Source organism: Podarcis filfolensis, assembly GCF_964270895.1.
Source record: "Podarcis filfolensis genome assembly, chromosome: 17".
In the NCBI taxonomy this organism is placed as follows: Eukaryota; Metazoa; Chordata; class Lepidosauria; order Squamata; family Lacertidae; genus Podarcis; species Podarcis filfolensis.
The window spans coordinates 38,482,140-38,739,142 of record NC_139621.1 but is presented as its reverse complement, the minus strand read 5'-3'; the positions used below and the strand labels follow the sequence as shown (position 1 = coordinate 38,739,142).

Below are 257,003 nucleotides of genomic sequence, written 5' to 3'. Positions count from 1 at the left end.
GTATCTTCCTGCCTAACTTTCAAAAAAGGGTCTGATCAGGAGATCTCAACTGATGGGAGAAAAAAAGGGGATCCAAACCGATCATTCAGAATGTTGTCTAATTAAATCTAAGTTTCCCCCTCCCCCTGCAGAAACTGAGAATGTGGAGTATAAAAAGTGACAGATCATGCAATCTGATTTGTGGACCGGGTCACCTTGTGCAATCTGGTGTAAAGGTAAAGGGACCCCTGACCATTAGGTCCAGTCGTGACCAACTCTGGGGTTGCAGCGCTCATCTCGCTTTATTGGCCGAGGGAGCCGGCGTACAGCTTCCGGGTCATGTGGCCAGCATGACTAAGCCGCTTCTGGCGAACCAGAGCAGCACACGAAAAACGCCGTTTACCTTCCCGCTGGAGCGGTACCTATTTATCTACTTGCACTTTGATGTGCTTTCGAACTGCTAGGTTGGCAGGAGCAGGGACCGAGCAATGGGAGTTCACCCCGTCGCGGGGATTCGAACCGCCAACCTTCTGATCGGCAAGCCCTAGGCTCTGTGGTTTAACCCACAGCGCCACCCGCGTCCCTGCAATCTGGTGTACCAAACAGCAATAAAACACTACTGGACTTAGACACGGTTTAGCTCAAAACTGGATGAGTGTAGACTCTAAAACAGCAGTGCCTCCTTCTTAATGTGTAGGGAAATTCCGCATGTGAATAACAAGGAATGCTCATTGAATGGAACGTTTTCCTTCACGGAAGAAAAAATATGTTTGTGTGATTGGCTTTGGACTGCATCCATAGCAGCATTATCTGAAACCAACAACTCACAACTCCTCCTGGATCATAGCAGACTGTAACACTTACCCAGAGGTAAAAGCCTAAATAAAAATACGACTGACTGCTTAATTGCCTTCCCCCTTTTCTATGCTTTTCCCACCACAGTCAGGAATATGTTTTTAAGGTTAGTTTGAATTACAAAGGCTTAATTTCCATTTTGAAATAAACTTATCTTGAAACAAAGGCTCTTTTGATTGCACACATATGGAGGCTTAGTTGTGCAACATCTTCAAACCACATCGGGGCAGCAGACGCCAGGCTCAAATTACAAGCAACCTGAGGGGGTGTGCCCCCCACCTTCCCCACATTTTTGGGTTCTCCTTCTATTTCTATTTATTTCTATTTAAAAGCTTTAGGAAAAACTGAAGCCCCCTTCCTTATCTTAAGCATTTATCAGGGATGCCAGCCCTACTATTAGCTCCCTCCTTACTCCTGACACACTCACCCTAAGTTTGAACACTGACCCTCTAGCAGAACATCCCCATCGCTCCCCACATCCCTGCTAGAAGATGTACCTATAATGTTAACGTTCAGCCTAAGGAAGAGTCGATAGCTCAGTTGGTTAGAGCATCGTGCTGATAACACCAAGGTCGCAGGTTCAATCCCTGCATATTCCTGCATTGCAGGGGGTTGGACTAGATGATCCTCAGAGTCCCTTCCAACTCTACAGTTCTATGATTCTATAACATGAACATTGGGATATTAAATTGTAAAGTTTGGTTGGGCTTAACAGCTATAGGAGGAGGTACTGACTGCTCCATCCAGGGGTACCTTCTTATAGCACAGGCATTCTCTAGAGAACAGGCCATGTCAGCCTACATAAGTCTTCAGATAGCTTCAGTTCTCTGCTGAGTTATCTTTCCACAAGGGTCAACATTGATGCTGAAATTCAGCATCGCCTGAGCTCTGCGAGTGCGGCTTTCTCCCGATTGAAGTGCAGAGAGTTTGAGGACCGGGACAATCGCAGGGAAACCAAAATGCTTGTTTACAAAGCTATTGTACTACCAACCTTACTGTATGCTTGTGAAACATGGACCACTTACAAACACCATCTCCAGCTTCTCGAAAGATTCCATCAATGGTGTCTCCATTGAATGGTGGTGTCTTACACATCACTTGGGACGACAGGCGAACTAATATCAGTGTACCGGATGAAGCAAAGATCACCAGTGCTGTTGTTTTTTAAATAAATATTTTTTATTAGATTTTCCAAAAAAAACAAAACCATTTTTACAAAATTATACATCCATTTTTAACTTAAACCCTTTTTTCCAGAACTTCCCTCAGCTTGTCTGATAATTTTCCATTTATTTTTTATCCTCGTCTCACATTTCCCAATATTATAGATGAGGATCACCAGTGTTGAAGCAATGATTCATCAGTCAACTTCATTGGACTGGTCATGTTGTGTGGATGCCTGATGATCGTCTTCCAAAGCAACTACTCTATTCCCAACTTAAAAATGGAAAGTGTAATGCTGGTGGTCAACAAAAGAGGTTTAAAGACTGTCTCAAGGCAAATCGTTAAAAATGTAGTATAAACACTGACAACTGGGAAACACTGGCCTGCAAGCGCTCCAGTTGGAGAACAGCCTTGACCAAAGGTGTCATGGGCTTTGAAGACACTTGAACTCAGAACACAAGGGAGAAACGTGCTAAGAGGAAAACACGCTTGGCAAATCCACACCGTGATCAACTCCCGCCCGGGAACCAATGTCCCCACTGTGGAAGGACGTGTGGGTCCAGAATTGGCCTCCACAGTCACTTATGGACTCATTGTTAAAACCGTGTTTATGGAAGACAATCTTACTCGGCTACAAGTGATCGCCAAAGAAGAAAGAAGAAGAAGACAGCTGCAATACTTTACAGGACAAGAATTCAAGGCAGCTGGTCCCATTGGGACCTATCCATGGTCCTGAATTCTCAGATCTGTAATTGACCCTCCTTGACCTGATGTGTGTGACTTGACTCAACCCGAGGGCCTGCCCAGAGGAGATAAAATCAGCCTGTGTCCACTTCCCCTGTGAATCCGAAGCCCTAACGGAACAGGATACATTCTCTCTAGTCAAACAGAGTTTTCTGAGTTTTGAAACAGTGCAGAAAAGGAGGTTGTTAGGCAGCTGGGTGGGGTGTCAACAAAATCCCCAATCACTCCATGTACCCACTACCAAGTATGTAGCAGGAAACCCCCCCCCCCAATCATTCAGTTTGTACAAACTTCACACACACTCACACTCACACACTACATACACTACGCTTCTGTTACGAATTTATAGAAAAATCAACCATACACCGGATTTGCACTGTTCCACTTTTATTTTACTCCATATGACAAGGACTATCAAAGGGGGGTGGCTTGGTTCTGGTCAGCCATAATCCCTTAAACGTGAGAGCATGTACTCAGGAGCCCTGCCCAGTTGCTATGCCAACCCTGATGGTCTCAGACAGAAGACCATCAACAACACAACGGACTGCATACACGAGTGGATTCAACACAGACTATAACAAAAGAACAGTGATTGGATTCCCCCTCAGGGGGGCAGGAAACTGCGACTACCTTTTGTCTTCTGAAAATGACTCATGGGGAGGGGGAGAAGGAAACCAGCCAGGTGACAGGACACTCAGGTTACCACCACAACTCCTCCCTCAACCCCTCCTTTCTGTAATGTATGCATGATGTTTCTGGGGGTGGTCTTGATCTACAGGGTGGGAGTTTCAAAAGTTTTTATAAGGCCTTGCACACCATTTTTCCTCTGTCTTTCCTCTCTCCTGCAAGTGAGGGGAACACCCTGTTGCAACAGTTCAATAAAGGCCAAGCCTACAGGCTGCTGTTTTGCTCCAAGTTATCCTGGTTGGTGTCTTTGTTTTTGTCCAAGGGAGCCCTCGGATTTTTCCGGTAACAAGTATAACATTGCTAGACAAAGAGCTTGGAGAGAGAATCTCAGCAGAATCTCATGTAGAATTTGGGGTGACAATACTGCTGAGACAGACTTCTGTCTTCTTAGATCTCAGCAGTGCAGGCCAGAGCAACGTCCTCATTTAGGATCAAGTCCCAGAATAAATTTGCTTTTGAATGCACCACCCGAACATCAAGCAACAGCAAACTGAGATGTAATGGCTCATTGACAGAACAACCTGGATTAGCTTGGCTGGAAGAAGGGAAGGAAGAAGAGGCACTTTGCATTTTCCGCCCTCTTCTCCTTAACTGCGTAGTCCAGTCCCTACTGCCACATCTCCCTGTTCCCAGAGTCAGGCCCCAAGACACGTGATTAAAAAAGAACTAGACCAGGGGTCAACAAACTTTTTCAGCAGGGGGCCGGTCCACTGCCCCTCAGACCTTGTAGGGGGCTGGACAATATTTTTTTTGGGGGGGAGAAATGAACGAATTCCTATGCTCCACAAATAACCCAGAGATGCATTTCAAATAAAAGCACACATTCTACTCATGTAAAAACACCAGGCAGGCCCCACAAATCACCCAGAGATGCATTTTAAATAAAAGGACACATTCTACTCATATAAAAACACACTGATTCCCGGACCGTCCACAGGCCAGATTTAGAAGGCGATTGCGCCAGATCCAGCCCCCGGGCCTTAGTTTGCCTACCCATGAACTAGACCCATCAACCGTGGCAAAGTCAGCTTATTAACACAGCTGATAACTGCACAGGAGAACTTCCCAGCAAACTGTGTCCCAGCTTGCATTTGTAGGTGGAGACCGCCATTTGCATTTTCTGGCAACAACACACTTTGGGCTGGCCCTGAAAACTGTACACATTTAGGGTTTTTTGTTTTGTTTTGTTTTTTGACCAATAGAAAGTAAATGGTAGAACCAGGAGGTTCAGTGAAATCCAAAATATTTCAGGCACGATAATTCTATTTCATGTACAGAGCAATGAATATCTGAAACACACCACAAGTGTGTGTAGGAAAGACAGGATTTTCCAACCAGGAGCTTATAGGTGCTCGTGGTCAACTGACTGGTTTTGTGCACTGAATGGCTCTTATTTTTAGAAATTAAATGAGCCTCTGTTCCACATATGCACCTCAAAGACCCAATGCTTTTAAAAGATGGGCTACTGGATGTGTTGATAACATACTGTGCTGTTATATTAAAAAGATAAAGGGACCCCTGACCATTAGGTCCAGGCGTGACCGACTCTGGGGTTGCGGTGCTCATCTCACTTTATTGGCTGAGGGAGCCGGCAGACAGCTTCCAGGTCATGTGGCCAGCATGACTAAGCCGCTTCTGGCGAACCAGAGCAGCGCATGGAAACACCATTTACCTTCCCGCCGGAGCGGTGCCTATTTATCTACTTGCACCTTGACATGCTTTCGAATTGCTAGGTTGGCAGGAGCAGGGACCGAGCAATGGGAGCTCACCCCGTCGCGGGGATTCAAACTACCGACCTTCTGATCGGCATGTCCTAGGCTCTGTGGTTTAACCCACAGCGCCACCCACATCCCGTTGATAACATACTGTGCTGTTATATTAACTGTATTTAAAAACCGGCCACAAATACACTTAAAAACAGTGGACATATATAAAGGTCTAAGGGAATAACTTTACACATGGACTGAGAATTGTGTACCCTAGTGAAATTGGAGACGTCCTCCTTGCTTCTGCCAGGAGAAACTGTACCTAGAATATCAAATGAGCTCTGTTATGATTCCTATTATAAATCATGACATATTCTCACAGCATTCATATAGTGTTGGGTGTATGTGCTGAGAGACCCCCTCCCCCCTCAAAATGACAATAAATGTTTCTAAATGCTATTCCCCCCACCTTTTTAAAAAATAAAATATATTTAATGCAGGATGCTGTGTCTTGATATATGCAGGTGAATAGACTCACAGAAGGGTTAGGCATTCTTTCTGATCAGATAGGATCTAATGTAATAATACATTAATTTAAAACAGTTGGCTGTATAATTCAATTATAGATGGGCCACCTAAATACCGATACAGGATATGTGATGTTTTTCTACAATAATATGCAGTGTTCTTCATGTTGACAAAAAAGTGCTTCACCAATGTAAAATATTTCAATTCTAGCTGGTTTTAATTGGTTAACTAATGGTTTATTTTCACAATACAAAAATTGGATATTACTGGAACCTTGCACAAACTCTTCTTTCCCCTTTAACGTAGTAGTCACTGGCTTTTGAATATAAACAGTCTGCAGGTATTATTTTGTTGAGTTTGGCTGTCAAGAGGGGCTGGTAATCAGCAAGAGCTCTAACTGCCATTGGCTCAGTTACTCCAACCAAAGGGTCACTTCTACTGATGTCTGAGCTGGTACGATCCCCAGAAACTCTGTCTGCCATTGGCCGAACTTTTCCTGACCCAACAGACCGGGCATGCAGAGAGTCCTAAGAAAAGATGAGTGGAAGACCTAGGTGCTTGGGAAATGGAGGCTGGAAGAGGAAAGGAGTGGTTCAAGGTGTTAAGTTGTGGGTGAACATATCAGACGACACAGTGATTCTCCAAACAGCTCTTGTTTATTCACAGGCCAGAACAGAACTGAACTGAAGGGTTCAGCCAGCCTGCTTATATAGAGCTCCAGTAGTACGCAACTGTAACAACTTTCTGTAACTATCCAATCACTGAACGTCACTTTCAATCCCTTATTTGCATATGCGGACCTGAGTGAAAACTATCTACAGTATCCCCCTGCTGGCCCAGGGTGAGAACTTCAGTACATAACACAAAGGAATGAGGGGAAGAGAAGATCAGAAGGAGCAGCTATGCAGCCAAATTACATTTGAGGTAGGACATCCATCCACACCTACCTTCTGCCTGCTCTTTAAAGCTCCATGTCCGACTGCCTCCACCCCACACTGTTTTCCTTAATGCTAAATTGAAATAAACGGCAATTTGGGTTTTCAGCTGTTTTGTGGTTTTAAAAACCTCTTTTATTTTGGAACGGTGCGTACATGTGCTAGGGAGTCCCTAAAGTATGTAGAAGCCACTCCCTTGCTTTTGGGTGGCTTCCAAACCGATCGGCACTTGATCACTCAAGTTTGCTAGTAGAGGCGTGGCCGATGATTGACGCAGCTGATCATTACTTTCATACAAACAATGATTCAGAGAGAGCCGAATGGACACATCTTGCAGCCCTCAAGATTCCAGAGGAACTGAACGCATAGGTTCATTTAAAAATATTTACAGAGATTTACACAGCGAAATGTCACAACAGTTTGCTGTTGCTAGCAAGTAAACTGAGAAAGCTAAGCAATCAATATCAGGACAGCAAAACTATTTGGTTTGCTGTTGCGATTTTCTCTTTACATTCTCCATCTGTAATTTTCTTCTTTTTTTGGGGGGGGGGGGAATGGTAGTGAAGTAAGAAAGGACATCTTTCCTACATGCTGTTGTTTTATCATCCATTATGCTTTCTCTGTTCTTTCTATTCATTTCAAATCTGTGTTTCCTGTCATATGCAGATTGAAAACAGAGCTTTGCTGGGCGAAAGTTCTCTATTGCAAACATCTGTGCCTCAACAAGGATTGTGTTTCCATGTCTTGGAACATCAAGGGGTTTCTTTCCTTCCCCAGATGCACACCTTCAGTCTGGGGTATCTGAGAATTCAGAAGAAACAGTGGTAACCAACTTGAAAAGCATGTATAAGCGCACTTTTGTTCCTCATCAGCGACAGTGACAACATTCCTTCCAGTAGCACCTTAAAGACCAACTAAGTTAGTTCTTGGTATGAGCTTTCGTGTGCATGCACAGTGTGCATGCACACGAAAGCTCATACCAAGAACTAACTTAGTTGGTCTTTAAGGTGCTACTGGAACGAATTTTTTTGTTTGTTTGTTTTGACTATGGCAGACCAACACGGCTACCTATCTGTAAGTGACAACATTGTTATATATAACAACATTGAGCTATCCCTCCCCTGAATGTCATGTATAGTGGTACCTCAGGTTACATACGCTTCAGGTTACAGACTCTGCTAACCCAGAAATAGTACCTCAGATTAAGAACTTTACCTCAGGATGAGAACAGAAATCGTGCTCCGGCAGCGTGGCAGCAGCAGGAGGCCCCATTAGCTAAAGTGGTACTTCAGGTTAAGAACACTTTCAGGTTAAGAACGGACCTCTGGAACGAATTAAGTACTTAACCTGAGGTACCACTGTACTATATTTTTTTAAAAAAAGATATTTATTGAAGTTTTACAAAAACATAAGTTTACAAACTGAAAAAAGGTCATACAAAAAGAAAAAGATACAAAAAAAAAGAACATAGAAAAATACATGAAAAAGAAAAAAGAAGAATAAAAATACAAAATACAAAAGACTTTGAACTTTGTAACCCTAACTCGTTATCTTATTTGCTTGGCCTCCTCACACCTCCCCTTTTTGTATCCCCATTTAAATAATCAAATCAGCAAATCCTTACCCTCTTTCGTTTATCTTAACTCTGTATCTTAACATATTATAACTCTATATTTTCATCCATTATCAATTCATTTTTGCATATTCTTATTAACTTTGTTGCTAATGCCACTTATTTTCAATCCAACATCATTGTAACATTCATTAATTTTACAGTATTTCTGAAGATAGTCTTTAAATTTCTTCCAGTCTTCTTCCACCAACGGTACCACTGTACTATAAACCCCAGGATACAATTGCTTAGAAGAGTGTTAAGCAATGCTGTTTTTCTAGAAAAAGAGGTGCTGGAGCTCACCATAAATGCCTCCCTTGTTCTCTTATAATGGCAGTGGCATCCACCTGAGAGGGGCTATAACTGAGTCCGGTGATTTACGGCTGAAAAAAAGCCCTGGTGTTAAGGACCCCATACTTTTTTTCAGAAACATAGATTAGTTTACCTCCCAGAACATAAAAATGCCTTCATTATCATACCTCTTGCCGAAGAATGGATGCTTTTGAATTCTGGTGCTGGAGCAGACTCTGGAGAGTCCCATGGACTGCAAGAAGATCAAACCTCTCCATTCTGAAGGAAATCCGCCCTGAGTGCTCACTGGAAGGACAGATCCTGAAGCCGAGGCTCCAAGACTTTGGCCACCTCATGAGAAGAGAAGACTCCCTGGAAAGCCCCTGATGTGGGGAAAGATGGAGGGCGCAAGGAGAAGGGGACGACAGAGGACAAGATGGTTGGACAGTGTTCTCGAAGCTACCAGCATGAGTTTGACCAAACTGTGGGAGGCAGTGGAAGACAGGAGTGCCTGGCGTGCTCTGGTCCAGGGGGTCATGAAGGGGCGGACACGACTAAACGACTAAACAACAACAACAAATCATACATCTAATAGCAATGACTATAGGCTACTCTCACATTGTAATTATATCCTTGGGAATGACAGTGCCAGAAAGGTCTTAAGAGATAAAGGATAGAAATGTGGATTCTGAACCGTTATGGATGGCAGGTGGGAAACCATCCTTCACTAAGGTAAATGGCTTCCTAGTAGTTTAGGACAGACAGCTGCTGTTCATCACTGAGAGCTAAAAGCACGAGATGACATCTGGGAATTTGTCTCCAGCTTTTATTTATTGTTATTTATAGCTATTTATTTCATAAAATTTATATACCACTTGACTAAAAAAAATCCACACACCTTCTAAGCGGTTTGCAAAAAGAATAAGACGATAAAATTACCAGTGAAATGGTTAAAAATAGCTGTTTAAAACATACAAAAAATAAGTAAAACAACGATAAACTAAAAACAGATTAAAATATGTGTTGACATTCTACTTATCTGGAGAGGCTTGTCTGAACAAAAATGTTTTAAGCAGGTGCCAAAAAGAGTAGAGTGGTACCTCAGGTTAAGTACTTAATTCGTTCCGGAGGTCCGTACTTAACCTGAAACTGTTCTTAACCTGAAGCACCACTTTAGCTAATGGGGCCTCCCGCTGCCGCCGCACCACCGGAGCACGATTTCTGTCCTCATCCTGAAGCAAAGTTCTTAACCCGAAGCACTATTTCTGGGTTAGTGGAGTCTGTAACCTGAAGTGTATGTAACCTGAAGCGTATGTAACCCGAGGTACCACTGTACTGTACAGTGAAGATGCCTGCCTAATGTTAATAGGCAGGGAATTCCAAAGTCTGTGTGCTGCCACATAATCAATCACTCAATCAATCAATCAATCAATTTTATTTATATTCCGCCCTCCCCGGCCAGAGCCGGGCTCAGGTTGGCTAACATCAAAATATATAATGCATTAAAACATAAAGTTCAGCAAATGGCTGAAATACAGTTTAAAATCAGCATAGTTCTGTGTAGGCGACTCTTATCAAGGTATACAGGAGGTGTGTCAAATATCTGGCTCAAAAGTGTGCCGATCATAGGAGCCAACTCCTAGGGGCTGAGGTCTTTTTGCCCCCAAATAAAAGGGGCAGACCCCTCCAAAGTTAATGGCCATTGCCATTCAAATGGTGTGCGCATGCTGTGTCTTGTAATAGATTATGTGGGGCGGTGCCTACCTGGCCCCCCAATATTTTATTCAAATGGCAACCCTGGTGCTGATTTAATAAGTGGAACCCTGGTGAACACAGAGAAGGAGTAATCATAGTTAGGACTTTTTGCTTCAGTTCCAAAGAACCAGTCCCTTAAATGTCTCTTATTGATATTCAAGGAGACCTGAAGCTCTTGTAGGTGATATTGCATCAGGTAACATTCAGATACCACCTTCTCAGCTGTGAGTTTTGATCCTCTAGTATAGTTCCATATGTTATAAGAATTTTAAGGTCCCAAATATAGAATATTCATAAATGCTCACATATCTAAATATATGAACCATGTGTCTGAAATAGTACGGGAGAGTAATCCTGAAGCCATTTTGACTCTCCCAATGACCTCAAATATTCCTCTGCAGTAAGAGAGGCAACTCGGGAAAGTCTTCCTATGGTCTCTTTGCTCACAAATCCTGTCTTAAGAGCATATTTGTATATGAATAGGGTGAGCCTGTGACCTGGATTCAGGAACTAAAGTATTAACCATCACAAAAGAATCGCCAGACTGTCCAGGTAAGGCAATCAGTGACCATTATCAGGTATCCTGGCAGACAGGATTTCTGCTGTAGACCACCTCCTTCTGTGATGTATGTATGATGTTTTTTTGGGGGTGGTGGTCTTGGGCTACAGGGTGGGCAGTTTCAGAAGTCTATATAAGGGCTTGCACACCATTGTTCTGGGGTAATTGAAGACCCTGTTGCAACAGTTTAATAAAGATCAGGCTTACTAGCTGCTTTGCTTCTCAATATTCTCTGGTTGGCCTCTGTTTTCTCCTACCAATAGGGAACCCACTTAAGGACTCTCTACGGGCTCTGGATACCCCATAAGGGAAATGGAGCAGTTTTTCTTATAATACATATTTGCCAGGATTGCGATGAGGGTTGTCTTGAGAATGATGGTTCCACTGTATGTGTCATAAAGGAATGCCAAATCATATAAAAAGTGTCTAGAAGTTCTCGTCAAAATTTCTAATTATCCATGATTTTCTCCATTACAGCTGTATTCCAGCGTGAGTGGTAACTAGCGTCTGGTGTAAGATTTTGGGCTGTCTTCCATTGGGGTGCAATTACTATCTCTGCTGCCAAGATCCTATAGAAGACTAATTCTTTCGACAATATATTTACATGGGTATCATCAACAATATTTGGTAACACTAATTTTGGACAACAGACAAGGACATCCTTAAAGAAATCCCCCCTCCACCACCCCCCACACCCCCAAAGTAGCATAAAAGTTTGAATTTGTAGAAAATAGTTTTGGGGACGATCAGCGCAGCAGTTGAAAAAGAACACAGAGAGACTCCTTTTTCCAAAACTAGATGAATAACAGACATATTCTGAAACAACTTGCCTGGTCTCTGAGGCAACATTAGTGGTTCTAGAAGGGAATGACCCCGTAATAGATGGGTAAGTGCAGTTTTTGCAGGAGGACTTTCGCTCTCGGCTCCCCTCCCCTGTTGTTTGTGGGTTGTCTTAACTGAGGTTTTGGACAACATAAAGCTCATAAGAGATGTAGCACACTCCAGCTCCTTCCACATCTGTAGGACATTTGGCACCCTGCATCTGGTTGTGTTTGTGCAAATATAGTTCCATACTCACTAATAATTCCTGAGGCTAAAGGCCCCTCTCCTGTAACCTTGTTAATATTCTCACAAGACCTGGTGTGAACGTCTCACAGCACTGGGGCAGAATTCAATCTGGTGAGACTTCCCCAGCCCCCAGCCCCCCCAATCCTCGTGTCTCTTAGTTTCTCTCTTTCTCGTACTAGGGTGGCCTCAAGTTTCCTGGCCACCCACATGAGGAGACAGTCTCCCTCCCTCTCCTTTCTCAGTTTCAAGGAATTTCCTTTTGTCAAAGGCAAACTGTGATTGACATATTTTCCTCCTCTTAAAGTGCAACCATCTTAATACTCAATTTAACCATATCCTTATGGAGTTCATACAGTGATTACCTAGGCGCAAAGAAGGCTCTCCACTCAGACAACACCACCCCTTAAAGCAAAGTTGTTGTTGTTTTAAACCTGCCTACATGCTCAGCACTTTCTAGATTTTTCAAAGGCAGGGACCGAGATGGTTTAGTACTCAGAAAATGGCTCGAGATTGACATCCTTGGCGGCGAAGATTTCTAATTCTCGTATTCCTTATGAGACCCTGTACAACGTAGTGACTGAGAGTGTGAGTGTGTAGTTTTCAAATCCCACCTTCACTATGAACTTGCTAGGTGGCTTTTGTCAAACCCTCTTCCCGTTTGCAATATTGCAATACAGTGGTACCTTGGGTTACATACGCTTCAGGTTACATACGCTTCAGGTTAAAGACTCCGCTAACCCAGAAATAGTGCTTCAGGTTAAGAACTTTGCTTCAGGATAAGAACAGAAATCTTGCTTCAGCGGCGCAGCAGCAGCAGGAGGCCCCATTAGCTAAAGTGGTGCTTCAGGTTAAGAACAGTTTCAGGTTAAGAACGGACCTCCGGAGCGAATTAAGTACTTAACTCGAGGTACCACTGTACTATTGACCTGCTTTGCACAGTTCTTGCAAGGATTCCAGAGCATAATAGAAAGTACTCTGAACAACTAAATAACATGAAAATAAATAAATTACATCCATGGCTTCCTCCTCTTTTTCATCAACCAGTTATTGGCCCTACCGTGGCTATGGAGGGAATCTGTTATTTTCTCAAAGAAAGGGAATTCATTCCCCTTCCCCAGTCTTGATTATTATTTTTCTTCTCAGTTACTGGAATTGTCAACAGTTAACACTATTACATGCTCCCCGCGGAATCTTGATGTACTTTCGACAGGTCTTGAAAATGGGCCAGCACTGGGGCTACCTGGATGAATTTTGTGAAATGCAGAACAAATAAATACTGGGCATGATGGAATTCAGGTGCTGGGCAGGTGTTCAGATTTGCTTTCTGCTTTTGCAAAATGAACACAGTCAACTGCACACGACCCTGTGGAACAGCACCCCCTTCTGTGCATACAGAGAGCCTCTGCCCCATCCCTTGGAGACTGCGAATTTCTTTGGAGGAGGCTGCATGTTGTGGTCAGTGGTTGCTGCTACAGGAAAGCCCTATGACTCAGGTTTTAAAGGATCACAGAATGATTGTCCCATTTTCAGACCTTACTAGAAAGTAGAGCATTGTGGAATGTGTGCGTGGCAGTTTTCTATAGCCTGTGGAACTACTCTAACCATATACCTCGAGTTGTTGAGGTCCACGAGTCCATTTCATACATAGGAAATAATGAAATAGGTCTGCTAAGCTATGTATCAGTCACAATTCCATTCCATTTGGAAGGAAGTGGTACCAACAACAGCAAACTATCTAGCCTATATTTTGCCCCCAGATACTAGGGAGAGAGCAGCAGCGTGGCTGCAATTTAATTTTCACAAATGAGATGTACATGTCTACAATGTAAGCATGAGGGGAAAGATACCCCTCCAGAATAGATAAGGAACTTTTCCCTATTTCATCTTGAAAGTGGGTGAAGCGATTATCCTATACTCTCCTACTACACAGTCCTATGCATGTTTGTTGTTGTTTAGTCGTTTAGTTGTGTCTGACTCTTTGTGACCCCATGGACCAGAGCACGCCAGGCACTCCTGTCTTCCACTGCCTCCTGCAGTTTGGTCAAACTCATGTTGGTAGCTTCGAGAACACTGTCCCACCATCTTGCCCTCTGCCGTCCCCTTCTCCTTGCGCCCTCCATCTTTCCCAACATCAGAGTCTTTTCCAGGGAGTCTTCTCTTCTCATGAGGTAGCCAAAGTCTTGGAGCCTCAGCTTCAGGATCTGTCCTTCCAGTGAGCACTCAGGGCTGATTTCCTTAAGAATGGAGAGGTTGGATCTTCTTGCAGTCCATGGGATTCTCAAGAGTCTCCTCCAGCACCATAATTCAAAAGCATCAATTCTTCGGCGATCAGCCTTCTTTATGGTCCAGCTCTCACTTTTACTTTTACTAGCTCTCACTTTTACAGCTCTCACTTTTATGCATGTTTACTCCAGAGTAATTTCCACTGTGTTCAGGGAGGCTTGCTCCCTAGTAAGTCTGTTTAGGATTACAGCCTAACTTAGGAACTCACAAAAGATCTTGGGACTTAACATTACTGAATATTATTTGAGTGAAACGCAAATACAATGGCAGCTCTGAAAACGGCACAACACTTTAGCATTCCCAAATCCCTGTTTATTTTCTCCAGAGACAGAGAGCAGGATTGTGGGTCAGCAGGACTCACACGTTTTTGGCTGGTATTTATTGACTCAGAACTTCATGCTGACAGACAGATGGACAGGCAGACAACAGTTCCTGTTACAGTGACTTCACTCCCTTAGCCTTCTTTACCCCCAAAGCTCTGACACCTCTGACATCCTTTCCACACACGGTTCCAGCTTCTGCAGCTCCCGCCAAGGAGAATGGCAGCTGCCTCTCACTCACGGATGTTGGGAAATCGTCTGAGGGTGTGGAATGGCACCACTGGCATTCACAGCTGCACGCAGAGAAGAAAATAATCTAGCACATCTAGTCAGGTATCGTAACACAGGGCAGTGGAGATGAATGTCTCCAGTGCAGTTTGGCCAAGGGCATATAGGTAAGTTCATGAGATCACTTGGACTAAAAGTGTCAACCAAAAGCTTTACTTTTCTGGTTTATCACCTCAACAGTTCCTAACACTGGGCTTCAGTAGAGCAAATAATTTAATTAGACAGCGCCTATATGATATCGAGCGACAGAATAATCTGGCCACAATAAGGAAATTTTGTCCATGGTATGATTATTTTCTACCTAGTCATTTTGACACTTGGGCACCCTATCTGCAAAATTTAACAACTCCAAAATACAGATGCGCTTTCACTTTCGCAGGATTGAATATACTGCCTTCAGCTGTACTTGAGGGTCTATTAAAAAAAACCAGCTACCGTATTTTTCGCTCTATAAGATGCACTTTTCCCTTCCTAAAAATAAGGGGAAATGTGTGTGCGTCTTATGGAGCGAATGCAGGCTGTGCAGCTTTTGCTGAAGCAAGGAGAGCAAGGGGGACCGATCTTCAGGGATAGCTGCCTCTGTGGAGATGGCAGTATTGAATCAGTGGCTCATGTCCTTCTGGTTTGCACTCTTTATAAAGATTTGAGGAGTGAGGTTATTACCCCTCTATTATTGTCCATGCCGGGTCGCTCAACCTTTGCTACTGTGTCCTTTCTTTGAGCAGATCAAGATGATCAGGTGACAACAAAAACTGCAAGGTTTTTAGCGGGGGCAATTAGAATAAGATCTATTATTTGATTATTGATGTAAACCCCCAAAATACATTGGTACCTCGGGTTACAGACGCTTCAGGTTACAGACTCCACTAACCCAGAAAGAGTACCTCGGGTTAAGAACTTTGCTTCAGGATGAGAACAGAAATCACGCAGCGGCGGCAGCAGCACCTGGAGGCCCCATTAGTTAAAGTGGTACCTCAGGTTAAGAACAGCTTCAGGTTAAGAACGGACCTCCGGAACGAATTAAGTTCTTAACCCGAGGTACCACTGTATACATTTTATTTTATGTTGCTTGTTGGTAAAATGCATTTGGCCTTGTCACTATAAAAGTGGTGCTCAGACATCAAGTAATGCAATAAAGCCATCACACGTGATTCAAACTGTTAAACCATCATTTTAAAGAGCTGCAAAAGAGAGAGTATGGCAGACATTCCTTTTATTTTATGACTTTAAAATATTTATAGGCCACCTCTTCGAGGAAAACTCTCTCAGGGTGGCTTACTTGACAACAATGTAAAAGCCAGCTTCAACAGTAAAACATCAGACCCAGCATGAAAAATTTCAAAGTTGTCTTCACCAGGCAGCAGAAGCTAAAAAGAGAGGAAGGTCAAATGAGCCTCCTATGGGAGACACAACTGGGATTGCTACCACAGGAAAGGCTTGCTTAACCTTATTCGCCAACCTAGTCAGTCATAGATAAGTGGTGATTTTAACCCTGGTCTCCTACACCCTAGTTCAGTGTTTCCCAAAATTGGGTATCCACCTGCTTTTGGACTACAATTCCCATCATCCATGACCACTGGTCCAACTAGCTAGGGATGATGGGAGTTGTAGTCCCAAAACATCTGGAGACCCAAGTTTGGGAAACACTGGCCTAGTCCATTTAACATCCCTCCACATTCTGGAAGAAAGGCACAGAAGGGTATAAGTTGGAGTGTGGGGATAAACTTTTTTCCATGGGGGCTAAAAGATTTTTGGGAGAGGCTTGTTAGCAGTTCTGTGTGGCACCTTTAAGACTAACCAGTTCAAGTTCCAGTCCCATCTGGGAGCCATCCCCATGCTATCTATTGGGGCTTATTTCTGAGTAATGCATGGTTGTTGTGACATTGACCCACACTAGAAATTGTGGCAGTAGGTGAGACACTTTTCGGTTTAGTTGGGCATCAAGTACTTCCACAGCTACAGTTATTCAGTGTCCAAGCCAGTGTCAGCATCGCCCTTGAGCCAGTGCCACGAACTGGACTCATCCACTTCAGCCCCGACTGGGCTAGGCGAGCTGGGTACCATTTCCAGAGACCACCTTCTGGACAGGAACAGGTCAAAGTGCTGTGGACTCACAGCTTAGAGTTGTGAGCACCGGATTCACTCCAACAAGAAGACAGTCGTCGCACAGCAGAGTATAGCAGAGTCTAGCAGAGTATAAACGACTCGGAGAGCAGCTCTGTAGAATATCTTCTTTATTCTATCTACAACTATTATACACAACTATATACAGAGCTAAATAGGTCTAAGCATAAATGAATGCTGCACTGCACTGAGTGTCTGCAGCTGCTCTTAGCAGCAACCTTATCTCTACACACGATCTCTAACACTCAGTCTCTCTCTCTCCGACACACTGACTGACTGACTCTTTGATGTGGTGCTGGAGCAGAATATGTAGAGAGCAGAACACTGCCCCTCCTCTCTGGAGAATCAGCAGACTCATCAGGAGATTCTTGGATATGGGAGGGGTGAAATCTCCTCAGCCAGAACCATTTGACTCCACCCATGTGACCTTATTGGTCCTGCCTATGAGACCTCTATCACCACAGGCCACCCCACCAGGTCTAGGTGCTACCAGCTACCACTGGGGACCCTAATGGTACATGGAGAAGTAACTCCTCCCTCTTGGAACCTAACCCAACCTGCTGTCAATGCCTATCAGCTGATCGTGAATGACAGCAAGCCCCAATTCCAAGAAACAACACGGAACACACGTTAAGACTCCTGGTTGTTTCTTTGCAGCTGTGCTTTGCATGTCATATGACAATAGATGTCGGTCAGATGGCCATGGCTTGGGGAAAACAGCCTTGCAATCCAAATTAGCACCGCTGCTGGGTCTAATTGAGCCCAGGAACCCATGAGCCAAATGTTCTCCAGGCCTGCAATAGCATGTTTAGTGGGATAGGAGAGCTGGGGGGGGTGTGGGAATTCACATCTGGCAACCAATGTGCCCCTTTGGTTCCAGATATGCTATGGTGCTCACTTACCAGAAGTAATGTATTCAGCAGTAACTCTGGAATACAGTGGTACCTCGGGTTAAGAACTTAATTCGTTCTGGAGGTCCGTTCTTAACCTGAAACTGTTCTTAACCTGAGGTACCACTTTAGCTAATGGGGCTTCCTGCCGCCACCGCGCCGCCACCACATGATTTCTGTTCTCATACTGAAGCAAAGTTCTTAACCCGAGGTACTATATCTGGGTTAGCAGAGTCTGTAACGAGAAGTGTCTGTAACTTGAAGCATCTGTAACCCGAATCATCTGTAATCCGAGGTACCACTGTACTTGATTCTGGCCAGACTAAGCCTCCTGATGTTTATTGTGCTCTAAGAGGCTCAGTTTGTTCAGAATTGAGTATACACTTCCAGAGTTAACGCTAAATATATTACTTATGGTAAATGAGCCACCATAGCCACTAGATGGCCATGAAAATTTGTGTCCTGGGCTTTGTAGACTCGTCTACCCATGTACTATCTGAAACCAAAGGGATAACAATAACAATAAAAATTTATACCCCACCCATTTGGCTGGGTTTCCCCAGCTACTCTGGGCGGCTCCCAACAGAATATTAAAAACACGATAAAACATCAAACATTAGAAACTTCCCTAAACAGCGCTGCCTTCAGATGTCTTCTAAAAGTCAGATAGTTGTTTATTTCCTTGACATCTGATGGAAGGGCGTTCCACAGGGCAGGTGCCACTGCTGAGAAGGCCCGCTGCCTGGTTCCCTGTAACCTCACGTCTCGCAGTGAGGGAACCACCAGAAGGCCCTCGGAGCTGGACCTCAGTGTCCGGGCTGAACAATGGGGGTGGAGACGCTCCTTCAGGTATTCTGGGCCAAGGCCCTTTAGGGCTTTAAAGGTCAGCACCAACACTTTGAATTGTGCTCGGAAACGTACTGGGAGCCAATGTAGGTCTTTCAAGACCAGTGTTATATTGTCTCGGCGGCTGCTCCCAGTCACCAGTCTAGGTGCCGCATTCTAGACTAGTTGTAGTTTCCAGGTCACCTTCAAAGGTAGCCCCACATAGAGCGCATTGCAGTAGTCCAAGCGGGCGATAACTAGAGCATGTACCTCTATGTAGAGACAGTCTGCGGGTCGGTAGGGTCTCAGCCTGCGTACCAGGTGGAGCTGGTGCATTGGCTGCCAGACGTGAAATACATTGGCATTCTTTTCAGCTCTCCTGCCCCACTAGTTGCAATGGTACTGTACTCAAGAAGCATCCAATTCAGTTTCGTAAAAGCCCAAAATATATGTCTTGCCATCCTGTGCTAATCTTTTGCTTACAGGTTGGCACACAGCTGAGGAAAAGTGATTGTGTATGTACACTGCTGCTATGATAAATCATTTCATAAAATATTTTCCTGTGTAATGGTTTGAGAGATTGAAACTGGTGAGGCTGACAGCCAACACCCTCGCATTGATGAGCAATGGAGGCTTTCTGCACATAGGAAGAGTGGGAGTCTTTGAGCTCAACGTCCTTTGCAGGAGGAGTCCTCTCACCAACCTCTAAGTCCCTATCCTGTCCCTTTCTACCCATCCCAAGGATGTTGTTGTTGTTTAGTCGTTTAGTCATGTCCGACTCTTTGTGACCCCCTGGACCAGAGCACGCCAGGCACTCCTGTCTTCCACTGCCTCCCGCAGTTTGGTCAAACTCATCTTGGTAGCTTTGAGAACACTGTCTAACTATCTCGTCCTCTGTCCTCCCCTTCTCCTTGTGCCCTCCATCGTTCCCAACATCAGGGTCTTTTCCAGGGAGTCTTCTCTTCTAATGAGGTGGCCAAAGTCTTGGAGCCTCAGCTTCAGGATCTGACCTTCCAGTGAGCACTCAGGGCTGATTTCCTTCAGAATGGAGAGGTTGGGTCTTCTTGCAGTCCATGGGACTCTCCAGAGTCTCCTCCAGCACCAGAATTCAAAAGCTAAAGGATAAAGTGTGACAAAAATCTGGGTTATGTTCTGTTATGTACTGAGTTGAATAGGATCCAAACTGCAGCAGTCTGATTGGTCCTAGAACAATAGGATCCAAACTGCAGCAGTCTGATTGGTCCTAGAACAATGCAGCAGTATGATTGGTTGGCAGGAACCACCCAATCATGCTCCAGATAGAAGTGAATCCACAACCTGATTGGCTTACAGTAGAATTCCGGAATTAGCCAATCATGTGCAGCCCATTGTGTAAATAATGTATATAAAGCAGATACTTTGAGGGGACATTCATTCATTCTTCCTCACCACTATGAGCTGAATAAAGAGCATGAAATCACTTTGCGACTCTGAGTATATTTCATGTTCCAAGCACTTTTTCATGCCTCATATGGCAAGCAGTTGGGGCACCCATCCTGCACGAACCTTTTCTTACTGAAAGGAAGATAACAGGAAAGAGAGAAGAGAATGAATAAAGAAAGACAGTCAGGAAGGAAGGAATGGAAAAGCGCAGAGTAGGAAGGGGCAGGAAGTAGGGGGAAATTAGAAAGAAAGGAAGGGGCTTTGCCAAGAATGGAGGAGTAAGAGGATGCTCTTCCCCCCAATTTATCCAGAAATGATATCATCTCCCTTAAGCTACAGGTGGTGATGAAGACACACACCCTTCTTCCTGATTATAATCGTACTGACTAGAGATTTGCTTTCCATGACAAAACTAAGAGAATTTGGGAGGGGGTGCATTGTTAATCTCCACAATAAAAATTGAATACGATGTGTATATATATATATATATATATATATATATATATATATAAATGGGTTTTAATGTAACAATTCCATGGAAAATGCAGAGAGCCCTGTGAGAGGAAGACATTCTAGGATATGAATGGAAAGCAATTAGTTGGCTCCTTTATAATCTTGAAAGAAAGACAACATAAAGTATTTTACAAGTGGTACCACACACTCAAAAGACTGGATATAATTAAAAATAAGAAAATAGGAGATGGTTGCAAATATAATTCTACCAAGGAAGATATCCTTAAATACAGGATTACTGTAATTCTTTATATGTCTTTAAAACAGAATACATGACAGAGACGTGCCAAAATCCATTTATAATATTATTATGTTGGCTGAATGAAAACCAAAGGGTTATATATTTATAAAAATATATATTAGCCTAGTTAGGTTTCATTGCATAAAATTGGAAGTACAGTTCCTCCTTTTTTAAAAAAAGAAGGCCCCACATTTATTTATTTATTTAAGATTCTAAGCGTTATAAATCAGTGATGACACTGTATGGTGTTTAATATTTTAAGCATGATGAAACAGTAATACCGCAATAGTATCTTAATAGTCAAAGTAACAACAAAATGAAATAAGGGAGAGAAAATGAAAAAAAGAAAACAATTTTCATTAACACAAATAGAGTGTCAAGAGGAAGGATGTTTGCAAAATCTAGTTCTTTTAACTTGGTGGTATTGCTTTTTTCAAAACTTCATTAATCCCATTAAAATTAAGTAAATTCAGTTAGATGAGTAATCTCTAAATGCTCCTGGCAGCACATACGAATTGATGTGTGTTTGTACCTTATTGCAGCAACATATAATAAAAACCATCAATTTTCAAACAAAATGTTCATAATCCTCGCTATCCTCTCTTAATTGGATCATACTGTTCCGTTCAACCATACAGGCAAGTGCAAGTAGATAAATAGGTACCACTCCAGCGGGAAGGTAAACGACGTTTCCGTGCGCTGCTCTGGTTCGCCAGAAGCAGCTTAGTCATGCTCGCCACATGACCCGGAAGCTGTACGCCGGCTCCCTCGGCCAGCAAAGCGAGATGAGCGCCGCAACCCCAGAGTCAGCCACAACTGGACCTAATGGTCAGGGGTCCCTCTACCTTTACCTTTTATTATACATTCACATCATCATTATCTGCTTTACTGCCCTGGCTCTTTAGACTATCGACTTCCTTCCCTCCCGCCTCATGTCTTTCAAAATTAACCTTTATATCATTGCATTTTGTACGTTTTCCAGTTCTAATTACACTCATTACCAAATGGCTCAAAATTTAAATAATTATAGAAAGATAGAAAATTTCTCATTACAAGTCTTCAGACAACCCTGCTAGCGATGTTAATTGCTTACAATAATCTTTCAGACATCGTATAAATTTACTCCAGTCCTTTCGGAATACTTTTATCGTGCTGGTTTCGGATTTTTTCCTGTCAGCTTCACCAGTTCTGCAAAGTCCACCATCTTCATCTGCCACTCTTCTTTAGTTGGTACTTCTTGTTCTTTCCATTTCTGGGCTAAAGGAATTCTTGCTGCAGTTGTTGCATACATATTTTATCTTCCCTTGATATCTCGTCACCCACTACTGTATACCCAGCAAAAAGGCTTCTGGTTTTTTAACAAAAGTATTTTTAAACATTTTAAAGTCATATAGGACACTCAAGTTCTTTTATAACATCAAGCCAGGACTTACTTACCTCAGGGCAAGTCCAAAAGATATGTAGAATATCTGCATTAACCACCTTGCATCTCTAACATGTGCACTGACATTCTCCATCCTCTCCCACAGGGGCTTGTGCTAGTGCAGGCATAGGCAAACTCAGCCCTCCAGATGTTTTGGGACTACAACTCCCATCATCCCTAGCTAACAGGACCAGTGGTCAGGGATGATGGGAACTGTAGTCTCAAAACATCTGGAGGGCCAAATCTGCCTACGCCTGTGCTAGTGGATAACAGAGGAAACCCTTGCGACAGTCGTGCTGGGAGAAACTCATTCCGCAACAGATTCCGCAATCTGCTGTGCCACAAAATTACCAGCAATCTGCTTATTATATATTTCCTGGGAGCAACAATGTTTCACTTGTACAATATATTTTACCAGAGGAACAAAGAGATCGCTGAGTGACTTTAACTCAGTGCTACCTTATATACAATCATATAACACTAGAGCCAATATATAACATGCCTAGCAGCTATTGATAGCTTTATGTTCCTACAACTTGTCAAATCATCTTTTTCTTTTCTTTTTTAAAGCTGTTCATGTAGGCAGCCATTGATGCATTTTATTGTAGAAAATTCCATAGTTTAACTGTGTACAGTGGTGCCTTTGTTTACAACCATATTCCGTTCCGGAGGTCTGTTTGTAAACCAAAACAGGTTGTAATCCAAGGCACGCTATCGCCAATGGGGCCTCCCAAAAAAATTGGTTCGTAATCCAAAAAAATGGGTTGTAATCCAAAAAAAGTCTGCAAACCGGGACACACACTTCCGGGTTTGACATGTTTGTAATCCAAAACGTATGCAAACCAGACTGTTTGCAAACCAAGGTACCACTGTAAAAGTGCAAAGATGCACTTTTTCCCCTACCCTAACTCTTCCTAAAAATATATATTCCCTGACCAATCAACAGATACCAAAGAATAAACTTAAGATATTTAATTAACACCCTGTATTTGTAACACAAACGTAAAAGGATCAAAACACGTCACAACGAATAAGTCCGTGGCCATAGATATGAGAGATAAGGCGGTGGGAGCTGGACCTTGAATGAATTTAATACAAACTGACAAACGAAAGGATGGCTGTGATTTGTGTGTTGTTCTAGCTGATGCGACAATAAATCTGCAAGTCTTTAAAATGCCAGAAGTTGTGCTTTTGTTTTTAAGTTTGATTGTGGGTTTTGTGGGGGTGGAATAGCTGTAGACTTTCTTCAAATCTCACTCACAAAGTTTGGTCAGCAACTTTCCTTGTAAGCTATTTTCTTCTTCTGCAAATGAAATAATGATTTTTTAAAAATGGGGTGTGGGGAACCCGTGCAACATTATAAACTTTTTAGTTTCTGCCAAAGGATACGGCAAGCCTAGAAGTAGTTTGTGCATTACTGCGCCCTAGTGGCTAAAGAGCCATTAAAATACAATCTGGTATGTTTCAGAGAGATTTGTGCTTTGGAATCGAAAGGAAATGCTTTCTGTTTGCATTCATCCAGCAAACCAGTTATTAATGAGCATATTTCGCTCGTGCTTTGTTACATGCAGTGCCACAGAAGACAGAATTAGGATTCAAGATGACGTTAACAGATTGGAGTACTTTTTTTTAAAAAAAGATATTTATTGGAGTTTTACAAAGACATGAATTTAAAAGATCATATAAAAAGAGAGAAATACAATAAAAGAAACATAGAAAAATACATAAAATAAGAAAAGGAAAATAAAAACAATTCCATTTTTGTAACCCTGACTCGTTATCTTATTTCCTTGGCCTCCTCACACCTCCCCTTTTTGTATTCCCATTTAAATAATCAAGTCAGCAAATCCTTACCCTCTTTCATTTATCTTAACTCTATATAGAGTAACAGATTGGAGTACTGGGCCAAAACTAACAAAATTAATTTCAGCAGGGACAAATGTAAGGCTTTACACTTAAGCAAGAAAAACCAGTTGCACAAGCATACTGGTTTGCCAGTAGTACATGTGAAAAAGGATCTAGGGTTCTTGGTATTATTTAGTAAATTATAATACTGTCCGAATATCGTTTTCATTTGTATTTTTGTCTTTTTATACTGTAAACCAGCCTATGATCTTTGGATGAAGGGTGGGATAGAAATTTTATTTAGTAATAGTAATAATAATAATAAATACACAACAAACTTAACATGAATCAACAGTGTGATGCAGCAAGGGGGAAAGCCAATGTTATTCCAGGCTGCATCAGCAGAAGTCTACTGACCAGATCAAGGGAAGAAATTGAAGAAGGATATTGACAACCTGGAATGTGTGCAGAGAAGGGCAACCAAGATGATCAAGGGTCTGGAAACCAAGACTTATGAGGAATGGTTGAGGGAGTTGCATATGTTTAGCTTGGATAAGAGGAGACTGAGAGGAGATATGATAGCCATCTTCAAATATCTAAAAGGCTGCCACATGGAAGATGGAGCAAGCTTGTTTTCTCCTTCTTTGGAGGCTAGAACCTGAACCAATGGATTCAGAGGCGCCAACTTGAATAGAATATTGGGGGCCCCAGGTAAGCCCCGCCCCACATAATCAATCACATGATGCAACACTCACACACCGTTTGAATGGCAATGCCCATCAACTTGGGGGTCAGCCCCTTCAAATATTTTATTGGGGGCCGCCAAGACCCCTCGGCCCCCAAGAGTTGGCTCCTATGAATGGATTCAAGTTACAAGAAAGGAGATTCCAACTAAACCACAGGAATTACTTTCTGATGATAAGAGCTATTTGACAGTGGAATGAACTCCCTTGGAGGTCAGTGGGCTCTCCTTTCCTGAAGGTTTTTAAGCAGAAGTTGGAACATGAATGGTTTAGTTGAGATTCCTGCATTGCAGAAGGTTGGACTTGATAGCCCTGAGGGTCCATTCCAACTCTACAATTCTGTCACTGTATGGCGATCACTTACGCATCACTAAGATCAATACTGTTACTGGCATGACATGAAGTGGCTGGGTTTGGTGATCTTGTGTTCTGTTGTGCCATATTCCATGCCAGAAGCAAGCAAGGCAACCTTATTGCCTGGAAACTGTATAGCAACAGGCCAGATTGTGGCTTGCACCAACTGTGGAAACTAACCGTACTCCTGCTTTCCAAAGGTCCCAGTGTGGCCTTGAGAAGAGGACAGCTTTGATAACACCCAGAGGCTGAAGAAGAGAGAGGTTGGTGGTGGAACTGTGCAGAAAAGATACAAGAATTGGGATTTGAATTTTGATTTAGCACCTGCCTGCCAGAGATGGAGAGACAGAGAAGATGAACTATGGGATTTGGTGTTGCATGTTTTTATAATAGCTGACTTTTGATTTGGAGGGCAGCTATCACTTGGATTTACTTACAGCCACAAATTTTTAAAAAGCGAACCTTTGAGAACCAACTCACTTTTGTTCCGGTGTGCTTTGAAGAGAACCTTCCTTGTTGAGTAGTATCTTTATAGGTTTGGAGAAACCTGAGACATTTGCTTTTGGGAATAATCCTGTCTAGTTCCCACAGAAGAATTGATGCTTTTGAATTATGGTCCTGGAGGAGACTCTTGAGAGTCCCAAGGACTGCAAGAAGATCAAACCTCTCCATTCTGAAGGAAATCAGCCCTGAGTGCTCGCTGGAAGGACAGATCCTCAAGCTGAGGCTCCAAGACTTTGGCCACCTCATGAGAAGAGAAGACTCCCTGGAAAAGACCCTGATGTTGGGAAAGATGGAGGGCACAAGGAGAAGGGGACGACAGAGGATGAGATGGTTGGACAGTGTTCTCGAAGCTACTAACATGAGTTTGACCAAACTGCAAGAGGCAGTGGAAGACAGGAGTGCCTGGCGTGCTCCGGTCCAGGGGGTCACGAAGAGTCGGACACGACTAAACGACTAAACACCAACAAAAATCCCACATAAGAAGTGTAAAAATAAATAAATCATGTAGGGCATCTATCCTCTGACAATATATTGCCAAAAGAAAGAGGACAATGATCTGTATAAAATGCAGAAATTATTATTGTAATTTAAATTAAAATGCAATACATCTCACCAAAGTGAGGAAAGCTGACAAGGTGACCTGTAGGCTCTGTCTGCTGCCCAGGTGTTAACTGTAGATGGGCAGCTTAAAGGTTTGTGCTCTCTCTTTTCTGGTTCTTTATCCTTAAACCATACTTGAGTCAGGTAGCTGTTCAAATAGAGGACTGGAATGTAAGATACAAGGCTGCCTTGTTTTATCCCCTGTCCTTCGTAGGATGGAAGATTTCCTGAAAGCCATAAAAAAATCCTGTGCTGCACACGTACATTTGTGTTCGTATTTTTCATTGAGGTGTAAATTGAACATATTTTCTCAATCTCTACCCCAACCAGGTAGGATTGACAGCTGAGTAAATAGGTTATCTAGCCTTCCTTTTGAGGCGGGTGGGCTACGCTTTTGAGCTTTACAATTGTGCCTCGGAGCCATGGCCCTCCGTTGTGACTTCGCCAGTAGCAAGACTGCGTGCCTGACCTCTGCTAACATGCGGCGCTCTTAAGAGTCGGAGGCGAGGAGGTAATCTTACACTGAGGGTGTCAGTGGTCGGTGCTCTCAGAGCAGAAATCTTATTAGAACATTCTTCTGCCAAAAGTGTAGCAAAATAAAATGGATTAACTAACTGGGTGACGCCAAGGTGTGAAATCAGCCCGGGAGGATATGTATGGCCCTAATCCTTGTCATTTTTTCTTTTGGCATTTTTTGCCGCCCCCCCCCCCCGCCCCAAGAACTTGCCCTTATAAAATGGACACTGATTCTGTAATTCTGAGAGCATTTAACAAAGGTTTTCTTTTCTTTTCTGCCCCCCTCCCCATTGGGTAATTCCAAGAATAAATACTGAAGACCTAGATAGCATGAAGTTTGCATTCTCTAAACCAATGGGTCTTTGACCAAGCTCTCACTTGGATTATAATTTTGGGCTGTACAAGTTCATTCTGCAGGTTAAAGGACTCACATGCAATAGATAAATAAAATCACCCAGCCCAGAAAATTAGCATGTAGTGAGCTTAGTGTTCTCCCTGGCGTGCTTGTCTTCTATGTGCAGGGATTTTTTAAAAAAAGTTTTTCTTTAAAAAATGGAAAATTATTCTATTATGTGAATCCCCATCTGCAGACTGAAGCAGCAGAACTGAGATGTAAGATTTCCCTTTTAATACAAAGCAGGCCCTGGACTGTTGCTGTATTGACTTTGATGTGCTTGCCCACTACATTTTTGTAGTGACAATTAATGGACAGGATTAGCGTTCTCATTGTGCCCAATGAGACTTTATATGTTTAATGGGGTTGTCTGAGAACTCAAAGGTCTTGATACACGGCTGTAAGCACCATTTATGAAATGCTGCACTTTTGGCAATTGCGTTTCTTCTAAACTATGAAAGACAAGCCGCACCAAAAGAGCGCTGTGATGTAGCCTTGTATTTGTTAACATCTGATAGACTTGTTTATGGGAAACATTGGGGAAATGTTCAGAACTATTAAGAGAATCATCACAAATAACCGTTCAGGTCTCAGACACAGGAAGCTGGCTGAATTGGTTAAAGAACGGGAAACAGAGTAGGAATAAATGGACAGCTCTCATATTGGAAAGGTGCAAGAAATGGGATTCCCCCAAGAAACTGGTGCTTTTAAATTTCATTTCTAAATGATCTGAACTTAGAGGTGAGCAGTGTGGTGGCCGGGCTTGCTCCAAATTATTCAGGGTAGTGGAAAATGGCAGATCCTTCCATCCCTATTCTGGAGCAACAAGAGGAACTCCTTCATACAACAGCTGAACTATGGAATTCGGTTCCACAAGATGTGATGATGGATGGGTTTAATAAAAATTAATTAATTATACCCCACCCATCTGGATGGGTTTCCCCAGCCACTCTGGATGGCTCCCAAAAGAATATTAAAACACGATAAAACATCAAACATTAAAAACTTCCCTAAACAGGGCTGCCTTCAGATACCTTCTAAAAGTCAGATAAATGTTTATTTCCTTGACATCTGACGGGAAGGTGTCCCACAGGGTGCCACCACTACTGAGAAGGCCCCCTGCCTGGTTCTCTGTAACCTCAGTTCTCACAATGAGGGAACCGCCAGAAGGCCCTCGGCGCTGGACCTCAGTGTCCCAGCTGGACGATGGGGGTTGGAGACGCTCCTCCAGGTATACTGGGCCGAGGCCATTTAGGGCTTTAAAGGTCAGCACCAACACTTTGAATTGTGCTTGGAAACATACGGGGAGCCAATGTAGGTCTTTCAGGACCTGTGTTATATGGTTTCAGTGGCCACTCCCAGTCACCAGTTTAGAACAGCACCTGACAAATTCATGGCGACCAATGACCGCTACTCATGGTTGTGTCAATAGTCTATCTCCAGCAACAGAGGCAGTCTGCTTCTCTGAAGCACAACAATAGGTGAGGAGGGCTTTGTCCCCGTGTCTTGCTTGTGGACATCTGATGGGACACTGTGGGAAACCAGATGGTGGACTGACTAGGCCTTTGCCCTCATCCAGCAGAATCCTTCTTAACAGAGGCGGCAGCTTCCAAAGGAGAATAGAGGGGCTGACATTGGGTGACATCATTAAGGTGGAGGAGCCAGAGGTGGAGCCAAATGCAGTGGCAGCAGTGCAGCTTCAATGGCTTGCGGCTGCTGCTCCTCCTCTTCCTTTTGCCGCCACTGGCTGAGGGCTGCTTCCCCAATCCTCCTCCTCCTCAGCTGGACTGTCACGGTCCGGTTCACGGGCGGTTGATGTCCCGGCTGGGGACGGCGGGACCGGGGGCTAGATGGCAGGGTAGGAGCAGGAACAGGAGCCCAGAAGCCAGGAGTTGGGAAGTCAAGAGTCCGAGGGTCAGAGAGCTGGGAGTCAAGAAGCCAAGGGTCAGGAAGCAAGGAGTCACAAAGTCAGGGGTCTGAGAATCAAGAAGCAAGGCATCACGAGTCAAGGGTCTGAGGATCAAGGAGCAAGGAGTCAAGGAATCAAATGCAGCAAGGCAGGGAATGTGTTGCTGTGGCAAAGAGCTGAAGGGAAATGCTGACCTGGCTACCCAGCTCTTGCTACCAGGTGCTGTGAGATAACAATGGTCCTCACCTGTGAGGCCGCGCCTTGCCTCTCCAGAACAAACTTAGGCAGGCCCCAGTCCTGGTCACAGGGCCTGGCTCCTGCACACACACCTGACAAGGACAAGGAGGAGAAGGAGCCGGTCACTGAAGCCACACTGCACTCGGCTCCATGCTTGTCCTCCTCCGCCACTTTTGAACATTGGGGGAAGAGTTGGCCCCCTCCCAAAAATATGTGTCAGGCTTTGGGGAATCGGCTCCCTCCCCCATGGCAATAAATAAAAAGATCAAACGAAAGGAACGTCTTACCAGTTATATTCTTTAATAATCACAGTGAGAGATAAAAGAACACTTCTACCTAGAAATGGCAGTGCTCCCAATTAAGACTCACTCCCCACCCCCGTCCCTATTAATCTACGTCACTCCTAGGTCTTGTAATCTGAGCTTGTACCCTCTGAACTTTCTATTTTAACACTTTCTGAGCTCTCTGTGTTTTTGGAGAAGGGGGGGTGAATGCTGTCCACAGACTGTGAATCTGTTATCCCTCTCTCTTCCAGTGTTTCTTCTAGCTGTTCCCCATCCAGTATTTCCCAGCTTCTGCCTTCTGAACTATGCCCCTCTGCAAACCACTGTTTCAAATCTATACTGTCCTCCTGCTCCTAGGAAGGTTTGAGATCAGGATCAGGGGAAGGGGGTGGCTCCCATCATTCTTCCTCAGTGCAGCCTCCTCAGCACAGTCCCTGACACTTAGGAGATGGAGCCCCTGCTTCTTAGGTTTTCATGAAGCTGCGTTTGACTGAGTCATATCACTGGGTCTTCTAGTTCAGTATTATCTATAATGGTTGCCAGGGTTTCACCTCCCTATCTGGGTTCTGCTTTAGTCACAGTTGATGTGCCTTGTTATGTACTGAAGTTCTCACCATGGGCCAGCAGGGGGATACTGTAGATAGTTATGCGAATAAGGGATCGAAAGTGATGTTCAGTGATTGGATAGTTTTAGAAAATTGTTACAGTTACGTTGTAGTGGAGCTCTATATAAGCAGGCTGACTGAGCCCTTCAGTTCAGTTCTGTTCTGGCCTCTGAATAAACAAGAGCTGTTTGAAGAATCGCTGTGTCGTCTGATATGTTCACCCACAACTTAACATACCTTTGACGGCCAGCAGCAAAATTTGTGTACTAATTCCTGAAAAGCTTATAGTATTATGAGAAAGGGAGGAAAACTTCCTTCTGTCCATTTGTCCTCACCATGCAAAATATTATCCTTAAGCATTGTATGTGAATTGTTGTGTAATAAGAAAGAAAAATGTTTCTGTGCTGCTCTGGGTTTTCACCATTTAATCTGAAGCAGTGCCCTTGTTATTTAGGTAGGGTATCATATTTATTTGACCTTGCCTTTTGCAGGGAAACACATAAAAATAGGTAAGCAATAATACTGTTTAAACAAGCTATAAAAAAAGCAGCAGCTACAGTATCAAGCCTGTAAAATATCAATGAAAAGGTGTATGAAATAAAAAAAATCTGAACCAATGAAGTCGTGCCTTGATGGGATATTCACAATCAATTGCCCAAACACTGTGTAATATACCTTGAATGTCCTGGCAGCACAAATAATACAGAGACACATAATCCCTCATGTGTTTCAGTGTACCTCGAAATGCCACACATGTGCTGGAATGTCATGCAGAAATACATCTATACACAGAAACACAAAAAAAGGGAAAGAAAGAAGGAAAGGCACCAGGCAACATGTGGTTAACACATGTTAGTGCTACGACGTGAAAATGAAGTTGTGCTCATTTGTACATTCATTTTTTAAAAGCCAGATGCAGTTTGGGAACTGAATTATTTTTGCTTTGTGCTTAGTGCTTGTAGGTGATACACATAGCTGGGTTTTGAGCGAAAGGAGATAAGTACAGTGATACCTCGGGTTAAGAACTTAATTCGTTCCGGAGGTCCATTCTTAACTGTTCTTAACCTGAAGCACCACTTTAGATAATGGGACCTCCTGCTGCCGCTGCATCGCCAGAGCATGATTTCTGTTCTCATCCTGAAGCAAAGTTCTTAACCCAAGGTACTATTTCTGGGTTTTTGAGTAACTGCTGAAACGAAGAAAGGAACCCCAAGGGTTGGAGTTCACGCACCAACACGATTTACACCCCCAACAGGGCACTGGTCTGAGCAGAGACCCTCTCTGCTTATTTCTTGTCTTTTGTCTTCTTACTGCCACCCAAATCTGTGCAGTTGTGGGGGTAAGAAAAACTTTGCTTGGGGGACTAGATCAGGGTCCACGACTGGGGGTTATTCACCCTTGCCTTTTAGATGGTACTTCTTAATTATCAGAGACATTCCTGATTTTGCAAATTCCATTCCCTGGTATAAGGTGGGTTGTTGTTTTTTGCTTCTGACAGCTTGATTAAGTAAATAGAGAAACCCTTCTGAAAGCTGATACAGCTCCTTTCTAGGCTGACATTTTAGTCTGTATTTTCCTTTGCCTGATTTAACTCACTTTGCCTACCAGGTCTGTCCTCCGAACACCTCTTTACTGACCTTAGTTTTGAGGGAAAGCAGGAGGGGCACATTCAAGCAAAATGCCCCCCAAAGCACAAAAGGTGTGTTGTAGGGATTTTTAACTATTTGGCCACCACAAAGTTATGTTCAAAGAGAAAGCAACCTTAATTCTGCCCCCTGCACTTGTTTGCGTTTGGTAACCTCATTAGATGAACACCTCCTGAGCCTTTCTTGTATGTATTTTGGATTCCACTGAATTTGGGGGAAATAAAAGCTTGATGCCCAGATTCCTCCTTTATTCTTCTCCGTTATTGCTACTATTTTGTTGTTGTTGTTTTAAATTTCATCTCACATTTCCAGCACGGGGGAGCAAAGCAATATAGCCTGCAGGGCTCTGCTTTGAATTTCACACATGCTGTAGGTGGCAGGAAATTTAATTCAGATTTAGGATCTGAAAAATATGCAGGCAGGAGCTGCTAAGCTATATTTTTCTAGTATCATGTTTGGAAAGGGGGCTTTCACAGCACAAGGCCCTTCAGAGCACAATCTTGAGATGGCCAATACCAGCCTGGAGAAGTGTGGCAGGAATAGGATGTCCCTTCAGGGAGACATCACTTTTCAGTCACGGTCACCCCTTTGAAGAGCAGAATCGTCTGCCACCTGATTACAGAACTGCAGACAAAGAAATCACACCAACTCATTGTCTATTGTATTATAAAGCCAAGAATAAATGTTCATGTTCATTAGGGATGGAAGGATTTCCCCACTTCAGTCCTCTCAGTTTCTCATTTTTCCAATCTCAGATTTGGTTCCCCACATTTCAGTAAACAATTAGTGGGTTTTCTTTTTTAAAAAAACAAAACAAAACCTCACGAAAATTGTCCAGCATTTTACTGTGAAGTTCTCTCAATAAACACATTTTTAATGCAGTTTTGAGTAACCTACATATTTTTGAAGCTATTTCTCCTAAAACAATGCATTTTGTATTTTATATCCAGTAATATATCCATTTTATGAACACTTTTACCTAATATTTGCATTTTTGCAGGCATTCTTTGGCTGAAGAACAGCATTGCAAAATTCAGATAAGGGTGAATTTCAAAGGATAGTTATGTTCTCAGATTGTTTGGGAGAGTGAAAAATGGATCAATTCAGCTTTAAAGGTAACCTGAATCAAACTGTTTCCCTATCTCTAATGCTAACCTAAGGTTGTCCATGCAGTTAAGCCTTCAAACCCAAATAAATACCAGCATTGTTTGTGATCTCATTTTACCAAACTGAAAATAAAACAGGCAGTGTCACTGTACAAAAACGGTGTTCAGGCTTACAATACTGAAAGTTGTTCTTCTCCTCAAAATAATGATGATGATGATGATGATGATGATGATGCATCCCTCAGTTCTTTTCACCTGGAATATCTCCCCACTTCCCAGAAGAATTAAATGGACCCCCATGCTCAATACAGAGCTAACTTATCTCCTCCATTCGGAAGACGTGAAGACCATCTACTCAGCCATTGTATCAGCTAATACCGGGGGAAAGGCCATGGACTTGTTCAACGAGTTATTAGCAAGACTAAAGACCTTCATAACAACTGAGATACTTAATTCTGTTACAAAGCGGGCAAAGGATCAAGAGAGATGGTTTGATTTGGAGTGTAGACAAGCAAGGAAACGTCTGAGATCAACCTACCGGAATTATAGAAACACCGGAGCACCCTCGCTATTTATGGCTTACATCTATTTAAGACGAAATTACAAACAGCTATTAAAGGTAAAAAAACAAAAAGCTGAGAGATTGGCCTGGTGTAATTTAGTGAAGGCCTCGAATGAGAAAGACTCAACCTCCTTCTGGCGTACCATTATGGGCCTCCTGGGCCAGGAGCGGATTGGTCCCACATGTACTGTAGAACCACAGGAGTGGACGAAATATTTTCAAACCCTCTTCTATGACGACAAAGCTCAGCACAATGATCCAAGTGCCTACACCGAGAATTTACCATATTGGCCTCCTGTCTCCATAGAGGAGGTGGGGAAACTAATTGCCCAACTGAAAAACAACAAAGCCCCGGGCATAGACCACATTCCAGCAGAGCTCATGAAGAACAATATCAGTTGGTGGGCTCCTATAATGGCGTCAATATTTACATACATCGATTCAACAGGCATAATACCTGGTTGCTGGACAGAGGCAGTAATTATTCCAATCTATAAAAAGGGTCCTATGGCAGATCCAGCGAGCTATAGACCCATTAGCCTCCTTACTATCCCCAGCAAACTGTATGCCAAACACCTCCACATCAAACTAATTGACTGGATGGAAACTGAGGCAGTTCTGGCAGAGGAGCAAGCCGGCTTCAGACAGGGCAGAACAACAATAGACCATTGCTTCGTATTAGCACACCTCATTGACAAATACGTCAATAAAACACGTAGGATTCTATACGCAGCATTTATTGACCTGAAGGCGGCCTTTGACTTGATCTCAAACTTTGGGCTAAACTCAATGCTACCAACATTGACAAAAGATTACTATTCTTGATAAAAAGCCTATATAAAGACTCCAAGTTATATGTAAGAACCTCAGTAAATGGGCATCTAATTGGCCCTGTACCAGCCACCAAAGGAGTCAAGCAGGGCTGTATTTTAGCCCCGGCCCTATTCAACTTATTTATAAATGACATGGTCAAATACGTAACATCCCCAGAGTTTCATGCCCCCAAACTGGCCGAAAAATCAATTTCAGCACTCCTCTATGCGGACGACGTGGTTCTCTTATCACAAACTAAAGTAGGCCTCAAAAGGCTACTAAGAGAATTCTCAGCCTACTGCAGGAGAGATCAACTGGTGGTTAATCACCAAAAAACCAAAGTCATGGTCTTCGCTAGGAGACCCAGATATCACAGATGGGAGATGGACAATCAGCCAATAGAACAGGTCAAAATTTTCAAATACCTCGGAGTAGTTTTCCAGTCAACAGGGGCCTGGGAGGCCCATCATAAATATGCTAGGGAAAAAGCATCTCAAAGCGCCAAAAGACTGTCTCGCTTTTACTTTATGAAGGGGGGCAGACATATCCCAGCAGCTCTGGAGGTCTTTCAAGCAAAACCCTTGGCGCAATTACTCTACGGGGCCCAAATCTGGACGGGAAATCATCGCCGCACACTTGAAACGGTCCAGTCTAAATTTTTAAGACAGATTCTAGCCGTTCCACCATGCGTACCAAATGCGGCCCTACGGCTGGAGACTGGCCTTCTCTCCGTCGAAACCCGGACCTGGCTAAGAACATTCAACTACTGGCTTCGCTTTAACTTAAACCCATCTGGACTACTACCTCTAGTAGCACGAGATGCTCATAGAAGTCGGTGGTCCAAAGTAGTGCATCAAAAACTACTTACATGTGGCCTCCAAGCACAGCATCTCCTGAAAATGGGTCTACCCAAGGCAAAAACCGTTATTGACCAGCGCATGGAGGATATTGAGCAACAGAATAATCTGGCCTATATTAAGAAATTTAGTGCTTGGTACGCTTATCTGCCCCCCTCCCACTTTGATTTTCGGGCACCTTATTTGTCTACCTTAACCATTCCAAAACTTAGGCGGGCCTTTACACTGGCCAGACTAAATATGTTACCATCAGCTGTTCTTGAAGGTAGATATCAAAAAATTTCATTTGAGAACCGGCTCTGCCCCTGTGGAGCTGGTTACGTAGAGACTGTGTCACACATTCTCTTGTCCTGCTCCCTATATAAAGATCTCAGGGACGAGACCATCACACCGCTCCTATCTGCCATCCCGGGCCGCTCTTGTGAAGCCAAATTGTTTTCACTCCTAGCCGACCAGAACAGCTTGACAACAGAGAAGGTTGCCAAATTTATCGAGAGAGCAATGAGACTGAGAGCTGCTATCTGAATGACATCAGTGTCGTCACCTGGATTCCTCGCCTAGGATCTTATTATTACTATCATTACCTCTGCCAAGTTTTAAGTACTGAGATTATTTTATGATAACTATTTCCGTAATGTATTTTTGTTTTTGTCTGTCCTTTGATGCTATGGCCTGTTGGCTATGCAAATAAAGTCTATTCTATTCTATTCCCCACTTGAAATGGCTCCTTTAGATAAAGGTATTAACCACACATCCTGTGAACTTATATTACCTGCTTTGAAGAAATACTTTGAAAGTCATCTTCAGAGTGATGCACACCCGCACAGGAAGTTGGAGAGTCCATGATGCTGATTTTAAACATTCTTAAAGTATCAGTTATTCTCTCCCTATTCACCTGCCAAACTCTGGTCCCTGACAAGGTTGAATCAGTTGCACTGTCACTAGTAGCTGCAATGTAGTCTTTGCACTGTGATTTGTGCAGAGGGTGTGTGCTCAGGGCTGGTTTCAGAACATATGGGAATAGCTCACCCACATAGAAATATATTTTGCCCCTTCTGGGCCCACCTCCACTATCTTCTGTTGCAGCCGCTGACCTCTGGCTGAATCCAATCTCTCTGAGACAGCAGTATTAACTTCCTCCTTCCAGTTCACAACTCAGACCACTTCCCTGTGTAGGAGCTTTCAGCCCAGCCACTGTATAAATTTCATTTATAAAATTTTATCCTGCACCTTCAGCACATAACATTTTCAGAGCATCTTGCAATTAAAAAATAAAAATCCATGAACAGAGTATGACAGTAGATAAAACACTGTAGATAAAATAGAGTGGCTAATATGTTGCTGTTGTTGTTGTTTAGTCATTTAGTCGTGTCCGACTCTTCGTGACCCCCTGGACCAGAGCATGCCAGGCACTCCTGTCTTCCACTGCCTCCCGCAGTTTAGTCAAACTCATGCTGATAGCTTCGAGAACACTGTCCAACCATCTCATCCTCTGTCGTCCCCTTCTCCTTGTGCCCTCCATCTTTCCCAACATCAGGGTCTTTTCCAGGGAGTCTTCTCTTCTCATGAGGGGGCCAAAGTATTGGAGCCTCAGCTTCAGGATCTGTCCTTCCAGTGAGCACTCAGGGCTGATTTCCTTCAGAATGGAGAGGTTGGATCTTCTTGCAGTCCATGGGACTCTCAAGAGTCTCCTCCAGCACCAGAACTCAAAAGCATCAATTCTTCGGCGATCAGCCTTCTTTATGGTCCAGCTCTCACTGTCTTGCCGTGGCGAAGGGGCTTGAATAACTCAGAGAAGCTATGAACTATGCCAAGCAGGGCACCCAAGATGAACAGGTCATAGTGAAGAGTTTTGACCAAACGTGATCCACCTGGAGGAGGAACCGGCAAGCCACTCCAGTATCCCTGCCAAGAAAACTCCATGGACAAAGACAACAGCGGATAATATACTGCCTTGTAAAAAGCTAAAGGTGAAAGGTCAAAGACCCCTGGACAGTTAAGTCCAGTCAAAGAACGACGATGGGGTTGCAGCGCTCATCTCGCTTTCAGGCGGAGGGAGCCGGCGTTTGTCCACAGACAGGTCATGTGGCCAGCATGATTAAACCGCTTCTGCGATCTACCAGTAGATCACGATCTACCTGTTGGACATGCCTGGATTAGAGCATGATGCCGATGATGCCAAAGTTAAAGATTCAGTCCCCGTATGGGACAGCTGCATATTCCCGGATTGCAGGGGGTTGGACTAGATGATCCTCAGGGTCCCTTCCGACTCCACAATTCTATGTTTCTATGATAAGTGTCTCTGCTTAGAAAAATGATGCGGGTATTACTCATTCATATACAACATTCCAGTTGTATTTACGAAAAGGACCTGACAGAAATGTTCCCGCTCTTCAAGTTATCAGTTTAGAAATACAGTGGTACCTTGGGTTACATACGCTTCAGGTTACATACACTTCAGGTTACAGACTCCACTAACCCAGAAATATTAACTTGGGTTAAGAACTTTGCTTCAGGATGAGAACAGAAATCATGCTCCGGCAGCACGGCAGCAGCAGGAGGCCCCATTAGCTAAAGTGGTGCTTCAGGTTAAGAACAGTTTCAAGTTAAGAACGGACCTCCAGAACGAATTAAGTACTTAACCCAAGGTACCACTGTATATGATGCAGAAAATACCCTGTAGCACACTGTTCAAGTTTCATGCTATCTGAAATCCCTGAGCATATTTCATGAGAATTCAGTTGTTACATCAGTCATCATGTTATATGTGAGTTTAATATTTATCATTAAGTAATTACTTTATTTGTTTTAAAATAATTATGCCCTGTCCTATCAGCTTACCAAAAAATGAGATAATCCATATAAGTTAGAAGAACATACACAGCAACATGCCAAAACAAGAAACAGACAATTTCAACCACAAAATAATCAAGAGTCAGTTGACATTTTTAAAAGCCTGGGGGGGACTTCGCTGGGAGAGCAGACCACTGCTGGAAAGCCCCTCACTCCTGTTGTACCCACCTAACTTCAGAGTTAATATCATACTTTACTAAAATGAGTCCAGTGTTGATGCTCTGGAAGCAGGAAACCTGTATTTTTAAATAATACCTTTCCACATACACTTATCCCTAACAAACTGGATCCAATGTACTTTCTATTTTCTAAAACAAACAGAACTATGCATATTGTGGCCCCAGATAATAAGGATTTGGGGACAGGATAATCACTTAATTCAGGGAGATTTATACAAGTGGCACTGGGTTGTTTTTGCTTCTCATCTGTTTACATTTTTATAAACTGCAGGCAGCGATCTTGGAAAAGCTGCTTGTTCCTTATCGATCAACTGGCATGCGCTCTGAATGATTTGAAAACTGCAGTGGACACAGACCACAGGCCCGCTTTGTTGACATGCCAGCAGCAGTAAGTTCTGGATGCAGGTTTTTCATGGGGAAGAACAAGTGTGTGTGTGTGTGTGTGACAACTCAACACCTGGAAATTCTCCTGTGCCAGCTCCACCGAATCAGAAATGCTTTGGAAAATGGTGGCGGGAGAGAGAGGGACTGCCTGAGCATCACTTTGGGTAGGAAAATGATCAGCATCACATCTACACCACCTTTTTTGCATTGTGACACAAGACCTACCCATAACGTCACGTCACATTTCCTTCAAAATAATATAAGGCAAGTTTATTCTAGGACAAAGGGTCTACAGTGGGAGAATGATAAACAGTAGTAGAGGTCCCTTTATTCAACTGAGGCTGTTTGCCAGCTACTTGTACAGTGGTACCTTGGTTCCCAAACGGCTTAGTTGATGAACAAATCGGCTCCCGAACGTAGCAAACCTGGAAGTGTTCTGGTTTGCAAACATTTTTTGGAAGCCAAACATCCGTTTCGGCTGTCAGCATTGTTTCCGGGGCCAATCAGCCAATCAGAAGCCGTGCCTTGTTTTTTGAACGTTTTGGAAGTCGAACGGACTTCCAGAATGGATTGAGTTTGAGTATACTGTGGTACCTCGAGTTACAAATACCTCAGCTTACAAACACTTCGGGTTACAGACTCTGCCAACCCGGAAGTAGTACCTCGGGTTAAGAACTTTACCTCAGGATGAGAACAGAAATTGAGCCCTGGCAGTGGTAGACCCTATTAGCTAAAGTGGTACCTCAGGTTAAGAAAGGTTTCAGGTGAAGAACGGACCTATGGAATGAATTAAGTTTGTAACCAGAGGTACCACTGTGTATGATATAAGCCATCACTGTGATATACTGTTTTGGGTATCTCAGCCCCCCCCCCCCCGATCATTTTAAAACACCAAACTTGGCATGGATGTCTTTCTTTGTAGATGTATTCCTATAAATAAAGCGCTCCATTTTTAAAAAATCATGACAAATCAGTTTAATCCAAATTTTAAAAACAGGCCACGATCTAGACGAAGTTCAGTAAGGTCCCATTCATCACTTCAGAAACCTCACAAACTGGAGAAAGTCTCTTTATGCTGACAATAAAGAGGATGAACTATCAAGGTTTAAATGCTGGCCTCTGGTACCCAACTCGATCCATGAAGTAAACCTACCAAATTGCCCACCTAGTGTTGTAAAGACCGCAAGGTCAGCCTCCAGATCAAAACTAATCAAGTGATGGACAGTGAAGGCAAGACACCATTGCCTGGGAAACCAAATAAATAGAAGCACAAAGCCATCCATCAGTGCCATCTGGAAGAGATTGGCCTGGATGTCTTTCTGTCAGGCTCTGCTACAGTATTTATTTGTGTAGCTGTGCTTTGGCTTTAGGGATTTCAGCAAAATATTTTTGTCAGCGATGATTTAGCGAGAACATCATCCAAGTTGATTGTCAAGCTACAATTAAATAGCCTGTTCCTATATACTCACAATTACAAGTGAAGCTCACTTTCCATTTTAGACATACCTGGGGGACAACACATGTGGGATGATCTCACTTCGGACTCTGTACACACACTTTTTCCAAAAAAAGGAGGGGTAAAAAACATGGATGATCATTAGCTGGTGACATGCACACATGTAAAGACCTTATGATGGATGATTATTATGAATGATGTATATGTGAGGTTTAGCAAAAGTTGTTGTTTCTGCTTAAGACAAATAATCATGCATGTTCTCCCAGTGCCATCGATGTGGTAGAAAAGGGGAGTTATTTCTGAGCAGAAAAGGGAAATGGGGAAAATAAGGAAAGAATTATCATATGAAAATCATCTGTGGGCACAAGCAAGAAGGCCGAAGAACAAACAAAGAGGTTTAAAAAGCATGTCATAATAAATGATGCATGCGATGATGTCATGGATACGAATTACACCAAGTGAGACAATCCTCACAAGTTGAATGAGTGAGTTGTGTGAGGCACTTCATATGGGGAGGGAAAGCGGGGGATAGGAGATGTGTCAATATTCTGCGCTGCAGTGATCTGGGATGCATGTGGCAAAATCCTGTGAGCAGATGAGGAAAGGCAAGGAAGTGAATTTGCCCCATTAGATCACCAGAAAAAGGAATATTATGAAATGGGCCACAATCACTAAAGTTGGGAAGAAATGGGGCAATATTTTCACCCAGCAGACACATCTCTCCCCAACCTGCACCACACAGTTCTGAACCCTCTCCATTATACAGTGGTACCTCCAGTTACGAACTTAATTGGTTCCAGAGGTCCGTTCGTAACCAGAAACCGTTCGTAACATGAGGCGCGCTTTCGCTAATGGCGCCTCCAGCTGCTGCTGCGCCGCTGGAGCACGACTTCCGCCCGCATCCCGAGGCAAAGTTTGCAACAAGGGGCATCTACTTCCGGGTTAGCGGAGTGCGTAACGCAAAGCATTTGTAAGGGGGATTGTACGTAACACAAGGTACCACTGTACATTTGTGCCTACTGTGGAAATTAGCCATTATAAGCCTCCTGAAAGGTACTCCCTTGTAGACCCCTAGGGGGAAAGACATGGCATCTTGGCCCTTTACTTGTCAGCCAATGACCTATTATTGACATTATTTTTTTAATGATATTATTTTTTAATATATATATATATATCTAGATTTTAATATAAGACTCTCTCAAGATGGCTTTTAGCGAGTAAATATATAACAAACTTTCTATTTATAACCTTAAAACACCAACCGTAACACTGTTCTATTGCTGGCAGGGTGCTCTCTACTCCACCCTGATATTTTATGAGAGGACAGTATATAAATGCTTGTATGTATAAATAGATAAAAGTGCAAGACCCACCAATGACATTAGCCACAAACAGAATCCAGACTCTTAAGAACAGTAAGCTCTATGAAATTATTATAAGCTCAGCAGCACCATATAAAACACCAAACCAATACAACCATACAGTGGTAAAGAAACGGGTCTTCAAGCCTCATTGAAAGGCTTGATAGGCTGGTGTGAATTCCACAGGCATGGGGCCACCACCCAGAAAGCCCTGTTCCGTGTCCACGCTGCCAAGCTCATTGGCCTCACATAAGGCAACTTAGAAAATCAGTTCCATAATGAACACAAGTTAGTAATTTTAAGTAATTAATGATGTCATTATTTCCGCAACTTTCATTTCAATGTAAACATCAAAGCAAGAGTTGATTAATTTTTTAAAAATCATTGACACTTGGCTCATCCAGACTTGCCTTTGTGCTACATTCTAGGCTCAGGTCCGCACTTTAAAGCTCCTTCTCCGAACCCTTTTTTTTTTCCCCTGGCAAGTTCCCTGCTCTTTACCACTGGAAAACTCGAATTGCCATTTGTTCCGATTCAGCATTAAAGAGCAGCTTTTCCTGGGGAAAGTGGCAGGGTGAAACAAAAGTGGAGGTGGGGAGCCTCTGACACAAACCAGGAAAGCCGGGAGCTGTGCCTAGAAAGCGCAGGCCAAAAGGTAAGTGTGGATGAGCCCTATGTGCGGCTTTTTCAAAGGAATACATGCCGATCATATTCACTTGATTTGTTTTCATTCAAGACCTGGGATGAAAACGTGAACAAAGGCAATTTCCATTTCCACTGCCAGTGGAAGAAACAGCAGATCTAGCCCCATCCATCTGAGACACAAGCGTATGTAAACATTATATTTTGTGGTATTGTAAAGATTCAGCAGCTTTTATAACCAATACAAAACTTAGAATCAGGTCTTAATTTACTAAGAAAAGAGCATCATACCCTATGCTGTCCCTCTAGAGGGTCCATAGCTCAGGGCCAAAGTTTGTGCTTTTGTCTACAGAAGATCCCATGTTTAATCGGCAGTATCTCTGGTCAAAATAATCAGGTAGCAGCAGGTGATGTGAAAGAATCACTCCTGCCTGAGATAACCGAGAATGATGTCAGTCATATATAGCAGCCCCCTCTGGTGGAGTACAGAGAGCCATCACATGTGATCATAGGATAGATTTGGAATATAGGTAAAGGGGACCCCTGACCATTAGGGTCCAGTCGTGACCAACACTGGGGTTGCGGCGCTCATCTCGCTTTATTGGCTGAGAGAGCCGGCGTACAGCTTCCGGGTCATGTGGCCAGCATGACTGAGCCACTTCTGGCGAACCAGAGCAGCGCACGGAAACGCCATTCACCTTCCCGCCTGAGTGGTACCTATTTATCTACTTGCACTTTGACATGCTTTTGAACTGCTAGGTTGGCAGGAGCAGGGACCGAGCAACGGGAGCTCACCCCGTTGCGGGGATTCGAACCGCCAACCTTCTGATCGGCAAGTCCTAGGCTCTGTGATTTAACCCACAGCGTCACCCACGTCCCTATTTGGAATCTAGATAGGGTCTACCTACACAAGGGGTTGCTAATCTTTTTGGCCTATTGACACCTTTGCAAACCAGATGAACTGTCTTGGGTACCACACACACACACACACATGGCAACAAACACACAACACAACCTATTTGATTGGGCTACAATGAAGCACTTCTCCCAAGCCTATTTTCAGTAATGGGAGGAGTGTTAAATATAGTAATTTAATTCACTGAAATTGTAAATGCTTGTATGCATTTTTCATGTGATCGGCTAACGTTGGTCACAAGGGAGGCATCTAATGATGGACAGACTCCATTTTATGTGAAACAAGCTGACTGTGTTTCAGAATCCACTGTGAACACTGCTAAGTTGAATAGAGTGTTGGAGTGCTTCTTCTCTGCATGAAAGAAAGAGAGCAAAGCTGGAGGAGATGGTAAAAGTAGAAATCTCTCATAGAAGCTACAAGGCATGGCCTAGTTAAGATACAAAAGGCTGAGTGCTGAGCTCAGGAAAGAGATGAAAATACAGTTGCTTGGAAGTTAGAAGAAAAGACAGCAAGCCCATGCTTGGAGAAGCATGTGACTGTAAAAATTACCGTATTTTTCGCTCGATAACACGCACCTGACCATAACACGCACATCGTTTTTAGAGGAGGAAAACAAGGGAAAAAACATTCTGAATGAAACAGTGGATGTATCATTTTTGTGCTTCATGCTGTGGCCACAGACATGTGATCTGATGGTGAATTTGGGGTGACCCAATGCAAAAATCCTGAGAATCCCTGTGGATCCATGCTTTGTAACCACGTTTTTGCACCATTGCAGCCCCAGGCAACAGTGGGTGTGTGATTTTGGGGGGGGCAGGCTGTAGCCATGGACATGCTATGTGCTCTGATGGTGAATTTGGGGTGACCCAATGCAAAGATCCTGAGGATCCATGTTTTGTAACCACGTTTTTGCACCATTGCAGCCCCAGGCAACAGTGGGTGCGTGATTTGGGGGGGGGCAGGCTGTAGCCATGGACATGCTATGTGATCTGATGGTGAATTTGGGGTGACCCAATGCAAAGATCCTGAGGATCCATGTGGATCCATGCTTTTTAACCACATTTTTGCACCATTGCAGCCCCAGGCAACAGTGCGTGTGTGATTTTTGGGGGGCAGGCTGTAGCCATGGACATGCTATGTGATCTGATGGTGAATTTGGGGTGACCCAATGCAAAGATCCTGAGGATCCATGTGGATCCATGCTTTTTAACCACATTTTAAGTGGGGAAGGAAGGAAAAATACAGAATGGACAAGGAGCACGAGAGGGGTGTGCAGAGAAGCAGCTGGCTAAGAATGCAGGAGAGGGGTATAACGGGAGGGAGGAAAGGAAGGCAAAAGTTTTCCCTCACCTACCCACCCAAGCCAGCCAGCTCTCTCTCTCTCTCTCTCTCTCTCTCCCTCCCTCCTGCATGTTTTCAGCAGCACCGGAGCACAGAGACGACACTCTGCTTGCCTGGAGGGGAGGGGCTTTCCCTGCTCTTTGTTCCGTTTGAGCAAACACAGCAAGGAAACAGAGGCAGGTGGGCAGTAAGACCCTGAGGCAGAATGCAGGAAAGCAGCCACTTCCTCTTTTCAGGTTTCCCTTCTCCGAGACGCGCGATTTGATTTTTGCCTGATTTTTTTTGCCATTTGGCTCCAGGGACCACACATTCGCTCAATAACACGCACAGACATTTCCCCTTCCTTTTTAGGAGAAAAAATCTGCGTGTTATAGAGGGAAAAATACGGTATGCTTTAATTCATCTATAACTATACGTTTCTACAAGTAAAGTTTTTGAATGTTAAAGTCTGGATATTGATTTACATAATTTCCAAAGAAGGGTGACAGTCATACCTATGATTTGAGCTTCTTAGCTGTGATTTCACTACTATAACTTCAACAAGGAGACCCTGTGCATTTTATTTTAATCTACACTCCACTCTTCGGCCCAAAGGTTCTCAGATGTGGCAAGCACAATGCAGCAGTGGTTGCCTCTATCTTATCTATGGAACTTTGGCCATTGAAACGTATGTAGCTAAGGGTAGACTCTGGCCTGCTCTAAGAAAGTCAGAGTATTCTAAGTTGAAATGTGGGTGGGTGGAAACTTTTTAGAAAGTTTCTTCCATCTTCTGGCTATTTTGGGGAATATACAAACAGGGATGAAAGTATTTCACAGTAGAGGAGTCATTGCCACTTCCAGTGCAGGAGAAAATTGAACATTGCCCAATTGCATCACAAGAGTGTAGGGATACGATCCCTCCCCATCCCAGTGAGGGCACTGACCACAGTTTTTAAAGCATGTAACTAAATTTGATGAACTGTTCAAGGTTGTGACTAGGGATAGAGGGATTTGTCCGTTTCAGTCCTCTCTTCAATTGAGCTCTCCACATTTCTGCAGCAAACTGCGATTTTCTTTTAAATCTTCATGAAAATCCCTCAAAGTTTTAGTGCAGATTTCTCCCACTAAATATGCAGTTTTGAGTGACATACATTTTTGCAAGCAATTTCTCCAAATGCAATGCATTTGTGCATGTTATTTTTGCTAATATACTCATTGCCCCAATATATGCATTTTTGTAAACATTATTGGACTGGAGAACCATATTGCAAGAGTCGGGTACATACAGATGTTGAATTATGGCCGTGTTTCGCTTCTTGAATGGTTTCGAAAGTGTGAATTTGTGAACAGAATTGGATTTCTTTTCTAATCCTCATTTGCTCACACATTGAATCTGATAGGTTGGGATTATGCTATGGGGAAGGAAGGAAAGTTGGACTCACCATTAAGTGTTCTAGTCAGTGAAAACTAGATAGCATTAACTCCTCACTTGAAAGAATCCCTATGTCCTACCAATAGACAAAGGGGACATCCCAGTGAAGGCCATGACTTTTAGCAGTAGTCTTGAACTAGATATACTTGAGGGTTGGTTGGGTTGTAAGTCCAACTTTCCAATATTGTCCAGGGAAAAAGCAGTGACTACATAACTTTATGACCACTGCTCCATAGCTATTGTTGTTATACTTTCCATTCACCATATAGATGGGTTTAGGAAGCATTTCTGTATCCTTCTGCTGTGCTGAAGAAGAATTCCACGAAACAGTGGGTATATCCGGAATCACTGTTCACAGCGCCTGTTTGCGAACTACTTCGGCAGCGTTGGACGCCATAAACAAAGTTTTACAGCCTGTTTTCACCAGATAAGAATCTGACCCATTGCTTCTTTCAGAGACTTGCATAGTCTTCAAAGACTTTCAGAGACTTATAAGTCTTATGTTTATTTGGTTTTATGTTTTCAAGAGAATCCATTACGAGTGCATATTTTGTGACTTTCAGAGATTCATAAGTTTTCTGTTTATGTGATTTCATATACCATGTTTTTTGCTCTATAAGACTCACTTTTTCCCTCCTAAAAAGGAAGGGGAAATGTGTGTGTGTCTTATGGAGCGAATGCAGGCTGTGCAGCTATCCCAGAAGCCAGAACAGCAAGAGGGATCGCTGCTTACGCTGCACAGAGATCCCTCTTGCTGTTCTGGCTTCTGGGATTCAGAATATTTTTTTTCTTGTTTTCCTTCTCCAAAAACTAGGTGCGTCTTATGGGCTGGTGCGTCTTATAGAGCGAAAAATATGGTATTTCATATTATATAAAGATCATATATTGATATTGTATCATTGTATTTGGTCATCGTGTTGCCTTGGATATTACTGACTCCTGTTTGCAACACAGGGGTTAAATTGTTTGGGTACTTACTTACTTACAGGGGAAAAGCAGAGCAGATGGTGAAGGCATGTCCAAAAGCAATTTGTGTTGAAGAATCCTCCTTCCAAATGATGCTTTAGCTGATGCAAACCTATCTCTCCTGTAGTGTTTCACAAACGTGGTGGGATTTGCCCATATGGGTTTCCCTAAAGATGTCCTCAGTCATCTATGGGGGCTGAGGGTGGGACCAAGAAAGACAGGTGACTGTGATGCATTCCCTCACTCGTCTGTTGATGGTAGACTTGGGGACTTTTCTCTCTTGGGTGCTTTCCTTGTAGGAGATGGGTAAGGATAGGGAGTTTAGTGTCCATCATATGCCTGTGGCAGATTCGGAAAGATGAGGCACTATTCAGAAAGGTGCCATTTGAAGAAGTATTGCAGCATTTCTTGTTGCAATTCCTTGTGAGCAGGTAGGCTCCAGCCTTCCTCAACATGTCACAAGGTCTCCGGACTTTGTGTACATTCCCCCAGGTATATGTTTTCTCTGCTCAGATGGGCCACATGGCTATTTTGGGTGGCCATTTTGGGTCCGCTGGACATACCTGTCTAAGACTGAAGCTTTGTTCTCCTCTTCCCCGGTTACCATGCCTGGGCTGAGTTACATATGATACCTTTCATGTTTTGAAGTAGTAGAGCATCTTTAACTTTGAGAAGAAAGCAAGCACTGCATATATTTCATTTTCCTCAAAACATTTTTTTCCCTACTGTATAAATATATCAAAATTTACCTCACTAAACTTCGAGCAACTTTTAAAATTCTTTGAAATAGTCTGCTAAAGGAAAATGCCACGCACTTCAGGCGAGGAGAAGGGCTTATCAAATACTGCACATTCCAGTTTTCTGTGGTGAAATTTTATATGAGGAACATTCAGTCATTGGCGCCTCCACTTGCAGTTTGAACTGATACAACCGGCATATAAAGTTTTACTACCTCGGTGAGAACTAGGTGCAGCAACCCACCACAAGGGTGCTTTGGTTGTAGCCACCTTCTCCTTTGACCTCATCTTTCTAATTTTGTATGTACAACACTCAGCACAATGCCCTCAGGATGCTTCTAGGGCAGGGGTCAGCAAAAAAAATAGCCGCGGGCCAGTCCACTGTCCCTCGGACCTTGTGGCGGGCCGGAGAAGCAGCACCAGGAAGGGAGCTGGAAGAAGAGGCAAGGGGGGCAAGTAATCCTCCTCCCCAGCCCCAGCTGCTGCACTTACCTTCCCTGGGGCTGCCGCCACCGCTGCTGCTTCTCGTGGGTAGGCAGAGTGAGCTCGTCCGCTCCACTCTCTGGCCCACAGGAGCACCAGGGCGGCGGTAGCGGAGGGAAGACGAGTGACACGAAAGGGCTGGCTCTAGAGAGGAGCTGCTTAAAATGGCGCTCAGCCAGCTCAGCCCAGCCCCCTTCCTCCTCTAGGCAGGGCAGGGAGAAGCCAGGAGGAGGGAGGGAGGAGGCGGCGGCGCGGTGTGTGTGAGGGAGAGGGGGGGAATGGAATGGCGTAGGGGGGAAATGGTGCAGCCCAAACAAACAGAATCCCCACACCAATTCAGGGACAGTCCACGGGCCTGATCCTGAAGGCAATTGGGCCTGATTCGGCCCACAGACCTTAGTTTGCCGACCCCTGTTCTAGGGCCTCTGTGCTGGTCCCGGGGGGAAGGTTACCGCTGGCGTAGTCAAAGTCCGGTCCTGGGTCACTAGCCTGGAAACAGTTCACAAGGAGCGGGGCGAGGTCCGAAGCAGGAAGCCGGGCGGGGACAGGAACACTGGAGGGTCAGGCCTGGGTCCGGGCAGGAACAGGTACTCAACAACGACGTTGCTCCCGCAACCTGGGACCGGGCTGACTGGCCTTTATCTTCTCTGAGGCCAGGGGCGGTCCTGGCCCCCAGGAGACCTGCCTCTCCTGGCCTTAAGGCGAGCACTCCTCCTGGGATAAACCAGTTCCCTTCGCCTCTCTGCCCTGAGCCTCTGCAGTTCAGGAGAGGCTGAAGGGTTACTGGGCCCAGGGGGAGACTCACCTGTAGGCACTGAATCCTCAACCACCTCTGGAGCCAGAGTGGATTCGCCTGGTGCCTGCTCCTGAGGATCCGGCACAGGTGCAGGCGCTTCAGAATCAAGGCCCTGCCCCAGTTCAGCCGGCCCTGGAGGCGGGGACTCCTGTGCAGGCTGGGATTCCTCCGGTTCAGCCTCTGAATCGGATTCCCAGGCCATCACAGCCTCCATCTCCCATAAAGTCCCTACCAATGCTGGCCCAATGCATGCATGTGTGAGAAAAAAGAAAAGAAAGAAAATGACCTGTGTCATAATTTTCTTAATAATAATAATAATAATAATAATAATAATAATAATAATCTGGCAACTGCCCCCAAGTCACTCTCCTACATCTCCCCCCCCCCACACACACAACAAGCAATTCAGTCTTGGAGAAGTGAGCAAGGTTTGGCTCTGCATTACATTTTTCGTAAGTCATAAGGCATGGTAGAGACGCTGAGCTCGCATTGCATTCACGGACTCCTTCCTCAGCTTGCCATGGCATTTGCATGTGGGCTGTCAGTGCAAATAACAATACGATTCTTGTGTCTCTGTTAGGAACATCTGTGGTTTGGAAAGCGAGCATTTAGTCACAGAAATTGCCGTCAGTGAGAAGAGGCACTGGGTGATCTGAAAATTCATACTGAATTGTCTGAATACTTTCCTAGACTTTTAAAATGAGCATCTGGCCTGTATTCAACACAAAACAACACAATGTCATTAAACAGCCACAAGGCTCTCTCTTTTTCATGCAGTGCACATCATTACATATTATTTTATATTATAATCATTAATATAATTTATAGACAGTCCTTGGCCAGTTACACATGATAAGCAGTCATGTGTAAGCTTCCCCCATCTTCTTTTTAAATAAACAGTGGCCACAGAAGGCTGCAGCCTTGAGCTTTGGACCAGTGGTGGTGAGGGACTGCTTTACCCATTCACCTCTGGCCATTTTTCGACTCAGAATCCCCCAGCTGCTCTGCTCCTCAAGGGGGTATCCATATCTCTTCACTTCAATGTGGAAAAGCAGATTGGAGTGAGACAACATTCTTGAATGGGAAAATACCTGAAGGAGAAGGTGCAGCTCTTCCTCACCCAGATCTCCTACCCACTTTAGAGCCTCTTAGAAAAAAAGCTTGTGGCGGGGGAATGATGCAACAGCATGTTACATGTAACTTCTGCCTTAGCTTGCCTGCTAACCAGCAGAAGTAACTCCATTGTGTTGTCATGGCAGTTCTGTTCTGCAGATTAAAGGTAAAGGTAAAGGGACCCCTGACCATTAGGTCCAGTCGTGGCTGACTCTGGGGTTGCGGCGCTCATCTCGCTTTACTGGCCGAGGGAGCCGGCGTACAGCTTCTGGGTCATGATAAAGCCGCTTCTGGCGAACCAGAGCAGCGCACAGAAACGCCATTTACCTTCCCGCTGGAGCGGTACCTATTTATCTACTTGCACTTTGATGTGCTTTTGAACTGCTAGGTTGGCAGGAGCTGGGACCGGGCAACAGGAGCTCACCCCGTCGCGGGGATTCGAACCAGCGACCTTCTGATCGGCAAGTCCTAGGCTCTGTGGTTTAACCCGCAGCGTCACCCACGTCCCGTTCTGCAGATTACCTTTGAGCATTTAGAAGAATGGGGAGAGGTAAGATGTTAACTGCAACATCATCATGTAGTTAGGAAAAAGTAAACTGAGAATAATAATAATAATAATAAGCGTGGATAACAATCAGCCTCTGAGATTCTGAAAAGGATGTGAGCATGCGCGCACACATGTGCCCATGCGCATAAAATACTGTATCTGGAAAGGACTATGAATTAAAGCTTCATTTGAACTGGTCCGTCTATGGCTGTGGGCTCACCACAAGTGTGTTAAGGCAGCATTTACCCTCTCTGTAAAACATTTGCTGGTCCACAGGAAGAGTTTGTTGCATTAAGTAATTTATAGAGTGCTAAGAAGTTCCTTAAGCTATTATTAAAAACATACAAAATCTTCTCTGGTTAGGCTTCTAGTAACTCAGACTTCTAACTAAGCAGAACTGATAGAGCCGCCTTTTGATGTTTAATGAGTTCTGAGGCAGATGTGAGATGTGATAGACAGGGGAGCGGTGGTGATTTAGTGCTCATGAAAAGAAACGGTCCCACCTCCGCCCCCTCCTGAAAAAGGAAAATGTAGCTAAAAAGGACACCCCCTTTTCCCTCCTCCTCCTCCTCCTTCTTCTTCTTTCTTTTGCAGCCCATGTGGTTTTGATTTCCTCATCTAGTGCCTCTCAGTGCTGGCTCGTTTCCATTCAAACACACACAGAACACTGAAAACTAATTAGCCCTGGATGCCGCCACAGGAAGTTAGGCTGCCAAGATCCTTTTCCCCCACAATTCCTCAACTTTCTCAGCTTCCCTCAGGCCAAGGGGCTTGCGCTGGGCCTCTCTGTGAAGGTTGCCAGGTCTAATTTTACAATTTCCCTTCACCTTATCAAGTATGCCCCAGGCCCAACCAGGGAGAAAGGATCAGAGCCAGGTTGCGTTGCGAGCTTTTCATCCCCACACCCAATCCCCTCCCTCTTTCTTTTCTTTTCTGCCTCAGTTGGAGGAATCTTGCTCATCTCCAGTTTCAGTGTTGACTTGTTAATCTGACCTTTGCTAATACTTTTTAGAAGAACCAAAGGGAACTCCACCATCCTGTAAAACATGAAAGTGTTCCCCTCTCCCAGACTTCTCTTCAAGGTTAACCATTTTTTCCCAAGAGCCAAAGCACCACAGGTGTCAACCACTTTCAGGCATCTTATTTCAAAGTAGGGTCCGTTGCAATGCTAACCGGCAGGAACCCAGCCTTGATTACCAAGAGGAAAAAGTTGGGTATAATAGAATAGAAAGATGGCAGCAAAAGTACAGTGTCGCTGTTTGGAGGACTCTCTTCTCAGAGAGCAACAAATGGAATGAACCCGTGCCTGACTTTGCTGGCCCATTGCCAATACTGAACATAAAATATCTCAGGTAGCATCTAGACCAGGGCTTGTCTGGTCTACTTTGTCCTTTACCAGGACCCAAAGATCCACCACCAATAGAACTGGGTGCAAAAGGCATACAGTTCAAAATAAATATTGGGGCACCTCTGTGAACTTTCTGAGCCTAGGAGCTGGTTTCAGTACTACCACTGACCTGAGTTCATAGGCCTGTCATACAAAAGCCCACTCCTGGCCAGCTTTCTTTATTTTAGCAGCCTAATTTAAACAGAAAAAGTCACTTGGTTGTTCAGCAATTGGGAGTCAGAAAGATCTGCTACAAATTACCCAGAGATCACCAGTACATCCTGATATAGATTCTGCTTCCTCTTGATCTAGAAAAAGGACAACCAACTTTTATAATCTCAGAGCCTATTATATTATCCAGACACTACCTGGGGACAGGGGACACCCAACCACTTCATGGACTATCTGTCTGTCTGTCTACTTGACACCCATCTCACTGGGTTGCCCCAGCCATTCTGGGTGGCTCCCAACAGAATATTAAAAACACAATAAAACACCAAATATTAATAACTTCCCTAAAGAGGGCTGCCTTCAGATGTCTTCTAAAAATCAGATAGTTGTTTATTTCTTTGACATCTGATGGGAGGATGTTCCACAGGGCGGGCACCCCTACCCAGAAGGCCCTCTGCCTGGTTCCCTGTAGCTTCACATCTCACCCACCAGAAGGCCCTCAGAGCTGGACCTCAGTGTCCAGGCAGAACGATGGGGGTGGAGATGGTATAAAGTTGGCACCACCTAGAAGTAAGATATGGAGCATATGTGATAAGATGACGTGAGATAATTGGCTGAGGAAATAATATACTTTTTTCTGAAAGACGCCCTCAGATTTGTAGCGGCCTGTTGCCTTTCCAAACTACTGGTGAGAAAACAGTACAAGCCACATGAAGTACACTTGTAGACTAATTTACATTTCATTGGCAGATCTTTACTAAAATTTTGTGGGGATACTGCTGGTCCCATAAAAGGGCTTTGGGTGCCCGGTCTTTGCTACCTCTGATCTAAACAAGCAAACTTGTATTCTGTGACTGTTTCCTCATCTGGAGTTAGAATACAGAGAGCAACTCTATTTAGATAATGTTCCGCCAGCTGCTGCACACCTATTAAAGTGGCGTGCGCATGCACACACATTTGATGCAGCGCCACATGTAGCAATGCTGTTTTGAATTTAAGAGCATCTGGAAAACCTGCTTGTGGAACTCCCAGATGTCAGCCACCCCCATTCTGGAGGTGGCAGTTCTAGCAGTGAACCAGAAGGCATCATCTCATAGAAAATTCATTTAAAACTTTCCCTGGCCTGGGCCCACATTTCAGTGCAACATGGTACCCACATTGAATTACGTATTTTTATTTTTAATTATTTTTAATGTATTCAATTGGCTCTCTCTCCTCCCCCTCTGATAAATATCAAAATGTATGTTCTTTCAGTTCTTTAAATGCACAACATGAAAACTCTTAGAAACTTACAAAAAATAATTAAGTTATTTTGAAAACAACAACCAAAGGAAGGGGGAAACTTCGTATAGTCATTCAAATATTTTCTGATTATACCAAATTTCTCCTTAAGATTAATTACATCCTACGACATGCAATCAATCCATATATTTAGTTCTTTTTATGTATTGAACTGTAGATTTCATTCATTCCACCTCATGTTGTTTTAGAAGCTTGTAACATACCAGTCAACTTAATGACTCTCAAATTCCAAGTCTTTGCAAATAATATTCTTGCAAAAGTCATTATAATAAATTTTAGCACTTGATATATTTCAATGTTTGTATTACCCAGTGTATAATTTAATAATACCTAGTAATGGATTCATGCATATTTCTACCCGGAACATTTCTTTACTGGAGGAAATAACCATTTGTCAGTAAATCTCTTGACATCCTGCGTGACTACCACATATGGACAAATCCAGCATTTGCCATTCACTATTTTATTAATCATTTTGCTTTTCTAGGTGGTCCAGTGCCATTGAACTGCCATTTTAAAGCAGATCTTTTTTATAGATACATATACATAGTAGTTCCTTCTCAATACTATGACTCCTACTCAAATTGGCTTGAAGTAGTTGAAGTCCCATCGCAAACATCTGTTGCAACAATTGCAGCACCGAGCCACTTATCTGCAGCACATAGATTGCCAGGTATTCTAGTTCTGACAATGGGTCTGCATTTACATCAACTGAGTTTAAGAAATTTGTGGACTGAAACTTCATCCAAGCTGTCACCATTGCACCTCATCATCTTCAGTGCATGATATGGTGCAGACAGCAAATGATGCCCCGAAGCCGATTATTGGAGCAGGCTTGCCAGCTTCCTCGTAGCTCAACATTTCACTCCATGTTCAGTAACAGGAGCCAGTCCTGCTGAGCTACTAATGGGACAACATCCCAAGACTTGCCTTGACTGTCTTCATCCAGACAGAGCTGAGAACTTACAAGGCAAACGAAAGCATACTCTGGATGCTACTGTCAGCACCTATGCTTTGCTCTTTTGCACAATAAAGAGAGGCTCATCCAAATAGCCTTTTGTGCTGCATTCCTAGACACAGGTCTGGGCTTTCATAGAATCAGAGCTGGAAGGGACCTCGAGGGTCATCTATTCCAACCCCCTGCAATGCAGCAATCTCAGCTAAAGCATCCATTACAGATGGCCCTCCAACCTCTGCTTAAAAACCTCCAAGGAAGGGGCATCCGCAATCTCCCAAGAGAGACTGTTCCACTGCCGTACAGCTCTTACTGTAATAAAGTTCTTCCTGATGTTTAGTCAAAATCTCATTTCTTGCCTAAATGAATACCTTAAAAGCAAAGGTTCGAGGACACAAATCTGGCTGAGTCTGGAATAACCTTGTGAAGTGAAAGGATAAGAAAGAGGGATTTATATCTAGATGCTAGGATAGAGATGACAAGGAAAACAGGAAGATACAATGAGAGGTAAAGGAGGTGCTGTGGAAGTCAATGTTTGTTTTTCTTTTTAGTGTTTATATTATGAACTTGTAAGATATGGATTTGTGGTTTTTTTGTATGCTGGTTTTTGTGTTTTGTGTATTGTTATTTTTTGATATTTTTCGTGTTGTTGTTGTTGTTGTGTGGAAAATACTAATAAAATTTATTATTTAAAACCAAAAAAACCCCAAAATCTCATTTCTTGTACCTTGAAGCCATTGGTTTGATTCCTACCCTCCAGAGCGAGAGAAAACAAGCTTGCTCCATCTTCTATGTGATGGCCCTTGAGATATTTGAAGATGGTTATTATATCTCCTCTCAGTCTCCTCTTTTCCAGCTCCCTCAACCATTCCTCATAAGGCTTAGATTCTAGACCTTTGGTCATTTTGGCCTCCCTCCTCTGTACACGTTCCAGCTTGTCAATATTCTTCTTAACACACTGCACCCAAGCGCATGTGGGGTTTTTTTTGGGGGGGGGGTGGATCCTGGCACTTTCCTCAGGAAAACCTGTGTTTTACCACTGAATCAGAGCAAACTGCAATTCGGTTTTCCATGTTGCCATTTGCTCCAATTCAGTGGTAAACCAAGATTTTTTTCTAGGGAAAGTGCCAGGACAAAAAAACCCCACACCACTTGGACAAGAAACTTTAAAGCACAGGCCTGTGTCTGGAAAACATGGTGGGAAAGGAAATCTAGATGAGTCTCAGCTTTAGTTAGGAACTGTGAATCAGGACTTTTATGGAAGCCGCTGGGCCTACTTTATAAGATCCAGAGTGCAGATTGGCCAGCATGGCTTTGCTCTGGTCAGTTGAGAAGATATTTCTCCCAGAGTGATTTGATAACAGCAGAAGCATCAGAAACGCCTCCCCTTGAATGATCTGGAGCTTCTGTTCTTGATACACCTCCTACAGAGCAACTAAGGGTTGGTCCACACTTCTGCATTTTTCTGCTCGACCTGCCTTTTCTAGGCATAGGTCCAAGAGGTTTCCCCCTTGCCCAGCTGCTTTCCAAAGGAAAACCTGCTCTCTAGTGATAAATGGGAACAAAGGGCAATCTGGGGACGACCTGAATTGTTGTTTGCTCTGGTTGAGCACTAAAGAGTGGTTTTCCCCAAGCGAAAGCTGTGGGACAAGAGCATACATGCCAACTCTATGCCCTCCAAAGTAGGGTATGGGGATGAGCTCCCCCATTCTTGAGGGGCCGGGCCCCGCTGGGCCTCCTCATAGTGGTGGAGGGCCTCTTTGGGCCTCTCACTCTCCTCATGACATACGTGACATCACATGTGTGTGTTGCACATGTGATGTCATGCGTACATGACGAGCCTCCCCAGTGTTGCACGGAACTCAGACAAGGGGAAGTGTGGGTTAAGCCCTAAGTGAAAGAAGCCATCATTCTTCCTAGGTGCCCTCACCAGCAAGTGAAGTGGAGTTATATGCACAAGTAAACCACAGAGGCAGCCTCATGAAAAGGTAAAGGGGTAAAGGGACCCCTGACCATTAGGTCCAGTCGTGACCGACTCTGGGGTTGCGGCGCTCATCTTGCTCTATTAACCGAGGGAGCCGGCGTACAGCTTCCGGGTCATGTGGCCAGCAGGACTAAGCCACTTCTGGCGAACCAGAGCAGCGCACGGAAACGGCGTTTACCTTCCCGCCAGAGCGGTACCTATTTATCTACTTGCACTTTGACGTGCTTTCGAACTGCTAGGTTGGCAGGAGCAGGGACCGAGCAACGGGAGCTCACCCCATCGCGGGGATTCAAACCGCCGACCTTCTGATCGGCAAGCCCTAGGCTCTGTGGTTTAGACCACAGCGCCACCCGCGTCCCTATCATGAAAAGATACCCCTCCGTTAATACACAGTGCTAGCTAAGAGGGCTTTTTGGACCACTTGAGCTCCTGTAGTTTACCTACTTCAGTGACTCAGTGGTGGAGTGTTATGTAGCGCCAGAGAAAAGTTGTCTGCCTGCTCCTTGCCTATTTCCTTGCTACCCAAACACAACAAATTTTTCACAGCACCTCATGAGGCTAGAAAATGCTTCATCTCTAGTGGGTCATGTTGCTGCTGCTTACCAGGAGGTAGAGGAGGAGGGGCAAAGTTGGCATGGTGCAAATGTGCCAATAGAGAAAATTTGGTGCTCCTATTGGTGTGCTAGCACTGTGTTGACCTCACTGATGCCTCACCTGTAAGCAGCAGGAGCACAACTGACTGGAGGCCAGGTGAGCACTGCCACCCTACCATGCCATAGGATCTTGAAATTTAACATGCATTGTTAAAACCAGTGACCAGTTTTATCTATTCCTCTATCCAATAATCAATATCTCCTTTTTTTAAAAAAAAGCAACAAAAGATAACTGTTATGCACACATGGGTCCTGCTTCTTCCTGGGGCATCAATGCCTGAAAGGGAAGTTACTAAGCTGGAGTCCTATTTTCCTCGAACGTAAGCTCATCTTTGGTTCCTTGCTTATTCCCTTCCTTCCCCCTTCCCTTTGCCACTTTCTTTCATGGGGGATCAAGGGTTGGAAGATGACAAACCAATTGATTAATAGACACAAAATGTCTCCTGTAATTTATTTGCTTTCTGCACCTGACTAGAATCACTAGGTCTATTTGGAAAAGAAAATATATTGTCCTTCCTGACTCCAAGTGGCAGCGGAGAGAGCCGAGCATGTGATATCAAGCTGTGTATGGAAAGCAAACAAAACGCCGTTTCTGTATATTGTAAGCATCTCAGGTCGTAAAAGTGTCAGCACGCTATATTTCTTGCCAGGATCCTCTCCGCTTTATTATTTGAGCCCTTTCCCATTGTGTTCAATATTCAAGGAGAGTCTCCAAAGTGCTCTACATCTGTTTCCCAATCATGTTTTTGATTATCAGTGCCAGATTGTTCACGATCCTCTTGCTCAGATAATCTGATCACATTTTGGCCAGGCTGCAGCAGTCAGAATATACTATCTCCTGCTCAGCTAACCAAACCCCTATCCATTATTTTCACATGCCCAACTCGTGATATTCCTCACAGGAACTCTGGCAATGACTAGGTGTTTTTAATACTTATGCAAAATTACAATGCATGCACCAGCCAGCCCTAGGAAAGTTTTTCTTCAACTGTAGCTACACTACATGTTTACATGTCACCAATTCAGCTTCAAATTGGCCCAGTATGGAAGTTTGAGGAGGAAACATAGAGCAACATCGTGGTCATCAGGTGGTAAACAGATGGCTGGGTCCTATTGCTACATACTAGACTGAATTTAGAACTTATACTACAAATCAGTCAGCCCTTTTGTGTTGAGTTTCATGACTCAAAATGGCTCCCAGAGGCTCGAGACTGCTTTGATACAGGAGTCCCGCTGTAACCTGTATTTCAATACACATCCTTCTCCGTTTTCCCTCCCCTGGAATTCATACGGAGAAGGGTGGAAAATCTTATCCCATCATAGGAGAGAGTTACAATGGATACCTCTCATGTATCTCACTATTCTCATCTAAAAAGTGTGTTTCTCCTCCTGATTTAATGCCAATTGGGTTAGTAAGATAATTCAGCTGGAAAATGCCAACAGCAGTTTCCCCAGGTCTAATAATAATAATAATAAATTTTATTTATATCCCGCCCTCCCCAGCCGAAGCCGGGCTCAGAGTGGCTAACAACAAAATTCCACCACACCCACATCCGTGGCAGCAGGCGTGGGTGGGAAATGGGGGTGGGCAAAGCACCGTATTTTTCGCTCTATAAGACTCACTTTCTCCTTCCTAAAAAGTAAGGGGAAATGTGTGTGCGTCTTATGGAGTGAATGCAGGCTGCGCAGCTATCCCAGAAGCCAGAACAGCAAGAGGGATTGCTGCTTTCACTGCACAGCGATCCCTCTTGCTGTTCTGGCTTCTGAGATTCAGAATATTTTTTCTTTGTTTTCCTCCTCCAAAAACTAGGTACGTCTTGTGGTCTGGTGCATCTTATAGAGCCAAAAATACGGTATATTTCTAAGTGGTTGTGTTCCAAGTGTTAAGATCTCTGAAAGAAAAATAACAGTATATGTTCATGACAGGAGTCCAGCAATTTGGGGGGTGGGGGCAAATTTCTCCCAATCCATGCTAGTCTGTTTTAAATATGGACATTTCCCTTTAATTTCAAAGAAGTTTAAGTTCAAAGAAGGGATGCATATCTTTAGAAAGCAGTTAAGGAAACATAGCCCTTTGGAAACATATTTTTTTAAAAAAATCACACATAGATTAAAGCGTCAATCTATAGACAGTTACTTGGAAGTAAAGCTTCCCTGAATAAGCAGGAGTTACTTCCAAGTAAGCATACACAGGATCGGTTTGCTATACAATTTGCAAAACGTCTCCTCTTTTAAAGAACGAGAAGAAATTGGAAATAAAAGCCACAGCAATCAAACATATGGGTAGGTGTAGCCAGAAATATTTTGCCTAGGTAAAAGCTAAATGGCAAGTTTCAGACTACATCATGCATCAACTCTGGCAAACAGAGTCAAGCAGGAGAAAAAAGGAAAGCCGTTACAGGAAGGCACTTAGAAGAAAGAGATACGTACACACACCAAAGAAAAATGCTTTGATATTTAAAATATTTATGACTTTAAAAGGCATGAAAAATGATACCAGCTATTAACTAATAGACATTCTGCCTTTGTGATGCAGCTTAAAACTTTTAACTAGAAACACATCTTTGCTTGACATTTTCTCAAGCCAGATGTAAACATGATTAATTTCAAGGTGCAACAGAGGAGCGTTCCTACCTCCCGTCCTAGACTGTGTGTTGTTAATACATAGGAGACCACTTGTAAGCCGGACGGGATGCTATTTGCATTTTCTCCTGAGCCTCCTGTTGAGAAAGCTGGTCCATGACATAATTCCTTGAAATGCATAAGCAAGAATAAATGGATAGTACAGTGGTACTTCGGGTTAAGTACTTAATTTGTTCCGGAGGTCCGTTCTTCACCTGAAACTGTTCTTAACCTAAAGCACCACTTTAGCTAATGGGGCCTCCTGCTGCTGCCGCGCCGCCGGAGCACGATTTCTGTTCTCATCTTGAAGCAAAGTTCTTAACCCAAGGTACTATTTCTGGGTTAGCAGAGTCTGTAACCTGAAGCGCCTGTAACCCGAGGTACCACTGTACTAGAAAGGGCTTCTTCTAGCCCGATCCTTTTATTTACAACAAACAGACTACGCAAATACAGCCCTGGAATGTAAGATACAAAGCTAAGGGAGCTTCCATGTGGAACACCAAATGTTCTTTTCCCTCCAGAGGGAAAATGGCTTGATGCATCCTTTCTCTGTTGGTGGATGGTTCTCTGAGTAAGCATGAAGCATTTCTCTTTGATGAGGCCATTCTTGGTTTGTTTGTTTATTTATTTAAAATATTTTTATGTTATTACTTAGGCAGCCGTTTCATAAAATTATCAGGGTGGCATACAAAGGAAAATAAAAACGTAACACTACCACTGCAATCTTGCACAGAGTAGTCCTGCTTCCTGTCCAATCCTGCTAATATCTGTGGGCTACCAACAATAGAAATGGATATTTTATTTTTTAAAATTTATTTAGCTACTTAGCTTTTTTTCTATCAAGATATGTAAACTGCTTAATAAACAAAAACCTCTAAACAGTTTACATAATAGGGGAATCACCCACTTTGTGTGCCTTTATGGGATGTATGCCAGTTACGTGTAAACCTGTTCATTCAGAGTTGCCTTTGTTTCTCTGTTTTCTAAATTGAGATCCAGAATATGAATGTAAATGGACGCATTGGATTGAAACAAAATATTGAACAATTTACAGTGCAAGCCAAGCCCCCACCCCAAGTTATTAAGACAATGACAATAATAACATTACACTCCTTGCAAATAAATGAAAGATAAAATTGAAAAATTGGACAGTTCTCTCATGGGAATTGGACGGGGGAAGGGACTAAAAGAAAATTTAAAATCAGTTCCGCAGCTGTTACTCAACACTTTATGCATCTATTCTTTTTCTAATAAATGTATAACAATCAAGACTAACAAAGTATTCCAAAAATCCTTTCAACCCCAGCCCCACCAAACTTTGAGATTATTTGGGTGGAATAGGTGTGGAAGTGCTTTCTCAGGATCACAAATATTTTCTGACTAGCCCTTTTACATTAAAGGAATTACAATCAGTTGTAAAACATTTTAAAATTGTTATAATTTCTGGGAAAGACAGTTATACTAGGGGATTTTGCAAAATATTTGGCACGTTACTAAACCCTTTCCTCAGGGCTGGATTTAGATGAAGAGAGGCCCTCGGCTCCTCCACTTGTGAAGCCCCTCCCCACCCCCCACCCTCACAACTAGAAGGAAATGGAAGAGTGTTATGAACAAAATTGAGTGAAGCCAGGGATGATGACGGGTATTTAAAATTCTACAATTCACAATTTCTCCTCTAAAGGACATAAGATATTATTGTTAAATACCATGGTGATTTTTTTTTAAAAAAATCATTAAATGAACACTGAAAAACTTTTGCAATAACTGAACTTGGTAAAACCTTTTGTGGCCCGGGCAGGCCTGGAACTAGTTCCCATGTCTTGTTCCTCTCTAAGGAATCAAGTTCAGCCTTCATGGCATTTAACCATGGCTCAGCATCCTCTGAGGTTAAACTTTGGACCTCTTGGAAGCTTGAAGGTTCCCAAACCTTCTCTAAGTTACTAACAACAGCTGTATCTGCTATGACTGTTTTAGCAAACTCTTCAGCATAACTTTTGGGTGCTTTACCCTTTGTGGCCCTTTCAGATCTGCGTACTATACACAAGTCTTCCATGCTCGGCTTCTCCTCTTTAGGAGAATGGTGGGCAGGCCAGGTCGTCCTCTTATATACCTGCTGGGATTGACAAGGCATCTGACCCGCACCTGAATCTCATAGCTCTCCTGTAGCTGCCTCTGATTAATTAACATTTAACTCTTTGGGAAAATAATTAGCATCACACATCATGTGCATGGAAGTTGCAGAATCAATTAATCCACCCTGGAACCTTTCTTTATTAGTGCCACTTTGTTTTGTACGATTCCTTGCAAATGAAGGAAAACAACTTTTCTGCTTGTATATGTTGATAATATAATTTTGGTTACTGAGGACAAACAAGATTGTACAAAAACAAGGTTGGGTGCAGGCCTGGCCAGGACATAGGCACCCTGACTGTGACAAAGGTGACCTGTGTGTGTTCTTGCTTGATTAACAGCTGTTGGGAACTTAAAGGTCCCTGCTCTCCCTTCTTATGGTCTTTATATTGGACCTGGAGACTCCAATAGAGAGCATTCCATGTCAAGAAGGAGAGCAAGTGGGCACTCTATCAAATGACAGGGCAGGAGTTACACAGAGCAGGGTCTCTTCACTGGTGGTGCCCATTGTATGCCTCTCTCTTCCCAGACCTGCTCTCTTTTGGCCTGTATTTTGAAGCTTTATAATTTAGGAAGACTTTGGAAGAACTGGTTGACAAGTCTTCTCAGTTGCTGACGTATGAGCAGATTTTATTTGCTGATATTCTGGGCTTCTGGTGCTCCAGGGTTTACACCAGCGTAATAGAGTTGGCCAGGATCCCAGAAGGGATACAGTTTACAAGCTTTCTCCATTATCTGCACAGCAGGGGGTGTTCAGTCAACAGTGCAAAGGCTGAGTTGAAGCATTCCCTGCTGGTTACCTGCTTTCAGCAATAAGGGTCGCTGTTTGGTAGTACCCAATTGGTTAGCAGTCAGATTCTAGAGCTCCCTATTGGTGGCTCTTAGGTAATTCACAAAATACAGAGTCCATTCATAAAACACAGTGTTCATTCATAAAGCAGTAACATAAATCTCCATTGCTACATATTGGGTGTATATTTCAGCGGTTGAACGTACAAGTTTATGGCCATGCTGTAGTGTAGTGCTTATGCGACTGTGAATAAAAGGTGGCTGGGCTCATTGTCTCGGGGTTTGGGGGGGAAGAGGTGACAAAACTGATTTCCAGTAAGTGCCCCCCTTTATTTCTATAACAAGTCCTTGAGTCTGTACTCTGAATGGTGACACCAGAGACCTAGAAGGTGCAGGGCTTGCCAGTCCAACCCCTGCACAGGCTCATCAGGGCTGACCTTAAGGCAATTGGAGCAATTGGGCCCCATGGGCTGCTCCTAAGGGGGCCCCTGCACCAGGGCAATCTAGATGGATTTTATTTATAAGATTTTGCAGACTTTGGCTGTGAACTGGGGCCCTACAAAAAAAAAATAAATCAAGTTGTGCCCCATTGGCTAGCCCTGAGTCTAATAGTTGCTGGGCCTGAGTTGCCCTGCCCTTGCATGAAGTCTTTGGTTTGCAATTTTGGGAGAGGGGAAACTGCGGCACTGGGGAGAGGGCAGGCTGGTGAGGCCACCTAGACTTAGAGGCCCAAGTTGCCCTGCCCTTGCATGAAGTCTTGGGTTTGCAATTTTGGGAGGGGGGAGACTGCCCGCTGGGGAGAGGAAGGGCTGGCAAGGCCCCCTAGATTTAGAGGCCCTAGGCTTCAGCCTACTTAGCCTATACATAAATCCGGCACTGCCTTTCCTGCTATGCCTGGGGGAAATGCAGGAAACCAGATGGACATCATCTGTGAATGCTCCAGAGCAGACTCCATATGTGGAGTAGTAAATGTAATGCACTTGGGAGTCAAAACCAGAACCTATTGTGGTGATGCAACAAAAGCATTTGACAAACTTGAATGGTCTTTCCTTTCACCAGCTTTTGAAAAAAATGTGAATGCAGAATACATTTCAAAGCATGTGGCATAGACTGGCTTAATGCAGGGGAGTTGGCAGGAGGCAGAAGCTGGGGAACCCCCAAGGGAACCCCGGGGGAAGAAGATTCAGAGCCAGGGGATTGGTGGTAGGATGGCGATGAACTGTCAGAGGTAGAAGAGGGAGCAGACTGGGAGGAGGAGGTGTCAGAAGCAGAAGAGACAACAGAGTCTAGTGAGCAGGAAGAGGCTATGGCACAGGGTAGTTCAGACTCAGAGGCAGGAGAAGATGGGGGCCAGAAGACAGAGATTAGGTAGGCTGCTGAAGAATCTAGGGAGGATCCCCCAATTGCTGTGACCAGTTCCCCTTCTCCCTGGTCTCCCAGAACACACAGAGGAAGAAGAGGGCAGAGGGAAATTGTGGGCTGAATTAGTCTCTGAATGAAAATAATGCACCATAGAAGTATTCTGAGGTAAAAAACCTGCCAAATTACAGAAAAATAAGTTCAAGGAGACAGGTATATGAAGCACATTCAAAGCTGATTTTGCAGGTGGCAGGAGAGAATTCATAGGGATTCACTTCTTCCTTCCCTGTGGGTTTGTGGGTAATGTTTTTATTATGAAAATGGCATACATCAAAGAGGTACTTGAGCTAAGTGCAGGTGCTGGGGAAGTATGGTGAATTAGGGGTGGGGTCCTCAAATTTCTTTTTTTGCTCAGTTGGCACCAAAAGTCAGAAAATAAATGCAAAACTGATTTGACAGGAATGGATGCACAGAGGCTGAAGAACTAGAATGTCAAGGATTTTCCACTAGCAGAAGGAGCAAAGTGAACAGAGCAAACAAGAACAATGCGATTGGTGAGCCCTGATCAATTCATTCCCTCTGGTTAGAAGATAGATCTATCAATAACAACAGCGCCTCCCCTGTCTCCACCCTGGCATTTCCCTTGATGAGAAATATTTACAGACACACTGTCTGCACACTTTTCTTAACATCTGAATCTCCCCAAATTACTTTGGAGGTCCCCACTCTGGACTGATCCTTCTGTGACTAAGACAAGTGACACCCCTAGTATTTAATTGTGTATAGGGATTGAGTATTAAAATAAGGGTTCTCTTTGTCCTTTTCTTCCCCAAATCTTTGATAAAATTAAAACCAGAGTGTCCCAACTGGAAAGTGAGACACTTAAATGAGAGGCAGCGGACTCTCCTTCCTTTTAAGCAGAGGTTGGACGGCCATCTGTCTTGTGTGATTTATTTGAGATTTCTGCATCGCAGGAGGTTGGACTCGATGACTCTCAGGGTCTCTTCCAGCTGTACAGTTCTACGATTCTATGACCTACTCCCCACCCCAGCCATTTTAAGAACTAAACTAGAGGTTCGTGATGATGATTTCCCTGGGTGTAAGCAGACTCTGAGGTTAAGGTCACCCTGTTAACTTCCCCATGTGCTTACCAGAATAAGGAACATGGTCGTGCCAGTTTCATGAAAGGATTTATAGAGCTATACTGGCATCTAGTGGGGGCAGCATGCAAGACCTGGATTTTCCTAATAATTCCCTCTTTAATGATGCAGGAAATTAAATGAAGCTGCATGGCAGGCAAATATCACAGACCACAAGCCAGAGGAAGAATAAAAATGTAGTGGAGAAATGAAAACTTAGTTCAGATGCACCAGCAGTTGTATAAACCGTTTACATACACCAGATTAGCAATGGGGGAGAATTTTGATTCATTTCCCATTTATAGGCAAACCTACTTTACAAAACAATATGAGAACTGAAACACAACCATCCTTCGAAATCTGCCCTTCTCTGAATTTTGCAAGTCGAGTGATGTGTACAAAATTGTATATGCTGGAATGAAATGAAGATATACCTGAAAATAACATGCAAAGTGCATTGTTATAGGGGAATTATGCTCTTATTCTTATGCTGATGCTTGTGTTTAAATAAATCAGTGTGCTTTGCACTGCATTCCAGCATGGGTGCAGTGGTTAGAGTGTCAGAGTAGGACCCGGGAGACCTGGGTCCTCACACGACCATGAAGATCATTGGGTGACCTTGGACTAATCACTGCCTCTCAGCTTAACCTACCTCACAGGGCTGTTGTTGGCATTAAATGATATGGGGGGAACCATATAGGCCACCTCAAGCTCCTTGGAGACTAAGGAAGGACAAATAATTTTGTTACAGCCTGAATTATTTTGACAATTTACCATCTGAGAGGGATTCCAGAACTATGGAATGTGAGGCTAGTGTGTGGCATGGCAGAACTGTTTTGTTATGAGAGCACATTCAGACCAGCACAAACAGTCCAAAGTTTACTAGAAAGTTAAGCTTTAATCTTTTGCGGTGATGTATTCAATTTGAAATGGCCCTATCTCCCCTCAGCCAAACACAAATCAAGGACTGGCTGTGTTCACAAAGGGATAGCACAACATTCAGTTGAAAATCCGCACTGAAGCAATGGTCTAGCTTGCTGGTGTTGCTCACACTAAAGGCAAGTAATTTTTTACCTGAGGTTGTTTGTGGGCAGTGGGCGGTGGGTAAAGGTTGTTAATGAAAAATCTGTGGCTGGATTCAGCACTTGCTTTCTCCCGATAATTATTTGATTTGCAGTGGAAGGAGACACCTCTACATTTCGGGTGTGAATTGATGTGCAATGTGACTCATTCACACATGCAAATTATTCCCTTACCTTTGCCATCATATGTGATTTGTTCCAAGGCTGTAATTTAAATTATTTCAGTGTTTTATTAGAGAAAGACCATTTGGTTCAGGTGGGTTTGAATTTTGGTATTCTAAGTGGACTCTGTTCTAATTATATTATATGACTTTTAGGAGACATGAAGGCATCTCTTCATAGAGAAGTTTTTAATGTTTGATGTTTTGTTATGTTTTTATATTTTGCTGGAATAGATATTATTATTATTATTATTATTATTATTATTATTATTATTATTATTATTATTTTCATTGCCCTGGTATAAATAATGTTCTCTGAAGGTACACTGCCTCAGGCCCCCTGCAACCAGGCAGCACCTCTGGGCAGAAAGCACATAGAATCCTGTATCTTCCAGCTAATCTGCACAGATCAGCTGAGAAGAGGGGCAGGGACTGTGTGACTGTGCATGTCCGTAAGAACATTTCCCCATCAAGCCAACTTCAGAACTCTCATTTATAGCCTGTACTTGTTATCTTTGTCTTCTCTCCACTGCAGCTTTGATTTAAGATGGCCCTGGTCTGTTTGTCAGACTTTGAGGCATATGCTAAGCAGCATCTCCCCAAAGATGCCTGGGATTTTGTTGCCGCTGGCGCTGATGAATGTAGTACCCTGGAAGAAAACCTCAAGGCATTCAAAAGGTATGATAAAGGCTCACCTTTGGCAAGTGGAAGATTAAAGGTAAAGGTAAAGGGACCCCTTACCATTAGGTCCAATCGTGACCGACTCTGGGGTTGTGGCGCTCATCGCACTTTATTTGCCGAGGGAGCTGGCGTACAGCTTCCGGGTCATGTGGCCAGCATGACTAAGCCACTTCTGGCGAACCAGAGCAGCGCACGGAAACGCCGTTTACCTTCCTGCCGGAGCGGTACCTATTTATCTACTTGCACTTTGACGTGCTTTTGAACTGCTAGGTTGGCAGGAGCAGGGACCGAGAAACGGGAGCTCACCCCATCGCAGGGATTTGAACTGCCAACCTTAGCACTCGTATTAAGATGGTCGCTCACGTGAGGCATCATGGACTGGCCAGATTGCGCTGGGTTGAAATCTTACGCCAGACAGTGGCGGTGCAAGCAGGTCCGGATTCAGGTTTGATGAGGCCCTAAGCTACTGAAGGTAATGGGGCCCTTTATATGCCCAGGTGTCCTTTGTCAACAACAAATTGTCACTGTTTTCTGTGTTGAATATATGCTAAATGCATGGAAATGAGCAAACCAGTGATATTTTAGGGAGCAGGCTAGCAGGCGGGGCCCTTACTTACATCATAGGAGCCTACACAACACAAAACACTGTTGGTGTATGAAGGTTTTATTTTATTTGTTTTTTATCTTATATTTTGGAAATGTACATCCAGGGTTTTTTTCTTTTAAATTCTTTTGGGGGGCCCAAGAGAGTGGGGCCCTAAGCTATAGCTTGTTTAGCTTATACGTAAATCCGGCACTGGGTGCAAGCATTCACGTGCATCACCGATTGACTTCGTTAAACTCAGTCACAAATGGCTGATCTGGTATCTATCAAAACAGAAGTCTGATCTGGGCAAGTGAATCATTTGCAGCAAAACTGGGAGGAACTGATGCCTCTGTATCCCACAAAGTTTTGTTTTCAGTACTACATTCCAGTTCTCACACACTTGTGTGGCACAGTGCAGCTATTGCAGTAGGGTGGCTGGATCTGAACTTGCAGATATGTCAGAGTTGTTCCACGCCTTGCAGCCAGATCCCACTTCTACGGCAACAAAATGTGTTGAGCACATCGAGACACCCAAGAAATCTCATACCATCTACCCAATGGGCAAAAGTGGAGGGGACAAAATAGCAAGCATTTCAAGCCTCTAAACACCCACACAAGTGCTTTCTCCAAGTGCCTGGTGCTTTCTGGGGACAGTTGCAGGAATAGCCTCCCCCCCAGGGGCGGAGGAAGAGAGGTGCGGTGGGGGTGGGCCGCCCCAGGTGTCACCATTGAGAGAGGTGACAAAATGTCGGGAGGCACTCACCTGCAGTGTGCCCGAGACACGCATCTCTCCTGGGAGTGATGCAGTGACTTAGGTGCCCACAGACTCCGTGCTGCCCCAAACGATCCGCCCTCTGCCTCCCCCCCCCCAGCTATAGGGCAGCTGAGTGGGAGAAGGCAGGCAGACGCCTCCAAAGACCTGCGGAGTGTCCCCTGTCCTGTGGGTGGCTGGGGCCCCGCCCCCCAGGCAGCTGGCACCACCCCTGGGCGCAAGGCACGCACACCGCCCCAGGCACCCCATCAGCTTGCTCCACCGCTGCTCCCCCCACCCACGAAATATCATTGTGTTTACATTGAAAAGGGCCTTTTCACAGTGCAATGAAATCAGCTGCTTGTGCCCTTTGTGTCCTCATGAGAGAAGTTCCAAAAAGGCTGAACTCTCAATAACTCTAGTTTGATCGCAAGGATAATATTAAGTTGTGGGTGGACATAGCGGTCGACACAGAGATTTCTCCAAGTGGTTCTTTATAGTAAGCTGGAACTGAACTGAACTGCAACAGCTCAGCCGGCCTGCTTTTATAGGCAGCCGGCTGTCAACATTGTAAGGACAACAACCCAGGGTTTCCTGCCTAAATTAACTTACGTGGACCTGAGTGAAAACTATATACACAATACCCCTGGTGGCCAGGGTGAGAACTTCAGTACATAACAGCTTAGATTTACTCCCCACCCCAGTATAGCTTTTTCACCATTCAGCAAAGCACCTAATTCCATGTGACAGTAACAATATAATTAGCAATCTCTGTAGTATTTAATTGTTACAGATCCCCCCCCACAATTGCTATCAAGATTGCAATGTGCAAGTAGTGAGACTCCTCAGTCAGAGTCTCCATGAATTCTCCCTAAACACACACACACACACACACACACACACACACAGTGGTGTAATAAGCATTAATGGTTAATGCTAATTTTTTCTTATTTTTTCTAATGCTAATTGCCACACTGATACTTATCACACCATTTTCCAAGTGGAGCAGAAAATGTAAGGATGGTTTGTTGCTGGTTTTTCAATAGAAAAATAAAATAAAATGTCCATTATTTAATCAGCCGTGCGTTTTGTGCATTTGCTAATGTGGAAATCTTCATGAACGTATGCTGAATAATACATTTTCCCCCGTTTTTGTTATTTATTATACTTGTTACCCAAAGGTCTCCACAAAGTTATCTAATTTATATTACTCTTAATAATAATTATAATGAGGATTTTATAATTGAATGCAAAACAGGAAAAAAACAAAGTTACATTAACAAATTAACAGTAGAACTTAACGTAAGACAATACTAGAAATATTTGATCACAGTGTCCTTAGAATAAAGCGGTTCACGCACTGATTATAAGCCAGCTTATTATATATGTTTTATATTCACTTGGGGGATGTTGGAATATTCCAGAAACTTGGTAATTGGTCTTGAGCAGGTTGCTAGGCAACAGGAAAAGTCTGCCCAGCAACAGGAGACTATATTTAGGGCATATGATTAACAAGGGTCAGAGTGTAGAGAGTGAAAAGAGTCAGTGTGCAAATGAGCATGAGTCAGCATTAGGTCTCTGCCCAGATGGCTAGAAGAAGAAAGGGTTATGTTATTTTATTTGTATTAAAGGTAAAGGGACCCCTGACCATTAGGTCCAGTCATGGACGACTCTGGGGTTGCGGCGCCCATCTCGCCTTGTTGGCCGAGGGAGCCGACGTACAGCTTCCAGGTCATGTGGCCAGCATGACTAAGCCACTTCTGGCGAACCAGAGCAGCGCACGGAAACACCGTTTACCTTCCCGCAGGAGCGGTACCTATTTATCTACTTGCACTTTGACGTGCTTTTGAACTGCTAGGTTGACAGGAGCAGGGACCGAGCAATGGGAGCTCACCCTGTCACGGGGATTTGAACCGCCGGCCTTCTGATCGGCAAGTCCTAGGCTCTGTGGTTTAACCCACAGCGCCACCCGTGTTGTATTAGACCCATGTAAATTATTGTAAATAATAAAGATACTCGATTAAAAAGGAAACTCTGCTGCAAGTTTTTCAAAAGAAGAAAAGCCAAGAGCAGCTGCTGCACTCACACATCAACAGGGGAAGGGCAATATAGGATATTCTCCATCGTAAGGGATACCTGAGTTGTTTAGTTGTCAGGATGAATGGCTGAATTAGATTAGATCGACAGGGCTTCTGCCAGCAGAAGTAACACCTGCCGGTCTGCTGTTTCAGCTCTTTCTAGTGTGGGAATGTTCAGGGTGGCAGGAGAGGATATATTGTTGATTAATAGCCTTCCTAACTTGCGCTAGCAAGTTCCTTTACTCAGCAGAATGCATTCCCTTTTACACGGCAGGAAACTAGTTGCAAACTCATGTGAGTTTCTTAAGACAATATGCAGTTCCATCTGGTTTGACCAGATTGAAATGTGTTCTAATATTTTCCTGGTAAGACCCCTTCAATCCCTCCTAAAATAATAAAGACACCGCAGTTTTATTCATAAGCAATAAAAAGAAAGTTTGCTCACGATCAGGCAGAGCACAGTGTGATCCCGAAGGCAGCCTTTAGGCTTAAATTTACAAACATGTACAAACAGGTTTACCCCATATGGGAGATAACCTGGGGGACTGCTGGCTGGCAGGTGAATCAGGATGTTCGCAGAACAAAAAAGAAGATAGAAGAAAGGAAGGTGGCAGCATGACTTGTCCTTTTACCAGGTCTGGAAATGTCACGCCCACCCACTGGTCACATGCAAGGAAGGATGCTCCAGACCAGGAGGAACAGGAAGTTTCGACTGGCTGGACCAAACATTCCCTTGAATGTCCACTCTAGCAAAACAAGGAATGTTGTACTTGACTGCTCCCAGTGCATTACATCCCACATCTAATTCTTCCTGCAGGATTCGCTTTCGCCCACGCGTTCTGCGCGACATGTCTGCAATGGATACAAGGACCACAATCCTTGGCACTGAAATCAGCTTCCCTGTGGGAATTGCTCCCACCGGTTTGAATAAGTTGGCTTGGCCAGATGGAGAGCTGAGCACAGCGAGAGGTATGCCGGGGTCGCCTTCTTGCTGAGAAACAATGGTTGGGCACACAGGGCAGCTGAAAGTGGATTTAGCGCATCATCCCGTGTGTGCATGTTTTTCATGTCATCCACACAGCACGGTCCTTATCCAAGCGGCAGCTGTGCCACACACGGACTTGCCTCTGAATCCAACCCTGGTTTCCCCTTCCCCTCAAGCTAGATGCCTTGCCTTAGAATCAAGTGCCTTTCAAGTTTCTCAGATCGTATTAAGGCTTTTAAAACGCTCTGCAAAAAGGCAAGCCTGAAATACCGCTTTGGAGAGGTCCGGAGAGGACCTCGTCAGAGCACAACAGGGAAATCCGTCAGCAATGTGTGCAGCTCAGTCTTGTAGGGAAGACTGTAGCTCTCTTCAGCAATACAAAGATTGCACCCACAGCGCCAGATTTAGGGTGGGGCGGTTCCCCTGCAAAGGGCACCAAGCCAAGGGGGCACAAAATTGAGAAGATCCATAACAGAGAAGATCAATTTGGGGGAGCCAAATTTTGGCCTTGCACAGGGCACCATATTACAAAAGATGGAGAAGACAGAATGAGTGCAGTTTGGCAGAGGCATGGCTGCTAATACTTCTGCATGTCTGAGAACATTTAATTCCCTCTTTTCTCTCTCTATAATTTTTATTAAATTTTCTGTTTTACAGTTTAAAATACTCATTTTACATCCTTAAGATATCAATGACTTCCCTTCTTCTCTTTCCGTGGTTCGTTTTACATCTCATAAATCCCTGCATATTTTACAAAAACTATACCATTCAGTGTTCCGTTATTGCATCCATCAAAACTTGTTTACGCTGTTGAATTTACCTTAATGCTGCCAGCGTTTTCAGCTGGACACAATTATTTCCCATATATATTCAATAAACGTTTTACAATCTTCTTTAAACATACGTCCTTCTTGTTCTATATGCTAATATGCGAGTTGTGCATATTCTGTCAACTTGAGTTGCCATTCTTCTTTAGTTGGGACCTTGCTCGTTTTCCATTTTGGGGCTAACAAAACACAGGCCACGTTAGTGGCATACATAATTATCCTTTTTTTGAAATTCCCTCTTTTCTCTGTCAACAGTACCATTCCACCATAAGGAAATAAAATAAGCAAATAACAGGAATTAGTGAACTGATCCACTAATCATAGCTGCTTTAGCTGAGATTCCTGCATAGCTGGGGGCTGGTCCCTTCCAACTCAACAGTTCAGTAATTCTATGAGCCAAAGCAGCCAAACCCAGCATACTAGACTCAGATTTTCCTTCCCCCATCCCCATATTTTTCCAAAGCGGCAGAAGCTATGAATACATGCTACATTGCCAGCTCCTATGCCTCTTGCTCCGTGGATGAGATTGCTGCTGCTGCGCCTGCTGCTCTCCGGTGGTTCCAGCTCTACATCCACCGGGACAGAACCATCTCGGAGCAACTGATACGAAGGGCAGAAGCAGCTGGCTTCCGGGCCCTGGTGCTCACAGCTGATGTGCCCTACACGGGGAAGAGGCGCGACGACATCCGCAACGAGTTCCGGTTCTTGTCTGCCGTTAAGCTCAAGAACTTTGAAGGCGCCTTCGAGGTTTGTTTGTTTTTTAAAATATATATATATATATATATTAGCAATTCAATAACATGTCAAAACATATCATATGCATTATTTCCTCCCCTTTTTTCCCCACCCACCCATCAAACCCTCCCTCCCCTCCCCCCAAGACTTCCCTCAGTTCCTCTCTCTGATTTCTCAACACATATTATTTTCTGCATGTTACAAAATTATACAAATCCTTCCATTATCTGTCTGCCATGTTACCAATCAATAAATTTGTGTATGTTTATTCAAAATAATAATAATAATAATAATAAATTATTTATATCCCGCCCTCCCCAGCCAAGGCCGGGCTCAGGGCGGCTAACAACAATAAAATAATACAGCATTCTAAAATCATTTCATTAAAAAATGATTTCATTAAAACCTGCCAAGGAGTCAAATTCATTTTGTTGTCCTTTTAAGTAATTTGTGAAAAGTTCCCACAGTTGTCCTTATCTCGCTGTTTATATGTCAATTTAGCCAGTTCTGCATAGTCCATCAGTTTTTCTTGCCACTGTTCTTTTGTCGGGATTTCCTCATTCTTCCATCCTTGTGCTATCAAGACTCTTGCCGCTGTTGTTGCATACATAAATAAACTCATTATTTTCCTTGGCAGGTCTTGTCCTACAATCCCTAACAGAAATGCTTCTGGTTTTTTAACAAATGTCATTTTGAACATTTTCTTCAGTTCATTGTAGATCATTTCCCAAAATTCCCCTGCTTTCAAGGTCTGTAAAGCTTTGCGGAATCCCATACAAAAGCCATCTAGGGAATGGGCAGAGTAACTTGGGACATCCACACCATCGTGGAGAGACAACCAGCAAGGTGTGGGCAGTGCCAGGCTGGACATTGGAACAAGGCAGAGAAGTGTGTTTGGGATGGCACAAAACGGTGGAAAAAGGGGGGAAACAGAGGTTTGTTGGCCTCTGTGTGGCTTGAGAGGCAATGGAATGTGCCTCTGGGCGTGAAGTCAAACCGCTGCAATAGCAGAAACAAAGTGACTTCCCCGGAGCACGAGAGCAGTGGTACCTCAGGTTAAGTACTTAATTCATTCCGGAGCTCCGTACTTACCCTGAAACTGTTCTTAACGTGAAGCACCACTTTAGCTAATGGGGCCTCCTGCTGCCGCCGCGCCGCCAGAGCACGATTTCTGTTCTCATCCTGAAGCAAAGTTCTTAACCTGAAGCACTATTTCTGGGTTAGCGGAGTATGTAACCTGAAGCGTCTGTAACCTGAGGTACCGCTGTATGGAAGTCCTGGGCTGCCCAGATGACAAGACCTGCCCTCTCGGTCTCACTGATTTGGTCCAAAGGAAAGCAGAGCAATATTTTTGGCACCAGCTGGGCTGCAGGAGTTACAGTAAGGAAGCATACAAGGCACCATCCAACTGTCTTAGGGACTCCACTCCAGATATGTGTAGGGCTTGCTCCTGAGCCGTTTCTTCTCCCAAAGAAATCTTGCAAGGCAGCAGAGGTTGAGCACCAGAGTTTTCCTTCCCCAAGATGGGCTACCTTTCTAAAGTTGACTAGCCCCATCTGCCCCTCACTTCCCTCTGCACCACATGCAGAAATTGCCTTTTGGACCATTGGACTCACTGTTGGTCTCATCTGCTCAAGGCAAGAGTTATGCAACCCAAAACAAACAGAAGCTTTCTTGGCTCTGTGAAGCCTTGGAGCTGCTGCAAACATGCTGGCGTCCACTGGAGGACAGACAAGGGAAAGAAAAACAATCAAATATTTTTTTAACCTGGAGGGAAGGGGATCGTTGCTTCTCTCCTAGCTCAAATTTCTGTCACTCCCGCTGGGATGGATGCTCACGCCTCTGAGGCCTTCTCAGTCAACAGCTTTCAGGGGCTCTTAGCTTCCTGCCTGTCTTGGATAGCAGTCTCTCCTGCTCCTGTAAAGCAAACAGAGAAGGTTCCTTATAACATACTGTTGTAAACAAAAATTGCCCTTTTTCCTTATGGAGTGTCCAAGAGCCCATATAGAGTCCTTACTTAGGTTCCCTATTGGTAGGAGAAGATAACAGAGGCCAACCAGAGGATATTGAGAAGCAAAGCAGCTAGTAAGCTTGATCTTTATTGATCTGCTGCAACAGGGCGCTCCCCTCACCCGCAGGAGAGAGGAGGAACCCAGAAAAATGGCGCGCAAGGCCTTATAAAGACTTTTGAAATTGCCACTCTGTAGATCAAGACCACCCCCAGAAACATCATACATACATCACAGAAGGGGTGTAACCTAAGACCACCCCTCAGATACATCACACCTACATCACAGAAAAGGCAGTCTTAAAACAGAAATTTGAATGTTGTTTTTCTCCTGTCGTTGTTTATCTCCTGTCTGGCAGATTACTTGATTGGATTTCCTGGGTAGCCTGGCCAGTCTTTTGTAATGATAAATACTTAGTTCTTGAGCCAGGTCACAGGCTCACACCCTATTCAAACACAGACATACCCTTAAGACAGGATTTGTGAAGGAAAAGACAGTGAGGAGGCTTTTCCATTTTCCTTTGACCTTGCAGAGAAAACATTTGGTCAGTTTGGGACAGTTTGGGAATCAAAATGGTTCCAGGCGGGTCTTCCTGTGCTGATCTATGTATGTGCTTGGTTGGTACACTTATGAACATTTAACATATATCTAAGACCTCAGAATTCCTATCACAATATCCTCCCACATTTTGGGCAAAGCAGGACCCTGCTCATCCCCTGCACCATCCCATCCGCCCATCCCAATCTCTGCTCTCCTTCGCCCCCCCACCATCCGTCCAATCTCCACCCCAGGATGAAGGCAACAATGGAAGCTGCCATAGATCAAGTCAGTTCATCTCACTCAGTGCTGTCCACATTGACTGGCAGCTGCTCTTTGGGGCTTCAGGTGGGGCCCTACCAGGAGATATGAGGGATTGAACCTGGCGCCTTCTGCATGCAAAACAGATGTACAATGAGAAATTCAGCCAAAGTAAAGAATATGGAATACAGTCGTACCCTGGAAGCCAAACGCCTTGGGAGTCAAACGTTTTGGCTCCCGAACGCCGCAAACCCAGAAGTGAGTGTTCTGGTTTGCAAATGTTCTTTGGAACCCGAATGTCCAGCGTGGCTTCCGATTGGCTGCAGGAGCTTGCTGCAGCCAATCAGAAGCCGCGCTTTGGTTTCTGAACATTGTGGAAGTCGAAAGGACTTCCGGAACAGATTCCATTCGACTTCCAAGGTATGACTGTATAGCCAAGCCTGACCTCACTACCTAAGGGGTAATAAGAGGCCATACAGCAAAAAGCTCCATAGTTCAATATATATATACCATATTGGCCCGAATATGTCATACCTGAATATAAGCTACAGCTTTAAAACTGGAGGGGGGGAGAAAAAATACCCAAATACAAGCTGCTCCCTTCCTTGCTGCTCCTGGCTGCATACTGGGGGGTGGGTGCTGTGTTGCCATCAGCCTTTCCCCTTCCTCACCCTCTCCCTTCTCAGCCTTGGAGGAGAGGGTGGGGAACTGCACGCGGTGCAAATGCCGGCTGCATACCGTAAGGTCACGAATATAAGCCACACTTTAACTTTTCATGGTCAGACTTTGGGGAGAAGTACGGCTTATATTTGGGCCAATATGGTATACAGTGGAACCTCGGGTTGCGGACGTAATCCATGATGGAGGCACGTCCGCAACCTGCAGTGTTCGTAACCTGCAGCGCCACGTCTGCACACACACGTGACACAATTTAGCGCTTCTGCACATGCACAAGCGGCGAAACCCGGAAGTAACCCTTTCCAGTACTTCTGGGTTTTCCGCAGTCCGCAACCTGAAAACGCATAACCCAAAGCGTCTGTAACCCGAGGTACCACTGTATATTTGTTTCACAGCCTTTACATAGTGCTTGATTGTAACAAAACCTCAAAATGTTTATAAGAAAGCCTAGCAGGGGAGGGATCGGTTTAAGAGTTGCACCAACAGTGTGAGCAACAGTGACGCTCTCTTTTGCTCCTCTCCTTCAGGGTAAAGACTGTTCAGAGTATGGGGTGCCTGCTGGCAGTATAGACCCCTCTGTCACTTGGAATGATATCTCCTGGCTACGGAGAGTGACACGCCTGCCTCTCATCATCAAGGGAATTCTGACAAAGGAAGATGCAGAGCTGGCCATGAGCCATGGAGTTCAAGGGATTATTGTGTCCAACCACGGAGGAAGACAGCTGGATGGCGCACCTGCAAGTGTAAGGGACAGGTCATTATCTATCACACTTAACATGTGTAAAACTGTTCATGTCCGCAGCTGTGGTTTACTTGGTTGTGTGCACCGATGCAAAGGAGCAGGATATCAATTGAATCATTCAAAAGATAAATGAATAACCAAACAATTAAACCCCTGAGTTGCAAACAATTAACAGTGATATCCAAGGCAACACAATGACCAAGTACAACAATGCAATATCAATATAAACTCTTTATATAATCTATACGGAACATTGAACAATATGAGAAACCAAATAAACAGAAATCTCATAAATCTCTGAAAGTCGCTAAATGTGCACTCTTGATGGATTCTCTTGAAAACATAGAACCAAATAAACATAAGTCTCTGAAAGTCTTTGTGGACTATGCAAGTCTCTGAAAGAAGCAGTGGGTCAGATTCTTATCTGATGAAACAGACGTAGTGAACATCATTTCAATAATTCATTTGCAGTTTATGAAGCATTTCTGTATCTTTCTGCGTGCTGAAGAAGAATTCTGCGAAACAGTGGGGATGTCCAGAAACACTGTTCACTACGTCTGTTTGCGGACCACTTCGGCAGCGTTGGACGTCATAAAACAAAGCTTTAATGGCTTGTTTTCATCAGATAAGAATCTGACCCATTGCTTCTTTCAGAGACTTGCATAGTCTACGAAGACTTTCAGAGACTTATAAGACTTATGTTTATTTGGTTCTGTGTTTTCAAGAGAATCCATCAAGAGTGCACATTTAGTGACTTTCAGAGATATAAAAGATAAATGAATGCAGAAACAGCTAGGAGGAGAAAATCAGGGCAGGGGAACAAGTTGAACAGAATCATTTGTGTCTGTGCAGTATGAAGGTGGAAAACCAGCTCCTTTATTGGGGCAGGTTCAAGGCCCACAGAGTGCACAGAAGAATGTTGCATATGTGGAATAACCAGCCTCATATAACCAACATGCTTAAGTCTAATTAATGCATGAAGGAGTTAATGCCATAGAGTAAACTGTCCTGCCAGGCTTAGCCAGGTCACACCCCCTTATCTTGGGATTAGGGTAATCAAGCCTATTGTACCTCAGAAGTACCTGAGAAGGTTGGTATGTGAGAATGTCTGAGCTGGTTGCTCCAAGTTCAGCCCACGTGGCTCTAATAAGCCTCTCTTGAGCATTTACACCAATTATTTAGGAACTTTTACCACTTTGTGACTAAGCCACAGTTTGCTGCCTGTGCAGCTTTTCTAGCTGATGTACATGAACCTGACCTTTAGAGAGTTTGTAAGTAAAAAGTTTTTAAACTTACCAAACATACGGTCTTCTTCTATGCTGGGAGAAGAGAGGGACTTTGAAAGGAACTTGGAAGGGCACATTTTAAAGATCTGACAGCCTGTATTTCCACAGTTTGCTTTGCTGCATATTTTGCGATTTTAAATCTCTGTTGGGCTTCTCTCACCAAAGAGTGCCTGCCCCAAACCAGAATCCTGGTAGCCAGGGAATTCTCCCTTTTATATACCTATTTTTTCCTTGCCATCAACAGCATATTCAATAGGGGAAGATATCTTCCAACCTCTGACCATTCTGCGTTCTGACGTTTCTTGCCCAAAGGCTGCATAAAGGAGTACATGCATTATATCCCCATGTTGAACACAGCAGAGAGAAGCAGCCTAAATCTTTCCAGGGCTAAGCAACCTTTGGATGTGATAGGTGTGGAAAGGTGTTTGGCCACAGAAAAGGGAGTAGCAGAAACTGATGGTTGATCCACCCATCCAAAAACACTGACAAATAATAATAATCTGTGACACTGAGTGGAGCAGTTTGGAACCCAATTTTCTCTGACGTTTGGATCCTCATATCACACAAACTTGAATTTTGCAGGGGGAAGTATTGGTGTTGTTTGAGGGTAATGTTGTGTGGATTGCACAAATTAAATGACAACACAAACAGCTGCAAACACATAGTACACACTGGTGTGGACCAGCCCCCAAACAGAATACTCTTGGCTTTTTAAATAGCCTGGCTGGACAGACTATCAATAAAATAAATAGAAACAGGAGACACTAGGTGGAGTAGAGCCTTCGTTAATGTTTAGCAGTGCATTGATGTGATGGTGGCAGATAGGATTTCCAAGAGAGATCCATGTTCCAAGGATATCTGTGAAATAACAGAGGGCAAGTCTTGGTTCTCGAACATTTATGCCTCATTTCCCATCTATGTGTTTCGCGTTTGCTTCTTTGCAGATTGATGCTCTAGTTGAAATTGCAGCCACAGTTGAAAACAAAATTGACGTTTATCTGGATGGCGGGATACGAACAGGAAGTGATGTATTGAAAGCGCTGGCGCTCGGAGCAAAATGCGTCTTCATCGGAAGGCCTGCTATATGGGGTCTGGCCTATAAGGTGAATAAATATACAGTTTGCATGCCTGAGCAACCGTTTAGGGCTCATAAGATATAGCAAGAAATTGCAAATGAACAGTAGTCCCTTTCAAACAAGTGACTGAAACGGGGTTTTCTGCATTGCCCTTCACATTTGCACATGGTCCATCACATCTTGCCTTTGGTTTGCGTGCATGTTTTGGGTTCCAGCGTGGTGCATCGTTCTGCCAGTGCAATCTTGATTTATCCAATAAGCTTCAGTCCAGGTACATGCGCTATAACACCACTTTCTCAATCCACTTCATAATTCTGATTGTTACTCTGAAGCCACGTGTCACAATACAGTGGTACCTCAGGTTACGTACTTAATTCGTTCTGGAGGTCCGTTCTTAACCTGAAACTGTTCTTAACCTGAAGCACCACTTTAGCTAATGGGGCCTCCCGCTGCCGCCACGCCGCCGGAGCACGATTTCTGTTCTTATCCTGAAGGAAAGTTCTTAACCTGAAGCACTATTTCTGGCTTCGTGGAGTGTGTAACCTGAAGCGTATGTAACCTGAAGCATATGTAACCCGAGGTACCACTGTAAAGCCCATAAGGCTGGGGCTACCATCTAGGAGGGAGATCTGTTTGGAAAATAGCAGCTTCCAAATCAACTTGCAAAACAACGTAGGGCGTTTGTGTTGCAAAATGAAGGCCCCGCTCCGTGTACAGGCTACACTCCAGTCTACGGACCAGAGGGGACAGCCATCATCATTAGTAGTGATGGAATTATTTTCATCTATGTTTTCAACTGTTCTTATCTTATCTGTATGCCGCCTTGAATCCCTGTTAGGAAAAAAGATGGGGATATAGATAAATATATAAAAGCATAATCATAGCTAATCATTTTACTAGGCTCACAGGCTATTCCCCACCCCCACCCCAAGAGCTACTGCATTTATTCATTCCAGACGGTAATAGACACCCGGAACATGGGTTATCCAGGGAGATGCAAACAAATCAAGATATGGTTGATTTAGAACCCCCCAAGCTGTTTGACAGAGGCCTCCATCAACTGCCCTGGAGTCTGCTGCTTCTCTTCCCATGGTTCCATTTTGTTTTTCTTTAAAGGGGCAGCAACATGTTAGCTATCAGTAAAGACAAAGCACGAGGCAGCAGACAATAACTGAGGCTTAAGGCAGGTTCTCATTCCTTTTGCACCAATGCAAAAGGGCCTGTTAGATTGCAGCCCTGGTCTCTTATGTGCCATAGCTCTTCTCTTTGCTTTTTTTTTTAACAGAGCAGTTAGCTTTCTTCCTAAGCAAAAGAAGTGGCAATATTGTTTTGTTCCACTGATTCCTTGATCTTCAGGAGTTGTGGAAAAAACGTAATGGAAAGCCAGCTGCAAGAGGGCGAGACAGACATACAAGCTGTTCTCAAAGTCAAGATAACGGGAATAGTTCCTTCAGTGGAGGATAAGAACCAGTGGGAGGAATTCAAGGTCGCCCTGTTACGAACATTCGGCCGGCGCCAGCACATCCTCTTGCCTGGTGGAACAACCACCTCTCCCCCCGCATGCTGCCCTGGAGGTTCTGCTGAACCCCCCTCCCGGCAATTTGGGGTTCAGGGGGAGAAGAGGAGGCCGCATTGTGCTTATGGAAGTCCTTGCAAGAGCTTGCGCTAGCAGGACCAGTTAGTTGAGTCCGGCACACTGTACAGAAGAGCATTTGATCTTTTGCATATGTGGCCCATAGGCAGAATTTTGTCTTTACCCAGGACCTCCCTACTATTCTCAAACTAGAAATTCACTGTCCTCCCTTCTTTTGCCACGCTGGCTTGAATTTCTGCTGGTAAGGCTGCATACACACCAACACATTTGTAGTGCAAAGGCTTTTCTCAGTCCAGAATCATTAGGATTCCTCCTCAACATTCTGCTTCCAGTCTTGATCGAGTATAGATCCTGCCGTCTACAAGGCCAGGTGTGGTCATCGCGTACCCTGTAACATTTTTCCGATGAAAATAGGGACGTCCTATTCCATCATCGTCATCATTTTGTTATTTATACCCCACCCGTCTGACTGGGCTGCCCCAACCACTCCAGGCAGCTTCCAACACATATAAAAACATAATTAAGAAAAAATTAAACATTAAAAACTAACCTATACAGTTACTTATCTCCTTGGCTTGTGGGTTACATAACTCCATACCCTCCAACATTTCTCTGGTGGAAATAGGCACGTCCTAAGGAAAAGCAGGACATTCCAGGATCAAATCAGAAACTGGGACGGCTTCTGTAAATCCAGGACTGTCCCTGGGAAATAGGGACACTTGGAGGGTCTGCGCTTAACACACATTTGAAAACCAACCCCTTGATTAGGTTCTGCATGCCTTTTCCTCCCTGCACATGACCCAGGAGAGTGAAGAATGAAGCGGTGGTTGGGATCTGGGTTCTCACCCACCCACAATGCCGTTGGGCAGGTATGGATAGAGCCGCCATTGTTGGGAAAACCCACCTCAGTTTTAATTTGTCTTCAAATGGACACACTGGTGGGCAATGCAGAATCAATCTGCAATGATCTTTTATTTTCAGAACAAAACTAGTTTCTCAAGAAGCCCTTCTCAAGCTAAAATATGCATTAGCTCTAGACTGTGTGTGAACTATGTAGAAAAAAGAAGTACGTACTCAGTCTCCATTCTAGAATAAAATGTGGTTTGTACACAAGTTAGGGAAGAGGTATTATACTGATATTGTGGCTCTTACAGATTTCCTGATTATGTCTGTTTTGGCCTTTAGCAATACAGTGGTACCTCGGGTTATAGATGCTTTAGGTTACAGATGCTTCAGGTTACAGACTCCGCTAACCCAAAAATAGCACCTTGGGTTAAGAACTTTGCTTCAGGATGAGAACAGAAATCACATGGCGGCGGCAGCGGGAGGCCCCATTAGCTAAATTGGTACTTCAGGTTAAGAACCGTTTCGGGTTAAGAACGGACCTTCAGAGTGAATTAAGTTCTTAACCCAAGGTACCACTGTGTGGATATGTACATACAAGGCTCACTACTTTGTAGAATTTTGTTCCCTCTATTTTGTCATATCAGTCAACATAATTGATATGTCTGAAGCCTAGATATCTGGAGCCATGCAACGGTTTGTTTCAGAGAACTGAAGGTGGCATAAAAGAGAAAGTGGAAGCCTGGCTTCTACTCCACAGCCATCCTGCTAACATTTTGTTCAAACAGTTTCTGTATGGGCTTTCGTAGCGTTTCAAATGCCGGCAAACCCCGTTTGAACAGAAACAACAGTGAGACAAATGTATAGCATACGTACAACCTAGTTGGAAAATAATTCTGAGATCCTTTTCAGCTCTCAAAAGCTGTTGTCCATATTCAGTCTGTGCTGGATCCATAATTTACAATATCACTTTTTCTTGGAACAGGGCGAAGAAGGACTTCGGAAAGTTCTGGAGATTTTGAAAGAGGAACTTCGTTTGTCGATGGCTCTTGCTGGTAAATCCTCCCCCTTCTCTCCCCCTTTTTCAAACACCCTCCCTTGTGGAGTGTTGCCTCAGCCTCCTCTCATCTCCCCTCTCCTTGGGCATCCTTTGGGCAGCTACTGCTGCCGCCCCTGGTCTCTGAGCTGCCCCCTCTGCCCCAAAGAGAGGTGCCATCTCACACTGCCCCACAGGGGCCTGGGACTTGTCTGTCCATTCCCAACAGCAAGGGCTAGTGGACTGTCTGGCTGGGCTCCCTCACCCGCTTGCTTCCTTACTCCGAGGCCGCCTCAGCTCCTGGCAACCAGCACCCCCTGACCAGCCCCAGAGGCATCATTCACCTGGGGAGCTTATAGCCGGGGCTGCTGCAACAAACAGCTGTGCAAGCCTTGGGGAGGCAGAGACACAAGAGGGCATCAGAGGAAGGAGGGAAGGAAAGAGGGACAGAGGCCAGTTTGTCAGTTTGCATTTCTTAGTGCAGAAAGTATTGATCTGATGTGTAGAGATCTTTCCTGTTCATGATATTTGGGTTATTCCTTCTGAGAAGCTGAGTACAGCTGGCTTAAACTGGTTCTGCTATCTCTTTCCACCAAGGTCATGCTGATTATAATAGTGAGGCCAGAAGGAGCCTGGGTTTCACTTTCTCTTTTTATCTCTTTTCCGTCTGGTGTGGTGTTCTGTATGTAGTGTCAAGGCTTAGACTTACTATAAGTTATTGTAAGTTTAAGTTAAGTCTGCTGCAACTGGATTTCTTACGGACTGTGCCAATCCTAAATGTATTGGATTTGTGACCATTATGCTCATTTGCCTTCAGTAGCAGTAAAGCTCTGCTGGATGAAATATTAATTGCCTCTGGTCTATTTTGGGGGGAATCCTGGAACGTGTTTGAGTTTTAACTCTGCTAACTATACATTGGAATCTACTCTGGATCAATATCGAGTAGAATTTCAATGACACAGCTTTGCCCGTGGCACCCCTGACCATCATTCAAGGCAACCCAGGGTGCCATGGCACACTGGTTGAAAACCACTGGCCTATGTCATCACTTCCCACCTTGAGAGGAAATAGTGTCACCATGCCTTGGTTATCTCTTTCTCTCTATGCGAACTTCAGCTTGTAAGGAACTCTGAGCTGGTTGCTCCTGCCCATACATGCGTCCATGTTGGCCAAACCTTTGCTCCCAGAGGTGCTGAAGTTGGGGGTTCCCTAGGCTTTGGAGTAGAGGACTCTGTGGTTCTATTTGCCGACAGCACATTTTTTAAGACAGTTTGCCTGTTTTCATTTCTTGCAGGCTGTAGAAATGTCTCGGAGATTGGCCGCCACGTTGTTCAGTATTCCAAGTTGTGAAGAACCCTCCTGTCCTGTTCATCAGTTCCAGGAAGTGACTGCAGCCCTGGACCAGCAAGCTCAGAGCAACTGGAAAGAACAAATCAGCTGCATGTCAGAAACGCGCACCCCCTCCCCTAATCAATCTCTGGCAACGTTGCAGCCCCCTATATGTTTGTGGGAAGTACAGGAGGAGGCAGTCCTTCAAATACCCTGGTCCCCAAAGTGACAACCAGCACCATCTCTTGGGCCCAGACGGAAAGAAGGGGCCAATGCAGTTGATGCAGCGATGGGGCTCTTTGGTCACGTGACAAGGGATGGAAGGATCTGGCAATTTCCCTCCTCTCTGCTTCTCATTTTTCCAATCTTAGATTCAGTTTTGCACATTTCTGCAGCAATCTGCATTTAAAAAATAAATAAATAAACTCATCCATGACAATTCAACAGCATTTAATGTCAATTCCTCCTAATAAACACATTTTTGTTTGAAGTTCTGACCAATGTATGCATTTTGCAAGCAGTTTCCCCTAAGGTAATAGGTTAATTTTGCAATTATTTTCATTTGCAGGCACACTTTCCTTCCCACACTTACCTTTGAACAATCAGAATATATTAGCTAGCCAATTTACTTCCAATTTAGCCTGATTTGTATTGTACTTACTCTGTTCTTACCAGGTGCCTGATTTTTACCTGGCGTATTGGATTAAATTTATTCTCTTTGGTATGGTTTTCATTTTCATTTTCTTATTATACTTATTTCAAGGGTTTTATTCTGAGGTCTATATTTTGGAATAAAAGACCTGCAATGGTGTTGCTGTTCTCATTTGTGCGTATGTTGCAAAATCCAATAAAAAAATACTTCAGAAAAGAAAGCAAACAAGTTTTCTTCAGCTGTGAAATGCAGAGTGCTTTGTTCTCTTAGTTCCTAGGTTTCACAAAGGTTTTTTTTGGGGGGGCTGCCAGAGAAATAAGCCAGCTAATTGATCTTGGGGCGGATCTATATTGATTGTTTAAACATTATTAAGTAAAATGTTTTTTAACGTTTAAGGGCAGTTTCCCACTGGCAGTGGCTCCCTGCTCTGCAGCGCCCTCTGGGGTCACATTTCAATAACACTTTTTTAATGTTATAAGCCACGAGTGTAGATCCACCCTGGGACTTTGCTAAGGCAGTTGGAAGCAAGCCCTGCTTTCCCCAGCAATTTGTGTATAGGCTGAACCAAAGGAGTACAGGGTGCGCTGACCTTGTTAAAAGTAATTGTGTGGTTCATGTCAGGTCTGCACGTACTGTACAGGGAAGTGAGGGGCAGATGGGGCTCGTCAACCTGGGAAGGTAGCTGGGATGGCCTGGGAATCTGATTCAGAGGCTGAACCGGAGGAATCCCAGCCTGCACAGGAGTCCCCGCCTCCAGGGCCGGCTGAGCCGGGGCAGGGGCTTGAATCTGAAAGGCCCACACATGTGCCGGATCCTCAGGAGCAGACACCAGATGAATCCGCTCTGGCTCCGGAGGTGATGGAGGACCCATTGCCTGCAGGTGCTCCTCTCCCAGCCCTGTCAGGGGAAGATGAGGCTGCCTCTGGGTCCAGTAACCCTCCAGCCTCTCCGGAGCTGCAGAGGCTCAGGGCAGAGAGGCGGAGGGAACTGGGTTCTCTCAGGAGGAGTGCTGGCCTTAAAGCCAGGAGAGGCGAATCACCTGTGGGCCAGGACCGCCCTTGGCCCCAGAGGAGATAAAGGCCAGTCAGCCCAGTCCCAGGTTGCGGGAGCAACATCGTTGGAAACCTGTTCCTGCTGGCACCCTGACCTACTCTCCTGAGTTCCTGACCACGCCCGACTCCTCGCTTTGGACCTCGCTTTGCCCCTGACGGACAGCCTCCGTACCCTCGACCTAGGACCGGACTTAGACCATGCCGCACGGTAACTCCCCCTGGAACCAGCACAGGAGCCCACCTAGGAGAAGGAACACGCTGGTCCTATACCTCCACTGCCTTGCGGGATATCTTTGGGAGAAGATAAGACTATGGAATAAACCCTACACAAATTCAGAGTGGAGTCCCTAAGATGATTAGATGGCGCCTTGTACACCTCCTTCCAGCAATTTCTGCAGCCAAGCTGATGTCAAACCATTGCTCTGCTTTCCTTTGGACCACATCGGTGAGGCTGAGAGGGGTGGTCTTGTCATCTGGGCAGCCCAGGACCTCCAGACACACTGCCCAGACTTGTGCCCTGGGGAGGTCGCTCTGACGCAGCTAACCCAGCGGTTTGACTTCACCTTGGAGGCGCACTCCATTGTCTCTCGAAACAGACGGATGCCAAAACAAGGGATATTTGCGCTCCTTTTTAGTCTCTAGAATGTTCCCTCATGACTTAAGGAAACCCTGCTGAACCAGGAAAGCAATTTCCGTCATTGTGATGCAGTATTGCTAACGCTGCTGAGTGAACGGCCTTGAAAGCTGTCATACTGGCTGATGTAGTGTTATTTCATGTCTTATCTACATGACCATGAGTCTCTCCACAAGATCAGCACATGCAGAAAGGGCCCAAGGGAAGGACACGGAAGCTCAGGACAAACAAGAGTGATCTCAGAGAGAAGCTCAAGAACAAAATGGACTAGTTCTCAAGAGACGAATTTTCACTTCCTGCTGGCTAAACCACAGGTCACTGAAGCAGAACATCAGATGAGGCCATTCAACCCATTTTTCTGTAACATGCTATGAATGTACTAGTAAGGGCTGGCTGTGGCAGTACACATGGGCATACCCGGGGGGCAGCCCCCCCCATTAAGTGAAACAATAGAAATACTTAACTAACTGATCAATCATGACAGTTCTGCGCCCCCTAACAAAAGTCCTGCCCCCCAAGAAAAACCCTGGCTACGTCCATGGCAGCACATAACACAATCTTAAAACTGGAAAGGGAGGTTTCAGGTTCTTCTCCTGAGCCCTGCCATCTGTAGGAAAAATGTGATAGGACCATAAAAACAGGGCTAACAGAAAGCCAATAGCCAAAGCTGACAAATAATAAATCATACAGCCATTCCCTTCCTATGAATAATCTAACAATGCAGATCAATGAAACATAAGAAACGAGCAAGCTATTGGCTTATCTGCTCATCTGCTTCTGTAACCGCAATTTTCGCTTGGTACAAAGTAGGCCATTGGCTAAAAGCGGGTGGGGTGCTTAAAGTCAACAGAAGTTCAAAATCTACCCACGTTCATAGCGTGGTTATAATGATTGATAGAATGCTTCAGTCCGGCTTTCGCTCCGGTTATGGGACCGAGACGACTTTGGTTGCCCTAACAGATGATCTCCGTAGACAGCTGGATTGAGGCGGGTTGTGACTGCTGAGTCTTTTAGATTTGTCAGCAGCCTTCAACATGGTCAATCATGATCTTTTGGACCACCGCCTTGCCGACGTGGGGATTCAGGGCACAGTCCGACAATGGCTGCGCTCCTTTATCTCAGGTCGGGGACAGAGGGTGGCGCTAGGGAGGGAGTTGTTGCTGCAGCACTCCTTGGTGTGTGGAATCCCACAGGGTGCAATCCTTTCCCTGATGCTTTTCAATATCTTTATGCACCCCCTTGCCCAGATTGTCCGGAGTTTTGGGCTGGGTTGTCATCAATATGCTGATGACACCAAGCCTTATCTGTTGATGGACAGCCGCCCTGACTCGTATAAAGATGTGGCCGTCATGACCATCGGGGCTCTCTCCTACTTAGAGTTCATCTGGGAAAAGATCCGAGGGGGCAAATTTGTCCAACACCATCCATGCTGTATGGACCATACTGAAAGCAAGACCAAAACAGTGGGGGTTGATTATTATCTATGCTGAGCAAAATGAGTCTTGATTATTTCCGTGCTGCCTGCACATTTTCATTTTGGTAATCCTTCTACCTGGACCATAAAGAGCTGGACCATAAAGAAGGCTGATCGCCGAAGAATTGATGATTTGAATTCTGGTGCTGGAGGAGACTCTTGAGAGTCCCACGGACTGCAAGAAGATCAAACCGATCCATTCTGAAGGAAATCAGCTCTGAGTGTTCACTGGAAGGACAGATCCTGAAGCTGAGGCTCCAATACTTTGGCCACCTCATGAGAAGAGAAGACTCCCTGGACAAGACCCTGATGTTGGGAAAGATGGAGGGCACAAGGAGAAGGGGACGACAGAGGACGAGATGGTTGGACAGTGTTCTCAAAGAGACCAGCATGAGTTTGACCAAGCTGCGGGAGGCAGTGGAAGACAGGAGTGCCTGGCGTGCTCTGGTCCATAGGATCACAAAGTCACACACGACTAAACGACTAAATAACGACAACCCTTCTACCAAACGCTAAAGCAAGCAGCTTAACAAAGCTTATGTGCTAGGAAGTCGTTCTGCGCATGCCCCATTGGCATGAACCATGCCCCTTGGGAGCATCACTGCGTTCTTGCACAGTGCGCATCCACGTCAATGGGGCATCTTTGGGAGAATTTCCTGTGTGCTCTGCGAATTAACTAGCTCCAAAGAGCGGAGAGGCCTTGTTAGCTTTCGTTTGATCTTGGGCAGTTCAGGGTCTATACATATTATCTAATGTATTTATATCCCAATATCCTTCACCTCTGAAGCAGATGTAATTCTAAAACCACGTACGCACAGAGGCAGAGAGCATAGAAACAAAAAATAGCTGAAAACTGGGAAACTGCAGAAATGTCGACATGGAATTCTGGGTACACTGCACTGTGAATCCGGGTGCTGGATTCACATTGTGTCAGTGTTAGGAATGAGCCAAACGGGTGCGCACTTCATGAAAAATGTGCCCTCTGACACCCAATTCCATGTATTTTCAAGCGGGGGAGAAAATGTTCATTCCGAAAGGCAGTAAACAAAGAGGAGTTTTGGATGTCTTCCACAATTGTCAGATAAGCCACCAGCAGACAGTTCAAGGTTGATGCAGAGAAAGCGTCACAGGGGGGGGGGGCAAAGCCCATAAGCCCAACAACCGCAATCCCATTTCCAAGGGAGTAAACCCACTGAACAAAATGGCACTTAAAGGTAAAGGGACCCCTGACCGTTAGGTCCAGTCACGGACGACTCTAGGGTTGCGGCGCACATCTCGCTTTATTGGATCCGGCGGACAGCTTCCGGGTCATGTGGCCAGCATGACTAAGCCGCTTCTGGTGAACCAGAGCAGCGCACGGAAATGCCATTTACCTTCCCGCCGGAGCGGTTCCTATTTATCTACTTGCACTTTGACGTGCTTTCGAACTGCTAGGTTGGCAGGAGCAGGGACCCAGCAATGGGAGCTCACCCCGTCGCGGGGATTCGAACCACCGACCTTCTGATCAGCAAGTCCTAGGCTCTGTGGTTTAACCCACAGCACCACCCGTGACCCACTAAAATGGCACGTAAAGGTAAAGGGGACCCCTGACCATTAGGTCCAGTCGTGACCGACTCTGGGGTTGCAGCACTCATCTCGCTTTATTGGCTGAGGGAGCCGGCGTAAATATCCATAAGAGTGAACTTTATTTTTCTGTTTATTTAAAATAATATTTATTAAAGGTTTAAAGATTACAGAAAAAAGAAGAAAGAAAGAAAAAATGAAAAGTTAAACAAAACCAATCATTACATAGAGGGGGGAAAAACCCAAAAACAATACAGCAAAACAAAAAGAAAGACAAAAACAATTAAAAGCACATCCAATATTTCCATGTCTTTATCTTTCATTTACTTGTTTCATCGACCTCCTCACACCTCCCTTTTTTGTATTCTAATTCAATTAGCTATTTCAGCAAATCCTTTCCATCTTTCTCAATTTTTGTTCTATAATTTATCTTAACACAATCTAACCTTAAATTTTCCACTTTGACCCATTAACAATCTATTTTTACTTAATTCTTTATAACATTTCTGCTAAAGCCCTATAACTTCATTCCAGCATCCTTCTAACATTCATTAATTTTGCAATATTTCTGTAAATAAACTTTAAATTTTTTCCAATCTTCTTCCACCGACTCTTCTCCCTGGTCTCGGATTCTGCCAGTCATTTCCGCCAGTTCCATGTAGTCCAACAACTTCATCTGCCATTCTTCCCGGGTGGGTAGATCTTGTGTCTTCCAATGCTTTGCGATAAGTATTCTTGCTGCTGTTGTAGCATACATAAAGAAAGTTCTATCCTTCTTTGGCACCAATTGGCCGACCATGCCCAGGAGAAAGGCCTCTGGTTTCTTCAGGAAGGTATACTTAAATACCTTTTTCATTTCATTATAAATCATCTCCCAGAAAGTCTTAATCCTTGGGCATGTCCACCAAAGGTGAAAGAATGTACCATCAGTCTCATTACATTTCCAGCTTCTATTGCTTGGCAAGTCCCCTCCCCCATGTGAAATGAAGACACTGGACACATGGCTAGACGAAGAGACCTAGCGGGAGGGAAAGAAAATCGAGCCGAGACCAAGGCGAAGACCTCAAGGAAGGAAATACAAACCGCTCAGCTGGAAAGGGGAAAGAGGGCGGTCCCCGGGCGTGCCTGGCCTTAAATAGGCTAGGCCCCGCCTCCCCGGCCCGCCGATTGGTGGGCAGGGACGAAGACACGCCCGGGGATTCCCTGTTCACGCGGGGGGCAAAAGGCCAGCCCCCGCGTGTGTGGGAGGGCTTAGCCCGCAACCCCCTCTCCTCCCAGGTCGGAAATGGCTTTATCGGGCAAATGGTAGATTTTTGCAAGCTTGACTGGTGTTATGTACCACCTGTAGATCATTTTCATTAGATTCTCCTTTAAGGCATTACATGCCGTAAACTTCATACCTGTGGTCCATAACTGTTCCCAGTCAGCCATCATAATGTTGTGTCCAATATCTTGTGCCCATTTAATCATAGCAGATTTCACCGTTTCATCCTGGGTGTTCCATTTCAACAGCAAGTTATACATTCTTGACAAATTCTTAACTTTGGGATCTAACAATTCTGTTTCCAATAGTGAACTTTATTTTTCTGATCACATCCACACTGTACAACCAATGTATTGCCAGATTGCGCATATTGCAAAGGTGCCAAAATTTAGAGAGGGGTTTGTTTCGCAGAAAAACATATGGTGTTCGTAAATTGGATTTTTGAAATTACCCATGTAATCCTACACATGCCCACCCCCTCAGAAGTAAGTCCTAATGGGGCTGGCTCCCATGAATGAGGACACAGGTCTGCAACTTTGATTATAACATAAACATAGCTCAGTTGGTCAGAGTGTGGTGCGGATAACGCCAAGGTTGCAGGTTCAATCGCCTTATGGGACAGCTGCATATTCCTGCATTGCAGGGGGTGGACTAGATGATTCTTAAGGTCCCTTCCAACTCTAAAAAAATCCTATGATTCTATAATTGTTACTTAATTTTGCATAGTTAGACTGTTTTCCTTGTTTTTGTATTCTATTTTGTATTGTATTGGGGCAAGGCAGGTGGAAGGAAGCCTTGCCTGATGGAGTCTCTCCCCTAACAGTTCTTCCTCCAGGACCAGCTCCCTTATGAGGACTCCTAGGGCCGGAGGGTGGGGCAAGTCAATAATTAAATGTATTATTTAAAGTTTTTGTTACAAACGGAGCTACAAGCTAGCATTGCTTTGATTTTGCCAAAGCAGCAGACGAAAAAACAACTGAGGAGTAGTCTTTAAAATGAGAGGGCCGTTTATACTATCTGCTGAACTGAAATGGTAAAATGTTTACTCCATTGTACCATTTTAAACAACAGCAGCTGTGTGTCAGGTGGAGGGTAGCAAACACACTCTGGGTTTTTTTGGTTAAAGGAAATCCCATGCACTTGGAGGGGGGGGAAATGTCTGGGAGAAAGCTAGGATGAACTTTTCTCCAGGACATGCTAGTTAAACGAGTGCTTTCTTTTGTCTGCTTGAAAAACAAGAGCAAATATTCAGGCATTACATCCTGGAAGCTGCCATGGAAAAGCTTTTACTGCCTCATTCTGCTGCAGGCGGCACGAACTTTTTCCCAGTGCTATTTTTCTGTTCAGCCCATTGATGAAGCCAGAGTTGTTATCTGTTCTCATTGGGTGCTGGCCCTCTTCTGCGAGACTGGAAGTAGCGTATTTTTCGTTCTATAAGACGCACCAGACCACAAGACGCACCTAGTTTTTGGAGGAGGAAAACAAGAAAAAAAATATTCCGAATCTCAGAAGCCAGAACAGCAAGAGGGATCGCTGCGCAGTGAAAGCAGCAATCCCTCTTGCTGTTCTGGCTTCTGGGATAGCTGTGCAGCGTGCATTCGCTCCATAAGACGCATACACATTTCCCCTTACTGTTTAGTGAGTCTTATACTCTTCTGCCGTCCATTCAAGAGGCCACCAGGTAATTCTTGAACGGGACAAATGCATGGGGGAAAAACCCCAGACACAAGTGATACCAGTTGTGCGAGCTTTTTCTAAAAATAAATAAATAAATTCGAGGATTCCCCCCCCCTCAAGTGGGTGGAGGAAGAGGGAAGAGAGCTGGGGGCAGCAAGAGGGAACGTCATGTGTGTGCTACCCAATCTGAGGGAGGCAAAGAGAAGCGGGGGAGAGAATAAAAGGAGGTTGAGATGAGAAGGCAGCAACCTTGAGCTGCCACCTCTGTCCTGAGGAATTCAGACAAGTGAGGAGATTGTAGGGATCATTAATCATTACTGTCTCTTTGAGCAGTTAACTTCTGAGAGTTTCTAGTCATAGTGGTACCTGAATCTGGTCATCCCTTTTGAGTTTGTTATTTTTTAAGCTCTGCTGTTCCCTTCTCCTCGTCTCTCAGAAGGAAGAGCTGCCCTAGGTCAACTGCTGCTGCTTCTCCACCATGTCTTTGGCAGGAACGAAATGTCTGGTGACCGGAGCTGGTGGATTCCTTGGTCAAAGGATCGTCTGCCAGTTGCTGGAGGAAGAGGAAGGACTGGCCGAGGTCCGCGCCACGGACAAAGCCCTCAGCCCTGAGACGCTCCAGCGTTTTGGAAGTAAGTTCCTCTGTGCTTGTTTTCTGAAGGGAGGGGAAGATCTGGAGTTTAGAGAAGACGTGCGAGGATCCAAATTGTAGGGTTTTCTCATGGGGGGGTCATTTCGGGACAGTGGCTTCACTTACTGAGGTGTTGCATGAGCTGAAAGATTTCAGAACCCAGGTGGGAGCTCGCAGGATGCACATAGAAAGGTAGCGTGCTCAGGAAAGGAGTGTACGGGGATCTTTCGCCCTGACAGGCCACTTTTCTACCTGCAGGGAATGTGTTTTGTGCAGCAGGGTGTATTCCCATCACCAAGCAAGGTGCCTCAGGCCCCGTCATTAAACTGTGGCTCTTTAAAAGGCCTGATATTTCTTCACTGGTTTAGTTTTCTGTTTGGGGAGGTTTAAATTTGTTTCATGTTAATATTTTGACGGTGTGATTTTTTTTTAATGTGAGGGTCGTTGTCTGTTTTATATTGCTCTGTGATGGTAGAATGGGGTAGCAGTGGGGCAGCAGTTGTACTGTGGAACAGGAATACTTTGGCATAAGGTTGCAATTGTCTCTTTGCAAACCTGGGCGCTCCCTGCAGACTGCCTTTAGCCTCGTCAGAAACACGGTCTCTGGCAAACACCTGAGCGGGCTGTACTTAGTCTGCGAGGAGATATAAAATCATGTTGCAGAGGTTCTGGCCAGGGGACCTTGTCATTATAGGTACTAAAAATCTTTTTCTTGCATCATTATATAAGGGACAGTGCAATATATAATGCATAAGGTCCTCTACTTCAGAACATCCCCTAATGCAAACACGTTCGTTTTTTGGTATGCCTCTGTGTCTCCCATCTCCATAAACAGAGTTTAATGTATTTAGTCATAACTCTGTAAAAGTAAAACTCTGTAAAAAAAGTTGTGCAAAAGTCAATTCATTAAAATAAGATGTATGTTCATTGGGAGTGGGCTGTATCTCCACAACTTGCAGGTATTCAGATGAACAAATGAAACAGGCTTCCACAACTGGAATTGAATGATGTCTCCCTTTTTACATGCTCAGATGAATGTTCAGATGCTATGTGAGTTTTTCCAGCATGTGTGCCTGTGCTGGGAGCAGGGCTGGTGGTCTCTAGGAGATGGCAGGCATGTGTGGGCACCAATCCAGAGCGAAAAATAAAAACCAGGGGCATTAGGTGTAAGGGCAACAAACTTAAACCTCAGAAGTTAGGTTTAAATAAGGGACAACTGTTCCTTTGGTTATTGCCCTAGGAAAGGCAGGAAGGACCTCCTGTGGCTGCTGTTCATATATTTCTCTACAGAGAAACCTTCAGTTTAAAAACTAATTGACTGACTTCAGAGCACTGGCAGACTAGTTTCCCATTGTCCCCTGAATATCCAGGATAGCAGCAGCAACATGCCTAGCAGTACAGTTCAGGAAATATTAAAAGGTTTTCTATAATTAACAAAAGCAACATTCAGTGTCTCTTTCAGATCCTCCATACAGGTCAATTACGGTCAGTTTGAGACCTTTTCGTTGTAGACAATTTGAGGTTCAGGGTGTTGACAATTTCTGTGTGTCTTTCCTCCTTTTCTGTGAAGTCGTACGTTTGTCAAAATTCAGGGATTGTGTACTCAAAGGGGTGGTAGATGGCTGATGGAGGGCTCCGAGTGGTAGACAGGGTAATCTTGGTCTCCCAGGGTGAAAGGCTGGGAGGAGAAAGGAAGGATATTGGATGAGAGCTTGGGGAGGAGCTACTACCTTCTGTGGGAGGTGGGGGCTGAGAATTGCCTTTAGGAGAGGACTCCGGCAAACATTTTATGCAAGTCTGATTGATGCGTGACTGCCAATATGTGTACCACTTTTGGCCCCCAAAGGGGACAGAACAGGGTGGGGGTGTAATGGGCGTATGCATAACCGCTGACATGCACAATACTGGAACACAATCCCCATGCAAATGGGGAGTTGCCTGTATTTTTGCTAGTCCTTATCTTATTGTACAGTCGTACCTCGGATCCTGAACGCCTTGGTACTCGGACATTCTGGCTCCCGAACACTGCAAACCCGGAAGTGAGTGTTCCGGTTTGTGAATGTTCTTTGGAACCTGAACGTCCAGCGGGGCATCCAATTGGCTGAAGGATTTGGCTGCGCTTTGGTTTCCGAACATTTTGGAAGTTGGAAGTTGAACAGACTTCCGGAAAGGATTCCATTCAACTTCCAAGGTACAACTGTATCTGTATTGTGAAAAACTTTAATAAAAATCTTGTAACAGGTCAATATTGAGCTGTGGAGGGCAGCTTTCGATGCCCTTGTGGCTTCCAGCTGAAAAGCTGCATGGGCACAGACTCCTTGGGATTACATCAAGGTCATGTTAGTCATGCAAGAAAAATGAGCTTTTAAGAAAAAGACCAATATTCAAAAAAGAGGCAGGCATCCTTCTGCCTTCTTCAGTGTGCAGTAGAGTGCTGAGACATCATGGACTCTGCTCCCCCCTTTTTTTGGACACATTGGCCACAAGGGCATCTCTTACTGACCATGGGCAATTACACACACACACACACACACACACACACACACACACACACACCATTTTGAAAATACATACAATTGAACTGAAGAGAGATGTGTCATAATCCAGCACAGATTTAGAAAAGGCTAGAATTGGCTAGAAAGTCGGCTAGAATCATTTACTTCTTATTGGCTCAAACATACAGTTTGTATATACACTATACCTTCAAAACACATTTTTTCCCTCAAAAGAATTCTGGGCACAGAACTACCCAAACTTTATAGAAATTTATTTATGTATGTGACTACAGTGGCAATCATATTTATTTGCTCAAAAATGGAAAGAAGAAGTCTTGACAAAAGAAGAATGGACACAAAAACTCATGGAATATGCAGAAATGGCAAAACTTACTGGAAAAATAAGAAATCAAGATAACAAACTTTTAAAAAATGAATGGAAATGGCTTGTTGAATATTTACAAACAAACTAAACAATATGAACATTGGCAGGATTGTTGTAATAATCTGCCGTTTTATAAGAGTATACATTTAAAGTAGATGACTAAATGGTTAATTCAGAATATGCAGAAAATATAAAAAAAAATTAGGAACCACAGAAAGAGGGGGAAGGAAGTCGAGTTTTAAAAATGTTAAAATGAATGTAAAATTATTGAAATGTGTAAATAAAAGTTTTTTTAAAAAAGGAATTCTGGGCACTGTAGTTTAGCTCTTGCAGAGTGACAATGCCCGGCAACTTTTAACAAACTACAGCACCCAGAATTCTTTGAGGGAAAGAATGTGCTTTCAAGGCATAGTATATACAGTGCCGGATTTACGTATAAGCTAAACAAGCTATAGCTTAGGGCCCCACTCTCTTGGGGGCCCCCAAAAAATTTAAAGGGAAAAAAACCTGGATGTACATTTCCAAAATATAAAAAACAAATAAAATAAAACCTACATACAGCAACAGTGTGTTGTGTTGTGTAGGCTCCTATGATGTAAGTAATGGGCCCCGCCTGCTCCCTAAAAGATCACTGGTTTGCTCATATAAAGGGCCCCATTACCTTCAGTAGCTTAGGGCCTCATCAAACCTAAATCCGGCCCTGAGTATTGTTGTTTAGTCATTTAGTCGTGTCCAGCACTTCGTGACCCCATGGACCAGAGCACGCCAGGCACTTCTGTCCTCCACTGCCTCCCGCAGCTTAGTCAAACTCATGCTGGTAGCTTCGAGAACACCATCCAACCATCTCGTCCTCTGTCGTCCCCTTCTCCTTGTGCCCTCAATCTTTCCCAACATCAGGGTCTTTTCCAGGGAGTCTTCTCTTCTCATGAGGTGGCCAAAGTATTGGAGCCTCAGCTTCAGGATCTGTCCTTCCAGTGAGCACTCAGGGCTGATTTCCTTCAGAATGGAGAGGTTTGATCTTCTTGCAGTCCATGGGACTCTCAAGAGTCTCCTCCAGCACCAGAATTCAAAAGCATCAGTTCTTTGGCGATCAGTCTTCTTTGTGGTCCAGCTCTCACTTCCATACATCACTACTGGGAAAACCATAGCTTTTACTATGCGGACCTTTGTTGGCAAGTATATACACAGCCAAAGTCCTGAGAAACATGTCGTTTTGGCTGCTCCTTGATATAGATTAAACAGTAGGGATTCTCCTGCTCTTTAGTGAACCCACGGAGGCAAACAACTGATCACCCCTTTGTCTGATGTCATAATTTCCAGAACTGAAGACTAAAACTCCCCTGACAATCCTCCAAGGGGATATCCGGGATGCAGCGTTCCTCCGCACAGCTACCCAAGGTGTGTCTCTTGTCATCCACACAGCTTGCCTCATCGACGTCTTGGGATATATAGACAAACAGACACTCTGGGATGTCAACACGAAAGGTAAGACTGGGTTGTGCAGAGGGAAATCCGGGTGGGACACACTTGGAAAGGAACCTTTGCAAGACAATTGAAATGACCTCAGAAGGTGATTTGTGCTGCTTATTCATCACCAAACCTTTTATTGGCATCACATACGAACATCCAAACCAAATCAATACAGAATTACCACTTCCCCAGTGGCACAAAACATTTGCTAAAAGAAAGGAGGCAGAGGGGTCTATCGTCACATCTCTTGGTCTCCAGGGAGATCAGATGTCTGCAGTGTATTTCGATGACAAAAAACCAAATAGAGATATTTAGCCACTAACTTGGTGAGCTCTTGATCATTCCCCAGCAATAGAAAATGTATGACCTCCAACTCTGGTTTCCATTTGGGGAAGCAGAGTTGATCTAGAAATTGCTGGCGGAAATCAGCATATAGTTCACAATGAAGAACCATATGTGCTGCTTATTGAACTTGTCTTTCTTTCACTGCTGACCCAACCACAGCCTGTCCCCAGGGAGCTGAAATTCAGAGCAGGGAAGGTGGTTTCTGTTGCAGCAACAACAACCTCTGGGAGAGGGTGGCCTGGTATCACAAGCAATACACACAGGCAAAATATTCAGTTTCAACCTTTTGCCATGAGTCCTCCTGCTTCCTAGGTCCCCTTCAGCCACCTGCTGATGTACTTCAACACAATATAGCCTCTGTTGTCTCCTTTCCATGGCACTGTCAGGAATACGCAGCCCCACCCCAGCCTGTCAGAGCTGTTCTTGGGAAGCTAGAGTGGCACAGAGCAGAATGAGGTAGCGATGCAGAGGCAGAGTCCTGAGATAGAATAGATTGTTCCACTTTACACTGCAGTTTCAGCTGCAGATGCTTAGTGCACAATGTTCTGCATTTAAACGATGATATGAAATGCTCCCATAAGCCCACCGTCTATGTAAGAGGCTCCTGTTACAAAATGAGGGACTAGTCTGAAGTCAGTGGATTCTGGACTGGACTGCATGTTTGAATAACCACTTTTCTTTAAAAAGAAACCTCCCTGCATGTAGAAGACCAGTGCATCAGGGAGAATGGTTTAGTACAGGCCGTTCCCTGGTGTGTTTTAGTACACGTTGAGGGATTTTTATGCACACTGATGTACGTTATGCAGAATGAGTGGTAGGACAACACTGAACTGAAAAGGGGCTCAAATTAAGCCTCAGGTCAAAATTTCCAGAAATGCTGTGTAGTAAGTAGACCCACTTTAACGGATAAGCTGGGGAGGAGCTACAGAGGCTTTCAGCTTCCTAGCAGGTGCCCCTCTCACAGGGAACACCTGCCACCTTGCTTCATGCAGGTAGTTCTTTACAAAGACAGGCCTGGCACAATGCAATGTGAGCTGGTGGGTTTGGGTCATCGCTAAAAATGGCAGAAGGCACATGTGTGAGAGAGAGCGGGGAAATGTTCTTTTCATTGTTCCACCTCTGGTAGCAAAACTTGAGCCAGCCTTGCTAACGTGTTTCTTTTTGGCAAAGGTACACAGTTGCTCCTGGAGGCCTGCTTCCACAACAACGTCCAGTATTTTGTCTTCACCAGCAGCATTGAAGTGATGGGTCCAAACAGAAGAGGGGACCCCATTGTTGATGGCGATGAAGACACAGTGTACCACGATACCAGAAAATTTCCTTACGCTGAATCAAAGAGAGCAGCGGAGAAATTGGTGCAGCAGCTGGATGGCCAGCCGCTGAAAGATGGCAGCAGTCTTGTGACGTGCGCTTTGAGGTCCCCGTACATCTTTGGAGAAGGAAGTCCTTTCCTTCTGGGCCACCTCGATGAGAGCATCCAAAACAATAATGTCTTTATAAGGCTATCTAGGAAGGAGGCTCTCGTAAATCCCATCTATGTAGGGAACATTGCTTCGGCTCACATTCAAGTGGCGAAAGCCATGAGGGATCCAGAAAAGGTCAAGCGGATCCGAGGAAAATTCTATTACATCACAGATGACACTCCCCACATGAGCTATTCGGACTTAAATTACGAGCTGAGCAAGGAGCTGGGGTTTGGTATTGAACCCAAACTACCAATGCCCTTGACAATGTTCTATTACTATAGTCTGCTGCTGGAGATTGTGAGTTTCTTACTCCGGCCTTTTGCCAGATACATTCCCCGCATCAATACTCACCTTGTGACCTTGGTCAATACCCCGTTTAGCTTTTCTTCCAGAAAAGCTCGACGGGATTTTGGCTATGCACCTCGCTACAAATGGGAAGAAGCCAAGGAGCTTACAAGCCAGTGGATTGCCAAAGTAGCTCCACTGAGAAGGGCCTACCTGAAAAACAAAACCCTCTAAGGTTGACCTCTGTGGCAGGATGAAGAAGAGGCAGGAAGTAAGGAGGGTGGGGGTCAGCCGGGAGGCAACAGAGCAGCCAAAGTGTGGAACCCACTTTCTGTAATGCCTGAATGAAGTACAAGAACCCTTTCGTTCACTGTGGACATAATGATCAAGCAGATCCCCGCAGAGTTCTTCACCAGCTCTCATGGGCCGCCATCTGCTCCTGTCACCATTCAAAACTGCAAGGACAGCAGTGATTTGTCACAAACAGGTTACCTGCAAGAGAAATGTTAATAATAGCAATGCATATATAAAATCAACAGGACATACATGACCTGTGGAACAAGTGTTGTGTGTGGGGTTTTTTTAATTGAGTTTGAGGGTCATTTTATAGAATCAGCATGATCAAGTGGCAATGGTTTTTGTGATAAGGGTGATGAGGTGTGCTGCTAAAAGAGGGCGGGTGAGGAAAAATACGTTCTTAAAGAATATGGTGCAAAGAAGGGCTTGGCCTGGTTCTCGTCTCAGTTTCCTATTTTTCTCTAGTACGGTCCATAAAATAGTTACCACCTGATTCTGCTGATTCTATACTCTGGCCCCCAAGTCATGTCAGCTAACAAATCCTTCTACCCTACGGTGCCTCTTCACCCTGGGGACTGTACAGAGTGCCAGATTTTCACTGTCCGTTAAGTGCATCTGAACACTTTCCAGATACCCAAATGCAATTTCAACCAGAAATCCAAGCACAGGTTAAAAATGGAAGAATAGGTAACTCTTTTTTATATTAAAAAAACCCCCAAGGTTTTATTTCAGAGAAAAGTAAACATTGTTAACATGTTCAAAGGGTCTTCCATTTCCTCTCCCCACCCCACCAGGTTCAGCTGAGCCCCTAGAGCAGCATGCGTATACATATAATTTTTTTAAAGAAAACATCAATGCAATCAGGGGAGATATTGCGTGAAAGACGAAGGGGAATTTTCCCACCTGCAGATGAAAAAGGAAGGGGTTTCCAAAGTCACCATTTGGAATCAACTACATAACACAGCATGCTTTCCGCTCGCTAAACAAGGACAAAGTGTTCCTCTCACTTACTGCACATCAGCTGAGGTCTTGGTGACTATCCCTACAGGTCCAAAGTTCCCATTCTTTGTTGAACTCTGCTTCCCTAACCCAGCTCATCAATCCATCAACTATACTCACTCACTTCCCCAGATTACCTGACTTGCAACATCCAGCCTCCCTCCCTGTTGCTTGGGAAAGCGCCACCCTACTGGCTGTTGCCCCAGGGCCACACAAGTCCTTCCACATAAATTTGGCCAGGCTTTCCAGACACACATGCCACCCATAGTTTAAACGCTGACTTGGCAAGCAGTGGTTTACACACAGCAAACATGTTTCCTACTTAAAGTACAGCTCTGGACTCTGTTCACTACAGTTAAAAATGCTACGTTTCTTAAGGTTCCTTCTTTATTTCATTTCCCCATGAAACTTACAACATTCATTAGCTTTTATAGGCAAGGCAGTCGTCCGTCGTCCCCCCCATTTTCCTATCCTATGTGAAGTCTGTGGTGTTGTACAAGGTGTGTCTTATATCGGAAGCCTTTGCCGCACTCGGCACACTTGTAGGGTTTCTCTCCCATGTGGGTTCTCCGGTGCCTTGCGAGATGTGAACTTTGTATAAAGCCTTTTCCACATTCGACACATATATAGGGCTTTTCGCCTGTATGCGTTCTCTGGTGCTGAGTCAGGGTCGAGAAATCGCTGAAGCTTTTCCCGCACTCGCTGCATTCAAAGGGTTTCTCTCCCGTGTGGGTTCTTTGGTGGTTCACAAGGTGCGAGTTCCGACTGAAGCATTTCCCACACTCGGGACAAAGGAAAGGCTTCTCTCCGGTGTGGATTCTCCTATGTGTGAAAAGGTGAGAGCTCACCGTGAAGTTTTCCCCACATTCACTGCATATGTAGGGCTTCTCCCCCGTGTGAATTCTCTGGTGTTTAATAAGGTCAGAGCGCCAGCTGAAGCTCTTGCTACATTCAGTGCACTTATGAGGCTTCTCTCCCACTGGAGAGATCTCAGGTTGGACATTAAGGCTTGAATTATATTGGACGCTCTCCCCACCTTCGGTGTAACGAAAAGGTTCTACTCCCAAGGGAATCCCAGGTGGAGACACGATGTCTTGGAGGAGTCCCAGGCTACCACCTCGATCAGCAGATTCATTATGCTGCTGATCAGGACAATTGTCTTGCATCTGCTCATCTTCAATGGCTCCTCCATGACTTTGGGGAGCATTTTCTTCATTTTGTCTCAGTAGAAGCTCATCTTGCTGCACCTTCTCTGCATCATCTCCAGGAGGGATTTCTTCCTCGTACTCACTTGGGATCTCATAGTTTCCTAGAAAGCAGAAGCATCAGATAGGAGGATTTAGACCAATAATATTAATAATAGCCTGAAAAGCAGGTATGGCATGGCCCCTGAGGGCTTTAAGAATCCTACAGACCAGGGCGGAATAACTAGAAGACACTTCATGGCATGACGTTGGGGAGATGGGTGTGAGGCAGGCACAGGCAAGTTAACAGCCAAGGAAAGAGGCAATTCATGCTGGCAATCACCCCATGAAGGTGAGAAGTGGGAAGGGGGGGGGCTAATCCTTCCCCACCAAAGAAACATGGATTTGAAACTGGAGTTGCCCAGTCCCCTCCCTGCCCAATCTTTCTCAGGGCCTGGCAAGAAGCACATGCTGCTCAGTGCTGCCGCTCGCCCACCCCAGTGTTGCCTCATAAGGAAAGCACAACTACACAATCGGCCACCTGAGACAAAGATGCAGAAGAGAGGAGGGAGGAGAAAGTGAGGATATCTATACAGTCATAACTCGGGTTACAGACGCTTCAGGTTGCGCGATTTCGGGTTGCGCACCATGCCGAACCCGGAAGTACCGGAATGGGTTACTTCCGGGTTTCGGCGCTTGCGCAGAAGCGCTAAATCACGCTTTGCGCATGCACAGAAGCACCGAATCGCAACCCGCGCGTGCGCAGATGCGGCACTGCGGGTTGCGGACGCTGCGGGTTGTGAACATGCTTCCCGCACGGATCACGTTCGCAACGCGAGCATCCACTGTACTGCCATTAGTGATGAAGATTAGTGAAGACCAGCTAGAAAGTGTGTTTCCAGCCACACCGTGCATAAAGTGAGACCAGGATGAGATATTTGATAGAAATATCTTTTTTTGGACTGTTCTATCTCACCTATAAATTCTCTTTCTGTAGAACTGGAGAGCACAGATGCACACAGTTCTTCTACTGGTTCCATCCACAGATGTCACGCTGAGGAATCCTGTTCACGGCAAGACATATAGAAAGATAGGCAGACGATACTGCAAATGTCTGTAAAATCTCTTCCAAGTGCAATACATTAATCAACATAACAAACCACACAACCCCTTCACTAGCACAGTAACAGAAACTTTACTGGGACTTTATCCATCTCCCAGGTCAGAACCCACCTTCAACATGGCCATCTGAGCTCACTGCAAACCCATTCCCAACATGCACCTCTCTGAAATTATTGTTAGCAGTATTTATATAGCACCATCCCTACACACACTTCCTCAGATGAAGAGTGGTTCACCTTGTATAAGAGAGAGAAAATAATCCGTTTATCCAATTTACACATGAAAACAATTAAACTTTCACCTAGTGCCTTCATGCAAAAACTGGAAAATGACTCAAGACCCCGAGCACGCCGCTTTCGAATCTCCTCCACTTTGCCTCAAAGTCTGTTTAAAACAAAATTCAGGACAAGGGGGGAAATGAAAAATGTTATTATGCATCTTTACATTTCGTAGCAGCAGAAGCTTGGGAGTAGATGGCAGGAATCTCCTCAGAAATACTTTTCCTGCCACTCCCCACCCCTATCAATGTTCTACTTGAGGAGTATGGAAATGCATGAGGATTTGTATACACAGCTAGGCCAAACAATACATGATATAACTGGTTCTGCTATAACTATATTCAGGCATCACACCAAAGCCATTGTTTGCTGTGATGTCTGAATGGACACGTCAAGGTTTGCAATCCATGAGCAAACCAGAATGACACAAGCAACAGCTGGTGCTAGTTGTGGCCCGGTTCGCACATCCCAATAAGCCGGAGTATGGCTTACTGTGCGCGGGTGGCGCTGTGGGTTAAACCACAGAGCCTAGGACTTGCCGATCAGAAGGTTGGCGGTTCGAATCCCCGCGACAGGGTGAGCTCTCGTTGTTCGGTCCCTGCTCCTGCCAACCTAGCAGTTCGAAAGCACATCAAAGTGCAAGTAGATAAATAGGTACCACTCCAGCGAGAAGGTAAACGGCATTTCTGTGCGCTGCTCTGGTTCGCCAGAAGCGGCTTAGTCATGCTGGCCACATGACCCGGAAGCTGTACGCCAGCTCCCTCAGCCAATAAAGCGAGATGAGCGCTGCAACCCCAGAGTCGGCCACGACTAGACCTAATGGTCAGGGGTCCCTTTACCTTTTTAAGGCTTACTGTGACCACATAAATGCACTGGCTTCTTAAGAGCAGCTCCCTTTTACTTTGGCTCAGTTACAGATTGTGATGAGGAAGAGAGATTTGAACCACAATCAGCCTCATATGAAGCAAAACCTTTGCTTAACTGTCGCAGCAGTCTTCTTTCTAGAAGGTTAAGTAATATATTGTGCATTTCCACTAAACCATGGGTTTCACTTTGTGTGATGGGCATATATGTCCAGCCATGTTCAAATTGAAAAACTAATTACAGGCATTGCTCAATCTATAAGGGCACCTGTACCCTCACCCCAATTTTTTCCCCCTCTTTTAAACTACAGCTGTTGAGCAGATGGAAACAAGAGAAGACTTGCAGCTCCTAATCATGGTTATTTCATGTGCCTGTAAACCTAAACCATTATCTTTGTTGTTAGCCGCCCTGAGCCCGGCTTCGGCTGGGGAGGGCGGGATATAAATAAAATTTATTATTATTATTATTATTATTATTATTATTATTATTATTATCTGGGTTTGAAATAATGGTTTATGCAAACCCTGGTTTAGTGTACAGTGGTACCTCAGGCTAAGAACTTAATTCGTTCCAGAAGTCCGTTCTTAACCTGAAACTGTTCTTAACCTGAAGCACCACTTTAGCTAATGGGGCCTCCCACTGACACCGTGCTGCTGCTGTGCGATTTCTGTTCTCATCCTGAAGCAAAGTTCTTAACCCGAGGTACTACTTCTGGGTTAGCGGAGTCTGTAACCTGAAGAGTCTGTAACCTGAAGCATCTGTAACCCGAGGTACCACTGTAATGGCTCTATGGAGCTGCTTCTCTGCAATATGGCATTGGAAATAAATAAATAGATAGATAGATAGATGATAGATAGATAGATAGATAGATAGATAGATAGATAGATAGATAGATAGATATAGATGATAGATAGATAGATAGATAGATAGATAGATAGATAGATAGATAGATAGATGATAGATAGTATACTATTAATGCCTACCTTTTTTAATGTTGAAAGATTTAATGGGATATTTTTATAGCAAATTTAACAACAACAAAATAAACAAATGGGGGGAAACAAGGCAAAAGAGAAAAAGAAAACATCAGCTCACATTAGTAATCCAGTAACCATCAATATAGAAATCTCAGTTTGAACATATGCGATGAGTAGTATTCAATTAGCACACCCCTTTAGTGCAAATATTTCTGCTTGGGCAATGGCCCCTGTCCCATGTGCACCCCATGCCCCCCCAGATTTGCTCTGGAAGGTTGGGAGACCCCCTAGAACAGGGGGTGCCTGGGAGAAGAGAGGAAAACCCTTTTGTACAAGCAGATATCCTTGTGCTGACAGGATCCTTACTTTAGTGCTGCCTTGGCTACAACCATAAGTCAATATACACCGTCCAAATATCCTGACAGATATCAAAATAAAATTGATGTTTATAAGAAATACGTTCAAATGTAGCAAGGTCCTTGAATCATTGTGTAATAGATAACGGGTGCATGTCCTTCTAGGCTCTTGGAAACCATAAGGCCTTGCAAAATCCACTTTTTCAGTCCTGCCATTACCACAGGAATATATTTTTAAAGTCATGGGCCCTGTAAATATCAAGGATTCGTTCGATACAAAATTAATGCAGACAGTAACCGAAAAGAAAATAACACAAGACATGCGAACATTTTATGCCTCAAAATTATAAATTAACAGCAGTCTCTCAAAGAAGGTTTACAATGAGTTTCTTTGCCTCCTCCTTACTTCTGTTTTTACCCTTCTCACAGCTTTCCAACATTGTTTTCACAAGATGGAAACGGGTTTGTAATGTTAAGTCTAATTATTATTATTATTATTATTATTATTATTATTATTATTATTATTAATTGAATTTATATACCGCCCTATACCTGGAGGTCTCAGGGCGGTTCACAGAAAATATATTATACAGTGGTACCTCGGGTTACAGACGCTTCAGGTTACAGATGCTTCAGGTTACAGACGCTTCAGGTTACAGACTCCACTAACCCAGAAATTGTACCTCGGGTTAAGAACTTTGCTTCAGGGTGAGAACAGAAATCGTGCTCCGGCGGCAGCAGGAGGCCCCATTAGCTAAAGTGGTGCTTCAGGTTAAGAACAGTTTCAGGTTAAGAACGGACCTCCGGAACGAATTAAGTTCTTAACCCGAGGTACAACTGTATTATTGTATGCCTTTTACCCTCATATAGACATTTCTGGAGATACTTTGGGTGGAATTCAATATAGCATTTGTAGCAATGGATTTAGACACTAGAAGATGATATATTGTTTATCCTTTGCAGCTTAAACTTGTAAGCAAAGACAAGGTTTGTTTAACCTTCTACAATAATTACCAATAATGCTTTTAGGCAGACTGGATTTTTCTGGTATTACCCCTTTTCTACCCTTTAAAAACAACATTCTCCCAAATGTTGTTTTATAATCAATGCTATTTACATGCAGAGATCAAAACTTTGGCCTATTCTTGTCCACATTGAGCTCATTTTGCCACATCCTAGGCACCTAGAACCCTAGAAAACCACAAAGCCCTTTTCAAAGTGCCAGACTTCAAGAGCGCTTTGGGTAATGCATAGGGCAAGACCATACATTCTTTATCTGATGATAACAGGAGTACAAGGTTGGAATGGACACATCTTACCAAGCAGTGCCAAAGAATTTCAAATCTGGCAGCGTCCTCATTTATCACACCGTCAACTTTTGCCATCTGGAAATGAATCAGCAATGTTTTAGTCTTTTCCTGGATGACTCAGAAAAACTTAGGAAATGAGCTGAGAACAAGATGGTTCCAGGCAGCTAACAGAATCCCCCCCACTTAACACATATGTGCTACTAAAATATAGATATCCTTCGGAAAAGGTGGGGCAGAAATGGAACCAGCTAACTAAACGCATTAATGTTCATGGCTGTTTGATGATCAGCCAGGTTGTTCCCTTTAGCATGTATCAAAATTTGCCATGCAATGTTGAACTGAACATTCATTTCCTTTAAAGAAAAGACTTTCCCTGAAAATACATATTTTCTTCAGCAAAATGATATTCAGTGTTATTTCAAACCTTTGCATATTTGAGAGAAGTATCTGAACTTGGAGTAACAACAAACTGGCAAGCCTCCCTGGGGAAAGGGTCCCTAAGGGTGTAGGATGTCTGTGTAAGTGTGAGCTGCCAGTGCCACCTGTGCAAAGTTGCAGTCGTGTAAATAAATCACGTGCAAATTGAGGGTCTACTGTAATTGCGGGGGGTGTTTGCATCTTGGGCACTTTGCTGTGTGTCGTAATCTGAGAAAGACGGGCTTCCACTGGGCCTGTAATTGGGGCTCCTCCTGCTCTCATTCCCCTCAGCTGGAGAGATTATTTCTTTGGCCTAAAGTCCATTGCTCTGTATAGTTAAAGCTCTGGTTTTCCCAGTAGTGATGTATGGAAGTGAGAGCTGGACCATAAAGAAGGCTGATCGCCGAAGAATGGATGCTTTTGAATTCTGGTGCTGGAGGAGACTCTTGAGAGTCCCATGGACTGCAAGAAGATCAAACCTCTCCATTCTTAAGGAAATCAGCCCTGAGTGCTCACTGGAAGGACAGATCCTGAAGCTGAGGCTCCAAGACTTTGGCCACCTCATGAGAAGAGAAGACTCCCTGGAAAAGACCCTGATGTTGAGAAAGATAGAGGGCACAAGGAGAAGGGGACAACAGAGGACGAGATGGTTGGACAGTGCTCTTAAAGCTACGAACGTGAGTTTGACCAAGCTGCAGGAGGCACTGGAAGACAGGAGTGCTTGGCGTGCTCTGGTCCAGGGGGTCACGAAGAGTTGGACACGACTAAACGACTAAACAACAACAAAGTCCATTGCTAACCATTTGCAATCTTTGTTTGTCACCTTTCTGAATTGTTTGTTCGCTTTATGTAACGGAAATAGTTTCATCACTGCTCTGCCCTAATTCCAGTTCATTTTATGAACACGTTAAAAAGCAACAGTCTGAAGACAGCTCTATGGGGGACACAATGCCTTACTTCTCTCCTTTGTAAAAGCTCATATTTAATCTGGAGAGACGCAGGATACGGAGGTCAAGGAAGAGAAGACCATGGCGTTCTAACCACTCACGATTTATTGCGTTGGATTAAAAAAAATTGAAATTGTGGCAATTAGAAGTATCGGGACTGGACTGCTGGTTTCCCCTACTGAATAAAATATTCAGTATCACTTCTCAGCTCACGACCATCTCTTGCTCATGATAAGGTCTGAGTGCTCAAGTCTCCCAGTTTCATTGTCATACATCATTCAGTATGTGGTTCCAAGCTGGGCTGATCATTGCCGAACCTCAGCTACTGAATGCTAATGATGTGGAAGGAAGACACACTATACCTTTGACGGCTGCATTTGCTGATCTGATACAAAAGCTTAAATCCACACTGAGATGACAGGTTCACTGTGCAACTGTGCAGTGTGGTGTAGTGGTTAGAGTGTCAGACTAGGACCTGACGGATCATTGTTCAAATCCCCACTTGGCCATGAAGCTTACCGGGTGACCCTAGGCTGGTCACTGCCTCTCAGCTAACCTACCGCACAGGGTTGCTGTTAGGGCTATCGGGTGGTTGCTCGAGAGCAATCAGGCAAGATGCCTCACTGGTCTGTTCTAGAGCTTTATTATTGGTGCTAAAAACCTTTACAATGCAGAGCGCCTCTATTCCATGTCTTGCTCATTCACTAGCAGAATCTGAGAGTGGGCGGTCCTTAAACCTTCCCCAGCAGAGTAGTTTCTTGACGCCCAGTTTGCGCCTCCCCTCTCTGCGTGAAAGCCTACTGTGCAAGGATGGCTTGGGTAACGGGGGACCTCCCTCCTCCCTGCTTTGCTCAGGCAAGATGTCCTGGCACCGCCTCGCCTCCTCCGAGCCCCGCATCTCCTCTCCACTAGACGCGTGGCTTCCTTCCTCCGCTGAGGAAGTGCTGCTTCCCATGATCTTTGGGGGCTCTCTGTAATCCATCTGTCTTTCCCCCCCTCGCCCCTGAGCCAATGGCAGTTCCCTGACCGTTGCTGTGGGGATTAAATAAGGAGGGGAAAGAATCACACATGCTACCTTGAGCTCCTTAGAGGTGGGACATAAAGGCAACAAAGAAATAAGTATTTTTCTCTTCACCCAGCTCCCCTCAATTTGTGAAGTTTGTGGGACACCGGTATATACTGACTTGTGTCTCCTGGAAGAGCGGCAGGATAAGCAGGTAATTTAATTTTAATCAAGTCTATGGGTTGACTTACTTTGTTGTTGCAAACCACGTAGGTTTTCAGTCAGGATGTCTTGCCGACGTGCATCTTCTGCATTCCAGGATCATTGAACAGGCCGCCCTGCACATCAAGAGATTAACAATGACAACGGTAACTTACTAGTGGCGTCCATCAAAAATCCACAGCAGGGTGGAAGGGACATAAGAGAGGAAAGAAGGAAGCACCTCCCTTTTCCCCACCCCCTATCTATGCTACCCACAGTTGCGTTTTCTCCTTCTCTCAGCATGCCTGGAACTGAGAGGAAGTGCCTTTGAGAGAGTGGTCTGATTAGGAAAGAGCCCACCAAAAAGCACTTCCTCCTAGTTTCCAGTAGGAGAAAGCAGTTGTGGCAAGGCGGCTAACCAGGGTAAACTGTCTGGGGTTTGGCTTGAAAATGTTGTGCTCTTTGCCCTTCACTCAAATCCCACTCCCGTCCAGGTCATGTCTTGAGAACAAATACAAAAAATAAAATTATTATATAATATTAATAATAATATTATTATTATTATGAAGTCTGGCCCTGAGGAGTTTTGCATTTAAATGGAGGGAATTGAGAGCCTCTATTGCCAAGGGCATTCCTGGCAGCTTGAAGGATATTGGGACTTAGGTGGAGTTTGTATCCAGTTGTCTCCCAAGACAGACAGATGCACATCTTTTTCTATTGTGGGAAGACAATTGTAGACCCAGCCCTCTCGGCAGTTCTACACCATCAGAGTAGAAAACACTACGCCGCCCTATGGCTCAATGTTCTGACTCAGATCTATGTATCTCTTGGTTTGAAGCAGCACCGTGTGGGTAGCAGAACATGAAGACAGATCACCAACAGTCAAAGATTATGGCTACATTTGCCCAACAGTGTCAACGATTCCCTACTTCTTAGATCCCATTTCCTGCTAAACCCGTGTAAACTCAATCCATTGAACAAAGGGTATGTTAATACAGATATTCTCCACAAGGTGGCTGCAAAAATTACCGTATTTTCCGCTCCATTACCTTCGCTCTCCATTACTTTCGGAGGAGAGGCGCTGCGCAGAGAGGGAGAACTGCGCAGCGCCCCTTCATCAAAGCGGGAGGGGGAACGGGCGTTGCACAGCTCTCCCTCTGCGCAGCGCCATTCCCTCCATAAGACGCACTCACATTTCCCCATACCTTTTAGGAGGAAAAAAGTGTGTCTTATGGAGCGAAAAATGCAGTGAGAAAAGATTGTATGGATCCACCTGCTGAAGTTCATACACAAAGTAATCCATTACTTTAACTGGGAGACCTAGGTTAGCATCACCGTTTCCCCATGCAATAGCAATTGCCGTGGGCCTATTATTCCTTTCTCCAGTCTGATCTAACTCACAGGGTTCTGGTGAAGATAAAATGAATGAAGAACAATGCATGCTGCCTTGAGCTCTTTGGAGGAAACTTGCATTTGTCCAAATATGAAGAAAACTGTGGATTTCTTATGTAATAAATACTGTGCACATCAATTCACTAATTCCATATTTTATTCATTCTGTCAAATAAAAAGCTGTATTCCTCTGGCCACAGTGAAACTTTATAATTATCCGGTGTATTTCTCATCATAAATGAATTCACTGGTATACTAGCACGTTTTTTAAAAAAATCCCTGTTCACAGCAGGATCCTGTTCATGTCTACTCAGAAGTAAGTTCCACTGAATTCAATGGGACTTACTCCCAGGTAGGTAGGTGCAGAATTGTACAAGTTTTTGTACCACAATTGCTTTCTTTTAAAAGTGTGAGAGAGGGACAGAACAAGAACTGCACTCAATTGCCTGGACATTTTGCTAATTGAATCTGCTAGTAGAAATAATGCAAATTTGATTATTAAATTTTCAGCCCCTTCAACACACCTCCCTTCTGCCCCGCAAAACACAATGCACTTTGTTACAACAGATATGGGTACTGTGTGTGTGTGCAGCCTGAATCACGATAACAGGTTTTTATCCCATTATAGGTGCTAATTAAGACTGCAATTGTAATCTCATTTACTTCAGCCTAAGCCTCATTGAATTCAAAATAATTTATTTCTGAGCAGACATGGCTAGGAATGGATTATGCTGCAATCTACCAATGCCAGGATTTTACATTTTTGAATGGTTGCTGTACTTATTTTACATTTAGGTTTTAATGTAATTGTCACAGTCTGGTGTCCCCGCCTCCCTTTTCCTCAGAACTCACTTTTTACATTTTTTCTTCTGTCTGCCAAGTAAGGATAGCATTTCATGTATCTGATAAAAGGGACACTCGTCCACATACTTATGCCATGATAAACGTTCTTGTTTAGAAGCCTACCCAGATCCTTAGAAAACTGAGGTAATTTTAATCTGTTTCAGTCAAACCGCTGGAGAGTTACAGCAACTACTGTGGCTGTAGAGACCGATACAGGAGAGACATGTTTTATTGCAGGTGGGGCAGATAAAGGTGTCTGGTTTCGCTGGTGCATATGCCTCACTCGTTTCTTCTCTTTGTGCTCCCGCCCAGTGGTCATTTCCAATGGTTGGAAAGTAAAGTATTAAAGTCTCTTTGGAAACCACCTTGCAGTTGGTTGGTTGGTTGGTTTTCACAATAAGCAGTATATAAATCTTATGAAATAAATAAATGCATAAATAAATATATGTGTTATTATTAAAGGTACCAGGAAACTCTTTGCTGTATATACAAACCCACTGCCACAACTGTGCAATTTCAGCATTAAGCAAATCATCATCATCCCTCTTCCTTGTAGATCAGAGCTTTCCACACTTTTCATGTTGGTGACACACTTTTTAGACATGCATAATTTTGCGACGCAGTAATTCAGTTTCACTAGGAAAGTGGAGGTTAAACTAACCCCTTTCCACACCTGGGAGGAGTGCGGGGAGCATTCGTGCAACACACCTACACACTGCAGCCAACACACTAATGTGTTGCAACACACAGTTTGGAAAGCTCTGCTGTAGAGGAAGGGCCTACAAAACAATAGCCTCAAGTGTGGTGTAGCACACTGTGACAGAAACCAAAGTGCAGTCGTGGTTCAGTCATGGCTGACTTTGGGGTTGTGGCACTCATCTCGCTTTACTAGCCAAGGTACAGCTTCCGGGTCATGTGGCCAGCATGACTAAGCCACTTCTGGTGAACCAGAGCAGTGCACGGAAACGCCGTTTACCTTCCCGCCGGAGCGGTACCTATTTATCTACTTGCACTTTGGCGTGCTTTTGAACTGCTAGGTTGGCAGGAGCTGGGACCGAGCAACGGGAGCTCACCCCGTCGCGGGGATTCGAACCGCCAACCTTCTGATCAGCAAGTCTTAGGCTCTGTGGTTTAACCAACAGTGCCACCTGCGTCCCATTGTTGACAGCATCTTAAAAAGCAGAGACATCACCTTGCTGACAAAGGTCCATATAGTTAAAGCTCTGGTTTTCCCAGTAGTGATATATGGAAGTGAAAGCTGGACCATAAAGAAGGCTGATCACCAAAGAATGGATGCTTTTGAATTCTGGTGCTGGAGGAGACTCTTGAGAGTCCCATGGACTGCAAGAAGATCAAACGTATCCATTCTGAAGGAAATCAGCCCTGAGTGCTCACTGGAAGGACAGATCCTGAAGCTGAGGCTCCAAGACTTTGGCCACCTCATGAGAAGAGAAGACTCCCTGGAAAAGACCCTGATGTTGGGAAAGATGGAGGGCACAAGGAGAAGGGGGTGACAGAGGACAAGATGGTGGGACAGTGTTCTCAAAGCTACCAGCATGAGTTTGACCAAACTGCGGGAGGCAGTGGAAGACAGGAGTGCCTGGCGTGCTCAGGTCCAGGGGGTCACAAAGAGTCGGACACAACTAAACAACATTTTCATTGGAGAAATGCTGGAGGGTCTGCAACAGGGAACCAGGGCGGAGCTTGATGGAAAATGGGTGCAGAGGAGTAAATGAGCAGCAAAAGCTGAGCCATTGCAATGTATGATGTTGGCCCTTTGTTTTTGTTTTGCTCTGGTTCTTGTCTGTTGTTTGTAAGTTTTTGGCGGTTTTAAATTTGGAGGTTTAAGTACATTATGTTGGTATGGGAAACTGTCGTGTGATGGTCCAATGGCCGTAATAAAGATCAATACAATACAATAAAAAAAGCTGAGCCACCCCCAGCACCCCTTCCCCTCTCCTGGGCACCCTGGGGGGCTAGAAGGAGGAGGCCTCCAAGTGAAAACCCCCCCCGGGGTGGGGGAAAGTCTGCCACACACACACACCCCCGGGGTTTTTCGGGCAGGGGAAGCAGCCCCCGTGTGCTTGGAAATGCTTCGCGGGGCTGGAAGGGCCTCCTCCGGGCAACGGGGAAATAGCCCTCTCTCTGTCGGCCCCACCCCGGGCGGCCCGTCCCCTTCGCCGGACTCCTCGAGAGCCGGGCACCCGGCGCCCTCTCCTCGCCCGCGCCTCCCTACCTCTCCTCCTCGGCTCCGCCCCGACGCCGGCGCCGCAGGCTCCGAGGCAGACAAAGGCCGGGCGGGCCCACGGGGCTCCTCGCCTCGCCTCCTTGGCCCGCGGCGGTCCCTCGTCGCCCCTCGCTCCGCCTCCGCCTGAGGTAACCCGAGGAGACTCCCCTCAGCCGCCCCCGACTCCCGGCGGCATCTCGAGCGTCTCTCCTCCTCGGCTTCTTTATTTTATTAATTTTGGCGCCCTGGAAGAAGAAGAAGAAGAAGTGGCTCGCGGTTGCCTTTGCAGCCCCGCCACGGAATTTATCTAGTTTATTTCAGTGGTTCTCAAACTCCCGACCCCCCAACTCTGGGTCACGATTGCAGAATGCAAATTTTTCCGCGCCGCACCGGATGTTTTTTTCTTGCTGACTAGGATTGTCCTCAATCCTCTTTTTGAAAATATTCTGCAAGAGAAATGGCACCGCAGCTCTGCACGTTCACATGTTTCTGGGATTGTCCTTGAATCTTCTTCCCACCACGTTTGGCATCCTCTCCTGCCACGCCCTGCAGGAACTACTGGTTTATTCTGCTTTTCTATACATGGCAAGATAGTTAAAAACAGCAACACCCAAAGCGGCTTGCGAAAAGGAAAAGCAGTAAAACCGAGGGAAAATCCTCAACCCAACTTTTAAGGCATAATGAAAGTTGAAAATAGTAAAGTGGAATGGAATTCCTTCAGCTTTCTAAGCATCTGGGTAGCCTTGTCTAAAACAGGGATGGTTTTCATCAGGCACCAAAAAGAGTACAGCGGAAGTTGCTCTTGCGGCAACAGCACAAAAAATATTTATATTGTTTTAGTTTATGAAATTTATACACCGCTTGGTAGTTTAAAAGCAAACATAAAAAGTGGCTTATGAAAAGATAAAGCAGTAAAACCAAGGGAAAATCCACAATAACCCTACTCGGGGTGGCGCTGTGGTCTAAACCACAGAGCTTCTGGGCTTGCCGATCAGAAGGTCGGCGGTTCGAATCCCCACAACAGGGTGAGCTCCCGTTGCTCGGTCCCAGCTCCTGCCAACCTAGCAGTTCGAAAGCACATCAAAGTGCAAGTAGATAAATAGGTACCGCTCCGGCGGGAAGGTAAACGGCGTTTCCATGCGCTGCTCTGGTTCGCCAGAAGTGGCTTAGTCTTGCTGGCCACATGACCTGGAAAGCTGTCTGCAGACAAACGCCAGCTCCCTCGGCCTATAGAGCGAGATGAGCGCGCAACCCCAGAGTCGTCTGCTACTGGACCTAACGGTCAGGGGTAAAAAGGTAAAGGTAGAGGGACCCCTGACCATTAGGTCCAGTTGTGACTGACTTTGGGGTTGCGGTGCTCATCTCGCTTTATTGGAGCCGGCGTACAGCTTCTGGGTCATGTGGCCAGCATGACTAAGCCAGTTCTGGTGAACCAGAGCAGCGCACGGAAACGCCGTTTACCTTCCCGCCGGAGCGGTACTTATTTATCTACTTGCACTTTTGATGTGCTTTCGAACCAGGGATTCGAACCGCCGACCTTCTGATCGGCAAGTCCTAGGCTATGTGGTTTAACCCACACCTTTACTCGGTCAGTAAAGCATAAGAGTCGTGGGTTCGAGCCCTGTGTTGGGTAAAAGATTCTTGCATTGCAGGGGGATTGTATTAGATATCCCTTCCAACTCTACAAATCTATGATCCTATTAACAAAAGTTGAAAATACTAGAGCAGATTAGAATTGCCTCAGCTTTCTAAGCATCTGGGTAGACTTGTCCAAAACAGGGATAGCTTTTAGCAGGTGCCAAAAGGAGTACGATGAAGGCGCCTGCTTGATCTCAATAGGCAAAGTGGTAGCACTGCCACACTAAAATGATCAGGTTCTAGCAAATGCGAAATGGGTGCTATTTATATGGCACCTGTTGTGGTGGCAGTGCTGCTGGTCTGGTTATAGTGCAACCTACATCCCAGAGTGAGATGACAGGAGAATCTATATTTATTTATTTATCTCCCATCTTTTCTGTACAGGGACCAGAAAAGATGGCAAAACACTAAAAACTTGTTGAAAGGAGGGAAGTGCAACTGCACTGTGAGCGACCATAGTGGTTCCCTCCCAAAACATTCTCTTGGTGGTAATGAAAGCTTGTCTTGAACTGGCTAATTTGGGCTGCTGCTTGTTTGTAGCTTCCTTTGAAATGTATCCTTTTTTAAAAAAAGATTTTTTTTACTCCCTTTTTCCCTCCATACATAATTTCTTCAGCACTGCTTGAGGCATCGCCACCATCTCTTTTTTTTTTGTGCCAACCATAAAGAGTTAGTGCATTTTTATAAGTCCGTAGTTTTGCCATGTTTATGGAGTTTTAATACTGTATTTTACTATGTTGTGCTTCTGAGCCAACTAGTGAGCCGTGTTACTGGGTGACCCATGTAGGTGTCATGATGATGATTAAAAATCTATTAACTGGCTGTGTCTAAGGTGTCACCTGATGGGGAAATCAAGGATTTTACAAATCCATGTTATTCTTATTTTTAATGGATGCTTTCCAAAAGGCACGCTCTGTCTCCAAAGGCTGCTTAGGCTTCAGCAAGCACTGTTATTCTAGCTATGGTAATTCTATCTTAATAATGCCTTTCCACCAGTTTTCCTGAAACAGACATTAGGCTAACTGATCTGTAAGTTCCTTGATACTTCCTGGACCCCTTTTAAAAATGGGTGTTACATTGGCCAGTTTCCAGTCCTGCAACACGATAAGTTTATATATTTCACATTTCTTTGTTAGAAGATCAGCATTTTCACATTCGAGGTAAAAATTCTTGAGTGGGTGTCACTTGGACCTGGTTAATTTGTTAATTTTTAATTTCCAGACTCCCTTCCTGAGAAAGTTAGTTCAGGCACAGGGATCTGCCCATTTCCCCACAGTGAAAACAGATGCAAATAATTCATTCAGCTTCTTTGCAATCTCATCTTCCGCTTTTAGCACATCTTTAATTCCCTTGCTGTCCAGCTACCTCCTTAGCAGGAGCCAAGTCTCATTAGTGCAATGCAGCTTTCCGTTCTCTGCAACAATGAAAGGCAATCCAGGCGGATACAACTGATTCAAGGGAACTTTTTTTACCAAGAAAGCACCCTATAGATAACACCCACGAGTTTCACACATCTTGAGAAGCTTATAACACAATGCAAAATAACAGTAACTTCATTAGGTGAATGAAGCCAGTCCCACCTGCTGCCTACAGTTCTTTAACTCCCAAGCAAACAAAGATACGCTCACAGCAAACACTTTCTTTTAAAGACATTCTTTATTTTTTATATACAATATTCTTTTTAAACTTTTAAAAATTACATATGCAGGATGCCAGCTCAGAGACAGCCAGAAGCTCCCCAGTTCACAAGGCTGACTCTTGCCCTTTTTAATATTTCAGAAGAAAAATATAAACTTTAGGAAAGTGAAATAAGAGGCAGGATGACAGCCAACACCCACTATGAAGAAGTGTTTCATGGTAGATGGACTAAATCAAGCAGAGGTGCCCCTCGGCCTGTGGTCATCAACAATTGCACCACTACAGATTGACATCACAATAATGAATGAGCCAAGCCCCCTTTGTGTGTATTAATGGCAGTCCAAAAGCCAAAAATGGTCACCAACCTGATACATGAAGCCCAGGGATAAGGAACTAGTAGCTCTCCTGATGTTGTCTGACTAAACTCTCACGCTGAGCCAGCATAGTTAAGGGGCAGGGAAGATGGATGTTGCAGTCTTAACATGTGGCAGGTCACAGGTTCCCAATTCCTACACTAACTGAATTGTTCTTTGTTATCTCCTTGTTTTAATGGTGTAAAAAGTAACTGAACTATACAAGCAATCCAAAAGTGTATGCATATAGAGATTATATAAATAGCTCAAATGCAGTGCTTAAAAAAAAAAAGTCCCTGCTGATTGGCTCTGGTTCTCTTAGAAGGATTCTGCCCTAGATATTTATGGCTTTTAAACATATAGGAAAGTTGCCTGTGGAGGTGGGGGGATGAATTATTTCAACCAGCCAAATATTTTCAAGGAAGAAAAATATAAGAAGTATATATGTAAATGTATAAACATCTAGAGTGGACAATCAAAGAGATTTTTTGTTGTTGTTTAAAAGAACCCAGGAGCTTTAAGAGAATATATTCATTTTAGGGGGGGGGGGGACAGCTGAAGTCAATTAGAGGATTTTTCCTTGATGGAGAGTACTGTTCCTATTCATTCAGAAAATGGAGCTTTAGTACTCCACGTTAAAATACTTAATTTAAAATATTTGAGTCTAAATCACACATGTTCTTGGTCTAGCAGGGGGGAAATACTATACAGCAGACATAGGTATGTCTACTCATAGGCACAGGCAGAATCATAGGCATGTCTACTCAGAAGTAAGCCCCTTTGAGTTCAATGGAATAAGAGTCCTCACAGCAATCGGAGTGAGACTTACTCATGAGTAAACATGTATAGGATTGAATATTTGCACGTTCAGCATTTTTATGTCTACAACAGCAAGTGATGACATGCACATGTGACCACAGAGAGCTTTTGCATTCCACATAAAAATTATGAAGTGAGGTCACACATCAGTTGCCAGGCATGTACATAAATAACCTAGTACAGAGAAAATGGGTGTTGTCCATTATTAAAATTTTGTTTGGAGGAGAGAAGTGAGCATGTTGTAAAAATACTGGATAAACCAGAATTGTGTTGTTGTTAGAATGTAGGACTTGTAAATAACTAAATCTAACATGTCTGAAGCAAAGTAGAACAGGAGCAACAAAATGTTTTTAAAAACCTACTAATTCTAATGTATTTGTTTTTAGTTGTTACTTGTATCCTTTTTCTTCTTTAAAACAAGAACTCAGTGCATTCATGTACCATTGTTGCAGCTAGATTTTAATGGGTTCAACACATAGTTTAAACAATTGCTGTGATTATGAGCCTTTCATTATGGCCTGTCAATCTGTGATGTCTTTCACATTTTTAACATTAACAAGTGACACTTCACATGTAGCAGCGTATGAATTCATCCCTCGGATTATCTTATTCCTGAAAAAAGAAAATCTAGAGTCCACTGAAGCCAGACTTGAAGAGCCACATTTTATGGCCGTCAAGAAGGTACACAAACTACAATGGAGTTGTTGTCTCTACCGCATAAAGCTTGAAAAGGGAGACCAGGGATGGCATTAGAACTCCCCAGACCAAATACTGTGATAAACTCAATAATGAAGCAAATATATTCAATTTGTTGCATGGCCAAACAAGAGGAAAATGGCATTGCATCTGATTAGCGAAATTTTCTGAAGTGGCTTAGGATTTAAAATTTGACATACCGTATTTTTCACTCTATAAGATGCACCAGACCACAAGACGCACCCTAGTTTTTGGAGGAGGAAAACAAGAAAAAAAAATTCTGAATCTCAGAAGCCTGAACAGCAAGAGGGATCGCTGCGCAGTGAAAGCAGCAATCCCTCTTGCTGTTCTGGCTTCTGGGATAGCTGCGCAGCCTGCATTCGCTCCATAAGACCCACACACATTTCCCCTTACTTTTTAGGAGGGAAAAAGTGAGTCTTATAGAGCAAAAAATACGGTATTTCATAGCAGTGAGTTCACCCCATGTAGCAGTCTTACCAAAGCAACAAACGCAAGCAGCACTTTTATAACTCAAGGCACAGTGATAGCAAATCAGCAGGCATGAATTCAGACTTTCTATTTCTGGCTCTATATAATTCTGTCCCTGACCTCTCCCTCTAGAATTGGGAGAAGTATTTTATTTTTAGGGTAGGGTGTTGTATGTTCTGAAGAATATAAAAGAACTTTTAGAGAGACACAATGCTCCCCCCCCCGCACCCTTTAGTCCTCCTGATGCAAAAGCAGTGTGTGCAGAAGTAAAGCTCAAATTACTAGCGATTATAACAAGTGGAAAATCTAATTTTAAACCACTCTTTTAAAATGGAACAGAAGTACTTGCCTTAAGTCATTAAAGACTAATTAGGTAATTAGTTTCAATGATGCTTGGAAAGCAATTATAGTAATTTCATTCAGCTTTTGGTTTTCAGCAAATAGCCGCACAAGTGACAATTAACTTGAGTGACTATGAATTATTGGAGTACTTATTTATGCTGAACTTCCAATTTCTATTTTTGGTGATTGCGTGTATTGTAGCATTGGATTAACCTGTGTCATGAAAAGAGCTCTCCATGGGTGATCCTCAGACCCAACCCTCTATCTTGGGAGGGGAAAAAATATTTCCATTTTTTGAGAGGGCAAGCATTTTTCCTCTTCCTGTCCCCCCAATATGTAGTTAGAACATAACCCACATTATTAGGGCTCAGCGGATACAGCTGGATGCTTAGGGTCAGGGTTTGAGTAAGAGGGTTGTAGTAGGTTCTCTCACCACTCCAAGTAGCCTACTCTCTTCCTTACCACTACTGGTGACTAGCTTGACCTGTCCCTCTAGGCCAGGCATCCCCAACCTTCAGCCCTCCAGATGTTTTGGACTACAATCCCCATCATCCCTGACCACTGGTCCTGTTAGCTAGGGATCATGGGAGTTGTAGGCCAAAACATCTGGAGGGCCGCAGGTTGGGGGTGCCTGCTCTAGGCCCATGCTGCAGCACTGCCCAGAGGGAGAGGGAGGTTGAGGCTGCTGGCCTGCTCCTTTTTCCTGTCACTGCTCACTTACTTGGAGACAGCAAGTGGACAGGGGCAGCAGATCTAGGGGGCTCTGTGGGTTGCTAATGTCCACTATTTAACAGGTTGGCTCTGCCCTATATTCCACGACAGCTGGTTTAACTTGTCACAATGTTCAGTTTGTGTCGTCTTCTCTGAAGTCCCATGCAAAATGCGTGTGTGTGTGTGTTTGGGGGGGATATATACACTTAAAACAGGAAGCCTCTGAGTACATGCATGGGTCAGGAATTTGTTTGCAGCAGTAGAACAGAGCCCACAGGCCTTTCACATAAAAAAATCTACTCTTAATTTTCCCCAAGCTTTCCTAGCTTCAACAGCCTAATTTAGAAAAGTGAAATGAGAAATCTACTTGTTGCTGCTTTTGCTTTTGTTTTTTTAAAAAACAGAGGCCAGAAACTGTTGCAGATCTATTACAAATATCTCAAGAGATCTATCCAGTAGATCCAGATGCTCAGGCCCATTTTAATCGATATACTCATGCACATTGGAAACCAGTAAGGGGGTGGGGTAGAGAAGCAAACTCAAAACTGGAAGAAACTGCATGCAGAGTGGTCTGAAAAACTTTTAAAATAAGCATGGAGGGATGATAAGACTGCCAGTACACTGGTGCTATTCAACAAACAAAATCAGCTAATCCACCCAAGTATTCCCAACAATGACACTGTATTGTTTATGCAGTTCTGCTCTAAAATGAAGATTACTATCTGCTGCACATCAATGTTTTAGGGAAGACAAATGTAGCAGTAATGTAGTACCAGCATGAGTATGCACTGTTTCCATGTACAGAAAGTGGCTGAAAACTATTCAGCCTAATACAAAGCCCAACTCCACTCTACTTAGGCTGAAAACCATTCTAGCCCCCTCAATTTTTACTTTTCAACAAAACAATCACTTTGGATATCCATGCATCTTACAAAGTTTTGCCACTGATTTTGATGAGAACATTGTCAATGTTCCAAGACTTAGGCTCAATAAAAACAGTATAAGCAGCATATGGAGAGCAATTTCCAACGTTATGCTAGACACAACTTCTACAGAGCTTTGCATCAAAATATTCCAAATTCTATTGCCAGGCTACAGTTCAAAAAACAGCACATGATTTTGATTTGCATATGTTGTCTTTTTCATGCAGAATTTAGAATTTTGAGTTTATTGGGGGCCTGGGAAAGAGAAAGTGAGCATAAAGTAAACATCAGGCTGCAGAAATGTAAAAAACAGATTTGTGGGGGTCGCAACATGGGAGTGGAGACCATGGGGCTGTCCAGTAATTGTGCTAAGCAAGGAATAACTCAACCTCCTAAGGTCTAGAATTCCACCTTTCTCTACTGTAAATATACCATGAAGTTTTAGATTTATCTCTGCAATTATGTGGGCTAGAGACATGCACATATATTGGGTTTCACATTAGAATGCAGCATGATCCTGGCCAGAGGCCCAGCTGTACTGTACCAGTGCAAAGTGGGTAGAGTGATCTCCATCCTAGGGACTGCAATATGTTAAATATTTAACTTATCTTCCACCACAAGTGGATCTTAGGTTTGTTACCAGTTACCTAGTTGAAATGGTGTGCTGAGTTACAGATCGGCTGTCCTTGAGGCACAGTAAGGTCCCAGTGGGATAACTTGGTCAACATTTTTGGAATTCAGCACTCTTTAAAAGGGATGCATACCAACAAAAATAAATGCTTGTAATCTGCATTCACCAGGAAATCAGATTCCAATGTACATGAAAAATAATATTTAAATATCCAATTAACCCCCACCCCCCAAATACTTAATGATTCTCTTTTAACTGAACTGGGGTGGGGGACCTGACAGGAAAGGAGCCATTTCTAACCCAAATTGTTACCAATTGCATTTAGTAATGACAAGGAAGCATTGCAAAGTAAAATTCACACAAACATTTCTGTTGATCTGCTGTCCACTATCATGTACCCACCAGTAAGTGTTATGTTTCCAGTTACTTAGAAATCAAGTGGTAGGATTTCTATTATGTAAGTGAAGGCTGACAAACTCATCCTCACACTTCCACTGTACCAAAAGATCCAAAAACCAAGCACCATTATACCCAGGCAACAGTCTTACTCAGAGGACGTGTAAAAACATCTCTTACAGAACAGTTCTTCCATTTCTGAATAATATACAAATAAAAAAGTGAGAGTTTAATGAAACTCCAGGCTTCATAGACAAATGTTGAGTTATTGCAACTTAATTGAAGGGAATCTTGACCGAGTGGTAGATGCATTGGGCAGTTTTGTCATAGTGTAAGAAGCAACGCTGCAGTGAAAGAAGCTTCCCAAATCCTAAAAGGAAAACGGAGAGAAGTTGCTGATCCGTTTCATATCTCATTTACTGATGAACAATACTACAAGAACAAATGGTTGATCAATATTATTAATAACAATAATAAAAATAGGCAAGGGTCTGAGAGGCACTGGGAATGGCTGCCAGTCTGGACAGACTGATGAAAAGTAGAAAATTCTAAACAGGAGTAGAGGAATTTCAACTCTAGGTGCTATTAGTGCACTTTTGTTGCCTGTCATTGTTTCAGTCATGCCATCATCGAAAGAAAAACCAAATGACATAATATCAGGAATCCACATCATCTGGGCAGGAGATCGATCACTACGAAGGTCAGTAGTAGCAGTCCTGTCATAGTGCAGGAAACATGTTCCAATAGGCTTTGAATTGTTAAAAACACCATGCTCCACCTTCTCAGTTGCAAATATACAAGGTCTTTCGCTGACACACACTGCACTCGACAGTTTTGGTCATGTATAAAATGGAATTTTTAAATTTATGTACATGCTTAAGAGTGCAGTTTTGATCCTCTCTTCATCCAAAGTTATTCATTAATTAAACAATGCCAGTCTTCTCTCAAGCCTTAAGTCTGAAGTGGTCCATGTAAACAAAACACAGCTAAAACGAAGTATTTTGTCCTTGTCCTGGAATAGTTTCTATCGATATGCATGATTTCCTGAAAGTGTTGTGTTGGCTAGATGTAAAACAGGCAAGGGGTGAGCTTCTGTGTTAAAAACCCAGTGATCCAAAGGTAGGAGATCATCATTGGAGAACAGCAGATACAAATACCTGTCAAGGTAGAGAGAGAAAACAAGTTGGAATGAGCAGCAGAAGGTTTGTCACCATGTCTGGTCTAACCTAGATAACCTCAGAAAAATTATGGACTTTACGGTTTAAAGTATCACCCATTAAAGAAGTTGTAGCAGATCACTTAATCAACTGAAATTCTATAAATTCTATAATTTGCATACGATCTGCAACAACTATTCTGAAAGAGAAAATATTATTGCTTTAAATGAAGCAGGAATGTAATCAGAGTAGGTGCTATCATAAAAGAAACAGTCCCCCGTATCTCATATAAGACGGAATGATTCTCACCATCCACCTTTTTTAAAATAAGTACTTGCTTTAAAAAAATTATTATGGTTATTTTAACTCTTGTGCTCAATTAACTGTGCATTTTATAATGGATCAAAATGTTTTTAATGGATTCATTATCTAGTTCTTGTTCAAATACTTTTAAAAATAATAATCTCAACCTTATGATTTAGATTTTATCCACCAAAATTAATAACACTGCCATGATTGCCAGAAGTGTTCTCTTTGAAATAACTGGATTTTCACTGAAGTGTTATGAACTTAACATGAACAAATTCCATTTGGCTGTAGTGAAATGCCAGCCTGGTGCTCATTACCCTTAGTGAAAAGTGTGGTGTTGGCCTGTAAGTCTCCAATGCACACCCATAAACTGAGTCCTTTTATTTTCAGACCTCTAAGAGACGTTATCTGATAATATATGCTTCCACCCAGAAAGTATTTATTTAGAAGACTCAAAGAACAAATTGTTAAGACCCAGCTCAGAAAGCCAAATTGATCTGAGTATTCAAGCAAAGGACACATTAGCTGTAGACTAAAATATTTCTCAGAACTCTTCACTCAGAATAAAGGCTTTCAAGTCATGATTATTTCCTAATCTCTGAAGTTAACACACTGGGGTAAACACGTTATTCAATAATGCAGTTCTGCAGGTTTGTTTGTTTATAATCCAATTAATGTGCCAAGGAACTCTATAATCTTTAAATTTACAGTGCAATCCTAGCCATGTCTACTCAGAAGTACGTTGCTGTGAAATCAATGGGGCTTTCTCCAGGGTAAGTGTGCTAGGCAGGACCGAAACTAGGCGGACAAAGACCCAGTTTGTCTCTCTCTCTCTCACACACACACACACACCTCAACACATTTGTTCATAAAAAGCAGAAAAAGTAGTTTGAAACAGGCAGGAGAAGAGACAGTCTCTCCAAATAGTAAAACTGACACTGTGTGTATCTGGCTTTCATTCAGCCTTCCAGAATATGGGAAAACATAAGGTGTCTTGGTGAGTAACTAAGTGCAGTACAGTACACAAGAGCCTCATTTATTGCCAATGGGAATCATCCCCACAACTTTTTTTTTAAAAAAAGTCTACCACTATATTTCATAACTACTCCCTCTCTGCATATGCGAAAAAATCCATAAGGCCTTGACATTTATGTAAAATACATAACAATCTCAAAAATACTGCCTTGACTAAACACCATTTCCCCTTGGGTAACCATTGGCAGGGTAAATAGCATTTGTAATTTATTTTTGCATTGTAGTAGAAAAGAAAACAAATGCCATGCTAAATCATGATGCAGCAACATGATGCGAATACAAAGTTTGGAAGCTTTTACTTCCGTGCTTGATTAACCGTGGTTTGTTATTCTGACCCAACCAAGCATTAATCAGCTGTGGTTGACGTTAATTATGGTTTGTCTGAGCCAAGCCAACCTTTAGTGTGCTGTTTAAATCCAGTCAATAGAAAACAAAAACAAATTCCTGGTAAAACACACCTATAGCCTAACACTAAAATATCCACCAGTAAACAGGATGTAAACGTGTGCTACAGAAGACAACCTCTTAAAATAGGGACTCATAAACTATATAATATACACTATATAATAGTGTAAATGGTAATTAGTAACAAGGTCAATATTGCAAACCTTCAGGATCACAGAAACACCACATTTGTCTTGTCACTAATACTTATTATGAATTTTGATACCCTTGCTATTACATGTTAGGTACACTGTGGTGGTCTTTGTGCTTACATCTTACATTCTGGTGGGTGTACCTCCGCCATTCATCCCAACAACAGCTCATTTGTTGACTCCAATTTGTTACATTGATTTAAAACATTTATATTGCCATTCATCAAAATAGATTCCAGTGTGGTTTATTTAGGTAAATTGCAATTTACCTAAGAAAACAATAATGAAATAGGCAACAATTCTATAAGCGCTGAGTAGCCTCTTAGGACCACCACAATTCCAAGAAAATTATCAAGAAGAAAAATCTGCTTACTTTAGTGTTTCAGCAAGGAAGAAGCTTTGCTGCACATCATCATATGTAGGAGCTGAAGAGTAGACATCCTTGACCCCAGAAAATCCACCACTCACTCGGCAGTACTTGTCAATGGCCTATATGGGGCATGGGAGAAACAGAACAAATGTTCTACTAGACACTTTTTCACTGCTGCATCTAGTTAACACATTCCGCTGTGAAACAGTGGAATCCTACCTAACCATATAGGGATGAAGATAGCAAGGGACAAACAAGACCTAACACTGGGTATTCACAGTTAAGACAAAAAAGAGAATTTGGTAGCTGAGGGAGTTGTATGCAGGAAAACTATATGTGAAATATTATAGTCAAAATGTCCGTTAATCTGTTCTTGCAGGACATTAAAAATATGGAATTCCCAAACTCCTGTTAATTTTTTTTTGTAGAGGTCTGTTTTTAAAATCAGCAACAACATAATAAGGTAAGCAGAAATATTCACTGCAAGTTATGAGATGACTCTTGCTCCTCTTAATTATTTCACTAGTACTTCATTTATGCTACTACATTTGATTGTCCCAGAATACTAATCAAAGCTTTGTTGCATAAAGCATGCAACGTGAAGATGGTTCATGCAAGGTGCTTCTGTTTGATTTCATATGATTATCTCTTCCCACTGCAACCCACACTGTTCAGGAGAGCCCACCCCAATTTTCTAGGGGCTTTGGTGGGGGCGGGTACAGAGGGAGACAAAAGAGAAACAAATACTGGTCTCATGTGCTGCCTTCTGTCTTCATTGTTTAGCATTTACAAAAAAACCAGCCAATAAAACAGCCATATGGTTGTTGACACTCTCAAAGAACTCCAATGGGTTCATGAGACAGGACTTGCCCTTACGGAAGCCACGCTGGTTCTGCTTCAACAAAGGTTGTTCTTCTATATGCTTGGATATATGTTTCTATATGCTGCTATTTGTCATTTCTCCTATATGTGCATTTATGTTTCCGCTTGTGAAACAGACAGCTATGCAGCAACACAATATTCCTCACACTTCATCAGTGAGAGGTTGCCAGTAAACATTTTGACTTCCACACGTAAAAGCTTTCTGTTGTTACCTGTGCTGCCTCCCAGCCCCACTGCCTGTATTTCGGATCATGTGTGAATCGCCACATATACCAATACGTCTCTATCACCTCTGGTCTTAAAATGTAGTATTTTTCATTTTGCCGTACTGCTACTGCCTCCACACCACCATCAAATTTGAAAGCTTCGGGACCCAGTTTTAATGCTGCAGAGGAAAGAGGTGGAGGGGGAGAAACATTTAATGGTTTAATTATTTATGGAAATTGGCAAAAATGACAGAGAAAATTAGGAGACAGCCCAACCAAAAGTTCCAAAAGGAATGGGGAATTTATAGAGATTACTTTTTAAAAAGTGCCCCCAAGTCAAAACCCGGATTTGCTTTGATTAATTTTCACAAACCATAATATGGATTATAATTATAGTATGTGGGAAACAGCAGAAATGATGAAATGATAAAAGAAGCAGTTTAACAAATAGATAAAACAGACCCGCTTTGAGGAAGATGGAAGTCTGTCAGAGAAGAAAAGGAACTGGGAATAAAGAATATGGTGACATAAGTCCATGTGTAAGAACTTATGGATTTATGGTTGTATGTTTCTTGAGGTTTTTTGGTGTTTGTTGTTGTCATCATTTTATTATTTTGATTACTTTATTGTATGTGTTTAGCAAGTAAGAAAACTAATAAAAAGCATGAAAAATAATAACTTTTAATGGAAATTCTGTATCAAATATGCTAATAACATACATTACTCTATGTTTGTTTTTAATGCTCACAGGTACTTTGTGCTTACTAGCACTTGGAACAGTTCTTAGAAATTTGTCCAGGCCTTTTGTAGTGTGAGAACGCCCTAAAACCCACTGAAATAATAATGAATGTGCACACAGTTGTAGAATTAATATTGAACACATTGAACAACTATATGATTCATTTACTAAGAATACAGAATTCACTACTCAAGAAGATTGTTTTAAACCTGCTGTAAAAAGGAAATTTGAGGTTACTGCAAAATTATGAAACTGACATCTATAGTTCTTAAACTGAATCATGAAATCTACTAAGTAGATCAAGTTATTAAAGGCTGCTTCTCATAGAGATAACTATGGCAAAAAACATTTTATTTCTGAGGATAAATGGCAGAGTGTTATGTACTGTAATTATGAGCAAGTCATAACAAGTGCTGGATTCCAGGAAATGCAGGCTTCATTTTTTTCCTAGGCATGGTAAATGCAAAACACAGTTTTGGATAATCTAGATTTTGCTACTAGCTTCAATAAAAATACAGTTAAAATGAACTCAGATATAGATAATTTCTCAGCTTACAAAGATGCATAGCATATAGTTTTATGTTCCTCATCCAGTTAAATTGTTTGAAGCTAACAGTAAGAATACTCCTACTGGTTTGCACTGTTACTGGATTTTATTGTGTAATTTAATAACCTCCTTTTCTAGCTTTTCACACAGTTCATGACTACTAAGAACTGATGGTGCTTTATGCAGCTTTCTCTCTTGGCAAAACAAAGTTTAAATGCACACATCATTAAATGCACATTCACCATTCAAACTCAAAGGGCATGAGCTAAAAAAAATAATCTCTTACACAGTATATTTTCTCCCCATTTTCATGTACAGTACTTTCAAAATTGCTCCAAATTCAGCCACATCACCATTAGCAAGTATTAAGGAAAAAAGCCACCCAGAACTTAAGACAGGAAAGGATACCTACTTGTCCTGTCATATGATTCATGACACGTATGTGCAATTTCTGCTCCAAGCTGTAGGTAGTGTCCAGCCTTATCATCTCGGGAACCATCTGCTCCAAGAGCAAACAATCCTCCAGCAAAACATGTGAGATGGCCCATTTTTCTCTCAAGGTGCCCATTTTTCCACTCTCCAATAAAAGTTAGGCCTCCATTGGACTTTCTGATAAGATGCTTCTCTATGGCCTATAAGAAGAAACAGAAAAGTTATTTCAAATATTATTTCAAATATTCAAAATATTCACTATCCCAAGTGCATCCTTTATGCTTTGCATTAATTTTAACAAACACGTGTGTGTGTGTGTGTGTGTGTGTGTGTGTGTGTATTTCCAAGCAAGTCTTTTCTCTCTTGCAAAACACCCAAAGAACCACATAGTTGGGTACCAATGAATAACAATGATAAACTTACAGGATAGGAGTCCTCAACAGGACAGGAGTTAAGTAGCTACTTACCTCTTTGTTAAGGGAGGGAGAGAGAGTAGAAAGATGTTACCTAGTTCCTGCTCTGTCATGCATGATGTGAATCAAGCATTTATCATGCATCATCATTTCCCACAAAACTAGAGGTGGGGGTGAGGAGAAGAGCAGAGGCATAGCTTAGCGAGTCACACTTTCATTCTCCTCCCCTCTTCTCCAGAGACAGCGCTATTACACTGGAGGTGTGGGTTTGTTTTTCGGAGGGGTGTGTGTAAATAAAAGGTAAAGGACCCCTGACAGTTAAGTCCAGGCATGAACAACTCTGGGGTTGCAGCGCTCATCTTGCTTTACTGGCCGAGGGAGCCGACATTTGTTCGCAGACAGTTTTTCTGGGTTGTGTGGCCAGCATGACTAAGCCACTTCTGGCGAAACCAGAGCAGCACACGGAAACACCATCACAAATACTGACATGAGTCCCTTGCACATTACATGGGATTTGGAGTAGCGCACAAGCTGCTGTAAGACAAACTCCAGCTTAGAATAATAGAATCACAGAACTGTAGAGTTAAAGGGGAATCTCAACTAGATCATACATGACAGATGACAGTTCGACCTCTGCTTAAAAACTTTTCTGGTTTCTTACTTCAAGGGAAATTCAACAAATCAGGATTATTGGACATTTACTGGGAAGAGTGCAAATCCATACGGGGAGAGAGACACACACACACACACACACACACAGAGAGAGAGAGAGAGAGAGAGAGAGACAGAGAGAGAGAGAGAGAGAGAGAGAGAGAGAGAGAGAGAGAGAGAGAGAGAGAGAGCGCTTTCCATTGCTTACAAGACCACTGATTTTTACATACACAAAAAGCAACATAGACCAGTGGGTGGTTTTCTCTCTTTTAAAAGCAAGCATATTCATGAAACCTACTTAGAATTAAAGGTAGGGTACCAGAATCAGGAACTTCACTAAGAAAAGGTAACCTATTTGAGCAAGGGGTTGGTTGAAAATCTTGGCTCAAGAACAGTTCCCTGCTCACAAAATTTATAAAACTCTTAAGCTGGGAGGGCATTTCCATGTGGATGTTGAAGTTCTGGAAGCAGGTCTGTGTTTTACTTACAATGTAAAGGTGGGGGCAGATTCTGCCAGTAGTGGGTTGTTGTTTTTAATTAGTCATAGTAGAAGGAAGCAGTGCTCAGTAAAGGCTTGCGTTTCCTTCTGTCAACTTTTAATGCTAATATTTGCAAATGACACTTTTCAGAGGTTTCCAGTTCAACAGCTACTCTGACACTGCAGTGATGGTAGGAATCTAAAGAACTGCGATATTTTGCTCACATGCAACAGAGGACAAGTCCAGGAAGTCTGATCCAGAATGTCAGCCAGTATTTGTTCAGTTACAATACCGCTGAAACAATTCAGGGTGAGGAATCACAATCCAGTTCTTACACAGTTGTGTAAATATGGTGCTTACTGCAGGTCTGCACAACTTCTGGTCTACCAAATGCAGAATTTTGGCTACAGCCAAGTGCAGCCTGCAAGAGATTAATAAACCTGCTTTTGTTGCCTGCCCGAGTCTGCAAAAACAGGTTTGAGTGGTGCGGTGGGTTAGGGTTATCAAACACCTGTTAGTCCACAATATGCAGCTAGCAAACTGTGTTCAAAATGGGGAGCTCCACAGTTTTATAACACCAGCTTCAGAACTGAATCAAGATGGTATATCTGTACATATTGCATATCTTGCTGCCCTAAAAAGAGTTAGAAACAAAATAATCATTTGCATTTTAAGGGGAGAAACATTTTTAAAATTGACATTCTCATTGTGTATGTGGGGAAGTGGGGAAATCAATGCACTATAATCACCTCAATAGCATCATCATACATTTTCCTTGCCTCCATGTCCATCTTATCTGACATCAACCATGCTTTCAGCAAGTACTCGTAGAAACTGTCTCCCAATCCACCCATGGAAGTGTGATCTGCAACCAAGAAGGAGAAAGAGGGTAAAATTTGGTATGCGCAGTACTACCTAGATTTGCCAGGGCAAACTGCATAGAGTTATATCCAATATTACTCATACTCAGATTCAGTGAAATGAATGAACATGACTGATTTTGTAAAACCTAGCTGGAAATAACCCTTAAGTCTGGAAAAGCAACTGTTTTAAAAATCGTCTCCACCTATCTGTGGTTTAAGAATTTGGTATACTAAAAATAACTTATTTTGCATCACAATTCATCTTACACCACTGACATGGAAAATGAATTCCTTTTCCCATCACTGATTAGCTTTGCAACGTTTTGAATTTTTGACACAAGAACTTAAATGCCTAATCCCAGACCCATGATCGAACACACAATTACATATTGGGAAACCTGAGAAGCATTTCACATAACGGGCCTATCGCGGAACAGCAAAGTGGGCTTTTCCTTTCATTCCATATTAAAATGATATTAGTTGACTGTTCCCATTCAGTTTACACAATAAGGTTGAGTGGGGCAGGCAGGGAAGCTGCCTTAGACCTTGGATTCCAGTCAGAAAACACAGAATTGGACAAGTGGATCAATAATCTGACTCAGTGTATATGCAAACTGGCTCTTAGCTTATCTACTTGGCCACAATATCTGCACTGAAAGCTCTCCAGGACTGTGATCATGTTACTGCTTAATGTTCTCTCTTGAGTAAGTTAAGATAACTAATCTTTTCTGATCTCTTCAGAGGTTTGTGTCCTAGGGACAGCAGCATAAAGCTGGTCTCTTTTCAAGCCAACTTTTGCCATCAAGGAAATCTTTTAAAACCTTAAGACTTTTTAAAGTGAACTAAGCCATCAGACTGATAGATTTGAAGAAAGTAACTACCCCCACATGCAGAACATGTACCCAGTGCTTTTTTTCTGGAAAAAACGGTGAGAGAACTCACCACAAAGTTAGTTAGTTAGTTAGTTAGTTAGTTAATTTATTGCAGACCCAGTCACAGTGCCACTGCGACCCCACTCCCCTGGAGCAGTGGCTAAATGTAATATGTGATTAATAAACTCAAGCCGACAATGATCTGTGTTAGAAATGGCCACAACTTTATTGATTACAAATATAGGTGGATTTTTGGCTCAGGCATTGGGTGTTTATCTGTTCCAGCTCCCCAAGACAAAAAAATAAATATTTAATTTAAAAAGAGTAAGGGAACTCAGTTACCCTGAGTTTCTGCTAAAAAACCAAAACCCTGCATGTACCTCATGGCAAAAGAAAAGTTGCTTACCAGTGACTGGTTTTTTCAGGTGGTTATCTGTGCAGCCACACATATGGGTTCTGTCCTTGCACTGACCTATGTTCAGAATTTTCTGGGGTTCAACAGACATTCTGGCAGGAAACCCACTCCCACCCTCTGTGCACATGCTCAAGGAGCCTGGCTCGCACTTTCCTGCTCAGTTACTTTCGGACCACTGCAGCATCTATATAAGGAAGTGCAGAACAAGAGCAGGAGAACAGCAGCATCCGGAGTGCAGGTGGAGGTAGGCTATGTGACTGCACAGATGACCAAAGAACTGTAGTCACAGGTAAGCAACCTGCAATCTTCAGCTGCAGGTATGAAATCGAGAAAAACACTTCACACGTATAAACAAATGAACTCAAGTCCACAAAAGCATATGCCATGATACCATGTATTAAAGGCGTCACAAGACACTTTGTTGTAATCCAGCTGCCCCTCTGGAAAGAAGTAAACCAGTTTTTCCTCTTTGTGATTTCTATGCAGTCTCACAAATGGTTAAACAGCAGGCTGACTTACCCAGAGGCATGACAGGTGCATAAAAAACCCACAGTGCTCAGCACAGCTTGTCAGGAAAGGGTGAGGTTATTTGGGGGGGGGCTCCCATCTTGGCAATTGTTTAGATCATGGGTAGGCAAACTAAGGCCCAGGGGCTAGATCTGGCCCAATCACCTTCTAAATCTGGCCCACGGACGATCCGGGAATCAGCGTGTTTTTACATGAGTAGAATGTGTCCTTTTATTTAAAATGCATCTCTGGGTTATGTGTGGGGCATAGGAATTCGTTCTTCTTCATTCTTCCCCCCCCCCCAAAAAAAATATAGTCCAGCCCCCCACAAGGTCTGAGGGACAGTGGACCGGCTCCCTGCTGAAAAAAGTTTGCTGACCCCTGGTTTAGACTCACTTGTAAGGACATTGTTTGCAGCACCACATCAGATGTTCAAGCCAAAGTTAAAGAAAATTTCAGAGGATGCAGCAAGGCTGTTGACTCCTTGCCTTCTACTTCCACAGGTGTTTTAGAAATCCTTTGGGAAACTAAGAACTACTAAAATTTAGTTAATGGACTTGCTGCTGGGATCTGATACTTTGAAGCGGCTGATTCAGATTGTGAAACTATCTACATAAACTAATAAATGAAGCTTGCATTGTGAAGCACAGATAAATAATCCTGGAAGTTACTGAAGTCAAACTCCCCAAATCAAAGCTTGATGAAATTGTGCAATGAAGGAGGCAGAACTATTATCACTATTAGCCAGGACATGATACAAAAAACCAGAACAGGAAAGAGGAGGATGGAGCATGCGAGTATGAAGTTCCCAAAGGCTAAATCATGGTCTGGGCTGTGATGTCTGAAATGGGTCTCAGAATGTGCCTATGTGTGAATGTGCGCTTCTATGTGTGCGTGGATAGATAGATATAATCTACTTTGACATAAATGTGGAGGAGGAAGTACTCACGCTGCCCCCAGCGCCCAGTCCTTGGATTCAAGTAGTTTGGATAAAGCCCATTTGGGCGGTCCATTTTTTGAAGTAGCTTACGAATATGCATGACCTAAATGAAAAAAAAAAATCATAAACACAGCTTAGTCTCAATACAGAATGTAAATCAAATCCTCTTCCATCAATTAAACAAGTTTAAATTTGTGCCCTAACAAATTTTGAAGAACTAGGCAGACTTTTAAATACCATTTCATTATAAACTGTCAATCAATTAATGGTCCTTGGTGGTTTATGCATTTTAATATATGCATTATTTATTATGATGATTATTATTAAAATTTGTACCTGCAGGTCTCAGGGCAGTTCACAACATAAAATCACAATATAAAAACACAGAATACATAATAAAAATAAAGACATTATATATAGCCACTGTCAATAAATATATGTTGTTGTTTAGTCGTTTAGTTGTGTCCTACTCTTCGTGACCCCCTGGACCAGAGCACGCCAGGCACTCCTGTCTTCCACTGCCTCCTGCAGTTTGGTCAAACTCATGCTGGTAGCTTCAAGAACATTGTCCAACCATCTCATCCTCTGCCGTCCCCTTCTCCTTGTGCCCTCTATCTTTCCCAGCATCAGGGTCTTTTCCAGGGAGTCTTCTCTTCTCATGAGGTGGCCAAAGTACTGGAGCCTCGGCTTCAGGATCTGTCCTTCCAGTGAGCACTTAGGGCTGATTTCCTTCAGAATGGAGAGGTTTGATCTTCTGGCAGTCCATGGGACTCTCAAGAGTCTCCTCCAGCACCAGAATTCAAATATCTACAAACTTCTTATTCCACCAGAAAGAACACAAAACTAACCTTATCATAGTAGACAGGGTTGCCAGTCAAGTAGCTCAGGTGTACAAATTCCATGTGAAGGGTGCCAAACTCAGATAGGATACTGCTGCCAGCAGACGCCCAGCCCCAGTTGCGACCTACACCACTGGCAAGAGAAAGATTAAAGGGTAAATGTATACAAATATTTGGTACTGGTATTGTTCTATATAGGAAGAGGTTTAGCAATTTATCTATTTCTGTTAAAGGCAAAGACCAATCAGCAACAGAGTACTGGGGAAGATAAGCACAAGCCAAAGGAAAAAAGTGTCCTTGAAATAATTCAAGAAACAACAGTGAAAGGATCACCCCCAAACTTGACTACTACTCAACATGATACCACAGTTAACATCAGACTCCAAAGACACCACATATAGGTATTTAATTGTGCAAAAAAATCCCTTAGCAGGCATTGAGACATCCTACTATCAGTGGCCAAACATATGTTTTTGCTATTCCTGATTTCCAGTCTTCCTCTTGCCTCAAATCTCGTACCTTTTCAAATTCACCATTGCCCAAGGAATCCCTGTGGGTGTATTGAAGGCAGGAATAAGTTTTCCTGCAAGTTGGACCGCTTTTAACTTAAAAACCTGTAACACAAGAAAGAAAGTTGAGGACTTCTCCATTTTTTTCTGTGCAATCTTATACATATCTTCTTAGAAGTAAGTCCTTATGCAAGTAAGCATAGAAAAGTGCAGGTTGGGTTATTTTAAATCTTTTCTATCCCATTCTTATTCTGATATTGGCTCCAAATGGCTCATAACAAACAATTAAAAACACAACAAAACATATTCAATAGTTAGTAAAAACATGAATGCAAATGATCACAAATTATAAACAAAAATTAAATATTGGGAAAGGCTAGGGCAATTTTTTAAAAAGCGTTTTAGCTGGCACTTAAAAGACAGCATTGCAGGTTCCCTAAAAAGTTCTCCATAATCTGGGTGCCACCACAGAAAAGGCCCTGCTCCATGTAACGCATCTGGGATCTCTGAGGTTGGGAGCATCCAGAGCACCTCTCAAGATAAGATCTTAATGATATATGGGCAAGTTCATATGGCAGCAAGTGATCCTCCAGATACAGAATGGTACCCAATACAGATATTTCATGATCTGTTTCACAGGCTGCAGTTAAAACCTTGCTGCAAACCATAAACTAAGACCTCAAATTTTGACAACTGATTTCAGACAGGGTGACAAATGCTCATTCCTGTATAATTATTGGCAAATTTTGTGCCAAATTCTGCAAACTGAATATACAACTTAAACTACCTCACACATATTTTATTAGTTTGCTGGGGAGAAATGAGTTTCCACAGTACTAAAGCAACCCCCCCCCAATCTCTTTTGGCTCCAGATATTTCATTTTAATGCCTCTTTTTAATAAAATGAAAACAGATTCTGTGGCCAATGCCCAGCATTTTGAATTTTCTGCATTTGTACTGAATTTTGAAATTCATATCACTCATATTACAGCTATGAGTTTGTGGTTACTTACCTATTAGTGAGACCTTTGAAGCAGCAAGAAAACAAGCCTTTGTTCCCTTTTAAGAAAACTATGTAAAAGTTGCACATATTTCCATGATTATATTATAATTCACTTACCTCCTGACCTGAAAGGTAATAGGCCGCAAGCAAGCCACCAATGAAGCGGATGTTGACTTCAAAGACAGATACCTCTGAATTCTTGAGACAGAAAAAGGGATATAAGCTAGATATTAGTATAGAGTATGTAGATTTATCACAAATTATTACAGTGAATTTATTTTTTAATTAACTATGTATCCTATCCTTCTTTCTGAAGGTTCCTAGGGTGGCACCTCTTCCTTTAAATAATGAATTCCTGTTAAAGGAAAACGTTATGAAAATGATGTATAGATGGTACTTAACCCCTGTAAAACTAGCAAAGAGTGACAATTTATGTTGAAAATGTAAAGAAAAATAAGGTGCCTTTTACCATATGTGGTGGATGTGTCTCAAGGTGAAAGACTTCTGGGAAAAGATTTATAATGAATTGAAAAAAAAATGTTGAAATATACATTTATTAAGAAACCAGAAGCCTTTCTACTTGGAATAATAGGTTTGGAACTGCCCAAAAAAGATGTCAGATTGTTTTTGTATGCCACAACTGCAGTTAGAATTTTGCTAGCCAAAAATTGGAAATTACATGAAGTACCAACAGTGGAGGAATGGCAGATGAAGATGATGGACTTTTTGGAGTTAGCCAACCTGACCGGAAGTCCGTGACCAGAAGGAGGAGGAGTACCAAGAGGAATGGAAGAAATTTAAGGATTATTTAGTTAAATATGTTAAGATAACTTAAATAGAACTACTTGTGAGTAACAGATTGGCCTAGGATTTAAATATGTGAAGTTGTATAACATTATGGATAGAAATCAATATGAAAAGAAAGAAAGATGTTAATTGAACAAGTAAATTTTGTATAAAAATAGTATTGGAAAACTGCTACAATGAGTTACATGGAAACTCAGCTAGGGGGATTTGAGGAAGTCACCCAACAAAGGTAACAAAAGTGGGATTATAACAGTCAGGATATATGTCTGTTTGTTTGTTTGTTTTCTCTATATTGTAATGTTTTTCTTGTTTGTTATAAATTTGGAAAATCAATAATTTTTTAAAAAATAAATAAATAAAGAATTCCTGTAAATGTTTCTTTGGAGATATAAACCCATTTAACAGAACAGGTTTGGGAGTTAGTGTTACCTCCTATGCAAATTAACAGTATACTTTTCTGGCTAAGGAGCCCTTTCACATCAATAATGTGTGCAAATGTGTTGTTTCACATATACATTAAACGTCCATACTTTATTATGAATTGATTTTAACTTTCTGTACAATTCGGCTCCCACACCCTCTTGTAAGAATAGCAAGGTGGCAAAAGAGATGCGTGCAAGTTGCAGGCAACAGTGGTGTATTGTTAAGAGGAAGCAAACAGGAGCTGCTGCCATTGTGTTTTTTTATTTTGGTGAAAAATGACCTTCTTACATAAGAGATTAAACCCTTATAGTCATATCTGTACAATTTGTTGGATTCACAACTGTGGTACATAAAGTTCCATTCAGGAAAACTTTCAAGAGCTCCAACTATCTATTATAGGGAGAGACAACAAATTGCATTTTAGAAATATTTCACAACCTGAAAGCAATGGCTAATTGAAATCTTCCATTAGCATACAAGGGATATAATCTTCTTCATAAGATATAAAATCTGACTTTCTGTGGAAAGTTTAACTGCCAAGATGCAAGAGAGCTGATGTGAGCAAAATCCTTTCTCACTTTGTTTTCCATGTCCCAAGTATTCAAAATCACAGTCTCTTAATCAAGAGATGAAAAAAAGAAAGGAACTAACTAGTTGGTCATTCACTTTCTGATTGATGAGCTTTCATAGAAACACAGAACTGCAGAGTTAGAAAGGACCCTGAGGGTCATCATTCTAGTCCAACCCGTTGCCATGAAGACATGACAGATGGCCACCCAACATTTGCTTAAAAACCTCCAAGTAAAGAGAGTCCACCACCTCTCGTGGGAATCTGTTGCACTACTGAACAGCTTTTACGGTCAGAAAGTTATTTCTGATGTTTAGTATGAATCTCCTTTCTTGTAACTTGAATCCATTAGTTCGGGCCCTAGTATCTTGTGCAGGAGAAAACAAGCTTGCTCCATCTTCCATGTTGACAACGCTCTTTACCAGGCCAAACATACCCATATTCCTCAACCGTTCCTTATAAGGCTTGGTTTTCAGTCTTTTTATCACATTGCTCACCTTCCCTCTGCACACATTCCAACTTGTCAATATCCTCCTTAAATTGTGGTGCCCAGAACTGGACACTGTACTCCAGTCTTATATTTGTGCAGCTGGTTCTTCCTGCCTAAGTCTACAGCTACACCTTTGTCCTGCTGAAATTAATTTTGTTAGTGTGGGCAATGTTTCCCCATCTGTTAAGGTCATCTTGAATCCCAACTCAGTCTTGACCAGCATTGACTATTCCCTCTCATTTTGGTGTCATCTGCAAATTAGATGAGCATTCCCTTGATCCATAAAGATGCTGAACAACATTGGACGCAGGACAGACCCCCGTGCCACCTCACTTGTCACTTTTTTCTAGGATAGTGAGGAATTGTTAGTGAGCACTCTATGGGTTTGGGCAGTCAACCAGCTACAAATCCACCTAACAGTTACCTTGTCCAGTCCACATTTTACCAGAATGTTATGGGGGACTTTGTCAAAAGTCTTACTGAAATCAAGATACACTACCTTTCCATAATTCCCCTGATCTACCAAGCTTGTACCTGCATCAAAAAACAATAGGTGATTCATCTGGCATGACTTGTTTCTGAGAAACCCATGCTGCATCTTAGTCATCACAGCATCCTTTTCTAGGTGCTCACAAAACGACTGTTTAATTATCTGCTCCAGGACCTTTACTGGTATTGATGTCAAACTCATCAGTAGTTACCTAGGTCTTCTCTTTTTCCCCCTTTAGGGGGAAAATTTGCCCACCTCCAGTCCACAGGCACCTCATCTGTTCTCCAATAATTCTCTATAATTTTTGAGAGGCTCTGAGGTTACATCCACAAAAGCTACTCATGTCTCTTTTGGGGGCTGAACATCAAACCAGCATCCTGCTGTGTTCTCTCTTTCATAGAAATGTGATTGCCAGTGTTGTAGGTCCCAAATTTCCTTTGAAGACACTGGATTTCTCTTCCTAAAAGAAAGGAGGGCAGCTAGGCTGGGAGAAAGCCCCTCCTCTGGGACCAGGAAAACACATTCTCTGTTATTAAAAGAGAGGAAGAATGGCCTTTCCCCCTCATGCTCCTGACACCGTGTGGAACTGAAAAAGCTATTCTGCTATTAGTCAAAAGAACTAGAAGCATCAAAGCAAGAGAATTCAGTTTTGTTTTGTTAGGAAAAGCTTGGGACCAAGAAACCTAACTTGGAAGAAGAAAAACTTCTCTGTCTCCCACAGGCTGCAGTGAAGAAAGTATGGCACCAAGGATGTAGAAAGACAAGAAAAGCAGGAGGTGGGCTTCTACCATGTGAAGAACAGAAATCCACCATTACATCCAGAATTTCCTTTTCCCCTTTGAGGGAAGGGGGACAGCTAATTAAAGCAACATGTCTTAGATAAGCCTGGAGACCAAGTCCTGTGAGGAAAGGTTGAAAGGTCCTTCCATTTTGTTTTTCAATTTACACACAGTGTTTGTGAGTCATCAAAAGACACTAATCAGCTCCTTTTCAGGCTTCATTTTAGAAAGAAGAATAGTATTTGAAGTTTGATCAAGCTCAGAAGTTTCCTGCCCTTCCAACTCTACAGTTATATGATTCTATGTTTCTCCAGATAGGAAGAAATCGGACAACATACACAAAGCTCAACTTACCACACTGAAATCAAGGTGATTGTCAATCCACTCCTGCCCTTCTTTGAATTCATCGTGAAGGCCCATAATGTAGAGGGTATCCAATGCATCTACTATAGTGGCACCCAGCTGTGAATTTCCTACAGAAAACCCAGAATTTCCATTATAACTAAATGTTTTACTTATGATCTTCCCCTTCAGTGTAGCCATTATTTATTTGTAATCTGGAACTATCCTTTATAAATAAATCAATTTCTCCAAGTATGAATCAAACAAATTGTTAGAGGTTCTAGTTACAATCAAGCAGTATATAAATATTTGTTGAATGCATGAATAAAGATTTAAAAAAAACATGTGGGACATGTGGGAAAAACAACAACTTCAACAAAAAGAAGAAGAGTGAATTGTCACGCCTTTAAGAACATTATTCCTTCAATGTTATTTCTGTATCACATTTGCATCTGCCTCTCCTTTGCTAAAAGGTGGGAAATGTGTCAAGGAGCAGGCTGAAGAATGGAAGACTACCTCTTTCAATTTCCATTTTCTTGAAACATCCTTGAACAAATGTGTTACCCCAGTCTAATCCTACCTCTAGGTCAGCCTTCCCCAAACTGGTGCACTCCAGATTTTTTTGGACTACCACTCACGTCAGTCCCAGTTGGTATGGACAATGGTCAGAGATTATGGGAGTTGTACTGCATAGCATTTGGAGGGCACTGGGTTAGAGAACAATGCTGAAGGCACTATGAGCTGCTGTTAGGGGCCTGAGAAGGTCAATTCCCTCTCCATCCATCCACCCACTTTCCTTTTTTTTTTTCCTTATGAAAAATGACACCCTAACGTTCCATGTAACAACTGTTCTCAACCATTTTTCAATTTGCAAACAGATATACCTCTGCGTAGTATACATGTTGAAACCGCTACGTTATTTTTAGGTGGCTTTGTTTCATTTCCAAACTGGTTTTTTATGTATTTTTTGTTGTAAACCACTTTGATATTTTTTAATGAAATAACAGCGTGCGCGCGCGCGCGCACACACACACACACACACATATATAACTAAAACAACAGAATCAGGTGCCTGCCTGCCTGCCAATGAATTCTCCACTTCTTACTGGAATTAGGGAACAAACAGGTACAGAAAATATGTACCAGATTCTATAAGATTTCTATCTCACTCTCACACACAAAATATGTACATGCTCCTGAAATTGAAGCTTTTGCAAAGCGGCAGGGTGGGATGGGGGAACCTGATGGAGATTTGGCACTCTGGACAACTAGACGCCCTCTAATCTGCTAAGTGAATGTGATAGTTGCCCTTAATAAATAAAATAAATCTAAAAAATATCAGCAGCTTTTAAATTTTACTATTATCTCAAATTCAAGACACGGAAGCTGAGCCAATCTCTCTAGGGTGGGGAACCTCCCCCTCCCCAACAAAGAGACACATTCCCCCCAGGAGTAACATTTCAGAGGTCTATTATTTTAATTTTATGCTTTTATTTATTGATTATTTGTGCTAATAGTCTATCTTTCACTGAATGGCCCCAGGCTGGGTCACCTATTGTGCTGATTTTAACAACTAGGCAGATCAACCTGGAAGGAGCTACTCCTTCAGATGTTTCGCCTTGTTTGTTGTGTATACTATGCCCTACTGAATGGCTTGTTCATCTGACATTACAAAAACAAGGGAAGTTAAATGGGAATTAAAGGGATTTTCCCTAAGAATGTTAACTCACAATAAACTACAAGACAACCTGTTCATAGCAATATATATGGAGTATGGTCGAGCGTAAACAAAAGTAAAGTTGAAGACTTTACTTTTACATGGAGAGACCTGGTCTGAACAAAGACATTGGATTCTTATCTCATTATACATGACATTTTTCACCTTCTCACCCCTTGCTTTTTCCTGTAAGACCTATTGCAGTCGTTAAGAGTCGTCAACAGGCTCATCACAGCTATCTGCCAATCACCCATTCCCACCACCCTTCTGAGTAATACCCCTCCCCACCTTCTCACTATATAGAAGGATCTGGCAACTTCTGTTTCAGTGTATCTGAAGAAGTGTGCATGCACACGAAAGCTCATACCAAGAACTAACTTAGTTGGTCTTTAAGGTGCTACTGGAAGGGAAAAAAAATTTGTTTTGACTATGGCAGACCAACACGGCTACCTATCTGTAACTAAAGTTGAATGGAAAGCTATTTTAGGCCACTGTAGTAGAACCAGTTTGAAACAAATATGGCATGACTAGGGCTGAACTTAATGCCCTCCCCAAAGGGAGAGGAACCACCAGAGATAATGTTTGGGCCCATGGGAATGCTCGCTTGGACCTGCAGCAGCATCAGTGTCAACAAAATCACCCAATGTAACTGTATGTCAACAAACTAGACTGAATGATATACTCAGTGCTTTTTTCTAAAAAAAATGTTAATCTGCTGTGTTCATTTGTTTATTGCTATATAAAGGTTTTATAGTAATTATTCCTCGTGCATGGTGTAATGGTTTTAGGGGTTGCTCATGCGTAAGTTACCGCCACTCTGGGCTAGGTTGCCTGGTTAAACCTTTTCTGTCTGGACAGCCATTCACTTCGTGGCTGTTCAGTCGCTAGCAGAATCCGTCAGTGGGCGTTTCTTGAACTTCTTCCAGCAAAGAAGTTCTTTGACGCCAAGTCTACGCCTACTTTCCCTGCGCGGAAGTCTTCTGCGCAGGGTGGGTATGGGTAGCGGAGGACCCGTGCTCTCCCCGCTGGTCTCCGGCGAGGAGTCCTGGAGCCCCCTCGCCGATTCCCCCATCTGCCCCCCTTTATCCCTGGTGTTACGCTGATTTCCTTCCCCAGCGGATGAGCTACCTCTCTCCCTGCTGGGCCCTTCTCCAGCATCGCTTGGGAGCCTTGCCTCCGCCTCTGGCTCCGATGTCAGTTCCCTGACACATGGTGTATTTTAGAGTGTTCTGTTGTGTAAGTAAAACTTTGAACTTGAATCTCTGTTCCTTTGAGTCGCCAAAGAAATTCCTGTGCTCAGGCTGATACCAGAAGAATCACTTGTCAGGTAGAAGGGGAAATTCCCTGGGAAAGTTCTCCTGCCTGTAAGGACAGACAGCTATTCATGGGTAACAGCAAGCTCACAGAACCAAGGCACCCACACTTTCTCTCTCATTCCCTTGCCCCACCTCCCAGAAACCTCTCTATCCCCACTTTCTGCTCCTTCTGGCACCCATCATTGCATAGCAAGTCTTCTTCATGGATGCATCTGTTTCTCTTGAAGCCGGTAGGAATATTTAGCTTTTTCTGATTGGTCAAGCAGAGCTGGTTCTATTTTTCTGACTGACTGAAGTGCCACCTGATACTAAGCAAATCTGCAAGGGGAAATTCAGCAAGTGGCAGATGAGTAGAAAGTGACAATCCCTTCTACAACCCCAAGCCAAAACTTCATGGTAACCCTAGCAGTATATAATATCCAGTCTTATCACTGAGCCAGCCAGCACTAAAAAGTTTCAGTGCTAAAGTTCACTCATAACCTTGCCTTAGCAGCAGCAGCCTCCTAAATTCAGTGCCAAAATTCAGCCCTTCCCTTTGCACTCCATGGCTACTGCTCCAAGTCAAATAAGTTGTGATCATGCTACCAAAAGGTTTAGCTTTCAAGGTGCCACAGACAAAAAACGAACAAACAAAAACTGGTCATTCTTCATTCAACTGTTAGTAGAATTTCTTAAGGCAGAAAATTAAAATGGGCATCTTACTGGACAAACCCATATTTTCCTTCATTTAAATGTTTATAGTAAAAGGAAAAAAAAGCAACATAAATGTTGTTTGAGCTTATTTACCATGTACATAAGGGTGGTAGGTGTCCCAAAAAACTGGAAGAAGGGAGAAAATTTAAAAAGCTGGGGGTGGGAATCACAAGTTAAAAGTAAACAATAGCTTCCAGGTTTTCATCAACCTGCATATAGAGTGAAAGTGCAGTGCTGCACATGTCTATTCAGAAGTAAGCACCACTGAGCTAAGTGAACTTAACGGTAACTTAACAGTAATTGTGTTGACAAATGCATATAATACTGTTTCAATGCATATAATACTGTTTCAATAGCATGGTAGGACTACACAGCTGTGTAGTCAAAATTAATGCTTAGCTGCCTTCCCCAGCCATAATGTGTAGCCCCTGCTGATGTAGTGACTACAGCTTGGCAATTTAACCTTGTCATTACAACATGGATACAAATGTAATTTAACAGCCTGCCCCCCTTGGGTTACTGGGGTGTGGTGGGGCCATTCCAGGTAGAAAAAACTGACTGACAAAAACCAGTAGAAATAGGACAGAGAGGGGAAAAAATATTTAACAAAATACGAAGGCAGGCAATGAAAGGCTAATGTACGGATTACAGAATTGCAGCCCTCCTTAGAGTAAGGCTATGTATTATTTCACGGGCAGTATTCTGGTCTATTCCTTTTCCGATTTCAGAAGTGAGAGACTCTTGAGTTAAAATTCTGGAGACTGCATGGCATGTGGGACTGCCTATTTCCAATCTAATCTTAGAGGGGTAGGCTTCATAGGAGAATGGAGTCTTGAGTGGTTGCCAGGGGACAATTCTTAATCACCACAGGCAACTGAGTAGTGAATTGTTGACAGTGGGGGGGGGGGAATGCTAGGGAGGCAGTATACAATCAAAGGAGGCTCTTTAGGTGCTATGCAGGTAGCACCAAGGCGTACTGTTAACAAGAAGAAAAACAATGGCTGACCCCATCTCTAGAACCTCAAAAGATGCTCGTTAACCAGGTCTGTTCCTTAAGTGAAATATACAGGCACCTTGGTAGGCAGAAAACAGTAAAACTAGGCAGTGTTTATATTAGAAGACTAAATTTAATTTTAGATGGTGTACTAGGTAGAAGATTGTGACCAGATGTTCGGTTTACCATCTAGTCTGATAAAGAGTTCTGGTGAACCCAAAAGCTTGCACACTATTTTATGTTATTCTATTTAGCCTAATAAAACTACTGCCCTAGTACAGATTTAGGAATTTTTATTATGGGCCAACATGGCTACCTCTACTTTTTGTCTCAATTAGAAAATATAGCCATTCAGCTGTGAGATCCTAAATTAGAGCTAGAGGATCCTTGAAGTGGGAAGATTCTTTCCACCAGTAGAGCATGGGACTCTTAATCTCATGTTTGTGAGTTTGAGCCTCACCTTGGGCAAAAGATTCCCACGTTGCAGGGAGTTGGACTAGATGACCCTTGGGATCCCTTCCAACTCTACAATTCTATGATTCTACCCAATTGGGCTTCTACAGCATTGACTTTTTACCTAGCACACAACCTAAAATTAATGTCCACCTTTGCTAACATAAAGAGTCCCTAGTTTCACTTGATTCCTATTGTGTAGCTATGCAGCCTCTAATGACTATCTCCGATACTTCAGATTTTTAGAGGACAGTCATCTTTATGAACTAAAATGTTCACATCACACCTTCTTCTGACAGTCATCAGTTTAAGCTATTAAATCATAAAAGCAGTAATAAAATTTGATTTCCAGTTTGTAATTCTGGATCCGTATCTATGGTTAAAGAGAAAATTAGGCTCAATTTGTGACAAACAGCCCTACTGATAAACTTGTTGTGCAAAAGCAAGAAACAAATACTTATTAGAGAAGATGCAATGCAGCAGACAGGGGTGGGGTTTGTCTCCATGGATAGGAAGCTGGGCTTATTATGTAACAAACAAGGTTGGGGTTATATCCATGATGTGGGGGTAAGGCTGTCAGGAACAGCTTACCATGTAGCAAGCAGAGCTTGGGTCCCAGGGGCCTAAGCTTTGAATTAAAGGGGGGAAAGGGACAAAATCTCTTTTACAAGAAGAGAAAGAAGCAGCCTGTGGTTACAGTTCCTAGTAAAGATTAAGGGAAACTGCCAAGAAGGATGTTTCTGTTTCTAGCCACCTTGTTCCTGCTCCTTATTCCACCTGTGCTTGCTCAGAACCCTGGGGTCATCCGTATCAGCCCAGAGAAAGGAGGGGATTACTGCTTCCTCTTCCCTTCACAGTGGATGAAATCACGTCAAGAGGGTAACAAAAATCGCTGGCTTCACCCTGCGCTCGGAACTCTGAACATCAGTTACTCAGCCATGTGTTGCCCACCTTCGTTCTTTGGGGAGGAAGACAATGATGGTGGTGGATTCAGCACAAGAATTGCATCTGTAAGGGAGGGCAACTGCAATCTCTTTGAGAGTGCCCGACTCCATCAAATTAACCAAACCCAGGGGCTGTTGACTCTTGGTGGAGATGCTCCCTATCTTGTGAGAAACCGGAGATCCAGATATAACTGGGGTCACTGTGAGGAGGTCACAATCTCAGGAATTCTTCTCCAAGATGTGGACATTCTCTATTTATTGTTTAAGAACTTGATCAGGGACTTGCTACACAAAACTGGGGTCATTTATCTGATGTCAATGTTCATAGTCACCATGGGAAGCTACTGGGCAGGCAGAACAGAGAGAAAAAAGCAACAATATATTGAAAGCCGATTCCAAACGGAAGACAATGATTTTGGTGAGATAACAATTGACACCAATGCCTACTTCACATGTACTTGCACAGTAATGGCCACCTTCATGCTACTTGCTCTGTACTATTTCTATGATTACCTGGTACATGCAATGATTGGTATTTTCTGTCTATACGCATCTTTCAGTCTACATGGTTGCTTAGCTCCATTTGTAAGCAAGCTTCCATTTGGAAAACGTGTAATCCATCTCCCATTTTTTCACAAAGGTCTAGAGATCAGAACATTGCTTCTAACTGTCCTGTGTATAGCCATCAGTGCACTTTGGGTCATCTTCAGAAATGAGAATGAGTGGGGCTGGGTTTTGCAAGATGCTCTAGGAATCTCTATTGGCATTTACATTCTGAGAACAGTTCACATGCCCACCTTAAAGAACTGTAGCTTGTTTCTGTTCGCTCATTTGTTTTATGACGTACTCTGTCTGTTCGTCACTCCTTTCCTAACCAAAGCTGGAAAAAGCATCACGGATGTGACAGCTTATGGGACACCAGACTCTGAAGAGATCCCCTTTCTGTTGAAAGTACCAATATTACCCTCAACATCCATTTTTGATGACAGTTCTTTTACTGCCATAGGCCTTGGAGATATTATACTTCCTGGTTTCCTGGTAGCCTACTGTCACAGATTTGATGCTCAAGTCAACTCCTCAGGGGTCTATTTTCTAGCTTCTACTCTAGCTTATAGCTATGGTCTTATGGTGACCTTTGTTGTAGCAACATTCTTACAGACAAGTCAGTCAACTCTCCTATACCTGGTGCCCTGTATACTCACTACTACTATGGCTGTTGCTGCTTCTCGCAAAGAGTTCATCCTTTTTTGGACAGGTGTTGTCTCTGCAGAAGACCTGTCTGAACCTTCTTCACAAAAAGACATCAAGCACCCAGATACATTAAAACATTTAGAGGGACAACTCTGTCAACAAGAAGGAAAACAAATCTCCAACATCACATTCCTCAAGGAAGATATGACTAGTTCCAGCATATCCACAGAAGAGTTATCTGACCTGGACACACTGAGAGATGAGATGACTAACTGCATTCTAAGTCAGAGAGAAGAAGATGCTCCACATGAGGGCTACGAAAACAAAGAGGCTTGAGAAGCACAGAGACCACATTCTGTGAGGAAAGGGGAGAGGAAAACACCTCACATATATATGCCACTGGAACATTTTGTGAGACAAACAGGACACTTCAGGTTGAAGAAATACAGGTCCATTAAACCACATTTGGAAATAAAGCTACTCTGTCACTCTTGCTGTGAAATTCAATAAATTAAAATGCACTGTTCTCATCTATCCCTCTTAACCCTGTCACGCCCTAACATGACCAAGAAACAGAACCCAGGATGTGCACCTATCTAGTCATTGCCCCCATAGCATTCTCCCAACTTACAGAGGAAGAGGATGGAGGGTGAAAGCTCAAGGAAAAACACAGGTATATGGAGACTTTTGTAAGCGAGTACAGTGGTACCTCGGGTTACAGACGCTTTAGGTTACAGACGCTTCAGGTTACAGACTCCGCTAACCCAGAAATAGTACCCCGGGTTAAGAACTTTGCTTCAGGATGAGAACAGAAATCGCGCGGTGGCAGTGCAGCGGCAGCGGGAGGCCCCATTAGTTAAAGTGGTGCTTTAGGTTAAGAACAGTTTCAGGTTAAGAACGTACCTCCAGAACGAATTAAGTTCTTAACCCGAGGTACCACTGTAGAATATGCCAAACTGTAGGCTGTACTTGTTGCTTATATGGCACAGAGCTTGAGGTTGGACCCTTTATTATTTCTGGTTTTTTGATGAATAAGGTAAGTAAACATCTTAACTTTTCTCTTAAACTGAAGGATTTTTGGTCCTATTTTGTCCCTGTTTTTGAAAAAGAACCTCACTGAGTGACTTAAGTCCTCTCCTCTTGCAGGCACAGTGGGAACAGAGAGGTAGAATTTTTAACTGCATTGTGACTGCAGAAATCTTAGCATATGCATTTAAGGCATTTAAAGAACTTTATATATATATTCTACATGTCAACCCTGTACAACAGGCTTTTTATTATCATCCCCATAGTATCCCTGTTTTTATTATCTTCAAAGTTTGTCCAATAGTTTAAGAAGCCTATGTAGTCTACCATTGCTATCAAGCTGCAAATCCAGGCAACATGGAAGAGATCTCAAAAGTTGTGCAGAACAGGTCTCTAGATGAAGTAAGCAAGGGCAAAGACTGAAGATCAAGTGAAGTCATCATGCCAGCTCTTCCCTCTCTCTCATACACACAAATGCCCCAGCAGGACTTCATACATAAATATATATAGTGGCATAGCACATGCACACACAGCAGCTTGCCACACAAAAATCTGAGTGCATTTCATCAAATGTAACCATGAAACAGATTTGTTTGCAGAATGTTAATTCAAAGAGCCAACTATCAGAACGACAAAAGTCTGTGTTATACAAAAAAAACCTGTTGTACAAATTTTGTCTTCGCGATGACTAGCAGAAAATTTAGAACATTCATTATCATAAGAAGTCAGACATGCACTGATGCATTTGCACAATAAAATTCAATAAAACAGGATTGCATTTAATTGTAATTGCTATTCTTGAGTGGTTATCTACAGGATTACACATGCAATCTCTTAAGTGGGTTAACAGTTCTCTTTCGTTAACTTTTGAAAAATGTTCCAATGACACAACAGGATAAGCAAGGTATTTTATGTGGAATTTTCAAAATGAGTTTTTTAGAACGACAACTTACCAAATATGTTGGTGGAATGTCCTTTCCTAGCAATGGGTTTCAGTTCATTATGTCCCCATCCATATTGCCGGTAATTATCCCAGGCATGCTTCATCATCTAAGGAATGGAAAACAAATAAAAATTAACACAAATTAACCATTCAACTAAAATATTTGTTTAGACACAGATTCTCTCTATATATAAACAAAGGTAAGCAACAGAGTACAACTGTAATTTCAACTGAAATATATCTGAAAATGTTTCAAATTCAAGTCTTGCAAAATATTCTGTGCTGTCAAAGTAAGCAACTGCTTCTGTAAAGGGATGGAAGACTAGCAGTGATTAATGTAAGAGGAAGCTAATCCAACAAATCAAAAGGTAAAGGTTTAAAACTGTAAAGGACCACTGGACAATTTCGTCCAGATGAATTTGACTATGTGGTGTAGCGCTCATCTCCACTTTCAGACTGAGGGAGCTGGCGTTTGTCCGCAGACAGCTTTTCTGGATCATGTGACCAACATGACTAAAGTGCTTTTGGCACAATGGAACACTGACAGAAGCCAGAGTGCACTGAAATGCCGTTTACCTTCCCACCGCAGTGAAACCTATTTACCTACTCGTGCTGGTATGCTTGCAAACTGCTAGGTTGGCAGGAGATGAGACAAAGCAATGGGAGCTCACCCCATCATGCAGATTTGAACTGCCAATCTACTGCAACCCTGCATCCCCTGCCAATAAATCAAACAGGTTAAGTAGAAGAAGTTAATCAACTTGCAAAGGCCAACACATTCATGAGAATCACTGTTGAAATGCATTTCTAAATATGGTTCCAACTTCTTTCTTTTATTACCTTTTTCAAAACACATATTCCTAATTTGCCTCTCATTATTATTTCTCAGAGTGGCATTGCATTTTCTCTCTGACTCTGACTCAAATTTGAACAAAGCAACATACTCACAAAATGAAATTGTATGCCTGGTATCCCTAATCGCCAGCCAGCCACCTGCCTCTCAATGCTTCCTGCTGCCTCTGTGAGTCAAAGCAGCAGTGTCTCCATTGATTTGCATAAGGCAGAACACTGTATTCCTGAAGGCTTCCCCTCTCTGCCATTTTCGCAAGTCAGTGGAGGAACTGCTCCATTGACTCAAATGGGGAGAAACAGTTGAGTGGTGTGTATGTGTCTTGGGTCTGTGTTTTCACATAGGCAGACACACATGGGACACTCCCAATGTTTTGTGATTAGCCATACCCCCACAGCAGCAATCCCCTACCCACCCCAGCCATTTTATGGTCATATGCACGACACTTTAAAAACATCCCAATTGGTTCACAGACCCAGAAAGCGTAGAGACCTCTGTTGCATTTCATGACTACGGTGGTATAGGAGCAAATGCAGAGAAGAAAAGGTATGACTGGGGAAAAACAGCAAGCTGTTGAAAGAACTGTGGGCATTAATGCATGTTTCCTCTGTCAAAAAGGAAAATTAAGGTAGAAATTTCATTAGCATAGCTTAACACACTTTAATGCAACATTTAAAAAATATTGTCAGTAATATTCACTCTACCCCAGAAAGGGAGCTCCAGGGCAAGAGATTAGAGAAAAATGTCAGATTACAATAAAAGAAAAAGACACAAAAGATCTACATATAATAATTGTCTTACGTGCTTATTATGCCTCCAAAAAGCAACCACCACCTCATCACGACACTTAAGATTTCCTCATGAGGTCCTGTTCCAGATTCTATCCCATGAGTTTCTTGTTAGCCTCCTCCAGAGGCAGAAAATGTTCTATAGGGGTCAGAGTGATGAACTTCCTCCCAAAGCAGCCCAGAAAATAAGCCCAGATTATGAAGCAGAATATATTAAGCCAATTCCCACATGAAATTAACTTCTATGACTATCACAAACAGTATGGTTTCTATTCACAGAAATAATACTAGCATCACGAACTACAGCTAGGTAATGATAAGATGACGCAAGCCATTACCTCTTTAATTTTGTCCCTTTTTTCTCGGATGTCTGGATCCACTGGATCTCCACTGTTTATCCCTACAAGATTTGGTACCGGGACCGGTGGCAAGGGCTTGCTGCTTTTGTTCTTCAAACCCTTTACTATTTTGTTCTTCTCAGTTTGAATTTCAGCCTGGATCTCATCCCGTGACTTCTGCAGTTTCTCTTTTGCTTCCTCCAAAGCTTTTTCATGATCTGCACGAATTTTATTTCTCAAGCGTTCCTCTTCTTCTCTAAATAAACAAATAATAGTCAGAAAGGTCTGTTTTTAGAGCTTAGGGCCAACTGTTAGAGCCAATCTGTTATACAACCATCATCTATTTCTTATTCCAACTGTAACCGAAGACGTTCTGCCAAATATATACAAATGATACATCTATTAGAAGATCACTATATGTTGTAAGAAATGGTTGACATTAGAGCATTTCAGAAATTCTAATGATTAAATGGGACTTTTCACATATGCAAGAATTTCATTTCATTTGCTGTCACTTGCAGCCAAATGAACAGATTTCATTGAAAAACACTGTTACTGATGTGAGGCTACATGAAAGTGCTATCTGTAGGCTTTATTTGTTAAAGTGCATTCACACACCATGCATGTATCAACCAGCCCCAAAGAAAACTGAAGCTCTGATAAGGTTTAGAGCATAGGTCGCTAAGATGGTTCCCGTAGGCACACACATGCTTGCAGTCTACAGGGTCCTCTCCCCCACTGAAGTTAAGCATACTATTTTTGTCAACAAAATAGGTGACGTTGTGTCAGTGGCGTAGCGTGGGGGGTGCAGGGGGGGCGGGCCGCACCGGGCGCAACATCTGGGGTTAGGGCAAATCCATGGGTTAGGGGGCGCAAATCCACGGGTTAGGGGGCGCAAATCCACGGGTTAGGGGGCGCAAATTACTTGCCTTGCCCCGGGTGCTGACAACCCACGCTACGCCACTGCGTTGTGTGCTTGAGTGTGCTGTGTGTGTTGCTGTGCCCACAACTGTTTCTCTGGTTTGCAAATGTGCTCCCAGCCAACCCCTAATTTGAATAGAGCAAATGAGGAGGCCCTAAATGGCAAGGCAACTAGCGTAGCAATCAACATTATCCCAAGAACACTGGGTATGAAGTCTTTCGATTAACTTTTGTTGCAAACCAAATTATTAAAGGTATGGTTTTTGAAAAGAGGTTTCCAACCTTGTTGAAAGGATTCTGCAGCAAAACTCTCAGGCCCCAATTAAGACTTGGCCAGATATATATGCCTACCATTGACAGAAACACAATGTGGGTAGGCATATCTGCATCTGGATGCAAATCCACTTCATGCCCTCAACTCTACATTCAAAGAAGGAAATCCATGTGCATCTAATTTAGAAAGCTGCAACAATAATGAACAAATATCACCAGCAATTTACAGTTTTCACCTTATTACTGCAGGAAGTAGTTACACAACAAGTTTTTGGCACAAACAGGGTAATGAAACAGCAATCACAAGATAAGGAAGACCCACATCTGTGATCGGAAAACTGGCACAGGCATTTCAGAGAACTCCACGATTCTATGTACATCTACTCAGAAGTAAGCCCCACTATGTTCAATGGGACTTACTGCTAAATAACCATGTTTAGGATTGCAGCCCAAGAGTCCCCTGATAAACCTGATTTAAAAAGGATTTAAAACTCATCAGAAGCTTGGCATGATGGATCTCTGCTTCCTGCTTATCCCACAAGCTTTAGAACTACTCAATCCTATTGAAAAGGTCACAAAACATGTGCTGTGAAAATGAAAATATCACTCTTGACATATTAACATTATATTACTAGTTATTTTAAGTGCGAAAAAGTCAAAATCATTTAAGATTCCGTCACTTCTGTTCATTTCAACAATGACAAATAAGTTTTCTCAACAGTAGATTAGCAGTTAACACCCCATTTGCAACGAATAGCAATAGGCATTAAACTCTGAAGGAATAGCAACACCTGTGACATTAAACTCCATGCCCTTGAGACTTGGATAACACTATGCCTAACTCCCACGGCAAACCAGAAACCTACTGTGAGTTTAACCCACTTTTTGAGAATCACAATAATACTATAACTCAACACAGTAGGCTGAAAGGCTGTGTGTGTAATCCTTTGGGGCTTGAAGGCCGCATTTAGGATTTGACAAGCCTTCCAGGGGTCACATGCTAGCCAGAGTCCAATTCACATGCACATACACACAGCACAGCAGGGGGGGGCACACAGGAACCTGCACTTATGTGTGTATGCATACAAATACACATGCGCACACAGTAGAGGGGCAGACTCAGGAGCAGACAGACATGCTCAGTCAGTAGCATTTTTACTCTGTAGGGCAGCGCTGCAGTAGAAGAATCTCCCTCTACCCCAGCATGTCCGGGGGGGGGGGGGGGCAACTGTGTTGCTGTCTACAGTTGCAAGAGTGTAGGAGGGTCTCCTCCAGTTCCAGGAAAGGAGAAACAAAGCCTCTTTTTGGGAAAGGGTCATTTTTCCTCCTAGTGCAGCACCATTGTTAGAAGGTCTAAGAAAGGGGGTGGGAAATAGTTTCTTCCCACTTCCTAAGTCTAAGGCAGGCACATCCAACAGGTAGATCGTGATCTACTGGTAGATTGTGGGGTGTTCCTGGTAGATCTCAGTGATCTTCTCCCCCCCCCAAAAAAAGCTCAAGAACTTTGGCTTCCCCAAGAAAGCTCAAGAACTTTGCCTTTCCTAAAAAAGCTCAGCAACTTTTGCTTCCTAGCAAAATAGTGGGCCATCATATTAAGTTCCACTACCAGACTAGGGATTCAGGACCCTCAATTGTGTTTTATATAATCAACTTTTAATTATGCTCTGTGTATATTGCAATGCTCATTCAGTTCCATTCAGCGGTTCTCAACCTGTGGGTCCCCAGATGTTGTTGGACTACAACTCCCATCATCTCTGAGCTCTGGTCTTGCTGGCTAGGGGTGATGGGAGTTGTAGTTCAACAACATCTGGGGACCCACAGGTTGAGAAAAGCTGATCAGTTCCATTCATTCATTTGCTCCCTAAAAAAACAACTTTGATCCATCCAATGACAATGGGTAGATCACTGCCAGTTTTTTTAACACTGTGAGTAGATCACTCTCTATTGGGAGTTGGACATCCCTGGTCTAAGACATTCCAACAATGACACTGAAGGGGTACTTGGTTCAAACTATTGTTACTGCCAAACTACTCCCATTTTTAATGTGACAAGGTTAAGTCTGCATTCCTAGAGCAAAAGAGATCCCTGGTTGTTCAACCCGAATGGCTGTGCAGAACCTGGAAATACAGTAGCTAGAAAAGGAGTTGAGGGAAGAATTCTGAACTGGTTTCCCTCTGTCCATTGAATGGTTTCAAGTCATGCTACAACTCCAATCCTTGACAACTATATTTTTATAAACTTCCAGCAGTACCACTTTAATTCATATTAACATACAATCTTCTATTGTTTCAACTGTGTCATGGAATTTTCTGCTAGACTGATCTGAAGCATTACAATAGGACATTAATAAAGAGGAACTTTAGAAGTTCTGAATGTTGAATACTTTAATCCAGCTTTCATTCAGAGGGTAAAACAACCCCCCCCCCAAAAAAAACAACCCCAGGTGGAGATATGCACTCCTCTTTAAATAAGAGTGCAGGTCAATACTCTTCCTTGTCCATTTATGGACACAATAAAATGCAGAAGTTGTGAACACCCCAGTTCAGCCACAATATATCTCACATTTATTAAGCTAAAATAAATGCAAACCTTGCACCCAGACACCCTGCCCTTGCTGAACCTTTTCCCGCTCCTTCTCCATGCACAACCATGCACAACCGAAGACTGCCTATGTAAATCAATTAACCAGTTTCCCAACATGCCTGTGGGAAACACCAACTTCCAATTATTTCAGTTCCTGGTTTGTTCCAAAGGTGATAAAAGGCTTTGACAAATCCACTCATCAGGGTAGTTATAGCTAAATGCTTCCTGTTTTGGAGAATGTATGAGGTAGTTGCAAGATAATGCAGGCAACTCATTGTGGGTGTCAGCAGTCGTGCATAAGCCCATTCTGCCCCCGCCCCCTTCCGGGGCCGAAAGCAGCGTATGTGTCAGTGGTTGTGTGTCAATCAGACATGTGCAAAATGATTGCTGCCTGTAACTAGGTTCAGGAAAGCATTTTGGTTTTACTATTGTGCATTTTACCTATGTTAATTAATTGGAGCAAGTAGGGATTCCATTTTAAAAACAATGCTGGGGGCTGGAAGATGGAGCTTGATTTTTTCTTTCAGACGGTAACATTTTTGCAGTCAGAGTTTTTACTTGAATGAACTGCAAGGGGATAAATACTAAAAATAAAAAAGAGTAAGAGTAAGGAAAAGAAGCAAGCAGAAACTGGATACTACTCTTTTCTTCTTGGATAGGGTTGCTACTTCAGACTCGCCATTTAGATACTTCTTTGTAAAATTATTTTTCTTGCTCAAAACTAAAGATTGCATTTGAACTGGCTGAAGATAAGCCTTGGTTAAAAAAAGGTTAATTTTTTTACAGATTGAACCTATGCAAAACATAGGTTCAAAATCAAGTACCATGGAGTTCAGTGGGACATAGACTACAATTATACATAATTTACCAGAGCATTAGAGTGGGGTAAAAATAGTACAAATAAATTATATTAACAAACTCTGAAAGTACAGAGTTTGTCAAACTTTGGATTTTCTCACCTGGCATTAAGAGAAAAGTGGTATCTTCTTGTGATAGCATTATTATCTATTTTTTATGCAGTTGAAAGAGGAAAGAAATTGACCCTAAATCAGGGTTGGCTAACCTATGGCTCTCCAGATGCTGTTATCGACTACAACTCCCATCATTCCTCACCGCTGGCCATGTTGTCTGGGACTGATGGGACTTGGGAGCCTAAAGCTTATTTAATTCTGATTTAAAACTAACCAAGCCCACTGTAGCTTTTCAATATCCTATGGGCAGAGAATGTGAGTGATCCAGCTTGGAAAAAACTGAGAAGCAGGTGTTAGCCTATGAAAACTCATGCCGCAAACAATCTCAATCTTTAATATGCCCCAACTCTCTGATAATTCTTCCGTCATTTTTGTTATAAAATTTCTTAGAAAATCAAAATAAGCATCTTATTGGCAAAATGCCATGTTGCCTCTACATTTTATAGTCCTATTAGAACTAGTTATATAAATATTGTTTTGTACAAGTTCAAATAGTGTATATATATTTGTGATGGAGGAGATAAGTCTTAAATTTTTGAAAGGGAGAGAAAAACCTGTCAATAGGTTCAAACAAAAAAAATGTTTTCAACCTACATAGAGTGTTATGTAATTTCATCAGTTAGTATATTTGTTGACAGTAGTATATGCTTCATAGCTGGCTAATGAAAACAAAAACTTGGCTACCAAGCCCTGTTTGAAAACCCCAATTTCCAAGTTCAGGAGCAGGCATGAACCCAGGAATTATTCAGTTGTGGTGCATGAAGAAGGGAAGAATGAAAGAACAGCATGAGACACAAGTCAATATGTGTCAAGTTCAAATCAATCCAGTGTGTTTTCTTTAAAAAATGCAACCAAGGAAAGAGCAAAGTGTAAAACACAACATACAAAATTCTATGGCTATAACCTCAATGGTTTTCTGAAAAGAGCAAATATCATTTCCCATCATTTTATTCTACACAGAAAACTGTACCACATCACAGGCTCCATCTGTCTGTTCTGGCCTTTGGAGACTAGGAATTGACTGTGAGTTCAGCTGATTTGGGGAGGGGGGGGGTTAGGTTCATCGTGTTAAGTTATAATGTTGATGAATTTGGTTTTTATTTTTTGCTGTAAGCTGCAGCAAAGTAAAAGTGGGGTAAAATTATTTAAAATAACTGAAGATCCTGCCAGTAGTTTTTCTAATTATGTTTGCTACTACCTTAATGTTATTCTTCAGTAGTAAAATGATTTCATTATATACCTTTGCTATTATATACCTATTCAGACTTACTTCTGAATAGACATCATTAGGTTTGCCCCATAAAGCCATAAAATAAGGTTCAAAAATAGTAATTTTATTACTGAACTCCCAGTGTAATTCTTTTTTTTTCTCCCAGTGCAGACTCTTTGTACTGTACTTTGCTCTTTTGGTGCTGCCCCTCTTTTATCCTGTTCCATACAAAGTGGGTACTGAAAAGGCACCCCTTTAATTAATCTTTTCTGTTCCATTTGCTAAGAGCATTGTATAAAATGACACACCAACTCTACTCATAGCTGGGTATGAGTGCATATGGAGGATATTCTAAAGGTTTATATAATGCCAGGGTTTGTGGCACAGGTTCCTGCTGTGAGGACTTTATATATACTCTTTTCTCCCAAGTTGTTACATAGCTCTTCAGGTTATCAAACACAATATAGATGTAACTTATGTTTTTCAGTCTGTGGAAGTTCCTGCTCTGCCTACATCTAATAAGAGTAGGCGGTAGATCAGTCACCAGCCCCACCTAAAACAAGGGTGAGGAACCCAGGGTCCATAAGAGGCCCTCCAGACCCTCTATCTGGCCCCCCAGAACATTCCCTAGGCCACACCCCTCACTGACCTGTCTTTGTACCCTCTTTGAGTGTTTTTGCCTAGCTAGAATGTGTCCTTGTATTCTGATAATGCCTTTTGGTTCCCTAGTGGAGGACAGAGAAGGGTATACAAGTGCATGCAGAAAATAGCCCACTTTTGCCTCTGGTCTTACCCATCACTGGCATGTGGTCCCCTGACGGTTGCCAAGAAATGAATGCAGCTGAAAGAGGTTCCCAGCCTCTGATCTAAAGTATTCACTCATTCCACTCCTAATAGCTCCAAAGACTTGCCCCAGAAGGAAAGGCCATTTAACGTCCCACTGCCCCACCTCAAAATGGCAGGAGACAGATACACAACTGGCTTTCATTAGTCTAAAATCCAGGCTTGCTTTCCATGGGGACAGCCACTGCTAGCAGGGACGGGGAGAGAAACAGCAAACAAGAGCCCATGTGAAGCAGCAGTTAAGAGTACTGACGGACCAGGGTTCGAATCCCCCGCTTGGTCATGAAGCTCTCACTGGGTGACCCTGGGCCAGTCACTGCCTCTCAGCCTAACACTCCTCACAGGGTTGTTGCGGGGATTAAATGGGTAGTGGGAGGAGAAATATGCATACCACCTTGAGCCCCTTGAAGGAAAGGCAGGATTTAAATACAGTAAGTAAGGTGCACTGGCGAATCAGGTCTTGACAACTCCTCTTTCTGGACACCTGTGATATGAACGTAACCTGACAGCACACAGTGATTCTTCACCAAAGCCACACACCACATTAAGCCAGGGCTGAAACCTATTCCTGTATACAACACTCCCCCTCTTGTTGTCAGCATCTGTCTGTTTCGAGACACAATGGAGTGCACCTCCAAGGCTGAAGTCAAATTGCTGCATTAGCACTGACATGACGTCCCCAGGCTGCAAGCCTAGGCAGTGTGTATGGAGGTCCTGAGCTGCCCAGAGGACAAGACCTCCCTCTCAGCCTCCCTGATGTGGTCCAAAGGAAAGCAGAGCAATACGCTTGGCACCAGCCTGGCTGCAGGAGTTGCTGGAAGAAGGCATACAAAGTGCCACCCAAGAGTCTTAGGGTTGCCACTCTGGATTTGTGAAGGGCTTACTCCATAGCCTTTTCTTCTCCCAAAAAGTATCCCAGAAGGCAACAGCCGTTTAGGATCGGTGTCTTCCTTCTCCTAGATGAGATACCTTCCCAGGTTGACAAGCCCCATCTGCCCTCATTCCTCTCTATACAGCCCACCATGCAGAAGCCACCTTGACCACTGGACCCACTACAGTGGTACCTCGGGTTAAGTACTTAATTTGTTCCGGAGGTCCGTACTTAACCTGAAACTGCTTTTAACCTGAAGCACCACTTTAGCTAATGGGGCCTCCCGCTGCTGCCGTGCTGCTGGAGCACGATTTCTGTTCTCATCCTGAAGCAAAGTTCTTAACCTGAAGCACTATTTCTGAGTTAGCAGAGTCTGTAACCTGAAGTGTATGTAACCTGAAGCGTATGTAACCCGAGGTACCACTGTATTGGTACTGTCTGCGCAATCCCCCAGAGCTTGGCTCTGCATGCAGGGGAAGCCCCTAAATCACTGAGTTTGAGACCCGTGGACTACCCAACCCCATTCCACTAATAATAATAATAATAATAATAATAATAATAATAATAATAATATAATATAATAATAGCAGCAGCAGCAGCATTAGCCTGAGGGCCTACCTGTGCCTGTGCTGGTCGCGGCCCTGCCCGTGGACCAGGTACCCCCCTCCGGCGTTCTTGCCCCCCTCCCCGGCGTCCACGTGGGGGATGAGCACGTCCTCCAAGCCCAGGTCGAAGCGCTTGTGCTTGGACGAGTCGGGCAGGAAGAAGAAGGCCCCGAAGCAGAGCGTGATGAAGGCACTGAGGATCAGCAGGAGGATGAACTTCTCCGAGAGCCTCAAGGTGGCCCTGTGGTGCGGGAACGACGACGACGACGACGGGCCCAGGTTGCGAGGGGGGATGCGGCGGCCCGAGAGCGGAAGCAGCGCCGGGGTCGTCATGGCGAAGGCGGCGGCGGCGGCGGCGAGGGCGAAGCGAGACGAGGCGGCGGGGGACGGCGGTTCAACCTCCGGTCGACGGAGCAGCTAGCAGGCCTCCTCCTCCTCCTCCTCCTCCTCCCTCAGGAGGGCCGGCGCGCCGCTCCGCGCAGGGAAGCCGTCCCGGCAGCGGCTCGCTCCCCGGAGGGAGGCCCCCGCGCCCCGGCGGCCTGAGGCGGAGCGGCCGCGCTCATCCCGAGGCGGCGTCGAGGTCCGGAGCGCGGAGCCTGAGGGGGATTCACCACATGCCGGGCCTCCTCAGCGCCGCCTCGCCGCCTTCCCCTCACAGCCGGCCTCCCGTCCCTCAGCCGCTCGGCGGCGGCGGAGCCCCAGGGGCCTCGGAGGGGCCGGGCCCGCCCGCCGGCCGTGTGGCGCCACTGGCTCCTCGGCCTCCTCCTCCTCCTCCTCCGCTTCTCCTCCTCTCCTTCCCTCCGACCAACGTCTCTCAAGGCAGGAACCGACTCCGGAATCCTGAGGCAGAGAAGCAGGCCCCCCTCGCGCGCATGCGTGGCTCTCCCCGAGCGGAAGAGGACGCCCTTCGCTTCCCTCTCGTTTTCTGTTCCATAGAGCTGGTTAAGGGTAGAGAAGGGCTGGCAGCGGCATCGGTAGTTATTCCGGGTCTCTTTTATTTACAGTGGTACCTCGGGTTCAGTAATTCGTTCTGGAGGTCCGTTCTTAACCTGAAACTGTTCTTAACTTGAAGCACCACTTTAGCTAATGGGGCCTCCTGCTGCTGCCGCCGCACGATTTCTGTTCTCATCCTGAAGCAAAGTTCTTAACCTGAAGCACTATTTCTGAGTTAGCGGAGTCTGTAACCTGAAGCGTATGTAACCTGAAGCGTATGTAACCCGAGGTACCACTGTATTCTTCAAAGCGCTCTCGAAAAAACGGCCGCCGCCCATAGAATCTTAAGAATTGGAAGGGACCATCCGAGGGTCATCTAGTCCAACCCCTTGCAGTGCAGGAATCTGAACTAGATCATCCATAACAGATAGAATTATAGAGTCATAGAGATTTTACTTTCTTGGGCTCCATGATCGCTGCAGGTGGTGACAGCAGCCACGAAATTAAAAGACGCCTGCTCCTTGGGAGAAAGGTGATGGCAAAGCTAGACAGCATCTTAAAAAGCAGAGACATCACCTTGCCAACAAAGGTCCGTATAGTTAAAGCCATGGTTTTCCCAGTAGGGATGTATGGAAGTGAGAGCTGGACCATAAAGAAGGCTGATCGCCGAAGAATTGATGCTTTCGAATGATGGTGCTGGAGGAGACTCTTGAGAGTCCCATGGACTGCAAAAAGATCCAACCTCTCCATCCTTAAGGAAATCAGCCCTGAGTGCTCATTGGAAGGACAGATCGTGAAGCTGAGGCTCCAATACTTTGGCCACCTCAGGAGAAGAGAAGACTCCCTGGAAAAGACCCCGATGTTGGGAAATATGGAGGGCAGAAGGAGAAGGGGACGACAGAGGATGAGATGGTTGGACAGTGTTCTCGAAGCTACAAACATGAGTTTGAGGAAACTGCGGGAGGCAGTGGACGACAGGAGGGCCTGGCGTGCTCTGGTCCAGGGGGTCACGAAGAGTCGGACACGACTAAACAACAACAACAAAGAGTTGGAAGGGACCACGAGGGTCATCTAGTCAAACCCCCTGAAATGCAGGAATCTTTCACCCGACCTGAGGCCTGAACCCACTACGCTGAGATTAAGTCTCTCATGCTGTACCAACTAAGCTATCAGTGATTGGGATTTAATACAATTGCACGGTCTGTGGACTTTTTGGGGTGGGTCATTGTCTTTGTTTGTTATGTGTTTATGTGTTTTTACATATTTAAATATTTTGTGGTTTTGTGTGTCTTTATGTTGCAAGCAAAGGTGTACCTAGGTTCCCTTGCACCCTTGGCAAAAAGCTGTTTAGGCGCAAGGAGAGCACATGGCTGTGTGGGTGAGCAGGCTTCCAACTACTCTGAACCAGCGGAGAGGAGTAATTTTTGCTCCCCCCGCCCCCGGGCCTGGGCCCTTCGCAAAGGCCAGCCTTGCCAACTCCTAGATATGCCCCATGGCTGCCCTGGGATCTTTGAATGAAGGGCAGTATATCAATTTAATTTTAAAAGCTAAAGTTATTCTAGCCAGCATCAACAGAAGCTTAATGTCAAGATCAAGGGAAGTAAAAGCCTTGGTCAGACCACACCTGGAATACTGTGCCCAGTTCTGGGCGCCAAACTTTAAGATGGATATTGGCAAGCTGAAATGTAGGCAGAGGAGGGCAACCAAGATGATAAAGGGTTTGGATGCCAAGCTTTATGAGGAACAATCAAGTCGGTTATGTTTAGCCTGGGAAAGAGGAGGCTGAGAGGATATATGATAGCTATCTTCAAATATCTAAATCAGGGGTCAGCAACCTTTTTCAGCCGTGGGCCGGTCTACTGTCCCTCAGACCATGTGGTGGGCCAGACTATCGTATTTTTCGCTCTATAAGATGCATCAGAGCATAAGACGCACCTAGTTTTTGGAGGAGGAAAACAAGAAAAAATATATTCTGAATCTCAGAAGCCAGAACAACAAGAGGGATCGCTGTGCAGCAAAAGCAGCGATCCCTCTTGCTGTTCTGGCTTCTGGGGTAGCTGCGCAGCCTGCATTCGCTCCATAAGACACACACACGTTTCCCCTTACTTTTTAGGAGGGAAAAAGTGAGACTTATAGAGCAAAAAATACGGTATTTTGGCAGGAGGGGAGGGGAATGAATGAATTCCTATGCCCCACAAATAACCCAGAGATGCATTTCAAATAAAAGGACACATTCTACTCATGTAAAAACATGCTGATTCCCGGACTGTCTGTGGGCCAGATTGAGAAGGCGATTGGGCCAGATCTGGCCCCCGGGCCTTAGGTTGCCTACCCGTGATCTAAAGGGTGTCAAATGGAAGATGAAGCAAGCTTGTTTTCTCTTGCTCTGGAGGACAGGACCCAAACCAGTAGATTTAAGTTGCTGGAAAGGAGATGCCAACTAAACATCAGGAAGAACTTTCTGACAGTAAGAGCTATTCAGCAGTGAAACGAGCTCCCTGGGAAGTGGCGCCTTGTCCTTCCTTGCAGGTTTTTAAGCAGAGGTTGGATGGCCACCTGCCATGGATGCTCTGGCTGAGGTTCATGTGTGGCAGGGAGTTGGGTGGTCCCTTCCAACTCTACAGCTCTATGATTCTATATGTGATTCTGTCTAGCTCTAAACAAAGCATAGCAGCAAAGAAATTGCTTCCTTGGATAGAAGAATGGCAGGTGAAGATGATGGATTTTTCAGAGCTAGCCGACCTAACCGGAAGAGTCCGCAACCAGAAGGAGGAGGAGTATCAGGAAGAGTAGATTAAATTTAATGATTATTTAGTTAAAATATGTTAAGTTAAATTAACTGAAAACAGCTTGCAGATACTTAATTGGCTTAGGATTTTATTTATGTTAAGTGATGAATTAATATGTTTAATTTCATAAAGTGAAGATTTAAGGATGTTAATGTTTAAGTTAAATTTTATAAGAACTGTGATTTGGGAAACCGTTAAAAGGATATGCAATGAAATTCAACCAAGGGGAAGCGGGGAAGTCACTTAACAAAGTTAATAAGTGTAAATTTCAATAAGGCTATGATTTATGTTTGTTTGTCTTATGTGTTTGTTTGTTTATAATATTGTGAAAACCAATAAAAAAAATTGGGGAAAAAAAGAAATTGCTTCCTTGGCTTATTTGTTACTCGCGTCTTAGTTTCTGAGAGTTTTGTTTTAGTGTTTTAGATTTCAGCTTAACAAACGAGCAAACACACACACACACACACACACACACACACACACACACACACCGTCCACATATTGCATTGGGGAGAGGCACCTGTGGCTGAGATAATGGCTATGTATTCCAGTGTTTTACCGTCTCACTATAGGTTTTCTGTGTGTGTTATCACAGCTGACCTCTATTATCTTCTCCACAGTATCTGGTGAGGTAGATACTGATAGACAACCAGTTAATTGCCAGTTTAGAACTGTCAGCTACATATTATTAAATATACAACAGCACAGACAAACAGTGCAGGAAATAATTCAAGTATTGATAGTTCCTTAAAAAAGGATTTTTCAGTGACTACATTAACAAATATTATCACCATAGTGCAGGCTGGGAGGGATAAATTCCTGAAAGAGCAGTCTTTTGACTCTTAGCTGCATGTTTAGTGATTTCCTCTACACATATTCTCAAGTCTATGGTTTCCAGACACCTGTACTTCCTGTTGTCTACACCATAGATTTGTCATTACAGACTGAGAAGTAGGGATGATTTCCGGTTTCAATACAATTTTCCCCCCAACTGCAGGGGACTGAAAGCCGTCTATGGAAATCAAGGGAGAAAGTCAGGATTTTAGTGAATGTGTGACTTGATAGCAGCCTATCTTTCCAGCAGTTCAATGTACTGTACCAGGAAAAACAGAAGTTCCTTCTCTTTGAGTTTTTTGTTTTTGCATTTTACAGTGCAACATGGTTGCATTCAAGTCAACGAAGCACAAGTCTTCTCCATTCAATTGAGTGTTATGAGTGTTTTGTTTGAGGGGTTTGGGGTAATAAATGCAAATGCCAATTCAGACCCCACTCTGATCGACAATGCTAACACTGGACTATACAGTACGGATGGTTGTATACTCCTTTCTTTCAACTTCAGCCTGACCCTCGGTTTGCAATGAGGGTTGCACTGCACTGTTGTATACCAGCCTTACCCTACATCTGCAATGTGCATTCTGGGCTACATTGTGGGGCTGTTGTAATAAGCTGTACTGGCGTTGCAATTTGCAGTCTATTTTTTAAAATATTTGAAAAACACCCCCCTCCACATTTCCTGAGCTAGAAAAGTCGGGAATGCCCCTTTTTCCTTGTTCGTTGGGTGGGGGAGTCAATGTGGAGGAACATAGGTAAAGGTAAAGGGACCCCTGACCATTAGATCAGTCGTGACCGACTCTGGGGTTGCGGCGCTCATCTCGCTTTACTGGCCGAGGGAGCCGGCGTACAGCTTCCGGGTCATGTGGCCAGCATGACTAAGCCGCTTCCGGCGAACCAGAGCAGCACACGGAAACGCCGTTCACCTTCCCGCCAGGGGAGTACCTATTGATCTACGTGCTTTCGAACTGCTAGGTTGGCAGGAGCTGGGACCGAGCAACGGGAGCTCATCCAATCGCAGGGATTCGAACCGCCGACCTTCTGATCGGCAAGTCCTAGGCTCTGTGGTTTAACCCACAGCGCCACCTGCATCCCTATGTGGAGGAACATACTGGTACAGTAAAATCTAGCATTTCTCCATTCATGGAGCTCTCACTTCTACACCAGGGGGAATTTTAAAATGGCTTTTCACATGTAAAGAAGAAATTACCTATGTGGATAATGGGGTTCTTCTCTCTCCCCCCATCTCTGTGCTCTGCAAAGTAACTCAAAACCAGAGGTTCAGAATGATACATTATATGAACTTCCTGTTTCCATATACTTTTTTTTCCTTCCAAGAGGCTAAAGTGAAAGCGGACTACAGTCATACCTCTGGCTACAGACGCTTCAGGTTGCATTTTTTTGGACCCGCCGAAACCCAGAAGTACCCGAACGGGTTACTTATGGGATTTGGCGGTCACGCATGCGCAGAAGCACTAAATCATCCTTTGCGCATGCGCAGAAGCGCAGAATTGCAACCCGTGTGTGCAACCCACAAATGTATCACTTTGTTGCTGTGTATTGGGGGAGGTGTATAGTGGGTTGTTAGGGGAGGGTAGTAAATTTGGTGGGGGACATGTCGTGAGGTAGTTTGTCCACCTTTGGTCCCGACCCTGCACTCAACTCTCACCTGTGGCTCCTAGAAGCTGTCAGCATGTCACAGTGGCCCCACCCCCTGGAACAGCTTCGACTGGTCAGCTAGACCAGCTAAGGGTAGCCAATGAGTCTCAAACCCTCAGTGAGTTAGAGACTTCCCCTGTATGAGAAGACAGACTCTGGCAGATTCAGTGGAAGAGACCAATAGTGGTTCCAACGGTCATGTAATGGTTCTAGGGGTTGCTCGTGCGTAAACCGGTGCCACACCTGGCTGGGTTGCCTGAGTGAACCTTTTCTGTCCGGACAGCCACTCACCCGTGGCTGTCTCAATCGCTGGCAGAATCCGTCAGTGGGCGTTTCTTGAACTTCTTCCAGCAAAGAAGCTCTTTGACGCCTAGTCTCCGCCTACTCTCCCTGCGCGGAAGCCTTCTGCGCAAGGTGGGTGTGGGCAGCGGAGGACCCGTGCTCTCCCCGCTGGTCCCCGGCGAGGAGTCATGGAGCCACCTCGCCGATTCCCCCATCTGCTCCCCTTCTCCACTGGTGCTACTCTGATTCCCTTCCGCAGAAGATGGGCTGCCTCTCCCCATCCCAGGACGCTCTCTGGAATCCCTCTGGAGCCCGCTCTCTCCCTCCGGCCCTGATGGCAGTTCCCTGACAGGTCAAGAAGGAGATTTCTGCATGTGCTCTGGAGGGGAGTGAGGGGCAGATGGGGCTCATCAACCTGGGAAGGTAGTCCATCTAGGAAAAGGAAAACTCTGATCCTAAACCTCTGATGCTTTGAGGGATATCTTAGGAAGAAGGCAAGGCTAAGCAGTAAGCTCTACACCAATCCAGAGTCCCTAAAAAGGCTGGATGGTGCCTTGTATACCTCCTTCCAGCAACTCCTGCAGCCAAGTTGTTGCCAAATGTATGGCTCTGCTTTCCTTTGGACATCAGCAAGGCTGAAACATCACCTTGCCAACAAAGGTCCGTATAGTTAAAACTATGGGTTTCCCAGTAGTGATGTATGGAAGTGAGAGCTGGACCATAAAGAAGGCTGATCGCTGAAGAATGGATGCTTTTGAGTTGTCTACTGAACTCAACTGCAAGCTGCCTTGAGAGCAGGCTGATCACATGATCACTCTCCATAAAATAGATGGTGGAGGCCCAGGGATGTTGCCCCTCCACTTCCTCAGAGGACATGGTTCCCAGACCCCTCACCACCCTGGCAACACCCTCCTATGGACACACACTTCTAAAGTGTGGTCTGAAGACCAAGAAACCACCACCTTACTGAAGCTGAGCAGGTCAAGGTATGGTTGGTGCCTGGATAGATGATGGTCTGGGAACCACATGTAAGCTGCCTTGGGTCCCAAGGTGAGAGAAAGGCAGAATATAAACTTATTCCTGTGCACTTCCTCCTCAAGTAAGAATGTGGCCAATGGCCCATCTAGTCCAGCATCCTGTTCTCACAGTGGCCAACCAGCTGTCTTTCTGAAACCTGCAAGCAGGATGCAAAGCACCAGAGCACTCTTCCCAGCAACTGGTATGCAGAAGCATAGTTTAGCTATGTGCTGCGAGAAGAAGTCCGTCCTTTTATCTTTCCTGAATCCTCACACATTCAGTTTCATTGCAGGTCGATGAGCCCTAGTGTTATGAGAGACAGAAAACACCTCTTCTCTATCCATTTTCTCCATGCATAATTTCATGAACTATATCATGTTGTTTCTTACCTGCTTTTTATCTAAACTAACAAGTCCCCAAACCTGCAACCTTTCTTTAATAGGTCACCCGCTTGATCATTTTGGTTGCCCTTTTCTGAACCTTTCTCAACTTTGCAATATCCTTCTTGAGGTAACCAGAACTGTATACAGTGGTACCTCAGGTTACATACGCTTCAGGTTACAGACTCCCCTAACCCAGAAATAGTACCTCGGGTTAAGAACTTTGCTTCAGGATGAGAACAGAAATTGTGCTCCGGTGGTGTGGCGGCAGCAGGAGGCCCCATTACCTAAAGTGGTGCTTCAGGTTAAGTACAGTTTCAGGTTAAGAACAGACCTCCAGAACAAATTAAGTACTTAACCCGAGGTACCACTGTACAGTATTCCAAATGCATTCACAGAATCACAGAATAGTAGAGTTGGAAGGGACCATGAGGGTCATCTAGTCCAACCCCCTATAATGCAGGAATCTTTCACCCAATATGGGTCTTGAACCCACAGCCTTGAGATGAAGAGTCTCATGCTCTACCAACTGAGCTATCTGTTCACACCATAGATTTGTATAATGGCATTATGATATTGGCAGTTACATTTTTCAATTCATTTCCCAAGGATCCCTAGAACGGAATCTGCCTTCTTCATGGCCAATGCACACTGGGTTGACCTCTTCATTAAGCTATCTACTATGACCAGCGTTGGAAATTCGCCAGGCACATTGTGCACCTTGCAATTGGCCACTTGCAACCAAGTGAAGAAGCTCAGGTGCCAGGATGGCGCCTGATGTCTCCACCAACTGGAGGTGCATGCCAGCAGATCCTTGAATCTTGACTGTTTTCACACACTAGCAACACATCCTCTAGAATTCTATTCATTATATTTTATCCGCACAGAATGAATTTCAGGAACCAAAAAGCAGTACTGAAAAATACAACTTTCAAGCCATCCGGCCCCAAAATGGCAACTAGGCATTCCGTTTTCGCAACTGCAACCCTGGTTTAAGGAGCCATTTGGTGCCTAGCTTAAAAAGCAGAGACATCACCTTGCCAACAAAGGTCCGTATAGTTAAAGCCATGGTTTTCCCAGTGGTGATGTATGGAAGTGAGAGCTGGACCATAAAGAAGACTGATCGCCGAAGAATGGATGCTTTTGAATTCTGGTGCTGGAGGAGACTCTTGAGAGTCCCATGGACTGCAAGAAGATCAAACCTATCCATTCTGAAGGAAATCAGCCCTGAGTGCTCACTGGAAGGACAGATCCTGAAGCTGAGGCTCCAAGACTTTGGCCACCTCATGAGAAAAGAAGACTCCCTGGAAAAGACCCTGATGCTGGGAAAGATGGAGGGCACAAGGAGAAGGACGAGATGGCTGGACAGTGTTCTCGAAGCTACCAGCATGAGGGAGGCAGTGGAAGACAGGAGTGCCTGGCGTGCTCTGGTCCAGGGGGTCACGAAGAGTCAGACACGACTAAATGACTAAACAACAACAACAAGGCTTGGGAGGTGGGGGGTCTTGTCCTCTGGGCAGCCCAGGACCTCCAGACACACTGCCCAGGCTTGTACCTGAGTGAAGTCACTTCGGTGCTGCTAACACAGTGACTTTAGTTCAACCCCTGAGGCACACTCCATTGTCTCTTGAAACAGACGGATGAGGGAGGTTTCTGAAGTTTGTGAAAGGGAAGTATTTCCCCCTTCCCCCCGATTCTTTTTAATATAATGACACACAACCCCCTCTGCCTCTGGCCCCCTCTTCTAGGTTATTATATGCTACTAAGGCTTCATGCTGGCTCGTCACCTCCTCCTCTTTTTGCCCTCCCCACAAGCACAACCCTCACTATTTCATGGCTTTGGGAAGCCAAAAAGCATGCTCAATCCTTGTTAGTTTCTTTTAATGTCGAACTTAATGTACTTATACTCCCCAGGGCACAAGAAACAACTCCCTCATTTTGGAGTAGGCAAGTTTTGTTGTGAAATCAGTGGACCATCCATATTTGATTTCAGACCTGCAGTAAAGTTGTCCAGTGTATTCCAAACTCCTAAAAAGATTACTCCTGTTCGGATCTCCAACCATCCCAGAAAAGAGCCATGTACCATGTAGTAGCATTGTTTGTTGGCAAGGGGAATGTTTCAGAAACAAGGAAGGAATGAATACACACACACACACACACACACACACACACACACACACACACACACATCTTCCTGTCCGAAAAATTTCCTCCACCAAACTATATAGTGCTAGGGCTCAAGTTGATGGCTAGCTTCAGCCACAAATCAGAGCACTTTATTTCTATATAGAAGCCAGGGGATTGGGCATTCTGGAGAGTAGAAAGGAAGAATGTCCTTCTCCTGAGAAACTTCTCCATATAGTCTAGGAACAGGAAATTTGTAACCTCACAATCTGCATCTACCCACTCCTAATGCCGGCAGGAACTCAGTTGCCATTGTACTTCAAAGCTCAAAACATAAGACAATGGTGTTTCCAGGTCAACAAACACAGTTCATTAAAAACTCACTGTCATAATAAGTTTGTATCTGCTTCACTATTAGAATGCATTTGTGAGCACTAGAATATGATTGGAACTGCTGCTGCAGAATTAGAAAGTTTACAGTACAACCCAGTGCCTGTTTACTTGGAATTAAGTCCCGCTATGTTCAAGGAGATAAGTTTTCTTGTCATGGCAGAGGGTTGGAATAGATGGCCTTTGGGGTCCCTTCCAATTCTACAGTTCTATGATTCTATTTTTTATGGCAGATTGTAACTGTGAGGCTTTGCAATACAAGTCGTCCAGAATTAAAGAAAAGCATTGTGGGCTTAGGGTTAAGAATGATAAAAAAATAGTTGAAGGCGTCCAAAAGTCAGCAGAGGGAGATGTTGACTTACAGGTTAGGAGCACAGTTAATATCCAAGATTTCAGTGATTCTGTTCATTCCTATGTTTAGTTTCCCCCCATTGTGATAACTTACTAGATTTTATGTAAGGCAGGAGTGTTGCACAGTACATAAAGGATTCAGGGCAGAGAGCCAAATTTGAATACAATCCACATATACTAATTTATATGTATAGGTGCCTCTGGGAAAATGAGATGAGGAGGGCTACACTTTGCAGTGTGCCCAGCTCTCTCAGGGGTGCAAGCCTGGGCAGTGTGCATGGAGGTCCTGAGCTGCCCAGTCAACAAGACTCCCCCACCCCCACCTTGGGCTCACGGATGTGGTCCAAAGGAAATCAGAGCAATACGTTTGGCACCAACTTGGCTGCAGCAGTTACAGGAAGGAGGCATACAAAGGAACATCCAACTGCCTGAGGGACTCCTCTCTGGATTTGTGCAAGGTTAATCCTTTGTTCTTGTTGTTTAGTCATTTAGTCGTGTCCGACTCTTCGTGACCCCCTGGACCAGAGCACGCCAGGCACTCCTGTCTTCCACTGCCTCCTGCAGTTTGGTCAAACTCATGCTTGTAGCTTCGAGAACATTGTCCAACCATCTCGTCCTCTGTCGTCCCCTTCTCCTTGTGCCCTCCATCTTTCCCAGCATCAGGGTCATTTCCAGGGAGTCTTCTCTTCTCATGAGGTGGCCAAAGTCTTGGAGCCTCAGCTTCAGGATCTGTCCTTCCAGTGAGCACTCAGGGCTGATTTCCTTCAGAATGGATAGGTTTGATCTCCTTGCAGTCCATGGGACTCTCAAGAGTCTCCTCCAGCACCAGAATTCAAAAGCATCCATTCTTCGGCGATCAGCCTTCTTGATGGTCCAGCTCTCACTTCCATACATCACTACTGGGAAAACCAGAGCTTTTACTATACGGACCTTTTACTCCTTAGCCTTGTTTGCTCCTTAGCCTTGCCTTTTCTTGAAGGTGTCCTGCAAGGCAGCGGGTAGGGACTGTTCCTCAGGGTTTACTCCCGAAGCTTTTCTAATGGATTAGTATAGCTGTCAAGGCAGCGGAGGTTTAGGACTGGAGCGTTCCTCTTCCTATAAAATTAAAGGGCGATAAGTGGGAAGGGATCCCGTGTCTGCAACAAACAACAATGGGCTCAGGCCCCCTGGGCCACCCCTTAATACTGCCCCTGACTTGTAAGATGTTTCTTCTCAGATGCCTTTAAAGAAGGGACTGTTCTCAAGCTCAGTCTTGGTCACAAGGCTGTGCAGGGCAAAATGAACTGTCAGTTTAGAGCTGATTGCATTAAATTTTTTGCTCAAGAAAATATCAGAAAATATACCTAAGATTAAGTTATGGGAGCTGAATCTTGCATTATTCCAATGAAGGCTTAGATGTAGATTTTTGAACCCCCTCCCTTATGATAGTATGGTTGTCATGATACTAACAATCTAGTAGTGTCATGGATTGGGGAAAAGGGGACAGCTCAAAGGCTGGGTGAAAATCTTCCACAAGCCAGATGTGGCCCACGTGCTCCCTCACTTGCTTATCCTTCAAATTTGGCAAAATGCTTTCACTTCCTGGCATTGCACTCCTGCTTTCTATACAGGACAAACTGATCTAGGTGTATGCAAAATAATGTAATGACATAGTAACTCTGCCATCAGAAATGGTAAGATCAAGAAACCAGTGGGGGAAGATTTCAGTCTCCCAGGATACTCCATGGCTGATGTGAAAATTGGGAAATGATTTCAAAGGCTCAATTTGGTGTGAAACAGCTGAATCGGAATTCATCAAGAAGTTGTGTTCTGTACATAAAGCCTTGGGCAGAGACAGTGCTTTCCTGTCCCACACTGGGTGCTGATTAACATAGCAAAACTGGGATAGCGGCAAGAGTTTTCAGAGGAGTACTCATGCCCATCTGTTGCAGCAAAAATGACGGTGCTGTGGCACCTTAAACTCTCAACCAATTTCTCTGCAACTGTGTTATGTATAAAACATAGTTTTACAGTGGTGCCCCGCAAGACGAATGCCTCGCAAGACGGAAAACTCGCTAGACGAAAGGGTTTTCCGTTTTTTGAGCTGCTTCGCAAGACGAATTTCCCTATGGGCTTGCTTCGCAAGACGAAAACGTCTTGCAAGTTTGTTTCCTTTTTCTTAACACCGTTAATACAGTTGTGACTTGACTTCGAGGAGCAACTCATAGAACGCAGTGTACATAGTAGCCTTTTTTGAGGTTTTTAAAGACTTTGGTATTTTTGAAGCTTTTCCAAAACTTCTTTTGCAGCCATTTGGTAAGTTAAGCTTTTAAAACTTTTTTGGGGGGTTTTGGATTGGGGTGTTTGGAATTCAAGGACTTGGTGTTGGGGAGGGGTTTGCAAGAATCTGGAAGCTTGTGTTTTTTTCCTGCATTTTTATGATTTTCTGTGACCATTGGCCCACTCTGCTGTTTTTTAAAAAAATTTCTGGGTTTGAATTTTGAAATGCTCTTTACAGTATGTATGACTTTAAAGAGCACTTAATAAACTCTTGTTGTACCAAATTTGGCTTTGTTTGGACTTTTTTTGACCATAGGAACGCATTAATTGATTTTCAATGCATTCCTATGGGATTTCGTGCTTCGCAAGACGAAAAATTCGCTAGATGAAAAAATTCGCGGAATGAATTAATTTCGTCTTGCGAGGCACCACTGTAATTGACTGTATGCACACACTTCATTCATGCAGTGGTGGACCTAACTGAGGGGGTAACCCATGTGGTGCCCTTCACATGATGTTGGAATAAGATCCTCATCATCCCTGGCCGCTGGTGATGCTGGCTGGGGCTCTTGAACGTTGAGAGTCTAGCATCACCTGGAGGGCCCCACGCTGGCTCTCCCCAATATGCTGCGGAACTGTATACCATGTTAAACCTGTTAGCATTTAAAGTGCCACAGGCCTCAGCCCGCCCTTCTTGACCCTGCATCCCCAGCTTTTGGTGCACTACAACTCAGCATCCCTAGCTAGCAGGGCTAGTGGTTAGGGATGGTGGGAGTTGCAGTCCAACAACAGCTCAGTTGGTAGAGTACAAGGGGTCTTAATCTCAGGGTCATGGGTTTGAGCAGAGGTGGATTTAGGGGAGTGCACCATCCACCACCTTATTTCCCCAGAGGCACCTGTACATAGAAATTAGCATATGCAATTTATATGCAGTTTTTGTTCTGTGGACCTGTGCCCTGAATCCTTAAGTAGATTTTGAATGGAAGGCAAAAGGTGCTGAATTTAAGACCCCAAGGTCTGCCAATGGTTCGAGCCCTACATTGGGCAAAAGATTCCTGACTTGGGTTAGGCTAGATGACCCTAGTGGTGCCTTCTAACTCCAAGATGTTATGATTCTATGATTCTACCTGTCTGAGATGATCGACCTGAGATTCCCGCATTGCAGGGGGTTGGACTAGATGACCCTCAGGTCCCTCCTAACCCTACGAATTATCCTGGGACCCAAGGTCCAGAAAGACTGCCAGGGGCCTCCAGTTGCCTTTAAGGAAAAGGCTCTCCTACTACTCATTACCTAAGATATATGAAGGTAGGGGATATATATCGGAAAGTTCTCAACGCACAGAAGCTCCTCGAATTTGGAATAATACGGAGAGGCCAGCCCAGGGGTAGGCAACCTAAGGCCCATGGGCCAGATGGGGCCCCATCGCCTTCTCAATCCGGCCCACGGATGATATGGGAATCAGCGTGTTTTTACACGAGTAGAATGTGTGCTTTTATTTAAAATGCATCTCTGGGTTATTTGTGGGGCATGGGAATTCATTCTTATTTTTCAAAATATAGTCCGGCTCCCCCACATGGTCTGAGGGACGGTGGACTGGCCCACGGCTGGAAAAGGTTGCTGACCCCTGGGCCAGCCCGTTGGCTACCTTGCAGCATGGCTTATTTTTTTCTGGTTTCAGAAATGGCACCCACCACTTGCAAAGAGATCCATGAATGACCTGGTGCATGCAAGGCATTGTTGTTGTTGTTGTTTAGTCGTTTAGTTGTGTCCGACTCTTCGTGACCCCCTGGACCAGAGCACGCCAGGCCCTCCTGTCTTCCACTGCCTCCCAGAGTTTGGTCAAACTCATGCTGGTAGCTTTGAGAACACTATCCAACCTTCTCGTCCTCTGTCGTCCCCTTCTCCTTGTGCCCTCCATCTTTCCCAACATCAGGGTCTTTTCCAAGGAGTCTTCTCATGAGGTGGCCAAAGTCTTGGAGCCTCAGCTTCAGGATCTGTCCTTCCAGTGAGCATCCAGGACTGATTTCCTTCAGAATGGACAGGGTTGATCTTCTTGCAGTCCATGGGACTCTCAAGAGTCTCCTCCAGCACCAGAATTCAAAAGCATCCATTCTTCGGCGATCAGCCTTCTTGATGGTCCAGCTCTCACTTCCGTACATCACTACTGGGAAAACTATAGGGCAAGGCATACCTGGGGGTATTGAGAGCAGGACTTCTGCTACCAAGACGAGGCCCCGCCAACCAACCCCGCTCCGCCCGTTCTTCCCTCGCCGACCCCGGGCCGCCCTCGAGGGTGGAGCGCCAGAGCCCTCGGCGCGCCCTGGACGCCACTGCAGCGCTGCCGCCTCCGCGCCCTACTCCGCCGACTTGGCGCTTCCCCGACGGGGTTTCTCCAGCGCAGCCCTCCGTCGCCCCCTCACGCCCTCTCTCTCTCTCCGGAGGCGGACGGACGGGACGGACAGACGGCAGCTGAGGGAAGCCCGGCGGCTGCCCCGTCTACCTGGCAAGGTCATAGCGGGCTGGCCATGGAGGAGGCCGGGCGCCTTTGGCTGCGGGGAAGCGGCTGGCCGGCAGGTGGGCTCGCCCTGGGCGCGCGGCGCGCGGCGCTGCCGGTGGGCTGGACCTGCGCGTCTTCGCGGGGCGAGTAGACGGACGGACGGACGGCCGAGTTGCGCGTCGTCGCTGCGGCTGCTGCTCGGGAAGCGGCGGAAAAGTTTCCCTGTGGGCGCTGCTGCGCACTCCGGAGCGCGCGGCTGCTGCGTCTTCTTCTTCTCCGTGAGAAATTCTGGTCCTGGCAGGCGCGCGGGGGACGGAGCGAGGGTGAGAGTGTGTCGCTTTCTTTGGGGGGGCCCTCTGCTTTTACCTGGGGGTGTCTTGGGAGGGGGGCTTTTGGGGGGCTTCTTCTTAACACCCACCCACCGACGGGCAAGTTTGCGGCCGGTTTTGAGGCAGCTGTGCGCTGGGCTGGTGAAGGAGCCTTTCGGGTTTGTGTGCTTTTTTATTTATTTAACAAAAAACCTCGTTGTCCGAACACGTCTCAGTTTAGAAGTGGATTTGGAAGTGGGCTCCAGAGTGGGAACTTGGGTTGCGAGCCTATAGCGCATTTCCGTCAGAGCAAACCCCGTCGAAACGAAGCGGGTCTCGCTGCCGAGTCAACAAGCTTAGGATTTCGTTGCGCGGCGCCTTCCAAGGGTGCCAAATTGAATAAAATATTGGGGGGGGGGCAAGTGAGCCCCGCCCCGCATAATTGATCACATGACACTGTTTGAATGGCAATGGATGGGCCCAGCCCCCCCCCAAATATTTTATGGGGGGGCCTAGGAGTTGGCTCCTATGGCCCCTTCATATTCATAGGAGAGCCCCACCCTGGGAAGCAAGGCCCTCTGGGTCCAGCAGTGGCAACCTCAGGTTCCTAAAAATCGATGGGTCTCGGAATCATAGAATCGTAGGGTTGGAGAGGGACCCGCGAGGGTCATCTAGTCCAACCCGCAGGAATCTCGGTAATACAGTGGTACCTCGGGTTAAGAACTTAATTCGTTCTGGAGGTCTGTTCTTAACCTGAAACTGTTCTTAACCTGAAGCACTACTTTAGCTAATGGGGCCTCCTGCTGCCGCTGCGCCGTCTGAGCACGATTTCTGTTCTCATCCTGAAGCACAGTTCTTAACCCAAGGTAATATTTCTGGGTTAGCGGAGTCCGTAACCTGAAGTATATGTAACCTGAAGTGTATGTAACCCGAGGTACCACTGTACATGACAGATGGCCACCCAACTCAGTTGGTAAAGCATGAGACTCGGGTTCGAGTCCCATGTTGGGCAAACGATTCCTGCATTGCAGTGGGTTGGACTAGATGACTCCCGTGCTCCCTTCCAATTCTATGATTCAGCCTCTGCTTACAAAACCTGCAGGGAAGGAGAGTCCATCACCTTCCAAGGAAGTCCGTTTCACTGTTGAGCAGCTCTTACTGCAAGCGTGTTGGGGATTGGGCTGCCGACCTAACAACTGTGACGTGGGTCCTTGCTGTCCTCCCTGGTTGTGTTTTGTGTCCTGTAAATCACGTGTGGATCAAAGTGAGAAAAGGTAACTGTGGATTAGAATGATTAACTCAGGGCCAGTTTCCAGCGAGGTTGCAGCAAAGATGAGATTGGCACAACTTGTGAAATCAAGTGTTCTGGCGAGGGAACTGTAAATGAGAGCATGTGAAATACATCTCAGGCTCCGGGTTGCTGCCGTTTTTTTGTTTTAAACCAAATTAGAGGGTTTGGTGGGCACAATGCAGCGGGAAGGTCTCTTGCAGGAGCTGCATTGAAATAAAAAGGATCTGCTCAGGACAGAGTTCGTTTCAAGAGAGCATGCTTGGGAGCAATTCTTTGTGAATTGGGCTCCGCAGCTACAATCACGTGCACATGTGGGGGAAAGTCCCATTGAACTTGGTTTCCTGTAGTGAGCAAGAATTGTTTTTCAGACACTCAGGCAGAGAAGTGGGTTCTTTGGGGTTTTTTGTTGTATAATGAACATAACATTTAAAAAAAAAAACAGTCTTAACTTTTGCATTGATATTTGTGCAGCATCACTTCTACATAGTTCATGCCTGCAGAGCCCAGATGGGCAGTTACCTTTTTCAGTCTGACGACCAAGATTGTCAATAATTTAGAGACACCCCCCCACACAATTGAAGAAACGTGGGGCCCCAGCTGCTGTTGAACTACAGCTCCCATCAACCTTAGCTAGCAGGACCAGTGGTCAAGGATGATGGGAGATGTAGTCCAACAACAGCTGGGAACCCAAGTTTGAGAAACACCGACCCTACATAAAGGAAAAGCAGGACTATGAAGTGATGCTACACAGTGTAGCAATCTAAACTACCCACCACAACTCCCCTTGGCTGAGCAAATGACGTGTGTCAATTTTTCAACAGTTGCTCTTAAGTCACAATTAAGCCTGTGTGGCTGAGGTAAGCCAGTAAATATTCTTTGGGGCTAGTGATTTTTATGGGGTTGTTGATTTAGCTAGCTCGTAAGGTAAAGGTAAAGGTAAAGGGAACCCCTGACCATTAGGTCCAGTCATGACCGACTCTGGGGTTGCGGCGCTCATCTCGCTTTATTGGCCGAGGGAGCCGGCGTACAGCTTCCGGGTCATGTGGCCAGCATGACTAAGCCGCTTCTGGAGAACCAGAGCAGTGCACAGAAATGCTGTTTACTTTCCCGCCAGAGTGGTACCTATTTATCTACTTGCACTTTGACGTGCTTTCGAACTGCTAGGTGGGCAGGAGCAGGGACCGAGCAACGGGAGCTCACCCCATCGCAGGGATTCGAACCGCCGACCTTCTGATCGGCAAGTCCTAGGCTCTGTGGTTTAACCCACAGCGCCACCCACGTCCCTTAGCTAGCTTGTAAATATGTTTAAATAACTAAATGGGAGATAATATCATAGGTATCCAGCCCCCCAAAGTATGTAGTGAGACAATGTTCCTTCTAAATTGCCTCAAGAAGTGCACCCAACAGAGGCATAAATCTCTCCTTAAACAAAGTATTTCCTCGCAAATCAGATTCTTTCCCCCTCTCCTTTTATGCAAGGTGCTCTTACTGTCCATGTGTCCTTCTCTCCCCTTCCTGCCCTGCATAGAGGCATCCACATTATTGTTTTTTTCTCAAGTGCACACAAACATATGTGCCCCTCTTCACCATCCACACTTGCTTTGCAAAGCAGTTTTGGGGAACAAGTGGTTTCACCGTCTGCAGGATTTTTTATTTAAAAAGGATTCTTCCTTTGACATCTCACCCCTGACTAGCTTGGCCCATGGCCAGCGGAAGTCATTGCTGGGCCACAGTAGGGATAGACTCTGTGATGTCAGGTTCTACGTGTTAGGAAGTGGGCTGTCCATTCAAGCAGGTCAGAAATAAATATGTAATCCAAGTTACGTAGAGGTCACATTCCATCCAGAACATCAAATAAGGATCAGAGGGGTCGGAAGCCGGTGCAGAGTCAGAGCCAGGAAGAGGGCAAGAGAAGTCACCAGCAAACTCTGCCACCTTGCGGCTCATCTTTAATTCCAGAACGGTTACAAGAAATTAAAAAGCACAGCTCCCAAAGCCCATCCTTGGGTGAACCCACCTCTTACATTCATCCACTGAGAGAACTTACCATCTATTCCTATTTGTTGCTTCCTGTTCTTTTACCAGTTACTAATCCATAAGAGTTACTAATCTTTCGGTCCCTGCTCCTGCCCACCTAGCAGTTCAAAAGCACCCTTAAGTGCAAGTAGATAAATAGGTACCGCTTTCTAGCGGGAAGGTAAATGGCGTTTCCGTGTGCTGCGCTGGTGCTGGCTCGCCAGAGCAGCTTCGTCACGCTGGCCACGTGACCCGGAAGTGTCTCCGGACAGCGCTGGCCCCCGGCCTCTTAAGTGAGATGGGCGCGCAACCCTAGAGTCGGACATGACTGGCCCGTACGGGCAGGGGTACCTTTACCTTTAATCCATAAGAGGGTCTCTACCCATGATAAGTAAGCTTACACAGGAGCCTTTGGGGAGGGACTTGGTCAAAAGCTTTATGAAAGCCAAAGGATAAAGTGTCTTCTGGATCACCCCATTCATGTGTTCATTGACACTATAAAACCCCCCCACCAACCTCTAAAATATTTGCTAGACAGGACTTACTGTTGAGGAGGCCATGCTGCTGGTTCTTCAGCAAGACTTGTTCTTCTTTATCTATATTGCAGATCATTTGGGGGTTATTACTTGTTGTTGTCATGTGAAGTCTTGTGTTTTTATACTGTAAACCGCCCTGTGATCTTTGAAGGGTGGTTTATTATTATTATTATTATTATTATTATTATTATTATTATTACTATTATTATTATTAATGTTGAGATCAGAATGATTTAAACATTGTATTTAACAGGGAAATTAAATTTGGAACTAAAGTTATAATGGCACAGTTGGTGAAATCAGGTGTTCTAGCACTGAAATTTTAACTTCACATATGCAAAATATGGTTTTGGTCATTTTAAAAACAATGAGAGGATTTAGTGAGCTCAATCCACCTGGAAATAATTGTGCATGAGCTGCATTGAATAAAGGGGATCTGCTTAAGAACATCACATTCCTAATCATTTAAGTGGAGCAGATGAGTAATCCTTAGTTAATTGGGATCTGGGCATCACTGCAATTCATACACAGAATCTGTGTGCTGCCTGGTGTCCTGCTTTGTCAAAAGCCCAGAGGTACTTATTCCAGTTTACTTGATGGATGAATTTGTGTAGGTCTGCTAAAGCAGTTAAAGAAATAATTTCATGGGAAGAATGAATGAGCAGATAGAATGGATAAGTAGAAATAAGCCAACTATTTGTGTCAATATATGTTTTTCTCCAAATGGGCTAGGCAAATGTGACTACGAATCATTCAAAGGATTTCTGCCATATAGACAAGAGATCTTCAGCAGCCCTTAAAATAGTCTAAGCATGACATGAGGATGGCCAAAAGCTTATACGTACAATAGATTACCATCTGCTACATCCTGAAAAAAGCCATTTTGGACTGTGGTAACACAGTGTGCTTGATGTGGGAAGAGATTCCAGAATACGGTGTGCACTGCTGGCTGTCATATTTAAAGAAAGTTCAGAAGCAGGTACCCATGAGGCAAGGTGATAATTTATCAAATAATTAAATAATTAAGGGGTCAGCTGACAGTGACAGGAAAGGAAGACAGCTATTAATCTGTATTAAAAGCAATCTGGTTTAGAGCAATCTGGTTTTGGTACTTTCCAGATCCAAATAATGCTTCATTTCCTCTAAATTCAATATTTCACATACATGTGAGAGAGGGACAAGAAGTTATGTGTTTGTTGATAAAAAAAAATTATGTCTTTTAGGAGATGGTAAGAAGGCACACAGGGACGCGGGTGGCGCTGTGGGTTAAACCACAGAGCCTAGGACTTGCCGATCAGAAGGCTGGTGGTTCAAATCCCCGTCACGGGGTGAGCTCCCGTTGCTCGGTCCCTGCTCCTGCCAACCTAGCAGTTTGAAAGCACGTCAAAGTGCAAGTAGATAAATAGGTACTGCTCTGGCGGGAAGGTAAACGGCGTTTCCATGCGCTGCTCTGGTTCGCCAGAATCGGCTTAGTCATGCTGGCCACATGACTCGGAAGCTGTACGCCGGCTCCCTCGGCCAATAAAGCGAGATGAGCACCGCAACTCCAGAGTTGGTCACGACTGGACCTAATGGTCAGGGGCCCCTTTACCTTTACCTTTAAGAAGGCACACAACAGCCAGAATTCTCCCCTGCTGGATTTCCTGTGGACGCATTTTGTAGCCAATACAGCCAGAGAGTTAGAAGGGACCCTGGAGGTATTCTGGCCCAGTCCTCTGCTCAGCGCAGTGCAGGATCCACAGCTGCATCATCCCTAACAGATGGTCATTGAGCCTCGGCCTAAATAACTCCACTGAAGGAGAGCCCACCTACCTCCTAAGGCAGCCTGGTGAACAGATTTTCCTGTTAGGAAATGTTTCCTAATCTTTAGCCTCATCTATTCCTCCTACAACTCCTACACATTGTTCTCGTTCTAATCTCTGGGGCAAGAGAGAGCAGGTGTGCTCCATCTTCTGCATGATGGAGCCCTTCAGATATCTGAAGACTTCTATCATGCCTCCCCTTAAATCGCCAGCTTCCCAAATTAAACATACTAGGGCTTGCCAATCAGAAGGTTGGCAGTTCGAATCCCCTGGACGGAGTGAGCTCCCGCTGCTCGGTCCCTGCTCCTGCCAACCTAGCAGTTCGAAAACACGTCAAAGTGCAAGTAGATAAATAGGTACCGCTCCGGCAGGAAGGTAAACGGCGTTTCTGTGCGCTGCTCTGGTTTGCCAGAAGTGGCTTAGTCATGCTGGCCACATGACCCGGAAGCTGTACGCCGGCTCCCTCGGCCAGTACAATCATACCTCGGGTTGAATGTGCTTCGGGTTGAGCGTGTTCGAGTTGCGCTCCGTGGCAACCCGGAAGTAACAGAGTGCATTACTTCCTGGTTTCGCTGCTCGCACATGCGCAGACGCTCAAAATGACGTCACGCACATGCGCAGAATCGGCGAAACGCGACCTGCGCACACGCAGATGTGCCGTCGCTTGTTACGTATGCTTCAGGATGTGAACGGATCCCGTTCGCATCCCGAGGTACCACTGTAAAGGGAGATGAGCTCCGCAACCCCAGAGTCGCCTGTAACTGGACCTAACGGTCAGGGGTCCCTTTACCTTTACCTTTCCCCTTCCAGCCATTCCTCATAAGACTTTGTTCCTAGACCCCTTGCTCTCCTGGCTTCCTTCTGCAGGGCAAGCTCAATGGGCAGATTCACACCTTACCTTTGAAACACAACAAATGCATAGTGAAAAACACATGCCAAAGAATTCTGGGAACTATAGCTTGTAAAGGATTCTGGGAATTGTAGGTCTGTGAGGTAGAAATTACAGGATTCTTTGTGGGAAGTCACGTGCTTTAACTGTGCTTCAAATGTATAATACAGAATGTGGCACTAAGAACTGTTGAGAATAAAGCAACCACACTTGCAATAAGCTATCTGACTCAGAGGGGCAGCAGTGGGGGCAACAGACAGAAAAGGAAAACCTTTTCCTCCTCCTCACCAATTCCTTTTCCTCTAGTAACTATTTGTTGGTAATTTTCAAACCATATGAAAAGTAGGCTCCTTTCTGTGCCCTATTCAATTCCAATGCATTCTGTCTTTATTTCACTTAGCTTTTGAGTCAAAACAGGATTTTCTGTTTGCTGACAGTGCAGCCTCAAGCCTATTATCCAAAAATCAACCTGGGCTCGTTCTGCTTCACTGAAGTATCTCCCACAGTATAACAGTGTTAGCATTTGAACTCATCTGGGTCTCATGACACAAACGCAGGTGCAACTCTCATAGTGCTGACATAAGGGGAAAAACTTGCTTTAGTGAAATTAAGTTTAAAAAAAACACACAGGGGAATAGATATGGGCAGGAATCTATATTTTAAAACAAATGCTCTATTGGAACTTACAGAAAAAGCCAAATGGAGAGCTAGTTACTAAGATGAACTGCATGTTGATGGTGTGCAAAAATATTTTAACTTAATACCAGTCTTGATCAAAACTTATTAAGTAAAGCTTTATGAGTACAAGAAAGAGAAATAATTAGTTTTGACATAATTTAATTAATTTACAAATAAAAGTATTTATACCCCCTTCTCATTAAATATCAGAGGGGTATACAGCGGTTGCTCATTTTTATTACATTGAGCACCTGTTATCTACTACTATTTTCAGTAATTTTTAAAAAACTTTTTACCTTTTGAGGGGGAAAAGGCATCTGTGTCATAGAATATTTTTAAAGTTCCATACATAGAATCATAGAATTTGTATAGTAAGCCTGCAATTTACACAGTTGTTACATTCTGGGGATCATCCCTAAAGCCAAAATTGTGTATAGTCAAAACACACTGGGTTCAATTCCTTATTCATTCTGTATTATTGATCTCCGTACTGAAATTACTATGTCTTATAAGTCACTTCCTCCCCTGCAAGCATTTTCATAGCTGGTAACAGTTTTGATAACCTTGCAAAAACCAGTTTGTTCACGCTTCCTTAAGCTTAGCTGTTTCCAAAATGTAACACTAATAAATTATGTAAATGCTTCCCTAGAATCCCAAATTAATAGTAGAATTAATATATGGTGGTTTATTTAATTGAGAAATGCCAGCAGTGGTTTTGAAAATACTGATTGTGCAACATTATCCTTAACGCATTTATCTATCCATCACCCTGGTTTTCAGCCCCAAAGTCTCTCAGTGCAGCAGCAGCAGCAACGACAATAAAATCAACAGCTGCAACAAAAGGCAGCCCTTCCACACTTACAATATAATGGAGGGGGAATGAAAATCAAAAGAAGCAAATTTAGGCACCAGTTCTTAAAGTTACGTAGTTCCTTAAACACCAGCTTGAATGGAAACAGCTCAGATTGGGGAGGAGTCAAAAGGCAGCTGGTCTGTCAGTCTGTCTGATGGAGTGGGCCTTCCTTCCCATCTCTCCCCCTGCTGGAATATTTATGGTGCAATCCTATACCTGTATGAGTTGGGGGCTGAGGCTAAAGTGGCTTAAAATGTTGTCTAATGTAAGTTTAGAAATGTCACATACTAGAGCTTTATTGTTGGTCTAAAGTAGCAATTGCCAAACTAGGCATGGGAAGAAAGCATACACAACTCTTATTTGTTTTGTTTTATTTTATTGCTACTTCCAAATAATCGGACCAAAGAGCACACTTGTGGATGCTTCCTCAGAAATAAACCCTAAAATGTTATGTTTTTAAGATGTCAACCCTCGTCTTTTGTAACACTTGCATGTTCCAACGTGTACGTTAGGATATCTGTTTGTGCTTTTTAAAAAGCAAAAACGTCCTTTTAGCAGTAATTTTAGAAGCCTTGGAGCATTGATAAAATGTGACGTTTTAAAGCATTTGTGAAATACGGGAGAAATTATAGCAGGAATAAGCACTATTTGCGCAATTGACCAGCGAAATGTTATCAAGGATCACATATTCTAATGGATTTGTGTAAAAAGTGCATAGTGGAACTGCCCAAACTGATGTGTTTTGAATGAATGGCGGGGTTCGTCACTCGAATTCCCCTGTGTCACTTTCATTCCTGCCAAGTAAAATCATCTATTAACTCTGCAATAACTACAGTCTGCTCAGAGAGCTGAAGGCAAAGCCTTTGGGTTCGAAAGGGGGTGGAGTAGGTTTTTTGTGTTTGTGTTTTTACGGAACTGTAGAGAGTGAATCATGCACAGACCTTTAACAGAGATGATGTGCGTGTTTTGCACTGACCCTCTTCATACTTTCAGGGATAATGCCCAGTGTTACAGGTCGCATCGGCCTTCATTAAAAGCAAAGATCTACTATTAAGTGCTGAGAGTAGAAAGCCTTTTGTCGAAGTTTGTTCTTCTTTGCTTCCTTCCCTTCCTCTCCAACGGCTGAAATAGGCACCACAAAGCTGGTTTTTTAATCGCACTCCTGCCCCTGCATTTTTCCAACCCAATTAGGCCATTACCAGGGCTAAATGAGGCATAGAGCCTCCAAAAGTCACACCGTCGTCCCGGAGATGGAACGTGTGTTGCCGTGGACTTGGCAGGGAGGTGAGCTGGCTGATGCTCACTGAAGGGTGACCCGAGGTGTTTGCACATTCCAGCTTGTGCAGAAAGATCACCTTCACAGAGAGAAAGTGTAACCAATATAATTCGGTTTTTGATAAAAAAAATATACACTTCCAAAAATTATTTTAAGGGACATTGTGCACTTAAGCCGGGCTGCCCTCATTACTGTCCATTAGTTAGGATCCCCGGTAGAGTCGGGTATTAGCAAATTATTGGTACGGGCTGCAGTTATAAGAATTAAAGTTGCTATGCTGTACCGTTTCTGCTTTCAGACCTGTGCTCTCTGCTACTCAGAGCTATTGTGGATTTGTCTGCTGGGGGGCGGGGCACGTGAGTCTAGGATCCTTTGACCTGCCCCACCTATTCAACAACATTCTTAGTCCTTTCTTTGTAGGACTGTCTGGCTACAGAAGTGTAAAATGATGCACGTTGGGGCAAAAGTATCTCAATTTCACATATATGCTCATGGGGTCTGAACTTGCAGTGACAGACCAGGAGTAAGAACTTGGGGTCGTAGTCAGTGTTTGAAACTCGGACATATAATTTGTTGTTGTTTAGTTGTGTCCGACTCTTGGTGACCCCCTGGACCAGAGCACGCCAGGCACTCCTGTCTTCCACTGCCTCCCGCAGTTTGGTCAAACTCATGTTAGTAGCTTCGAGAACACTGTCCAACCATCTTGTCCTCTGTCATCTCCTTCTCCTTGTGCACTCCATCTTTCCCAAAATCAGGGTCTTTTCCAGGGAGTCTTCTCTTCTCATGAGGTGGCCAAAGTCTTGCAGCCTCAGCTTCAGGATCTGTCCTTCCAGTGAGCCCTCAGGGCTGATTTCCTTCAGAATGGAGAGGTTTGATCTTCTTGCAGTCCATGGGACTCTCAAGAGTCTCCTCCAGCACCAGAATTCAAAAGCATCCATTCTTCGGCGATCAGCCTTCTTTATGGTCCAGCTCTCACTTCCATACATCACCACTGGGAAAACCATGGCTTGAACTATATGGACCTTTGTTGGCAAGGTGATGTCTCTGCTTTTTAAGCTAGGCACCAAATGGCTCCTTAAACCAGGTTTGCAGTTGTGAAAACGGAATGCCTAGTTGCCATTTTGGGGCCGGATGGCTTGAAAGTTGTATTTTTCAGTACAGCTTTTTGGTTCCTGAAATTTATTCTGTGCGGATAAAATATAATGAAAGAATTCTAGAGGATGCGTTGCTAGTGTGTGAAAACAGTCAAGATCCAAGAATCTGCTGGCATGCACCTCCAGTTGGTGGAGACATCAGGCGCCATCCTGGCACCTGAGCTTCTTCACTTGGTTGCAAGTGGCCAACTGCAAGGTGCACAATGTGCCTGGCGAATTTCCAACGCTGGTCATAGTAGACAGCTTAATGAAGAGGCCAACCCAGTGTGCATTGGCCATGAAGAAGGCAGATTTCATTCTAGGGATCCTTGGGAAATGAATTGAAAAATAAAACTGCCAATATCATAATGCCATTATACAAATCTATGGTGTGAACAGATAGCTCAGTTGGTAGAGCATGAGACTCTTCATCTCAAGGCTGTGGGTTCAAGACCCATATTGGGTGCAAGATTCCTGCATTATAGGGGGTTGGACTAGATGACCCTCATGGTCCCTTCCAACTCTACAATTCTATGATTCTGTGAATGCATTTGGAATACTGTATACAGTTCTGGTCAAGAAGGATATCAAGAAGGTAGTCAGGTAGTTGTTGTTCTCTTTGACATCTGGTGGGAGGGCGTTCCACAGGGAGGGCGCCACTACAGAGAAGGCCCTCTGCCTGGTTCCCTGTAACTTGGCTTCTCGCAGCAAGGGAACCGCCAGAAGGCCCTCGGCGCTGGACCTCAGTGTCTAGGTAGAATGATGGGGGTGGAGACGCTCCTTCAGATATACTGGACCGAGGCCATTTAGGGCTTTAAAGGTCAGCACCAACACTTTGAATTGTGCTCGGAAACGTGATGTGCCATGACTGGACTTGGGTTTGTCATGAACTGGTTGCATGGCATTGACAATACACTTTCTCTCTGCCTCGGTTCCACAATCATAGTAGCAATGACCAACATCATAGAGATGTTCTGAGGCCAAACACAACAAGGGTTGGAGGGTCATTACAAATTATTCAAGGAGCTGGTGGCTAAGTTTTAAAGACCTGAACCCGAAAAAGCAACCTTTTATCACACAAACCTGTCCAAACACTACATTTATCTACAACTCCCTGCTCCTATCAACGTCCCCACTCTCTCAAACTTGACAAGAGCTGACTGGGGAGAGTGCTATGGTGGTTGTGGCACCACTTATGCGAAATGCCCCTCCTAGCCTGTCCCCAAATGTTGCGTCTTTTCTGCGCCAGGCAGAGACCCTCCTCTTTGTCCAGGCTTTCCAATAGGGTTGTGTACAGGTTTTAGTGGCTGTGCTGTTCTGTTGAATTTTATTTATTTGTCTTGCCTTGCTGTTTCTGCAATTTTTAAAAATTCATTTCATTGCATTTTCTCCTTGTCACTTTTAACATGTGGGCTGCCTGAGGTGTTTTGCACTGTAGGTAGCCTATAAATATGTTTAACAGCAAAATAATGAAGGACTTTGAGATCAGAGATGTGAGCTGCGGACATCATGATTTGTAACCTGACTTCGGGGGTGATTCTGTTGACAGGCATAAGGCGCCCTTTTATTGTTAGTGATGCGTTGCTTTCCCCCACCACAAAGTAATTTATGGAAACAAACTTTAAAACCACGTACTGTATATTATCAAACGACTCAGGAGAAAGGAAACTGAATGAATCTGTAAGCTGCGTAGTGCAGTGGTTTCCAATCCCAAACCTTTTCTCCTTCATGAACCCCTTTAAAATTGCTGGTGGTCTTGACGGGTCATTTGCTGATCTTTCTGCCTGTTATAGAAGTTGCAATATGCTGTGCTTGGTGCTGTGTAATTTTAACTGTGTTTTCATTGCTTCTTGTCTTATTCAGTGGTACCTCTGGTTACGAACTTAATTGGTTCCGGAGGTCCATTCTTCACCTGAAACCGTTCTTAACCTGAGGTACCACTTTAGCTAATGGGGCCTCCCGCTGCCGCTGTGCCGCCGCACGATTTATGTTCTCATCCTGAGGTAAAATTCTTAACCCAAGGTACTACTTCTGGGTTAGCAGAGTCTGTAACCCAAGGTGTTTGTAACCCGAGGTACCGCTGTATTGAATTCAAACTGCAATACAATAAAATGCAACAGAAGTAAACGAAGCAAGAAAAAATACAGTGAAAATCAATATGAATGTTGAGTGCTGACATGCCACAGACCACCCAACTGATGCTCACAAACCACTGGTGGGTCATGGACCACAATTTGGGAAGCCCTGGCATAGTGCACCCCTTATTTTTAAGGTGATGGTATTGGGGAAGAGGCACAGTCTATGGACAGCTCAGAGTGCACCTGAGATAACTTCTTTACATCTCCATTTTCTTTTTAGGGGGTCTTGAAGATGGGCTCCGTCTGACAAGCGACGAGGAAGCAAGAAACTGCTGGATTGGGTCAACTGCGATGGAGAAGACCACTGAGGAGATGGTGGAATTATGGCTGCTATCCTGTGGCTTACCGTACACCAAGCATCCCCACCAGATCCGCAGTGCGCAGTGTTCAGAAGTGAAAAGGCTTGTTGAAGGTTATTAGGCCTGCTCCTCTTGTGTAGCCATTTTGAAGTTTGCAACCTCTGTCCCTCGGGAAAAGGAGGAACGATGACTTTTTATAGTTTCTGTTTGCTTCTCTTTGCGTTTACTTGGAATACCTCTGCCTATGCCTATGGACCGAATCAAAGGGCACAGAAGAAAGGAGACATTATTCTTGGGGGGCTGTTCCCCATTCATTTTGGAGTGGCTGCTAAACACCAGGATCTGAAATCTAGACCAGAATCCGTTGAATGCATAAGGTGAGCCCAAGCGAAAATGTGTTAACGGTCGCTCACTCCCAAAGCCTGCTACCCACCAAGTTCAAACTAAGTGCTGTATTGGCAGGCTCCCAAACTCTGTTGCAATTCTTGTCCCTGCAAATGTGTAGGCTGAAAGTTTCTTTACCATAGCTGTCAAGCGTCCCTTATTTGGCGGGACAGTCCCTTATCCCAGCGCCGTGTCCCGCTGCTGTCCCTTATTGATGATGTCCCTTAAATTTCCCGGGTTTCAGAGGAAGCAGCTCCTCTCCCTCCCTCCCTGCCGGCCAGGGAGGAGGGAGGCTCCAACTGTGTTGCTTGGCTGTGCTGCTCACCCAATAAGGAGTCTAAGAATGACTGGGGGGGTGGAGCTTGCATGCCTTGTGCCGATCAAATCGGCTGCGTTGCCTGGGGACTCGCCTTTGCTCAGCGCTTCCCAGCAGAGAGGTGACGGTGGTTTTCCTTGAGGCTTCGTTTGGCTGCTGGCTGGGCTTTCTGCCTTTGGCTCTGAGGGGCTCAGAAGTTGAACATACCTGTGCTCGGAAAATCCCTTATTTTGGCTGCTGATCCCTTATTTTTGAGGCTGCTGGCCCCTTATTTTCAAATCTGTAAGTTGACAGCTATGTTCTTTACCCAGCACTGATATAGCACAGTGGTGGGCAAAGAAACTACAGATCAGCTGTGAAACTTCATTTCAGGGCATGCAAACTTATCAGACAAATACATAACCACCTCCTCCTTTGCTCCCACAGTAGGCAAAATTGGAGCAAAGTGCATTGGGAGCACTGAGGGAGGGTGGAGGAGGTTAAAACTACCTTGCTATTACTGGCCTGACTCTGAGAGCTCTCCACAGATGTGGGTGCTATTGCCCTGCATTCTGTTAGTGACTCGTGGAGGTCAGCAATTGGAGTGCTTGAAGCCGATTGGTTTTAGCACCATCACAAAAGTTCCTCTTTATGCAAATAATTGTTCGGATTGACTAGGGGTCCAGGTGGCTAGGATAACTCCTAATGGGAAGAATAATAGTTTTCCAGCCTACCTTTTGGAACCTACTTCCCCCAAATGACTAGAACCATGGCAGTGCAGTGCCTGCCCTTCCCCTGCATGTGCTATCCCTAAGAACAGGCATCCCCAAACTCGGCCCTCCAGCTGTTTGGGGACTACAACTCCCATCATCCCTAGCTAACAGGACCAGTGGTCAAGGATGATGGGAATTGTAGTCCCAAAACAGCTGGAGGGCCGAGTTTGAGGATGTCTGCCTAAGAAGCAGTTCCAGAAGGATACCTTGGTCAATAGGTATTTTTTAAAAATTGAGAGGTCCAGAAGAATCAACAACGTTACACATATCGCCTGTCACTATCAGAATTAATCTTGATCGGTTTCAGCATGTATGAAATGGCCAGTTGTTCTGCAGTTTTGAGTTTACTTCTTTGAAATGAATAGAATCATAGCTCTTTGATGGAAAGATAGACTTTGGCCATGCGCCTTAGTTTACTCAGACACTTGTTCTTCACTCTTTTCCCCGCCTTCAAGCCAGTTGTCATTATTTTAATTTCCCCCCTCTTTCTCGCAGGTATAATTTTCGTGGTTTCCGTTGGCTTCAGGCCATGATCTTTGCCATTGAGGAAATTAATAACAGTCCAACGCTTCTTCCCAACATGACTCTTGGATACAGCATATTTGATACCTGCAACACAGTCTCCAAAGCCCTGGAAGCCACGCTGAGTTTTGTGGCCCAAAACAAGATAGACTCTCTGAATCTGGATGAGTTCTGCAATTGCTCAGAGCACATTCCCTCCACAATCGCAGTGGTGGGAGCAACTGGTTCTGGGATCTCTACTGCCGTGGCCAATCTTCTGGGTCTCTTTTACATACCTCAGGTACTGAATATATGCTACTCTTTTCCCGAATGTGTGTGTGTAGCATGGGGGCTTTTCAGCTCATTAACACCAAAGAGCATTCAAAATCCAAACTAAAAGCAGATAAAACAAATCACAGCCAGCAAGACTAAAGTACACAAAAGACTGGCAGAATAAAACTTGAACGTAATTTGTCGGCTACCTAAGTCCTGTCTCCATGTTGGCCATTTGTAATTGGGTTCTGCAGAGTTCTGTCTTCTCATGCTGGTTAGCATCTACTTGAAGCTGCTGGAGGCTATTGGCTGAATTCTGCTGTCAACAGTATGCTGATGACAAGAAGTTGTACCTCTCCTTTCCATCTTAAGACAGGGAAGCAATCTTATCTATTCACTTAAGATATTTCTTAACCACCCTTCATCAGAAGTTTCCAGGGTGGTGTATAACAAACCAGGGAAACAATTTGCACAATATATATATATAGTCTCTCTCTCTCTCTCTCTCTCTCTCTCTCTCTCTCTCTCTCTCTCTCTCTTTCTCTCTTTCTCTCTTTCTTTCTCTCTCTGTGTGTGTGCATGTGTATGTGTGTGCGTCCCTAAAGGAGTCACAAATTAAAAGGAAGTCTAAAACACAAGGGAAATGAAGAACCAATTCTGACTAAAATTCCATCTAAAAGGATTTAATCTGGCACTGGAGAGACTGGATAATTGGCAGAATATATACAGTGGTACCTCAGGTTGCAGACGCTTCAGGTTACAGACTCCGCTAACCCAGAAATAGTACCTCGGGTTAAGAACTTTGCTTCAGGATGAGAACAGAAATTGCGCAATGGCGGCGCAGCGGTAGCGGGAGGCCCCATTAGCTAAAGTGGTGCTTCAGGTTAAGAACAGTTTCAGGCTAAGAACAGACCTCTGGAACAAATTAAGTACGTAACCAGAGGTACCACTGTACAGTGGTACCTCGGGTTAAGAACTTAATTAGTTCCGGAGGTCTGTTCTTAACCTGAAACTGTTCTTAACCTGAGGTACCACTTGGGAATTATGGGATCAGAACTACCTAAACAGTATAGAAATTTATTTATGTATGCGACCACAGCTGCAAGAATGGTATTTGCCCAAAATGAAAGGAAGAGAACGAGAGAAGAATGGTTACAGAAACTAATAGAGTATGCAGAAATGGCAAAACTTACCAGAAGAATAAGAAATCAAGATAACAAACTTTTTAGAAAGGAATGGAAATAGTCTATTGAGTATTTACAAACAAACTGTAAACAGATCAAGATATTGGCAGGATTATTGTAAAAACCTGCAGTTTCAAAAATATATATGAGAATAGATAAATAAAGGAATAAGTTAAGATAATTTGGAGTATGCAGGAAAGGTCGAAAATAAATGTAAAGAATTGCAGAAAGGGGGAAGGGAGTCGAAGTCAGAAATGTTAAAATTATGGTTGAATCATTATTGTAATGTATATAAATGAAAACTATAAATAGAATTATGTGTAAAAAAGGAGAAACTTTAATCCAGAGAACGCAGAAAATGCTTTGGTCAGTGGAAGTGCAGGCCTAGTGATAGGGATAGTTTGTTTTGGGTTAGGTAGCACTCTACATTTAAAAAATCAGGTTTGTAGATTGGGGGGGTCTGATGTTGCTTATATAATGTCAGGCTGGGTATACACCAGACGTTTAAAGGACATGAATTCCCCCAGAGAATTCTGGGAGCTGTAGTTTGTTAAGGGTGCTGGAAACTGTAGTGCTCTGAGAGGTGAGCTACAGTTCCTAGGATTCTTTGTGCAAAGCCATGTGCTTTAAATCTATGGTATAGATTTGCTTTCAGATGGTAGTGGTGACCAGAAGTATCTTAAACTGGTGTGCCAACTAGTGTCTGTTCCTAGTCATGGTTGCACGTGGCTTCAGAAACTGGATTACTGTGAAGCACTCTGAGGGGGGCTGCCTTCGAAGAGTATTTGGACATCTGGTTCAAACTGCAGCTATCAGAATTGTAACGAGCTTTCCAGTTCCTTTATACCAACCTCACTGGCTGCTTGTTTCATTTATGGGCCTAATTCAAGAGGCTGGACATCATCTTTAAAGCAGTGGCGTAGCGTCAACTGCCGGTGCTTGGGGTGGGCAGACATGCCCTGGGCAGGGGACCGCCAGCCCAGCCCTTGCCACCGACACTGCCAGAGCAATCCCACCCCCACCGCAGCAAAGCAGGGCTGTGCTGAGTCACCTGCTTTAAAGCATATATAAAAGTAAAGGTATCCCTGACCATTAGGTCCAGTCGTGGCCGACTCTGGGGTTGTGCACTCATCTCACTCTATAGGCAGAGGGAGTCGGCGTTTGTCCGCAGACAGCTTCCGGGTCATGTGGCCAGCATGACTAAGCCGCTTCTGGCGAACCAGAGCAGCGCACGGAAACGCCGTTTACCTTCCCGCCAGAGCGGTACCTATTTATCTACTTGCACTTTGACGTGCTTTCGAACTGCTAGCTTGGCAGGAGCTGGGGCTGAGCAACGGGAGCTCACCCCGTCACGGGGATTCGAACCGCCGACCTTCTGATCGGCAAGTCCTAGGCTCTGTGGTTTAACCCACAGCGCCACCCACGTCCCTTACTTAAAGCATATATATATATATACATATTCATGCACACACACACTTAGACATACACGTACATACACAAACATATATTGTATATATAAACACATATACATATATATAGATATATATTGTGCTGGGGTTGCAGCTGGGGTGTTGTGATTGGCTGGTGCATCTGTTAATAGCTTGTATTTGCTTGTTTTAATTGGCTTCGTTATATGGAAGTTTCAGTATGAGGATTATCTCCCACCTGGTATTCTGCTCCATCCACTGTGATCAGCAGGAGTATCTTCTGTATATATCCTCCCACCATCTGGGCACAGTTGGTAGAAAAAAGGAACAAGGTCTTCTCTCTTGTTGCTCATAAGCTGTAGCATTCCATGCCGTGCAGTTTTTATCTCCCGCCCCCGGCCTATTTGAAGAATTTTGTTTGTCCTTAGGCAAGCCTCTGCTTGATTCCCTGCCTTCACCTTTCTCTTGCATTTTAGTCTCATTCGTGTTCATGATATTTTTTCTGTGTGTTTTCTTCTGTATGCTGCAAATCTCTTGGGTGCTCCACTGGAGTAGAAAAATATAAAGCTTGAAAGTTAATTGGCCTGTTTATAAAATGTTTACAGTCCTAGTGTCACATATGCTATAATTTATTGGAGCATAAAATGAACGTAGTTGGTTCAAGGACAGCCCCGCATAGACTCTGTTGCAGTAATCAAGCCTGAAGGTTATGAGAGTGTGGATTACTATTGCAAGGTTTCTCTGTTCCAAAGATGAGACACAGTGTTCAGAGCAGACATAGCATTCAGATGTTTAGTAATTTAGAAGTATAGAGAGTCTGTGATGTTGAAGTTGCGTGTCGAGGTCCCCAGTGCCACCCCAATAACTCACACATCACACAGATTTTTTGTTTAAGATTTTTGGCATAATTTTGGCCACAACTTTATTAAAATACAAATTTGTGAGTGGTTGCTTAGGCATTGGTTGCGACTATCTGCCCCCACCATGGGGGACAGACTGACGTTCCGCACGATGCGAAAGTCAGAATAGGGGAATACATTTGGTGCTAGCGACGGAGCAGGGAACCTGCCCTCACCCCAAATGCAACCAGGAGCTCATTGCTATGGCCCGAGCCCCCTTGACAGAGTGGACAAGCAATAGTTAGCCCCCGATTCCTTTAACGGAATCCCTTGCAGCAGCAGCATTAGAGGGGCAGGCACAGCCAATCCATGCCCCTCAACCAACCAAACCATAAACCAATGCCTAACCGCAACCTTACAAGTTGCGATGATTTGCTATGCAGTAGGCAAAAACCAAATGGCCCCAGCCAATCAGCCAGATGGACAAAATTCCTACCGGGCCCCTGCCCCAAGAGCAGACGACCCCATGACAGGCATAGCAAGGTCAAAGCGAACAACCCTAATTCTAGGAAGGGGGGGGGACGGGCAATCCGATGCACGGGTGAAAAGAGCAGTGGCGTAGCGTGGGGGGTGCAGGGGGGGCCGGCCGCACCGGGCGCAACATCTGGGGGTTAGGGTTAGGGGGCGCAAATCCACGGGTTAGGGGGCGCAAATCCACGGGTTAGGGGGCGCAAATCCACGGGTTAGGGGGCGCAAATTACTTGCCTTGCCCCGGGTGCTGACAACCCACGCTACGCCACTGGAAAAGAGGAAGCCCTAGCCTCGTGCAAGGAGTTTTAGCATTTCTGGCTGTCAGTCAACAAATGGCAACATTAACTTCTTCCCAACAACAAGGGAAGCCCCAATCGCATCAGTGGCCAACGGTCAATTAGCCCGCCCCCAACTTTGGAGTGTCCTGGCGGCCCCCACCGCAACACGTGCTCTCCATGAAGGAGAACATGCTTTAGCAGTGGAAACTACGTCTCATTTAGAATCAGAGGGTTGCTTTGAACACCAGCACCCCAAAGCCCTCTTTTGTGCATTCACAAAAGGACTCTGTCCCACTGGTCCTGTCCCACCGGTATATGTGTGCATATGCAGGGATATATGCAAGAAGGAAACCTAAGTGTGAGGTTCCACGTGATGGGAAACCCGTGCAATCAGGAATGCCTCCCCATTTACTGAAAGCATTTGATCCGTATTTAGAAGCTCAATTTGGAATTTATGGGTCTTCTAGCTTTGTCTTTGTTTGTAATGCTGGGTCTCTTGGATGTGGCTTCCTGTCTGTGGGAGATACTAGTGCCAGCTTCTGCTGCTAGGAGAAAGATTAAAAATAATATATGTATAAGACCCAGCATAGGGTTCTTTTCTATTTACTCATCCCCCAGCTAACTCATTAGCAGTGGAGGCCGTGAAGGGCATATAATTTACTTGGCTCGCATAGATAAGGAGGGCAGAGAACTGGACATGATTAGGAGGAAAGTTTATTCTCCATCAGCTTTGGCTTTCCAAATTGCCAATTATCAAGCCATTATGGGAAGATACCAGTTGTTTTTATGGAAGCATATCTCATCTTTTTTCATGGAAGCGTATGTCACTCCCAGATGAGAAGCAGTTGGATAAGGTTCCGCAGACGGAAGCATTTAGACTGACCAAGCAGCAAATGAATACTGCTTGCCATCCAGCAGATTGCACGGGGAGGGAATATTGCTTCGTTTGCCTTTCTGAGAAAGCATGCATGACTTCTACCAAATGAGACAGAGAAGGCATGGGTGGAAGGGCATTCTCTCTCTTTCTCTTCCCCCTCACGCCCCCCATTTTGAGGGTTGCAAGTTGTTTAGTACTCCAAATGTCAGCCCTTTGGAGAAAGTCTTGAAGGAAACTTTCAGCACTGGATTTCTAGGAGCCCTTGCATCTCTCGTTCTTTGAGAGGCAGTGTCAAGCAGGTTTTAGGTCAAGTAGATTGTTAAAGTCACCAAAGGGGAACCAGCAGCATTTGTTCCCAGTTCCAGAAGTTGAAGGCAAGTTTCATGAACAGATCAGTACAGACAGTGGACTCAAGAAGTGATTCTCAATATTGATTAAAAAGCGGGAGGGAGTCGTTGCCCCCACCCTGTGAATTCTAATGTGTGCTAAAGGCTGGTAAAGGTAAAGAGACCCCTGACCGTTCAGTCCAGTCGCGAACGACTCTGGGGTTGCGCACTCATCTCGCTCTATAGGCCGAGGGAGCCGGTGTTTATCCACAGACAGCTTCCGGGTCATGTGGCCAGCATGACTAAGCCACTTCTGGCAAACCAGAGCAGCTCACGGAAATGCCTTCCCGCCAGAGCGGTACCTATTTATCTACTTGCACTTTGACGTGCTTTTGAACTGCTAGGTTGGCAGGAGCAGGGACCGAGCAACGGGAGCTCACCCCATTGCAGGGATTCGAACCGCCGACCTTCTGATCGGCAAGGCTCAGTGGTTTAGACCACAGCACTACCTGCGTCCCATGCAAAAGACTGGTAGCTGCATCAAATGGTAAGGCGTCCTACATTAACCAGTTGATGAGCTGTCCAGCTGCATTAGCAAGGTGTGCTCTTGCATTTTAGAACCTCATGGCTGGAGTTGTCTTTTAAGGAACAGCTAGCTTGTATTTCCCAGTTTTCAGATTTTTTCCCAAAATTCTAACGTAAGTGTCTATATTTTGAAAGAAAGAAAATTGCTGTTTGCTGATAGCTTCTTCTCAGTGTATTCTATCAGAAAAAAATAAATAAATCCAAGGGTGGATTCTTGCTTCCAAGCCATAATAATAGGATGCTATAAATTCAAACCCAGAATGGTCAGATTACTACATTTTGTTTGTGGATTCATTGTTGTTGCAGTTATTGAGAACTATAGCCATATTTCTAAAGTGTGTGTTGAGGGAGCTGAGTGAGTTTCACGCATAAATGTCAATGATATGAGACATCAGAAGATCAGCAGTTTAATATCTGTGTTATTTAAAACTCTCAGGTAGATGCTGCCTGGACATGGTAATTTGTTACTACAGTGGCACCTCGGGTTACATACGCTTCAGGTTACAGACTCCGCTAACCCAGAAATAGTGCTTCAGGTTAAGAACTTTGCTTCAGGATGAGAACAGAAATTGTGCTCCAGTGCCACGGCAGCAGCAGGAGGCCCCATTAGCTAAAGTGGTGCTTCAGGTTAAGAACAACTTCAGGTTAAGTATGGACCTCCGGAACAAATTAAGTACTTAACCCGAGGTACCACTGTATTTGTCAGTAAGGCCACCCGTACTGACATCCCCGCGACGAATCCCCGCGACGACATCCACCCTTTCGAATCCCCGCAACGGGGTGAGCTCCCGTTGCTCAGTCCCTGCTCCTGCCAACCTAGCAGTTTGAAAGCACATCAAAGTACAAGTAGATAAATAGGTACTGCTCCGGCGGGAAGGTAAACGGCGTTTCCATATGCTGCTCTGGTTCTCCAGAAGTGGCTTAGTCATGCTGGCCACATGACCCGGAAGCTGTATGCCTGCTTCCTCGGCCAATAAAGCGAGATGAGCGCCGCAACCCCAGAGTCGGTCATGACTGGACCTAATGGTCAGGGGTGCCTTTACCTTTACTTTTAAGGCCACCCTAGAATGTTGTCTCCTGTCATTACTATTTGTCTTTGGACTCCATGCAAAAAGTCAATTCAGGCATGGTGTGCTTTGCATTTTCACAGTGAAGACATGCACAAATAATTTCTTCAGGGTGTTTTCCCCCTTTCCCTTTTGTTGTCCTGCTTTTGTGCACCTTTAATTCCCTTTATAGTCCTGGGTGTAATTATGTAGGACAACTTTCACACAATTAACATATGAATGGGATTAATGAGGGGAGGGGAGCCAGACTGAGTGAGGGAAGAGGGGTTAATCAGAGTAGGATGAGAGAGAGTATAGAACTAGGCCCCATCTGCACCATTCATTTAAAGCAGTATCATACCACTTTAAATAGTCATGGCTTACCTCAAAGAATTCTGGGAAATGCAGTTTGTTAAGGGTGCTGAGAGTTGCTAGGAGACTCCTATTCCCCTCACAGAGTTGCAATTCCCGGAGTTCTCTGAGAACAGGAATTAAGAATTAAACTACACTCAGAACTGACCCATTTGTGGTCCCTGTGTGCTACACAATCTTGTTTAGCACCCTAATTAAAACCTGCCCCTGTCAACTTCACATCTGCTGGTTGTATGTGCTCCACTTCAAAGTCATTGTGCACCCCAATTTTTATGCTCTCTTCCACCTATAACCAGTGACCACATTCATTTCTGTCCATTGCAGCACCTCTGCATGTGCAGCTACACTGATAATACATTTAGAGCCTATGCAATGCACAATTTACAGCACATGACTTCCCCCAAGAGAATCCTGGGAACTGTAGTTTGTTGAGGGTATTGGGGGTTGTGAGTCTGGGGGGAAACTACAGTTCCCATGATTATCTGGGGGGAAAGCATGAGCTTTAAATCTCTGTTTGATGCACTTCAAACATATGGTGTGGACCTGCCTAGTAGCCTAGATTATTTTATTTTATTGATTTAATGAATTTATAGACCACCCTATAACTGGAGATCTCAGGTTGGTATCCTGATCAGTCCTTGGTTTCCTCCCTTTTGTTTCTGTCAAGAGTAAAGGAGGAGAGGAGGCAAAGTGTAACTTTTTCCCCCATGAGGAAAGGAGAAGGATTCTATGTGATTCATTTCTGTCCATTTTTCCATCTTATTGTCAGACTTCTTAATTATACAGTCTCAGCTGCCTATAAACTCTAATTCCAGCTTCCCACTGAGAATTCAATTTCAAGCATACGTTGGGGGGAATAAATAGTTACGCCCAACCTTTTTGTCTATGTAATTCTGGATATTTTGCACCTTAGTAGATGGAGCATGAGACAAAGTTTGAGGTAACCAGGTGGAAAGACAGGCTCTAACACCTTCAGAACGTTTTAAATGTTTGTGTTTGGGGCATCGCTTTCCTCATACACCATAAGAATTCCAAGATGACAAGAGCAAAGGAAACCTTTGCTGACTTGCTGCTGTTACTCGGTTTGCTTAACTGCTTTTTCGCTGTCCCCTCTCGCAGGTTAGCTATGCTTCATCCAGCCGTCTGCTGAGCAACAGGAATGAGTACAAATCTTTCCTGCGTACCATACCCAACGACGAACACCAGGCCACCGCCATGGCAGACATTGTCGAGTACTTCCGCTGGAACTGGGTGGGCACCATTGCGGCAGATGACAATTACGGGCGGCCAGGAATCGAAAAGTTCAGGGAAGAGACCGAGGAGAGAAACATCTGCATTGACTTCAGTGAGCTCATTGCACAGTACTTGCCTGAGGACCAGATCCAGCAGGTGGTGAAAGTCATTGAGAATTCCACAGCGAAGGTGATAGTCGTTTTCTCAAGTGGGCCAGATCTGGAACCGCTGATCAAAGAGATTGTCACGCGTAACATCACTGGCAGGATTTGGCTGGCCAGTGAAGCCTGGGCCAGCTCTTCGCTGATAGCTATGCCAGAGTTCTTTCATGTCATGGGTGGCACCATCGGATTTGCTCTGAAGGCAGGGCAGATCCCCGGCTTCCGCAACTTTCTGCGGAAGGTGAATCCGAGGAAATCTGTTAACAATGGATTTATCAAAGAGTTTTGGGAGGAGACTTTTAACTGCTACCTGGCAGATAGCAACAAAAATTATCCAGGTTCTGCTTCTTTCCAGAAGAGCTGTGAAGAAGGAACTGGAGTTGGGAATGGCACAAGTGCCTTCCGCGCACCCTGTACTGGGCACGAAAATATCACCAGTGTGGAGACTCCCTACATGGATTATACTCACCTGCGGATATCTTACAATGTATACTTGGCCGTATACTCCATTGCCCATGCTTTGCAGGATATATACACTTGCACCCCTGGGAAAGGACTGTTCACCAATGGGTCATGTGCTGACATCAAGAAAGTGGAAGCATGGCAGGTAAATTTTTCCGCCGCAGTTACAGAATTGCTGTACGCTGTGTTTACAAGACACAAAATTGAACACCATATATGCATTGTTAGAGGTCTTCTTCAGTGCTTTTAGCAAGAGCCTAACCATGGGAGGTGTGGCGTGTTGGGTGATACATTCCCCTCTGGTTTCACAGACCCTACCAATAAGCCAGTGTATCTCAAACCTGGGTCTCCAGCTGTTCTTGGGCTACAACCCCCATCATCCGTGACACTGGTTCTGCTAGCTAGGGATGATTGGAGTTGTAGTCAAACAACAGCTGGACACCCAAGTTTGAGAAACACTGATAGGCTATGCTTGGCAACACTCCACCCCTGTTTTTGTTGTCAAAGGACACAGGAGCCATCATGGAATATATCGGCATGCAGGAAGAGGAGACTCTCTTCAGGGGTTAGGGCAGAGGAAGATGTGGCAGGGAGCCAAATAATTTAGCTCACTGGTCTTCAACTGTTGAGTCACAGCTTGAACCAAGGTAGGTTGCCACAGGAGCACGACCACCATGCAAATATATGGTAAAAGATAAAGAAAGGGGTCCCGAAATGCATGTTTGGGTTAAAAGTGGGTCCTGGATCTGGAAAGGCTGAAGATGCTTGCTCTAGCTCACATTTTGAGTCAGTTCTACTATCTTTCTCCCTCTCTGCTACATTGGTTTGTTTAGTGATCCATCCACCCATCCACTTTCACCCACCCAACTTCTTCATTCTGTTATTCCTCTCCACTTACTCTTTCAGGTTTCATGCACTGATCCTTTTTATGTCCTTCAAAAAGCTTTCCTATTCCTTCTCTTCTCTTCTCTCTGTTTCTTCAGCAGCTCCCTAAATCTCTGGTTCAGCACGTTAGGGCTAAACCTTCACAGGAAGGATTCACCCAAGAAGAAGATCCGGTATAGTGTGGCAGATGAGCGCTGCCTCTCCAGCGTTGCTATGTGGATTATTCATTCTGCCATGCCTCCATCTCTTCTGCTCTCTCCCACCCACTGAAAAAGGAGGTGGGGTGGTAGCTCAGCAATTTGAATGTGGGGGTGCTCTCGGGCTTGTAGATATCAGATGAGCTCAAGAATCATATACAGTGGTACCTTGGTTTGCATACGTCTTGGTTTGCATACGTTTTGAATTACAAACACGTCAAACCCGGAAGTGCATGTCCCGGTTTGCAACCTTTTTTTGGATTACGAACAAATTTTTTTGGGAGGCCCCATTGGCGAAAGCACGCCTTGGGTTACAATCTGTTTTGGTTTACAAACGGACCTCCAGAACGGATTATGGTTGTAAACCAAGGTACCACTGTATATTTCTTTTAAAATTCCCCATGTGTGTGGGACACATACACTTTCATTCAATAATATGCCTCTTTCATTTTTGTTCTTCCTCTCTGCTGTCTCTAAGGGAAGGTTTTTATGTCTGTGCATCGTAATGAGTACTGCATCCCACCCCCTTGATATGGTGAGCTGCACCTGAATTTCAGAGGCATTGTGTTATTATAGGATTGAGGGGGTTGGTTTGGATGCCGGTTTGGTCCCCTCCAGGCCTGTGGTATTATATCTGTAGGGTGGGATTCTGTAGTAGAAGGAAATGCTGAAGTGGTCAAACCAGTCTCTTAGTTACCATATTTTTCGCTCTATAAGACGCACCAGACCACAAGACGCACCTAGTTTTTGGAGGAGGAAAACAAGAAAAAATATATTCTGAATCTCAGAAGCCAGAACAGCAAGAGGGATCGCTGCACAGTGAAAGCAGCAATCCCTCTTGCTGTTCTGGCTTCTGGGATAGCTGCGCAGCCTGCATTCGCCCCATAAGACGCACACACATTTCCCCTTACTGTTTAGGAGGGAAAAAGTGAGTCTTATAGAGCAAAAAATACGGTAAGTTAATGGCTGTTCTCAAGGCTGTTAAGTATCTTATTTACATGACCAAAGAGTTGGCCTGTTGGCTATTAAGCAGCTTGTGATTCCTTTCTTACTCATATTCAAATTTTATACCGCCTTTTATCTGAAGATTCCAGGGCACAGTACAACATTAAAAGCATCATTTACATAGCACAATAATAATAATAAATAAATAAAACAATCACAGAAAAAGAAATAATAATAACAGTCCCCCGCCCCGCTTTTAAAAAGCCATACATTGTTTAATGGCCAAAGGTCTAGATAAAGAGGAGTGTTTTCACCTGGCACCTAAAGATGGCACCAGGCAAGCCTCTCTGGGGAGAGCATTCTACAACCAGGGAGCCACCACCAAAAGGCCCCGTTCTCATGTTGTCAACCTCTAAACCTCTCAGGGAGCAGGGACACAGAGAAAGGCCTCAGATCACAAGCACTGGGTTCGGGTCGGTTCATATGGGGAGAGGGGGTCCTTAATATATTGAGGTCGTGAGCAGCGACTGCTTTCAGAAGTAGAGTGCAGGCGTCCCCCCACCTCTCCTGGCTTAAGGCCATGTCATACAAGGTGTTGGATAATAACAGACCAGAGCCCAGGTTTTTTTGACACAGAGGCTTGACTTGCTTCCTGTTCTGAAACTCACTGGTGGAACAAGATCTGTTGGAGGGGCCAACGGCATTAACACCCCTTCTTATGCTCAGCTTGTATAGATGTGTCAATAAAACCATGTCACGAAGACACCACAGTCCCCAGAGACTTTCATTCAAAGGAAACGGAATCCCTGAAGTCTCTCACTGCTGTGGGATTAGTGATGAATGCGTAGGGTCTGGGTCTCTCCTTCCTGGGGTTGCTAATGAGGGTATTCGCGAGCGCTGCGTTGGTAATCTCCAGAGTACATTGTACTATAAAGGAGAGGATTTTTTTCACATGGGATGTGGGTGGCGCTGTGGGTTAAAGCACAGAGCCTAGGACTTGCCAATCAGAAGGTCGGCAGTTCGAATCCCCGCGACGGGGTGAACTCCCATTGCTTGGTCCCTGCTCCTGCCAACCTAGCAGTTCGAAAGCACGTCAAAGTGTAAGTAGATAAATAGGTACCGCTCCGGCGGGAAGGTGAACGGCGTTTCCGTGCGCTGCTCTGGTTTCGCCAGAAGTGGCTTAGTCATGCTGGCCACATGACCCAGAAGCTGTACGCCGGCTCCCTCGGCCAGTAAAGTGAGATGAGCGCCGCAACCCCAGAGTTGGCCACGACTGGACCTAATGGTCAGGGGTCCCTTTACCTTTACCTAGCAAGATGTGTGCAGCAAGTCCAGTGTTTGTAGCTATCCCCATATAAAGTTTACCCAGAAGTTCTCCCTCTGCGCTTGTACCAGAGTAGGCGGCCGTGTGCAGAAAGCAAGTGGCACTCTTGTTGGTGGGAACTGGCTGTTTTGTTCTGGTGTTGTTTAAATTGTGAGGAGTTGTAGCAGATGACTTAGCAAGTCATCCATAAAATATTCGCAGAGGGAGGCTGGTAGTTTGACTCTGTGTCACTGGGTTCATCTAATGGGAAACTCCTGAGCGTCAACGAAACACTTATTTCAACAGATTAATCTCTGTAAAACACTGGTGCGCTTCACGTAGTGACATTTGCCTTTCCATTAATCAATAGATGGACTTTACCAGGGATTTTTTTCTATATATGTAAAATAATTCAAAGTCCATATTGTTTTCAGTCTTAGGAAAAGAGTAGGTGGATCTGATACATTAGTTGTAGAGCGCGTGGTTTGCATATGTGATCAGTATTATTATTATTATTATTTATCAGTTGCTTTCCTCAAAAAAGCAACTCAAAGCGACTTTACAAACAGTAACACCAATTACAAAAAACTCAACTAATTAAAAACCTAAAACACACACACACACCCCGTACAATTAAAAGGCAGGTCTTACAGTTGCTGCCTCACTTCAAATTAAGAGCTGAAAGCTGAAGAAAAGGGAAAGCTTTTGCCTGATGCTTAAAATTGGATAAAGGTGGCACATCATGAACATCATGGTGTGTCATGGTTTTATTGTCACTAGCACAATATATACTATTTTGAACTTGAAGGAGGGAAGTAGGAGTGTATGGTTGAAATTATGGTCGACAGCAAGGTAGGAAATACTGTTAATATAGGAGATGATTTGGGAAAAACCACACCGTGAATGCCGTGACAGGAACCGCCATAACAGAAATGGAAAGGGAGTTAGGAGTTCACAATTTAAGGTGATGTATTGACTGGAAATAGGGGTGCAGGTGGCGCTGTGGGTTAAACCACAGAGCCTAGGACTTGCCGATCAGAAGGTCGGCGGTTCGAATCCCCGCGACGGGGTGAGCTCCCGTTGCTCGGTCCCTGCTCCTGCCAACCTAGCAGTTCGAAAGCACATCAAAGTGCTAGTAGATAAATAGGTACCGCTTCAGTGGGAAGGTAAACGGCATTTCCATGCACTGCTCTGGTTCACCAGAAGCGGCTTAGTCATGCTGGCCACATGACCCGGAAGCTGTACGCCGGCTCCCTCGGCCAATAAAGCGAGATGAGCGCCGCAACCCCAGAGTCGGGCACGACTGGACCAAATGGTCAGGGGTCCCTTTACCTTTTTATTGACTGGAAATAACAGAACAGGATATGGATCTTAAGATATGGGTTAATCCATAAATGACTATAGTTTCAGAGAGTAGCATCAGCCCCGTGACATTTTTGCTGTGAGGTCCCAAAGGGTATTATTTGGTCCCCAATTTTAACATCTACATGAAGTCGTGGGGAATGGTCACTGGAAAATTTGGAGAGAGGCTTCACTGGCGTGTTGATGAAACACAGCTCTGTTTCTCTGTTGTGTCTGAGTCAGGACAGGACCCAGACTATGACAATGCCACAGATGGGAGACTTAGGTTGAGAGAATAGCAGCTTGCCTATAGCCACAGTGAGCATTCATTCATAAAAGAAGCTGCCATTCAGCATTCAGTCTCTTCGCCTATTTGATGGTTGTTTTTTGGTGGCATGCTGGACTGCAGTTTGTCCATTATCATGACTGATAGCTTAGTAATGTCCTTCACACATGTTTGCCCAGCAGTAAGTCTCACTGAGCGAAATGGAGTGCACTCCCTAATAAATGTGCATAGACTTGCCTTCTTAGCACCTTATGAACTACAGTACATTAAAAAAATAAAATAAAGCTTACTAGAACATCTTCTAATGCTGTAAACCATCTTGAGATTAGTGTGGAAGATTATATATAAATGTGTTTTTTAAAAATGCTATTGGTTGTATCCAACAATTAGTCTTCCCCACAGTAGACCCAGTACAGTTTATGTACCCAAGTTAGTCATGTCTACTAATTTTAACAGAGCAGGTCTACTCTGAATAGGATTAATATTGCATATATTGTCGTAGAATTGTATCCAAGTGGGACCCTGCATCAGTGTGCTTTAATGGTACAGTGGTACCTTGGGTTACATACGCTTCAGGTTACATACACTTCAGGTTACAGACTCCGCTAGCCCAGAAATAGTACCTCGGGTTAAGAACTTTGCTTCAGGATGAGAACAGAAATCGTGCGGTGGCGGCAGCAGGAGGCTCCATTAGCTAAAGTGGTGCTTCAGGTTTCAGGTTAAGAACGGACCTCCCAAACGAATTAAGCACTTAACCTGAGGTACCACTGTATAGCATGTATATATGCAACCTACAGAATGTTTGAAGATGGTTTTTCAGTGGGGAATGACAACTGTGTGGTATGGATGGCTGGAACAGAAGGACTGAGATGATGCTCTCCAGGAAACCCACACATACCCAGACGTATTGGTGCTTCCACATAGCAGTTTATTATGGACTTGTGCTGGTCGTTCATGCTAGTTTTGTGTAGCATCTACATGATGCCATCCTCAGATTTTCCCATTTAATCCAGATTTACTGTTTCTGTGGGGCCTTTTTAGTTGACAGATTTTCTGCAGAAATGGTAAATCTGGATTAATGTGGGGCAGGGGAGAGAGAGAGAGAGTGAAAGGCAATTTGATTGGAGTTACGTTGCGTGGATTCTGCAAAAAAACCCAAAAAGCATGAATGAGCAGCTTGTGAGTCCTCAATGAACTGCCACAAAGAAGCACCCTTTGTGCCCCTGCCCTCCTGTTCCAACCACTGCCCTAGTCATTGTCATTCCTCCTGCAAAGTCATCTTCAAACATTCTGCAGGCTACAAAGGGCTGCCGTACGTCCAGAAAATCCTGGACATCGCTGGGATTTTGATTCTGAAAATGGTGTCCGGGCGAACATTTAAATGTATGGCATCCCATGTTGTAAGTGGGGTTTTTGTTTTTTTTGGCCGATTTTATTAAAACTAGCTGGAAAAAAAGCTCAACAACTTTGACACCCCCCCCCAAAAAAGGCAACAACGTTTTTGTCTGGATTTACATTTTCTGAGATATGGCAACCCTAGCATACATACATGCCTCCTCCACAAGAGAGTCAGTGGTACCCCCACTCTAGTGGTACCCCATTTACATCTCTTTATTCCCCTCTCCCCCCATTATTCATTTTTATGAGGAAAAATAAAATGCAATGTTTGCACCAAGGTGTACTCTAGGTCTCAACCAGTGGAATGTATAGATTCTCCTTCCTGCACGCTTTGCATTTCCCAACGGATGGGGCATTTTTCATAATAATATATCATCATTGCCTTCCTCTTGAACGGATGCTTTATTTCCCCCCAAAGCATTTTTGAAAAATCCACATCCTCTGCCCTCATCACTGTGTGACTTTTGCAGCTTTTTATAGGTTACAGACTGTCAATGATTAGCCAAAACAATTCACTGTTAAGGACTTGTCATGTATGTTTTGTAACTAAAGATAGAAACATAAATGCCAAAGAATCAATTCAGCGGCATTTAAAAAGAAGCCCAGTTCATTCAGGGCAACTCTGTGCAAGGGCTAAAGGGGTAAAATTAGTATATTAGGCTAGTAATATGAAACAAAAGGTCTTGTTTTAAGAAGACCATGGGGCAAATGACTGGGGGCTGCTGGTGTGAAATGATGCTCACGGAGAAGGACACCTAATCTTCCAGCTCTCCTGTTGATGCATCTGCTTCCGAATGACAAGAACAGAAACTCTTCTTCGCCTCTCCTCTGTTTAGCACCTGCTTTTAAAACCATGATAGCGGGAAGGGTCATTATCATTTATCACACACAGAGGAAAGGATTTATGAGGGTGTTAATGCAAAGGAAAGAGGGTGCTGTTTACTATTACATTAAATAATGAAGGACCTTCTACTTCATTGCTTCCCCCCCATTGGTTTTCCTCTCTTCAATGAAAAAGGAGGAGAGGGGAGGGGTTGGTATTTTCAGTAGCCCTCAATGGGTGGGTTCAGCTAAGGACAGAGATAGAGGTACAATCCTAGCCCTCTTTCCTCAGAAAAAAGTCCCACCCATTTCACTGGGATTTATTTTGAAATAAGCACTCTTAACTTGGAAGTGAACAAGTGGCACTGTGGTTTAAACCACTGAGCCTCTTGGGCTTGCCAATCAGAAGGTCAGCGGTTCGAATCCCCGTGCCGGGGTGAGCTCTTGTTGCTCTGTCCCAGCTCCTGCCAACCTAGCAGTTCAAAACCATGCCAAAAGTGCAAGTAGATAAATAGGTACCACTCCGGCGGGAAGGTAAACAGCGTTTCTGTGCACTGCTCTGGTTTCTCCAGAAGCAGTTTAGTCATGCTGGCAACATGACCCAGAAAAACTGTCTGCGGACAAACACCGGCTCCCTCGGCCAGTAAAGCGAGATGAGCGCCGCAACCCCAGAGTCGTTTGCAACTGGACTTAACTGCCAGGGATCCTTTACCTTTTTAAGTGAACACAGTGGGACTTACATCTGCATAGACATGCGTAGAATTGTAAGTGACTGCAGGCGTGGGCTTGGATTAGAGGACTGTGATTGGGTTCATAAAGGACAGTATTTTAAGAAGTAAAGATGGAAAGTTATTTTGCAAAGAATATAGCAGTGGCGGATGCACTCAGTGCACAGCTAAGGTGCGCTGTTCATGCTCTTTTTGCACAGCCATGCCACACCCTCTGTACAATGAGTCGAAGTCTGTAACTTCCCACGTGAGAGATTTCTGTGCTGTTTGCAGCAGTGGTGCTATCAGTGAGCTCTCCCGTAGCACATCATTCCTGAGCTGCTTCCACAATGGTCATGTATTATGGAATAGCCACACTTTGTTCACTCACTGTTTTTGAGGCATCTGCATGATATTGTGAGTAAAACGTCCCAGTGGCGTAGCGTGGGTTGTCAGCACCCGGGGCAAGGCAAGTTGTCAGAGCTACCCTAGGTTCCAGCTCACAAAGGACCAACGCTGCTTCGTTGTTAAGTATAAAAGTCTTTATTGAAGTTCAGTTTCACTTCCAGAGCCGCAGCGCGCAGCCCCACGTCTAAAGTGTCAGACCGCTGATGCTCCGTCTGAGTCTCCTCCCCCTTGACACCAATTTAAGATCCTAGCCTTGCTCCACCTTCTCCGCTGCTCCTTCCTCCTCTGGGTCCGCCTGCCCGCCGGGGTTCCGCCCTTTCTAGCCTCTTCTCCCGCTGATTCCCCTGAGCCTTCTCCCTCCCTCCGGCGGGCTTTAGGAGCTGGTTCCCCATCCGGGTCTCCTGCTGTTCCGCGCGCCTGCACATTTGAACTTGGCGCGCGCGCCCAGCCAGCAGCTTTCCTCCTGACCGTTCCACTGCTGCTGTCACTGCTTCCCCCTTCGGGGGGGCTAGCTGCAACTGACCTCCCCTCCGTTGGAGGCGTGGTCAGCCCTGACTCCCTCTCTGGAGGAGACACTGCCCCTGACACATGTGACTCTTCCCCCCTGCTACACTCTGGTGGGGAAACTGGTCCCGATCCTCCACTGCTGCTTTGGGGTTCCCCTCTGGCTCCTTGTTTCTGGTGCGTCCCCCCTGGGACCCCCCTTGCCCTGACCATCGGCGCCCCCTTCTGGGAATCTTCTGATTCGCTGGAGAAGCTCATGGAATCTCTCGGGCCACTGTCATACTCCCCTACGCTGCCCTCGGATTCTTCCCCTTCGCTCTCCCAATCCTCTCTCCCCAGTGCTCCTGCTCCTGATTCCCTGACACAAGTAATTTGCGCTCCCTAACCCGGGGCAAGGCAAGTAATTTGCGCTCCCTAACCCGGGGCAAGGCAAGTAATTTGCGCCCCCTAACCCGGGGCAAGGCAAGTAATTTGCGCCCTCTAACCCCTAACCTGCCGCTGCTGCCAGCTTCTTCTTGCTGCTGCCTGGGCTGGTCTGGTGTGGTTCTCTCCCGTGCTCAGCGCTGCGCTGGGCGTCCGCTGCACTGTCCCTCCCCGAGATAGTCCCTCTCTCTCTCTCCGCTCCACACGCCTGGCACCCATCCCCTCCACAGTGGGTGGCGACCCGGCGGCTCGGATCGGATTCGCACAGCCAGCACTGCAGTGAGAGAGAGTGAGTGAGCCAGGTAGGGGCAGAGAGCTGCGAGTGCGAGTGCGCCCCCCCCCAGATGTTGCACCCGGTGCGGCCGGCCCCCCTTGCACCCCCACGCTACGCCACTGAAACGTCCTGCTCTTGAGCTTTCCCCCTCAATCTTCTGACACAAAGCACAAAGGAACAAGTGCACAGCCTCCATAGGTAAAGATGACCCATTGTGCAGCTGTTCCAGTACTTTGCGGAGGGCAGGGATGTTGCTGGTTATGGTCTGTATGGATCCCTCTTACCATTTTGTTCTCTGTGGTCTGTCTCTCCTCTCTTGGAGTCAACTCTGTCACTTTAACCTTTCCAGATAGCATTGTCTTTACATCAGTGTCACCCCAGTTGCAGCCACAAGCTGATCACAGTGAGGATTGAACCTGGTGTGTGTGTGTGTGTGTGTGTGTGCATTTAACCCTTTCCCCCATACCATGCTTCAGATGCAAATCACCCTGCCCAATATTTGGGCTAGGGACTGCTTTCATAGCTGCCAAATATCATTTGAATTCCAGTCATCTGGAAGCAATCCTCCTATACCACTTCTTGTTTGAAGCAAAACAGCAATGAATAGGTGCACTAAGACCACCCATGTCTAGAAGCATCCCTGGTGTGTGGGAGCAATTACTTACATTTCCTTTTGCGTGTTCAGACCCAGAGACCTCCCCCCTAAATAAAGACACATTTGACTCAAATTTTAGTTTTGTTTTTGGGCAGAATTCAGGCCACAACTTTATTGATTACAGAAAATGAGTGGTTGCATAGGCTCTGGTTTGACTAGCTCCCTGCACCCTTGCAGGTAGCGCTGACCCAGAGCTCCATCATAGGTCAGCCAAGGGTGAACACCTGAGGTAGGTGGAAAGCCCAGTAATGGACTATGTCCACTCCCCAGATGCTCCCCTGGACTCAGGCACAAGCACAACCCCCTCTTGGGGGTTGACCAAACCAAGTTGAGTCCCTGGATTCCTTTAACGGAATACCCCTCACATAGGGATGGCGAGACCGTTCTCCCATCCCTATCACCTGAACCAGTGCCTATCCGCAACCTTACAAGTTGTGACGATTTGCTACACGGCAGGTGAAACCCAAATGGCACCAGCCAATCAGTCAAGTGGGGAAAATTCCTGCCGTGCCCCTGTCCCAACAACAGATGACACACGGCGGCTTAGCAAGGTCAGTTGCAAAATACCCTACCTATAGAGAGAGGTGGGCGGGTGTTCCGATGCACGAGCCAAAAGAGGAAGCTCTGGGTCACGTGCATAGGCATATATAGGTCCCTTGATCCATCTAGACTGCACCCCATTGGCCAGATTAAACCCAGTAATGAGGGACCTACCAATCGGGTGTTGTGGCTTGTCCAGTATTCCCACCCACAACACAGGAGGTCCGTCTCCAGGTCTCACCGCAACACGTGCCCCCTTTGAGGGAGGACACACTTTCCCTTTGATAAATTGGACTCTGATCCAAATATTTTGTTGTGTTACACAGTTCCCACTCCGCCCCCCCCCGGGGGGGGGGTGAGATGTGCCCAGGTAACACTTGGACAGGGCTTTTTTCCAGGTTGAACTCAGTTCCGGCACCTCTCAGGTGGGCTCCATTGCCATTATAACAAGGGAGGTGTTCATGGTGAGTTCTGGCACCTCTTTTTCTAGAAAAATAGAAGTGCCCTTGGAGATTCATTTGGTTGGGAAAGCACAAGAGAATTATGTTGTCTTAGTAATAGTTTGCTTACAGATATATAAGCAGAGGATATAGGAAGCAAACCATAACTCTTCCTAGAGTTGGCAGTAGATCACCTAACCCTGTAGCAAATTTACAGAGAGAGACTTTATGTCTCGAGGTGCATCATCCGTCACCTCACAGCTACAAATTTCCGCCCTAAATTCAAAATGTCAGATTTGGCTTCAGATGGTTTCTCTATCCCGTCCGGTCTAGTTTTGTGGGGTGTAAACTTCTCAAACGCTTGATGATTTTATATTCCAAAAGCAGAAAAGAGGGGGCCACCTTTCAGGAGATCAACAACATCATTTTGGTAATTCGCTGGCCACTCACAGAGATCATTAAGGCAGACAAATATGCAGAAATAGTAAACTGGAAAATTAGTTTTGGCTTATCGCCACTTCACATTGAGGAAAAGTGTAATCTTCATTACAGACGCTGTCTAATGTCAGTTTCTTTATTTGCATTAGGTATACATTTATTCAGCTAAGCCCTACTCAGCGTAGACCCATAGAAACTAATGAACCTTAATCACGTATATTTACCGGTACTTTAATAGGTCTGCTCTGAGTACGACTAGCGTTGAATACCACCCTTTGATACATACATATGTATATGTTGCATTTATATCATACCTTTCTCTCTTAAGGAGCTCAAAGCAGTGCATATGGTCTCCTCTACTCCTCACAGCAACCCTGTGAGGTAGGTTAGGCTGAGAGGCAGTTGAGTGGGGATTTGAACCCTGATCTCCCAGGCCTGGCACTCTAACCACTATGCCACACTGGTACAGCATTACTCAAATTATAATACTCAAATCACTCAAATACATAAACCAGTCTGACAGTTTTGCACATGGAAGACAAAGCAGGGTTCTATTCAGTGGGAGGCAACGTATTTTTGCACATGGTATATCCTGGCTCAGTCATTGGCATCCCCAGTTCAAAGGATGCACAGAAGCCTTTCAGAGAAGAGGACAAGTCAAGCTGTCTCCAGCTACACTAATGTGAGAATATTTGTTTGGAAACAAATGCGTCAGGTGTGTTTCAGGTTGGTCATTAGCTGAGCGTGAGCTGAAGGACTGAGCAGACGGTCCACGTGTTGCTGCTTCTCCTGATTCTGATAACATTTGCCATCTCCCCCTTCCCCATCTTGCTCCTGCCACACTTCCATTTTCATGACATGTTAATATTAGACAAATGCCATTGCAGCACTAGCGAAACAAGAATGAGGGTAATAGAATAATAGAAACTAGTATCTTTAATAAGAGAATCCTTTTTTTAAAAAGTCACAAGGTTTTCGGCTCTCACGCAGCTCTTCATCAGGTATTGGGGTTCAGAGCCATATCTCTGTTGCTTTTTCAGTTTATTTGCTTGGTGTGCACTGGGTGCAAGTAGAAGTTGAATTACCGTATTTTTCGCTCTATAGGACGCACTTTTTCCCCTCCAAAAATGAAGGGGAAATGTGTGTGCGTCCTATAGGGCGAATGCAGGCTTTCGCTGAAGCCTGCAGAGTGAGAGGGGAGACCCCGCCGCCAGCCCCGCAAGCTCCGGGGACAGCGGGGAGGCGCAGCGCGTCTCCCCGCTGTCCCCGGACCTGGTCTGAGGGCGGGCGGCAGGGAGAAGAGCGCTTCTCCCCGCTGCCGGCACCACAAGCGCCTGGGGGGGGGGGGAAATAATTTTTTCCCCTTTATTTCCCACCCAAAAAACTTGATGCGTCCTATGGGCCGGTGCGTCCTATGGGGCGAAAAATACGGTAGAACTGTAGCAGCCGATAATAGTTAGGTTTGCTATACCCAAAAGGCCGAGCAAATGTCTTGTCATCTTGTCCCGTCACATTTGTTGGCACCCGTCTGCTTTGAGAGACAAAGTTGTGCACCTATTATTAATTATTATATTTATATTTATATTTATATTTATATTTATATTTATATTTATATTTATATTTATATTTATATTTATATTTATTTATACCCTGCTTTTTTAATTGACAAGGATTCAAGGTGGCCTACAGATAAAAATTACCTGCGCTTACCTACATGAACACATCCAATATACTGCATAAGAGACCAGTTCCACAAAACACTTTTTAAAAACTTTCATGGTAATCTCATCAGTAAACCACAGCAATTTCTAGAACGCTCATCATGCTAGTTATAGTTTCAGGCTGTGAACACATTAGCCCTTACTCAGGTTCCAGTGCGTTCCCACCTTGCTATTTGAAGCCAAGTGCACATGAAGAAGAAAAAGAAGAAGAATCTTTATTTGCATCAGCCACTAGCCATAGCAATAAAACAAAACACAAAGTACTGAAGATAGAGGTAAAAACTGGAGGTTTACATCAATAATCAAAGAATAGATCTTACTCTAATTGCCCCTGCTAATTTTTTTGCAGTTTTTGCTGTCACCTGGTTATCTTGATCTGCTAGAGGGAAGAGCACAGTAGCAATAGTTGAGCGACCTGGCATGGACAATAATAGAGGGGTAATAACCTCAAATCTTTATAAAGAGTGCAAGCTAGAAGCACATGAGCTGTTGATTCAATACTGCCTTCTCCACGTGGACATAAGCGGAATTTTTTGAAATCGACCCTCAAGTACAGCTGAAGGCAGTATATGTAATCTTGCATAAGTGAAAGCACATCTGTGTACTGGAATTGTTAAATTTTGCAAATAGGGTGCCGACGTATCAAAATGAGTAGGTGGAAAATAATCATACCATGGACAAAATTTCCTTATTGTGGCCAAATTATTCTGACACTCAATATCATATAGGCTCTGTCTAATTAAATCATTTGCTGAAGCCCAGCGTTAATAACTGTTGTGGTGATAAACCAGAAAAGTAAAGCTTTTGGATGACCGTCTAAGAAGCAGGGCAATTTAGATCTCAAGTGCACATGAACATTAGCCACAATCCATCTATAGCCTATAGTTTCTTGAGAAATACTGCTGTTTGACGCCTTTTCTCTCAAACAGGCTTCCATCCAATTTGAAAAATGTAAGCCACAATTAGGGACGTGGGTGGCGCTGTGGGTTAAACCAGAGAGCCTAGGACTTGCCGATCAGAAGGTCGGCGGTTTGAATCCCGCGACGGGGTGAGCTCCTGTTTCTCGGTCCCTGCTCCTGCCAACCTAGCAGTTCGAAAGCATGTCAAAGTGCAAGTAGATAAATAGGTACCACTCTGGTGGGAAGGTAAACGGCGTTTCTGGTTCGCCAGAAGCGGCTGAGTCATGCTGGCCACATGACCCGGAAGCTGTACGCCGGCTCCCTCGGCCAATAAAGCGAGATGAGCGCCGCAACCCCAGAGTCAGCCACAACTGGACCTAATGGTCAGGGGTCCCTTTACCTTTACCTTTAAGCCGCAATTAAGCTGAGTGGGTGGACATTTGAGGCATCCCTTGCACATGTGTAGATGGCAGCATCACTGAATACTATTTGGGGGTGGAGGGTTGCAAGTGCAGAGAAGCAAGTCAGGTAAAGCACATTGGGTGAAGACTTCCGTGTCCCCTCTATGACTTGGAACACATCTGGGAAAACCAGCATCGCTGTGTTTCAAGTCACTATAGTATGGTTAGTTTTTCACCTTTCTCTTTGAAAACTGTTCTCTGAATAGCTACCATGACGTTTAAGAAAACGGTATTTTTGTTTGTTAAATTCGTAACTTTTTTTGGACTAAGTTATTACAGGCCTTGTATCTAATATTACCCTGTTTCACAGAAATTAAGCAACCGATCTAAAGGACTGCCTTTTCGCACAAGTCTGTCTGGATACAGTAATCATTAAGGTTAGATGGGTCAGTCCTGAGGCAGACTGTGTCCCTTTTATGTGTGTTCATATGTCCTGTTCAATTTCCATGTGGATTTACCCCCCCACACACACCCAAAACCTGCACACATATGTTGTGTTTATTTTTAACTACTAAGAATACAAGCTGGTCTGAGATCTGACTTGCACTTAAGACAAAACAAAAACCACAGGCACTAACTTTACCACATGGAGCAGCTAAAAAGTGCAACCCTGGTCATGTCACATGTGTGTTGAAAATGTGACTGGAGAATAATGGCACATGAAGGTGTTCTGCCCCAACCAGGAACCTTGTACTGGAAAAATCATGGCTGCCCCCATCCCACACCTGCCATGTTTCTAGAAGGCTCTGAGGGACATTGTTTGCAGGAACAGATAGTCGTCCCTTTTTGCCCATGTCAATAGCCACTACAATATTTCTAGTTGGGACAGCACATCAACACATCATATAACGCTTTTGCAACTGAATTTTCAATGTGAATGATAAGAGTAGCATTTTAAGCCACTTTGAGCAGCTGGTACTTGTTTTTATAAGTGTGTGTTGTGTGTGTGTGTGTGTGTGTGTGTGTGTGAAGTCAGCCCTCAGACCACATGAAACAAATTTGTTGTGGTGCTTTTTCAATTGTGGTACCCTGTGTGTACTATTTTTCTTCTCCAAGTTCTTTTAACACCAGACAAAGACTTTTTCATTTAACCAGGCTCACCAATTTGCCATTTTAAGCTGGTTTTAATCTACTAGTTTTTGACAAGTACTGTTGTTTTGTTTTGTTCTGCTCAGGTTTTACTGTTCTGCTACTGTTTTTATCTTGATACTGCATTTTAATGGTGTGAGACATCTTGGAAGTTCTTAAAACTGAAAGCTGGCATAAGCACATTTTGGGTTTTTTTAATTAAAAAAAATCAGCACACAACTTAGCTCACTTTAAAAAAAAGTATGTGTTTGCGTTCATTTTCAAGCATACCATGGAAATACTTGAAAAGACATAAGAGGCGTTTTTTTTAAGGCATTTAGAATCATAGAGTTGGAAGGGAAGGGACTACAAGAGTCATCTAGTCCAACCCTCTGCAATGCAGGAATCTTTTGCCCAACATGAGACTCAAACTCACAACTCTGGGATTAAGAGTCTCATGTGCTACCAACTGAACTTTCTCAACCAAAAACATTCTTTTATCTCACACCCTTCCACTACCAGCCCTTTCCCCACCCCAAATACCTCTGAGAAGATTAAAGTGAAAAGAAAAAAATTGGGAGGCAGAGAAAACTACAAATCCTATGCTTCCTGGCAGAACTGAATATCCCTGGTCCCTGAAAACTCCCTGACAATGGTGTCATTTCCAGTTCAAGAGAGGCTAGTCAAGTGTCTCTAATAAGTCTTCCCCCAGCATCTATACCCCCTCTCCCTTTTCAAAAATAAGAGGTTTATTTTAATTTTTTTTGGGGGGGGGGTCATAGAATTGGAAGGGGGTCACAAGGGTCATCTAGTCCAGGGTTTCTAAAACATGAGTCTCCAGCTGTTTTGGACTACAGTTCCCATCATCCATACCACTGGTTCTGCTAGCTAGGGATGATGGGAGTTGTAGTCCAAAACAGCTGGAGACCCAAGTTTGGGAAACCCCAGTCTAGTCCAACCCCTTTGCAATGCAGGAATGTCATCTCACACCCATTTGCAAAAGGATGTATAAAACAACACAAGCATTTGACAAGTAAACGTTTCAGCAGCACCAGCTGCCATTCCTGTTTCTACCTAACTTCAGGCATTTTAACGGCTTTTGATTTTGGCACAGCAGGGTTGGTCCGTCAAGAGATGCCAGTATCAGTGATGGCCTGATTCAGCCTATATCTGTATCCTTCTCCGTAGGTACTGAAGCACCTGCGGCACTTGAACTTCACAAACAACATGGGAGAGCAAGTGGATTTTGACGAATCTGGGGGCCTGATAGGGAATTACTCAATCATCAATTGGCACCTGTCACCAGAGGACGGCTCCATTGTCTTTGAGGAAGTTGGACACTATAATGTTTATGCCAAGAAAGGAGAGAGGCTGTTTATCAATGAGAACAAGATTCTGTGGAGTGGATTCTCCAAGGAGGTAAGGGACACCAGTCACCCCAAACTAACATTAATGTTTATCAACTTTTTCCACAAGGTCCACAGACTTTTTTGGCTGAAATTATTTCCCCTAGCCAATGGCAAGGTTCTGTTTTCTTGGGTCCTGCTCACAGGAGGTGAAAAAATGCATCATTTTTGTTGCCGCTGCCTGGTTTTATGTGGGTGAGCAGCAGGCAAAGTGTGCCTATGTGTGTAGTATCAGTTCCTGTCCTCCAAATCATAGTGCTGGTGTTGCCATTTTGAATGCTGTATAGCAGCGTTTCCCAAAGTGTGGTATATGTACCCTTGAGGGTTCCATAGGTAGATGGCAGAACTCTTTATTTTACTTTATCATAGTCTTTCTAGCTGCAGAAAACAATCCAAAGATAAAATAGCATTATTAAAACTGCATCTGTAAGACTAAATTCTCAAAAGGGGTATGCGATTATTGGGGAACACTGCCATTAAACAACATGAGGCATCTGCCTCAGGTGGCAGCTGCTGAGGGGCGGCAGTGAGGAGTTAGAGGACGGAGCTGGGTGTGCCATGCGCTTGCCTCCCTGAGATCCCTCCTGTTGCTATAAGCCCTTTTTGTCCCGCTCCTTTCCATTGATCTCCCAGCCCTGTGCCTGGTGCTAGAATCACAAGTGCATTGAAAGCCAGCAATGCTTTCAAAGGAAGGCATACAAATTTACACACAGCCTCAAGCTGCTATTGCCTTGTCATTTAGTAGTTAATTAAATTGCTCCTATGTTGTTATACATAGGGCTCATCCAGACTTGCCCTTGCTCTGTTGCTTTGCCTTGGCGAAACCCGATCTTTACCACTGAGTTGGAGCAAATGTCTACCAAGTGGATTGAAGTTTGCTCCGATTGATCACTAAAGAGCAGGTTTTCCAGGAGAAAGCAGGTTATTGGGTTGTTGTTTTTATTTTTATTTTGGATTTTGTGGTTTTGTATTTTGATTTTATTCTGCAAACCGCCCTGAGACCTGCGGGTATAGGGCAGTTGAAGAAGAAGAAGAAGAAGAAGAAGAAGAAGAAGAAGAAGAAGAAGAAGAAGAAGAAGAAGAAGAAGGAGAAGAAGAAGAAGAAGAAGAAGACGACGACGACGAGGGCATAACTGCTTGGACAGACCTGTCCCTAGAAAGTGCGGGACAAGCAGGAAACTGCTTGGACTTGTGATTTCTAGGCACAAGACAAGTGCAGGTCTGGATGAGACCACAGCTGGCCAATTGTTGTGGTTCCTGAGGGGGAAAGGCCACTCCATGAAATTGTTCAAATGCTAAGCAACATTCAGCACCAGACCACTGTTTCGAAAGCCACAGTTTTGATTTCTGCTTCCACCTTGTGGCTCTTTGGTATACGTGCAGAAATCTGCCATTAGATGGTGTGTGGCAGTTCCCTGCAATGCCAGGCAGCAAGGATTGCTGGGGTGATGCACAGCATGGATTCTGAGCTTGTTTGCTCTCTAACGCAAAGCTAAGTTGGGGCAACAGCTGTTGTGCATATCAGCACGATGCTGCCTTTGAGAGCTACACCACCATGGAAATTTCTTGCCGCTGGCAATGAGAAACAACCCATTACCGTGTTAGATACTGACAGATGATGCAGATTCTAAGCCCTCAGTGGCACAAAGATCACCCTTGCATTTTATCATTTTTCAAGTCAATTTGGGACTCTTAACACCTGGCTCACATTTTGGAGGAACAGGCACACCATTCCCTACCCACACCCCAGCCCACAATATGGTTATACCTCTCTAGAGTCCCCTATGACAATCTTTCTGTCCCCAACCCATCCTTTGAAGCAGCTGCAAGGACCACTGTCTCCTGCCTCCTCTCTCCAGCTAGTGGTAAGGACTGGGCCCCTTGGGTGGCGGGCCCCCTCCTTGGTGTTGCCACCTGCAGCAGCAGCAGCATCGACCTCACATCGTCTGCACGGAGGGACAGAGCTGGTGACATGGGCAGCTGCCACTCCTTTCTTAGAGCCTTTGGAGAGCCAGTGTGGTGTAGTGGTTAAGAGCGATAGACTCGTAATCTGGGGAACCGGGTTCGTGTCTCCGCTCCTCCACATGCAGCTGCTGGGTGACCTTGGGCCAGTCACACTTCTCTGAAGTCTCTCAGCCCCACTCACCTCACAGAGTGTTTCTTGTGGGGGAGGAAGGGAAAGGAGAAAGTTAGCCTCTTTGAGACTCCTTCAGGTAGTGATAAAGCGGGATATCAAATCCAAACTCTTCTTCTTCTTCTTCTTCTTTGCTGCTTAACCAATATTCTATATTGTATTTCTTGCACACCGCTTAGAGATGATTGCAGTTAAGCAGTACATAAATCACTTTAATAGAATGGAATAAAATAATAAAATGAAAGAGTGGTAGTTCCTTTCTTGCCTGGTGAAGCAAGGGGCAATAAATGCCAAGAGCAGCCACCACTGATTTTCCTATTTTCTGAACGTAAATTTTTATTGGTTTTCAAACAGTTTAACAAATTCAATTCAACTTCAATGCAGTGTTCCCTTAAGATTTTGGCTTCCCACCCTTCCTCCCATGATGTTTCTATTCAAATAATTAATCTACTGCCCTAAAGGTAATATTTCTCTAAAACATCTGTCCTACATTACATTCCTTTATCATTCTCATTCCTTTGCTTCAAGTCCTGCCTTCCATTTCATTTGCCTATAATATTTTCTCAGATAATCAGAAAAGACTCTCCATTCAAGCATTTCTTCTTTTGGCTCTCTTATTTCTGACGCCAATTTCGCCATCTCCTGTCTCTCCCCTTTCTGCTGCTGTTCGTGGTCAGCGCTGCTACTCCCTTGCCAATTTGCTCAGGTGAATGGTTGGCAGTGGAAGAGAAGCGGCTGTACAGCCCATAGCTGTTAACTGTCCCTTATTTGGCGGGACAGTCTCTTATCCCAGCGCTGTGTCCCACTGCTGTCCCTTATTCATGATGTCCCTTAAATTTCCAGGGTTTCAAAGGAAGCAGCTCCTCTCCCTCCCTCCCTGCCAGCCAGGGAGGAGGGAAGCTCCAACTGTGTTGCTTGGCTGCGTTGCTCACCCATTAAGGAGTCTAAGAACGACTGGGGGGTGGAGCTTGCATGCATCAAATCAGCCACGTTGCCTTTGCTCAGCGCTTCCCAGCGAGAGGTGACGGTGGTTTTCCTTGCTGCATCCCCTTTGCCAGGTTGCTGCGCTGTGGGAACCACCGCTTGAGGCTTCGTTTGGCTTCTGGCTGGGCTTTCTGCCTTTGGCTTGGAGGGGCTCAGAAGTTGAACATACCTGTGTTGGGGAAATCCCTTATTTTGGCTGCTGGTCCCTTATTTTCAAATCTGTAAGTTGACAGCTATGGTACAGCCGCCAACTGTCCTCTGCCTTGGTGGAAAAGGGGAGGCGCCACCACCACAGACGGTGGCATCTAGTAGTTGGCAGACCTGCTATCAACCCTCTGTGAGTAGCAGCCTCCACCAGGAGGGCTTGCCTCATATCTGTTCCTGCTTGGTGAAGTTCAGTTTCTCTCCTCAGTTCCTGGAATGAATTGGAGCAGAGCTTCTTTGTCTAGGTTTTCACGCTCTTCCTGATGACTCTTCCTCTTTCTGCTCATGGTTGGTTTGTTTTTAATTCCTCCAGGTGCCGTTCTCCAACTGCAGCAAAGACTGCCCGCCAGGCAGAAGAAAAGGCATTCTCGAGGGGACAGCTACTTGTTGTTTTGAATGTGTGGAATGCACTGACGGGGAGATCAGTGATGAGACAGGTATGGTCTGCTGCGGAGAAATTGATGCTTTGCTCTCTTCTGCTTGGAGACATTTCCCAAGATGGAGTTGGAAAATGTATTTTGAAACTGGAGCCCACAGTCAAAAGGTTTTGGGAAACTGAGGATGTAGCAGTGTTGTCGCAGAACCTCTGGAAGAATTTCATGGCCTCGTTGAGGGAAGTCAGTTGTCACAGCAACAAAATAGGAAGGTGTTTGTTTTGAGTGGTAGAATCAATAGTAGATCACAGCTCTTAGAAACTTTGTTTGCAGTGCCTTCACCACTTTGGTAATATGTCCTGAGCAAGGACAAAATTTGGCTTTTTTATTGATTTTCTCAGTAGGTATCCTCCTCCTCCTCCTCCTCCTCCTCCTCCTCCTCCTCCTCCTCCTTCTTCCCCTCCACTGCTTATCAACCTGTGTGGAGAAACTGCCCACCTTGCACTAAATTGGGCGCTCCCTGGAACTGTCCATATCTCAGCCAGGTACCATTTCCGGCCTAGTTCTAAGGTGGCAAACCTGCATTCTGGGGCATCATGATGGAAGCACATGACAGAAAACTAGTGTGTCAGAGAGAAGCCTAGTTACAATCCCTGGCACGCTAGTTTTCTGTATGGAGGAAATTTATTTGTAGATGCTGATTTACCGCTATAGTGACATCTAGGCCTGGAACTGCCTTCCAACTGTTTTGGAATTTCTGCCTTCATATTTTTAAGGAAGGGGAATAATTTGTAAAAGAATGAGCTTACCTCTTATCATCTACTGCCTGTCCCTTTGGCCTTTTTCTGTAGATCTGTGGCCTTTTAGAAGTGGATGGAATGTTTGTAATGTATTGGGTCATCATCTTTACCCCCCCCCCCCAGTTTTAATGTGGGCTTTTGTTTATTTTTGTTTGGTTGCTTGTTTGGTCACAAGTCACTTCAGGTTGCGTTGGGCAAGATAAAGTATCTAACAAATTTAATAAAATGATGATGATGATGATGATGATAAGGTTAGCTGATACAGGTGTTGTGGCCCTCTGTGCATAGAGCCTGCAGGGGGAACTGCAACCCTGACGCCCCTCAAGGGCTCATGTTCTAGGGGTCTTGCTCCAGACCCCCATCTACCTCTCAACATTACACAAACAAAGAAAAAAGACGAATGAGACCTTGCAGGTCACCTCAGCCTAATCCAATGACTTAGCCAGGCCCTATATTGTAATTTTGACAGATGTTTAATGTTCTTAAGCTTGTAAAATGGCATGTGTGTTTTAATATTTATTCATTGCTTCATGTAATTTGTTGATGTAACCTGCCCTGGGGTCCTAGATCACTTTAATAATTAAATAAAATGAGCCAGAGTTGGTCAACTCTCAGGCAGCGGATAAGACAATATGCAACACACATGCTGTTGAGGTTCAGAAATTTTTCTTTTCTTTTCTTTCTTTCTTTCTTTCTTTCTTTCTTTCTTTCTTTCTTTCTTTCTTTCTTTCTCAAGAGTGTCTTGTCTTTTCCAGATGCTAGTGCCTGTGAGAGGTGTGATGAAGACTTCTGGTCCAACGAAAACCACACGTTCTGCATTCCCAAGCAAATAGAATTTTTGTCTTGGACAGAGCCGTTTGGGATCGCGCTCACCCTCTTCGCTATACTAGGCATCTTCCTCACATCGTTTGTCCTAGGGGTCTTTACCAGATTTCGCAACACACCCATCGTCAAGGCCACCAACCGCGAACTCTCTTACCTCCTCCTCTTCTCCTTGCTTTGCTGCTTCTCCAGCTCCCTTTTCTTCATCGGGGAGCCCCAGGACTGGAACTGCCGCTTACGGCAGCCGGCCTTTGGCATCAGCTTTGTCCTCTGCATCTCCTGCATCCTGGTGAAGACCAACCGCGTCCTCCTGGTCTTTGAGGCCAAGATACCCACAAGCCTCCACCGCAAGTGGTGGGGCCTTAACCTCCAGTTCCTCCTGGTCTTCCTGTGCACTTTTGTGCAGATAGTCATCTGTGTCATCTGGCTCTATACGGCTCCCCCTTCCAGCTATCGGAATCATGAACTGGAGGACGAGATCATCTTCATCACCTGCAACGAGGGCTCCTTGATGGCACTGGGCTTCTTGATCGGCTACACATGCCTCCTGGCCGCTATCTGCTTCTTCTTCGCTTTCAAGTCCCGCAAGCTGCCCGAGAACTTCAACGAGGCCAAATTCATCACCTTCAGCATGCTGATCTTCTTCATTGTTTGGATCTCTTTTATCCCCGCTTACGCCAGCACCTACGGCAAATTTGTCTCGGCGGTGGAGGTGATCGCTATACTGGCGGCCAGCTTTGGGCAGCTGGCTTGCATCTTCTTCAACAAGGTCTACATCATCCTCTTCAAGCCCTCGCGCAACACCATTGAGGAGGTGCGCTCCAGCACCGCTGCCCACGCCTTCAAGGTGGCTGCCAAGGCTACGCTGCGGCGCAGCAATGTGTCCCGCAAGAGGTCCAACAGTCTTGGAGGCTCCACAGCCTCGACCCCATCCTCGTCCATCAGCAGTAAAAGCAACCATGAAAATCCCTTTTCACTGCCAAGTCCAGTGGACCAGCAACAGCCACATGGGTGCAAGCAAAAGGTGAGTTTTGGCGGTGGGAGTGTTACTTTCTCGCTGAGCTTCGAGGAGCACCAGACAAATGCAGTAGCCAACCGGAATGCAAAGCACAGGAACTCACTGGAAGCCCAAAACAGTGACGACAGCCTCATGCGCCACAAGGCCCTGCTTCCTCTGCAACCCAGCGAACCACGAGGCAACGAGCCCAATTTCCAGATGCCCTCAATTCAAGACTCCAACACACAGGAACCAGTAATGGCAGAAGCCAAGCAAGAAGTGCAAAACTCGGAAGAAGAGCAACCTTCTTTGTCAGATGCATACTTGCGGGATTTTGTAGGCAATGACTCCATCCTAGAGAACGCCATTCATTCATAATCAAAGAAAAAGGAGTCTCTTTTCCCCGCTCTTCTCTAAAACGGGGGGAAAGGACTGGATACATCTGCAACACAGCCAGCCACTTCTTACGGTTAGAATCAGCAGGATAAACTCACCTCCAAAGGGCTGTTGAGGGTGGGAGGGGGAAGAAAATGCCTAGTGATAATTTTAGTGAACACCTGTGCTGGTTGTGGAAGATATGAGGAGAAGAAACCCGTTGGAAGGACTAGTACCCCCCCCCCCCAGCTGGGTTTTAGCAGATTTTTGTGTGGAGTTTATCATCGTTCTACCCTAGTGGTCCAAGGCCACCAACTTGCTGGTTAGTGAACATCTCTGAACAGTTCTAGTAACGTGCTCTGCTTTTACATTGATGTATATTATCCCTTTTCTTCGTGGTGTGTAATAGCCCCTCTTTATATGTAAATCTGCTTAGCCATATTGCAACGAGGAAAACCTTTCTGCTTTACACAAAACAGGACATGTGGTTTGACTTAGGGGAACGTCATCCTCCAGGCCCTAGGCAAACATGCTAAATGAATTTCAGCTGTTGCGCTCCACGTGTAAAGTATTTAAAAATAAGAAGACATCACTCCTTGTATTTACAATCAAAAGATTAGCCGCTTTATGCTGTTCCCAATGTCTCATAAAAGAGGAATAACGTCCTGAGAAACATCACTGCTTTATGCAGAGCTGCTGTCCTCCCAGAGATGCGTGCCCAGGGTTGACTCACTTGGTAGGCAAAAAGGAAGGGCAGCCTGTGCTCCTGGGGAATTTACAGAGATCTCAGTAACATGTGCCCATAACTTAATTTAGGCTACTGTTGTTATGGCTTCTGTGCTGCAAATGGCTGGCATTTTATTACAGCAGGGTCCCCCATCCTCTTGGGCACATTTGCAAACCAGATACCGTATTTTTCGCTCCATAAGACGCACCTAGTTTTTAAAGGAGGAAAATGGGGGGGGGGGAATATTCTGAATCAAATGTTGTACTAAACTATTTAATAAACTACCGGTATATCAGAGTGAGAGGGACAGGAGCTGTATGTTTCTTTAGCGTGCGTGCTCAAGGAGCGACGAGCAGGGAGGCAGCACACCCCCAGACGGACCCAACACAGGAACCCCAGCAGCCTCCTCTCGTGTAAGCGGCTCCTCTCCCGCTTTGCTGCTTTAAAGCGAGCTGAGCTGGGGAGGAGGGAAGGAAGGAGAGCCTGTCCCTCCCTCCCTGATCTGCAGCTCGCTTTAAAGCAGCAAAGCGGGACAGCAGCCACTTACACCCGTGTAAGCGGCTCCTATCCCGCTTTGCTGCTTCAAAGCGAGCCACGGAGGAGGGAAGGAAGGGGAGCCATGGATCCTTCGCTCGTGACTGCAGCGGGATCCCACTGCTATCCATAGGCATTCACTCCATAAGACGCACAGACATTTCCCCTTAATTTTTGGGAGGAAAAACGTGCGTCTTATGGAGCGAAAAATACGGTAAATCATTGTGGATGCCCCCCACAGCCACACACAGAGCAGCCTTTTCAGTTGGCTACAACAGAATGCTTCTTTCAAGTCTAATTTGAACAGGTGTCCAGGATCCTTTTTGGGTGCTTGTGCACCCATAACTGCCTCATTGGTCAGCTCTGCTCTGCCATTTGTACTGTTTGTACTGTGTTAACTTCTGTCAAACCCATGGCTCTTTTGGGGAGTAACCCAATACATTTGCAGGCATAATTGGGCTAACAACTAAGCATGAAAGGAAGGAGACAGTCTAAAAGAAAAGGCTCTGAAAAGTGAGGAGTCGCATCCCCAAGGAGGCCTTATTGAACTTTTCATGGCTGCAGAAACATATGGTCATTAATTACCTGAGGTTTCCCAAGTCATGTGTCTAGCAAGTTAAAACAATATTTATAGCAAACAGTTCAGGGAATAATAACCAGGCCCCAGGGCACTGAGGATCATTTTGGAGATTAAATACCTGGAAAGCTAGGCTCTATTGCAGAAAGCAGCTGACAGCCCAAGGTCCTTCAAAAAGCTTCTCCAAGGAAATCTATGAATGGGAGCCTTAAATAATGGCAAACTAGCACAAAATAGGCATGTCCCGTTTTGTTCTTTAGGAAGAATTAAAGCGGCTAGCCAGTGGTAGGTGTGGCTAATGTTTTTGCTAAGGGTAGAATGAAACGCCATGATCTCTGTCACCCTGACTTCTGCAACTGCTGGAGTTCCAAAATGTATCTTACAGATAGCAGAGGTTGTTGTGACAGTCAAGACCTAACAGCTGACTCCTGTAAGTAGAGAATGCACCCATAAGTAATATTGGGCCTGCCCCTAAGAGAGAAAACTAAGGAATCTATGACTGAATACTTTCCAAATGTTTGCAGCTTATCAAACAGCTCTTCTCCCCCAAGTACTTGCAGTTGAACCACATCATATAATCCTGCACAGCGAGCACAAAACTTGAGAAATGCATCATGTCATCACCAACTTAGAAAGTGTAGCATATGTAAGAAGTGAAATAAAAGGGCAGGTGTTGAATGTCCATTGAGTGATACAAAGGAAAGTGCGTAGCTCTGCCTATCTATATTTTGTGCTCTACTATTTGTGAGTCCAGAGAACACAACACCCAGCGCATTGTGAAAACATCAGACCAAGTAGTCATACTCAAGAATGTGACATGTAATGGCAGCATTGTCAAAGGTTTTCTTTCCCCCTTGTTTTGTTAAAAATCCTTTAAAAAAGTAGACTTTCCTGCTCAGCAAGAGTCTCTTGTATTTTAGCCGTAGATCTTACTCCTCATATTGAGGTTAAAGAAAGTCACGGCGTTGAGCCTGGCCTCTTATATTTAATCCTAATAATTCTTCACTGGCGTTTTAAGGGTTTAGTGATAGGATAGTGTTGTGCTAGAAGGGCCCTGACAGTGAGCGCCATTACACATACACTAGAAAGGAGTTTATACTTTATGTTTCAGGAACCTCAGTGGACTATCATTTCTGAGGTTGCTTCACTTGTTTGTATACAGTCATACCTCGGGATAAATACGCTTCAGGTTAAGTATTTTTGGGTTGTGCTCCGCGGCGACCCGGAAGTAACGGAGCGCGTTACTTCCGGGTTTCGCCGCTCGTGCATGCGCAGATGGTCAAAATGATGTCATGCCCATGCGCAGAAGTGGCGAAACTCAACCCACGCACGTGCAGACGCGCTGTCGCATCTTGTGTTCTGTTCGGGATGCGAACGTGGCTCTGGAACGGATCCCGTTCGCATCCTGAGGTACCACTGTGTGTGTGTGTGTGTGTGTGTGTGTGTGTGTGTATACACACACACACACACACACATACACACACAGGCTGGGCAGAAAAATCTTCTGGCTTTTGTAAGAAAAACAAAAAAACCATTTGCATTCAGATCCAGCAACCAGAGTTTGCAGGATATCTACCCACAAGTGCTAGTACTGAACTCTGAGCGTGGCTTTCTTCTGATGCAAGAGAAGTGCAAGTCCGCAGCACTCTCCTCTGCATGGCTTAGAGAACTTCCTTGCCTTTAATCCCCGGAGAGTGTGGAGTGTGGAATCACCCTGCCTTGGTACAGTAGCAATAAAGGAGACAGCAGTAGGTCAAAGCCAGCTCAACACTGTTGATGTGGTTTTGAAGTAGGTTGTATGAGTGCAGCCAGAGTTCAACTCATGGTGAAGTGGTCATACGACATGTCTCTCCATCATGCATCCAGCATGAAGCTTAATCTTATTTTGCTTCTGACACCCTGCAGTGAATGTAGGCTGAGTTGCATGACTTTCATCCCATGCAAGGCTTAACACATATACGAATGGGGGATGTGCTCCCTTACTTTGTGGAAAAGGCAGATTGAAGGCATGTCTTCCTAACGGCATATCACATGCTGTTTGCCTTGTACACATGGAAGTAGCCTAAGGGTGCATCCATTTTGTAGTTTCGAATGGGAAAGAATGGGCACCCAGTACACACACACACACACACACACACACACACACACACTCCTTGCTAGTCCACATTTCAGGTTGAAGTGTGTCGAACAAGAGCTGAGCTCTGAGTTCAACAAAAAGGGCCTCTTCTTTGGCAAAATACTTGTTCTTTTTGCGTCCTACACTTGCCCTGCACTCTACAAGCATTGAACCAAATGTGTGAGAAGCTTGTCTGTCTGTCTCTGCATCCTTGTTCGCTGCACTTTCACAACAACTCTTTACCAAGCTAGTGAGATTTTCTTCTTAACAGCCATTAAGGACTAGCTAGCCAGCATATTTTAACGATGTATGTCTTAATAAATCACGACTATGGCCAATTTAATTTTCCATTCAAACAATAAACAAAAAATAAAGAGTTGAAAAACCAGTTGTTGCCCTACAGTGCAATCTGATGCATGTCTGCTCAGAAGTAGGTCTGTCTTTCCATTAGAACTTACATACCACTGAATTACCATTAAGTGATTAAAAAGATGAGAAGAGCCCTGCTAGACCAGACCAGAGGTCCACTTAGGTGCAATCCTGTTCCTAACACTTGCCAGCTCAAATGCTTCTATGAAGTGCACATGAGCTGTGCATGAAGGCAACATCCATCCAACAACTGGTACTCAGGGAGAGACTTGTCTCTGGACCATGATGGTGCATGCAGACACCAAGGACCCAGCAGTCCTCACCTGAATGCATCCAGTACCCTTTTAGAGCCATCTCTGGCACTGGTCACCACCACTCGATAGCAAATCCCCTATGTCAATATGACCCCGAGTAAGAAGAAGTACCAGGGACGCGGGTGGCGCTGTGGGTTAAACCACAGAGCCTAGGACTTGCTGATCAGGTCGGCGGTTCGAATCCCCGCAACGGGGTGAGCTCCCGTTGCTCAGTCCCTGTTCCTGCCAACCTAGCAGTTCAAAAGCACGTCAAAGTGCAAGTAGATAAATAGGTACTGCTCCGGCGGGAAGGTAAACGGCGTTTCCGTGCGCTGCTCTGATTCGCCAGAAGCGGCTTAGTCATGCTGGCCACGTGACCCGGAAGCTGTACGCCGGCTCCCTCGGCCAATAAAGCGAGATGAGCGCCGCAACCCCAGAGTCGGCCACGACTGGACCTAATGGTCAGGGGTCCCTTTACCTTTTACCTTAAGAAGATGTACCCGTACTTTTACTTTAGCCAGTTCCCCACACATTTTTTTTTTAAATTCAGTATTCGGGGGGGGGGCGACGACCACCCAATTCCCCTAATAATCTTTGCTCTAAAAGTTCAAAGCCTCCATTTTCAAAGTCCTCCTGAACATGGACAGTGGGTATTAATAGTGACACTTCCAAAAGGGACAATAATGTTAAGAGAAAGATTCTGCAAGGAAGAGATCCCACTTCATAGCACCTCTAGGTCAGCCCAAGAGAATGTGCTTTCTGAAGGGAAGGCAGAATCACCTTGGTGGAGGCTGCCTTCAGACTTTCTAGGATTCTGAAGCGGGACACAGCCTGGTCCTCCAAGGAGAACTGCTGGCCAAGACAATTTCAGTGGCCTCAAATGCCACTTTGCTTTGGAGCACCAGGCCATAAAAATGGATTCCTTTTCATTTCTTTTTTGAAGAGAGGCTAGTGTTCTGAAGCCTCAGTATCTGCCTCACGACGTCTGGGCCTGCCAGCTTTAATAGAATACAGAAAGCTTTGCTGGAGTCTTCACTCTATCCTTGTACACTACAGTTATTTTAACATTTGTTAGTGCATTGTAATATTTATAATGTGTTGCTGAGCGTCTTGTCTTCAACTCAAAAGGAGTACAGTTGCCTTTTGTACTTTGCAGCTGCAAGTAAAGTCTGTTTTCAGCTGATAATGTCTTGTCTTCTTGGCGCTGAGGGTGAAGAGAGGCCTTTCCCCGCCTCTCAAGCCGGCTTGTTTTTGTGTGTCGGTGTTTGCTGGCTATTCTCATTCAGAATAGTCTCAGTTATTCACACTCGCTCAGTCAAAAAACAATAACTGGTAGATGCTAAAATTAATCCTAGACAGGGTCATAAAGCTACAGGAACAATTCAGTAAGAACATTCATTACGGAATATTGAGCATCTATTGTGAAGGCATTGTGAAAAGACTTTACGAGTGTCCTTAATTATCAATTTAAGGTGCTTTTATTCCATTTTAAGGTTTAATTTTAAGGTTTTATTCCATTTTAAGGGAAACCCTTTAAGCATATTTAGCACTTATTTAATGAGTGTTCAATGCACTACACACACACACACACACACACACACACACACAGAGTATGTTATCTCACTAATCCTTAAAACCATTCCTGCAGGGAAGGATTTCCCAAACTCTGAGGTTAAGGAGTGCATAGAATTATAGAGCTGGAAGGGACCCCCCAAAGGTAATCTAGTCCAACCGCCTACAATGCAGGAATCTCAACTAAAGCGTCTGTGACAGATCACTAGAGATCCCTTTGCAAGATGGCACCTTGTTAAAAATGTACAGTGGTGCCTCGCAAGACAAAATTAATTCGTTCCGCAAGTTTTTTCTTCTTGCGAGTTTTTCGTCTTGCGAAGCACGGTTTCCCATAGGAATGCATTGAAAATCAATTAATGCATTCCTATGGAGACCGCTTGCCAGGCTGGCGGTGCGGAGAAGGGCTTTTCTCCCCACCGCAAGCCTTCAGGACAGGTACGGGAACAGAGGGGAAGGCGCGCAGCGCTTCTCCTCTGTTCCCGGGGCTTGCGGTGGGAGGAGGGTTTTTCCTCCCCACCGCCAACATTCAGAACAGCATTCTGAATGTTGGCGGTGGGAAGGAAAACCCTCCTCCCACCGCAAGTCTTCAGGACAGCCATCCGAAGGCTGGCGCGGGGAGAAGGTCTCTCCGCCCCACCGCCAGCCTTCGGAGGAGGTCCGAGGACAGTGGGGAAGACGCGCTGCGCTTCCCCGCTGTCCTGGAGATTTCCCTATGGGCTTTCGCCTTGCGAAGGAAGCCCATAGGGAAATTTGTCTTGCGAAGCGCATCGAAAAACGGAAAACCCTTTCGTCTAGCGGGTTTTTCGTCTTGCGAGGCGTTCGTCTTGCGGGGCACCACTGTAATTTAGCAAATGAGATGAGGCACAGACAACGCTGCTGCTCTGCTCTACCAATGAAAACAAAATCTCCTCATCCACTGAGATTTAGAAACTACGCAGCTGTGGGGGGAAAGCATCAGCCTAGTTATTTTAGCTTTATTCTGCAGAGTAGGACTTCTGAATGAAAAGGGGAGTATCACATAGATGCAGAGGTGAAGGGGGAAAGGAATGCAGAGGCTCCCACAATGGAATGCTTTCATGCTCAAGAATGAAAAGCAGGCAGCCTCATTTGGCAGGTTTTATTCTTTTTCCCTTCTATTATACAAAATATTTTACAATTTTAAAAACATTTCCCAACAAAAATCATATACAGATATTTATAATTAAAGGGCCCAATTACACAGAAGGGGAGAATCATATGCACAGAGATAACCAGTCCCCCTTTTACTTTACAAAAGAGCTAAGGGGCGGAAGGATAATTAAGACATAGGTCCTGCCCTGATCTTTTGAAGTGCGTCAGTTAAACCCCATTTCTGCCCCCCGCACCCCGATGTACATCGCACTGGAGAGCTTACTCCCTTCAGTCACTTCTTCCCCGGGCGAGTTGAGACAAAACAGAACACTGTAGAAAATACGCTATGCTGGTGCCCAGTGAGATATGTCCGATCGTTTTGTGTCGTACCTTAAAAGTTAGCAGCACCTTTTTGAAGACGAGAGCCCAGAATTCCACACCATGATTCATTCATCCCTTTCGAAAAAAGACACTTAAGTAGAATGATCATGTAAAACGATGTGCCGAAGACACTACACAGAGGTGCAATTTCAGCGCACAGTGCAGGGGAAAGTATAAACATTTTCCTGCTCAAGGGGATTTGATTCGCTGGAGAAAGCAAACCCAGACGATGTTAAGGGAGGCCCGCAAGCCAGCGAACTGCTGCTGAACACAGGAAACAATTCTACACTGGTAGGTCCAAGATAAAACCATGAGTGCCTGAACAGCCCTGGACCAAAGACAACTGAAAATGCATTGACATGTAGTTCTCTGAAACATGGGGGTGGGAAGTGAGATTGGGTGGCCGGGCAGGGGAAAGGAAGTTGCCTGAATGAGGTGTGCATATGTCGGCAGATGGGGAGTTGTGGGCAGGGGAGATCAGCGCTGGTGAGGGCTCATCCTGCACTCGCAGGGGAGCCCATCGAAGAGTCACTGCTGAATCCCAAAAGCTTGCAGCAGTGTTGGAAGGTCCCGGGCGTCAGCCGCCCCATAAAGGTCACTCTGGCCCAGCATGGAGAGCGCCATACGGAGGGTGCTCCAGATGTTGTCAGACATGGCCCCCTGCTGGCCTCGTGGGCCCCGGCTCTTCTGTTGCATGTGCAAGGCCTCCAGGAAGTGCTCCACAGCCTCCCTGTTTTAAGACGGCAAGAGAGCAAGTGTCAAAGGGAAGCAGAGAGAAGGGAACGTGGAGGAAAACCCAGTCATTGGGCATGGTGTCAGGAACAAGCCAGCACTAATAATAATAATAATAATAATAATTTTTATTTATACCCTACCCTCCCCAGCCAAGGCCGGGCTCAGAGCGGCTTACAAGCAATAATAAAAACAAGCTGAATGATTACAACTTAAAAACAAAATTAAAATACAACATTAAAATACTGAAACATTAAAATATTAAAATGTAGCCTCATCACAGGAGGAGAAGGAAAAGAAAAAAGAAAGAGAGGGAGGGAGGGAATCAAATTGGCTCCAAGCCAAAGGCCAGGCGGAACAACTCTGTCTTACAGGCCCTGCGGAAAGAAATCAGATCCTGCAGGGCCCTGGTCTCATGAGGCAGAGCGTTCCACCAGGCTGGAGCCACTGTTGAAAAGGCCCTGGATCTGGTTGAAGCCAATCTAACTTCCTTAGGGCCCGGGACCACTAGGGTGTTGCTATTTATGGACCTTGAGGCTCTCCGTGGGGCAGACCGGGAGAGGCGGTCCCGTAGGTACGAGGGTCCTAGGCCGTGAAGGGCTTTAAAGGTCAAAACCAGCACCTTAAATCTGACCCTGTACTCCACCGGGAGCCAGTGCAGCTGGAAAAGCACTGGGTGAATATGCTCCCATGGCAGAGACCCCGTGAGGAGCCTCGCTGCAGCATTCTGCACCCGCTGGAGTTTCTGGGACAGCTTCAAGGGCAGCCCCGCGTAGAGCGAATTACAGTAGTCAAGCCTGGAGATGACCGTCGCCTGGATCACTGTGGCCAGGTCGGGGCGGGAAAGGTAAGGGACCTTTCAAGTTGGGAGTTAACTCTTTCAATAGCAAGAACAGGTTTGACACAGGAGTGTCGGGCCTTTGCAACTCATCTCTGCCAGGTGTTGCCCCCTTGAAGCAGTTGCTGGGACTGAAGGTCCACAGCTGCCTAAGTCCCCTCCTCCCCAGGGCTTGTCTCAAGCAATCAGAGACTGTGCCTGCATGAAGTCAACTTCTCCGCCCTCTTCATGCCTCTGCTGGTTCTGGGAGACCGGGGTGGGTGGGGAGGTGAGCTTTTTGCAGCAGGAGGGAGAGACACCTGTGACTCTTAAGAAGCTGGACTCATCCCTGCCTCATGGCCTCCAACTTACCTGCTTCTGCTCCTGCCTCCGCTTCTGGACTTGTTTCTGCCACAGACTCTCCCAGCTCACTAAGCCCTGTTACCTCTTCAGCTTCCAAAACCTCATCCTCCCTATGTTTTCCCTCTGACCACTCATTGTTGTCCCACCACCACTCTCTGGGCTCCGAGTCCTGTTCCCTTGATGGTTCCTCACCTGGTTCCCTCCCCCATTCCTCTGCATCCAACCAGCGCATGACACATGGCGAGATCAAGGCAGCAGTTCCAGGGCTCCCACACTCTTCCATGCTCCCTGCTTGTCAAGCAACAACTCCCCAGGAGCTATGGAAATACATTGGTAATAGACGCTGCTCTACTCCTGCTTAACCCTTGCAAATCATAAAGCCAAGTCAAGAAGCCAGTCACAGCCAAACCAATCTCAGCTTGTCTGCATGGAAGAAGCAACACTATTATTATTATTTTGCTCGTATAGCATTTTTTAAATTATTTTTCAAGTACAATAACCCAATAAAAGCCTCATTGTCAATACCAAATTATAATACAATTAATAATGCCAATTGTTCAGATGCCAAATTACTGTATTTTTCGGCCCATAGGGCACACCGGCCCATAGGACGCACCTAGGTTTTTTTTGGGGGGGGGGGGAATAAAGAAAAAAAATTATTTCCCCCCCAGGCGCGGGATGCTGAGCGTGCCCCAGGCTTCGGGATGCAGGCTGCTATCCGCAAGCCTGGGGAGACCGGCGCGACTTCCTGCCGGGCTCCCCAGGCTTGCGGAGAGCTGCCCGAAGCTCAGGGTGTGCCCCGCTGCGCTCCCCGGGTTTCGGGCTGCAGGCTGCTGTCCGCAAGCCTTGGGAGCCCGGCGGGAAGTCGCGCCGGGCTCCCAAGGCCTGCGGATAGCTTCCTGAAGCCTGCATTTGCCCCATAGGACGCACACACATTTTCCCTTCATTTTTGGAGGGGGAAAAAATGCGTCCCATAGGGCGAAAAATACGGTATATTATTTTGTTGGCCCCCTGCGTGCTAGAACTGATGATTCGATAATTTACTGTGCATTCCAAAATTTAACTCTGCATTCCAAAAAAGCATCACTAATTATTAAAGGAGCCTCTGACCCCAGATGGTAGGTAATATTTGTCAGGGAACTGGAACCATAGAACCCACAGACCAGGCTCCAAAACAAAGACACATCCACAGTGCTTCCAGTTAAAGGATTGATCCGACCTATAGAAAGGCACGGAGAACTCTTTCCTTTAAGCATTCAAACAAGGAACACCAAGGGTGAGCGGAGGTGACCATTTTGATCTGGTAATGGCCTGGCGACAGGCTTCTAGTCTCTCCTCATCTCTGAACACTACTGCTTGCAAAAAGCAGCCCAGCTGGTGGGGAGGACTCCAGGCTCCCTCTTGAAATGCAGCCCCCCCCCCCAGCAGCTTCTGGTTAGCTTCCTCTTGGGAATGATTTCAGACTTTCCCTGAGATGCAGAAAAGCACAGCTGACAACTGCCGGGGCTCCGTCCACATTCCAAAAAGACGAGCGAATCATTCTCAAGAAGAGCCACAGAACCACCATCAGAATGGTGCCGTTTTCACCAGATCTCAAGAAGTGGACCCAGAATTTGGTCAACAGCTATGGGGGCACAGGGGGTAGAGGCGGCCTGACCTTTCCTTGTCCCTCTTTGCCAACCCTTAAGCCGCTCACCTGTGGGCGCCTAGGTTGATGCAGCTGATGCCGAGATTGTATCGGGAGCGGATGTAGCCAGGCTGCAGTTCCAAGGCACGCCTATAGGCTGCCACAGCTTCTTCACTCCGGTTTCCATTGGCCAAAGTAGCCCCTAGCTTGTTCCAGAGGAGATGATCCTGCGAGGAGACCAGAGAGAGCCTTATTAAACCCTGGAGCTCTTCCACAGAGAGTCCATGCTTCATTCAAGAACAGCACATTCCTTCCCAGCTTCCAGACCCCACCCACTGGTGACCCCTGTATCCCTCAAGTTCCCCATGATTTTAAAAAGCTCACTGGTACCCACGTTGCATAGTTATTTATAGGTCCAATTCCAGGTGCTTTTGTTTAGAAAACAGTACTTTTCTGAGTACAACTCAAAGTGTTGGTGCTGAGCTTTAAAGCCCTAAACGGCCTTGGCTCTGTATACCTGAAGGAGCGTCTCCACCCCCATCGTTCAGCCCAAACACTGAAATCCAGCTCCGAGGGCCTTCTGGCGGTTCCCTCATTATGAGAAGTAAAGCTACAGGGAACCAGGCAGAGGGCCTTCTTGGTAGTGGCACCCACCCTGTGGAATGCAGTCCCATCGGATGTCAAGGAGATGAGTAACTATACAACTTTTAGAAGACATCCGAAAGCAGCCCTGTATAGGGAAGCTTTTTAAAGTGTAATGTTTTATTATGTTTTTATATACGTTGAAAGCCGCCCAGAGTGGCTGGGTCACCCCAGTCAGATGGGCGGGATGCAAAGAATAAATTATTATTAGTAGTAGACGTTTAAAGCCCACGACAGTCTAGAATCTGGACACTTAAAGAACTGCCTTCACCTTAAAGTTGATGGAAAGACTGTGGGCTTTGATTCTGAAAATGAAATAAACATCCCCACACTTAGCAGGGTTCAAGAGAAGGCCAAGTCCGAACTCATTTGCCTCTGATGCGCTCTCTTTTCTATGTGGGCACATTTCTTTGTTCTTTGCACGGTTGAGCATTCAGGTCAGGCAATCCCCACACCCGCGAACTGAGCGATGCAGCCCTGACGCAGGATTCCCGCCCTGTAAGTCCACCTCCCCAACCTCACACTTTTCTCAGCCACGCTTGCGCTCACGCCTTACATTGGGCCGCGCACTCAGCGCAGCAGTGAAGCAGTCCACAGCCTTCTCGTACTCGCCGCTCAGGTTGAAGAGAACGCCCAGGCCGCACTGCACGTCAGGGTCCACGGCAGAGGTGTTGCTACGCACAGCCGCCAGGAAGAGCTCCTTTACTTCCACAAAGAGCGAGCTGGGGCGCGTGTGGAAAGGACAGAGAAATGTACAGGTAAAAAAGGTAAAGGACCCCTGGACAGTTCAGTCCAGTCAAAGGCGACTATGGGGTTGCGGCGCTCATCTCGCTTTCAGGCCGAGGGAGCCGGCGTTTTTTCGCAGCTTTTCCAAGGCATGTGACCAGCATGACTAAACTGCTTCTGGTGCAACAGAACACTGTGACGGAAACCAGAGCGCACGGAAATGCTGTTTACCTTCCTGCCGGAGTGGTACCTATTTATCTACTTGCACTGGTGTGCTTTCGAACTGCTAGGTTGGCAGGAGCTGGGACAGAGCAACAGGAGCTCACCCCGTCGCGGGGATTCGAACTGCTGACCTTCTGATCAGCAAGCCCAAGAGGCTCAGTGGTTTAGACCACAGCACCACCCGCGTCCCAGAAAGATATACAACAGGGCAATGAATCACAGAATTGCAGAGCTGGAAGGGAGCCCTGAGGGTCAACCGGGCCACACCCCCACCATGCAGGAACCCCACCTGTATTTCCCCAGTCCTCTTCCATCCTCGCTTTCCCCCGTTCCCCACACTCACTCGGTTAAAAGGGAGCCCAGGATGCGCTTGGAAGGCCCAAGGCCCGGGCTGGGGCTCCCCGCTTCCTCCTCCTCCTTCCCTATCAGATGAGCGTAGGCTGGCTTGTGGCGCAACCAGTCGCGCAGGGTCTCGCAGGCCTGCTTCTGCAGGGACTCATTGGTGAAGCTGACCGCCAAAGCCATGAGCGCCGTGAGGTTCCCGGGCTGCAACTCCAGGCACCTGTGGGAAAGAGGTCAAAACATGCAAGTCAAAAAACTGAAGGGGATCATTACTGTAACCTCAGGAGGAGGAGGAGGAGGAGGAGGGAAGGAGCAGGTTTATTGTTTCTTATCTCAGAACATTCTTACCAAAAAAAATAAAATAAATAAAAGCAGCCCAGCTGGCTGGGAGGGTCCAGGCAAACCCTCCCCAGCTGGTAGATCTGCAGCAGCTATTGCAAATGTGCTGGCTGCAGAGAACTCCTAAGCCTGGAAATTCATGACAAAATAAAGCTCTTCCCCAACAAGAAGGTTTGCAACTGGGCAGCACTGAGAGATGGACCTCTGCCACAAACATGTGTCTTCCGTCCTGTTAACTCTCAGGTTTTCATGCTAAAATAAGGTGCGGCGAGTGTCTGCCAAAGGCTCAGGAACTGTGAGGGAACCCTGTGGGCTGCCATCAGTCGCGCCAAGAAAAAATGTAATTCTTCACAGTTTCCTGGCCATTCTTTGGCTCTGCTTTCCTTTCCCCAGCTGCCAGTACACTACAGGTGTCATCCTTCCTTCGCTACTATCCTGCAGTTTGAGCACAGTGTCAAACTACTGTCTCAAAGTGTCTCCTCTCCTGGTGCCAAATTAGATTTATGGCCATAATATTGTATTTTGCAAAGGATGTCTTACGCCAGAGACTTGCCTAGCTTTTTCGTGCTGCTTGCTTTCCACAAGGGGGACGCGGGTGGCACTGTGGGTTAAACCACAGAGCCTAGGACTTGCCGATCAGAAGGTTGGAGGTTCGAATCCCCGCAACGGGGTGAGCTTCCGTTGTTTGGTCCCTGCTCCTGCCCACCTAGCAGTTCAAAAGCACGTCAAAGTGCAAGTAGATAAATAGGTACCACTCCAGCGGGAAGGTAAATGGTGTTTCCATGTGCTGCTCTGGTTCGCCAGAAGCGGCTTAGTCATGCTGGCCACATGACCCAGAAGCTGTATGCCGGCTCCCTCGGCCAGTAAAGCGAGATGAGCACTGCAACCCCAGAGTCGGCCACAACTGGATCTAATAGTCAGGGGTCCCTTTACCTTTACCTTGCTTTCCACAACAGGTTTGCTGTTCCTGGCCCAAAAGTGAGCAAAATTGCAGTGGCAATGCTGCAGCTACATTCAAGGGTACTGCATACAGTTCAGTTCCCCCATCTCAAAACAAGGGACTAATGATAGAGCGGAAAGAAATGCAGAGAAGGGCAACCAAAATGATCAGAATGTGGGGGAAGACCTTCCCTACAGGAAAAGGCTTGGAATATTTTAGTTTATAAAGCAAAGGAAGACAACTAGGAACCAAATAGGAGGCTGCGATGACTGTGTTGTCTTTAGGGTCCAGCCAAGGTTCAGGAACTCAAACAAAAAGCAATTCTTCATAATAACATAAAAAACTTTAATTAAAGGTCTGTTGGAGAAAGAGGGTTTCAAATGACATTACAATTTAAAGCAACTCGGAAGCAAGGAAAACAACAAAACTATCTTACCAGTCTAAAGATTAAGTAACACACAAGACACTGGAAGTTGAGCAGCAGGACAGACTTCAATCTGGAATCATGACAGGAACCTTTGCGATGAGAGCTACTACGCAATAGCCCAAAGCCCAAATTTAAGTGAATGATGGCCAAGGTCTCATAACCCGAGGCAGCCAATCAGGATGGCCAATTGGTACAGCCTTCAAGAAAATGGGCATTCACCCCTCCCATTCTAAAAGAGCAAACACCTGTTTGCATCACGAGTTCTCAACTCCTTTTCCTTAGTTCTGGCTTCGAGAGCCTGATAACAAACATCTGTGCTCAGATCCATTAGTCCAGAATTTCTAGCGGCTTCTCCCACACAAAAAAACCACAAAAAACAAAAACAAATTAGGCTTAAGGGGGACTGTTTCTCCACTAGCGAGAACATCACAATATATCACCAGCTAAGCATCACAATATACTGATATATCATAATGTTTTAAATAAGGACAAAACTATATAAAGGGGAACGGGAACGGTAGCGCTGGGCGATATCTGGTTTTCAACATAGTGATATATCATTTGCTAAACATTGAGATATATCACAATGCCTGAAATAAGGATGGAGCTATGTAGAGGCATTGGCTGGCTTCACAGTTTTTCCCATACTGTGATTTTTGACACACACCATGATTCGCAATCTATCACCAAGTTCAAAAGTTATGAAACTGGTATCATAATATGGAGTTCAAACTGGTTTTGTACGATATATCAATATATCGCCCAGCCCTATTCTCCACAGAGGCTTATAAATTTATGAACGGCGTTCCCCTTTCTCATATCAACGCTAGGACTCGGGTCACGGAAGAATGAGGCTTAAAGTTTCAGTATACCACCAGTATCTCTAGCCATTTGGTTTCCGGCGTCATGCTGGACTTTGCCTCTGCAATTCCCCAAAAAGAAGCACAATCTCAAGGCGTTACTACGCCAGGCAGGTTACTCACTTCCTGAGAGCACTGATGGCTAAAAGCTCCTGCTCATTCTCTGCTTGCGTCGTTCCCAGGTACTGCCAGGCCTGAAATGGAGACACAACAAGGAGTCAGAGCTGTTTTCTCTCTGCTTACTCTGCTGAAGAGTTGGGGCAAGTACCCAACTTCTGAAACATTTCTGCGTCCTCTCCCCCAAAGTGCCCAACTTCTCAGCGCTCCGAAAGGGAAGCGAGTCCACTCAGGGCCAAGGCAGATGCTGCCCATTTTCCCATCGTCCACAGCCGGGTAACTCAGCAGCTAGCACAGTGCAGCAAAGCAATGAGCACTGACCCAGTTTGTCTTGACAAAGGGCCAACACCCCCCGGCAACCTTCCCCAGTCTGACCTAATCCCAAGGAGAGGAGAGGAGGCCTGGCTCTGCCCCGCTTCACTCACCTCCATGTGATCCGGGTTCTGCTGCACAGCAGCCTCAAAGTACAAGACGGCGTTGGGCAGGTCACCCTCCTCCAGGCACTTCAGCCCTTCCTCAAAGGCCTGGGGGTGGTCATGCACGGGGTTCTCTTCTTCAAACTGGTATCCCTACCAGAGAGGGAGAGTAAAGATGTTGTTGTTGTTGCTTTTAAAGTGGATCTTGCAGCATTTGCTATTTTATTCAAGGGGTGGAGGAACACAGACCGTTCATCACATACCAAGGAGACCCTCCCCAGAGCCCAGAGAGGACATTCTCTTTGGGCTCCGGGGAAGATTTCCTCGTGAGTGGGAGGGGCAGCAGGGCTTTGTTGAGGCTGCTCAGCCTCCCTGCCTAACAGCTGGTGTGTGGGGTAGCGCAGCAGCAGCAGCTGCTTCCCTGTGCATCAGCTGAGCACCCCCAACACACACTCTCCAGGGTGCTCCCCACTTCTGAGTTCTCGGCACCATGTGTGTCATGCACAAGTTGGGAGTTGCTTGTACCTACATTTTATATTTTATTTATGACTGTTACTTCATAAGTTGTTGTTCTTGATGATTCAATTTATATACAGTGGTACCTCGGGTTACATACGCTTCAGGTTACATACGCTTCAGGTTACAGACTCTGCTAACCCAGAAATAGTACCTCGGGTTAAGAACTTTGCTTCAGAAATCGAGAACAGAAATCGTGCTCCGGCGGCGAGGCAGCAGCAGGAGGCCCCATTAGCTAAAGTGGTGCTTCAGGTTAAGGACAGTTTCAGGTTAAGAACAGACCTCCAGAACGAATTAAGTTCTTAACGCGAGGTACCACTGTACTGCCGTTTATCAAAAGATCCTAGGGAGGTGTACAACATTGAAAATACATTACAGAACACCAACGATAAAACCATAATACAGTGGAACCCCGGTTTTCAAATGTAATCCGTTCCGGAAGACCGTTCGACTTCCGAAACGTTCAAAAACCGCGGATCAAAGGGCTATCGGCAAATTCAATGGAGTAAAATGAGAAACGCGCCTCAGAAGCCATTTGACTTCCGAGGCGCATTCGAAAGCGGAAGTGTTCACTTCCAGGTTTTTGGCATCCAAAACTTTTGGGAGCTGAGACGTTCAAAAACAGGGGTTCCACTGTAAAAAGTATGACAACAGACAGCCTAATAATAAAACAGTAATCATCACAGGTCATAGTCTATCACAGGCCATAGATTATTCAATAGCCATAGGCCTGGGTAAAGAGGGAGGTCTTTGCCTGGGGCCTAAAGACATGTACTGATGGTGACAGACAAGCCTCTCTGGGGAAAGCATTCCACAGACAGGGAGCCACCACAGAAAAGGCCAATTCTCTTGTTGCCACCCTCTGAATCTCTCTGGGATGAGGGACCTAGAGAAGGGCGTCAGATGACAAGTGCAGGGTCTGGGCATTGTAGCTACTAGGCATTGTATAATTAAACACAGAGAGAGAGAATTCTGTACCCACTTGCTCACAATCTGAAGTTGAGCAACCAATAGGGATGAGGAGGCATGGCGGGGGGAGAAGGAGAAGGCCCCAAGCAGAGCCTCTGCAGGAGTACCTTGTCATAAGAGGAGCTGGCAAGATCCTCGTAGTCCGTTAGCCAAGGGTGGGCCTCTGCGTCTCGCTTGGCCATCTCCTCCCACTCAGCCTGGAGCTTGTCCCAGAAGTCCACATCTGACTAAAGAAGAGGGGGAAAGGAAGGTGAAGGAAACCCTCCTCTCAAATGAACGCAGCAGAAGTCTCACTCCAGGACAAAGCTTTTACAGAGTTACGATTAAATACAATAAACTCTGCTTACAGAGATGGGAGACACAGAGGCATACCAACAAACGAACGTGTTTGCATTAGGGGATGTCCTGAAGTAAAGGACCTTATGCATTATATCTTGCACTGCCCCCTATATAATGAAGCAAGAGAAAGATTTTTAGCACCTATAATGGCAAGGTCCCCTGGCCAGAACCCCTCTGACATGATTTTATATCTCCTTGCAGACACAGATAAGTACGTGACCTGGTGTGTAGCACTCTTTGCAACTGCCGCTAGGAAAATTAGAGCAAATTATATAGCCAAGGTAGCCACCAACTGTAAAGGAGATGAATTTATTTGACCCTATCTACATCAAGCTAGGGATGCAGGTGGCGCTGTAGGTTAAACCACAGAGCCTAGGACTTGCCAATCAGAAGGTCGGCGGTTCGAATCCCCGCGATGGGGTGAGCTCCCGTTGCTCGGTCCCTGCTCCTGCCAACCTAGCAGTTCGAAAGCACGTCAAAGTGCAAGTAGATAAATAGGTACCGCTCCGGCAGGAAGGCAAATGGCATTTCCGTGCGCTGCTCTGGTTTGCCAGAAGCGGCTTAGTAATGCTGGCCATGTGACCCGGAAGCTGTATGCCGGCTCCCTCGGCCAATAAAGCGAGATGAGCGCCGCAACCCCAAAGTCGGCCACAACTGGACCTAATGGTCAGGGGTCCCTTTACCTTTACATCAAGCTATATTCTATCTTTATCACCAGACTCTGAATATAATTGCACATTGTATTAATTAACATTATTTTTTAATACATTAGTGGCCATGTGATAATTTTTGCTTATAACTTTTATTATTTAATGTCTTAACTTGTATATTAAGGTACTTTTATAGCTCTGTTTAGAGTAGGTAGTGCTTTGATAATATAAATATTTTAAGTTTTTTGTATCAATCCAGTATATTTTCTTCAAATTGGTGAATGATTCTGTGCACATTGCGGCAGCCTTTGGCTATGTGCAATAAAACTGACTGACTGACTCACTCCAGGGCAGCCCTGCCCTCACCAGTTGTTACGTTACCTCCACAGCAGTCTTGGCCTCCTCAAACTCGTTCTCCAGGCCCAGCGTGTCTGCAGAGTGTGCAAACTGATCTACCCAGGCTTCGGATGTGTTCTAGAAAGAGAGCATAGCAGGAAGGTACTTTCTCCCACCTCCAAGATAGATAAAGGGTGCAGCCCGGTCCCATTTCTTAACAAAGCAACAACAAACCAACCTTCGGTCACGTAAAGCATACTCAATAAACACATGAGACGTAACCAGCTGTGTTCTTAGATAAATAAGATATACTATTCATAATATCAAATTGTAAATTTCAACAGAAGTAACTCATAAAGTTCAACAAATAAACAAAGCAGAAGACCCAGTGGATCAGATTATTCTATAGTCAGTTCATGCATAAGGTCCATCCGTGTAATGGTGTCCATTCCACCTGTCTGTTCATAAAGTCCAAACCATCCACATGAAAGGTTGTTGTTGTTGTTTTTTAGTCGTGTCCGACTCCTCGTGACCCCTGGACCAGAGCACGCCAGGCACTCCTGTCTTCCACTGCCTCCCGCAGTTTGGTCAAACTCATGCTGGTAGCTTCAAGACCACTGTCCAACCATCTCGTCCTCTGTCGTCCCCTTCTCCTTCTGCCCTCCATCTTTCCCAACATCAGGGTCTTTTCCAGGGAGTCTTCTCTTCTCATGAGGTGGCCAAAGTATTGGAGCCTCAGCTTCAGGATCTGTCCTTCCAGTGAGCACTCAGGGCTGGTTTCCTTCAGAATGGAGAGGTTTGATCTTCTTGCAGCCAATGGGACTCTCAAGAGTCTCCTCCAGTTACAGTTCCACAAAATCCTTTCACAAAGTCTAAGACAAGGGTTTCCGGAATACTAGCCTTGTTTCGCCGTCCTGGGCTTCATCAGTAGTTAAAGCTCATATGTGATATTACAGGGCAGTGGATCTTATGGCATAGTAGTAGCCTTTCATGTGGATGGTTTGGACTTTATGAACAGACAGGTGGAATGGACACCAATACACAGATGGATCTTATGCATGAACTGATCCACCGGGTCTTCTGCTTTGTTCGTTTGTTGAACTTTATGAGTTACTTCTGTTGAAATTTACAATTTGATACTATAAATAGTATATCTTATTTATCTAAGAACACAGCCGGTTACGTCTCATGTGTTTACTGTCCCATTTCTTGGCAAACAATATGGAGGGCACAACAGAGTGTAAAATTTGGGCCTACAGGACAGAATCATCACTGGAAGGTCTGCTAGGTGGGTCTTCTCTTCCCCTAGACTACATACACACTGCTCTTTGTGCAAGTTGACACTTCTACTCCCAACACTGAAGACGTTGGTTATTGGCCACACAAGAGCATGTTGCCAAGAAGCACACAGCCCGTGAGCAGCAGAGCTCTACCTGTTGGGAGTCCTACCTGCTGCTGTATAAACTCAGTTGCCCATTGTTCTGCCTGATCCTGGTCTCTGGGGGTAATGGTCACCCGATTTGCCTCGATGGACACCCTCCCATCTCCAATCTGGCGGACAAACTTTAGGAACTGCATGAAGAAAGGAGACACAGGGAGAGAGACCATCACCATCCATCCCTCGGCACAAACTCTTCTATCTGAACTGGCCTGGACCGTCCGGACTGAGCAGAGCCAGCAGGAAAGAAAAGAGGAGGCACATTCGGCTTCCTTGAGGGAAAAGGAACCTGGGAGTGGGTCCCTCTCAAGCGGTAGCCGCTTAAAACAGTTGAACAGGGTCAGACACTCTTATTTCCTTGAAAGTAACTCCAAGAATAACACCAGGCTGCAAGGTCTAGGCCCAACTCCCACCCTTAGCTCAAAGCCCTTTCTGCCAACCTTTTGCCCTGGATTGGAAGCAAGAAGATCTGGGAACATCCAAATCCCAAGTCTTCAGACAAGACTGCCATTTTTCAAGGAGTGAGGGCAGAAAAGGGAGAGGTGTGCGGGGAGAATGTGTGAGTGTACACAGACATAAATATTTTGAGGAGGAAACAAAACGTTGCCTCCTCTGAGGGTCTTCTACTGGTCCCCTCATTGCGAGAAGCGAAGTTACAGGGAACCAGGAAGAAGGCCTTCTCGGTGGTGGCACCCTTCCTTCAGATGTCAAGGAGACAATTTTTAGAAGACATCTGAAGGCAGCCCTTTATTGGGAGGTTTTTAACGCTTCATGTTTTCAATATGTTTTTAGATATGCTGTAAGCTGCCCAAGAGTGGCTGGGGAAATCAGATGGGCTGATGGTCAAGCACTCATATTATCTGTGCCCAGTTCCCTACAAAGAGAACTCTAGTCTCTTTTTTTACCTCAGAGTCATTCAGTTTTGGGTCATCCACTTTTGCAAGAAACTCATTGGCAGTTTTCTTGAGGTCTTCTTCAGGCTGGTATTCCTCATACCTGTGATCAGAAAGAATAAACGTGGTTCAGGAGGAAGCTAGAAGGACACTGTGTAATTAAGCGTTTTGCACACCACCACAAAAATAAATTTTTGGTGTGTTTATTTTATATCTCCCAACCCTCCAGTTTGCAATGCAGCTTATAAAACGATCAGTACACAAGCATTTCAATAACAGCACTTGAAAGACTATTAAAATGGCAGAAAACAGCCTACACCACCAACAACAAAAACTAAAACCATAATTGGGAACAGAAACAAAAAGGCAAATGAATTGAAAGGCAAGGCCAGAGGGCGGGGAGAGTCCTTCAAGTGAAAAGACAAGATTGCACCAGGAGAGCCTCTCTGGAGAGAGACTTCCATATCACAAAATGGCTGTCCCTGGGAAAGGTGAGTTGTGAGTGCCTGGAGGCGGTTGGAGGATGGATGGCAGCTAACAGATTGAGGTTGAATCCTGACAAGGGGGAACAGGAGGCGGACGGGTGTGGGGGACTCCCTGGCCCTGAATGGGGTAACTGTGCCCTTGAAGGAACAGATGTGCAGCCTGGAATGGACTCACAGCTGTCCATGGAGGCGCAGGTCAATTCTGTGTCCAGGGCAGCTCCATCTGGTACGCAGGCTGAGACCCTACCTGCCCGCGGACTGTCTCACCAGAGTGGTGCATGCTCTGGTTATCTCCAGCTTTGACTTCTACAATGCGCTCTACGTGGGGCTACCTTTGAAGGTGACTCGGAAACTGCAATTAATCCAGAATGCGGCAGCTAGACTGGTGACTGGGAGTGGCTGCCAAGACCATATAACACCGGTCCTGAGAGACCTCCACTGGCTCCCAGTACGATTCCGAGCACAAATCAAAGTGTTGGTGCTGACCTTTAAAGCCTTAAACGGCCTTGGCCCAGTATACCTGAAGGAGCGTCTCCACCCCCATTGTTCAGCCCGGACACTGAGATCCAGCGCCGAGGGCCTTCTGGCGGTTCCCTCATTGCGAGAAGTGAGGTTACAGGGAACCAGACAGAGGGCCTTCTCGGTAGTGGTGCCCGCCCTGTGGAACGCCTTCCCATCAGATGTCAAGGAAATAAGCAGCTATCTTATTTTTAAAAGACATCTGAAGGCAGCCCTGTTTAGGGAAGTTTTTAATATCTAATGCTGTATTGTTTTTAACACTTGATTGGGAGCCGCCCAGAGTGGCTGGGGAAACTCAGCCAGATGGGCGGGTTATAAATAATAAATAATAATTATTATATATAAAGGAGCCTCTAAAGATGATCAAAGTGTTTGGCCTCCTTAAGAGGGAGAAGGTGGTCCAAAGTCATAAAGGGCTTTCAAAGTTAAGCACCTATGTTTTCAGTAATGCCCAGAATACACCATGAACCTGGGGGGAAATCCTTAAGCCCTGGTTATGTTCTATTTTCCCAACGTGAATCAGCTGTCTAGCAGTCGTATTCTGCTCCAGCTGAGATTTCAGAGTAGCCTTCAAAGGAGAGCTCCACATATAAAACATGGCAGTAGTCCAGCCTAAAGGTTAACAAAACATAGGTAACAGCAGCCATTTCTGAGCAGCTCCCTTATTAAATGCCTTTCTCCATTCAGTTCACTATAATTCTACTCAATATGGCAGGGCAACATGGAAAACAACAGCAGCCCAGAGAGCTTCAAGGTTCTTTGTCCGGATAACAATCTCCCTCTCTCTCTCGCTGATCCGAAAAGCCTTGGAAAAAATACATTAAACTGAAGACCTCTCTGTCATGGTGTAATTTTAAACCTTTCCCCCTGGGGCTGCAGGAGAAGCCAGCTGCTTCATGGAAATGGACCTGTCTACTCAGAACTCGGGCAGAGTGCTACTTTGAGCTGCAGCGTGGATCAAATCCCAGTATCTCGCCGACGTCACTGCGGGAAGTAGGAACAGAGGTACTCACCATTTATCAGCCAGGGTCTGATCTTCCGATTCACCCAGCCATAACTTCTCCTCCGACTGCTCCAAATATTCTTCGGCCCACTTGGCAGGAGACACAGACAAGGGATCTTTGAAGAAATAAAAATAAATAATAAATAATAATATTTATACCCCGCCCATCTGGCTGGGTTTCCCCAGCCACTCTGGGTGGCTCCCAACTGAATATTAAAAACACGATAAAACACCAAGCATTAAAAACTTCCCTAAACAGGGCTGTCACCCCCTGACCAACTCCTGTCCCACCTGTAACCTCAGCAATGAACTCCTGGGACCAATCGGCTTCATTGTAATCCGTAGAGACGTCCACTGTACTGTCGGCAGCGCCAAGGAATTCTTGCGCCCAATTCTCTGACAAAGCCAGGGCCGCCACACCTGGAGCTGAGAAGAGGAAGCCGGAGGAGTCAGAATGGTGCTAGCTCAGGTGCCCACAAGGATGAGACAAGTCCCAATGGAGCAGATTTGGCTTCCCTGTCCTTCTTCCCAATCCATCCCCTTCCTCGGGGGGCACATCCCCCTCAACAATGGATGGGCGGCCATCGCCGCCATTCACCCAGAAATATTTTGCTGGTCTCTGTTCATGCTACGACTCGCAGGCCAGGCCTCTTACCTCTCTGTGGAGCCTGCCGGAAGCTGGACTGCTCAATTTCCTGCATCTCAGCCAGCAGGTCATCCATCTTGAATGTTTGTGGGGCACGGGACAGCAGGGGCCCATTCTGCTCTTGAAGGAACTCTGCCACCAGCTGCCAGAAAACATAACGTCAGCATGTGTTACGGCCGGGTGATCTACAGTCCCAAACCAGTTGAAGGCCATATCGTTAAATCAGTTTCATAATTTTTGACCTGGCATTATATTGTGGATCATGATGTGTGTCAGGGGTGGGCGATGGATCGTCCAAAACCGGTTTGAAGTCCATATTGTGATATCGGTTTCAAAATTTTTGAGCTGGCAATAATATATCTTGAATCATGACGTGTGTGCGCGCGCGCACGAGCGCTTTGCAAAAATCACAATGTGGGAAAAGATGCTTCTGTTGATTCCAGCAGCCCGTTAGCTCTCCCGGCTCATGCGGGGGGGGGGGGGCAGAGAATCACACTGGGAAAAAATCACGATGTAGAGAAAACCGCGAAGCCTGCCAATACCTCTACATAGCTCCATCCTTATTTCAGATGTTGTAGTAACATATTGGTATATCATGATGTTTAAAGGTAAAGGGACCCCTGACCATTAGGTCCAGTCGTGGCCGACTCTGGGGTTGCGGCGCTCATCTCGCTTTACTGGCCGAGGGAGCCGGCGTACAGCTTCTGGGTTATGTGGCCAGCATGACTAAGCCGCTTCTGGCGAACCAGAGCAGCGCACGGAAACGCCGTTTACCTTCCCGCCGGAGTGGTACCTATTTATCTACTTGCACTTTGACGTGCTTTTGAACTGCTAGGTGGGCAGGAGCAGGGACCGAGCAACGGGAGCTCACCCCGTCGCAGGGATTCAAACCGCTGACTTTCTGATCGGCAAGCCCCAGGCTCTGTGATTTAACCCACAGCGCCACCTGCGTCCCATTATGATGTTTAGTATCTGTTGAAAACCAGATACTGCCCAGCCCTAGCATGTGTGCGAGGAGACAATATTGAGTGGGTCAGGGAGAAGGAGGAAAACAAAGAAAAGAAACATGGGGCATCTTACTTCATCTTCAGAAGCTCTTCCAAGAGGTTTGGACACCTGCAGAAGAGAAAAAGATTGCTACCCGATGGCAGAATAGAAATCACAAAGGATTAAAGAGTTGCATCCCCCAACGGATTTGTGCTTTCTTTATCTTATGCTTTTTTGTCCATTTCAGGACAAATGGGTATTATCCATTTTTAAATAGGCAGAGATAGGGTGGGGGGCAGGGAGATAAGAAGGCCCAGCGTTAACCACTGAGGGATTATTTTCCTTTTTTAAAAAGAAGAAGCGGTGATCCTGAACAGACAGACACTAACAGGAGTGTCCCTGGATGGGAGATAAACAATTCCCGGCTCCCCAAAGCGGTACCACTCCCCCCTCCCCTTCCCGCATTGCCAAACTTACCACCTCAGGCACGGGGGCATTGGGAGGCCACGCCAGGGGTCCCCGAAGCCCCTCCTGCTGCAGGCCTTTGTCCTGAGTGAAATGGCTGGCCAGCTTCATCAGAGGATTGGAGCCTCCGCATTCCGGCTCCACCAGCTCCCTCATTGCCATGGCGGAAGGCAGGAGACGGCCACAGCCACACGACCCTCACCTGCCCAAGGGAGAAGCAGTGGCAAACCATGTAGAGTCACAAGGCTATTGTTGTTATTCATCTCCTGCACCCCGGTAATCTGGCGAGGCAAGTTTCTGACACTGATGCACCGGAGAGATTACTCAAGGGACTGAAGATATGACTACACTCGCAGCTTACGAACAGATTGCTTATAGGTGTAGACTCTGCATGGACAAATATAATGACATTTGGATGCGTTTATACAATATACAATACACAATACACAGTGGTACTGTGACTAAACATATATGTTTAGGATAATAACAATACTTATATAGTAGATGAGCAAATATAGAATTGAAACAGTCTGTGTATATAGCAAGAGAGTAAAACTTTTTCTGCACATATTATTTTTTTGCTGCTTTATTTTGTTCAATTGAAATATTGAATTATTATTATTTTGAAGGCAGCCCTGTACGGGGAAGCCTTTTGATGTGTAATGCTTTATTATGTTTTTATATTACACTTGATCTTAGCCAAAAGGCCGAGAAGCAGGTACAAGTAAAATTATTATTAATAGTAATAATACACACAAAAAGCTTTTGTAAATGCATAAGGCAGGTTTACAAAAATTGCCAACAACTGAGGCCCCATTTGCACTGCACATCTAAAGGGGGATCATGTCACAGCTTTCCCCAAATAATCATGGGAACGGTTTGTGACGGGTGTGACAGAGCTGTAACTCTCAAAGTTCCCTCTGAGGAGGGATTGACTTTTAAGACACTCTGGGAACCGTGGCTGCGTGAGGGGTCTCCTAACCACAGCCAGGACCCTTAAACTACAGTTCCCAGGATTCTTTGAGGGGATGCCATGGCTGCTTGAAGTGGCACGTCCTGGTGTGGACGGGGCCCAAGGGAGGCAGGACACGGGCAGACATTCCTCTGCCCACTTGCCGTGCGCACAAGAGCAACACACCTGCACACAAAGTAATCCGGAATAATTGCCACTTGCAAATGATGCAACCAAACAGCAGCACCACCTACAGCAGCCGCCTCTCAAGATGAAAACGCAAGGAGTGCCAAGTCCGACCAAAGGTTGAACCAGCCCAGATACAAGCCCGGGAGCCCCTTCACAGAGGACGTTTTCACACGTGTGCAAATGCACTGACTCAGTGCAAATGCACTGTGCAAATGCAGCGACACACCCGCATCATGCAGGCACTTCGACTGGGGGAAGGCAAACCCCACAGGAGCCAAGTCCGAAGGTTCGAGGTCCCTTTGGGCCCCCCAGTAAAATATTTGAGGGGGCTACCCCCCCCAAAAAAGTTGATGGGCACATTGCGCATGCACTGCATCGTGCGATCGATTCTGTGGGGCGGGGCTTACCTGGGGCCCCCAATATTTCATTCCAGTTTCACCCCTGGCAGCTCCCACGTTCGGCTCTGGCCTCTCCCGACTCCTGATGATGTGTAGAGGTGGGATGCGACTCTGCACATGCTCAGAGGTGCTCTCCCCGTGGCAAAACCCGAGGGCTGAGCCTGGCTGGCTGGTCCTCTAGGGCTGGCTGGAATTGGGGGCGGGGGGGGGGTGGAGAGATAGATTCCAAGCCAAGCTCCCAGGCAACTCCCTTTCCACGCATCTCAGCAACGTCTGCACGGGGAGGCCGTGGGGGGGTGGGGCGGTCTTGATGCCTGGACCCCCCCCCGGGCTCCCCACCCCCCCCACCCGCCAGCAAACAACTCACCAGGCTTTGCAAGGCCTCGCTGCCTCCGGCTGCGGAGCCCCTCCCTCCCTCGGCCGGGTTCCTAACTCGGGGCGGGGGCGGGGGGGGGGTTCGGCCAGGTGCTCCGATCCGGGGGGGGGGGCTCGTCGGGTGCGAGGCTCCTCCTCCGCCCAATGCAACGCCGAGCTGCAAACTCCCGGCCTGGATCTTGCAACATTCGCCCAGAAAGCAGCCAGGGGGCGGAGCCGGCTCTTAAAGGCACAGGCGCCACGCCGGGGACACCCGGGCGGGCTGCTATTTGCAAGGGAGCGGCGTCGGAAGTGAAAGCCCGCACGGAGTCCCCGGCGGCGCATGCTCCTTCCTCGGACGGCTGGAGGTGGTGTCAGCTTTGCTGCTTAGGAACGAGGCCCGCTGAGCTTGCAAAAATCGGCCTTTCTGAAAAGCCCTCTCCTGGGGCGCTCCCTCGGGACAGGGTTTGTTGCAGCAAAATCAAGGCGGGGGCTTGGATTGTCCAATGCCGGATTTAGGTATAAACTGGTGCTTTGAATCCCCACGACGGGAGTCCCTGCTCCTGCCAACCTAGCAGTTCAAAAGCACATCAAAGTGCAAGTAGATAAATAGGTACCGCTCCGGCGGGAAGGTAAACGGCGTTTCCGTGCGCTGCTCTGGTTCGCCAGAAGCGGCTTAGTCATGCTGGCCACATGTACACTGGCTCCCTCGGCGAATAAAGCGAGGTGAGCGCCACAACCCCAGAGACTGTCACAACTGGACCTAATGGTCGGGGTCCCTTTACCTTAAAAAGGGGCGCGGGTGGCGCTGTGGGTTAAACCACAGAGCCTAGGGCTTGCCGATCAGAAGGTCGGCGGTTCAAATCCCTACAACAGGGTGAGCTCCCGTTGCTCGGTACCTGCTCCTGCCAACCTAGCAGTTTGAAAGCACGTCAAAGTGCAAGTAGATAAATAGGTACCGCTCTGGTGGGAAGGTAAATGGCGTTTCCGTGCGCTACTCTGGTTTGCCAGAAGCGGCTTAGTCATGCTGACCACATGACCCGGAAGCTGTACGCCAGCTCGCTCGGCCAATAAAGCAAGATGAGCGCCGCAACCCCAGAGTCGGCCACGACTGGACCTAATGGTCAGGGGTCCCTTATAAGTTAGCACCAAAAACCTTGAACTTGACTCAGTAGCAGATTTGCAGCCAGTACAAATACTGCAAACAATATGCAAATATATAAACAATATGCTGACGATAGCTTGCCCCCACAAGCCCCCTAGCTGCTGTGTTCTGCATTAGTTGCAGACCAATCGCAAAAGACTTGAAGCTACCAGTGCATAGACAACTGATCACACAGCCCCAAACCAGGATTGGCTTTAGAGGTTAAGACGAGCGCTTTGTCTTGGGCCAAAAATGGAGAAGCAGCCAAGGCAGGTGGAAAATAACTGGTGTCTTGGGATTGCATCAGGCAGGCCAAATTAAAAAGTTTGCTGCTCAGTCGGGGACCAACTGAAGTTTCTATTCCTGGTTTCTATTTTCAAAGGCAGTCCCACATATTGCACACGCTTGGGAGAAGACCAGGGCTCACGGATATACGGAAGATATAGGCTGCGCTGGGCAAGATGTATGTCTGCAATTCTAGAGAACTGTTACTAGTCAGAGCTGACTGTACGGAGTTAAAGGTAAAGGGACCCCTGACCATTAGGTCCAGTCGTGGACGACTCTGGGGTTGCGGCGCTCATCTCGCTTTATTGGCCGAGGGAGCCAGCGTACAGCTTCTGGGTCATGTGGCCAGCATGACTAAGCCGCTTCTGGCGAACCAGAGCAGCGCACGGAAACACTGTTTACCTTCCCGCCAGAGCGGTACCTATTTATCTACTTGCACTTTGACGTGCTTTCGAACTGCTAGGTTGGCAGGAGCAGGGACCGAGCAACGGGAGCTCACCCCGTCACGGGGATTCGAACCGCCGACCTTCTGATCAGCAAGTCCTAGGCTCTGTGGTTTAACCCACAGCGCCACCCGCGTCCCGTACTGAGTTAGATGGACCAATGTTCTGGCTCAGTAAAAGGCCGTTTCTGATGTTCCGGTGCTGCAGTAATTGATAATAAAGAAACTGTTAGGAGCTCAAAGCTCTTCGCATACGCAATTGTGGTACAATAGCACATTTAGGTATGCCAATATTATATGGTGGGTATATTTATAGGAAGGAGCTGAGGGAACGATGGGTTGCCATACCAGAAATCACCCTATCAGGGAGTGAAGTTGGATGAAATTGGAGCCAGGCATTTTCCTGCTCATAGCTCACACCATTCCTCAGCTTCAACTGATGGCACTCTAGCGTTTATTTAAAATCCCACTGTTACACCACAACATATTTGCACTAAAACAACTTCATCCCAGCAGGAAACTGGAATCTCCAATATTCAAGGGGGGGGGGAATCCCTATTTTCATCGGATAAATGTTAAAGGGTATGGAGTTATGCGACTCATGAGCCAAGGAGATAAGTAACTACACAACCTCTAGAAGACATCTGAAGGCCCTATGTGAGGAAGTTTTAAAACATGTTTTATTATATTTCCAACACTGCGAGATGTGAGGTTACAGGGAACCAGGCAGAGGGCCTTCTCAGTGGTGGCACCCGCCCTGTGGAATGCCCTTCCATCAGATATCAAGGAAATAAACAACTCTCTGACTTTTAGAAGACATCTGAAGGCAGTCCTGTTTAGGTAAGTTTTTAATGTTTGATGTTTTATTCTGTTTTTAATCTGTTGGGAGTCGCCCAGAGTGGCTGGGGAAGCCCAGCCAAATGGGCGGGGTATAAATAATAATACATTATTATTATTATTATTATTATTCAACAACTGCTCAGAGTAGCTGGGGAAACCCAATCAGATGGGTAGGGTGTAAATAGCCTTTTTCTTCTTCGTCTTCTTCTTCTTCTTCTTCTTCTGTGATCACTAGTAGCCGAGTAAGATTGTCTTCCATAAACAATGAGTCGGTAAGTGACTGCGGAGGCCAATTCTGGATCCACACGTCCTTCCACAGTGGGGACATTGGTCCCCGGGCAGGAGTTGATCACGGTGTGGATTTACCAAGCGTGCCTTCCTCCTAGCACGTTTCTCCCTTGCGTCCTGAGTTTGAGTGTCTTCAAAGAAGTCCTCAACGGCAGAACAGGCGGATGATAACAAGCGGTGTAAATAGTATGATGATGATGGAATAGGATGTCCCTATTTTCAGTAGAGAAATGTTGGAAGGAATGGTACTTTAGAGGGGGTGCTAATGTAATTAAGGGTCTTGCCGTGTGACACAGGCCTGTATCATCTTAAGAGAAGTACATGCAGAGGTTGGTAACTTGAGGCACAAACACTTATAGTGGGTTGGTGGAGAAGCTTCCTTTTAAAGGCAAAGGGTAAATAAAGGGACCCCTGACCATTAGGTCCAGTCGTGGCTGACTCTGGGGTTGTGGCGCTCATCTCGCTTCATTGGCCGAGGGAGCCGGTGTACAGCTTCCGGGTCATGTGGCCAGCATGACTAAGCCGCTTCTGGCGAACCAAAGCAGCACATGGAAATACCATTTACCTTCCTGCCAGAGTGGTACCTATTTATCTACTTTCACTTTGTGCTTTCGAACTGCTAGGTTGGCAGGAGCAGGGACCGAGCAACGGGAGTTCACCCAGTCGCGGGGATTTGAACCGCCGACCTTCTGATCGGCAAGTCCTAGGCTTGTGATTTAACCCACAGCGCCACCCGCTTCCTTTTAGACCTCTTGAAAAGCCCCTTTTTAAAGGAAGTGCTTCCCAAGGAGAACTGTGCCAGAGAGAGATGGGCAGATTCTCTCTTGCATTGCCCAAAGGACTGCAGGGCACCAGCCTGGGGAAGACCAGTAATTGGGACTAACCGTGAGACAGGGACCTCATTGTGAACCAAGGGGCCAGGAGATGCTCACAAAAGATTCAAAGGGGCCACATTTCACTACCGACAGACGAACCAGGCATGTTAATCTGTTCTGGAGAACAAAGTACAACCTAGTCAGAGTGCACTAGAGGGAGAGGTCAAATCCAGTCAGCTAGAAATAAAGACTTTGCCGGATCAGCTGGGACAAAATGCGTAGGCAGATATAAACAGTCCAGTGGTAAAAGCTGGGTCAGCCTAAGGTGTTTTGGCACTTGTGGCAAACCCCAAAATGGTGCACCCTCCCTGCCAGGGAAGAAGGGGGTGAGTGAAGATCTACACCAGGAACAAGACAGGAAGAAAGATTGATACTGGGATTTGCGGCTCTTGAGGATCCTGCTGCCTGAGGCGGTCACCTCACCTTGCCTCCTAGGGAGACTGGCCCTGGGCAGAAGACTTGGCAAGATCTAGTAAACCTGGGATCAGCCTGCTGAGCTAGAAAAAGAGCAAACTTTTTAAGCGTGGAAGAGTTAACTAGGGTTTCCCCAAACTTGGGTCTCCAGCTGTTTTGGACTATAACTCCCATCATCCCTAGCTAACAGGACCAGTGGTCAGGGACGGTGCCAGATTTAGATATAAGCTAAAGAAGCTATAGCTTAGGGGCCCACTCTCTTGGGGGCCCACAAAATATTATAAGGAAAAAAACACCTGGGTGTACATTTCCAAAATATAAGATAAAAAACAAATAAAATAAAACCTACGTACAGCAACAGTGCTTTGTGTTGTGTAGGCTCCTATGATGTAAGTAATGGGCCCCGCCTGCTAGCCTGCTCCCTAAAATATCACAAAAAACAGCGACAATTTGTTGTTGACAAAGGACAGCTGGACACATAAAGGGCCCCATTACCTTCAGTACAGTGGTACCTCGGGTTACATACGCTTCAGGTTACATATGCTTCAGGTTACAGACTCCGCTAACCCAGAAATAGTACCTCGGGTTAAGAACTTTGCTTCAGGTTGAGAACAGAAATCGCGTGGCGGCGGCGCGGCAGCAGCAGGAGGCCCCATTAGCTAAAGTGGTGCTTCAGGTTAAGAACAGTTTCAGGTTAAGAACGGACCTCCGGAACAAATTAAGTACTTAACCTGAGGTACCACTGTAGTTTTGGGCTTCATCAAACCTAAATGTGGCCCTGGTCCAGGATGATAGGAATTGTAGTCCAAAAGCAGCTGGAGACCCAAGCTTCGGAAACCCTGAGTTAAACCAACAGTCCTTGGTCAGATTAATCTACAGAAGCCCATTTCATTCAATGAGAAAAAATCTTTGGGAGGTCTATCAAACCCCATTTAATGCTATATCTTGGAATGTTTGCTTATAGAGAAACAGAGAAGGGACATTTCCATGTTTGCACTATTGAGGTGCTGCACCCCCCCCCCCATTTTGCTGGAACTAAAGTGGTGCTTCTACAGGACTCTGTTATCTGACATTGCCATATACCAGGGCCAATAACTTTCTATACTCAGAATTAAATCTCATTCAGCAGAGGTGTCCTGCTGAAATTACCTCCCTGTGGCTTCTGCCTTCTTTTTAATTACTAGCCCCTCTTCACTGGGGGAGGAAGGGAGACTTTAAAGGTTGGTTTCCTCTCATAATTTCTACCAGCCCAGATGGCTGGTAGTTTCCGAACATGACATCCCATATTCTTTCCGGTGTACAGTAGTTTGAATGTGACCAGCGGCCACTAGAGGGCAGGGTGTTTCGTTTTTTTAAAAAAATAAAGATTCCAAAATAATAGTTAACCTAAGGCAAGTTCTCTTGCTCCACAATGTATTTCTGAAACAAATAGATTCCTCTGCATCTGCAGGAGCAGTT

The 257,003-nt window shown here is 44.8% G+C and overlaps 7 protein-coding genes and 1 long non-coding RNA gene across 14 annotated transcripts; 5 read left to right on the top strand and 3 right to left on the bottom strand.

Moving 5' to 3' along the window:
• Nucleotides 1-40,600: 40,600 nt before the first annotated feature.
• Nucleotides 40,601-42,248, top strand: LOC310753155. Its single transcript, XR_014543239.1, has 3 exons — nt 40,601-40,646; nt 41,907-42,075; nt 42,157-42,248. It is a non-coding gene; the product is annotated as an uncharacterized lncRNA (long non-coding RNA).
• Nucleotides 42,249-65,838: 23,590 nt separating this feature from the next.
• HAO2 (hydroxyacid oxidase 2) lies at nt 65,839-85,012 on the top strand. 2 transcript variants are annotated; one of them, XM_083593713.1, is made up of 8 exons: nt 65,839-65,921; nt 66,642-66,784; nt 71,020-71,171; nt 72,478-72,761; nt 76,762-76,977; nt 79,207-79,365; nt 82,761-82,830; nt 84,106-85,012. In XM_083593713.1, exons 2-8 carry the CDS (start codon nt 66,654-66,656, stop codon nt 84,159-84,161), a joined length of 1,068 nt encoding a protein of 355 aa, XP_083449839.1. In that variant the 5' UTR covers nt 65,839-65,921; nt 66,642-66,653; the 3' UTR covers nt 84,162-85,012. The 2 variants fall into 2 exon arrangements, with proteins under 2 accessions (XP_083449839.1, XP_083449838.1); XM_083593712.1 differs by lacking the exon at nt 84,106-85,012 and adding an exon at nt 83,409-83,953.
• A 7,461-nt stretch (nt 85,013-92,473) lies between these two features.
• HSD3B2 (hydroxy-delta-5-steroid dehydrogenase, 3 beta- and steroid delta-isomerase 2) lies at nt 92,474-100,089 on the top strand. The gene is made up of 3 exons (XM_083593768.1): nt 92,474-93,088; nt 97,288-97,452; nt 98,953-100,089. The coding sequence occupies exons 1-3, from the start codon at nt 92,935-92,937 to the stop codon at nt 99,765-99,767; spliced, it is 1,134 nt and encodes a 377-aa protein (XP_083449894.1). The 5' UTR covers nt 92,474-92,934; the 3' UTR covers nt 99,768-100,089.
• Nucleotides 100,090-100,524: 435 nt separating this feature from the next.
• On the bottom strand, nt 100,525-114,071 carry ZNF697 (zinc finger protein 697). The gene is made up of 6 exons (XM_083593955.1): nt 113,960-114,071; nt 109,539-109,625; nt 106,930-106,995; nt 103,437-103,519; nt 102,990-103,077; nt 100,525-102,138 (listed from the first exon to the last, which is right to left on the bottom strand). The coding sequence occupies exons 5-6, from the start codon at nt 103,051-103,053 to the stop codon at nt 101,297-101,299; spliced, it is 906 nt and encodes a 301-aa protein (XP_083450081.1). The 5' UTR covers nt 103,054-103,077; nt 103,437-103,519; nt 106,930-106,995; nt 109,539-109,625; nt 113,960-114,071; the 3' UTR covers nt 100,525-101,296.
• An 8,914-nt stretch (nt 114,072-122,985) lies between these two features.
• MAN1A2 (mannosidase alpha class 1A member 2) lies at nt 122,986-160,661 on the bottom strand. Its single transcript, XM_083593376.1, has 13 exons — nt 159,793-160,661; nt 151,503-151,758; nt 149,537-149,633; nt 140,262-140,380; nt 136,468-136,548; nt 135,358-135,452; nt 134,848-134,971; nt 134,009-134,102; nt 131,152-131,267; nt 128,840-129,059; nt 127,148-127,320; nt 126,057-126,172; nt 122,986-123,743 (listed from the first exon to the last, which is right to left on the bottom strand). Exons 1-13 carry the CDS (start codon nt 160,110-160,112, stop codon nt 123,611-123,613), a joined length of 1,944 nt encoding a protein of 647 aa, XP_083449502.1. The 5' UTR covers nt 160,113-160,661; the 3' UTR covers nt 122,986-123,610.
• Nucleotides 144,920-148,050, top strand: LOC310752636 (signal peptide peptidase-like 2B). Of its 2 annotated transcripts, none has more exons than XM_083593477.1 (2): nt 144,920-145,018; nt 146,280-148,050. In XM_083593477.1, the coding sequence occupies exons 1-2, from the start codon at nt 145,004-145,006 to the stop codon at nt 147,891-147,893; spliced, it is 1,629 nt and encodes a 542-aa protein (XP_083449603.1). In that variant the 5' UTR covers nt 144,920-145,003; the 3' UTR covers nt 147,894-148,050. The 2 variants fall into 2 exon arrangements, with proteins under 2 accessions (XP_083449603.1, XP_083449604.1); XM_083593478.1 differs by lacking the exon at nt 144,920-145,018 and having other exon boundaries at nt 145,987-146,784; nt 147,373-148,050.
• Nucleotides 160,662-175,098: 14,437 nt separating the features above from the next.
• CASR (calcium sensing receptor) lies at nt 175,099-227,117 on the top strand. 3 transcript variants are annotated; one of them, XM_083592962.1, is made up of 7 exons: nt 175,099-175,615; nt 188,433-188,888; nt 190,459-190,765; nt 199,322-200,203; nt 216,962-217,192; nt 220,815-220,938; nt 222,431-227,117. In XM_083592962.1, the coding sequence occupies exons 2-7, from the start codon at nt 188,698-188,700 to the stop codon at nt 223,870-223,872; spliced, it is 3,177 nt and encodes a 1,058-aa protein (XP_083449088.1). In that variant the 5' UTR covers nt 175,099-175,615; nt 188,433-188,697; the 3' UTR covers nt 223,873-227,117. The 3 variants fall into 3 exon arrangements, with proteins under 3 accessions (XP_083449088.1, XP_083449089.1, XP_083449090.1); XM_083592963.1 differs by lacking the exon at nt 175,099-175,615 and adding an exon at nt 177,157-177,237; XM_083592964.1 differs by lacking the exons at nt 175,099-175,615; nt 188,433-188,888; nt 190,459-190,765 and adding an exon at nt 198,695-198,737.
• A 4,043-nt stretch (nt 227,118-231,160) lies between these two features.
• Nucleotides 231,161-251,474, bottom strand: PEX5 (peroxisomal biogenesis factor 5). 3 transcript variants are annotated; one of them, XM_083593373.1, is made up of 16 exons: nt 251,271-251,474; nt 249,377-249,566; nt 248,993-249,028; nt 247,922-248,054; nt 247,558-247,692; nt 247,277-247,382; nt 245,272-245,362; nt 244,378-244,500; nt 242,974-243,066; nt 241,711-241,830; nt 240,128-240,271; nt 239,709-239,779; nt 237,021-237,239; nt 236,286-236,451; nt 235,157-235,314; nt 231,161-232,278 (listed from the first exon to the last, which is right to left on the bottom strand). In XM_083593373.1, exons 2-16 carry the CDS (start codon nt 249,524-249,526, stop codon nt 232,077-232,079), a joined length of 1,947 nt encoding a protein of 648 aa, XP_083449499.1. In that variant the 5' UTR covers nt 249,527-249,566; nt 251,271-251,474; the 3' UTR covers nt 231,161-232,076. The 3 variants fall into 3 exon arrangements, with proteins under 3 accessions (XP_083449499.1, XP_083449500.1, XP_083449501.1); XM_083593374.1 differs by having other exon boundaries at nt 250,913-251,292; XM_083593375.1 differs by lacking the exon at nt 244,378-244,500.
• Nucleotides 251,475-257,003: the final 5,529 nt, after the last annotated feature.

Excerpts from the sequence above, each read along its gene's own strand:
- HAO2 (XM_083593712.1), top strand. The coding sequence starts at position 66,654 with ATGGCCCTGGTCTGTTTGTCAGACTTTGAGGCATATGCTAAGCAGCAT. Across the intron at positions 72,762-76,761 it reads ACTTTGAAGGCGCCTTCGAG|GGTAAAGACTGTTCAGAGTA; the intron begins GTTTGTTTGTTT and ends CCTCTCCTTCAG. Across the intron at positions 76,978-79,206 it reads TGGATGGCGCACCTGCAAGT|ATTGATGCTCTAGTTGAAAT; the intron begins GTAAGGGACAGG and ends GCTTCTTTGCAG.
- HSD3B2 (XM_083593768.1), top strand. The coding sequence starts at position 92,935 with ATGTCTTTGGCAGGAACGAAATGTCTGGTGACCGGAGCTGGTGGATTC. Across the intron at positions 93,089-97,287 it reads GACGCTCCAGCGTTTTGGAA|AACTGAAGACTAAAACTCCC; the intron begins GTAAGTTCCTCT and ends CATAATTTCCAG. Across the intron at positions 97,453-98,952 it reads CTGGGATGTCAACACGAAAG|GTACACAGTTGCTCCTGGAG; the intron begins GTAAGACTGGGT and ends TTTTTGGCAAAG.
- ZNF697 (XM_083593955.1), bottom strand. The coding sequence starts at position 103,053 with ATGGAACCAGTAGAAGAACTGTGTGCATCTGTGCTCTCCAGTTCTACA. Across the intron at positions 102,139-102,989 it reads TACAGAAAGAGAATTTATAG|GAAACTATGAGATCCCAAGT; the intron begins GTGAGATAGAAC and ends TCTGCTTTCTAG.
- MAN1A2 (XM_083593376.1), bottom strand. The coding sequence starts at position 160,112 with ATGACGACCCCGGCGCTGCTTCCGCTCTCGGGCCGCCGCATCCCCCCT. Across the intron at positions 135,453-136,467 it reads ATTACCTTTCAGGTCAGGAG|GTTTTTAAGTTAAAAGCGGT; the intron begins GTAAGTGAATTA and ends CTTGTGTTACAG. Across the intron at positions 129,060-131,151 it reads TGTATGATGATGCTATTGAG|GCCATAGAGAAGCATCTTAT; the intron begins GTGATTATAGTG and ends TTCTTCTTATAG.
- CASR (XM_083592962.1), top strand. The coding sequence starts at position 188,698 with ATGACTTTTTATAGTTTCTGTTTGCTTCTCTTTGCGTTTACTTGGAAT. Across the intron at positions 188,889-190,458 it reads GAATCCGTTGAATGCATAAG|GTATAATTTTCGTGGTTTCC; the intron begins GTGAGCCCAAGC and ends TCTTTCTCGCAG. Across the intron at positions 217,193-220,814 it reads GGAGTGGATTCTCCAAGGAG|GTGCCGTTCTCCAACTGCAG; the intron begins GTAAGGGACACC and ends TAATTCCTCCAG.
- PEX5 (XM_083593373.1), bottom strand. The coding sequence starts at position 249,526 with ATGGCAATGAGGGAGCTGGTGGAGCCGGAATGCGGAGGCTCCAATCCT. Across the intron at positions 247,383-247,557 it reads GTTCATTGCTGAGGTTACAG|ATCCCTTGTCTGTGTCTCCT; the intron begins GTGGGACAGGAG and ends ATTTCTTCAAAG. Across the intron at positions 232,279-235,156 it reads ATCAACCTAGGCGCCCACAG|GGAGGCTGTGGAGCACTTCC; the intron begins GTGAGCGGCTTA and ends GTCTTAAAACAG.